Source organism: Cynocephalus volans, chromosome 7 (genome assembly GCF_027409185.1).
Source record: "Cynocephalus volans isolate mCynVol1 chromosome 7, mCynVol1.pri, whole genome shotgun sequence".
Taxonomy (NCBI): Eukaryota; Metazoa; Chordata; class Mammalia; order Dermoptera; family Cynocephalidae; genus Cynocephalus; species Cynocephalus volans.
The window spans coordinates 82055899-82311809 of record NC_084466.1 but is presented as its reverse complement, the minus strand read 5'-3'; the positions used below and the strand labels follow the sequence as shown (position 1 = coordinate 82311809).

The following is a 255911-nucleotide window of genomic DNA, read 5'->3' as shown; positions in this document are numbered from 1 at the left end:
TCTACATTTTACAGATGAGGGAATTGAAGCATAAAGAAACTAAGTAATATGCCCAAGGTCACACAACTAGTGGCAGAATGAAGAATTAAAACCAAAACAGCCAAGGTAGGCAGCCTGGCGCTGGAGTTGGCGCTCTTAACCCTAAATGTTCCTTACGCTGCTAGACTGAAGTAGTGAGTGAAGTCGTGGAGTTGCAAGTCTGAGAATACTAAATGAAGTGAAGTATGTAAAAGTAATTGAAGCATTTAATAACCAAACTTAAGGTGTTTAAGGACTTAAAATTTGTTAAGACTTTAATTGGAGTAAATTCATACCAAGCAGTCACTGATAACCGAAGTTACCTGCCATCATCTCTTTTGTAACCCCTCTTTGCAGGCATATGTCCAGAGTAGGTGATTTGGAAAGCTATCTAGATTGCCACGTCAGATATCTGAACACCCGAAAGGTGGTGCTTTAGCATTCCTGGGAGGAGACAAGGAGGAAAAGGATGTGCATTACACACATGCCTTCAGATGGAGAGAAGCCATTTTTTCCATCTTTTCCCTTAAACTCTGATTTGACCTCCAGCTGAAATGGGACTTGGCAGCTTTTAAAGAGTCATCGAGATCCTTGAGCTCGGCTCAGTAGGGGCAGATTTTGAAGACCCTTGAATAAAGACAGTAAAGCAGGCAACTGGCTCCTCCAGGCCTTCTTGCATTTATGGCCTCTACTCATTAGGGTACAATTTTTGGTGTGGGGAAAAAAATATTCCTATGTCACCAATCTTCTGTAAACTCTCTGATCCATTATGGGCATAGAAGAGAACTCTCAGACATGTATAGAGCTTTCCCAATTGTTATCGTTTTTACCCATGATTTACTAAAATAGAAGTGTTAACTCACCCAAATCCTGACACTAAAATTTCTACAGTTTTCACCACATAGTAATTTAATTTCCACGTTAACTTTCACGGTAGGTCTATGAATTTTCTCACTCAGTGCATAAATTGGTGTTTTGCTCTGGTGAAGGATTAATGGAAATACTCTGTTCCTCCCTTGCCTGTTAGCTTTCCAAGTCCCCTCACTTTCCCCTGATGCAGAAGGAAACTTTGGAGGTGAGGAGGCGTGTGAGACTCAGTTGCTTAGCCCAGGGTCATTGATGTACAATATATCTGTTCCGCAAAGGGATTATTCTATGGGTGATTGTTTTAAAAAGTTATTAACACTAGGCTGTGTCTTTGTCTTAACTGACTGTAACAATTAATTTAAAAGGCTAATCTTACACAAATCAAAATCGTAGGTTTATTTTGAAGTTATGTAGGTGCTGCAAAGTCCATGTGGGTTCAAATATTCAGCATATTCTTCAACAAATAGTTGTTCATTGATTATAGTTAATTTATATACCCCCTCGTAAAATTATAAACTCTTATTAGGGCGGTTTTGCTGCAATAAGGCAATTGAAGTCTGTTATATGTGAGATCCTGTCTAGTCCCAACCAAATCTAGCTGAGAGCAGTTGTCTTAAGTGGCAGCAAGTGTCATTACAATGCTAGTTTCATAGCTGAAAGGATCTGTGCTCTCTCCTCAGTTTATGTTTACAGACTCGTAAAAAGGGACACAGGAAGAAAGGTGTGCAAGAGGCTGCATATCAGGTAACTCATTCAGAACTTCCTGAAGAGATACTCTCAGCCCAATAATACCATGAGTCCATTACCATAAACTATTAAAACTGGAAGTCTTCTTATGGTATCTCTATGATTTATCCTCAGGCAGGATTGTGATTAATCCATTCCAAACATGTAAACATCCGTGTACTTCAAAAACAAAACACAAAAACTTCAGGCAAGGGAGATTTAGCTCCTCATTTCTATATTTTATAAGACTTGAGAATCTCTTCCTTTATGTAATCCAAATCCAACATGTTGCTGCTTAGGCTGGTTACCCAGTAGAGCTGGAGAACATCTGGTGACCACATCTGTGTTATAACCCTTCATGTGCTCTCAAACTATTATTAGATTCAGAATAAATTTCTTTGCTATGTGTAAGATTTCACATAACATTAGACTCCACAGTAATCATTTCTCTTGTCAGAAAATGACTGTGGGTGTGAATGAGCGTGATATATTATCATAAACTCTTTTAAAAAGATTTTATGTCTACTAAGTAAAAGAGTATTTGTATGTGGAAGTTCCATTTATCTTCTGTGAAAAGTCTCTTGTGCAACTGAATGAAGCAGAAAACAGTTTCAAAAGTTTTATTTGGAAAAACAACAGAGCCGTGTGCTTCCGTTTCAAAGGTATTATGTAATATTTTACATTTTACAGATGAGGGAACTGAAGCGCTGCTTGGTGTGATTCGGTTAACTCTCTTCATTTTGAAACAATGAAAATAATTTCCGTTACCATCGTGGGTTGTCATGCAGAACAATAAAGAGCTGGAACATGAAACCTTACAAAATGTACAGTGTTTACTGCTGTGTAAATCAAAGCCAAACAGGACCAAGTTATTAGTTAGCATTTATATTTAAAATACAACCCAATACTACTTTTAAACACCCACATGAAATCTTCTAGTTTCAAGGCCATTTAAGGAAAGCTGGACTGATGGCAAATATAACATTAGTGGTAAAACAAATTTGTACTCTCATCGTTTCCCATCTTTGAGGAAAATAGAATTAAAAGCAAATTATTTCATGTTGGAAAGTTCCTAGCTGTGGAGTTTTACATGTTTACTGTACAGGGAAGACTTGCACTGTACCTTGGAGTCATTGTTTTGCTGCTTTTCCCTGCCCCGAAAGTCGCTACATTCTGCTGCACAGATTTTAAAGGCTGCTTTGTTGGCAGCCTAGGACACATCCGTGACCTTACCAAAGTGGAAGTGAAAGCTTTCAGTTTTTCTTCTTTATTTATTTAGTTTTCTTTGCAACAGTAAATCTACTAATTTTACAGTCAGTTGAACAGCAATGGATTAATTTGTGTAAAGTCTGTATTCACAAAGAAAACCTGAACTTCAGTGGCTTGAATGCCTGAAACTGCAGTGTGATATTTGAAGGGTAGACACTCTTACAACTTGCTCTAGCAGGATGCAGGCAGGCCACTGTCACCTGCTTCTCAGCACAGGTGCTGACCCCTCGGTCGACTCGGGGCCTCCTGCCGGGGTAGCAGGAAGCCTGGGCCTTTGTGTGCTTCAGAGAACGCTTTTCCAATGACTGGGCTAGTTTTCTCCAGCAGCCACAGGAAGCAAAAGAAAGAAGAGGTTAAAGGCCACCACGAGGGTCAGAATGGGTTAAATTTAGTTAACATCAGAGGTTATAGCTTTTAACAGAGCTTCAAGAAAACTTATTTGAAGATGCAATTTGTTTCTTCTTTGTCAACTGTTATTTTTTTTTTCTTTTTACCCTATTGATAGTGACAGCTTAACAAAGTTTTTATATGCTAGAGGTTTTCATCCTTTAGAATATAAAGAACTGTGTTCCTAAAAAGAGATGCAGGTGGAGGACTTTAGAAAGCTTCTATGATTTTCAAATTGGGAGCTTTAAAATAGGCTCCCTGCTTGGCTAAATCAAAAATATTCTGTGAAGGATGTTGAAAAAATCCTCATTAGAAATGGAAGAACACTTCAGTAGTCAGAGGCAGAGGCTCAAACTTCTAGAATATTCTTTGTGTGTATTTTTCTCTCAGCCATCCTATTGTACTTTTCCCAGTTGTTATCCAAAATCACCAAAGAGGCCTTCTCTTAAGTTTCCATGGGTGTATTTCTTTAAATTTAGAGCGTAATACTGGCAGAAATAGTTGTTATTGTATTTTTATGTAAGCAAAAAAGATGGCCATAGATTTCTATATATATCCTTTATGGTCTCTTATAATTCTGCTACTCTGCATTTTCTGTTCAAGGACTGGACTGTTATGGAAATTGGTCTTTCAAAAGAGAGTCATGTAAACTCTAGCCTTTGAATTGGAAATGTATGATTACCTAGGTCTAATGCTGAGTATCCTGCATCATAGTAAGGCCTCATGTATTATTTAGCTGCATTTCTCTGACAAACGAGGCTTGACTGTTCGAATGAGTAAATTCATTTAGCTGAGGTTTTGGAATTCTGAACTTGGGTTTCTGAAGCCTTGCTTTCTACACAGTGGTCAGCAAGGTAAGCTACACATTTAAGTGCTGCACATCTAAGAACTACAGTATGCATTGGAAATGTGTTTGTTTCAAATATGGTGAGGAGTCATTTGATTATTATTTGGGAAATAAGATGTTTTGTAGAAGGGAATTTTCCAGATAAGCTTACCTCTCAAAAAAACACAAAACTTCTTTATTCTTGCCATTTTATATCAAGTACTTTATATAATATATTACAAATTTTATTACTTTTTGAAATATGCTATAATGATTTTTTTAAATAATGATTTGATACCTGGGGATATCATTATGACTGTACATAATTATATGGTGGTATATAGTACAGCCACACTTGTATTAAATGCCAATACACTACATGCCCAAACTCTCACGGTTTCTGAATTTGTAATTCTACTTTTTATAGATTTTCCTACTCTTCTCTTGCCATTCTAATGTCAGCTACCCCTTTTTGTGGCTGTGTTTGCCTACCTAGCTTTAATAGTTCTCTCTTCTGAAGTTCTGTTCAAAGTGAAATTCAGTCTCACCGGCCTGATGCAGGTGTGGCCTAAGGGATCTCCTAGCTCTGCATCCCACCTTATTCTGCATTAGCCCCACACAGCTGTCAGGGTAACCTGGTTTTACTAAAGCTTCATTCATACCATTTCCTTGCAAAAAAACAAACAGAAAAACTTTTGGTGTCCTGCCTGCTGAATTGGAATGTGATTTTTCGCCCTAGCTTTGATCGATCTCCGCAACATATCTCCAGCCTGTTGTATTAAACAAGTGGTAAATAAGTCAGTCAGTGTGCTTGCTCTGCCTGGACCCCTTTCTCAGGGTCTGCTCCTGCACCCATGATGAAAGGGGCACCGACATCCAAATGTCCTGTCTCCGATCCCCCTCTCTGGCCATAGCTGATTGGACCTGACCTGTAAGAAACTTAATCCACAGATTGTGATAACTTGTGAATTTGAACTGGGAGATTAGTTGGGTGTCAAAGGGTACTTGTGGCAGAGATACTAATTGAATATCCGTTCTCCTCTTTCGCAGATTTTAGGGGGCCTGTGGCTGTCCAGGATACAGACAGTATGTTCAGCCTCCTTTACAGAAATGTGTGGCCAGATGACCAATTTCTGGCCAATGAATAGCAGGATAACCGTAAGTCCTGGGACCATCCTATTTTATGCCTGTTATCCTGATATAATTATTAATAGCATCTCTTTTACTCTCACAAAGGTTCCAGTTTAGATAGCATGTTATATGGTCACCCTCAGTAAGCAGCTATGGCATGTGCAACTTCCAGGAAGTTCTCTTAAAAGGAGAGAATGCTGTCCTCCCCTTCCTCCTTTCTGCTAGGTGGAATGTTGACCCGCTGGTGAGTGTTAGTGTCATCCTAGAGCACGAGGGGTCATGGAGCAGGGGAATGGAAGGAGACTGAGCCCCAACACTGTGGCACACCAGGCTGGCCGAAGTTCAGCACCCTTTGGTTTGCTTGAATGTGAGGAGAGATAGGCTTTTACATTGCAGTTGAACCCGCTCCTAACCAACACTGTACTTGAACTAAAAAGTCTTGTAAAGTTTCTTTCACGATATGATAGAAGCCAGTGCCACGTGCACACTGGGGTTCTGTAAGCGGCTTAGTCTGTCTGCAGAGAGAGGGGGGAGAATGACATAGACATGAAGAGAGAACCACGCAGAAAGGCAAGAGACAGTGGGGCCCCATGTGAGGTGGGGAAGGAGCCTTCATTTCTAACTTTGTAATTCCAGGCCGATGGGGTCCACACTGGTCTCCATTCCCTGTCTTTAGATAACACCTAGGTGGATTTTTTTTACAGCAACTTTCTGTTCCTGGCAACCACACGTCTTTATAGCTTTAACTCTCTTCACCCAACACAGCTGAGCAGCCAAATGATGACTTGCTGTCCCCTAACAATGTATTGTACTCTGCTGCCCCTGTGCCCGCTCATGCCCTACCTTCTTCCCAGAATACAGAGTCTTTCAGCCCTTGCCCAACTACCACTGAGATAGGAGGTGCTCAGTCTCCAGGGGGTTGGGTTTCAGGCCTCTCTCCTGGGTCTCAAATCACTCCCCTAGATCTCAAGCCCTTCCTCTGAGTCCTCAGCTGTGTGGCCTGCAGCACCCATTTTTGGCACCAGCATGTGGAAATTGAGACCTCAGCGGGCAGATTTATGTAATCTCAGTAGCCGAGCATGTTCAGTAAAAAGGAGCTTATCCCTTGAATGACCTTTCACTTGAGGTGCTGGAGAGCACCAAATATATTTGAATATATTTGGCACACGAGGTGGAATTTGACCAATGAGCATGCTCTAAAAGAGACCAACTGAGCACCTGCAAGACTATGTTACATAACTGGGAACCACCCCCTTAGTTGAATATTTATTAAATAGCATGAATATGTATTAGACAGCAAAACTATAATGGTAGAATACCAGCAGAAGGCAGGGTTCTTGCCCACTTCTCCTGGGGCCAACCCACACTTCGCTGGTGAGGTGTGTATGCTTTACTTCTGTGTTAAGCTCACTTCTAATGTGCAGCGGCTCACACTTTTGAGCCAGCCTACACTTTGTACTAAACTCTAAGTGTGTATTTCTCACTTTTGCATTAAATTTGGTGCAGGCCCTGCTCAGTCTCTGGAGCTAAGCCACACTTTTCTCTGTGAAGTCTGCTTCTTACTTTGCTATGTTAAACCTGCTTTCACTTTCTACTCAGACTTCGCTCTTGAGTTCTTTCCCATGGTGAAGTCAAGAACCTGCTAGAGGACAGGGTAGGTTGAGGCTGGCCATCGGGCCTCCCCAGACCCTCTCCTCCAGTATCCACCTATCTATGAAGCCTTCCCTTAGCCCAGCTGGATGCATTTCTATCTTCTTTGGACCTCTGTCATTTTGTGTATGCCTTTCCTGTGGCATTTACTTTTCTCTGTCTCCTAACATAGTTGCTTGTATATGTGGTAGATCCTGCCCTGGACATTGTCAGCTCCTTGAAGGCAGGGACTGCACCTTTACCAGTTCTTGTGTCATCTACAGCAGCCAGCCTACTGGCCTGCATGTCTTTAGCGTATACAAAGTATTTGTTGAATAGTCGTGGGCTGTAGAACATACAACAAAGCCTTTTCAAGTGGTTCCTGAAATAAGAGAGAGCGGGCTGTCTTTGAGTAAACGGCCTTTGTGCAAACCTCTGTGTCTTTTAGAGGCTTCATCTTCCTTCTCTGGCTTTGACTTGAGGGTACTTAATAAGAAACCACCATGGGGCCGAGCCCGTGGCGCACTCGGTAGCGTGCTGCGCTAGGAGCGTGGCGACGCTCCCGCCGCGGGTTCGGATCCTATATAGGAATGACTGGTGCACTCACTGGCTGAGTGCCAGTCACGGGAAAAAAAAAAAAATTATCTCTCTGGGCCGAGCCCGTGGCGCACTTGGTAGAGTGCTGCGCTGGCAGCGCGGTGAGAAACCACTAAGTATTTTACTACAGTTTTAGGAGGAAACTTTCTAAATCGCCCCCAGAGGCTCTGCTGAGAAAGGGATCTTTTATTGAAACAAACTTCTGTGCTAGGTATCATGCTATGACTGTAGTAATAATACACAATGACTGAATTAGAAGCCCAGAAATCTAAACAATTTATGAAAAAGTCACAGAGAAAGCCTGCATCTCAAAAAGGATTAGCAATGAGGTCTTTGGATTTCCTTGCATTAATTACTACATTATGGACTCTATAATCTGCAACCTACATTCAATATAATCATAACAGTAATTGTCAAGAGGGCTGTTAAATGACCACATATGTGTCACATTGGGCTGACCTTGCTACACCCAAATCAGAAAGATCAGATGTGGTTCATAATGCAGTGGAAAATTCAGTCTAACTGCTTCTTTCATTTCCTGTACATGATAGACAGGTTTTAGGACTGACCCAGACAAACGTTTTAGTGGTAAGGCTCATAGTCAAAAACAGACACTTTTATAAAAGGGATCTATGTGTACTTACAAGTGCAACTTTTAATTATTACTAGTAGAGCACGCAACTGAATGATGTGGGCTAGTGGGGAAAAAGTTCATGTGCCTTGCATCACGATGCCTCATTCATAGGCCATAATTGATAGCCATTGGCATTCATCGTACTGCCTTTTACACGGAACCATCGTGTCGTGACACACCAGTGTGCAGAAGTCATTTGTGTTCATGATAGTTTAAGTCATAAAAATTGCCACTGATTTTACTTATATTATGGTTTTGTTGTTTACAAATATCCATTCTGAAGTTATTCTGTTTATAGTTGGCCTCTAGACCACTTGCATCTTGGATGCAAAGACAGAACTGCTGAGTTACAGGTAGCATCACAGGAGCTGCGTCTTACCCAACACTGGGCTAGGCCAGGCCTTCGCCTCCTCCCTGGACACCCTGAGGCTCACGCATGAGTTTTGTTGCAGGTTGGGGGGGGCTGCCCCCAGAGGGTGAGCACTGCTTTCCCAGGCAAAGGCAATGGTGTGGATGAAAGGACAAAACAGGGGCTGAGAAACCCATTTATACTCTTATGTAACAAATCTAAAGAATGAAAAACAGAACAGCAAATTCTAAGTATGTGGAGAGGTCTGAAGAGCCACGTGGCATTCTGCTGGTTGCCAATGTGGCACGGAGGACAGACCTGGAGCCAGGGGATATAGGTCCAGGCTGCAACTCGTTGGCTGCTGTGTGTTTTCCACAGTGAGTTTATATCCCATGGGATTGAGAGTGCTCAGATTTTATACTTTGGCCTGAGCAATTAAGAAAAATAGCAGAATTTTCATGACATTTATATTTAAAATATGTCATAACTTTAAAGTATTTTGGTTACTGCTGATAGAATATTATGTAAAATGAACATTAAAACACAGCTAAATTTTTGCATTAGGATGTACATGAACCAGTTTTAGTGAGAGATATTTTATAAATTCAGCCTATGTGTAATAGAATTTCTTTTATAAATTAACTTGCATAAACAGTAAAGCTTATTATCTCACAAGAATACAGATTATTTGTTTTTTACCAACAATTGTCTAAAACATTCTCATGAGAGGGGCTGGACTGGAGCTGACACTTTATACTCAAATTACTCCCAAGCAAGGTGCTTGAGTGTCTGAAGTGCTCTGTGGAAGCTAGGTCTGGAAATCAGTCCGGTAGATTCCACTAGAATTTCTACTCTTTCATTAGACACTCTAGTGGACATCTTATCTTCCTAGTCTAAGGGTTTTCATCATGGTGGTACTATTGAATAATTCTTATATGCCCAGAGATATGGTACTGAATGGGAATCAGACTTCTGAGAAAAGGAATTAAATGGTTTGATGAATTCTGTCCCTAATTCCATGACAAATGACACACGGGTTTCCTCAGGGGGGCAGCACACACAGCCATAGGAACACTGCAAATAGGAAATCTGTGCAGGAGAGGAACTGCCAGCAGAAAGGATGAGTCATTTAGCACCACCATTAGGAAAAGGCCCCAGGACAGAGGCCTCGAGGGGTTAATACACCAAGAAGTAACTCTCTGAGACCTGCAGCCTCCTGTTAGTGGCATCCTGGCCCAGCCCCCTGGGGTGCTCTAGGTGCTAGCAGTGGATACTTGGTGCTGCATTCCCGGGCTTCAGTGCCTCCTTGGAAACAATGCTGTAACTTAGCCACAGACCTCCTCTGACCCACCACTGTGGGAGCTGGAGGACCTGGATTTATTTTCCACCTCCATGTTTTACCTGCTCAAAGTTCTTGCAGAAGTAATCTTGACTCTCGGGACCCCTGTTTCTTCATCTGTAAAATTAGATAATAGTGTCACAGAAGTGCAAGTGTCAAATAAAAAAAGATTTTGGAAACTATAAAACAATACACAATGTAAGATATTATTCATCTCCTGATCCCAGGTCTCCTTAAAATATTTATTCTGAGTGCTTCTGGCTTCTGAGCATAAACTAAAGAGGAGATGCACTAAGTCAACCTGTGCTACTTGAAATATGGTCCACAGACCAGCAGCATCAGCATCCTTGGGAAGCTTGTCAGAAATGCAAATTCATGGCCCCGTTCTTGGACCTACTGATTTGGAAACTGTGAACATGGAGCCCAACAATCTTATTTCAACAAGCTCTCCAGGTGACTTTGATGCAAGTTAAAGTTTGAGAAGCACACATGTGTACAGTTTGTAAATATTTACGGACTGTCTCCAGAAGGGGCCAGTCGCTGTGTTGGGAGGACAAGACACTGTTGCTGTCCTCAGGAGAGTATAATCTTCCTAATGAACTCCTTTTCGTTCTTCAAGATTCTGCTCAAATGCAACTAGAGCACCCCACTGCCTGCAGAATGTTGTCTAGACTCCTTATAGCACAACTCCAGTGCCCACCTACACTTCCAGCTCGGCACCAAACCGTTCCTCCCACCAGACTGCTCTTCCCAAGCGTCTGCTCTGGCCTTCGTGCTTTCGTGTCCACTAGTCTCTGTGCTGGCGAGCCACCCTCCTGACCTTCTGCATTCATCCAACACTCAGCTCAGGTGGAACCTTCCCACCCTACGTATGGAAGTCACTTCTTGTTCCCTCAGCATTTTGCTTTTTTTTTTTGAGCAGCTGGCCAGTAAGGGGATCCAAAGCCCTGACCTTGGTGTTGTCACCGCCATGCTCTAGCCACCTGAGCTAACCGGCCAGCCTCCCTCAGCATTTTGTCTGTGCCAATACTCCCTGCCGCTCAGGTTGGGTGGTAAGACGTTTTATGGCTGGGTTTTTTCCTAAACTAAACTAGAGCTCAGTACTTTAGTAGAGGCTCTTGAAAGTCCACTGGTGGAAGGCAGGAATGAAGTAAGAGAGAGAGAGAACGAGGGACGGAGGGTGGGCAGGACCTCATAAAGTGTAGCGGTGTGCCAACATCTGCCATCTTTTCTGCCAGGCATCACCCCTATATATCGGTTGAGGTGCAAACAGATGAGTTTGTCTTTTGGGTGGAGGGGACTTTTCAAGCATGACTATTGAAATGATCTGAAAATGTTAATTAAACTCAGGAAATATTTATTTCACACCTACTATGAGCAAGGCACTGTGTTAGATGCGGTGAACAAGACCCCTCCTGGCCCTCAGGCAAATCCTAACCTGGCAGGGAGAAAGATGCAGGCCCAAGTTCCTGCCAGGCGTGGCGACCACTACTTTCTGAAGGTGGTCAGACTCCAAAGAAACCCAGCGCAACAGATGGGCTGGGGCAAGGAGAAGAGGGCACCAGGACTTGGATGGTGAGGACAAGCCCAAAGAGGGGCCGTTCTGAGTCCAGGTAGCAAAGGGTTTCCACCCGGCCTTCCTTAGAAGAGAAGTGAGGAATATCACTGTCACTGCAGGTCACTGTATAAAAGTATATTAAAGCAGAATGTGCAATAAACAGTATGAAGGTCTCGGTCTATCGTGCAGATTCAGTCATGTTCAGTCTGCCTTCCACTGTCCGGTAAAGGTGAGGGTTAAGATGCCTGCCGAGTAGTGGTCATAATGGATATGTGAAAGTGGTGTTCCAGCTCTGATGCAATCATCCGCCCGGAATCTGGGGCACAGAGTGAAGAGAACGAGGCAAATGACACTCCCCTCAGAATATCGCCTCAAGAAAGCTCAGCGTGGACAGTATGCTGTCGACAACGCCTACTTGCACTGCCAAGCAGCTGCTGTCTCTGCTGCTGTCCCCCGGGAAAGTGGACAAACTCAAGAGGGTCTGCCCCGGGCATCCTACGGGGTGGACATTGTGAGCAGACCTCCTGGACTGCGGAGCTCCCCTAGACCGGCCTCCCTTGGCATGCGTCCCAGCAGAGGCTGCCGGACCAAGCACCCTGACTGTGCCGTTTGTCAGCTGTTACCTTAGGCAGATTGTTGAACGTCTCTGTGTTTTTCTACTTGTCTGCAAAATGAGGACAGTAATTTCAATATACAGCTGGAATATCTCATAAATATTAGATACAACATTACTATTATTATATGATAAAGTACATATAATATAATTGTTATATGATAAAATATTACATGAAATGCTGTAAGGTGAGCAGGTTCAGGGTTTTTTAAACTGGAGATGATGGAACTGCTACAAGAGAACCATTGACATTGAGTCTGACCATAAGAAATCCTTCAGCAGGACCACGGCTGAGGCCGGAATGGACGAGGCTGACAGATAGGTGACGTTTATGTCTGATGGTCGCTGAAGTCGCCTCCCCACAAAGGGCTTTCCTCTCTGGTATCGTGATACTGTCTTCCCACCAGTAAGTTGCCTCCACCGTATTCTCTTTTCTCTGTGCTCTCCACCCAGGGGAGCTCTCAGGTCAGCATGGAGTCAGGGGGTGGGGGAAGGAAGGGGGATGCTTTTTTGATGGGATGGTCATTTGGAACTCTTCCAATTACATTCTTAAGGCATTGCTGACTTCCTAAATATAGGGCGATGACACAGTCCTCTGCTAAGGCCCACAGTCCTTCCAGCAGTTCTCAGCTGTGAGCCGTGACATGCCAGTGCTGCTGGAGACCTCGCTCAATGATCTTTGAACTTTTGGGCACTGTCTTTTGTTTGGAGGTGGGAGTGGGGAGCTGGGGAGGAGGAGGCGTGGAATGTGGAAGAAACGCTGCGGAGGAGGGTGGAGATGGGGCCAGGGTGATTAGACAGAATTATGCTCCAGAAGCACCGAGGCTTGTTCGAAATATTGATTCTTCTGTGGAGCTCAGCCCAGCCTTTGTTGTGCTTTCAGGGGGGCTATTTATACACTTTGGTGTTGTTTCAAAGTTGCCTCCTATGACACTCCAGCTTTGTTGAAGTAGAGTTTAAAAAAGAAAGTAGTAATTATTAGCGCACCCCCAGATGGGGAGATCGGAATGAATGCACACAGAAGCTTTCCCACAAGCATTTTCCTCCCACCGCTTCAGGGGAATCTGGAATCCTCTTCATGTCTAGCTAGAGCAAGGTTCTTAGAATAAATTAAATAAAGACTTCTGTGCTCTTGAAATCCATGCATATCTTGGGTTTTCAGGACCATATTCCGACTTTTGCACTGTGAAGCTTTTATCCCTCATCCTTCACACAGATCTGGGGTGGGTTTGGGGAGGGGCCCCAGGGGAGGGGAGAAAGTAGAGACTGAAATGTTTGATTTAAAGGCAATCTTTTCTTCTCATGTTCCTGAATTCTCTGTCTCCCTGCCCATTCCTACCTTGGCAGTTGATTTGTCAGAAGGCTGGTGGCAGTGTCAGAAGCCTGGCGATTTAATACCAAATTCTCAGGACGTGCCCATCCTCTCTACCTGCAACTGAGCCTGAGCGAGAACACCCTAAGTACCAGCCTAAGAATCGCCCACTGGACTTTAGCCCTGATCAGCCCTCAGAGACATGAGCAGTGATGAAATGATTGTTTTAAGCCACCAAGTTATGGGGCAGTTTACTACATAGTAGTAAATAACCAAAACATAATCCACTAGACTAATATTAAGGAGATGGAAATCATACTCTTTTGCAGAGCAAAAAAGTAGTGTTTATGAAAATCTAGCAAGGTATTTATATCCTTTGAAGCAAAAATCGGACTCTTATAATATTATCCTAAGATTATTTAACAAACAAAAAACCATATGCAAGAAAAGTGTTCATTGTAACATTATTTTTTTAAAAAACTTACAAATAATTTAATGGAGCAAAAATTAATTACAACTTTACTAAATTGTGATACATTAATACTAGGGAATGTTAATCTGCTTTTAAAAATGATACAATAGAATCCCTCTTGTGCAACTCAAGTAAAACAGTGATTTAAAAATACATACTTATTTTAAATATTTACTTTTACTTAAAGAATGCACGGTTACATTTATTTGCCTACCTTTTGAAACACAGTTACATTTATTTGCCAAGCCTTTTTTTGAGTCTGCTGCCTCAACTTCCACATTGTCTTGTGTGTAAGCACATCTAACCACGGCTGTGGTGTGAGAAATCAAAGATACCTGAGAAGCAATATGAATGCAGAATCTTCTAGATTCCTCTCCCCTAGTTTTTGCAGTTATATCACTATATCTATTTTGGTAGCATATTTTTTAATGACTCACTTTTATTGAGATTTGCAACTTAGTTTTTATGGTTCTTTTTGCACCCACATTTTAATGGTTCATGTAATATTTCATTAAATTGTGCAATTATAATATCAACTATGACTAGCAAAAATAGACCTGGAGACAAACATCACTGACTTTTGGTGAGAAGACAATCCAACGGGTGAGAGCAGAAGTGTGTAGGTGACCACCAGGGTACAGATCCAGTCCTGAGGGTTTCTCACACTGGGGAGGGACATCAGAGAGTACACTCAGCAGAGGCCACCGAGACCGGCAGGGACCGTGCATGGCTGGCTAAGTGGAGAGTGGTAAAGAGGCCTCCTGCTCTGAACATGACACCACATACACTGTAGATGCTCTGTGTTTTAACGTTAAGTGAAGAAATACAAAATGCACATATGTGACAATAGAAAGAAGTAAAAAGTGAAGCCATGTGGTGATGGTGAATATCAACAACCCAGTTCCAATAACTGACCAAGTAAGGACTGTTTCTGATGGCAACGCAAACAAATGCTCAGACCTGAAGTGATCCCTCGTCTACGTTAAATCATTTTATGGTCAAGGACGTAGAGGACTTTAGGGTGGGGCTGAGGAAGAACTTTGCTCACCATGCCAGTAAGAAACTTATAAAAAAATAAATCATGAAGGTCGTGGAAATTACTTCCTTAGTGACCGTGGGGTTTATTTATGTAAGTATGTCTGTAGGCCAGGGAACAAGCTAAGTGAGTTTTTTCCAGTTTTCTTTATTTGCAAAATGGTAATGATTCAGTATCCCCTAAACAAAATTTCTATGTCTTTCTGACATCTAATTGCATAACTTATTAATCACATGAATTATTATTGTACCTTTTTGATAATTTTTTCACTTTTCGATAGAGAAGAGAAATTAGTGGAGTCTAAATTATCTGTGCAATAGAGTAAGAAAATTTATATCATGAAAATTTCATCATGGAATTTGTAGTTTGGCTTTGAAAGGTATTATTATGTTTCATATCAATTTCCTTAATATTTGGCTACATTATGACCATTAAACCACACAATGTAAATAAAATTCATTCCACACTCAATTCGTGAGCACCCATTATCTTTCAGATACTGTTTGAGCAGCTGGGTGGACAATGTGGAAGGATGTCATGGGCCCTGCCTTCAAGGGACTTGCAGAATCGAATGACTTTGTCCTGGCCTTGGTTGCCGAGCAGCGTCAGAGTTCAGCCATTCGCCGCTCGTCTCATGGGTGAGCGAACTGAAGCGTGCGAGAGTGAGCCCTGCCTTAATGTCACGCCAGCTCGCATCTGCCATTTCACTGTAGTTTCCGACTTACATTAGTAAGGAAAATTAGTTAGCAAAACAGTGTGGAGTTGATTCCAACTATATGACATTCTGGAAAAGGCAAAACTGTGGAGACAGGAAAAGGACCAGTGGTTGCCAGGGGTTGGGGGAAGACAGGGATGAATGGGCAGAGCACAGGGGATTTTTACAGCAGTAAAACGAATCTGTAGGACTCAGTAATGGTGATACGTACATTTGTCAAAACCCATAAAATGCATAACAACAAGAGCGAAACCTAATGTAAGCTATGGATGTTTGATGATAATAACGTGTCAATGTAGGTTTGTGGATTGTAACAAATGTACGACTCTGCAGGATGTTGATAGTGGGGGAGGCTGGGGGGGGAGGTCAGGGGTCGGGGGGACTCGCTGTACCTTCTGCTCAGTTTTGCTGTGAATTTAAAACTGCCCTAAAAAGCAAACTATACTTTAAAAAAGCGATGTGGAATTCAATTATAATTAACCACCTTAATCTATTTTAATGATTGTTTGAAATCTGTGTTTGTTATTTACATTGGCGCATATATGTGTTACATATGATGTTCTCAAAATAATCAACAAAAGAGTAAATGTTTCAGAAAAGAAGATAAGATGGTTGGATTTAGAAGGAAGGTAATCCTACTCCATGGAATTATGTAGGTCTGAATTCAGTTTACATACCCACCCGCCACCACCGAGGGGACGGGAGCAGTCTGTCTGGATACAGAGAGTTCATCACCCCGAGTGTGACAGAAGCTCCCAGGAGAAGGAAAGTGGGCCAGGATTCTCGTCTTCCAGTTTGTTTTCCTGAGAGGAGTAACAGCAAAGAAGAACAGAGATGGATGAGATTCCATTCTTTTTCTTTTTTCTTTAGTTGAATGGATCACCTCTAAAGATGCTTTGGAGGTTGCTGTGGATTGATGCCCCCACAAAACTCGGTCCCCACTGTGAAAGAGTTAAGAGGGTGGGCAATCCTATCATGATAATTGAAAGGTGGGGCCTTGAAGAAGTGATTCGATTCTAGGACCATGCTCTAGTGGGTGGATTAAAAATGGTGGTCAGGGGTGTGGTTCTCAGGGCTTTAAAGGAGAGCACATGAGAGGTCAGTCTCTCTCTGCTCTGCCATTTCTGCCATGTAAGACCCCTGGGTCCCTGTTGCCACCACCATGGCTATGACCAGATGTGTTCCCTGGACTGTGGACTTCTCAGCCTCTGAAACTGTAAGCAATAAATTTCATTTTCTTCAGTTGTGTGTATTTTGTTATAAGCAACAGAAACGGACTAATACAGAGGTAGAACTTCCTCCAAAATAGTTATATTTTATCCTTAAAAACACAACCATTCCCTTAAATACATGGGGATTCCCATTTCTTTTTTCAGTGAGCATGTCCTGTATGCCAGTGTGAATGTGCAGGCCACGGTCTATGCAGGACGGCCCAGGCAACTCCAGGGGCCTCCACCCTGCCTGGATGGTCTGGGACTCATCTGGGATGGTCTCCCTCAGGAGGTCTCTGGGTCCATTGGCATCACTTGGGAACTCACTGGAAATTCAGGCTCTCAGGCTCTACCGCAGAAGCTGCAGAAGCAGAACCTGCATTAAAGGGTGAGCAGGTCCGCTGAAAACTCATCTGGGAGGTCAGTCCAGACTTGGGGACTGCTGCTCACTGGGAGCAAAGCAGAGGCCTTTGGGCAGGGACTGGAGCACCTGAGCACCCGGTGTCCCTATAGCAACCCCAGCCCCTGTGTATGGCCACACCACGGGTGGGGGAGATCCTGGATTTCAACATTGGATTGTTTTTGGAAATAATATACTCCTTCTCAAGTGGCTTTGTGGGCACAAAATGCAAGAGCTGAAATAATCCTATCCCTAAGGGAGACACTGAGATTATTGGGCTGGAAGGAACTTTTGATCTTATCTGAAGAAGGCTTTTCTGTGTAAATTGCTACTACTGGTAATATCTCCTCCTTGTTAAGTTTCCCCTGCCCTGTTTCTGCAACTTAGTGTGCTGTAATGCACCGTGATTTATGGTTGCTGTCCTCAAAAGCCACTTGAAAACAAGAAGTCCTCTTAACCTGTACACACAGCTAGAATCCTCCCCCAATAACAGCTTGTGATCATAACTCTTATTTAGTGCTTGCCAATCATCTCACAGCTAGAAGTAATGGAAGTGGACTTAAATCCAAGTCTGTCTGACCCAAGAGCCTGAGCTTTTAACCATTCTGCTGTAATGCTATCATTTATGTGTGTCTGGCATTGTGCTAGGTGGTTTCCATGTTATTTCTTGTTCTTACCATGGCCCTGAAAGATATTGTCGTATCCCCTTTTTCCAGATGAGGAATCAGGGCTCAGAGAGGTTAAATAGCTTGCCTGATGTCACACAGCTAACAAGTGGTTGGGTCAGATTTCTAAACTCACCTCTATCAGACTCCCAAGGCACGCCCTTCCCACTACCCCACACTGCCCTTCTGGCACAGGCAGTGTCTGTGTGGAGGCAAGAACTGGCCTGAAACATGCAGGAAGTGAAGTCACTTTGGAGACAGAGACAGGATATTAGAGCTGGAGGGACTGATTCAATTAAGGGTTTTCCAGTATGGGGGTCCCTGGACAACTAGTTGGCTTGAGTGGACTGTGATGTCCCCCTGGATCTGGGAGGTGATGTGTGTCCCCCTAGACCTGAAGATAGTTCATGACCTCTGGATTTGTGTATAGATGAAGAAACTGAGGCCCAGACAGGGGACATGACTTGCCCATGGTCGCAGACCTGTTGGTAAGGGACTCAAACTCTTAGACTCTCTTCTTTCCTCAGCAAAATACGTCGCCATCTCCTTCAGAGCACGGAAACCTGGCTTTGACTGTTCACTTTTCTTCCAAATCTGGTGTTTAAGGCCCACATTCTTGATGACTTTGGCATCTGATACACCACCGCCCGGGCTTCTGAACCAGAGGCAGGCACAGACTCCTTGGGTCTCTGCATTTCTGCTGCTTCATCCTTCCCTGAAACAAAGAGAGCCTGTGGTTTTGTTCAAATGGGGAAGGTGGCCGGGTTAAAAGGAATTACCCAGATCCAGAAGCATGCTTGCTTATGAGTCAGAACATCATATTCTATGATAACAAGCCTTAGAAATGTATTTTACAAGCAGTATTTGCTCCCAGTATGTACTGCTTCCCTACCAGGAGGCCAGCCTTGGATCCTCCAGTGAAAACACCTGGGGAGAGTACAGCCGCCAAGACATGTGGCAGGCCCTGGTCTAGTAGGTCGGGGACACAGAGGAGGAAATGGGGTGCTGCCTGGGGAGGGCCTGTTCCTCCTGGAACATAGACCCATGAGGTCTGGTAAAGCTCATTGAACCAAATCTCCCAAATGCCCTCTGGGTGCTGGGTGACTGCCCATGACTGGCATCAGTTGGGCATTTTTATATTTAAATAGTCAAAGCCTGAAATTTGTAGAAGGGACTTGTCCCAGGTGATTCACTGGGGATCCTAGCCAAAGTCTTTTGCTTTCATCCTCAAAGGCCTATGATGACAGACACGGCCAGGCCCAGACACAGCCTACCGAAGGTGTAAAGACAGCCAAGTACATGCAGCTGGAAGCTGAAATTCCACTTGTCCACAGGGCTCATGCCATAGGCAACCCTCTGACGGGTTTGTACAGAAACTCAGCATTGAAAGATGCAGGCTTCATTGGTACAAACACCAGACATTCTGACTGGAAAACAGAGAACATTACCTGAGTAATTTTTGTAGAGACAGTTCCATCTAAGATTAGTAAAGTACTGTCTCTCACTGGAACTACTGAAAAGCATTGTATCTGATTCTATTGTTTCCTGCCTAACCCTCCTTCTAATCTGTTCTTCATCTGGCAGCTAGAATGCTCTTTTATTATTATTATTATTATTATTATTATCATTATTATTTTGGGGTAGAATAAACATCCCATAAAATTTACCACTTTGACCATTTCAAGTGAGCAGTTCAGTGGCATTAAGCCCACATTGCTGTGCAGGCATCACCGCCACCACCTCGGGAGCACCTCTCGTCTTCCCAAATGGACACTCTGTGCCCATTAAACAACAGCTCCCCATCCTCCTCCCAGCCCCCGGCCACCACCTTTCTACTTTCCATCTCTATGAGTCCAACTGCTCTAGACACTTCACACAGGTGGAATCGTACAATATTTGCCCTTTTGTAACTGGCTTATTTCACTCAGCATGATGTCCTCAGGATTCATCCAGTCATAGCATGTGACAGGTTTTCCTTCCTTTTTAAGGCTGAGCAATACTCCACATTTTCTTGTGTTTTCTTAAATTAAGGATCTCAAGTGGGTTTATTGTGATTCTAGAAGTGGGTAACACGTTATTACATAAAATAGAAAAAGTGTTTCCTATTCCACATTTTCTTTATTCATTCATCTGTTGATAGGCACTGGGTCATTTTAGAATGTTCTTTCAAAAACTGCTCATGTAATCATATCCCTGCAGGTGGGATAAGGCGCAAATCTTTAACAAGCTGGCAAGGCCATGCCCCTTTGCAGGATCATCTCACCACCCTCCCTCCCTCCCTGGGGCTTTGCCCCCAGGCTCCTGGAGTCTTCTCATTCCCCAGCACTCTTCACCTGGCTGGCTCACCCCGCAGGTCTGGTCTAAGTCCAGGTCCCATCCAGGTCAGGAGAGCAGGTTCCTCTCTCAGGGCTCCCTTGTGTTTCCTCCCAGCACAGCTCACACCTGTCATTACACATCTGGTTCTGTGTGTGGCACCTGCTTCTGCCACCAGACTCCAAGTCTAGTGTTTAGTTCACCCCTGTAGTCCAGCTCTTAACAGAATGCCTGACCGACAGCAGGCGCTCAGCAGATCCTCATGTGGGCAGGAATGGAGAATGTTAGAAGGCGCACAGGCTGGGCTGGGTCAGACTTGGACCTCAGCTCGGATGACTGTAAGCAAGGCTGCGGGCTTTTCTGAGCTTTAGTGTCCGCATCTGCATCAAGAGCCAATTATATCAATTGTGTAGATTAATTGGGAGAATTTACAGAATAAAGCACCGGCACAGTGCCTAGCACACAGCAGGTGCTCAGCAACGTCACTGCCCTCCTTTTCTCTTACCCTAAATCCACTCCGAAGGGGATTATAGATCATAAACATCCCTAATTATACTGGCTCACAGGTAAGGTGGCATTTTCCTTGGAGAGAAGATTGGTGGAAAGGTTCTGGGGCCCTGGGCACCTTCAAAGGTCCAGACACCCTCTTTGCAAGACCTGAACACGCTGCCTTGTCTGCATCCGCAATACCACCTGACCTCATCCTCAGCCATAGACCCTGAGGTTAGCGGGGGACGGGGGAGCACAGGTTGGGGACAGGGGTGCAATCCTCCCTGGAATGTGGTTAACTTGGCTGTTGAACTACTCTCACCAGGAGGAAAGCTCAATATTATTGTGTAGAATCACCCGTGGTTTGGGAAGCCCTTTTCTCTTCTCTGCTGTCATTGGCAGGCTGACCTGGGGGATGAGCGTGCCCTGTCAGTGCTATTGGACATTACTAGAGCAAACATTAGTACAAGTGCACACGCAACTGCAGAGCAATTGCTCCGATTGGAAACACTGGGGTGGAGCCTTGCCAGTGTTCACTAGGTGAGAGAGAAACCGTGAACTTTCAGATCCAGGGCTGACGAAAGAAAGCCCATTATGTGGGCACCTCCCTGGGGACTTCCTCTTCAATTACCAGCTGGGTCAGTTTCCTTCTATGCAAATCATTTTGAGCATTTATCCCACTTTCATTAACATAGTGTCTCCTGGGCCATCCCCCTAGCCTCTCTCCTCTGAAACATTTCTCCGGCAAGAAAATCTCCAAAGGGGAGGGGCAGTCCTGCGTCTTTACTAAGGAGGGAAGGTCTTTATTCATGTCTCCTCTGCCTGCTATACGTTACTGTATGCAAGAGTCGCATCCAAATGCTTTATTTTTTCAATAAAGAATGAAATAAAGCTGATATTAATTGATCCTGGATTCAGAAGCCCCAGAATATCAAGGGAATTCTGAATTCTTCCTGTGTGACATGCTCATAAGACTGTGCTTGTTACCTGTGAGACAGGCCAGATAAGAGGTAGAACAGAAGAACACACTGTGCAGGGACGTGCTCATCTCCAGACACTGATTACCCAGGACCGGTCTCCTCTGGATGGAGAAGGGACTCTACAGGAGGGGTGAGAGGTTCCTGCCACAGCACCCACGCTCCTGGGAGAGCGCTTCTTGTTTCTCTGCCACCCCCACAGCCCTGTGCTATTGCTGCCCCTTCTCCTAAATGGCACATCTTCACGGTGTGTCACTTGATGTGCATGCACACGCAGGACCACTCTGGGATTCTGCACATGGTACTTGTCAGCCTGTCTCTAAATCCATTTTTTCTTTGTACTGATACAGTCCAAACACTCAGATGGGAGGCATAGGAGAAAGCTCAATAAATGTTTGCAAACCTGAATTAATTTCATGCTTTGGGATGGGAGGTTGGGATTTTCTGGCCTTCAAAGAACCTTTTGCTTCTTAAGTGATAAAAGCTAGAGTATGAAACCCTATACAAGCTATAGTCTCAGCTAGACATCCATCCACACACACGAACTTGTGCACACATGCATTTAAAAGAAAAGGACTTCACACTGATCCACCATAATGTTAAAGGAGATTATCTCTGAGGTGGTTGTAATTATAATTGGTTTTTAGTTTAAAAAAATTTTTTTTTCAAAGAGTCTATAGGAGCCGATATTACTTTTGTAATCAAAAAAGAAATAAACATTTTATCTCCTCTATAAAAATACCCTGGAAACTGGTTAATTCTTAGGTAGTCATTAGGCAGTATTTTCAGAGGCATAATTAATAACGCCTGCTTAGAGCAAGGAGCTGGAAAAATACAACATGACATTGGGGTGACAGGGAAGAAGGGAGGCCATCGTTGCACAGGATGATATCACCTCCCAAAAGGCCCCACCTGCCAACATGGCTGCATTGGGGATTAAGTTTCTAACACATGAATTTGGGGGGATACACTCAGGCCACAGCAGATATTATCAGTCCAGTTCTAGCCAGGAAAGTGGAAATGCCTCTAACTATTAAAACAGAGGGAAATCAATAGAGGACATGGGTTTCACAGGTGAAAGAAGAGCTGAGAGGACGACAGGAGACCGTGAAGCCACTGAGAAATTAGCACTAGCAGGAAGCCACCACTTCCTCTAGGCTGCAGGGACCAAGTGAGTGGACAGTGTGCAGCCCTGCAGAAGCAGGAGGCTTTGTGGGCTTTCTGGTGGATGTAAGCAGTCAAGGAGCCATGGAGGGCAGGGAGGGGCGTCCTGGCTTCTCCCTGCCTCCCTCTAGTCTTCCACCAGGGCCTCCCATGCCAAACTGGCTGGCAGCAGCTGACCTGCTGTGATGCCCAGTGGATCCTGTTCTATGAGCCAAAGTAGGAATTAAAGAAAAGAAAGAAGAGGGATGCCTCCTTCCCTCCCCGGCCCCACCCCAGCCCACCCCACCCGAAACAATGCTGGTAACTTGGGGTATTTGGTAGGAGGTCGGGGGCTGCCTCAGCACTGAAATCGAAGTCACGGGTGAAAAGAAGGCTAATTTGCTAGCTGGAGTATACTGAGTAGGAGAAAATAAAACCACCCAGACCCTACAACCCAGAGATAACCTCAGATATTCTGCTTCATAATTTTTAATCTCTGAGTATTCTTCTAGAACATTATAAAAGGCTTGTAACAGTCTGCCTAATGGTTCTTTAAAAATTTAATTGTAAATCATAAGACATGCTCTAAAAGCACAGAGTAAAAATATGGTCACACCTCTTCTATAGTTTTTTCTTTTCTTTTTTTCCTCTTTTTTTTTTTTTTTTTTTGATTAATTGCTGGAGCACCCCAGGCCCTTTGAGCAGAAAATCCAACTTGTCGCTTTCAAGATTCCCTGCCACCTTTCACCGAGTTGTACAAGAACAACTGATCCTTCCTCAGTCCCAAGAGGACTCAGATGAGCTAATGAAACTGGAGTCCCAGTGCTCAGCACTGCAGTTCCTCCTGACTGCCACATGGTGGCACTGTTGAAGAGTAGTCCAGTACACTCCAGTGGACATCCTGGGATGTCCTTCCCAGTCCAGCCGCTTGTAGTTTACATTTCCATACGCAGTCACTGCTGTCTAAGCCACAGCCACTGGGCAAGTCTTGTGGTGTCCTGAGGCATTTTCAAGATCGGCCATATTCTGTTCTGAAATCAATTCCACTACCAATTCTTTGGCCCCTATTAAGAAGTTGAGACATGAGACTCAAATCCCCTTCCTTTAGGATAACTTTATTTCAAAGTCTTGTTAACATCCTTACAACTAGATATGAGCCCCTCTTTTGTACCTGATAGACTTTGTAATTTCAGATTTAAGGAGGCAGTGATTAGAGAGAGTGTTGACCCATGCAGAAAACCCTGTGCTTCCTCCCCAGCCAACAGCTCAGCAAATTAAGGAATATGTCAAAAACAAAATGTTTTATGTCATCCTTTCTTCAAGAAAATGAGTGTCTCCTTGCCCTATGTTTATAGGAGACCACTGACACAATTCTTTGCAGACTGAAGATCTGCTTTATGTGATTTTCATTACCTGTCCTGAAAGTTCTTTCTAAATAAAAATCTCATCCTCTAAGCACCTCATGACTTAATTGTTGTCCTATAGCTGGACTTTAGGTTGCTGCCATATTTAAGAAATTATAATAAATAATTGTGACTTCTGCTTTAAAGGTGTAAATTGTCATATGTTTATTTCCACTCCTCCCAATACTCTATTAAAATAAATAACAAAAATACTAAAAATGATCCTTAAGAATGAATGCCTGCCCTTTGCTCTGAGGGAGTCCTTCTTCCTATTTTTCAAGGCTTTTTTCTACATGAACATTCTTAAAAAGATAGACTGAAACGAAGCACAGTTGGTGCCTCCCCTGCAAGATTCGTGGAAAAGTGAGAGACCCTGGAGAATTATATACCTGCATATAAAAAATGTTCAATAAATGGAATTGCTCTTGTTATTATCTACTGACATATTGTGTGTATTTGGGTCTGTCCCTGGGCTTTCTATTCTCTTTTATTCTTTTATCAGCACCACTTTTTCTTTTTTGGTGGCTCGCTGGTACGGGGCAGGGATGCAAAAGCACCACTTTGATGTAACTAATCTTATATCATATAAGAAAAATTATTGTCAATTTTTAAAAATTACTTTGATATAAATGCTGAACAGTTGGCTAATTTAAATAAAGTTGTATATAGCATAATTGTTTTAGTATTTGGTCAAGGCAGAAACATTGGCTCACATGGAAGTCACCCCCACCCCCCACCCCCAGCTTCCACTTGTGCTTCAAACACATAACGGTAATAGATAAAGTATCTTTTAGAAGCATTTGAAAGACACAATCTTCTCAAAAACAAGATAAACATATCTGCGAACCAGAACCAAGACAAGACAGAAATATGAAGGTGCTATGATATAAAACCACAGGTCTACTAGGCTCTGGATCCAGAAACAGGCGAAACTGGCCATAGCACCAGTGCAGGGGCAGCGTTCACCTTGTCTCTGTAAATTGCATCCCTCGAAGGACAGCTCCCATGGGGTCAGGGACTCAAAAGTGCCTCACAAGAGGTGGGGATCTGGAACTGTTTTATTAATAAAACAGCCTGTAAAAACAGCATGGAAAGGCTGAGAATGCCGACCAGGACTGTGTTGGTATAGAGCTGCCTGTGTGCGGGAATGAATATTCATCATTTGTGTGCCGATTAGTACTTTGGCCACCTTTTCTCCACATTGTGGTAATTTTCTGTATTGAGTCTTGTCTTCCCAAAGCAGAAGCCAGAAAACATGCATTCCAGGAATTCCCTGAAGCTCCTGGCGTGTGACCTCGTCTCCTCAATCAGATGCGTCCCTGTGAGACTTGGACGTGGTAGTGAGCAAGGTGTTATAGACTGAATTGTGCCCCTCCAAAATTCATATGTTGCAGCCCTAACACCCAAGTGACTGCATTTACAGATAGGGCCTTTACGGAGGCAATTAAGGTTAAATGAAGTTATAAGGATGGGGCCCTGTGTGGTTTGAATGTCTCCTCCAAAATTCATGCTGAAGCTTAATCCCCAATATGAAGTGTTGAGTTAGGAGGCAATTGGATTGTGAGGGCTCTGCCCTCATGAATGGATTAACCCATTCATGGGTTAATAGGTTAATGGGTTAATGGATTAATGGGTTATCAAGGGAGTGGAACTGGTGGCTGGCTTTATACAAAGAGAAAGGGAGACCTGAGCTAGCACATTAGCATGCTCTTGCCCTCCTGCCATGTGATGCCCTGTGCCTCCTCAGGACTCTGCAGAGAGTCCCACCAGTAAGAAACCCTCACCAGATGCACCCCCTTGACCTCAGACTTCCCAGCCTCCAAACTGTAAGAAATAAATTCCATTTCTTTATAAATTACTCAGTTTCAGGTATTCTAACTGACAGAGAACAGACTAAAACAGACAGGCCCTAATCCAAAAGGACTGGTGTCCTTATAAGAAGAAGAAAAGACACCAGGAATGTGCACACATAGAGGAAAGGTGGGAAGTTTCTACTTGTAAGCCAAGGAGTGAGGTCTACTGCTATGGTCTGAATGTGTCCCCCAAAATGCATACATTGAAACTTAATCACCAGTGTAATAGTATCAAGATATGGGGCCTTTAGGAGGTGATTAAGTCATGAGGGCAACGTCCTCATGGATGGGATTAGGGCCCTGATATGGGTTGAATTGTGTTCCCCAAAGGTTCATGTTATTAGTCCCCACTATGACAGTATTAAGAGGGTGGGAAATCCTATTATGGTAATTGAAAGGTAGAGCCTTGAAGAGGTGGTTATATTGTGAGGACTGTGTCCTCAGGAATGGACTGATCTGTTCATGGAGTAATGGGCTTGGTTCTGATGGCTTTAAAGGAAGAGCAACTGAGAAGCTTAGCTCTCTCTTGCTCAGCCATTCTAGCCAGGTGATACCCTGCATTGCTGCAAAGGATCACCACCCACCAACAAGGCCTTCACTAGATGTGATCTTTGGGCTGTGGACTTCCCAGCTTCCAAAACTGTAAGCAATAAGTATTGTTTCTTTATAAATTACCCAGTTTCAGATATTTCTGTTATAAGCATCAGAAACGGACTAATACAGTCCTTATAAAGGGCTTGAGGGAGTAGGTTTGCCCTTTGCTGCTCTTCTGCCATGTGAGGACACAGGCTTCACCCTCTCTGGAAGACTCAGCAATATGGCACCATCTTGGAAGCATGGAGACCAGGCCCTCACCAGACAGTGAAACTGCTGGCACCTTGATCTTGAACTTCCCATCCTCCAAGAGAAATAAACTTCTATTGTGGATAAATTACTGAGTTTGTGGTATTTTGTTATAGTAGCACAAACAGACTGAGACACCTACCAGATCTGGTGGCACCTTGATCTTGGACGTTCTGTTTCCAGAACTGAAAGAAATAAATTTCTGTTGTTTAAGCCACACAGTCTGTGTCACACGCTGGCAGAGGCATCTATTTCTTTGTGAGTTGACAGTGGTAGAGGTTCTAGTACCTGGTCCTAAATATCAGCAGTGAACAGGTGGCAGTGGTGTTCTGCTAACACAGCCCCTGTGATGTCACTGGGCTCTGTTCCTTGTTGCATAGCTCCAGAGCGTGGATTTCTAGTCCTACCTGAGACCCTCGAGTTATCTAACATCCTTTAATAAACTCCTTTTCTGTTTAAACACCACTGCTGTTTGCAACTAATAACCCTAATCAATATAGTAATTTTCTGGACAAGATAGTATAGCAGAAAACTTGAATACAGTGACATAAACATGAAAAAAGATAGTGTCATGCTCCTGGCGGTTTTCACTTGGGCAGTCCAGGACAGGAAGGATGGTTTTATGCCAACCTCGGGCTCATTTCTCATCCTGCTCTGCTATACTTAGTTTCTAGCTTGTGTCCCTGTGGCCATAGGGTAAATCTTGTACATCAAGAGTCAGTAGACTTTTCCTGAAGGGGCCAGAGAGTGTTGTGTGGACCACAGGTGTTTGGTATAGCAACTGAATTCTGCCATTGTGGCACAAAAGCAGCCCAGGTATATGCGTACAAATGGGCATAGCTGTATCGCAAGGAAACTTTTATTTACTCAGACAGGCAGCTGGTGGAATGTGGCCCACAGGCCACAGTGTGCCGATCCCCTGTTCCGTATCCATGCTCGAGGAGGAAGTAGGAAAGGCAGGAGTCGGTGGTGCATGGCTTCAGTTTAAGGCTCATTGACCAGAGCTATGTCATTTATGACTGCCCCTGGCTGCAAAGGCAGTTGGAAGACCGAGCATCTATCAGCATGTGCAGTCTTCAGAGCAGAGCCTCCCAAGCATTTTCATGCCATGTTATGCATAGAAAATAGTAATATTTGTGTAGTGTATAGGGGTGCATGGTCAGTGCTGCTTGCAGCCAAACCCAGTGGCCAGGTGGCAATGGCTGGCCCAAGTCCCACCTGGCTGCCTCTAGGGTGGAAGGGATCAATTTCTCAGTCATACCTGTAACCCACGTGCACACTGATTGGGAAGCTGTGGCCTGGAGTAACACAGGCAAGGAAGACAGCTGCAGGACAGAGAGGTTCCCCCACGAGTGCACAGACTCAGGGGCTGTATCTTTAACACCCTTGTGGAATGAAAACTCCCAGCCACAATAGAAAACCTGGCTTTAATCAAATACCTATTCTAAACTTTGATTGTGAAACTTTTCATAAATAGAGCATTCTTAACATATTTTTTAACATTGTGTGACACTCTTATTCTGGTGCTTACCAGGAAGTGGGAGTTGACACTTCAAATTGTGGTTTCTCCACCAAAAATAAGGACTACTTTTTGCATCCTGTGAGTAGCTGTGACATGGTGACAAGACACCCCAGCACTGGCCAAAACCACAAAGCTCCATATTTTTGGATCCGAGTGGATATTTTAAAAATAACTCCAAACCTTTAAAACCTTCCCTGTGCCCAGACCCAGCTCTTGTTTTCCCCAGGCCCTCTGGGTCCTCTCAGCCTTTGTGTGCAGTTCCCACACCCTATTTCTACTTTGGGATCAGTCCTCACGATTGAGATGCAGCATGGTGTGAGGGGACAAGTGGTCCCAGGGCTGCCATCACTGGAGATATATTTCTTGACACACCTTTTAGCCCTCTGTGCCTGTGCCTTTGGCTGCAAACAATAGAATACTTTGCTCAATGGGCCATAAGCAGAAGGAGATGCCTTGTCTGCTAACAGGAGGTTGGGAGCCCAGCAGTGGGGGGGTGGGTTTGGCAACTCAGTGATGTCATCAAGGACCAGACTCTTCTCTGTGATCCTCAGTAGGTCGGTGTCTTTTCCTTCATGGACACAAGCATCAGCTTCTTGTGACAACGTCCAAAGCATGAAGGAAGTAGATGAAGGTCAGAGGCTTTCTTTTCCTGCACCTCTCCTCTTTAGAGAAGAAGCCCTGCCATGTTTGTCCTTGTGTCTCACTGCCACAATAGGGACACAGCCCCACCTCGGATTAAACTAGGGCAGAGAAGAGGCAACGGCAAGAGCAATCACAGGTCGACAGGGCTGAGCACACCACTAACCAGACCAAAGTGACACAAGCGCTAGAAAAAGGAGCAGTGGTGACAGGTGGACAGCACCTGTCACTGTCCCCTCAGCTCCGAGTCACTTTCCGTAGTGCTTGTTCCTTAGGGTAGCAGAGGTCCCGTCCTCTGTGTCTTTACTGTCCCTTCTTAGAGTCCACTAGAGTGGCCCGTGCAAAGGAAGACTAAATGGATGCTTTAAAAATATATGTGTTCTTATAGAATACCCTCAGCAATAAAAAAGGCAAATTACTGCCATATTGAACAACATATATCAAAGTCACAGTTGATGTTATGCTGAGTGAAAGTAGCCATCATACTACTTTTTTGTAGCACACTACAAAGAGTACACACTGTGTGATTCCATTATATGAAGATCTAGACAGGCAAAAATAATCCAAGGTAAAAAAAAAAAAAAATCAGGTCCAGAGGCACGGAGCCGGGGCAAGCTGAACCGAGCTGCAACCAGGTAAAGACACACCAAAAACACCATTTCCACGCCGGTAGCCCACCATAGCCACCGCGATTTCCATAGCTGCCACAACAGTGGCTAGTGGCCATAGCAGTAGTCACAGCCACCATACAGATGGCACGTCAAACACTCGACTGCCTTGACACAAGGAGAGTCACCAGCAGAGACAAAAAAAAAAAAAAAAGGTCCTCTCTCTCCACAAAGCACACCCCAGAGTAATAGAAGAAGCATCTGCTTTACGGTAATAGGGGAGGAGTAGATCACACGTGTCTCAGCACTGGACAGATCATGTAGGCAACAAACCGACAGAGGAACAGATAATCTATCAGAAGGAGAGAACAAATCCATGGTTATTCGAGGGGAGAGGGGGAGAAATTGGATAAGGGGCATAGCATAAAGAATAAGTATGATTTGTAACAATGAATATGCTAATAAAAATAATACATAAATAAATAAACATTAGCAACTAATTAAAAAAATCAGAAGCAGTGGTTACCTCTGAGGAGTGCGGGGCCTACCCGGGAAGGGATGGGATGAGGAGCTTTCAGGGAGAAGGGAATGTTGTGTTCCGTGGTCAGGTGTGGGTCGCAAGGGTGCACCATTTGTCACAAGTGTGCTGCTAAGTCCGTGTGCATTTCAGCGTGTGTGCATTTTACAGTAATGGTTGAGTCAGGGGAGCGGGCAGAGATATGGGGGCGAAAGAAGAACGGCCAAATGTTGCTATTGGTTGGAACTGGTTGATGGGAACGTGAGGTTCATTACCTTTATTCTATTAGTTTCATACGTTTGAAATTTTCTAAACTTTAAAATTAAAAAAACCAAAGTATTTTCTTTCTTCTCCTTCATGCCCTCTGGTTCTTCAGTTTGCGTCTGCTCTCTCTGGGGCTGTCCTCTGGCACTGTGGAACAGGAGCCTGGTACTGCAGCCGTGAGCATCCTGGTCACCGGGCAGTGTCACCATTCCTCCTGCAACACTAGCCCTGCCCCCACCCCCTGTTGTCCTGCTCCTGGGACCGTTTCAGATGCTCTCAACTGAGAGCCTTAGACATATGTCTAGCCCTTTGTATTAGTGGGTATCCCCTTGTTTTCTGCTGAATGCAAAGAACACTTAGGAGCCACGTGGATAGCAGGAAAAAGGAGAGGAGAAAACAAACATGTCAGAGGACGTACTAAACAGATACTAGTCTTGTTCTCATTCCAAATTTATTTCCTAACTCATCCAAGCCCAGCAGCTGAGATATCAGAAGACTACAGTGTTGGCTCGACGTTTAGGCCTCTCTTACACGGGGCATATTTCTTGCTGAAATAGCAGCTGCATATGCCTCTTGCAGAGAAGGGAAAGGTGACCAGCATGAAAAGTGGGCTGAAAGTTGATTCAATTTTTGCATCCAAAGGTTATTCTGGCATTGCCGTTTCTCTTTTCAAATCCTATAAAGGTAAAGCTGGACTGTAATAGGAAAAAAAAACAAAAACAAAAAACCAACCAACCCTTGGACCCGTGGTTTCAGCAATTAGCTCAATGTGCTAATGAGAGTCTTCAGGGAGAACAGCATTAATTAATGGGTGAATTTCACTTTAATAAATGTATAGGCAATTTTCTAAATGCAGATGGTGGAGTCGGCCCTGATGGCTCTACCCAGAGCCACTCAATATGGTAAGTGTCGGAGGAAAGTGGTTAATTTGTAAAATGCTTCATGATCCTGATTAGAAGAGAAATAATGCTTATTTTTGCTTCCCAGTGTACTATCATTCATCTCTCCACAGTCTGGGAACGCTAATACCCTTCCCACCCCCATGGTGTCCTAAGGCTCTTTGTCATTCCTATTGTCCTGAAATGGGAAAACCTCTCCCTCCCGAGGACTGGGGGGACTTCCCCCCTTCTGTGGGTTCACTGTCCTAGTTTCTAATCCCAAGGCAAGGGGCCTTTATCTTCTAGCTCTCTGAGTAGCCAGAAAGGGCCGGAACATGGTCCAGACAAGATCAATGGCACCGTTTTAAGGAAAGAGCCTTCCAGGAAATGTAACCCTCCCGTCATTGTTTCCTTAAGAAATAACTTGCAGTAGTTAGTTATAGACATCTAAAAACACAAGTAATGACGGGGAGCTAAGAGAAGTGAATTCCTCTCTGTACCAACCCTCTGGACCCGTTCACTTCCTGCTGACAGCGAGGAGAACAAAGGACAGGTGTGAACCTGGACTCCTCCAAACGCGCTCTCTCCCTGGGATGTATTAAGCACTGTGTGTGCACACCTATTGGAAGGTCATAACTACAATAAAATTAAACTACACTTGATCAACGACCTTCAAAAATTACAAGAAGTAAGAATTCATTACAACCATTATCTTGACAATAAAATCTCAGTTTAACAAATCTTCTATTTGCTGGACCCCAACTAATTGGGAAATCCTGTTCAATGGAAATGCCTTGGCCTGTTTTAAGAATCAGACTGAGGACGTGCTCCACGATGGCTGCTACTGCTCACCGCTACTGCTCGGCGAGAAAGAGGTGAAGGACAGGTCACCTGTCTGTGCTGCCTCGCTGGGTGTCTGCCTCACTCGCTGGAGCCTCCACGTGGAGATTTAGAACATGCCTCTGAGGAACTGCACGATCCTCAGAACAGATGCCACCTGCTCACCTCTATAGCACGTCTCTCAGGGCAGCTAGACCATCGCATTCTAGGGACACTTTAATGTACATGAGCTGAAGTTTTCTCTCTCAATCCATAATGATTAAAAAACTAAGTTAATCAGTCACTCCATTCTGATATGTTCTGAATCCAGAACAAAAATCTAGTATCACCACAAAATCTGTATGATCCTAAAATCTCGGATTTTTTTTTTTTTTTAAGAACCAGAATAGAATTTGGGATTATCAAGTATTCATCTCCCAGGTGAGAAAACTAGACTGAGAGGAGTTGGGATACTTGCTCAAAGTCAGGTGGATGCAGCAGAAACGCAGACCCGGCTCCCACCTGCAGAGGAAAGCACTGGGCTACACGGCCCCAGAGGGCGAGATTTGCCTGCTTGCTTTTCCTTGCCAGTTTCCCAGTGGGCACACTCCTGAGACCTGGGCATTCATCCACTGGCATTATTGCTCTCGGCTTGGCTGGATTTTAGTCTCTGGAGTAAATAGGCTGCTAAATTTAGACAAGCAGAGCAGACTTAGCTGAGTGAAGAAACCAGCTTTGCCATGTCAGCACACAGCAGCTTTGCCAGATGCAATTTATGTGTCTGCTGGAGACGCCCTCCTAATCCACAGACCCCGGGAAGGCAGGAAAGCGGCAAGCCATGTCTCATTGTGTCATCAAGCTGAGAGGGAAAACACAGGCCTGATTCCATCCCATGTTATTGGGAGTTGGACAATTAAAACAAAAGTGCTTAGAAAATTCTTGCTAAGAGTTAGAAGAAATAGCATGTGAAGGGCTAGGAGCACATCGCCCCCTCCTCGCCCTGGGTGGACTCTGTTCAGAAGCTCTGATTGGGACCCAGGTGTGTCCCCTCCTGCACTGTTAGGAGAAATCAAGGACCACTGACGGTCAGGACCATGTGCTGCTTGGTCCATTCTGAAAAGTCCGCTGGCCACATGAGCATTGGGAGAGAGACCATTTATTGATCCACTCCTGGGGCAATGTTTGGAAATGCCAGGGAAATGCACAAGCCTTGTCCAGGACTCTATTGGTGTGCCCAGTGGGTGACGTTCACCTCTTCAGCAATCCATTCATTTATTCCACAGACCTTTAACCGACCACTTGTGCTGGCACTTGTGCTGGGGATAAAATAATGAGGAAAGCAGATGCAATTCCTGTCCTCGAGGAGCTTACAGTCCAGTGGCAGAGAGCATGGAAGGCAATAGTCTCCACAGTAAGGGGATTGGTGACCAGTGTCTCCATTTCCCTGTCTAGCTTTGTGATGGTGGGTTTTGGGTGCTAATGGGGTAGGGCAGTCTAGCTGGGGCCAGGACCAGAATCCAGCTAGGCCAATGGATCTAGCTAGCAGGGGATTAAGAGTGCAACTTCTGGAATCAGGCTGCCCTGTTACTGTCTTGTCCCTGTCACTTACCAGTTATGTGACCCTGGGCAAGTAACTGAGCACGCCCAGGTCTGTCTCCTCAGTTGTAGTTGGGTATGGTGTCTACCTCGTCAGGCTGCCGGGGGCCTCAGTGAAATGATGCCCAGAGACATGGCCTGGCAGATGGAAAATGCCAGGGTTCTGGGCCAGAAATTCAGTTTGTTGAAGGCAGGGTACTTGATTAACAATAACACTAATCTAAGCAGTACAGAGGGCTTGGGAGTCGGTCACAGGATATGGCAGCAGAGTTCAAAAGTGAGGCTGGTCTCAGGCAGGAAGGTAGTGCGGGCAGGTGGGCAGCCACGCAGTGGGCTGAGCCTGAGGATCTGTTTTGCATTTCCTGACGCATCGATACGGGCATTTCAGGGGAACAGGGAGTGCCAGGGGCCTCAAGAGGAGACAGACCTGTGTTCAAAGCTATTAGAAGTCCTGAAGTCAGCATGTTTGCCTAAATTTTCCCTCTTGTTCACTTGTGGGCAGAACAAGCCCAATCAAGGTCCCAGTCACCCTGCCACTCATGCTTTCCAGCCCAACGTTCACAGGAAGACAGAACCAAATGCTTTTTCTCTGTCTTGGTTTTCACTGGAAGCATAAGAAGTGAGGACGCCTGTCCTGTGCAAGTCTGCAGGAGAGTTTAAGTTCACAGTAAAACTGCAATTTGAGCCCATTAGAGAGAGATTGGGCTACTGACACAGATGGGAAAAACAGTGCATTAGCCTATTTCCTTCCTGTAAAGACCTGTAAAAGCCCGCGTGATTTTTGCAGAATGAGATTGTTGCAGCCAGTAATCAGCTCGGGCAGCACCGAGCCCTGAAATCAACCAGACTGGGTCAAAGAGGCTCTGTGCTGGCTCTGGAATGTGAACTAATTTATCTTTTTTTTTTTTTTCTTTTTTGTGACCGGCACTCAGCCAGTGAGTGCACCGGCCATTCCTATGTAGGATCCGAACCCGCGGCGGGAGCGTCACTGCGCTCCCAGCGCTGCACTCTCCCGAGTGCGCTATGGGCTTGGCCCTGAACTAATTTATCTTAATATTCACAATGATCAGACGGGGTCACTATCACCTTATTACTTCTTGGCAGATCTGCTGTTGCCCGAACTCCTCACTTGCTTGGAGTTCTTTGGAGATCTAACCTGTGTGCTGTGTTTCATATCTACTGAGAATCCATGGCTTCTTGGGGCCAGACAACACCAGCACCCTCGACTCAGCTGAAAGAGGGTTAAGATGGGTGGGATTGGCCAACGGGTAGTTTTTGAGTGGTATCCCCAGAACTGTCTGCTCACATACTCTGGGAGGGCCCTGGGAGCACCGTGCACTACCTGGAGAGCCTAATTGTTGGGAAAATGGAACAGTTTGGTCAGGCTCCCCTTGCCTCGGAGCCGGTTCAGGGCAGTTCAGTAAACATTGTGTGTGTGGGCAGAGTACTGCACCTGTAAGGCAGCGCCACTTTGGCTGCTGTTTTACTGCCTCGGGTGCCTGCCTTACACGGCCATGTTTTTCCAGACCTGTGGCTTCCAAGGACCATGTGCCCGGTTACTGAGTTTATAGACCTGTGTGAAGGGATCTGGTGATCCAGCCTGGTGTGTGAAGGGTTTGTGACCCAGTCTGTGAACGGGCTTGAGGGGTCTGTGGGCTCCAGACCCAGCCCTAGCTCAACCATCAGCCCAGTCAGTGCAGGATTACCGGCAGGTAAAAGAGCCACGGCAACTAGCGTGGTCGCCTAGCGTTACAACTGGCGTCACGAACAGGATTAAGAGCTAGATGATTGGTGCTGTGAGGATTCCAGGCCTTAGCCTTAGCCTCGCAGTAGCCCTTGTCGTAGCCAGACACTAATTAATGCCCAGGCTTTTATTAACTGAGCGCACACTCCCAGCTGGGCTGCTGCCTAACGCGAAGTTTACAACTTCATGTAATGAGGAGCTCAAGTGAGTGTAATCGTGTGACTATTTCTTCTTAATAAATCACTCAATGGTTTGTCAGGGACAATTCTTTCCCACTGATGTCTGATTTAGGAAAAGCCAACCTCTGCTGTGGACAGTCTTGGAGCAATATCCTAAAACAATGACCCAGAAACAACAATAGCCCAGCCTAGTTAGGCAGACGGGACCTTCCATTTGGTGGCTCTGAACTACTCAGAAATCATTGACCCAAGAGGTGGTGGAATTCCCAGGTTCAGACCAACACGGGTTCTAAACAGCTCTGGATGGCACGACTCCCAGCCCAAGGCTGTGGCTCTTCCAGCACAGCAGCCTCCGGGTCAGGGGCAGGGGACACACTCCAGCACTGCCCACTTTGTGATCATCCAGCTCATTCAAGAATGTTCTATGCAGGGCTTTTCACCTATACAGTTTATTATCCTGTTTGGAGCTCCTGCAAATGGAGACGATCCATGCCAGCATGGTGCTGTCATTGTTGCCTCCGGTCTGTTTACTCTCTGCTCCCTTTAGGAAGGGAAAGGCTGGAAACTGCATCCTAATGGCCCAATTAGTCCTAATGCTGCGTAGTGTTGACTGTTTAGTTACCACCATATTGTGTACAGAACTAATTGTGGTGAAAGCAAATGAATGGTCAGGAAACAAACAGGCTACTAGAAAATAATTACTTGGAGTGTTTCTCTTCAGTACCTGTGCAGCGGATTTCATTATAGTCAACAGCCTCTAAGCTGCTCGAAATAGTGGTATTGTCATTTTCATAGAAACTTGATAATGACATTAATTTATCTTAATGGCTTGTTCTATTGTTATAAATAGTAAAATTAGCTTAAATTGTCTTGCTTTTGCTGGTTTTGGATGGCTGCAGAGGGCCCCGCAGCAGACGATGAGTAGATAATTTGGTGTGCTTGACAGATTTCCAATAATTTGTTATGTGGAACATGGGTAATGCTAGTACCATTAATGTTCATTTTCCTCTAAATTCATTACTGCCCTTTTCCCTTTTATCTTTTTTAATGTCTGGGCCATTTTTCTATATTTCAAGTGGAGCCTCAGAGCCTATTCATATTCAGCCAGCTATTAACATTCTGCACATAGGGAACATTTTGTAGAAAAACAACCCTTTATGAAATGATGAGCCTGGTGGCTCTGTCTGACAGAAAAGCAGGCAAAATGGGGGCGCTTACCAGTATCAGGGCCTGGGTATAATTAATCAAATGTAATTTTAAAGAAATTTAAATGTTTTCATTTTATAGCAAAGGTAAAACACACTCAAGGGAGAATCTAAGAAGGTATAAATGCATTAATAACATTTTCCCTCCCTTTCATATTACTCCTATTTTGACTTCACGTGGCATTTTATCAGAGGTTATTATTCAACATTCTCTATAAATTCGATTGTAATTAATCCCTAAGAAATGTTATGACTAATTTTATTTCTGTAAGCAGATATGTTGACATAATATCTGGGACAAACATAAGGACTATTCATCACTAGAAAAACTCTTAGAATTTAGTATATTTACTTTCAGTTCCAAATCTTTGTCTTTATTTCATCATGGATTGGAAGAGAACACAAATCAGTTGCTTCAGTCTTTCAGGATTTTCTAAGTACATCTTCCCTACTTTCTTTCATGAAGCCTACCAAATAATAAAGAGACTGATTAGAGCTTTTAATCATTTTAATAATGTATATATTTTGGTTTACAAATATGAAAAAATATATGCAATATTTACCCTGTACAAGGGAATAAGCGTTGCACCTCAAAGCTGGTTTCTTTTTACAATTCGGGCAGAGTGGTGTTGAAAGCTCAGTGCTTATAGACACTGAGTCTTAGGCTGAGGGACACAAGCCACCTCACTCCCACTCCTGCCCCAGGTTAAAATGCCCACCTGGGGTATAGAGAAAATGCAAGCATATTTGGTGAGAAATAGGCTTTAATATTATAAAATGCATTTTTTAAAGAAGTGAACTAGTGGATAGACATGTGGGTAACTGGGGAACAGGCACAGATTTGCAATGTTGTTGCAACCTGGAGAACTGCACTGGGCGCAAAGTCCATGGGTATGAACAGGTGTGACTACAGGTTAAAGGAATAAATTAATGAATTAACGTAGAAGTTAGGTATATAAAATTTATGAAATTTAGTTTGGACTTTTCATTAAATAGAAAATAGCTTCTAGCTCTTAATTTTGTTTCTCTTCAAATATTAAAAATATTTCTAATTCTTCAAGTACTACCCGAATTGCTCTTGAAAATAAATATTGCACACATGTACTCTGAACAGTGATATTTTTGTCCAGATATCTCTTTTCCAAGTTATATGTATATATGTATATTCACTAAACCCATTTAATATTTGGGTACATTCCTTTTAGACTGTTTCTGTGGAACTTAATCGTGGAAACTAATTTAAAGAAAATGGCCCATTCATATTAGTTTCATATTCTTTTTAATTTCAGGTTTTTCATTGTGACCAAGTAATAATTATGAAGGTCATAATAAATGGTTAAATTTTTTTAAAAAGTGAACTTAACAAAAAAAAAGATTGACTTTCTTATGATGTTTTGTTCTCAAAATAAGGAAGGTTCTCCTTTCTGGAATTGTGCAAAACTCTTCCCAGTGTTTCGGGGTCCTGTTGGGGACTGCCAAAGAAGGAAGATTCAGATTTTTTTAAAAAGTAGACCCTAGACACTTCTGTCAAACCCAAAGTCCCCAGATGATGATTTTCACACTGAAATAGAAAATGAACATTTAAAGAACTTTTCCTTTTCATGAGCCAAAATTATTTTTATTCCACTGACAGAAACAGATTTTAAAAGCAGCTTATTCAATAAAATCACCCAAATGTACTCTTGAATGTACGCCTAGGTTCTTCCAACCTCAGGGAGGAATGAAGGATAATGTACGAATAATGTAATGTATCAGAGGGGCGATTCATAAAATATTTATCCTAAAGCAGAAAATGTGTCTGTCTTTCTTGTTCATTTATAAAATAATAGTTTAGAGGAATTAGGTAACAGCTAAATCCCTTAGTCAATGGAATTGGCTTCACCCAGAGTCCATTAGACTGTTATGTGTCTACTAAGGAAGACGCGTCCTGTCAGTGGTGCATAATGGATCATGAAAGATAAATGGAATTAGGCAATTGAATAATTAGAGTGGTGCCCACCAGAGTGGCTCTAAGTAAAGGGCTGCAGGGATTTCCATTAGAAACCTCCAATTCTCAAATGAGAATTCCATTTCAATGGTTAGAAATCCATCTGGGAAAATTTGGCTGGAGCTGAAATTTAGTGCCAGGTGGGGAACCGAAGGGAAAGAAACTCCCCAAGAGGCAGCCTGGTACTCACAGGCCAATGCTGGGTGATTTAGAAGTTATACTGAAGGGACTTGAACCCCACCCCCTTCCCACCTAAATAAGTCTCCCAAGCACTAATTTGATTCCAGATTTGGTGGAATCAAACATTTCTGAAGGGGTGGTGGTGGTGGTGGTCTGATCTGCTCCTCTGTCCTCAGGCTTGGAGCACTCAGAGGTGACTTAGGAAAAGGCTGTGCTGTGAATGGTGTGCCCTGGGATTGTGCAGTGTACAACCCACACAACTGTGCTCAGCCACCCTTCAAGGGCCACCCTCTCAACACCTAGCACAGTGCCTGGCACATAGGGGCTGCTCAACAATATCTGATTAATAAACAAATTACTGTGATCTTTACTAAATTCAATGAGAAAGCAAGAGGAGACAAATTGCAAATGATGATAACCCCAGGGCTGGCACACTATGTTGGAAGAAGAATAGGTGCAGCTTTGTTGCGATGTATTATGAGAAGAGAATAAAGTCCGTGGGCCATTTTAAAGCAACCCCAGATGAATTTCTTCACTCAGCAGAATTTATTGAGAAGCTACAATGTGCCAGGCTGTACTAAGTGCTGGGAATACAAAGATGAAAACACAAGGAGCTCTGTGTGTCTTGGGGAGATGTCTCGCTATCTTGGGGATAGAGAATGGTTCCCAGTGTACGGGGTGCACGAGGGAGGAACCGCTCAGTTTGCCTGGAGAGCCCTGAGGTGTCTCAGCACATTCATGTGCAGTAAAACATGCGCCAATATTCAAGTGTCTGTTTTCATTCCACAGGATCGAGCTCCATTCTGAAAGCTATTGCTGGAAGGAAAGGTTTTTATTAAACAGAGAAGAGCAAAATCTCCTGGACCCCAGTTTGGCTTCTTGTTAGCTGGGTAACCTTGAACAGGTCACTGAGCATCTTTAAGCCTCAGTTCTCTCGGTGTTAACAGGGTCATAAAGTAATCTCTTTTTAGTTCTTTGAGGAACCTCCATACTGTTTTCCACAATGACTGTACCAATTTACACTCCCACCAACCATATAGGAGGGTTTCCTTTTCTCTGCATCCTCGCTGGCATTTCTTTTCTATTGTTTTTATAATAGCCAGTCTAACTGTAGTGAGAGGATACCTCACTGTGGGTTTGATTTGCATTTCCCTGATGATTAGCGACGTTGAGCATTTTCTTATGTACCTGTTGGCCATTTGTATGTTTTCTTTTGAGAAATGTCTGTTCTGGTCCTTTGCCCGTTTTTTAATTGGGTTATTTGTTTTCTTGCTATTGAATTGTTTGAGTCCTCATATATTCTGGATATTAGTCCCTTGTCAGATGCATAGTTTGCAAACACTTTCTCCCTTTCTGTAGGCTGTCTCTTCACTTCATTGATTGCAAAAGTGAAACTCTGTGCCCATTAAATACTGCCCCCCCCAGCCCTTGCTGCCACCATTCTACTTTCTGTCTCTATGAATTTGACTGCTCCTGGTACCTCACATAACTGAAATCAGGCAGTATTTGTTCTTCTGTAACTGGCTTATTTCACTTAGCATAGTGTCTTCACGTTTCATCCATACAGTAACATGTGTCAGAATTTCCTTTCTTTTTAAGGCTAATATTCATACATGTAATATATGCACACACACACACAGGTACCTCAAAAAGACAATTGGAAAGATTCATATTATATTTTAATTATATTTTTCCACAAACTTTTTACTTTTTGAAGTACCCTTGTATGATTCATATACAACTATCTCACATTTTCTTTTTCCATTCATCTGTTGATGGATACTTGGGTTGCTTCCACCTCTTGGCTATTGTGAATGCTGCAATGAACATGGGTGTATAAATATCTCTTTGAGATTCTGCTTTCATTTCTTGAGATATATACCCAGCAGTGGAATTGCTAGATCATATGGTAATTCTATTTTTATCTTTTTGAGGAACTGCCATACTATTTTCCATAGTAGCTTCTCCATGTTACCGCCCCACCAACAGCGCATGAGGTTTCCACCTGCTCCACACCCTCGTCCACACTGCTGTTTCCTGTTTTTTTGATAGTAGCCATCCTAATAGGTGAGGTGGTATCTCGTTTTGGTTTTACTCATCTTTTAAGACCTCACTTACACCTCTCCCTTCCTGCTAAAATCCCCCCGGTTTCCAAGCAGAGTTAGCATCCTGTGTGCACCCCTGATGCCTGTTCTCAACCCAAGCACATTTTATGAGGTTCCGTGTCTATTTCTTATCTGTATCCTCTGGACTTTGAGTTCCCAGAGACTGGTCCCATTCAGGTATCCTCAGCATCTGAGACAGAACAGGTATTTTAGAAGTATTTGTCGAATAAATAAAAAGTGTTTTAGCATTCATATTTAACATCACCTTTTTTTGTTGATTTGCTCGTTTAATTTTTTATCGAGCTGTAACATACACATGGTAAAGTGTACATATCAAGCGTTCAGCTCAATGAATCTTTACATAGGTTTCTGCTTGTGTAACTATCATTCAGATGAAGATAAAGAACCACCATAAAAAGTTCCCCTGGGACTCTTACCAGTCAAATACCTCCCCCTGCAAGGTAACTTCTTCTGTTTTGATTTTTTAAAAAAAACCCTTGATTGCTTTGCCTGTTGTTGAACATCGTATAAATGGAATCACACAGAATGTGCTCCTTAGTGTCTAACTTCTATCAGTCAACCTAGTATCTGGAGGATTCATCCATGCTATTGCATGTGTTGGTGGTGCATTCCTTTTTATTGCTGAGTAGTAATCCATTGTATGAATATATCACAATTCATTCATCTATCCTCCTGTTGACAGATATTTGGATTGTTTCTAGTTTTTGGCTATTGTAAATAAAGATGGTATAAACATTCTTGACTAATGCTAGTAAATATGCTATGAATATCTTATATATCTTTTCAGGGATAGATGCTCTCATTTTTCTTGTGTCTGTGTCTTAGAGTGGAATTGCTGGGTCGTACTAGATGTGCACGTGTAGCTTTAGTAGGTAGTGCCACTTTTTTTAAGTGGTTGAATGAATTTACACCCTCCCCCTCCAACAATGAGTTCCAGTTGTTCCCTATCCTTGCCAACACTGGTATGGTCAGTCTTTTAGTTTTGTCATTCTAATGGGTGAGCATAGGCCTTTTATGATAGTTTATCTAATTTCAAACTTCTTTGTAGTGAAAATTTTGTTTTTATACTGGTATTTTGAAAATCCCTTGTCAGAATTTTTTCTATTTATAAAATGTCTGTATATTTATATCCTTCTTCATTTGAGATAGATATTTAAATACTTTTTCTTAGTTTTCTTAGGAGGGCTTTTAAGCATAACTAGTTGAACAATTGAGCTGAAGTCTGTCCTCACTGTCACGTGAGGGGAACAGCCGCCTGGGGTCATGAGGCCAGGACGCCCTGAGCCTGCCTTGGCAGGAGCCCGGCTCTGCTCCCAACCTACCATGTGGCTTTTAGCAAGTTTATACAAGCTCTTGGCAACTTGGTTTCTTCATCCATAAAACTAGGATAATTGTAGAAGCTCATGAAGTTGTTATTAGGATTAAATAAGTTATTGCACCGACAATACCCCCAGCACAGAGTTAATACTTGTTAAACGTTAGCTTTTATTGTCACCCAGTTCCCCCCATGCCATTTATTCAATGTTACTTCCTTTCTCATTGTTTTCATATTCTTAGTTAGTCTTAGTAAGAGCTCATAAAGTTTAGGCATATATCTGGAACCTAAGCATTGTTTTATTGGTTATTTTGTTCCATTCTTAAGTCAATATCATATAGTTTCATTGATTGCCATTGGATCATATATTTTATAATTATCTGGGAAGTTGAGTTCTCCTGATTCTAATTTCATTTTCCTTCCCCAATGAAATACTCTTAAATATTTATTTTTTCCACACGGATTTTTAGTATAATTCCTATGGGAATTTAAATTAGTTTTTGAACTCTATAATGAGCTGCAGGAGTTCTTTGATCTTTATCATTTCAAATATTTCTACTCCGAAATGCAGCACAACACCCAAGTTTTCAATACATCCTTTTTTTCTCCCACAGGAATTTTCCTCCAGTAGATCTTGCAATTACCACACCAGGTTAATTTCCAGGTATATTCTTTAAAACTCTTGTGAATGGAATTTCCTCACTCACTATGTTTTCCGTTTATCCCCCTTGTATTAGAAAGTGATTATATTTGTGGGTTTATGTCACAGCGCATCACTTTTGATTGATTATCTTCAATAGTTTTCTGTTGGTGAGAGAGATAGCAAATTACATTGGGAAGAACAGGGGCTTCGGAGCAGAGGGGCCAGGCTGTGAATACACCTGCTCCTCATGACCTGTGTGGGGCTTTGGGCACATTCCCATCTGCCCTGAGCCACAGGGTCTTCACCTGTGTGTGTGTGTGTGTGTGTGTGTGTATGTGTGTGTGTGTGTGTATGTGTGTGTGTGTGTGTGTATGTGTGTATGTGTGTGTGTGTGTGTGTATGTGTGTGTGTGTGTGTGTGTGTGTGTGTGTGTGTGTGTGTGTGTGTGTTGGGGGTGGGGGTGGTAATAATAGCTAGGGAGGGCTTGTGCTGAAATCCAGAGCTTCTTTCTTAAAAAATATAAGCTTCTGGAGATATACCCAAAAGAACTGAAAACAGGATCTTGAAAAGATAATTTTACACCCATGTTCATAGCAGCATTAATCACAATAGCTAAGAGGTGGAAGCAACCAAGTATTCATTGATGGATGAATGAATAAAAAAATGTGGTCGATACATACACTGGAATATTATTTAACATTAAAAAGGAAGGAAATTCTGACACATGCAACACCATTGGATAAATCTTGAGGGCATCATGGTAAATGAAATAAGCCAGTCAAAGAAGGACCAATACTGTATGAGTATACCACTACAGTATGCTCATGAGGTAGCTACAGTAGTCGAATTTATAGAGACAGAAAGCAGCATGGTAGTTTCCAGGGGCAGTGGGAAGGGGAGAATGGCTGTTGTTTAATGGTACAGAGTTTCAGCTTTCCGAGATGAAAGAGTTCTGGAGATGAAAGAAGGTGATGGTTGCACACACATGTGAATGTACTTAATGTCACTGAACCATACACTTAAAAACAGTCAAGATGGTAAATTTTATATTATGTGTATTTTATCACAGTTAAAAAGAATAGTAATTTTAAAAAATAATATAAACTGGATCTGGCATTCTGGAAACAGGTTCCTAGCAGATGGAAGTTACCAGTGCAATAGAACATATGGTATGCTTCAAAAAACAATGTAGTGCTATGCTCCAAAAAAATATGTAGTGCTCAAAGCCACTAACAAATGTTTAATTATGCACCTTTTGTATCTCCTGATATGTAATAAAGGGAATCATATTTGCTCTTTTCTCTAGTTAGCAAGTTGCAGGTAAGATTATTCCTTCCACAACCTACACTGGGGGTGGGGCTGGAGGAAACCAGGTGAGATAAAGAAGAGCACAGGGCTGCAAATGTAAAATACTCTTGTTTATAACACTAATAAAATTAGCAGCTTGCATTTATTGAGTTTTTGTGCTAAACATTTTTCATCATTATTTTATTTAATATTCATGATAACCATTGAGGTAAGAATTATTCCAATTTTCCCAGCAAGAAAACTGAGGTTAGAGAGTGAAAAAGAGAAACAGCAGGATATCTTGTTGTTCCTGCAAACAGGCTACTGCACTGAGTGAATTCTTAGTTTTTCAAAGAAGAGAGAATAGGTAATTCTCTCCCAGATCCAGTTCCCCATGTAATTGACCCGCTGATCCTAAAATTCACATGGAAATGCAGCATAGCCAAAGCAATCTTGAAAAGGAGAACAAAGTTGAAGGACTAACAGCTCCTGATTTCAAAACCTACTGCAAAGCTGTAATAACAAAGATTGTCACTGGCATAGGATGGACACATATCAATGGCATCGGATTGAGGGTCCAGAAATAAACCCACACATCTAGGGTCAACTGATTTTCAACCAAGGTGCCAAGACACTTTAATGGGAAAAGAATAGTCTTTTCAACAAATGATGCTGGGACAACTGGATATCCACATGCAAAAGAATGAAATTGGACCCCTACTTCACACCATTCAAAAATTAACTCAAAATAGATCAGAGACCCAAACTTAAGAGCTCAAATTCTAAAACTCTTCAATCTATCATTTTAAAGCTATAAAACATAGGCGTGAATCTTTGTGACCCTGAATTAGGCATGGTATCTTAGAGATGATACTGAAAGCACAAGCAACTGAAGAGAAAGTAGATAAATTGTACTTCATCACAACGAAAAATGTGCTTAACTACGAAGAAAGTGAAAAGACAAGCCATAGACTAGGGGCCAAATATTTGCAAATCATATATCTGATAAAGGACTTGTATCCAGAATATCCAGGACTTGCAACTCTAAAAAGAGAGATAAACCAATTTTTAAAATGGGCAAAGGGTTTGAATACGCATTTCTCTGACAAAGATATTCAAATGGCCAATGAGCTCAAGAAAAGATGCTCAACATCATGAATTGCTAGAGCAATGCCAATCAAAACCACAGTGAAACAGCACTTCACACCCACTAGGGTGGGATAACAAAAATAATAATAGCAGCAACTGCTGTCAACGGCATGGAGAATTGGAACCTCATACACTGCTAGTAAGAATGTAAAATGATGAAGCTGCTTCGGAAGACAGTTTGACGGTTCTTCACAAAGTTACACATAGAGTTACCACATAACCCAGAAATTCCACTCCCATGTATGCAGGAAATAAAAACATGTGTCCACATAAAATTTGTACGCCAATGTTCATAGCAGCGTTATTCATACTAGACCAAAAGTAGAAACAACCCCAATGTCCATCAACTGATAAATGGATATCAACAAAATGCGGGATATCCATACAATTATTCAGCCATAAAAAGAAAGGATGTATTGATATATGATACAACATAAATGAACCTTGAAAACATTAGGCTAAGTGCAAAAAGCCGAAACCATACATTGTATGAATCCATTTATATAAAATGTCCAGAATAGGCAAATCCATAGAGATAGAAAGTAAATTAGTCGTTGCCGGGGGAAGAGGGTATTGGGGATTGGCTAGTAATGGGTACAGGGGTTCTTTTGGGGTGATGAAAAGTTCTGGAGTTAGACGGTGGTTATGGTTACATAAATTTTTTAAAGTAGTACAATTTATCTACTTTTCTTTGGTTGCTTTGAATACTGTACTCTTATGCTGAAAATCACAGAATCATATTCTTCAAAAGGGTGACATCTATGATCTGTGAATTATCTCAATTTAAAAAGTAAAAAGCAATTTAATTTCTATATATCAGCAAAAACTGTTAGAAAATATAATATAAAAATATATTTTTTACAATATCAGCAAAAGCATGAAATATGTAGGCATAAATCTAACAAAAGGTGTGCAACTGTTTTTAGAGAAAAGTGTAAAAGGTATTGAAATAATTTGAAAGCACCAAAAGCAATTGACAGAAACATGAAGTTCATGGATAAAAAGTATCAATATTGTAAATGTAATATTGTAAAGATGTCAATTCTCTCTGAATGATCTCAATGCAATTCCAATGAAAATCTCAACAGACTTTTCCAAAAAATGTAGCAAGCTGAATCTAAGATTTTATAAAAGTAAAGAACCAAGAATAGCCAAAGAATTCCTGGAGGGGAAAAAAGCAGAAGGATCTTCATATCAAATATGAAGACTCATTACACAGCTAAGACTATAGAGAAAAAGTAAAATGGGATCCTTACCTGACACTATGCACAAAAATCAATTCTGATGGATAAAAGTCTTGAAGGTGAAGGCAAAACCTAAATAAAGGAGAGTATCATAATGACACAGACACGAAAAAGAATTTCTTAAACAAGTTCCGCAAAGTACTAGCTATAACTGAAAAGACTGGTAAATGCAGCTACATTAAAATCAAGAACTTCATTTGTCAAAATACAACATCAAAGAAATTAAAAGACACTTTACACTAAATGCACAATGGTATCATGGATTAAGTTCTGAGACAGAAAAGGACATTGCTAGAAAAATGGTGAAATCTGAATAAAGTCTGGAGTTTAGTTAATAGTAAGGTACACCAATGTTGGTTTCTTAGTTTTGAAAAAAGCATATGGTCATTTAAAATGTTAACATTAGAGGAAACTGGGCAAATAGTGTATGATAATTCTCTGTACTGTGTTTGTAACTCTTCTGGAAATCTAAACTTACTCCAAAATAAAAAGTTTATGGACAATTTGGAAACTGACTTTTGCAATACATGCCACAAATAATTTGTTTTAAAGAACTCCTAAAAATCAATAAGAAAAATTTATACCACTCAACAATAAAATGGGCAAAAATCATGAACAGAGTTTAGAAGAGAAAAAACAAATGTCAAATCAACTTAAAGCAAGGCAGTAATCACATTATTAAGATAACTGTAAATTAATATCTCAGTGCTATCCCATCTCAATCAATCCTCTTATAAACTGCTGGCAGAAATGGAAAATGAAAGACACTTGGGAACAATGTGCAGCCTAGCAATTCCTTCTCTATGTGCATGCCCTAGAGCTGCTCTTGCTCTTGCAGAGAGGCGTCTGCAAGAACGTTCACGGCAGCACTTTCCATAGTACACAAAAACCAGAAACACTGAAAGGCCCGTCGATAGGATAATGAATAACTGAATCATGGCGTGACCACACAATGGAATGGTACACGACAACAAAAACGGATGGTCTTCCAATACACAAAAGTAAGGGTGAGTCTTACTTAGAACCACGGCCAAATCAAAAAAGTCTCAGATGAGCCAACGTGCAGTATAATATTTGATGAAGCTCAAAGTCAACAAAAATTCAACTTTGTATCATAAAACTATAAATTAAAAAGCAAGAGGGTGATAAAGAGAAAATTTAGGGTAGTGGTAACCCCAGGGTTGGGGATGAGGCGGGAGGGTGGCTGCAGACGGAGACACTCAACTGGTTTCAGTGACACTGGTGACATTCTCGTTCTCAGTTTGGGTGATGGGTTTATGGTGCTTATTTTATTATTATGCTTTATGCTACCATATGCATTATTATATAAAGTGTTACCGAATTTTTAAAAATTTAAAGATAGGTTTTGGAAAGGAAGCAATGGTTAGAGAAGGTTTCTTTTAAAACCCTAGTGTTTCTAGAGGAAAATGGAATCTGTTAAAGTCTTCAAGAGATGCTGGAATCATCCATGTCTTTTCGGCTAGAATGTGTGCCATGGACTTTTTGAAATATCCCACACAGCCATGTAGCCACCACCTGGGCCAAGAAAATCTTAACAGAGTCCTCGAAGCCCTATCCCTTATGTCCCCTTCCAGTGTCTACTCTCTAAAGTTTTAGAAAATGTTTATTGCAAAATGAAGTGCATGAGGACGTTCCTGCACACAGGCATCTGTGCATTCATGCAGCTGGGAACCCCCAAGACACATGTTCTCTCAGAGGTCCCTCTGGTCAACCTAAATAACAGAGAGAGCTGGGACTTTTTAAAAGAACAGTGAGTTTAATTGGGAATAGGACATTGCAGTGTAACACGCATGCCACAGCAAACTATGTGCGTATTCAGGGAGGAAAAGGAAGGATGGAAGATTACATGATTGTTTGGGGATAATTATCCCTGGCTACAAGGATTAATAACAAGGGTGATGCCCGTCTGAGGTTGAACAGGCAGTTGCCGGGAAGATGTCCTTGCTGAAGTATTTTTTGGGCAAGGCTGTGGTTTTGCAGAATTTTTGTAATAGTTCTTGTTATCGGGTGTGCGTGCATGAAAACCCTCCCTTCGTGGCTGTCCCCAGCTAGATTTGTCAGGGCTTTTTAAACACAAGCAAGTCCATTTTGATTCTGAAAACTTTCACGGGACCCCTTCCCTCCACCCAACCCAGACGAAGAGCCACGCTTAGTCAGAGCCCAAATCCCAGAGTCAGAGCCAGAGAGCGCCGGAGCTGCATGGCCAAGCCTCCTCTGTTCTCAATGCGGAAACTATTATGCAGATCAGTGTCACTGTGATGAAGCTGCTTGTGCATCTGTTTCAAGACTTCTCTCCCTGAAAGTAAATGAGCAAAATCTATGAAAGAAAACGCCAAGGTTTTTTTTTTTTCTTTCTCTTTTTTAAAGATGACTGGTAAGGGGATCTTAATGAGCAAACCGGCCATCCCTATATGGGATCCGAACCCGTGGCCTTGGTGTTGTCAGCACCACGCTCACCCAGTGAGCAAACCGGCCATCCCTATATGGGATTCGAACCCGTGGCCTTGGTGTTATCAGCACCACACTCTCTCGAGTGAGCCACGGGCCGGCCCCCAAACTCCAAGTTTTAATATACTTTTTATTTATTGACCACTCCTTTTTTCTTAATCCATTGTTAGCTGTGGAGCTTATTAAGGTGTCTTTTAGTCATTCCAAAGAGAACGAAGTCACAGAAAAGGTTGTGGCCTGGGATTATCTGTGTTGTTTGATTAAGAATCACTTATAGGTCAAGGATTCTGCACTGAAAACTTTTCAGAATCTCCTTCCCCCCCACCAGTTTCAGCAAGATCCTTGTAGATGCATCCTGCCATGTGGCAGACGTGGCCACAGGAGCATCTTTTCCTGTCTCCGGTGCTCCCTGCAGGTGCTCACTGCTCTCTTGATTTTATCACTGGAGCTCCAAAACCCGTCTGGTTCAAGGAAGTTTCCAGGGAGGAGCCCCAAAGCAAATGGCAGGTCGGTGTCCTCGCCCGACATGGGGCCTCAGGGGTCAGCTGAGGGTTTGTCTCTTTCCAGGCTCACTCCCTCTCAGCCTGAGGTCAGAAAACCGACACTTCTGCAGTACTATTTTTTTTAATCCATTTTTATTCCTGTAGTTTTTGTCTTTCTAATTATCCGCACTGGACCAACTCAGGGATACTAGAGCTGGAATTCTCACGACTGCCAGAAGAGTAGGTAAACAGAGGCTTGAGTTTCAGCTATTCATACATGTGTCTCTCTCTCCAGAGTGGGCTAAACAGAGTCCCGTTTGCTTCTGCACCTCTAACTCCTGGCACTCACTCCCTGGAGGCTCTGAGCTGTCAGGTTGGAGTTTGCTGAGTGCCATCGTCACAGACTCCTCAACAGGCTCCTGAAGGCTACCTGGGTGGGTACAGAGCAGTGTGCCAGGCTGTCCCCAGCCTGCAGCTGCACCAGCACAAGCAAGACCCAGAGAAGCAGGGTGCTAGCTCCTGGACGAAGAGTGGCACCTACAAGGCCTTGCCTTGATGTCAGTTTATCACTGAGGTGGACACATGCATCGTACATAGCAGATGGACAGAGAACAAGCACAGATAACAACAGAAATAACTGCTTACACCTGCATGCTTCTCTCCAGGTTACAAAGTGTGTTTGCATTCATTATCGCCTTTTAGTTTATGTTTCCTCTCTTACTTCATAAGGTTGGAAAGGCTGCTGTTATTACCCCATTGTATAGATGAAGACTCCAAGGTTCAGAAAGGCGAGATGCTTTGCCCAAGGCACACAGCTAGTTGAATTGAACCCTGAGGGGAAGAAAGATTTTCTGACTCCAATTCCAGTGCTCTTTCTCTTTCCCAAGTGAGGAAAAGGTCAAGGGAAACTGAATTCTCTCAGGTCAAACACTTCCACTGGTGCTTGACCCCAAGCCTCCTCTGCCTTCTCCTTTGGAGGCAGGAGGAGCATTTACACCATGGGAATTGGCAAATTCTCCCCTTCAGGGCTTCCCCTCTCCCAGACCTCACTACAGGCAGTTTACCAGCTCACCACTGGCAAGTCAAGTTCAATCCATGAGTCAGAAATAAATTAGTGGAATGCCACTGTGGTGACCAACTGCACGGGGCCATAAAGCTACATCTTGGTTTGTTTTTAAAACAAGGTGTGGTCAAGGAAACTCTTTACGTGGAGGCATGCAAATTACGTGTTTGGAAGGCAGTATTCTCTGGGTATCTGTTTCAGCTGAGTAACAGAAGACACATTGGCTTAGAAGTGGGGGGTAATTTGCAGGCTGTCACAAGAGACTCTTTGTTTAGTTGTGTTGGCACAGATTATGTGGTCACCCAGAGCCCAAGGCTAAGGAGAGAGGCACTGCAGGGGTGAGACAGCCAGGGTGGACACATGGCAAACTGCCTGAGATGACCCTGCAGCCCCAGAGAGCTTGGGGGGTGTCATTTGCTGACATTTGCTGGGAAGCCAAGCAGCTGACCCTCCATCATAGGAAGTCCTATTACACCTTGCAATGGTTTGAATGTTTGTCCCTTCCAAAACTCATGTTGAAATTTAATTGCCATTGTAACAGTATGAAGAGGTGAGACTCTTAGGAGGTGATTAGGCCATGAGGGCTCTGTCCTCATGAGTGAAACTAATGCTGTTATAAATTTCAGCCCCCTTTTGTCTCTCTGCCCTTCTGCCTTCAATGTCAGAGGATTAAGTGTCCCTCCCTCTGGAGGATGCAGCATTCAAGGCACCATCTTGGAATCAGAATCACCAAACCTGCTGGCCTCTTGATCTTGGACTTCCCAGCCTCCAGAACTGTGGGCCAATACATTCTCTTCTTTATAAATTATCCAGTCTGTGGTATTGTGTTACAGTAGCACAATATGGACTAAGCCACATCTTTAGCTCACAAAACTCTTCCCAATCATGTGCTCATGGGGACCAGTCAGGTGCCATTCATGGGTAAGGAAACTGGGGCTCAGAATGCAGGAAGCAGAGCTACTAATGGTTGAATCTGGCTCCAAATGCTCTTCTCTCAGCTCTGCCCCATGCTTGGTCCATCTGACCGCCCTTCTCGAGCTTCTCTCCTGAGCAGCAGCGCTACTTCCAACACTGCCACTCCCAGGGCGGAGAGAGAGAGGGTGGAGGCACCAGCCCATCTGGGAAGAAGTGAGGAGAGGAACGGTGGCTGCTCCTCAGTGAGCGCACACCAGCACTGTAAGGCACCATATGTGCCACCCTAGGAAAGAGCTGAGGGCTCTCAGGCTCAAAGAGGTTAAGTGACTTGTCCAAGATCACACAGGTAGCGTGTGTGTGCAGATATACTACACTTCGTTTATCTATTCATTCATCCATGGACATTTAGGTTCTTTTCACTCTTAGCTATTGCAAACAATGCTGCTGTGAACATGGGTGTATAAATATCTGTTTGGATCCCTGCTTTCAAGTCTTTTGGCTACACAAGTATACTCAGAAGCAGAATTGCTGGATCATACGGCAATTCTATTTTTAATTTTTTGAGGAACTGCAATAGAGTTTTCCATAGCAACTGCACAATTTTATATTCCCACTAGCAATTCCAATTTCTCCACATTCTCTCCAACACTTGTTATTTTCAGTGTTTTTTTGATAATAGCCATCTTAATGGGTGTGAAGTGGCATCTCGTTGTGATTTTTATTTGCATTTTCCTAATGATTAGTAATGCTGAGCATCTTATTTGTGTGCTTATTGGCCATCTATATATCCTCTTTGGAGAAATGTCTATTCAAATCCTTTGGCCCATTTTTTCATTTGGGTTTTTGTTGTTGAATTGTAGGACTTCTTCATATATTCTGGATATTAACCCCTTATCAGATATATGATTTGCAAACATTTTCTCCCATTTTGTGGGTTTCCTTTCTCTTGTTAGTGTTCTTTGATGCACAAGTTTTTAATTTTATTTAAGTCAAATATATCTTTTTTTTTTCTTTTCTTGCCTGCGCCTTTGGTCATATCCAAGAAATCATCACCAAATCCAGTGTTATAAAGCTTTCCCTCTATGCTTTCTTCTAAGAGTTTGATAGTTTTGGCTGTTATATTTAAATTTGTGATCCATTTCTTTTTTATATGGTATAAGGTAATGATCTCACTTTATTCTTTTGTACATGGATATCCAGTTTTCTCAGCACCATTTGAAAAGACTGACCTTTCCCCCATTGGAAGGTCTTGGCAACATTGTTGAAAATCATTTGAAAAGACTGACCTTTCCCCCATTGGAAGGTCTTGGCAACATTGTTGAAAATCATTTGACCATTATGCAAGGGTTTATTTCTGGGCTTTCTATTCTTTCCACTGGTCTGTATGTCTGCCTTTATGTCAGTACCACACTGTTTTGTTTACTGTAGCTTTGTAATAAGTTTGAAATGAGAAAATATGACACCTCCAACTTTGTTCTTTTTAAAGATAGTTTCATCTATTTTGGGTCCCTTGAGATTCCATATGAATTTCAGGATGAATTTTTCTATTTCTGCAGGAAATGTCATTGAGATTGTAATAGAGATTGTATTGAATCTGTAGATCACTTTGGGTAGTATTAACATCTTCCAGTCTATGAACACGGGATGTCTTTCCATTAATTTATGTCTTCTTTAATTTCTTTCAGCAATATTTTGTAATTTTCAGTGTACACATCTTTTGCCTCCTTGGTCAAGTTTATTTTAAAATATTTTATTCTCTTTAATACTATTGTAAATAAAGTTATTTTCTTAATTTCCTTTTTGGATTGTTCATTATTAGTGTTTAGAGATGCAATTGATTTTAATGTGTTGATTTTGTATCCTGCAACTTTACTGAATTCTACATGTTGTTTTAATTGCTTTTTAGATTTCATTCTTATAAACTGAAATGAGGGCCTAGAGAATAAACTGGACTATACATTCTCTTGCTTCCCCCACATCCATATCCCAATCTCCCTAAAGTCCAAAGATTTCCCAACCCTCAATGTAAGCTTGCATTGCCAGGGGGATAAAGGGCCAGTTCTAGGGTGGCACCTCTGTCCCTATTGCTAGCCTCCTCCTCAGGGCCCTCCATAAGGGTTTGCTTTGCTCTGGGTCTTTAGAAAATGCTCAGCCTCACTGAACATGAGTTTCTTCGTTCTTAACTAAGGAGGTCCATCTACACGTCCTCTAAGGTCTTTTGGAGCACTAAATTCCGTGTGCGAGACTATTTACCTAGGTTCAGTTTTCATCAGCAGACATGCTGACTGGGTTATGGTTAATCATTTGTTAAATAGTCCAGTTTTTATTCCAGAGAAACACCTACTGTACAGAGTACATAGGAAAAAGGTTTGCATTGTATGAATTATTTTCCCATTTGAAACCCAGAATCTCACTCAAATGGCTTTCCAACCCACATTGTACTGAAGTATCCTGTTTGTTCCATTAACTATTCACAGAGTCAACTGGGGAACGGTTGTTATTAATTTCAATGGAAAGCTAAAATGCAGTTCATTTTCTATAATTGCAGGCCCACCGTCTAAAGAGCCAGCCAAAGCTTTTAATCTGAGGCTTTTTTAGAAGAGTATGATCAGAATTACATTGAACATCTTTTGAAGGTGCATAATTATCAAAACCTCAATAACACTGACAGTCAAAGAGCCCTATACCATAGATGCTAAACTCACATGAAGGCAACAAAGCAAATTGTCGTCTTAGTTACTCAGGGATAGAGAAATGGCCACGGGGAAGGTCGACAGTGTTGGCATAACTTGCTTTTCTATTTTATTCCAACTATGCGGTTCTTCATACCACATGAGAAGGGCTATACCCGCTCCCCTCTTACACATGTTTCCTCTGGCCTCAGGGGTCCGAGATTTCCCGCTTCAGCTTCCCTGACACCCGCACTAGGAGCCTGGGGCTGCAGTCACCGGGGAGCCGTAAGCGAGGGTGACGCCTCCATCCAGCCACCAGAGGGCGCTAGAACCAGGCCGTCCGGGGCTGGGTCCTGACTGTCGATGGTCCCCAGCCCCGGGGCGGGGGTGTGTGGGGGGGTTTCCGACGTCCGCTGCTCTAGTGCGCAGGGAAGACCTAACCGGTTATTCCACTTGCTGCCTTCTTCCGGACTACTCGTGAGCCGAAGCATTTGGTCAGGGCTGTCATCCGTGGGTCACAGTTCAGTGAGAGACGGAGCCCCACACCTCTTCCCTCAAAGGAGGAAAGACAGAAGCGGAGGAGGTCAAGGGGGTGACCCAGGGCAGTTGGCAGCGGCTCCCGCGGGTGGCCCGGAGAGCGTGAGAAACCACGAGCAGGAGGAGCACGTGCACTCGCGTCAGAACCGAGGCCCGCGGCGCAGACACCGCCGGACAGGTCGCTCAGCAAGGACAAGCCAGAGAGACGGGCGGGGCGGCCGCGCGGGACACGGGTCAGCCCTGTCCTCGAGTAGGGACCGACACTTGGCTGGAGGGACATTGAAGTGCTGTGGAAGCAGAGGTGAGGGAACGCTTCATTACGACTTGGGGCCGTCGGGCACTAGCCTGGACAGAGAATGCTCCAGGCTGGAGGACGGCAGAGGGGACAGCAGGAGTAAACGTGCCAGGGGCGGGGACAAGTCCCAGGCGGCGCTGTAGGGTGGGTGAAGCCGCAAAGGAAGTCGGGGCCGGGGGCCACGGGTCCCCTGTAAACGCGAGTCAGCTGCGGAACCTGGACTTTGTCCAGTTGGCCACGAGGAGCCAGGGCGGCTTTAGAGTTGGAGAGACACGGCCAGGGGCGTGATTCACAAGGTCTCCCGGGCCTTTGCTGCCACCTTGGCTGGGGAGGCTGAGAAGGGGGGACAGTGCAGCCAACACAGGGCCCAGGGTGCTCCTCACCGCCACCAGTCCCTGGGGACCGTCCTCCGCAGTGTCTTTGGATGCTGGGAAGAAAATAGTAGAATTCGACTTATTTTTTCCTAAAACTGGAAGAAGAAGAAAAAAAAGTTTTACAAATAGTTAAAATCTAGGTCAATACTGGCACTCCCATTCACTCTGAATGTCAAAGTCACACAATACGAGGTGGGTGAGATAAGCCAGGCACAGGGAGGGTGACTCCCGAAGAGGTGCCACAGGAACCCTCACATCTCCCTTGCTTTCAGCATATGGCCACTGAAGTCGTTGGTGTGCATCTGGTTACATGGGTTTGGGGTTTCATTGCTTAGTGCCAACCAAATTAAATCTTGAAAAAATGGATAGGCGGCTTTAAAAAGGTTGCTGCGAAAAACCCTGCAGGTTGACCGTACTCGTAAGGGACGCAAGTGACCCCAGGAGCCGCCGCCTCTGCTCCTGCTGGAGTCCTCATCGGCCGCACTGTAGGAAACCGTCATGAGCAGCTCACATCTGACATCTTAGGCTGCCCTGCATCTCTTTTAGAAAAGCCAACAAATCTGTCCTTTCACGGAAAAGATGTTTTAACAGTGAGAACGTACAGCCGTCCCTCGGTAGCTGCGGGACCCCGAGGGATGGGCAGGGGCCAGGGGCTTGCAGCCGGTGCCTCCCCTGCAAACGTCGGGCCTGGATTAGGCACCTTCTCTGTGGCAGGCACCTTGGAGTAAAGCACCGGTGCCTGTCCTCAAGGAGCTTGGAGTACAACCGCAAAGGTGAGGCTTACACATGCGAGAAGGTGCAGCACCCTAAAAATAACTTAGAACTTGGAGCGGTCCCCAGCACAGCTCGGGCAGCACTTCCGGGGCCTTACCTGTGGGCGGGGAGCGTGGGTGGCGACGGAAGGGAGGCATGGGGGGGAAGGGGGGACCTCTAGGGGATGGGAGCAGGGATCGCCCCGGGAGGAAAAGGAGAAGGGTGGAAAGGAGCGCTCAGCACTCTGCAACCGGGGGCTCCCGTTACCCTGGGATGAAGAGCACAATCAGGCACGTGAAATTCAGCCACAAACACCTTGAAAACCCAGCCAGTGTGCACAACAGAAAAGAGTCCTGGGAAAGAGATAAAACATACAAAGAAGGTGTGGCTCAAAGCAGTGTGCTTTTCGGGTGGAAGCAAGCAAGACACAGAAAGGTGAGGACAGAGTGAAGGAAATGAGGGATGGGCAGAAAACAGGCAGACAGAGCCTGGAGAGGAAAAGTATACAGGCCATCCTGACTTATATGGTTAAGTCTTAGGTTTTCCAACTTTCTGATGGTGCAAAATCATACGCAATCAGCAGGAACCGTACTTCAAGTACCACACAACCATTGTTTTTCACCTTCTGTACAGTATTCAATAAAATACACGAGATATTCAACACTTTAGTAGAAAATAGGCTTTGTGTTAGATGATTTAGCCCAACTGTAGGCTAATGTAAGTGTTCCGAGTAAGTTTAAGGTAGGCAGGGCTAAGCTATGATGTTCAGAAGGTTATGTGTAGTAAGTACATTTTTGACTCACAATATTTTCAACTTATGATGGGTTCATCAAAACGTAACCACATTGTAAGTCAAGGAGCATCTGTAGTTGGAGAAGTGCAGGAAGGAGAGCAGACAGGCAAATCCTGCGGGAAGGTTTCCTTATAACCTCGGGGGTTTTGCTCTGACCGAATTGTGCAAAACCCATTCACTCATTCAATCACTGTCTGATTCATCCAAACCCACCTGTGCAAGGCAGTGTAGATGTAGCAGTGACCAGGACAGACACTGGCCCTGACCGCATAAAGTTTACATGCAAGTGTGCTAGGCGGAGGGCCTTCCTTAGAAAGCCAGCCTTCTTCAGGAGCCCTGTGTGGCTGCCCAGTGCTCTCTGATCTGCAGGAGGCCAGGGATGGGATGGCTGCTCATCTGGAGAAGGGGCATTTTGGTCAATGGTACGTGATATTGCTAAGAAACTCTTTCTCGCATTTGCTTATTGAAAATAGGGAATACCATCTATAAGATCATGTGAAAATAATCATGCATTGAGTATAGTTCTTATCATAAAGGAGCAGTAAACAAATTAGAGCTGGGGCAGATCACAGATTCATTTGAAGTGGCAGGAACTGTTCAGGGAGGGGCTGATTCAGCTGCAGGGTATGTCCCACCGGGCACTCTTTCAGTCTTTGCTGCCTAGCCATGTCAAATGGGAACAAGAGGTTTATGACAAACAGGGAGGCAAACATCGGATGGGAAGAAAAAAACAAAAGCAAAGTTAAAATGCAGATGTCTGACTCCCTGGCCCGTGCTCACACACAAAATCAAAGGAATTGAGCCCTCAGCTAGAGTGAACTCTGGTGTGGCCCGTGTGGTAAACATGGGACAGAAAATAGCATCGTGGATCCCAAGTCAGGGAACTAGTTTGCTCCACCAGTTCCCAGCCCTGGAACCCAACCTCTCTGTGCTTGTCTCCTCTGACTACAGAAGTGGGGTAATTACAGCACTGACTTTGGACGGTTGTTGTGAGAAATAGATGGATAAATGCACGGGAACAATGCTTGGCCCATTGTCAATTTTCAATAATGTTAGCTGTTGTAACCTTGCTTCACCACAGAAGCCAAAGAATTTTTTTTTTTTTAAGTTGAGATGCTGCATTTCTGGAGTTCTCCAAATCTTTTACAGAATTTCAATGTCAAGTTCTCAACTTAGTCTCTGAATCCTGAAGTACATTTGAGAATTTCTGCCAAAATTTACAACTTCAGAGCCAAAAGCAGGAAGTGACAAGTGACCTCTAATGAAGTTCCTCTGTTTAGATATCAAAATGGAAAATTTGAAAGTAAACAGCTCGTATAAAAAGGATGGGCTGAAATAAGCTGGTTTGACCCTATGAACTAAGAATGTTAATCTTTTTCAAAGTCAAGGATAAGAGTGAATCAGAACATAGATTAAGCACAGCTTTCAACCTTGCAACATTCCTACAAAGTAGAACTTTAACTCTCTGGCCTCTCCAAAAGTTGGGCAGAGTACAATAACATTATTTACTTTTCATCTGACTTTTTTACTTTGGAATTCCCAAAGGGCAGGGCTGTCATACTCATTGTTATGTCTGTTGAGTGAATGTTGCATGTGGCAAATGTGAAAATCGTCAGCACCAAAATGGAGCCACTATGTCAAACCCTAACCAAATGGAGCTGGGAGACCATGAAAGGAGGGCCCTCATTCACATGTGCCTGATAACAGGAACCATACAAGAGACTGCCAGAACCACAACCATGCATGAAGGCCACCACAACCTTACACAGAGATTACTTCTACAAGGACTCCTGCCCAGCAACTGCCATTTCCACTAATGGACCGATGCCACCCTTGTAAATCCTTGTACCAAAACAACTAATGTTGTTTTGCCTTTAAAAAACCCTTGCCTGACTCCCTGGATGCGCCTATGGCATGCCATAGCATGCATATCCCGAATTGCAATCCCTTGCCATTCCTGAATAAACTCTTTTTTTTGGAGAATTGGACTCTCTGTTGCTTATTTTAGGTTAACACAAAGTGCTTCTCCTGGGGAAGGCAGATGTAAGAAGAGGTGGGAAGCCATTATCTCCTCTGTTTTCAGGATGGGCAGTGTGATCAGGATATTGATGAAATGCAGTGATGTCGTAGGCAGGGGATACAGAAGTGGAGTGCGGGGTTCCAGTTACTGGTGTGTATTTTTCCATGTGCCAGTTACGTACAAATGAGTAAGCCACATAACTGAAACCTCAATGTTTATTTATAAATGGTAATAATCTACCATTTATAGATTATTACCAAACATACCTCACAAAGTTATTATAAGAATTAAATAAAAAACTTGTAAAGAATGCAAAAAAGTGCGCAGTGAAACTGTTTAGTGCATCGAATGTTGTTAGACAAATGCATGGTGTTATTCTGTTAGTCATTTGCCACCTGCACCTCTTGAACTAATTAATGCATTGTATTTGGGAAAACGCACACAATAGTGAGAGTAAACAAAAGTTTGAGTTCAGAGGAACCTCTAGAAGTAGTTTTAATAATTCACTTGTGAGATTCTTGATCATTCCCAGGGATGTGTAATTCTAGCCAGAATCTCTTTGTGTCTACAGATAACTCTAACTACTATTTAGCACAATGTCAACCACTTTACATGCACAGTCTCTAGAATTTACAACAACTGAGAAGGTAAGTGCCGTTCTTTTCATTTTACAGATGAGAAAACTGAGAACCAGAGAGTTTACATGAATTTCCCCAGGTCTTTTAGGCTTGTAAGGAGCAGGGGACACATCTGGGCCTGTGCAGCTCTACCCACTGAGCCACACAGCTGACCTCCCCCTAAATTTGGATCATGTGTGCACCCACATATGTTAGTGTTTCTCTGTTACAGAAGGAAGAAAGGACTGGAGGTCAGCTAGTGTGCCATGGCCCGAGTCTGTCATGCCAGCATGGCCATCCTGGAGTGAGTGACCCCACTGCACAGAACAAAAACTTCCCACAGTCACGAAACATTCAGCGCTTGCACATATGTCCCAATCCAGTACACCACAGGAACCTGCGTTCTGCCTCTACTGTGCCACAGGCCTTCCCTGAGCACCTCTCTAACGCGGTTCTCTAACGCGGTTCGTTTCCATCCCACGTTCTCCATTTACCTGGCTTTATTTTCTTCATTGCATTTATTGCCACCTGAGATTATATTATTTCTGCATTTGTTATGTCCCCTCTTTAGAATGGAAGCTCAGAGATGGTAACAACTCTGTCTTGATAACTGATGGACTCTGGAACAGTGCCCAGCAAAAGATGCTGAGTAAATATATGGTGAGAAAAAAGAAAACGTGAATGAACCAAAAAGTATTTTGGATCTTGAGCTTGCCTAATATTTAAATATTAAAAGTTATAATGAAGAGATATTTTTCTCCCCACAGTTTTCTACACTCCAGCTGGGAAGAGGGCCAGGGACAAATTATTACTGAAAAATGATCACTTACAATTAGACATCCCCAATGGTGGAAAAGCCTGGAACGAAGTAGTGAAGCATTCAAGCAGGAGCTAGATGACCGCATGCATAGAAGTGATCCCTATACCAGAAAAGTGGACAAGGTGCTTCCAATTCTAAGGCTCTATGATTTGGGATCAAAGGAGAAAGGACTATATAGGATGTGGGGACTTGAATGACACAAGGACATCACGTCCTTTGGAATGATTTATGAATGAGGTGACAAGGATTCATTTCCCTTAAACATTTGCTAATTATCTGTAGAGTGAGTTTTACTGCTATGAGCACTGACCACTCTCTGCAGGTGCCCACTTAGCTCAGCACAGGCTGGGACCCAGGAGCAGGAGTCTAGCCCACTGCCATCAAGAAGCCAGGTGAGGATCCCAGCTGACCTGAGGGCCTGAGCCACTCAGGAAGGAACAGGCACAGAGGGGCAAATCCACAAAACTGCAGTGGTAGTGCCGGCCCATGGCTCACTTGGGAGAGCGTGGTGCTGATAACACCAAGGTCAGGGGTTCAGATCCGTATATAGGGATGGCCAGTTAGCTCACTTGGGAGAATGTGATGCTGACAACACCAAGTCAAGGGTTAAGATTCCCTTACCAGTCATCTTTAAAAAAAAAAAAACACAATAAACCACAGTGGTGCGTCACCTCCCTGGAGGTCTGCTGGCCAGAGTATGTGACTAACATATCCCATGATGTGAGACACTCCGATGACTTCTGGAGTGGGTGAGACAAGACTTCCAATCAAATCTAGGGGAAGTATGGAACAGCTGCCCCACCCTCCCAGCTTGGCCCTGGACAGTTGCAGCTGCTCTTCCACCAGAGCCTGAGCAATAGATGTTTCTAACTTAACCACTCGAGCTCAGTCTTCAGGCATCCCAAGGCAGGGGATTATTGTTGGATTCACCCGTAAACTGAAAACTTTTGAAGAAACAAAGTGAGTATTGACCCACTTTTGCAAAATAGCCCATCTTCAAAGCATGTTGCTGGCAAGTGATAACATAGAACTCTTATGGAAATCTTTAAGTACTTCCCACTCAGCTGGGCCACCTTCTCCCGCCACCTGCAGGGATGGTGTGAGGTCTGTGTTTCTGGTGTGTGATTAAAGTTTTAGCATCTCTTACTTAGGCACTTTATAGCTATTAGGTATTGCACTTACATGTACAACTTTACTTCTAAAGAGCTTTTGTGTTGCCATAGAAATTAATTGGTAGTTTAGTTAAGTGAAATATTTACAGTATGAAACGGCAAAAGAGCTTTCTAATAAAGACCCAGAAGAGTTGAAACCTTTCCTTCAGGAGGCGGAGAAGAGAGACAGCTCAATTCATGAATTCCTAGTCTGTGACCAGGACAGCAATTTACTATGCTGATCTAATCTATATGGTTTTATCACCAAATGTGGACAAATGGAAGAAAATCTGAATTATGAAAGATGAGATTAGGTGTTATGAAGAAGTAATCCAGAGCCTCACTATGTGTTATGGACATAGTAGATGCTGGATAAATTCTCATTTAAATGACTACATGGGAAAGAAACATATCACTTGAATGTGTGTGGGTATTTTTCAAATGCTTAAGGAAACTTGAAAACATTATACTTTAGCATGCAGCTTAAATACCCCACCCTCCATTTTTAAATTTGTTGATTTAAGATAGCTATTGCTTATATAAGGTGCCAAGTTAACTTCAACTCTGTTTAAACTTTTCAAATTCTAAATTAGTTAAGTCTGAATTAATGGGGCATCGCTATGCTGTAACATAGGAGCTAGGCATGATGTGCTGGGTGGAGTCTCCTTAAAAGCTGAAATTCAGGTTTGCTAACTTCAAATTTAATTTTAACCATTCATTTCTCTGACTAATGCTTCAACCATTTGAAGAATCATAAAGCTACAGCTCACTTTAATATGCAAAAGAATGGAAATCAAGTTCTGAAGTTATAACAATAGAATCAGCAGACCTCAGGGTCCTTCAGTGAGTAAAGAGTAATAGCTAAGGACAGAGAGGGAAGATTCAGCTGTTTGAAAACCTGGTCACATTGCACAGTATCTTGAGAAAACTGAACCCTCTAAATCTGCCTGCAAATTTTGCCTAAGAAAACGTGTCTCTGGGTTTATAATGCAAGCTGCATTAGCTCTAGAAAAGTTAGTGACAGTAACCTTGGCTAGACTGCCTCCCGCACCCCTGGAAAAGGGGTTTTCTTTAGTGATTCCCAGAGAGCTTGGAAACTGGCAATAAAATAGTAATGATGTTACTGTACCCCAAGCCTTTATGAAATCTTTTCTTACTGCAACTTCAGCTTCCAGACTGTCTGATCATGTCGCCATTAATCCCACCCTGGTCTTCTGTTTTCCACATGTTCTTTGTGGGATGTTATTGTAATGTTAATCATGAACTGTGCTAATGTCAGTTTTTTAGTATTCTAACTGTGGTTCAGAAATGAAATCTAACCAAACCTTAACAGTGTATAACAATTATAACAACTAATTGGAGAAGAGAATGGAAGGAACTACAACATTGGCCACCAAGTCAGATTGTAGCATGGTTAGAGGTCACGCCGTCTAAGGTCCTCCTCGTATCGTGCAGAGGGAGGGGAGAGCTGCTGACCAAGTGGAGACTTCACATTAAATATGAAGGAAGAAAAATTCAAGGATAACTACTATGTGAACAGGAACAGATCTATAATTTAGTAGAAGAAAACATAAAGCACAGAGAGGCAGGGTAAATTAACATAAGATGGAAAGAAAAAATACAATAACCAAAATAATGTAAATGGGCAATGCTTGGCAGGACAAATTTCAAAGGTAGATAAATAAGAATCTGCTTATATGCTATTTATACATTTGCCTACATTATAATGATGAACTTCAGTTTATCAGATCATTACAAAACTGAAAGGGAAGTCACAAATTGGGAGAAAATATTTGCGACACATATATTCCACTAAGTATTAACATTCAGAATAAAGAATCTCTACAAATAAATAAGAGAAACGCAAAAAGCCCAGTAGAAAATGGTTATTCGCCAAAGAGGATACCTGAATGACTAGTAAGCATGTGAGAAGGTACTGGACTTCCCAGTACTTTCTTACTGAAAGTGAAAACTGAAAAGCATAGTTAGATGCTGTTTACTCCCTTCAGTTTGATAAGACTAAATGTCAGCAAGAATATGGATCAAGAAAACTCGCCCACATTACTAGCAGAAATGTGCATTAGTACAACCACTTGGAGATTAATTACCTTGTAAAGGTGTACCTACCCCCAATCCCAGCAATGCCACTCCTAGAGCAGCAGTGTTCAACTATAGTGGCAAATTAGACTCACTTGAGGAGCATGCAAAGCCAAACACAACTGATGCCCAAGTCCCATCGCAGACCAACTCAATCAGTGTTGGTATGTTTGAAAAGCTCCTCACATTAATTCTTACGTGCAGCCCTTGCAGAAACTCTCCAGTGCACAAGGGGACTTGTTTTTGAGTGCTCACAGCAGCACTGTTAATGGAGGCAAAAATGGAAATAACCAAAAAAAATGGAAATAACCTAAATGCCCGTCAACTAAAGAATGAGTATAAAATTGCCATAGTCATTGAATATATAGCCTGAAAATGAACTTGAGCTCTGTAAACACATATGAATCTTGGAGCAAAAGCACTGAGTTGTAGAACACCACACAGGCATGGCATCATTTATAAAGTTTAAAAGCATGCACAATGACACTGTATTTGAATGATACATAAATATGTGGTATAATTATGAAGAAATGCATGGGCAGGCCAGAAAGAGCAGACACAAATGGAGAAGGAAGTTCAACATTTCACATTTCAGCTGGGTGGTGAGTATGCAAGTGTTCACTGGATTTTTTTTTTCTTTACAACTTTTTGTCAGAAAAATTGTTATAAATTAAAAATAGAGTCAAAGAGCACAAAATGGAGACAACTCCTTCGGGAAATTTTGCTATGAATAGCAGAGTAAAGGAAGGGTTTTCAAAAAAGAAATATACTCCTGATATTTTTAACCAAGGATTTCCGCTTCCCTTCCTTCCACCCACAGGGTCCTCCCTAAGCAGCAGAGGCCCCTTAATTTTCCTGACCAGCTCAAAAACAAATGGAGGGAGAACATAACTCCCCACTCCTTAAGTGTGGGCTGTGCACAGGCTTCCTTCCAAAGCCTACACAGTACGGCAGGTGGGGGAAGGGAAGAGCGACCTGACTGTGGAGAAACCTGACAAACAACTTAGGCCAGGGGATCGAGGTCAACATAAGCACTCATAAGTCATGTTGGCAGAACATACCCTTAACGTGGTATGAAGACAGCAGCATTTTACCTTGGCGATCCTCTTCCCCAAAACCCATATGCCAGTCTAATCGCGAGAAAAAAACCACACATTCCAATAGAGGGTAAGCTACGATACACCTGAGTAACACTCTTCAACACTGTCAGGATCCTCATCAACAAGGTAAGTCTGAGAAATGGCACAGCCAAGAGGAGCCTAAGGAGACATGTGATGATGAAATGCAATTGGGATCCTGGAAAGAAAAAGGACATTCAGCCTAGACTCTTCCCTTGGAAATGTCTAGAGCTCTTCAGAAGGTTCAGAATCTCTGACATTGTCTAATTTAAAAAAATGCTATAGACGGAAAATCAAGCAACTACCTGGCAAGTTTTTCTTCTCCCTAGTGTACAGCTATGATCATAAAAAATATAATTTAATAAAACCTTTAAAAGGAGAGAAAGAAAAGTTTGCCCAGAGAGATTTGTAAAGATTTCCCCAAAAAAACTAATGTCACTTGAGCCAAGTCAGCCCCTGTAGACATAGAAAGGTGGGGTGTGTGTGTGTGTTGGGAGGGGGTGGGGGAGTGGTTTGTATATGAAGCAAGAAAAAGTGGGAAATAAGGCTCCAGGGGGAGGCAGGGGCTTGACCTGAAGACCCTTTTGTGCTGCATCAAGCCATTTTGACCTTGTCCTGTAGACAATGTGGAACCACTGAAGATTTTTAAATAGGGCAAGGATATGATCCGAGTTGGAGTTTAGAAAAGTTACTCTGAGGGCAAAAGAGTTTGGATTGAAAGACAGAGAAACTGGAAGTAGGCAAATGCTCGGGAAAACACAGATTGCAGTTTTGGAGGGGCTGAGATCTAGGTGCCCTAAAGCAACAGGATATTCAGTCTATTAACTGTGGGGCTGCAGATTAGGGCATCAGTGGTAGTCAGAATTGCAAGATGGCTGTCAAACGTAGCTTAAAATTATGACAATTAGGGAGCAAGTGATGAGGCCATTATAAATGGAAATATAAAGGCCTACTGACATTCATCCAAGAGGGACAGTGAGGAGTGAAGTCGAGGGAGGCAGAAGGGGCAGCATTCAAGTCATGCCTCCGAGTATGGGAACGATGTGAACTTGCAGAGAAGGGAAAGCATTACTGTTCAAGAAAATACTATGAGCATGTGTTGGAAGCAGGAGCTAGGGGGTTCTGAGGAGCCTGCTGGAGTAACAAAGGGTGAATGGGATTGTGAAGCCATCTGGAAAACTGGATTAGGGGTCAGACCACAGAGGCCTTGGTTTGAACTTAATTCGCTAGAAAATCAGAAGGCAACTTTTTCTATTAATAAAATTTTGGTTTTCATGCAAGGAATGATCAAAACCATAGGAAGAACAGAAACCACAATGTCAGGACTGCCTGCCTTGGCAAATGCTGTGACAATAAAGAGGTGAGGGGACCACGGCCATTCAACTGAAACATAAGGTGAGCCACAAATGCAATTTAAAATTTTCTAGTAACCGCATTAGAAAAAGTAAAGAGCCTGGTGAAGTGAATTTTACATGTTATTTTAATAACATATTTTATCATTTCAACACGTAGCACTGGCCACATCTCAGGTACTCAACAGCATCATGTATTGGATAAAGCAGGTCTACAGGCACTGTGTAGGTAAAAACTCCAAGAGTCAATACAGATCATATATGTTCTGCCTACAGGAGTGAAAAGAAGTTGACTTTGTGATTCTGAAGTTTCAAGCCTGGCATATTGTAAAGACAGTAGCGTCACAAACAAAAACAAAATCACAGATTGAGTTAATATCTGCTGTTCAATAAAAGAGACAAAGTCGCTATTGTGGAAAGGATGACTTTTATTTCCATCCTGAATGATTATCACACCATTATTTAAACACATCTGAAAAATCCTGAAATACTTTAAAATGAAGGCACAGAACAAATCAAATATTTAATTATAAGGGGTTAAATGAGAAAATCCAAATATTTCAACAGTAATAAATTATGAACAAGTTTCCATCACCAAATATCATTCTGACCAAAAAGCTTACAGTCTTTTATCATAAAACCTATAGCTTAAGCTGATTCCAAGATTTCCATGATAAAAATAATATTGAAAAATTTTCTTCTTTCAAAATACTCATTATACCCACTGGGCTCAATGTAAGTATTTTATATATAACAAAGTAGCAGGTAAGATATTTGTTGATGGATGACCACTCCCCAAGAAATGACACATTCTTACAAACTGTTTAAAAAAATAGCAAAGTCGGTTACAAAATTCTATTTGGGGAGCAGAAAAAAAAAATAAAAACTTGTTCCATGTCAATTAGAATATCAAGTTGCTCCAGAAGCCAGTCATCACATAACAGTAATATACTGTGTGGGACATTCCACAGTATCTTGGTTAGATGTCGACCATACAGTGTAGCTAAGGGGCTGAATGAGTCAGCAGCAATTACTGTTGCCATTTCTTATTTATTCCAAAGAGACAGGTTTTAAAAAATCATTATAAAACTAACTGGAATAATCACTAACATGCTACAGATACAATAAATCCCAGCAATGCAACTGCTAAGTTTGAAAATAAAGTGGTCATGCTTCATAATATACTGTAGTATTTTGAAATACATTCTCTGAGTATCAATACCATTTATTATGGAACCATTTATTATGGAGGTCACTTGTAAATTAGTTCAGATTCTAAACTAGGTTTCCAAATGAAACTTTTCAAGTATCTTAATGTGAATAAGGTAAAGATATTTTTCCCTTATTCACTTCTTTGAGCTCTCCAAAGGACAACCATGGTGAATAAAGGACAAACAAAATGGGTTAGTCATAGTTTTGAATAACATTTCAAAATATATGAAATAGCTTAGTGACCAAGAGCTGACTGACAGATATTAACATCTAAAATCTACGACTACAGATGAAAAACAGAACTTTTCAGTCTCTTACTTGAAACAAGTTCAAAAGAAGTAATGGGAAAAATAAGGGTTTCTAAACACTCAAGGACTCTTATCTGAATCAAATAAAAATAAAATAAAAAGGTCTCCCTTCTCCTACTTAGGGTGATATATATGTGTTTATTTAACAGCAATATGGTTTTATCTTTATTATCTAGTTTAATTGTATAAATCAGCTGATAAGTATGATACAAAGTCTAGAAATGATTTTTAGCAAAAACTGCTTCAAAATTTTCCTATATAACAAAACATTCCTTTGGAAATGAACCTTTAATGCTTTTAGACTGTTCAAATCAACGATCTTTTCCCATCTCTAGCACTAAACTATAATTATCTTCCAAATCCCTTTGTCATTGGATAACATCACCTTTTATTCTCTACTATTCTAATAACAGTACATTATTTTTAAAAAATCTCTTCAGTGGTGTCAGACTTATGTCTTCATTATCTATGAGTACTGAGAGTGTGCAGTAGAAAAAAACCCAGAAAATCACTTCATAAACAGTATGAAGTTTTGAAATGTTGGCACCAATGAAAAATGGGGACAATAACCACCCCAATTTAAAATCTATCTATTCATGGCATTGGCTTGATGGTGGCAGTCAATGCTATTGTGACTGACTTCACTGACACCAGTCTTGGGGAATACATAACTCATTTTATGATGCAGTTATTGAAAATAATGACCAGAAGTTCTTTAATCCACTTGGTTGGGTCACAGTTTGGGTGGGTGGCATTCATTATTATAGGTAGCATTTTGACAACTGAGAGTCTGAATTCTGAAAATATAAACTCACAATGGTTAGTGGAAGACTATTTCCAAGCTAAAAGAAATGTAGCTAATAGGAAACCATTTAAATAAAAACAAAAGAACAATTTCAGTGGTTTTTGGCCCTGTGTATACCAGCTGTGTGTCAGTAGCTCCTAAACAACCAGAAACACAATGAAACCAAAGGATCTTCTTTCAAAAACCCAAAGAAGAAAGATGCGAGATTCAAAACCAATTTCAAAAATCTACACAAGACTGCCAGGCCAACAAATAACTGTCAGAGTGACTTTGTTCCTCTGCTCCTTCAACATTGGAACTAATGCAGAATGGCTCATGCCCACTGTTGACAGGCCATTTACAGCCACAATCATGTCTCCACACCTAGACAAACAGAAATAGAAACAGCATGTTACTATTTTCATGGTATTAAAAACATTACCTCAATTGAGATTTGTTAAGCGTGGAGATCAATGACTAGGGTTTATTATCTACTTTGAGAAACATCTGGGACAATGTTTAAGCATATGCTGGCTTTCCCTTGCCAACCAAGGATACCCCTGTGCCAACCCCTCCCACAACTGGTAAGTGAATTTTAAGAACAAGCAGAATAATTTTCATATTAGCTTAAGCAAAATACAATCAGGAGAGTAAATTTGCTCTCTCTTAAAAAAAACACCAAATCATGCATTTGGAGGGGGTTGGTTATTATTTGGACTGTTCTTTCTCTATTCATTTTTAGAGCTCATACATCTGAAAGTTGCAATTAAATTGAGTAAGACCCATACTTCCTCTTCTTTCAGCTACTGCCACTCACTGTCCTCTAAGCAGAATTGTAACAAATGGATGATGAATCTGAGACCTTTCTATCTTTATGATAATTATAATCATAATTATCCTTATGAATTTTGGTCTTTAGTTTGTAACATGAATGAATATGCTATTTTATTGTTAAATACTTCGATTTCTTTTTGGAAGTAGGTGGAATGCAAATTATAAATTAATTAACTGAGGCCAAAACTAGTCAAGTAATTTAACTAAGAGAATGATTAATTCATTTTTTCTCTGCTCTTTCCTACTTAAAATTATGATTTTTTCATCTTTATCAATATAGACTGATCTGGAACATACTACTCCTAATCAACTTTTCACAATATTATTTAGATGTCACTTTCTCTTTGCAAACAGTGTAAACTCTCCATTTGTGCAGCATTCTGGCTAGTATGTCAACATTTACTTTTTAAGAACTAGTTCTTCCACCAAAAACTAGGTACGGAGAACTTACAACCACCCATCCCCTCTCTGTTGGTGACAATCTCTTAACATGACATTTTCTCTTTCTTCTCCCAGTGCCTGAGCTTTGAAAAGAAGCTGCACACTGGTTGAGAGAGTACTTTCTGCCCAGTGGTGACTGTTAGCAGAGGGGTTAAAGGCTACTGCTCTGCAGTCAGACAGTCCTGGGTTGGAATGCCAGCTAACCACCCTCAGCTGTTTGATCTTGGGCAAGTTTCTTAGCCTCTCCAATCCTGACTTATCTTGTTTGTAGAACAGGAATAATAATGCACTTACCTCATAGGGTTGTTAAGATTAAGTAATGCATGCACAGCACTTGGCACTGTAAGGCACACTGTGAGCTACGGAACATTCACTCATCAAATATTTATTGAAATCTTATTATATGTAAGGCACTGTTACAGTTGCTAGGGATATAACAATAAATGCAACAAAATCCCTCCCTCATGGAGCCTGCATAAATACAATGTCAGGTAGATGAGTGCTGTGGAGAAAAATAAAGCAGAGTCATCTAATAACAGGACGGGACTTGAGAAGGTTATGTGGAAAAATTGCTCAGAGCTCATTGTCACGTCATAATGTGTCCACTCAAATGACTCAGGTTCAGTTCCTGTCACTAGATAAATAAAACTATAGCTGTAAGTGACAAGAGGGTAAAGATAATGCTTCAGTCTAGATCAGGGGTCAGCAAAATTTTCCTGTGAAGGGCCAGATGGTAAATATCTTAGGCACACTGTCTCTGTCACAATGACTCAACTCTGCTGCTGTAGCGTGCAAGCAGCCACAGACAGCACATGAACCAGTGAGCATGGCTGTGTTGTAATAAAACTTTATTTACAAAACAGCAGGCTGAATTTGATGCTGATCCCTGGTCCACATCACATCCAGCATAACAAACATGAATCACATCAGTAATTAGAACAAGACTCACTTCAATCTTCCATCATAATAAGCAGGAGTTCCCAAGACAATAGTTTTTATGAAGAAAGGCTGATTGGTATGGTTCTCTTCATATCCACCAACAATACTAAAGCCCCAACTTCCCAAGTAGCTTCTTCGTAAAACTATATCATGGCAGCTATGAAGAGCACTACAAACAAACACAAAATTAAAGAAAAAATTAACCTGGAGGCCTCTGTAGTCTGTTCGTCTTTGCTGTAACTCCATATCATGTCATACTTATCACTCTTGGAAGAAAGAAAAAGGGCTACTTTATTTCTTTCTGAATATATTACTTTGACAGCCCATTTTCTAGCACAGATGCAGTCTGAGGGTGACTCAAATTTCTCTACCTTTTTTCAGTCTCTTCTCCAGTGAAAACACATACATACATACACGTACAGAGAAGTTTAAATAAACTTGGTTACAGACCATACAACCAGGAGCTGAGGTGAGCTCCATATTGTGTGCCATAGCCCTGGGTCCACACCAGAGCCCTACGCCCGCCCACCACATGACCAGGAGCCAAGGTGGTTAACCACAGCCACTGCCACACCTACTGCCACTGCAAGGGTGACTCACCACCACAGTAGCATTCAGGGCCACCCTACAGACACCCTACTGCACACTCAACTGCGCCGATACAAGAAGAGTCACCAGCAGAGCCTACAAATAGAGGAGGAAGTCTTCTTTCTCACAGCCCACTCGAGTAATAGAAGAAACAAGTACCCTACCAGATGACCAAACATCAACAAAAAAAATACTAGAACTCCGGATAAACAGGAAAATATGACACCACTGAAGGAATACAGTAATTCTCAAGTACCAGACACCATAGAGCCAGAAAACCTTGAAATGCCTGAAAAGGAATCCTGAGCAATGATCTTAAGAAAACTCAGAGAGAGAAGAACTCAATTAGAGAACACAATGAAACAAGAAAAAATATCCAGGATATGAAAGAGGAAATTTACAAAGAGATTAATACCTTAAAAAAGAATATAGAAAAAAAAAAAAAAAAAAGAATATAGCAGAACTCCTAGAAATGAAAGATTTCACTCAATGAAATAAAAAACACAACAGAGAGCTTAAGCAGCAGGCTACAGCAAGCAGAAGAAAGAATTTCAGATCTCGAAGATGATCTTCTTGACCCAGGTAGACAAAAAAAAAGGAAAAAAGAATTTTATAAAATGAAGAAAAACGTTGTTAGAAAGTACACCTCGGAAATTTGTACAAAAAGGTTACGTGCCTATATTTGCTCACTGCATTGTCAACAAAGTCCTCAGTTCTAATAATCATTTGTATCCACAAGAGGAATTACCAACTGGTAAGAAGCCTAGTACCTCTGATCCTAGCACTCAAATGAAAGAGAATGACCAGTAGTGTACCTTCCAGAAGAAGAAGGTAGATAATTTTCCCCCTTTTCTGAACGCATGCTACTGGTCCCACTTTTAATCTACACAGGGAGTAGTTAGTTGTTGTTCTTTCCTCCTTCACTTAGAATGTTTTCATTTTAAGGGAGATGCTAATTGTCAAAATAGGAAACTCAATCTGGAAAACACTGACAAAAAAAGTCTTGGTTTGTTTGTTTTTTTCCTTCCTATATCATGGACCTTGAGATGCTGCAGCTAAAATGCTACCGCCAATTTGAAGGATGTTGTCCAGGGATGGAGAATAAAAAAATCTATTCACATTTCCATAGCCCTATGGATCTGGGAACAAGCAGAAACTTAAAACAACAAAAAAACTAAATGACATTGAAAACAATCTCTTTTTCATTTTAGGTGAAATTGGATTATAGGCATCTAAGGCAAGGTTTCCTGTTTTTAATTCATTAAAACAGATTTCTTAATAAAGCCGATTCTGTAAAGCAACATACAATACACTAGAACTTCTAATCTGGTCTACTTTCTTAGTTCACTGATAAGAAAAGCCTTTTGGAAAGGCTTCTGGGATGGAGCAAGGTCCTGTGCATTGGCCTGGATTTTTAGTGACAGTGTAGGTTATTTTCATCCTTCTGAGTCATTTGCAACAGACAGTTTTCTGGTACATCCCCTGCAAACTGCAGTGAAAGACACTCCCTCTTCAGAAAAAGCAGAGCTACTACCCTATGGCAGTATGACACCTGCTTATACAGGTTACCTGCACCCAAAGAGGACACACAGCTGCTGAATGCAGGTTTGCACACAACAGACACCTCTGTAAATCCACAGAATAGTAATCGTTTATTGACATGTATTCTTTCAATACAGATGGACTCAAAAATAGATTTTACTATACTGCATATTTCTCATTTAAAAACTTCGTTATTTTTCCTGGCTCTCCAGAAAATGCTCTGAACATAGAGGTGAAAGTGCTGACCCCAAAACTAGATGGGCAGAACAGACGAGGAAAATTAAAGAGAGCACCAGGGCCGGAGCGCTCCTCCAGGACAGTGCTACTGCTTGCTCTATCACCAAAGGTGCAGGCGAGCTCTGAGCAGCCGCCTCCTCACCCCCTAGTGTGTGAGGGCCTTTCTGCCACTCTAGGTTCAAGCTGACAGGTCTGAGTATCAGGCTGAGTTCCGAACAAGAGAAGCGAGGTTCCCTCTGATGGTTGAAATGTCATAATTCAGATAGTAGATCTGGAGGAGTTTAATAGCAACCATTTAAATCTATGCTTTATGCTTACTTTTAAATGGGAAATAATCAGTCTTGGTGCATGGAATAAACATGTATATGACGTAGTTAGATCATCTCTGTCATAAAAAAATCTGTCTCTCCACAAGGTCCCTACAAGTCTGTGAGACATGAATTCTGTAACAGTTTTAGGCATTTTAATCTTTTTTTAAACCAACAGAACAAGTCAGCAAGTTAGGTTATCAATAGTTGAAATCCAATAATAAATATACTTGCTTTTTTCTATTATTCTTTATGTGAAAGTACTTTATAAACCACAAAGCACTATACAATAAAAATCTAGTTATTATTATAAATTTGTTCTCTATGAGTCAGATGGCTCTGAAACTGGCACAATCTTATCCTTATTTTTATTTTAAAGAATAGTAATTTTCATAGTTGGTTAGGAGTCAAAATGTTTCATCATAGTTCAGTTGTAGGATTCTCATATAAAGTAAGAATCTAACTGATTTGGAAACAAATAATGATAGTAATACACATTCTTCCAATCTCAATATCAAACAACAACACAATTACTTCACTAGAGAAAGGTCACTGAGATGCCACTGGAGGTTCCTATGCTTCTGTGACCCTGACACTAACCAACTACAGAATGTCTTGGCTGGTCACAGTCAGTTACGAAGCAATGAATTCTATAAAGGTGGAGCAGATACTCTTGAACACCAACAGTTTGGCTTAAAGCTCTTGTGTCCAATAAAAACTGAGTTTTAAATTCTGCCTTTTTATGGAGAGTTAAAAAGATAAGAAAGGGATAAAATAAGGGCTTTTAGAAAGGCTTCTGGGATGGGGCTGGGCTGTAAGCATTGGCTTGGTTTTTCTGGAGAAAAATGCATGTGAAGTCTAACCGTGTATCAGAATGAAAGCTGGTAATGATGACTTTTCTAAGAAAGAAACTGGAATATCCATTCCCGTCTTAGTCCACTTATGATCCTTAACAGGGATGAACAGAATTGCTTTGTTTTAATAAACACAGATTAAGTCCTTTAGCTTAGTTCTTGTTATTAAATCTACCTTTTTAAATGTAATATCCTATGAAAACTTACCATTTTCTTTTATAATTTGATTTGATGCTGCTACTTTTATCTAATTAAAGCCTTCTACCCCCAGTTGTTAGATTTACTGTTATACACTGATAAAAATTGCAATTATGATTATTCCACAAAACAACAAAAAAGCTATTACCTTGGAAGCCCAAGCCACATGATCCACGATGGGGACCAACTGGCGTCATATTCGTTTTCACTGAAAGTGCTTGGCTGCTCTTCAGTGGTCTGAGTTGCCTCCTCAACAATCTGGACCTCGAGTGCTTTAAGGGCAACAGTGGGGGAAGCAGCGCTGGCTTTCAGCATGGCGACGGCCTCGCTATGACTTAAACTGGTCAAATCGATGCCATTGATATTCAGCAACACATCACCTATTCAAGTGAAGAAACCAGGAAAATGAGCTGAGCTAGCAAGTGATTATCTCTCTGCAAATCCTGTTGGTTGTAAACTAATTGAAGGCTAGATCCAATAACTCAGATGAGATACGGAGAAAGAGCATTTTTCACTTCTTTGTAATTTTTATAATACTACTGAGGAAAAATCCAATTTATGAAAAGCATTCGAAAACAATCCAAAAATTTTAAGTAACGTCATAATACATAAGAAAAAGTGTGGCTTGAGGCACCTTAATATGATTACGAATACAAATCATTAGCTAAGTTTAGTTGTGTGCAGGCCCTGGGCACATTCACTTCTGTTCTTTGAGTTTCAGAGATTTCTATAGTTCTTTCCAATTCAAAAATTACTTGATCCTTCGCTCTTAGAAATAAATTTTTAATATATTCCATTTTATATTTACACAGTTTTATATATAAAGACAGCTCTGCATAGTTCACTCAGGGCAATCATATCAGAATATGTACAGAGAAGATATCTTTCCACCCACACACAAAAATGAAACTTGTTATTTGAACATCTTCCCTTGCTTGAGGAAGGAAAAAAGTGTTATGCTGCCAAGTAAAAAAGGGCAATGAGAATTATATAAAAGGTTAGGAAGGAAAGGATTAATTCTGCAGGAAGCAGACATTTGTGCTACAAAGTCTAAAGAAAATCCCCCTCTCCCAATTTTCCATCTATTTTTCAGATTATTAAAACAAAACATTCTCACTATAGAAAACTTAGAAAACATAATAAGGAAATAAAATTACCCCAAATTCTATAATTGGAGAAATAACTTCTTTTATTGCGGCCTTACTGAGATATAATTCACATTCCATTTAATTCACCCATTTAAAGTATACAACTTTATGGTTTTTTGTATATTCTCTGAGTTGTGCAACAACCATCAGAATTATTTTTAGAATATTTTTATCACTGCCCCTCCCTCTCCCCAAAAAAGCCTGTACCAATTAGCAGTCACTCCCCTTCCCCTAAGCAACTACTTAATCTACTGTCTGTTTCTATAGATCTGCCTATTCTGGACATTTCATATAAATGGAACCAACCATATGTGGTCTTTGTGACCGGCTTCTTTTACTTAGCATGATGTTTTCAAGGTTCATTCATGTTGTAGCATGTACTTCCTTCCTTCTTATTGCCAAATAATAATTTGGTGTATGGACAGACCACATTCTGTTGATCCATTCCTCAGGTGATGGACATTTGGACTGTTTCCACTTTTTGGCATTGTGAATAATGCTTTTATGAACACTGGTGTACAAGTTTTTGTGTGGACATATATTTTCATTTCTCTAGGAGTGGAATTGTTAGGTCATATGGCAACTCAATGTTTAACTCTTTGAGAATCTGCCAAATTGTTTTCCAAAACAGTTATCCCATTTTATATTCCCACCAGCAGTGTATAAGGATTTCGATTTCTCCACATCTTTGCCAATGTTGGTTGTTGTCTTTTTATTATAGTCATTCTAGCGGGTGTGAAGTGGTATCTCATTGTGGTTTTGATTTGAATTTCCCTAATATCCAATGATGTTGAGCACCTTTTCATGTGATTATTGGTTTATCTTCTTTGGGCTATTTGGATTCTTTGCCCATCTTTAAATTAGGTTATTTATCTTTTTTTTATTGAGTTGTAAGAATTCTTTACATAGTCTAGATACAAGTCATTCATAATATATGACTTGCAAATATTTTCTCCAATTCTGTGACTTATCTTTTCACTTTCTTTGTTGTTTCCTTTGTAGCTCTAAAGTTTGTAATTTTGCCAAGGTCCAATTTATCTATTTTTTCTTTTGTTGCTGTACTTTTTTATATCTAACAAATCACATCTGTGTGATATTCTGAGTTTTAGCTCTTAAAGTTAGGTCTTGGATCCATTATGAGTTAATTTTTGTATATGCTGTGAGTAGGGGTCTAATTTCATTCTTGGAAAAATTACTTTGAAGACTAATTTTTCTTACCATATGAACAAACTAAGTCAATGGAAACTGCTATTTTTACCATGGTTATAGTGGCTAATTGCACCCCTCTCCCACCTATACAAATTATACAGCATTGATAGGGAATGTGAAATGGTAAATGAGTTTGTCCCTAAAATTAATTTTGTCCTCTGCCCCACCTCCTCTCTAAGCTCCCCTCTACAAAGACACTTTATTATAAGAAACATTTGTATTTTAGTCAGATGGCCCTTCAGAGTGTCTCTGTCTGCCATAATGGCAGAAGCATAATAAGTCTCTTAGAGGATCTTTTCTAAGATAAAATAGTCCAACAGTCTGATTAACTGTTACCAAATTTCTGGAGCCACTGTAAAGGTTCAGCAATTTTCCTTTACACAGGCATTTTTCTAACCTTGTAGGAAGAATTCATGCTTTCATATGCAAGAGACACTTTAAAAGACTAAACAGTCATGTTTAATAGAAAACTCTGTAGATACTCTTTTCTTAAAAATGTGAGTTTAATTCAGATTGAAGATGTGGTGAAACTGTTCAAGATCCTATCTCACCTCTCTTGATTCTGCCATCTCGTGCAAGGCAGCCATGAGGTGGCACGCTGGTTACAAAGATGGGCAGTTCACCACTCTTACTTCCTCTGCCCCCAGCAACTGTCATTCCAAGGGACTCGTGTGGTTCCTTCTTTACAGTAATGTGTTTTTCTTGGCATGTAACACACTGAGTAAGATCCTAAAACATGAAAGGAAAAATTATTGGATAATGAATAACTAAAGACAGATTAAACTAAGGTAATAACTTACATGGCATTTATAAAGTGGTATTGTTTTGATCTCTTATTTAGAACTGAAAGTAACATACAGTTCTTAATAGGTACACTGTGGATCAATATCAAATTTTGGACTACTGTATTTTCATATGACTATTTATAGAACCAAAAAAACTCTGGAGTGTTGACATATGAAAGTCAAAGTAAAATAATCACATCATTTGTATAACTATCTTGAGCTCTAAATTATGATCAATTCTATAAAAGTAAATAATGCTTTTGAGTTTTAAGATTCTGAAGCCAATTGATTTTACTTCCATCTTCCCCCCTCAATTCTTTGAAACAAAACAAAAGCTGACAGAGCAGTGTAAAAGTAAACTGTGGTTTTGCTAACTGTCAGAAAAAAACGACACACCTATCTTCTGATTCTTACTGACATGGATTATGAGTACTCAATCATGAAGCAGGTGCAAATCTACCTTCAAAACCTTCATGAAAAGCTAAAAACGTATGAAAAAACTGAATTTTTGAAAAAGTTAATGACAGGGAAATAAATTGCCAACAAACTAATATTCTCTGGGAAAACCTATTTTTACTATTGTTTGTTATTGCTACTTATTACTGAGACACTATTGGAAATAAGAAAAAGAATTAAAACATCACTTTTGAATGAGAATTCAATAAAAAAGAAGGTATACATATGCAATATTAATATTAAAATAATAATAATAGCTAACATTTATTAGAGCTTAGCATGTGCAAAGCTAATGGATTTACATGCATTATTTCATTTAATCCTCACAACAATCCGAAAGTAAATACTATTATTGGTGCTATTTTACAGATGAGGAAACAAGCTTAGAGAGGTCATGTAACTTGCCCCAAATCTTACAAGTGTAGGTGACCGCACTGGTATTTAAACTTATGCATGTTAAAAGTATGTGTACTAAATATTAATATAAATACATATTTTGTATATATGCATACAGTATGATGTACTATGTGTACATAATGTGCATATATGCCCACACAGGTACTATCCCATTAAGTGTAACAGTGGAAGCTAATGTCTCAAAAGGTTTTAACACTTACCAACTATTAAGAGAATGTTATAGATAACAAGATAATTATTAAAATTATTAACAATATCAAAAATAGAAATATATGAATTATATTTATAGAATTATAAAATTTCCTTTAATAACATTATTTTAAAGAGTTGATATTTACTTAACTATTAATAATGGTGTTTATCAAATCCCTAAATTGGGCGCTGGAATTCCAGGCCCATCTGTCCTTCTCTGGATCTGGAACCCATGTACTCTTGAAATTTTGTCAAAGAACTATTTGTAATAGCAGCATAGCATTCCTAGAAAATGTTATGACCTCGAAAAACTTGTAAACATTTTAAGGCAATTTCCTATTTAAAGGTATAAAATTTATGTTTGTATCCTTCAAAATTGGGCAGAAATGACTTTATTATAAAGGCAACTCAGGTAAACTCAGCCTTGAGTGTATTTATTTAAGCAATTCCAGCCCTTACATATTTAATCAATTAGAAGTGGCTGTTTTATTACTCTAGATGGCTGAAATGTATGCAATTTTTCCTCAGGAACCAAACCAAACTTCAAAGATTTTACTAAATATGCTTCAAGGAACTTTCTAAGAGTTCAACACCATGTGAATGCTTATCCAAGCAGCTACTGAGAGACTGGTAGTAGATTAATGAACACTTTAATTTTTAACAATGATGCTGATAGTCTGAACACGTTGTTTTGGTGAATTTGTGTGTTTTTTTCCCTAGGAAACCTTCATTCTTCTAAATCAGAATGTGACGTAACAAATGCAGTGTGTTAGTAGTAAACAGCTAAATGAACACATTACACTCCATGCACGTGTTCTACCCAGCCAGGTTTGCAGAGTATCTGGAGTGAGAATGAACTCAGCATTGTTATTTAAAACATTGTCACATAAAATTAAAGAGAATAACAATTAGCCGTTGTAACAGAAAAATAACATGCGCCACAAACAAATAAAATAAGCAGAGTTCTCTATATGAATGTTGAAATAATTAAATTCAGTTTTTTAAACTGTCTTAAAAGTATGATGTTGTCATAGACACCCACATCTCAAATTTTGTAAAATTCGATAACATAAAAGATTCAATTACTAACTTTTGCCTTATATTACAATTCTTTAGGTACATATAACTTGTAAAGGAAGGACTAGCTATCTGAAACAACTCATTTAAAATTCTTGTTCAGAACAATAACTGCTTTTTCATAGTCAGCATTGTAAAGGCAAAATTATAGGTTTCCTTCATACATTTTGGTTTTTGTTCAGAAATGAGAACAAAGTCTGTGGTTATAATTTCTTTTAAGTATTACGTAAACCAAAAACCAGTGACAAGTCTGTACTTAGCTCAGAAAACCAGATAAACCTGATGGGCCAAAAATTTGTCTTTGAGCTATGCTTTCTTAGGGTATGAGAGACAGATTCCAAAGGTAATTATTCTCTCAAAATGTACTTACATTAAAAAGCTACTTTAGCATACAGGGAACTTCCTGTGGTTTTTAAGCAGACCAATAAATAAGTTTTTGTTAGTAAAGCAATTTAGTTTTACTTAAGAAGAATGATTTTGGAAGCTCATATTTAGATTATATTTTATATATTTGGGTAAGCACCACATCATCATTTAAAAATTCCTGGCCTACTGGAAGTTGAGTTCAAGTAAAGGATCAAATGAAGCAAATAATACCAAGAATGGTAAAATACCATTCTTTTTTGATTTCTGGAATGAAAGTGAGACAGTATCAAAATTCTCAGTGCAGATAACTGACCTTGGAATATATTATAAAAACAGTGAAATACTGATTATGAGGAAGCACAACAAAGCTCAATGTATGAGAATTTTAAATGATTTAGGGTAATATTCCTTAAGCTGTAACATAAAAAGAAATATGCTATACATCTACCTATCAAAATTCACGATTCATATGTTTAATATTTACATATCTAATTCTGTTATTACAGGCAATGTGCAAAAATGTTAAGTATAGACTTGTCAATCACGTCTTCATTATGCTTTTTCAATCATATAACCAACTCTTACATTTAAATGAGCAACTCAAGATAAATCCCACTTTCAAGTAGGACTAAACAAATCAAGACCTTTCTGGAAGATCACATACTTCTTGTCAATCACGTGGCAGAGGAACCTTCCCCACCAAGAAACTGTCTCCAGTGGCTGAGGAACTGAGACAATGCAATACTTCTCCCAGGTAGCAAAACACACATTCTACACCTCAAATACCTATGTTCACCTTTTCCAACAAAACAACAGTCTTGATTTAAATCTTGTTTAAAAATTGCATTACAGAGGTATGACTGACATATGTACAAGAAGCCTTCATTTAAGTCTTATTAGCTTGCAACAATGATCTTTTGAGGGTGGCATAAAAAAAAAAAATCCTCACCTTATGTGAGCTTGGTCTGCTGTGATACAGTGTCTGTGCATGGTGCTGGCTGCTGCTGTGAGTTCCTGCTTCTCGGAGAGTGTTACCAGGCTGGGGTTTCCCTTGTCTAGCAATTGTTAAATTCACCCTCTCTCCGCTGGCCTGGAGAAAACACACATACATTACCAGTCATTAATGATGTTTGTCACTTTATGATTATGGGTAGTGTAATTTTCAATGAACTTCTCAATCATTGTAAAAGGGCCTCACCTGTGCAGAGACCTGGAGCACCTGGTTGAGGGGAGAAAGGCAGTTCGTTTTACTTGCCAATATATTAAAACTTCTGGGGCTTAAACCCACACCCACAGATCTTGAGCATGTCCTCTGCAACCCCACTTCCAAAATGACCAAAGCAAAGCAATCAAACTGCCTGGGCTCTTATTTCCTGATGATTTCTGGTAGGGTAATTTTTTAAAAAATACTTCTTTGCCCCTTCAAGGTTGGCTCTAGTATTATAGAGAGCAAAGGAAAGAAAACAAAAGGAAGAACAGCTTCAAAACTTGATTAAACTCCATTGTGACTTTTAAAATAAATTCCATGGTTGCTACTTTGGAAGTAATAATCAATGAAACTCTGCACAATTTTGTTTCTGCTTGCTATAGGTCTGAGTCAAAAATAGGACATCAGCTTAAACAACCCTGAAAAGATGGACTATGTAAATCCTGTATAACAAGGTGTGTGTGTGTGTGTGTCTGTGTGTGTGTGTGTGTGTGTATGAATGTGACACAAATGTCCTTAAGCATTAAATTATCTTAGAGGTTTGTGACTATCATTTTAAATTAGAGGCCTGTTAGCCACCATATTTTAAATACAGATTCACACCTATTATATTCTTATAAGTTATTTTATCCTTGCTGTTAAAGAACAGGTCTGATTTAACAGATATTGACTCTTGATCATGATCACAATCCCCAATTCTACCATTATTCCTATGGGAAAATATGATAGCCTGCTTTCAAAGAATTGATTATAATCGACAATGTTAAGAAACCATCTTATTTTCAGTTCTTAAATTGGAAAATAAGTGATAAATAATTTTAATGCCCTACTAAAAACCATTTGCTATTCCAGTATTTTATTAAACTAAATAATTTCAGACAAGTTCTCTCAAATAAAGGAATAACACTTAACATTGAGCTGGACTCCTAAAGAAGAGTATGGGACTTGATCTACAGGGTAAATATTAAAATAGAATGTTTAGGGCTGGCCAGTTAGCTCAGCTAGTTAGAGCATGGTGTTACAACACCAAAGTCAAGGGTTCGAATCCCTGGACTGGCCAGCCACCAAAAGAAAAAAGTTTAGAATCCTGATAGTTATAAAATTTTGACACTTCAGATGATTAGACTGCACTATGTGAAGTGGTGTGAACCTCCCTATGGAATTTTATTTCAATACACAGAATCATTTTCATTACTGTTTAACACCTTATAACCACCAAATACTCCATAATCAGTATTCCAACTGTACTGGAATACTCCTGCTTAAATAAACCTATTAATAGAAGCAAATCCTTGATCTTTCAAGACTGCCTGAAAAACAATATTCTGTGAATGCAATGGAAATGGACATTTAGAATTTAAATGATGGACCAACATTTGGGTTTAGGCTAATTTTAAACAGACTGTGTGCATTGAACACTTTGGGGTTTTAAACACAGCAAAGGGTTTTGTTAGAGTAAACGTTTAAAAAATGCAGGAGGCCCAATGACAATATCTATGATTTATAAGTGAAGGGCATTCCTTGTTGCTGGGAGTATAAATTGGTATGATATTTCTGGAGGGAAGTTTAGCAAAATGTCTTAAACTTAAAAAATATAAAAGTCTGTTAATAGGAGAATGATCAAAAAAGTTATGGTACATGTCTATGTAAACAGCTATTAAAATAAAACTCATGATGTGAGTCTACACTTATTTTCATGAAAAGATGTCCACAACATATTGTTGACATAAAGAAAATGCTACAAACTCAGAATTTAGAAGATGAGTGCATGTGTAAGTATTTGTGTCAATATATAATTATACATCTGTGAACACACACATAAAAAATATTGAGATGTTCTCTAAAACATTAATGTTGATATCTTGGGGTGTTTAAACTGAATGTAATTTAACTTCCTTATTTTCTGTATTTTTTCTTCATTATTCTCCTTTTTAGACAAGGAGTACATGTTTCTTTTCTTTTTAATAATCCAAAAACAATAAACCTTTTAATTTTTTTCAGAAAGAAACTTAAATTAAGCCAGTTTACTTTTCCATAGTTTGGGAAAAATTATAGTACAAAATATGATGCAACTAATATATAAAAATCCAAATAGAAAATATTATCATGGAAAATTTTAAATATATTTTCTATTTGCGTTTCTTTATTTTCCACATTTTGGTTAGAAATTTAGTGAGGACCATCTTTTTAGGAATCAGAGTATTAAAATAAACACTGCCCCCCCCAAATATATACAAAATGTACAGCCAGTCTATTCCTTTCTGTCTTACTGATCAGAACTCACTTCAAAGGTCCACTGGACTTATTTCCTCAAACAAATCCCATAACTCTATTACCTTTCTTCTTCTCTTTCCCCCCTCTCCCTCCCTCCTACCAATCACCACTCTTACAAGATAAACTAGCTCTCAGCAGTGCAGCAGCTGACTGATATCCACAGGTATATTTCCTAATAATGTTGCCTTTGATTTGAAGGAGTTTTAAGGCATCCAGTTTCTTTAAATCTCAAGTCTAATAAAATGAGACCAATACCTGAATCTCCTCTCAATGCAGTAAAGGATGTTGAGAGCTGGGTTTTCTGATAGTCTTAAATTTTTATTCTTGCTTAATTTTGTGTTGTAAACACATTTTTCAGTGACTACCATCCTACCTTAATTCCTAATGCTCAATTATATTAGTGCTTGGTTTCCTTTATAGTGTTTTGTTGTGCTTACTTAAAGAAAAGTTTCACTCTCATCACTTTAAAAGATGTCTGTATCATTAAATGCCATGGCATGTTGCAGAACCTGTAGATCTTCTCTGGATGATTTTCTAATTTATCTGTCTTCATCCTCTTACTGAAACATGTTTTTTCTCTAATAATGACTATCCTTACTTAACTCATACGGGTAATGTGAGGACAAATTTTATGATGTGTTCAAAACACTAAATTCCTTTAAAAAAAAAAATCACTATAGACACAAGAGTTGTTCTTAAAAAAAAATTATTTTTGCCCTCCTTATATGGACCTTGAAAGTGAGTTAAGAGACCAAGTAAGTCACAATCATGGTAATCCCAGCTCCATGGAGCCTCACTTTCCTCCCTTGTTAAGGTTGGACACCACCAACTGTGAGGTCTGGCTTACTAGGTGGAGTCTAGAGATCAAATGAAACATAAACATGAACAAGTAGAGCCTACACTCTATAAACAGCCAGTCAAAAAGTTCATGGGGATAGAGTTTTTAGAAAAGACTTTATCTCCAATGAAGTTACAGTTGTGTGGATTTTGAAGAATCCACACTAAATTGCCTGGTTTTCTAGTGAAATATCAAATGTCCCCTGAATTCCAGTGCAATTCACCAATGAAGATATTGCTATATGGTAATTAAGGCTAAACATATGAAACAATGGCCAAGAGGAGTTTACCTGAATAATCTGGGCAGCAAGCTCTGGTGTCCCATGCTTCAGGTCATGTCCATTGATGGCCAGCACTCGGTCGTTGCTGCTGAGCCTGCCGTCCTGGGCAGCCAGCCCCCCTTCCAAGAGATCAAGAATGAAAACACCTGGCTCATCTGTCCTTCGGACCAATTTAATGCCGAGCTGTTCACCAGAGTCTCGTTTATGAAGAACCACATGGAAAATCTCTTCTCGTGGAGAGTTACTATCAGAATGGTTGTATGCTCGGTTGCCAAAGCGCCTCTCTCGAAGCACAGTGAGATGCAGCGTGGTGCAGGGCTGGGAAAGGACAGCTCTGGCATAGTTATGGGACACGTTGCTAATATCACAGTTGTTGACCTAGAGAGAAAGAATTATAAGCAAAGCATGACAATCTTTTATTTTCCCAATTTGTAGAAATGTTTATACATGTATAACATACATTTCCAAAGGAAACTAACATCGTGAAAATACTATACAGTCATTATTTACAATGAAAACCCCTCTAAAGACATTTTAAAATATAGGGTTTCTAAAATTAACTTACAATAACTAGCATCAAGTAGAGAATAGTAATTAGAATCACAGGCTTTAATGACAGTCTTGAATTAGAGTGTTTGGTTCTGCCATCTATTAACTGATAACTGCAGGCAAATTCCACAACTCACTTGAGTGTGTTTCCTCATCCATATAATGTGTTTACTAGTTACTTCACAGGATCGGTATGAGAATGAACAGACAACATCAGTATATGGCAAGTGTTAATGAGATACTAGTTCTAGTAGAAAAGAAACTGAAATTCTACCGGATTACAAATTTGCTTTTTCAAATGAAATACACTTAAGCTAGAAAAAAATACACTGTTTTGTTTTAAGGAAAGTGACACATATAGGAAACACAACCTTACTTCAGATGACTAACTTTAAAGTAGATAATTATAATTTCACTCTAATTCTTTAGCACACAAATGTAATATACATCTAATACACTAACATAATTCGATAATCATGTAAGATTTGTTAAGCTTTATAATGTTGAAATAAGTATAGTGTATTAGTCTGTTTTGTGTTGCTTATAACAAAATACATGGAACTGGGTAATCTATAAGAAAACAAAATTTATTGCTTACAGTTTCTGAGGCTGGGAAGTCCGAAGTCCATCTGATGGGGGCAACAGTGACCCAGGTGTCTCACATTGCAAGATGGTGGAAGCAGAGAGAGCAGAGAGAGAGCGACAGACTCTCCTCTCCTTTTAAAGCCCTTGGAACCATGCCCCTGACCACCATTTTTAATCCATTCACTACAGCATGGTCCTACAATCCAATCACCCCTACAGGGCTCCACCTTTCAATTACCATAATAGGATTTCCCACATCATGAAGAAGTGGCCCAAATGCCCATGGTTCCTATTCCTGCTACACTGCCTTCTCTCCCCAAGACCACTGAAATAAGTATAGTGACTGCTGTAGATTGGATGCCCCCCACTCCCAAACCTCATTGAAGCTTAATCCCTCAATGTAACTGTTGTAGGTGGGAAATTCTATGTATTTTGTTATAAGCAACAGAAATGGACTAATACATTGACTGATCCTTAGACATGTAACATCACTTAGAAAATATATCCAGCTTCAATTATTCATCTAGTTTACAAGAAGAGATGAGCATAATTCTTAGCATTTATCACAATTAGAGTTCTTCTCAGAATCAGTCTGAGATGAAATCAACATTTTCCGAACATCTCTTATGTGACAAGCTCTGGGTTGGGTGTTTGTGATCACCTAAAATACTTAAAACTTTTTCATATAAATCCATGTAAAGCAAGGCCTCTCCCTTCCTATTTATCTAGGATTGATTGATAGTTTTGAACACTACTAACTAGAATTCTATTGATTTTGGCCTATTGACATTTTTTAAAATTCAGTCATCAAATTCATATATGTCATACACAGACTTGCTATTCTCCCAAGTCTGCAACAGCTATACATTTGGTAGACATCCTAGTACTTGATAAAAATGTTGAATATAGGGTCAAGAACAGAACTTCAAGGCAGCTTCTAAAAAACCAGGATGATATAGATTCATTAGTCAAAATCATCATTTCTGGATTTCAGCCAAAAAGCTACCTACATCTAGGTTCACATTTTTCCATCTTATATTCAGTCAGACATATCACAAATGACTTCAATAAATGTCTAGCTGAAATCCAGCTATATTTTCCAGCCATGTGCAGGCATGTAGCCTCATATAACCTTTGTGGAGTAGGTTTGGAAATATCCTACAATTGGAAAGAGATTTTTCTTCCACAGATACATTGTTGCCAGTGAAATTCAGAGAAAGCAGAGGACTAAATAAAATACTCTTTCTAGATTTTGAAAAATAGTATCAGCATAGTAAATTCAATCACATTTTTAGGCTGTGATTTTTATCAATACAATCGACACATGGCTGTAATTATTTTCATTCAAAACTGAAAACAAGAAAATTACTGATGACTCTGCTCAAACTGAAATACTTAATGTTTTAAAAGTTATATTACTTTTAATAATAATAACATTGATGTAATTTATAACAGCACTGTTTTTTTCTTCCAAACTGCTGAAAAGGCTGTACATGAATCTCTGAAGAGCAGTAAAAGATCATGAGGGCATATTCTCCTTTTCGAAGAGGCTACTGAATACCATAACGCGTGTGTGTGTGTACGTACATGTATATTTTAATGTGGGAAAATCAAAGCCACACACTGTTACTGCAAATAGTTTGCTAAAATAAAATCATAGGCTAGCTCTCTGACCTGCAAATGAACCATCTTACTACCTCTTGGGGATTTTCAAATTGGCTCACTATATTATTTACCCAGTTTGTACAAAGTTGGAGGTAACCAGGTAGTGAAAAATACCAAACAGGCCTCTTTCCAAGTGCTCACTTTTGAATGATCATAAATACTTCTCTACATTTGGGAAAAGGATGTAGCTTTAACTGACTGGCTCCACCACACACCAGTTGTAAGCTAACCAGAAGTCAGGGCTCACAATAGGAGAAACCCTTTGTGAATTTATTAATCGGATTATGTGCTCGCACTTTTCCTATCAACTTAAATCATTAAACTGGATTTATGATTGCCATTATTAGAGTTACCAGTATGTATGTCTCCATAAACAATAAAAATGCACTGGAATTTCTACAATGTAGATTTTTAAACTTTGGATTAATTCCCAAAAATATGGCCTATAATTTCACATAATTAATTTTATTTAGGTATAAAGATTCAGTTATGTTACCAAACAATTCTCCAAACCAGAAAAGTAAAAAACCTGCTGATGAAATATATTAGTAATCAAAACTAGAAAAACTATTTAATCTCAGTTATATTAAAAAAAATACAAATAACCACAAAGCATTCATTTTTACCTTTAAAATTCAGAAAAAGAATGAGGAATATATAAAAACGTTAATATCCAATGCTGGCACATTGCTCGTAGCAAAAAGCAAAACACAAATATAAGTGTACACTTAAATTACAGCTAGAAAGATCAGAAGTGAGAGAGAGAAAGAACACTACATAGGCTGCCGAAAGGGCTCTCTGGCTCTCCTGGTCTTATCTGCTAAGGTGTCAAGATGTCTGGGGAATAAAGATGTCTGAGGATGCACCTGGGAAGCCAGCTAACAAACTGGAGCACAAGATAAGGACAGGTTGGAATGTGGCAATATGTTGTTTGCAGAGAAGCAAGAAGATTGCTTGGACTGGCTCTCCCAAGAGACTGTACATTCCATGAGGACAGGACAGTATTTTGCTCTTAAATGTATCACCAGCAACTAGTACAGTGCCTAGAACATTGCAAGGAATGAATAAATTGGTATGCTCGAAACAAAAGAGCGAGCCAAGACTAAGAAGACAGCTTGTAAAAGAGACCATGGAGGGCCTTGACTATTAGAATAATTAGCTTAGACTTGACACTCTAGTCGAATCTTTGCAAGAAAAGCCAGGTTACAGGTATATTAACCTGGTAGTGACCATGTCAGATTTAACAGAGGAGAGATGAGAGAAAGGGATATTTGATGCGGTATTCTACTAAATGAGTTATGAAGTAGTGAAGGCCTAGAATAGAGAGGTAGCAGGGAAGATGGAAGTAAGAGTAGATATCAACAGAGCATGGTCAAGAATTAAACAACAAATCCAAGAAAGGAAGAGTCCTTGTTCTTGGGTTTCTAGAAGGCATTTTTCTTGTTCTCGAATATTTCTTCTCTCTCTTCCTAGAAGTTATCCATTTCTTTTTTTTTAGCTTCCATTATCATTACAGTTGTATGATTCAAATGTCCAGGCCAGTTATTCATATAAACTCCAGTCCTATACAGTAGAAGTCTTACCATTCCCGTCCCCTCAGTCTCCATATGACCCCTAATAAAATATCTTGACTTATACTAGTTCTTTTTTGGGACTACCTATTTCTTCTTAAAGATTGTCTTTTGAAAGGAAAAACAGTAAGGATAGTATCAGGGGTTATTGAAAACACAGAATTAGGAAGCTTGCTGAGGAGAGGGCATTAAGGAGTCAATAACAGATGACTGTAAGATTTCTGAACTGTATCTTAAATTCAGTGGTATAAGTTATAAGTAACTATGCTGCATGGTTGTCTCTTCTAGATTTTTAGTAATCAGCGTAGAAAAGGATAAATCAGACAATGACGGTAATAGATGGATGGGAAACTGGGTGTGGGATGAAGCCAATGAGATAAAAGAATTTCAGCATGGATGAAGGTGGCCCTGGAATAGCCACCCATGGAATCCAAGCCAGGAAGAGTCTAGCCAACCCAGAGAGCTGTGTGCCATGTGCTGAGTCACATGTGGGATCAAAAATATAGGTAGGAAGAAAAAATATATTCCGTGTATATTGGGAAATAGGTGAAATTACAGATAAATTTTGATCTGTTTTGCAAATAAAACAAAATTAACCTTTATATAATTCAAGTTCCATAATATCACAATTTTGTAAGTTTTAAACTTATGAATAAGAAAAAAAAGCACAAGTTAACAGAATAATTAAACTGATACCTGAAGAATCTGGTCTCCAGCAAGGAGTCTCCCATCTCTGGCGATGATTCCATCCCGATAGACTTCCTGGATAACAATGTTAATAAGTGGCGTTTCATTGCCACCCACAATGCTAATTCCTAACTGAATGTAAGGATTAGACCGATGAATTTCAATTGTGGTAATTTCTCCTTCTGGTAAACTAAGTGGCTGCTGTGCGGCTGCCAAGTTAAAAGTGAGAGAGAGAGGGAAAAGAAAAATAACGTTTTTGTTCTGATTATTTTCAGGTAAATAAATCATCTTATGTTAATAGATGATTATAAATAAGCAATACCACCGGACAAGAAACAGAGTGACAAAAAAATCTACTTGTTAAGATTCTCTAAAAATCTTCCAAAGGTGGTCAATAAATAATCAATAAATAGCTACTATGTATCAGATCACTAGGGATGACAAGTGACCTAATTAAGAAATATTACATGACAGGATGTTTGGACCATGAAATAATTGTAAATAATGCCAGGCAATATAAAGACTCTGTGGTCTCTACTCTACCACAGGTGTTGAGAGAGTAGCCACATCAAGCTCCTAAAAGGTGAGTCTTGAACTGAGACTTAGGGGATGAAAAAGGGCATAGCTGTGGGAGGGAAAATTTGAATTTGTAGAATTTTTAAAAAGAAAATTATTTTTAAAAGTAAATATCTAGGGCCAACTACCAAGAGGTCTCTGATGACAGGCTTTATTTTCTGATGGGCTGCACAGTGACAGCGGCAACTGGTGCCAGAGCAATGTCATGGTTAGAAGCGTGATCTTGCATTCAAACATATGCCCAGACATTTATTGGTTCAATGAGTTTGAACAATTAATCTCCTCAAGCCTCAGTTTTCTTACTTATTGAAAAAAAATCTCCTAATATTGTTCTAAGCATCTGATTGGTGAATACATGTAAAGTGCTTAACACAGTAAGTGCCTGACACAGAGTAAGCATCTGATTTTAGCTATTATTTTTGTTTTTGTTCTTGACGTTATTGATTCCTTATGTCAAGAAGCAAACAAGTTTTGAACATACACACAAATAATAAGAACATGTGAATGACCAATGAGTTCATGGGATCGGGAAGGATCACCTTCCTTCGGGGTAAGATGTATGTTTTGTTTCTATAATGCAAATTGTTAGAACTGAGAAAAGAGTAAGTGATGTGTTATGTAAATTATATCTCAATAAAGTTTTTTTTTTTTTTGAAGAGGAAAAAGTACATATTGGGAAAGCAGCAGGGAGGAAGGAAATAGAGGAAACACACGAGGAGGAGCTGAACCGACATACTGTCAGTGCCGGCGCTCTCCTCGAATGCAGGGTTGTCGAGGCCAGGCTCCTCAGTCCACACGGGAAGAGCTGCTGATGTCACATTCCGCTCGGCGGGCACTGTCCCTGTCCCCGAACAGTCCGGTTCCGGTGATAAAGTACCTGGAGGATCTATTATAGTGGGTCCATTTTCACTCTCAGTCTCGGTCTGAGTTTTACCGGTTTTTCTTCTTTCTAGAGCAACTCTCCGATGAGAAGCTCCAGGACACCTAGAAAAAGAATATCAGACGGTTTCCAGACGATTTAAAAAGAAAGAAAAGGGGAGATTAATAGCTTGTACCACAACAAAAGTGGCAATGGCTTCTCTGCAAAAAGAACCTAGAAGTACTAATAAGCAGTAGTACACAATTCCGATCCTAATCTCCACTCAAACCAAGTTCTTACCACTCTATGTGGCAAACAAATGAACAGCAAAAGATATTAGTGTGAACAATTGTGTGGTATACATCTCAAAGAATACTTCAGTAAAAAATGGTACTCAGGTATATACTTAATAGTCCCAGAAAATGCCCCAATAGTTGTCTGTATATTGCAAGTATGATTCTGACATGCTGATTACATAGCTCTTTTTTACAGGATAAATGGCATAGCTCTTTTCACAGAAGCAGAAATCAGCAGTCTTCTTCCACAACAACAAGGTTGCATCCTGACTTAGACCTTGAGTATGCCACCATGCCTCTATGCTCTTCATGGCCACATTACACACTCATTCATTAGTAGGTAGCAATACTTTTGAGGCTTTACAACTTTCAAGAAGGCTCAGCAAAGGCCCAAATAATTTACTTTACAATAGGCATGGAAGGAGACAAAAACATATCACATAGGCTATAAAATTAGAATTGCAATAGTGGAATTACAAATATGTAACTTAAAGAATATATTCCAAGTACTCAGGAAACTTACAAAAGCACCAAGAAATAAGAACCATTAAATTGCTTGTTTTTACTCATTTATGCAAACAAAAAGAGCAGATAGATGCTTGTTTATACTCATAACCAATGAAACATTTAAATAAAGGCTTTAAACAACAGATATAAGAAATTATTTAAAGGTGCCAGTTCCCTTCCATCTGACACCTTGATTGGGCACAGTGATTAATAACATCTAGTCTCAAGAGTGGGAGGAGGACAAGGGGATTAGTGAAGGTGAGCTAGAGCCTCACAATCCACAGACACCCCTTACTTTCAGTGCTGGGGTTATTAGGTACAATAACATTAGGTAAGGTGGATGAGCGTCCTTATGCCTAGGGTTGCATATCAATCAATATTTTTAAAAATCCAAAATTTCTAACAAAATTAAGTACAGGATTAAATATCATTAAAGCTGAAAACTATCCCTTAACTATAAAAGTAATAAAATTTTCCTCATGAACTAAACATTTATTTTAAATCCTGGATTTCAAGTTCTTGAAAAAGATCACTACAAAATTTCTTTATTCAACCTTTTTCTCATTTCCTGTTTTCTCTTGCACCTTGTTAAGAGGAGGGACAATTGATTTTTCTTTTTGTATGGTTCTGCAGCACTCCAGGGAATGTTCTTGCAAGGGCCTGACAAATATTTTTGAGAATTAGATCATGGAAAAAATTACTTTTGTCAAGTTAGCAGATTTAATTAGAAATGCATTTAAAAATATTTTAATCCAAAAAAGTTCAGGCAAAACCTGGACCATAAAAATATTGTGAGTGAAAAGACAGATTTAATTTCAAAAACATATATCATACAAAAACACCCATATGGGCAACAGCTAGTCTTCAATGGAAAAAATGGACCAGGAACAAGAAATGAAGAGGGAATACAAACATGATGTGAATACTTGGGAACCAGCCACGCTAACAACTCTAAACCCCCACAAACTAATTATAAGGCCTATGTTATAGTTATTAAACAGGTAAAAATAAAAAGGAAAACCTAAAGTTGTTAGAGAGGTGAAGAAATAGGTATACTTCAATTCCCAATAAGACAGAACATTGCTAACAATAACTAAAGATATTAAAAATGATATCCTATAAAATATTTTTAAAATTATCCAGCATTAGAGTACGAAAGGTATACATAGAACCTTTGGGAACACCCATATTTAAAGAAGATGGACCAGTTGAGCAGACTGGGATGGAACAACTAGACAGAAGGAGACTGTGCGAAAAACCCTTCAAACAACCAAGGAAAATTAAGAGGGTCAACAAAGAAGAAGTGGCCAATAGTGCAAGTGCCACAAAAGGGGCCAATAAGATTAGGACCAAAAAGTGTCTCTTTGATTTGGCAATTATTAGGGTCATGCTGACCTCAGAAAGAACATTTTCAGTGATGGGGGCAAAAGCCCAGATTATAACACAAGCATTTCTGTTAACTTAATATATGCATTCTACAAAAACTACACACTAAAAATTACAGGGCTCAAGGAAAAATAGGGTTGGGATAGACCATTCAAAACTGATGCATCTGGGAATGGAGAATAGCTGCTAATGGGTATGGGGTTTCTTTTTTGTGTCTTGGACATGTTCTGAAATTTAGACTGTGATGATGGTTGCAGAATTCTGTGAATACACTAAAAATCACTGATCTGTATACCTTAAATAAGTAAATTTTATGATATGTGAAATACATCTCGGTAAAGCTATTTTTAAAAAAAAAACTATTAGAGAACAAGCAGATCAGAGCAGGCTTGAACAAAGAAAAGTTCACGACCACAGACAGCTCAGAGCCATCAGAGACCTCAAGTTCATAAACACATGGAACTGAAAGAGAAAGGAAAAAACCCATTTGTACAGTGTTTAATTTGCGCCAGTCACTATGTAACAACCTTTATATACATTATCTCATTGTATCCTCACAACCACTCTATTATCCCCACTTTACAAATGGGAACTTAAGACAACTTAGGCAACATCATGTAACTATTAAATTGCACAGCCAAAATCCAAACAAACTCAGATCTGACTTCCATGGCTTCTGCTGTTTCCACTGTTATCATACTAAATTCATTCATATGAAGCCTTTTTCTAGGCCTTAGGAAAACATAAATGGAATTTATTCTGCAAACTTGTACCTAGAAATACAATCATAGAATACTAAAGCTAGAAGGGCCTCAGTGATCATTAAAAAAACAAACATAAATAACAAACAAAAACAAAACCTATGGAGCACTTAAGGGTAATAACACAAACTGCAATTGGCACTGGAGGAGAGATAACTTGGTTTATTCAAGGAGGTAACTCAGTGTAGCAGAAGACTAGCATAGAGGATATTAGAAATGAATAAAAACAACAGAATAGACATGCATGGCAACATTTAAGCAGAACAGGGTAGGCATGTGCTGAGACCACGCAGATAGAAGTGCAGCTCTGAGACAGCGGGCTGCTCTGAGACTGTAGTAACACAACCTGCCACAGGCGGAAGGCTACACCTCCCTAGGGAGGGATCTTTAGAAGCAGGTGTGTTTTTCAATTTTCTTAAAATAAAACCGAAGGGCTCTTGAAGCAGCCAAGAGCCAAACAGGGATTTTTCCTTTCCTGCTTAAGGTTATACCTTTATTCCCACTATTTTGGCTCTCCTTATGGAGGAAAAATTACATATGAACTAACTTGATTTATGCTATAGTGACATCATTCCCTGATAACAACTGTGTATGAGCTAATTCACATTAGGAAAAATACAGCATGACAGAATACACCATATTATTATCAGTAATGTATTAGTAGTGCTGGTGGTAATGTAGCAGAAGTAAAATAAAATGATGCATGCTAAGTACGACACAATGCCAGACACTTAGCGAAACTGGAAGAAGGTGAACATTTTAGAATCAAGAAAAATGATAAAAATAGTCATGGAGTAAAATATACAAAAATCAATTCAAGTGACATCAGCAAAAATGGCAGATTAAGGATATCTGAAAAGCCTCTGTAAAAGCAATGCAAACACTGGAAGAAATGATCAGAACCCACTATTTCTAAACTCTGGAAATTAGCCACAGGATTACAGCAGTCCAGAGAGCATTTATTCAAGAAAAATGGCCGACTCCCAGTAAGAACAAGGAGGTTTGTGACATGTGAATTTGCCCTATTCCCATCTCTACCTCCCCAGCTCCACAGTAGATTGGAAAGGCAATAGCCCACATCACAGTGGAAACCAGGAGTCTGGCAGCCTTTGGAAGACCAGATTGGAGTGCTTTCAAAGCCCCACTCCCAGAGAACTGTCATTAACTGACCTGTTTGTTCCCTGGAGGACTCCACTTGCAAGGCTGTCTTTACCTGACCTGATTTAGAGTGTACCCAGTACAAACAGACTTTTCACTGTGGGGCATTTGTTGAAAACAAACAAACAAAAATCAGAGGCAACTGCTTAAGATTATGGCTGCCTAAGGCAGACAAACAAAAGGCTACCCAAAAAGTTTAAAAGGAGAACTTGGGGAATGAAATGTCCATAAGGGTTCAGGTATGTCCAGGGCTTTGTGCATGCACAGAAAAGACTTGAGAAGGCCCTGAGCTCTCACTTCTGGCTGACACTGAAGCTCTGTGAAGGCAGAAAATGAAGGCTAAGGTGGAGCTGTCAACTGCCTCCATGCCCCATCATACACACAGAGCCCCTTGAAAAGATGGGGAAATTTATTGGTTCCAGGCATAGAAGAATTCTCTGGCCAATCATTAGCTGACCAGTAAGCTAACTAAGCAGAGAGATTTCACAGAATTAGTTCATAAATGTCACTGAACAAACAAACAATAACAGCAGCAACAAATCTTGGGAAGGGGGAAGAATCTAATTTCTAGAATTGCCACATTATATATTTAAAAAGTCCAGTGCTCAATACAAAATTAGGAGACATGCAAAGAAACAAGTATGGCTTCAAAAGGAAAAACATAATCAACAGAAACTGTCCCTGAGGAAGCTCAGACATTGGACTTACCAGACAATGACTTAAATCAGCTACTTTAGACACGTTGAAAGAACTAAAGGAAACCATATCTAAAGAACCAAAGGAAAATATGAAAATGATGTCTTGCTAAAAAAAAAAACCAATAAACAAACATATGTTATAACAGAGAACCATACAGAAATTCTGGAGTTAAAAAGTACAGTAAATGAAACAAAGAATTCACTAGAGAAGTTCAGCAACAGATTTGAATAAAAAGAAGAATCAATGAACTTGAAGATAAGTTAATTGAGGTTATCCAGTATGAAGAAAAGAAAAAAAATGAATGGGGAAAAAAAGAGAATAGAGCCTTTGGGTCCTATGGGACACCATCAAGAGTATCAACATATATATAAGGGAAATCCTACACAGAGAGAAAGAGGAAGGGGCAGTAAGAATAACTGAACAAACGATGGTCAAAAACTCCCCAAATTTGATGAAAAATATTTACCTACATATCCAAGAAGTTTAACAAACTCCAAGTAAGCAAATTAGAAGAGATCCACCCTAGACGCATCATAACCAAGAACCAAAAATAAAGAATCTTCAAAGCAGCAACAGAAAAACAACTTATCACATAGAGAGAATTATCAGTAAGATTCTGCTCATTTCTCCTCACAAATCATGGAGGCTACAAGGCGGTAGGATAATTGAAAGAGAGAGCGAGACTGATTGTCAACCAAGAAGTCTACATCCAGCAGAACTATTGTTCAAAAATGAAGGAGAAATTAAGATATTTCTAGATAAACAAAAACAAAAAGTTTGTTGCTAGCAGACTTGCCCTCCAAGAAACACTAAAAGAAGTCTTTCAGGCTGATGTGAAAGGACTCTAGATAGTAACTAGAATTCACATGAAGAAATAAAAAGCATCAGTAAAGGTAGATACAAAAGGACAGCATAAAAGTATTTTCTTTTTTTTGTTTATGATTCTTTTTCTCCTATCTGATTTAAGAGACAGCTATATAAAGCAATAATTATAATTCTGTGTTCATGGGCATATAATGTATAAAGATGTAGTTTGTATAATAACAGCACACAGGAGGGAGGAGGAAATGGAAGTATATATATATGCAATGTTTTTGTATGCTATTTGTGATGGGCAATCTTATGTGTTAACTTGAGTGGGCCATGTGATGCCCAGATTAAACAGTTCCTGGCTGTGTCTGTAGGGTTGCTTCCAGGTGAGAATAGCATTTGAATCAGTAAAGTAAAGAGTAGACTGTCCTCCTCAATGTGGCTGGGGCATCATTCAATCCATCGATGGCCTGAATAGAACAAAGGTGCAGGAAGGAGGGATCTGTCCCTTTTTTCCTGTCACTGCTTGAGCTGGGACATCTCATCTCCTCCCATCCTCAAATTGAGATTCACATCATTGGCTCCCCTGGTTCTCCAACCTTTAGACTCAGACTGAATTACACCATTGATTTTCCTGGGTCTCCATCTTGCAGACAGCAGATTGTGGGACTTTTCAGGCTCCATAATCTCATGAGCCGATTCCTTATAATATGTGAATCTCCCCTTGATTTTGTTTCTCTGAAGAACATTAACTAATACACTAATTAAATTATGCTGGTGTTCATTTGAACTAGATTGTTATAAATTAAGATTTAGTTGTAATCCCCAGGATAAACATTAAGAAAATAATTTTAATTAAATGAAGTCACAAGGGAACTAAAATGGTATACTAGAAAATATCTATTTAACACAAAAGAAGGAAGAAATGGAGGAATAAAGAAAGAAAAAAGGCGTAAGACATACTGAAACAGCAAAATGACAGACATAAATCCTACCTTACCAGTAATTGCTTTAACTTACATGGATTAAACACTCCAATTAAAAGTTGGTCATTTGCAGAATGAATTAAAAAAAAAAAAACTGATACAACTATATACTGTCTACAAGAGACACATTTCAGATTCAAAGACATAAATAGACCAAAAGTAAAAGATGAAAAGCATATACCATGCAAACAGTAACCAAAAAAGTGCTCAGTGAGCTTATTAACTTAAGACAAAATAGACTGTAAGACAAAAACTTTCTAGAGATAAAGATGGGAATTTTGTAATGATGAAAGAAAGGCTCAATCTATCAAGAAGATATAACAAGTATAAACATAAATGCACAAAACAACAGAGCCCCAAAATAGATAAGTAAAAAATGATAATTTAAGGGAGAAATAAACAATTCAGCAATAATACTTAAGTGTTTGATATTTCACTTTCAATAATGGATAGAACAAATAGATATGAGAAGAGACTTTAACAACACAATAAACCAACTAGACCTACCAAACATCTATAGACCACTCCACTCATCAATAGCAGAATACACATTCTTCTCAAATACACATGGAATATTTTCCTGGATAGACCATAAAAAAGCCTCAATAAAATTTAAAGGACTGAATAATATACATTATGTTCTCCCAACACAATTAATTCAAAATGAACCAAAGACTAAAATGTAAGAGCTAAAACTATTAACACTGTTAGAAGAAAATATAGGTGTAAATTTTTGTGACCTTGGATTAGGCAATAGTTTCTTAGATATGACACCAAAACTATTAGCAGAGAAAAAAACAGATAAATTATATTTCATAAAAATTAAAATTGCTTGGCCTTCAAAGGACATCAGAAAGTGAAAAGATAACTGACAGAATGGGAGAAAATATTTTCAAATCATATATCTCATAAGGGTTTAGTATCCAGAATATATAAAAAATTCTTACAACTTAGACAAATAACACAATATAAAAATGGACTAATGATGTTGAGCATCTGTCATGTGCTTACTGGCCACTTGTACATATTCTCTGGAGAAATATTTATTCAAAATCTTTGCCCACTTAAAATTGGATTATTTGTCTTTTTATTGATTTAAGAGTTCTTTATATATTCTGAATACTAGAGCCCTATCATATGCATGATTTGTAAATACGAGGGTACTTCAAAAAGTTAGTGGAAAAATGAAATTGTAAAATAATATGAATCTTTCCAGAAACTTTTTGAAGACCTCTTGTATATCTGCAAATTTATATCTGCTTTTTACACCACACATGAGGAAACAATGCTGGTAAAAATGTGCCAAACACAAATTCCCTCCAAGTTAAAGCATGAACTTAAACGTGTAACCTTGACTCAGCCTACCTTGATCCTTAAAGATTTCAAAACCATCTGATGAACTAGAAAAGGTCTCAGCATGAAAAAAGACTTCTTTAAAGGTTTTCTCTCTATTGTACAAACTTTTTATATAGCATTAAAGTATAACTTTTAAGAGGAAAAGAAAAATGGTTCTAAACCTTGCCATAACAAATTAAAAAAAATAACATTTACAATTTGCCACAAGCTTTAAATGTTAAATTGTTGAGGGTGGGTTGGGGATGAGGGGTAGAGGAGAGTAGAAGGAATGCTCTACAGTTGATGTTGCTTGGTAGAATCAAAAAGTAAATACTGAAGTGCTACATATTTAGTGCAATACACAGACTATTTCTTAAAGGCTTTATTTCTCCTTTCAAAAATGAACACTGCCCATATCTTTTAAAAATTCTTCATTGTTTTAATAATATATAATCTGTTAATAACAGTAATTTTATTTAAAAACATTTACTTTTCATAAATATTTTCATTCATCTGTAGGAGAAAAACATGAACTTTTCTCAAACTGAAACAGATCTCTTGAGAGTAAAATTTCATTCAATAGGGAAGGTGACCTTGAACTTGAAATTACCAAACTTATGCAAACTACTGCTAATGCTCTATTTCTTCCAATAATTAAAGGATTTCCAAATCCTAAAAATTCAAGAACAAAGGCACACAATAGCCACATGATTTTATACAATGACTCATTGTTGCTGATACTGAATATGTGTTTCAATGAAACTGACAGACAAAACTTACCGATTTCCAACAAGTAAGTTTGTGTACAGATATACCCACTACGAACAGTCATAATAATCATATTCTATGCCTCATGACATCATTCTTCTTGCTAGTTTTTGTTGGTTTTAGAACATGGCTGCAAATTTTTTGACCTTCCTTCACAAGGTGAAGCCTAGGCCCTTCCCCTTGGATCTGGGTAGGCTTGTGACTGATTCCAACGAAGTTTAAGAGCAGAAGAGAAGCCATGTGACATCAAGGCTAGATATACTAGGCCATGCAGCTTCTGCTTTGTTCACTGGAACACTGAGCCACTATGTTAGAACTTTAAATACCCTGAGACACCATGCTGGAAAGGCTATCTGTAGGCTCTCCAACTAAGTCCTTGCTGGGTCCAAGCTTCTAGTCATCCCTATCAAGGTGCCAAACATGTGAAAAAAGAAGCCATCTTGGAAGTAGATTCTCTAATTCCAACTGTTGCAGTTCCTGGCTCTTCCCAGGTATGGCCCAGACACCATATAACAAAGACAAGCCATCCCTGTTGTGTCCTGTCTGAATTCCTGACTCTAGAATCCATGAGAAGAATCAAATACTTATTGTTTTATGTCACTGTATTTGGGGTGGTTAGATTCTCAGCAGTGGATAACCAGAACACAGATCAACAATTTAACTGAACAAACCTTAGATAAGTGTCAACTTTGGGCAAGTGAATTCAAAGACTAATGAAGACACTGTCCTGGCCCTAAAGGAATTTATAACCTATTAGTAGATTCTAACTTGCTACCAGCTTGCAGAGACTACTTAACAGTTAGAACAGTATCTGCACATTGCAGTTAATAAATAGTTGCTGAATGAATGAACAAATGAACTATATTATTTAGAGTTTAGTTTAAGATAATAAACATTTGTATCTGAATTTCAATATTTTTAATACAGAGACTAGAGAAAGGTCAGACTGTTCATCAAAAATCATATTAAATTTTAAAATATAACTTTCTATATTTGTATACTCAACAATCACTCTTAGCTGTTTATATTAGACAAATTACCGCTGTTTCCAATCATCCACCTTTTCATTATATCTTCCACACAGTAGACCTAAGAATTTGGAAATGACTAAATTAGTAACTCAAATATTAATAAGCACACCTAGAAAATGGAACTTTCAACTGGATATAATTGCAGCCTTCATCAACCTGTAAATGAAAGGACAGTTTGCAATTCCCAAGTTTTTATATCATCATCACAAATGGTTTGATAGAAAATTTTGGTAATACTTCAATTGCACATTAAATTCTTGTATGCATGTCAGTTAAATGAATACTAATAAAATTTTGTGAAATTTTTATCTCACTGCTCTCAAAATAATAAGCAACTGAATTGAGGCTTTGTTCAGTTCCTCTAACATCCAATAACTGATGTTTATAAAAGACTCACAAAACAATCCTATACCCTAAAAAGGATAGTTCTACTGATAGAAATAAGAAGCCTAAATTATTCTTCAGCCATAACTAGAACTGACCCAGAATAGTATATTCAAAAGTCTGATGTCAATTTCCAGGAGGTCTCTGATATCATGTTCAGATTCTGTGCCTGCTGGTGACAGAAAATACACAAAAATATAAGGCTACATTACATACATTTTCAAAAGATTATCTATCCTACCCTTTCTGAGCTCCTATTTTTAAACAATACAGTTTAGATTTAAACACTTTCTTTATAAATCTAAATGTTGCTAACATTTTAATAACATCTCATTCTTTTCTTTGTTGTTCTTTCTCATGTGATTATTTCTAATGAGTACAGTGGAATCCTTTACAGTGCTGATATTTAGGATCAGAATGAACATGTGTATATTAAACTCTTACTACAGAGTAATAAAGAATATGATTTTACCTGTGGTAGATAAGAGTCAGCATGGAGCATTAGAATGGTGAACAAGAATATTGAAGTTTAAGTCTAACTATACCATTAACTAGCTCTAAATCTTTGTGACTCAGTTTTCTTATTTGTAAAATGAAGAGATTAGATAATCTCCAATTCTATGATTTATATGTAAATAAAATGACAAGGCTTTCAATACCATATATGGTATAGTATTATATCTAAATCCAGTGATGTAGTATGCATAGTTTTTCACAGCAATCAAGATTACTACAGGTTTATACTGTATGAGTGGCTTAATCTGAAGTTTAGAAATCAATATTTCTTTCTGTCATTTTATGTAATTCTACAGACATGAGATGTATTTTAACCCTTCCTAAGGGTATAAATATTTTTAAAGATCAAATCTTTTACCAAAATCAAATTATGAAACTCATCAAATAGCTAAGTAAGTTACTTAACCCTTTAAAAAGCTTTTTATTAGTAGAACAAAAATCTCCATTAAATGTTTAAAGTTTTCCAACCCTTATTTCTTGCTCAGTCTAGCCTGTGAACACAGAATCTTTACAAGACAGTAGCAAATAAAATCATGCATACTTATTTCTATGTTGCCACAAAAATTATCATTTTTATTGGCTGCATAATATCCCACTGAGTTGACGTATCATTGTATTTTTAACCTTTCCCCACTTTTAAAGTAATTAAGTTGACTCCAATTTACCAAACTACTCACAATGTTGCCGTGAACATATTCACATATACTTTTTCCTTCTTTTGAATTATTTCCTTGAGTTAATAATCTAAAGAATATTTACATTTTTATTTATTTGTTTATTTTTGGTGGCTGGCCAGTATAGGGATCAAATCCTGGACCCTGGTGTTATCAGTACCATGCTCTAACCAACTGAGCTAACTGGCCAGCCCCTACATTTACAATTTTTAAAACAAATTACCAAACTGCCTTGTAAAAAGGGCCTATCATTATATCCTGTTACCCATTTGAATATAACAGTTTATATTATAGCAGCAAAAATACTAATAGTATATACCTATATAGTATAATCTATACTAATAGGTATAAAATGGTACTTCCGCATCACGGTATTTGACAAATAATAATGCTAAATACTGTTCCATACAACTTATTTATTGTAATCAATTTGCCCATTTACTTACTGGAGCTTTGGTGTTTCTTTTATCAAGTTTTTGTTTGAACCATTTCATAAAACTTAAAGAGTTACTTCTCTTTCTTTTTTTTGCTTACCTGTTTTTAAGATGTGCCTCCAGATCACAGCGTTGCATTACATCTTGGCACACTGAAGAAAATGGACACAAAACTAATAATTTGTCTAGGAGTTTATGAACTAAAATACTAGACTTCTTACACAGCTTAAAATGAAGTCTCTTCCGGTCCAATGGACAGAAATCTTTCTCTTGTAAAAAGTTTCTGAGGCACTTATAGCAGAATGTGTGTCCACAGGGGGTATCTAGTGGCTGCAAGAGAGGCTGAAGGCAAATATGGCAGACTAGGTCATCATCAACTTCATTCTGATAATTGTATAAGTGATTTTCTCTTGTCCAGTGCTGCTGGCCACATTCAAAACACAGGGGGTTTAGAGAGGAAGAAGAGGTCTGTTCCACGGACACCATCTCATCACTTGTTGTCCCCATTTTGGATCAACTGAAGCAATTTCCGTATCCTCATATGTTAGTCTTCCACTTAAGGTCTGGTTTCCTTTAATAGACAGGGATGTATCTCACTAAAGCCAAGGTCCGTTTTTCTAGGTATACAAAACAAACCAAAAAAAAAAAAAGTAATATCAATCAAGATAGGTTAAATGTATCAACATATTACTAGTAAACTTTTTTTTTTCTTTAGTAAAAAACTAAAGTGCAGATCGGGTAATAAATGAGTAATAAAAAATAAAAAATGAAATAAATGAATTTGTTAGTTGGCCAAGAAGAATGCCTTACACTGGCAAGTACTCGATGAAAACATAACTGGTGATTAAAAGCAAAGACACAATATATTACAAGGGTGATATAAGAAATAATTGATTTGTTTCACTGACTGAAAACCCCAAATACTTAACTGCTCAGTGGTAGTTTTAAGGACAATATACATTGTGTGCTAATAATGCAATTTGAGGTATATTATGTAATACATTTGCATTTGTCATTCCAGTCATGGTTCTTTGCTTTTGACTGATTTTATGCATTTATAGTACTATACCAAAGATTCTGTCTTTGAAATGTAGTCTCAAGGATAATTCAATCTGTTAATAAAAATAACCTTTGCACTATGGAAGTATGTATGACTGAATATTCTCTGTATACACAGATTATAGAAAAATACATCTCCACAGTACATAAAAATAACATCTGTGTAAACTTCACAAAGTAAAATACTATTTTATTACATTAAAAGAAAAAAAAATCTGCTGTAATTCAATTAAACAGATAAGATGTGTTATAAATTTCAAATTTACCTCATTTTATTCCACACATCCATCTGGTTTTGCTTACTCGAGCAGCAGAGAGAGTGTGTGTGTGTGTGTGTGTGTGTGTGTGTGTGTGTGTGTGTGTGTGTGTGAGTGTGTGAGAGTGTGTGTGAGTGTGAGTGGGTGTGAGAGTGTGTGTGTGAGTGTGAGTGTGTGAGAGTGTGTGTGATTGTGTGTGTGTGTGTGTGTGTGTGTCCTCTCCAATACAACACTCCTCCTTCAGTTTAGTGCAAGCCTAGCCGGGAATGTTCCCCTCATATCAGTTTCCATACTTCCTCCTGCTGAAGCACCAAGGGTTGAAAAATCAACTCCACAGGCAGCAGCTCTCTGTATTCCTTCTTCTGTAAATATTTGTGGAGCCTCTAGTGTGTGCCAAACATTGAAAACAGATAGAGGAGAGGTAGGGAGAGGACAGTTAAGAAAACCCTTTATTAAAATTCAGTGTAATAAGTACTCTAAGAAAGTTAAGCACAGGATATTGTGTGACTATGGAGAAAGATGAAGAGAACTGGCATCTAACTCTGTTTGGCTTTGTGGCCGGAAATACTTTCAGAAGTGGAAAAAACATGGACCGCTGAGTTGTGACAGGAAGCATTAGCCAGAGGGAAAAAATAAACAAGGGCATAACGGGCAGAAGAGCATCAGCTAAGTCACAGGGTCTTGAGGGCGCATAGTACGTTCAGGGAATTTGAAGCAGGTAAAACATCTGGGGCAAAGGAAATGTACTCGGGGCAGGGGAATTCTAAAACAGTGTCCGTGCCACAGAACGGAAAGAGGAGGACACCATACTGATGCTACCAGTATTTGTATTTCAATAACAAAATTCTCCTTCAATCATATATATGCATTTGCTAGTTTATTTATTTGGATTATTTAGTAGAAAAACGAACATTAACTTTTTAACAGGTTTAACAATAACTGCCATAAATTAAGAGGGAATGGGATAGGATTCAGGTGGAACAGCTGACCTCAGATAAATCATGTTTTATAAAACTACCTAATAAAACAGAAATAATAGCAGCCTGTGATCTAAACTCCTATCAGTACCAACATCAAGAGAGCAAACACTTCTTGTATTTAAAACTCAAAGGCTTGGGCCGACCCTGTGGCTCACTCGGGTGAGTGAGGCGCTGGGAGCACCAAGGCTCGGATCCTATATAGGACTGGCGGGTGCGCTCACTGGCTGAGCGCGGTGCGGGCGACACCAAGCCAAGGGTTACGATCCCCTTACCGCCCCCCCCCCAAAAAAAACCTCAAAGGCTTATTCTTTACCCTTTGAGCATCATAACTTTTTTAATGTCAGTGCAACGTACTTGGGAATAAGTAGAGAAACATCACATATCTCAGGCAGACAGACTGCTTCAAGCTAGGTACTTTAATACAGAATTTCTACAGATTCTTGTTTCCTACTCAATTAGCAAGAAAATTCACATATCCTTTATTCTTCTCTGTTTGTGATAGTGTTTATTCTAATTTTCCTTTTCCTCAAGAAAATATACTGCAATTCTAGCCTCCCACCATGACTAAGAAAGCATTTATTTTAAGACTATTATATTTTAACTGTTTTTTAAATCTCTAAATAACTTTAATTCTTTGACTATTTTCATTTTATCACAAAATCTTTTCACAAGGAAAATTAACATGTTCCATTTAAATACCAAATAACAACTGCATTATCCCAACCCCTGAAATACCTCTAGATTACCATAAAACAAACATTAAATGAAAATTATCATGAAAGGATCACTAATATGTGCATATAAATATTGATTAAAGAACTGTGAGTCCATATAGCATAAGTAGTTAAGAGCACAGCCCTAGAGCTGGTTTGAGGGGTCACATCCTTGCTGGGTCACTTATTAGCCTTGCAACCTTACTACAGTCCTCTGTGTCTGTTACCTTCTCAGTTGGAAAATGGGGGTAATAACAGTGCCTATCTCAAAGAGTCAATATAAAGAATAAATAAGTTTATATATATGGAGCTTTAAACAGTGCCTGGCACATTGTAGATGCAATTTAAGTGTTAGCTGTTATTAAAGATAAAGAAACAAAAGTTCAATTACTTAGTAAGAGAGAAGATAAACATAGTTCTTTCTTGCTTCAAAATAGCCTAATAAGTAAGTTAAGGAAAGGGGAATGGTATTTCACAAAAGCTTTTGTGTGAGTTTTGGAAGGAGAAAGGCAGCTTGGCCCCGCTTCTCCAATCCCCAATTCCTCACGCTGGTCCCAGCCTTGAGTGATCATTTTCTTCCTGCTCTGTGTGCAAGTCCACCATGCCGCCTTACACTACTTCTCACGCTGGGGTCCCTCACTCAATTACGAGCTCTAGGAGCTGAACCTCCCACAGGGGAGAAGCTCAATAAATGTTGAAGGACCAACTGGGTGACAATATGCTCACTCATGGCAGGTTTAGGTGACCAGAACTATATCTACATATATAGGAGGACATGTGCAGGTTTATATGTTATTTTGATTTCAGATATTATCTATAATATCAATGAGCACAGTTTCAAAAAATAATAAACAAGTTAAATAAACACTTCCCAAAATGTAAAGATAAAATGTAGCATAACGTGTATCTTTACAAACTACATTATCTGTTTAGCAATATTTACAACCACAGTGGTTGTGGTTGTAAAGAGAAGGAAGCTATTAAATTGGTTGGGATTATTACAATATATTTTAAATAATATCTTGTAAAAGAACCAGTGCAATGGAAAGGGACTTATAAGACTCTGTTTACTCCCTAACTCTAGTTCTGATTAACATGCTTGTTCTTCTGGTGTATAAGATAAGAATATCCTGGTGTAACACAAAGACTATCAGAAAGAACTACAAATTTTTACCATTAATTTGCATACTCCAAACCTATGTATTATTCAGATCACTTCTCTTGATATTACTTTTGACTTCGACTTAAAGAGTCCTCACTGGCTCTAACCTAAGAGATCCAGCTTAGGGAAAAAGATGATAAGCTAAGGGTTACCACCAAAGTATGGTTAGACAGGAAATATCTGTGGTTCCTTTGACTCATCAATGCCAAGAGTCTAAGAATACCCTCTCCTCTCATGTCCTCCTGGCAAACTCCTCCTCACTGCTTACGTCTCAGCTTAAACTCAGCCGCCTCCTCCTCTCAGGTGCACCTCCCTTCCCTTATGCTCCTGCTGCTCATTACACACACCATCATTTCAGCAATTACCACTTGCACGTTGGTTTATCTGTCTCCTCCCCTCTTTGAGGGTAAAGATAGTATCTTTCTTATCTTTTGTATTCCCACTTGGCACATAACATGCACCAAAAAAGAAATTTGTTCTCAGGCTCATACATGAGTCTGTAATGTATGAGTCCTGAAATACATAACTACATAAAAATACAGAAGAAAACTTTGCACCTTTTTTGTTGTGGCACTGCAATACAATCAACACATTGAACCCTACCTTGTAATTTACAAACAAACAAAGAATAATATTTGAAAAAACTATTTAATCTTCAAAAGGCTGGGGAAAACAGTTTCCTTACCTGATAATAAACACAAGAAAATTTTTTTTTTAATTTTTAAAATTTTAATTTAAAAAATTTTTTATGATAAAAAATAGAAAGGGGATCTTAACCCTTGACTTGGTGTTGTCAGCACCACACTCTCCCAAGTGAGCTAACTGGCCATCCCTGTATAGGGATCTGAACCCGTGGCCTTGGTGTTATCAGCACCACACTCTCCTGAGTGAGCCACAGGCCGGCCCTGGAAAATTTTTTTATTGTATATGTCACATATTAGTTTCGATGGCTGCCTTTGTATAAAGCAGTGGTTGTGGTTGTCAAACTTTTTTCACCTCAGCATCCCTTTATCCACTCTGGACAAGTCTGGCATTTCTTAAAAAGCTAAAATGCAGCTATGATATGATCCAGCTACTGTACTCTGGGCATTTATCCCAGAGAGTGAAAATTTATGTTCACACAAGAACTTGCACACAAATGTTTATAGCAACTTGATTTCTAATAGCCAGAAACTAGAAACAACCCAGATGTCCTTCAACAGGTGAATGGCTATACAAACTGTGATACATCAATACCATGGAATACTGCTCAGCAATAAAAAGGATTGAACTATTGATACATACAACTTGAATAAATCTCCTGAGAATTACGTGAGTGAAAAAAGTTAATCCTAAAGGGTTGTATACTGTATTATTCCATTTATATAACATTTTAAAAATGACTAAATTACAGAAATGACTTAGTGGTTGCCAAGGGTTAAGGAAGTGTTAGGGGTGGATAAAAGGGCAACATGAGGTGTCCTTGCAGTAATGGAAATATCTTGACAGTATTAATGTCAATATCTTTTTAAAACTAAAAAAAGATGACTGGTAAGGGTATCTTAACCCTTTTGACTTGGTGTTGTCAGCACCACACTCTCCCAAGTGAGCTAACCAGCCATCCCTATATAGAGATCCGAACCGGTGGTCTCGGTGTTATCAGGACCACACTCTCCCGAGTGAGCCACAGGCTGGCCCTTAATGTCAATATTTTGATTTTGATACTGTACTCTACTACAGTTTCACAAGATACTACTATTGGGGGAAACTAGGTATAGGGTACATGTGATCTCTCTGTATTATTTCTTCTTATAAATGTATGTGAATCTACAATTATCTCAAAAAGTTTGTTTAAAAAATGATTGAAGATCTCAAACAGCTTTTGTTTATATTGCCCATATTTACTGTACTAGTAATTAAAATATTTAAATATTCATTTGTTAATAAAACAATAACCCCAGTAGGTTAACATTTTTATGAACAATAACTTTTTTTCTAAAATAAAAATTACAGTGAGAAGAAAGTTATTTTACATTCTTGTAAATCTGGAGTCTCACATCTGTTTCTGTTTTTAATCTGTTGTAAGATCACGTGTGAGTTCTGGAAAATTCTACCAGATGCTTGTAAGAGATAAAGGCAAGAAAGGCATTGTGAAAACAGTTTTGACCTTGTGAAAACAATGAAAGAGAATGGGATGAATAATTGGTACAGAGCACTAAAAGGTTCTAATACCCTTCGTTCACAAGAAATACCACTCAATAACCAATAATCCTTTTGTAAAAAATAAAAATTGAAAACGGCAAAATGTTGGGATGATCCCTGCTGTAGGAGTCTGTCTTTCCTGGAATAAAGTTCTTTCCCCAGAGCCTTTTCCTACTGGAAGAAGCATACCTGGATATTCAGCTGTATAGAAATGTTTAACATCATATAGGAGTTTTACGTAAATTCTATGCTTAACATTTATTTCCTATTGTACACCAGAAGGAAAACTATCAAATACCAATTACCAACAATTCTACGTTTACAATTTTCTTACTTTTTTTCTGCACAAAACTAATTCAGTACACTTAGCTGTGTGTCTCCTAACCCCTTTTGGCAAAAACCATTTCAATGATTTGAAAAACCATTTTAGATTTAAGCATTCTTAAGGTGCTGCTTCTAGTTAGATGTATCCCCATTTAATATACTAGAAAATTAGTTAGCTAAGCAAAAAATGCTAGAAGCTATGAAACTTAGGCACTGATCTCTATGCCAGCTGGGTAAATAGGTCACTACACAATTCATTCTTTCATTCACCACATGTTTACCCATGTGCTACTATGTGCTAGCTAGTATTATATATTCCAGTGCCTTGGCTTCATGTCTGTAAACTATCAGCTCTGCTTTAAATAGTAATTGATCAAATACATGCACAAATGCACACATACACAGAGGGAGTTTAAATCTAGTTCTAAAGAGCTTATGATTCCGTAACTTTTTATATACAATAAAATCCTGAGTGATATGTCCTATTTACCGTTTAGTCCCAACATCTGTCAGTTTTTTTTTAAATAACTTTAATAATCTCTTAAATATTCTATAAAAAAGAGGTCAAATTGTGGCTAGCAGAAAAGTTACAAATTTCAAATGTTATTCTACCTTTAATTCCTCTAATTTTGAACTACTATGCTATGATAAAAAACTTTTTTTAATGCAAAAGAATAAAGGCAAAAACAAAACTGGGTTTAATGGCCCACTCCCTAAACTCAGATAGTTATACTGAAGTTACACTTTAAAAAATGATACTAAATTATGTTACCTTAGATAATTTAAAAATAGAATTTATATAAAACAATTTCAAAAAAGAAATACACTAAATGGCATGATAAACATTTCTATACAGCTAAATATCTATACATATTTCTGCAAATAAGAAAAGATCTCTGTGGAAAGAAATTTATTCCAGGGAAGATGGACCTGACAGCACCTACGGCATGTGAGCTCTTCCCAGTAGCACTCCTCGCAGCCAGCTGGGTCGGGCAATTCCAACCTCATGGAGAATGTCACAAATTCACAAGTGTCACATAATACATAAAAGGTATGGGGTTAGGGAAACCACAGTTTTCACTGGTTTGGTTTTATTGCGTGTGATAAATTTATCTGCTGGATATACTTTAAATGCTTCTTTATATTACATTCAAAAGCAAGGGTTCTAATTTTAATCAATTAAAAAATAAATAATAGTAAGTCGAACTTCTAGAAAGAGAGTAAAACTGTGGTTACCAGATCCAGGAAAGAAAGGAGAGGAGGTGGGGGTAAAGTGAGAGGTTGGTTAATGGATACAAAATTATAGCTAGGTAGGAAAGATAAGTTATATTGGTGTACAGTCAAGCTAGGCATCTGTAATTAATAATTTACTGCATGTTATCAAATGGCTAGAAGAGAGGAGATCGAATGCTCACATCACAAAGAAATGATTAAGTTTTGCAATGATTAATATGCTATTACCCTGATTTGATCATCACATATTGTATATGTAAATTGAAATATAATTCTGTACCCCACTAATATGCATAATCAATGTTTCAATTAAAAAAAAAGAAAGTGGCACTAAACAAACAAAAAATTAAAATAATCTGTTCTCTTCTAAAGGATAAAAAGCTTTCAAACATTTAACTTCTTCCACATTAAATTCTAGGAAACATTTATTTTCAAGTGATTGATAAATTTTTATTTTTGACGTCTTCTCAATCTCTAACTTCTACAATTTTGGATCACAACTATCTAAGGGAGTAAAGGTAATCAAAAAGCACTGATCTGGAGGTAAAGACCTGGGTTCAAAACTTGGCTCTGACACTCACTCACTAGCAACGTGACATAATGATGTGGCTTTCCACTGAAACATCTATAAATCTCAATTTCCTCATGTGCAAAACAGAAATGGCATCTTGCTCATGACATAGCTTGTGAAGTAAAAATGTCACATTGCCAGAAAACCCTTTTAAGAGCCACAGAGCACTGAATACTAATGTATTACTAAATTATTGATTGTAAAGGATGACGTAGCTAAGAACAGAGGAGCTGGATTTCTGGGAAGCCCACTTCCTTCCACTGAACCGGAGGCCTGGATCCAATTCTTAGCTCTGTGACTAACAACCTGCGCCATACAGCAGCACTCCTCTGCAGGCCTCTCACATCTTTACCTGTAAGTGAGTAAGCCAAACCAGATACACTTCAAAGTTACTCAGAGACCCCAAATTCCATGATTCTAAAAATGTGCTTTCAGCACACATTCCTTTTTTTTTTTTTGCCTAAAACAGAAAAAAACGTTTTTCTGTAGTGGTATCCAGTACTGTGTTCACTACACAAAACCTGTTGGGGATTTTATGTGAATATCTCCTTTTGTTTTTGTTTCTTTTGTCATTATAGCACTAGACACTTTAAATATCCTGACCTGAAGATTTCTATTTTCACAGACCAGTGTATATGGTGAAATATATAATCAAACGCTTCCATATTTTTATTATGGTAGTACGACATAAGATGCTACACTGTTATAAGACAAAAATAATCTTCTCTAGTGGTACCCAGAGAAGGTGCTATTTTTGAAGGACTAATATGGTTGGTTGGTGAGCCATTTTTTGTTTTGTTTGTTTTTTAAGACAAGCATAGGTAATTGTTAGTAGCATAAACAGATGGCAAATTTTGCTCCAGAGCCAATCATATATTTCCACAAAAACACCTAAAGCCATAGAAGAATAAACATTTCAGTCTTATTTCCCCCAATAAATTCAAAGGAATCAGCAGAACAGTGGTATTCTGTGATCAAACCTATACAACAAAATAATTGAAGTGGAAGTAAACCACAGTCAGATAGGTTTTATGGTGGTGGTATTACTAATAATTAAGATTCCCAGACTTCATTATCTTAACTATGAGCAAGATGTAAGAAATTTAACTGCTGCAGCTTTCAAAGCTAATCAGTGACCCCAATCATTAAAAGAACCAATTTTATTTAAGATGCTCAATTTGTTCCTGTTACAACTTAACATATATTAAAATTATCAGATCAAGAATGACTCTGGGCTAGACCTCAAAGGAACATCCTTGAGTGGGTTTGTGCTTTCTCAAAGCTAGTCTAGAAAATGGCCTCAGGGGCAGGGACCGAAGCCTTTTTGGCCTTGCTGTTTATCCAGAATGATTCCCATCTGCTGCTAGAGGGAGGGTCTTCTAATTTATTCAAAAGAGTTGTCTGAGTTACAATTCTAATACTGAGACAAATTAAAAGAGAGAAAAACCTCACTATAATTCATTATCCAGATTCAGGTATATCACAAATATCTCTTCAAAATATAAATGCTTAATGTTACATGATTGGAAATAAAATATTCATACTGTAAAGCCAGAAATACAATGAGGCTGTACTATATAAAATCACTAGGACAATCAACATTGAACACCAAATTATATCAGTTTCCTAGAAACTGGGATTTAAACAAAATCTCAAGTTTTATGCATTATGTTACTACTACCTGCCTTTTTGACATCTCCACTAGGGAACTTTCACAAACAAAATATATTTGAAAGCAAACTATTCTTTTCCCTAGCCTTCAAACCTGACCTCTCGTTTGTCCTCCCAACCTCTCTCCTATCCATCTGTCCATCCAGGATTTGTTGAGAATCTCCTCTGTGCCAGACACTGCTGCTGTAAGGCTAAGAATTCAGCACTGAACAAAGACAAAAATCCCTGCCCTTGTGAAGTTTACTTTTGGGTGGGGAGGAGGGGCCACTGGTGTGGGTGGGTGGAGGATGAACAATATGCAGAAAATAAAATATGTAGCATTTTAAATACTGAAAAGTGTTACAGAGCAAAAGAAAGCAAGGTAGGGAAGACAGAGTACTGGAAGGACAGCTATTTTAAATAGGGTGATCAGAAAAAAACTCACTGGGAAGGTGGCATTTGAATTAAAACCAAAAGGAAGTGACTAGAAAGTCATGCAGGTACCTGGTGTAAAAAAAGTTTATTACAGGCAAATGAAACAGTAAATATAAAGGCTCTACAGTGAGAATGTGCCTGGTGAGTTCAAAAAACAGTAAGGAAGCCAGTGTGGATGAAATGAGCAAAGCACAGAGAAGAAATAGATCACAGCCATAACTGAGGCTAACGAAATCTTGGAGGGCCTTAAAAAACCTTTGGCTTTTACTCTAAGTAAGAATTTTAACAGATCACTCTGGCTGCTAGGTTGAGAATAATTGAAAGAGGTCAAAGACAGAAGCAATTAGAAGCCTAATGAATTTTCTAAGCAAAAGATGATGATAGACTGGACACAGATGAGATAGTGAGAAATGTCTCAATTCTAGATGTTTTGAACACAAAGCCAATATGGTTTGTGGATGAATAAAATGTGTTCATGAGCTGATGGCAGGAAGTCAAGGATAACTCCAAGATTTTTGGTCTGATCAACTGGAAAAATGAAATTAGCAGAACTGAGATGCTGAAGTCTGTAAGAGAGCAGGTTTCATGGGTATGCTCAAGTTTGGACATGTACTAGCACCTTACTCTCCCAGGTGAGATGTAAAATTTGAAATGCCTATTAGATCTCTAAGAAGAGACACTGAATAGGTAGTTAAATACACAAGTCCAGTTCAAAGGAGAGGCCTGGGATGATTTAGGATTCATTGGAAAAGATCACCAAGGGAGAGTGGATGAGTGTAAATAGAAAACAGAAGGGATTTCGGGACTCAGCCCTTGGAACATTTCAATATTACAAGGCCTGGGAGATGAAGGAAGCTGAGGAAGAGTGGCTATTGTGGTTGGAAGAAAATTAGGAGCATGTGGCATGGAGAAACCAAATTAAGAAAGTATTTCAAGGAGGAGGGAATAATCAACTGTCGAATCCTGCAGGCAAGTAAAATAAGGTTAGGACCGTGAATTAAGCACTGGATTTAGCAACATGGAAGTCACTGGTGACTTTGATGCAGAGTTTTGGTGGAGTGGTGAGAGCAAAAGTCTCCTGAAATGAGTTCAAGAGAGAAACAAAAGGGAGGAATTAGAGCATAGACAATTCTTTTGAGAAATTATGCTATAGGGAAATCTTGTATTCTGGGAGTAATTGAGACTATCAGAGGTGACAGCACCCTACTCCTATTAACAAAACAAACCACTTTTCACTCCACATGTACATGTATATTACTTGAATCTATATACATCCTTAATTGCTATCTTCTTTCATCAAACTTCTCCCTCTCCTGTCTAAAGGCTAATTTCTCCTCTGCCTGAACATTCTGTCCCTTTGGCAACCTTTGTCATTTATCTCATTTTTCCTCAACCTCTAACTTTCCCCCTATCACATAAAAAGAGTTCATGTCTCAATAACTTTAAAAATAAAAAACAAAACATTCTTCTACAATGATTACCCTCTGCCTGGAATGTCCTTTTCTATATTGGCGATGTTCAGAACTCTCATCCATTTAATGGCCAGATCAAGCAAACCCTCTGCTGCAAAAATTTTCCATAAGTAGAACATCTATTTTTAAATATGAGATGTAGATTCTTAGTAGTTTCTCAAAGAACGACAGTTCTTGAACCTGTCCTTAATGCTGGGCTTTGCTGCACTGTCAAGGGGCCTCTACCTATATATAAATTTTCATGAGAAGCTTTTTTAAAGTAGTAACAATTACCATTAGAAATTTCAATGGTTTTACTTCTACACTAAGAGATCCTTAGATAGGAACAATCTAGAAATAACAGATTTCATGATTCTTAACTGTTCCTATATCCCAGCCCTAAATAAAACACCCACATTAAAACATTTCTTAAAATTTAGAATTAAATTATTTTTTAAAAACCCCAGCTACTGTTTGACATAGTCATTTTCTGCTCCTCCAACATTTTATATGGTTGCTTCTTTCTTCAAATTTCTCCATTTATTAAGAGAGCTGAGTTAGGATTTTTTTGCTTTTAAATATCTGTTTCTTATTAACCCACTTTTCCTAGGAGAAAAGTACTTCTAGAAACTAAATATCTGATTCAACCAGGATTAATCTATAAATTATTATACAGAGACCAAAAAAAAATTTTTTTTAAGGAAAAAACTATAAATTAGTATAAACTATATATGTTCAGCATAAGCTACATATACAACAAAATAAATAAAGCAGAACAACACTTTTCTACAACTACTTGAGCCTGATATCATTTCCCTTGATGTATTAAATATATCCAGAGTTTATCATAACAGCTTAGAAATACTTCTTCACTCTTACAATGCCTGTACACTTCCTACCAGTAGGAAATCTAGTTTAGGAAATGTGAAAAATATCTATATTTCCCAGGTCTTTACTTAAAAAAAATTAACATTTTTAAAATTATGCTTCCCTTTTTAAAAAATCAAACAATGTTTTCACATAAACAATTACTTTATATTACCAACTACCTTATATTTAAAGCATTTCTTGCTAGCTTATGCTAACATATGGTATAAACAGCTCGATGCCATATGCTTATTTCTCTTCTAGACACTGGTGATGCCCTCTTAGCCACATATTCTGCAGTAGTTGGAAAAGTACAAAAATGTACATGAGAACATTGTGTTGTGTATATCTGTATGTATGAGAGGAATGAAGTGTATAATACATAAAATATTATTTAATTATATAACAACTTGCAGTCACGCTTAGTGCAATTATATTGAGGATATATATATACTATTTTTAAAGTAGACGAAATGTTACTAACTACTCAAACATAAATAGAAAATATTAGCTATAGTGTGTGCTCAATAATTAAAAAGGGCAGATGAATCAGTCTTAACACCATATATTTCACAAATGCTTCAGACTACTATATCAAATTTCAAAGTTAAAGGAAAAATGAAAAAGGTATAGAAATGATATTACTGAGTATATTAAATTCTGATAGAAAAGAAGTTAATATAAGTGAATTATTGATTTTTAAAATATTTTTCCTTCAAATAATATCATCTTCTAACTATCATCTGTCCAGGAAATTGCCTTTGGGGTGGGGGTGGGGGGCGACAGTGGGGATAGAATATGTTATCATTTAAAAATATTTACTTAAAAATTTTAAAGCCATATATTATATCCATCTACACTATAAATCACTGGCCAACTGGTCAGATATTACCTAGTTTAAACTTTAACATATGCTTTCTATAATTTAAAGCTTAAAATGTAGAACATTAAAAGCAGTGCTAACTGGGATGGGGATAACAAGTGACTCTTTACATTCTTATGTTTACCTACATTTTCTAAATTTTCTAAAATGACCACATATATAACTTACATAATAAAAATCAAGTTCATTTGTTTATTTAAGAAGCAATGCACAGAAATTTGATAAATGAAGAAAGGAAAGAAAGAAAATAAATAAAAGAGCACCTACACAGAGATAGGCACATGTAGATAGGTGTCCTTAGCTTCTTAGCGAGCCTGCAAGTCTCCTACAATTCAATGGTGGGAAGAATGATTATTTCCTTCATATGCCAAATAGAAAATGTCTACACTGAACTTTCTCAAACATAGTAAATTTCCTTAACATAGCTCATGAGCTGTTAAAAGAGGATTAGTTAGACCAAGAAGATTCCAAAGGTAGAACATCAGAGAAAACAGGAACATCCCATGATGGGAAGTTCCCCTTCTCCATAAATGATTTGTAGAGAAGCCACGCACTCTGAGCGCAACACCCCATTGCAACCAGGCAATGTGAATATGACCAGGAACTGTCCTTTGATGCCTCCCCAGGATGAATAGCTATGGAGGTCCAGAATTAAGCCAAACCCCCAAGATTAGTGCAAAAAGAGTTCCTTCAGTTTTATTCAGGACGTATAAACCTGTGGAACCCTGTGAAGAAATCCCTAAGATGGAAGAGCCGCATTTTGACCCTCTTTATGCCAATAAAGAGCCTAATAGTCAAGAGAATTTATTTGATCAACTCAAAATATTTAAGCCCAGTTACTATGTGCCTTTATGATCTTACACTCCAACCACTAACTTTTTAGCCTCTTTTCATCTAAGATGTAACTGCAACTACCTATTTATGTTGTTGAACTACTCTAGTCCATCCAGCACCAACCCAATCAGCTTACCACCAATATCAATGACTCATAATTAATCTGTGCTCTTACCACAATACCCATATTTCAATTAATTTTGTCTAACTACTCGCACAATAAATATACATATACATATACATATATATATACATATATATATATATATAACTACTAATGAGAGCATCTGTTAAGCACGGAAGAACCAGTTTTTTTCAGACATAAAGGTGTTAAAATGGTGGCTGCCAACTGTATTCTAAGTTAAATAATTCTACCAATAACAAAAATAAGATGGATATTTCTGACTCATGAAAAAGTTAATAGTCTTCAAAATATTATCTCAGGATGTTGCTTCTGAATGTATCTAACATTTTATGGCCATAGATATTATACTGTAGTCAACTAACATGCATCTAACAAGTGTTTACTGAGTGCCCACTATGTGCAAGGCTCTGTACTAGGCAAATAAAATTAAGCATCTACCCAAAATCCTATTAATTGAACAGATTACAATCTCATTTTCAACCAGTGTGTTTCACAATAGTTCTCAAGAGACCTAACAGACTTGATGAAAATTAGAAAAAATAACAGAAGAACAATTTAGTTCTATTTGTGGTTCCTGAACAAAATGTCTTCAATGTGTACTCTCTCCATTTTAACTCATTTCATTGGGATGTGGAAAAGAGATAGATGTACAAGCTAGGTGCCTATGAAAAAACCTTTGTCTTAGAGAACAATCTTAAAGCAATAGTCAGAAATCCACTACATAAAAGTAAATATGAGTCATTTCAATTAAATGATTTATATAATTTTATTTACAAATTGTGAGGATGCCTTTCAATCTACTTGATTACAGAAATATCTAGTACCCAGAGTTTACAGATTCTTCATTTATCATTACAAACTTTGTACTTTTAACAAAGCTAAATCACCTTATTCCTAAAATGAATTCTAACAGAAAAGATGGTGAAAAGGAAAGAATCCTGTGGAGGTGTGTTAAACTTACAGACAGGGCCACCTAGATCAAGTACACTTTATAAATTTTATCTTCTTAATCTTTTCTCTCCTTTTCTACATCCTTTCCTTCCTTTATTTCAGTATTACATTATCTATCCTTACCCACCTTTATTTTCTTTTTCAAACAAAATCTCTTTAAGAAAACAAATGTCAAGTGATCTGCATATGATTTATGAAAATTAATATACTATCTTGTTCTAAGGACATATGTATATAATAGGAAACAAAGCTAAATATTAAATGAACAAATCTTTAGTTAACTTAAAATACTGCCAAGGAAATATATTTGAATGAAGCCAACTCCTGTCCTTTCTTTTATGGATGACCAACTTCAGTGAAACAAAGGCTTTCTAATTTTATGATACAATAAGGCATTCAGGTCAATAATTTTGAGACAGATGACCTCTTTAAGCACTGTTATGACACACAGGAGGGGCACACATTTAATGTAAGTTTGTCTGGGTAAAGTAGAATAAAAAGAACAAAGTGTTATGCATGTATAAGGGAAAAAGAGAGTAATTCCTGTTGCGGTAATTTGGAAAAGCTTCTTGGAGAAGTGTGCTGGCTCCAAAACAATAGAGGGAATCTCAATGGGCAGTTATGGGGGACAAGGTATAACAGCTTTAAAAACAAAATATTTTGAGAATAGTTGGAACACCATACCGTGGGTGTGTGGATGTGAGTGGACGGACAGAGAGAGGGTATGAGGGAGAGACTGCAGTACAGAGACAAGGCCAGAGAGAGTGGCTAAGACACGGAAGAGTTCTAAGTCAACACATGCGCTTTTTACAAATAATGTTATTAGAGCTACATTTCAGGGGAGACAACTCTGGCAGGAGGGTTTGGCATAGGGAAGGAGGTGTTACGGCAATATCCAAAGAAGGCAAAACAGGAAGTTACGGCAATGGTCAAGATGAATGGTAATGAGAGCTTGGACTAAGACTATGACTAGGAACAGTCAAAGAAGCGATGGATTTGAGCAACATTTTAGTACATAAAAATTAAAAAAAAAAAAGCAAGAGGGTAAGAAGTGGCAGCACACTGAGACCAGCACAGACATATCAAACTATAAGTGAATTTCCTTGTACTTCCCATCAAAATACATCTACATTCCCAATAATTCAAGATTCATTTCACAGTCATAATTATAAGAACTTCCCATTATCTCCAAAAAGCCAAAATTTAATAGTCCATTTAATATTTTATTCTGTGAATTGTACTCTGTTGAGAAGAAATCTCTTTCAAGATTTACAGCAAATGTCCATCATCAGGAGGAGTTGCTGCCTCAGGACTGAACCCTCCAAAACTCATGTGGAAATCTTATCTCCAATGTGGCAGTGTTGGAAACTGATTGAATCATGGGAGTGGATCCCTCATGAATAGATTAATGCTCTCCCTGGGGTAGGGGGGATTAATGAGTGAGTTCTCGCTCTATTAGTTCCCGTGAGAGCTTGTTGCTTAAAAAGACCCTGGCACCTCTCTCTCTTGCTTCCTCTGGCCATGTGATCTGCTTGTACCCGCAGGCTGCCTGCCACTTTCCGCCATGAGTAGAAGCAGCCTGAGGCCCATGCCAGACGCAGCTGTCCCAGAATCATAAGCCAAATAAACCTCTCTTCTTTAAAATTACCCAGTCTCAGGTAATTCTGTTATAGCAACACAAAACGGACTAAAACAGGGGACATTGGGGGGGGGTGTGTGTCTCACCACTGTTTAAAAAAAAACAAAAAACAACCCACCATGGTCAACACCTATTGCCCACATCTGGCTGAAATATCAATGTCCAGTTACCAAAGAAAAACACATAGTAGTAAGAAAAAAGGTTGAGAGGTAGGCCACTGAAATTGGAACAAGCGAAAAAACAAGAACATGGGCAGAGGACAGATATTAGGATTTTTGCTGTTAGATAAAAGGGGATAAGAGTGATGTCATAAAGTAATAAATAGTCTAAAGTAAGCAGGGATTAACTCATGAGGTTGATTTTGACATCTAAAAGGAATGGATTTGAGGAGATAATTATAATAGCTAACATTAAGTGCTTACTGTGTGTCAGGCATGGTATTAAATGAAATAGGAAATTAATAGATTTAGTCCTCATGATAACCTTGAGTTGGATATTATTCTCACCTTCCTCCCCATTTTTCAGATGAGGAAACAGAGAGCAAGTAACTTGCCGAAAGTCCCAAAGCTTGTAACTGATGGAAAAATGATTCAAATCTGGCAGTCTGATTCCAGAGCTATAATTTTTCAGAGCTTAAATACATATTGTATTTAAGTATATAAAGTATAGTAAATATGTACAGGCTGCACAAACCAAAATATACACATATACATATATATGTTTATATAAATAAATAGATAATAGACCCACGGGGAAATTATCTTCTGTTGTTAGCAGCAGGGAAGCTAATTTCCAGAAGAAAACGTATATTCGTATTTATATAAGGGCCAAAATGCTAGATAGACGTCATTTCTTAGTCTCATAGGAATTTCCCACAATTTCGTATTTTCATTTTTTATTTTTACTGTGATAAAATGGAGCCTTCAAAACTGACATTCCGTTTTACATCCAAACAATTCAAATAACTTTGTACTTCTGTGTTCAGATATCAAAATCTATTTGAATAAACATAAAACTGGATGGTGTCACAAATTTTGAGCTGTCCATCAATCTCTCTCAAAAGCTTCTTGGAAAACACCTATATTTGTCATGCAGCACAAAATTTTTACTAAGTTCTGACTGCAACCTTCATATATAAAAAGGTCTATAAAGAAATGTTTTATGGGAGAAGAGGGAGTATGGGGGGAGGAGACACGATAGCCTAAGAGGTACAAAACTATGCTATCTATCCTAAGAAAATCATTATGTAGTACATGCATGTATTGAAATAACACACTGTATCCCACAAATATGTAAAAGTAAATGTAAAAATTTAAAAAAAGAAAAGAAATGTTTTAACCAGGCTTAAAGCTTCCCTTTTAGATATCAAAAGAAGCCCTTATATTTCTTCATGGGAACAATTCTGTCATCTAAGGCCACCCACTACTACCTTGTAAATTAATCCCTCAAGATCTGGAATCCCACCTGGTTTTTCTTGCCAATGGCTCTGGGTTATATACATAGTTTTGCCTCTATCCCTATCTACTAGCATCCTCAAGAAAAGTTCACTTAAGTTATAGACAATATAATTATGTTCTAGCAATGTAAAGGTTAATTAGTAATCTATATTTGCAAAGCATTCACTAGGAAAGAAAATAAATAATAGATAATACAAACTAAAACAAACAACAAAGGTATCTAGTAGAAATAGAACAGCACCCATGCTTTAGCAACTCTTTTGCTTTCCAGCAAACTATTTTAATGAAAAGGAAAAACTTTGAAAGAATACCAGGAAAAAAGTGAGTATTTAACCAACTTTCCCTCAAATTAAATTTTTACACTTTGGATTTCAAACTCAAGAAACATATATCTAAATAAACTTGTGGGTCTTGCTTAACAATGGCAGCAAATAGCATCCAGCGAGTATTACAGCAACCCTGACAATCTTCTGGTTGCTGTTTCCACGGAAACAGCCTATATGAAGAAAACCTAACAGTAAAACATAATGTATTTTTAAAAAGCACTTTATCTTGTTTTCCTCTATCATTTAACTAGCATGGCACATAACTAACAGGTACATTAAGCAACAGAAAACTTACAAGTCACTCAACAAATATTTGTTGATCACATGTTGCATGCCAGGCACTGTGCTAGAGATAGGGTTACCTCGGAGAGCTAAGTAGACAGGCCCTGCCCCACCAAGCTTAGTCTAGTACAAAGATGTTAATTAGCCAATGACACAAATAAAAACATAATATGAGGCACATGTAATTTAAATTTTCCAATAGCCACGTTAAGAAAAAAGAAACAGAGGATATTAATTTTAACAACGTATTTTATTTAACCCAGTATATCCAAAATTATTATTATCTTAGCATGTAATCAATCTCAAAAAAAATTGAGACATTTTACATTCTTTTTTCATACTAAGTCTTTGAAATTCAGTATGTATTTTATACTTATATCACATTGGTTGGGACTAGCCACATTTCAAATGCTCAATAACCATGTAAGGGTAGTGCCTCCTGTATTGGACAGCTGATATAGATATTCCATTGAGGTTGAAAAGCATGTATAACAGAAGAAAGTTAGTTTCTTTCCTCAAAGAACTTAAAACTGACCAGTGGATTAACCACTATATAAGCAAAGTATAGATCATGTAGAAACATAACTGCAGAGTTAGTAAGTGAAGAAACCCTTAAGCAATACTAACAGAAAACACCCTGGGTGAGCAACTATGTATGAGATTCTTTCAATTGTACATGACAGAAAACCTAAATAAAACCGGCTTAAGTAAAAATCAACTCTAGACTCTTTCTCTCAACTCTGCTTCCTCTGAATTGGGTTCGTTTTCAGGCTGCACGTGGCAGCCAGTCCCCAGCAGTTTTAGGGCACAAAGTTGTAGCCACTGCTCAGCTTCCACAATATTGCCAACAAAAGCTCCAGAACTACCTCCTCCTATCTCGGATTGCATGGCTCACATAACCATCATGAACCAATCACTGTAGCCAGGGATATGTGATGCTTTAATGGGTCACACCTGGGTTACTTCTGAAACAAGACATTGAGTCAACTCTCCCAGAAGCACATAGACCAAAGTAGAGAAAGGGTGTACCCCAAAAAGGAAATCAGGGGCTATGGCTGGAAGTAAGGTAATAGATGATGGACACCAAAAAAACAAATGTCTACTAGTTTAACTTCTCATTCCCAAGCACCACTCTAAATGTTAACCATCATCACATTGGTTATTTCTGTAGCAGCCTACTGATCCAATGTCTTTAGGTAGGAATCCATATTTCCTTGGTATCTTTCCTGGGTTGTAAGTGTCCATTCAGAGTCAGTCACACATTTGGCTTATTTTATTTTCATTTAAGGATATTACCTTACTGCTTTTCCTTCCTTCTCAAATAAACTGGAAGAGTCTTAAAGTTCATTTCCAGTGGGTTATAAGTGTTCAACAGAATCAGTCACACATTTGGCTTATGTTATTTTCATTTAAGGATATGACCTTAGTGCTTTCCTTCCTTCTCAAATAACCTGGAAGAGTCTTAAAGTCCATTTCCAGTTATTTAACTATTCCCTCATAACTCTATTTATTCACTATTACTATGTGCTAGACAATATACTAATTCCTTACAAGGATTTTTTCATTTAAACTTTGCAACAAATCCTATGAAGTAGTTACCACCCCCATTTTATGGATGAAGAAAATGAGGCTCAGAGGAGTGAAAACAATTAGGCTGTAAGTGACTGAGATGAGATTCAAACCCTGGTCTAATTCTAAAGTACATGTTCAGTGGTACCTGAAATTGGGAAATTTTCACTGTTCCTCCCTCTTCCCCATCAATAAAGAAAACAACAAAAAAGCCATTATATAAGCAACATACAATACAATCTGAGAGAACCGAGATGATTTACAACACTCTGTCTGAAGACTCTGTAGACAAAACCTGTGATGACAGCCCCAAAGAAAGACAACTGTACTAATGAGCCAGAATGATACTTCTCTCTACTGCGACTCCTCAAGTAAAGCTATGATTTAGTATAATTAAGAGCAGAGATAAATTTGCAAAAATTCTCAGACAGCTACAAGTTCATATATGAAATCAGGATTAATATCACTGAAGCAAAGAGAAACAAAATAAAGTTTATAAAAAAATACATCATTTATGAACAGAGCATTAGTAGTTCCACTATCAATTAATATTTTCCCAACAATTTATTATGAAAGTTTTCAACTATATAGCAAAATTCAACATTTTCACAGTAAACACCTATATAAGTCTACCATTAACATCTTACTATATTTGTTTCCACATATCTACCCATCCTTCCCTCTGTTTTATCTTTTCATGCACTTCAAAGTAAATTGCAGAAGTCAGTACACTTCTCTCTAAATGTTACAGCATGCATATCATTAACTGAAGTTCTATATTTGCTTACATTTTTCTTCTGAGGTAAAATTTAAACACACAAAAAGCACAAATCTTTTTTTTTTTTTTTTTTTGTCGTTTTTTCGTGACCGGCACTCAGCCAGTGAGTGCACTGGTCAGTCCTATATAGGATCCGAACCCGCGGCGGGAGCGTCGCCGCGCTGCCAGCGCAGCACTCTACCAAGTGCGCCACGGGCTCGGCCCAAAAAAAAAAAGCACAAATCTTAAGCACACATTCAGTGGGTTTTTGACAAATGAATACACCTATGTAACACAAATAATTATTAAGACTTAAAATAGAATCATCACCCCAGAAGGTTCCCTCATGCTCCTTCCCAGTCAATCCCTACCCCGATCATCTCTAGAGGCAGCCACTGGTCTGATATTTTTTCCAACACAGATTAGTTTTGTCTTTACTAGAGTACCATCTAAATGGGAACACAGAGTGTGTCCTCTTTTGGATAAGGCTTCTTTTACTCAGCACGTTTCTGAGATTCACCCACACTGTGATAGTAGTCTGCTTCTTCCCATTGCTCAGTAGTATCCCATTGTATCATGTTCCTTATTGATGGACAAATGGGCTGTTTCCAGTTTTTGGTGATTATGAACAAGAACTTCTATGAACATATGTTTTTATTTCTTTTGGATAAATACCTAAGAGTGGAAGGGTTGAGTCACACGGTAGGTATAAGCTTAGTTTTACAAGCATCTGCCAGACCTTTTCCAAAGTGGTTGGACCATTTTATGTCCCCACCAAGAATGTATGGGCTCTCATTGCTCCATATCCTTTGCCAACAACTGATGTCCTGGAAACAAGAGTGAATCACTCCTGGATATATTACAACCATTTTCAATAAGGCATTCTTATGTAATTGATGCCATTATAGGACTCAGCAAGTGATTGTCCATATTAGTAAACTGCCATCTGCTGATGACAAGGAAATATTAACAATAGCAACTTATGGAACCCACTACCAGTGCTTGAATAGGTAAACAGCTTCATGGCCCGACCCCTCTTTTTATGCACTCTTACCTGTCCACAATATGCCAAAAGGCAGCTAGTCCCTACATAGCTACTGCTGATTTTTCTTCAACTCAAATGCCAACAATGGGGCACAAGTTTTAAGAAATGCTTCCTGACTAGCCTAATGTCATTACACTTTACAATGATAAATAAACTTTAATTCAGTGAAAAAATGACTACAATAAGCATATCTTCCACCAAAGAAGTAAATGTCCCATTGCAATTTTAACGCACACATATCTTCTTAGTACCACTCTGCAAAGCACCAACTTGATTTTATGTTTTCTGAAATGTTTTCCTTACTAAAAGTTATAAAAAAAAAAAAAAAGTATTTATCTAAAAAAAGCCATAGTACACAGTTAACACCTACTTTCCGCATGCTAGGATACAGTACACCCTCAGACAAGGAGGCAGGTGCTGCTGTCCGTGAGGCACAGCTGCTGCAGCACGCACAGTGCAAATGCTCCTCGGCAGATGTGCTCACTACAGGGGGACCCTAAGCGAAATGCATTTGGCAAAATGAACTGTTTTCTCAACTCTGGTCTCTCTTTATGTCTATTATTTCATGTTTGGGGTTACAGATTTGACCCATAACAATTACAAAAGGTGTGCATGTAACAGTGCTGAAAATGAAGAATAAGTATCTCTCCAATTTGAAAAGAAAACTTTACTGTATAGGCTGAGGCACCTTTGAGGAAACCAAAGGTAAAGAATAAGAAACAAGAGGGTAAAGAGGGATTAGTGGAAGTCCTCTGACACTACAAAGAGCATCATAAATTTGACTGACATAAATTTCACAACAATCATAAATGGGAGCAAGAGCTAACTATAAACAATAATTTGGTAGAAGGGATTACACATTTTTTTCCTTACTCTTGCCTTGTCTATTTTCCAGATTTTCCATGTATATCTATTACAAAGTGTTGTACCATTTAATTATTTTTATAATACAAAAACTGAAAAATTCTATTATTCTACAAATTGACTTCAAAAATAAAAGAAAAAGAAAAAGAAAACCTATGGCTCAAAGAGTCAATACAAAGAATATCTCAGCCAAGAAGATGTTAGCTTTTTCTGCTGCAGCCCCTTTTCTTATGCTTGCTCCCAAATTGCCATTTTCTACAGAATTTTAATAGGAAGGAAAAACAGTTCTTTTTCCGAAAACACCATACAAAATAAATACACAGAGCCATACAGGTAAACATCTCACTAGATAAGTATAATTACAAGTAAGATTTGATAAAACAAACTAGAGTCCTTGTTGATAGCCCATTGCAAATGTCAAGGAAATAGTATATTCTTTTCATGGGCCAGTCTCTGCAATAAAGAACCAATACTCTTCAACCCCCTAACTCTTCCAAACATTCCCTCACTTAAGATCTAAGACCACTAACCAAAATTAAACATCTATGAAGGTGAAGCAGTATATAAAGAATATAACTATTTCTTTCTCTAGGTTTAATACAGAGGTGGATGAATGGAAGGCAGGCAGGCAGGTGGACTGAGATAAATATGACAAACAACCACCTTTGCTGTTTCAGGCTTTACAAGTGAAACTTTATAGAAATTGATTTCTATAAAACCATTCAACTGCATTATAACAAAACAATCCCATTGAGTTTCTTCTGGAAAATCATCTCATTATGAGTCCAAGAATATGATTGTAGCTTTTTACACATGGAACCTACCTCTTCATTGGCCAACTATGTGATTTAAACTAAAATAATCTTTAAAGTCCTTTGCTGCAAAGAAAGAAAACAATATGATTCTATCAAAACATTCACTCGTATTATAACAAGTAAGATGGCTTTTAGATCAAAGAGGTCTAGTTTACAATCACAGTTAACCATTTTACCTTGTCCAAATTGTATATTACCCCTGAAACTTTCTTAACTCCAGGCCAGGAATGCAAAATACTGACCTCACAGGTTGACTGTGACAATTAACTGCTGAATGAAACTTAAAGCTCCTAGTTGAGTGGCAGCCACAGAGTAGTCATATAAATGGGAGTATAATTATTAATAATGGCAGTTGTACAACTCTGTCACTTATATTTCATAACCGAAAGGAAGGCGATATAACACAAAATATTAAAGCCTTCTAGGTCAATACTCACAAATCACTGAAAACAATTTATCTTTTATCCCCTCCAGATCTAACATCATATTCTAATTGAATTCAAAGAAAAGACCACCTCTCCCCTCATCTTTTTAGAAGAACAAAACTCAACATTTCTCAAAATAAATGATATTCTAGGAGTGCTCACTACAAACATTAATACTGTAAAAGTACAATCTGAAGAACTGACAAACATTGTGAAACGCACCAAGACATTCCAGTTAGTAAGCAGATATGTTAAGTAATTTTTAATTCAGCACAATTTGTGCTACGCTACTCCCTAATAACCAAGCTTTTTAGCAGAATTAAAATATACCAAATAGATATTATATATGCTAAATTAAAGCAACCTAGTAAATATCCCATTATCTTTTAAGTTATAAAAATGACTAATCAGCATCTCTTCTAAAAAGAAATAAGCAAAATCATGGTATATAGTTAAAAAAAAGTTCAAGTAATCATTTTGTCCATAATCATATCCAGCAAAGAAAACCTCTGTATGGTAATGTTTACATGTCCTTCAAGAGATAAACACTCACTTTTTTTTTTAAGATAATATAATTCAATGAGATCAGCAAACAAATTAAAAGGTGACCAAGTTAAATTTCAAAAGAACAAGTAAATTAAAACAAATTCCGTGCTAATTTAAATCAAGGTACAGAACAGTATGTGTTTAAAAATATCTGTATATATATTGTATACATATGAGTTTTTACACACAAAATAGGCCTAGAAGGATATACAAAAAAATCTAACAGTAGTCAAGTCTGGGGGAATTGGGGGGCTGGGATAAAGGGCAGGGATGGGGGGAGGATGAGATTTGTTATTCATTAAGTATCTATTTGTACAGATATATGTGCGTCTGAAAGTATATTATAGCAGGAGCAAGGAAGCATGCACACAAGGAAATAAAGTATGAAGTAGAAAGTAGCCAAGCTTGGTTCTTATATACATGATTAAATATAAAAAGCAAAGCAAATAAATAAGATATCCAAATCAAAAATAAAAACAATTTTATAGAGCACTAAAAATGAAGCAGTATGAAGACAATGCTTTTTCTTCAAATATAAATAATTAAATAAGTAAAACACAAACCTAAATACTAAGTATCACATTTATTTGCAAAGGTACTTCATACCATTAAAATGGAAGAAATGCAGGTATTGCTGCATTTAAGAATCTTTTTGCAAGACACATAGTTTATAAATATTTTATCCATACTCATTGATGTGTCCAGTGTTGTAACACAGTTCTAAGAATCAATTTAACATACAGCTATAGTGATATCAGCACTGACATAAACAAATTTATGTTTTCTTGTATTTACTTCCTCTACTGTAGCTTAAGGGAAATCTACTATCCCATTCTTTGTTTCTAAAAATGTACTACCACGTCAACTGATGAGTCATGGGTCACACTCCAAATTCTTATGTACCAAAGAAAGCAGAGCACAAAAGTCTTACACATCAATTGTAAAGATTGTCTAATAAGTGAATTTACAAATCAAGAGTTCTTCATTAGGTGACACAGATGACAGTTCTTTAAGAAGATGTGAGAAACTTCAAAATAAAACTGCAAATTCCACAAGGACTGATAAAATTATTTCCTTTTCCCTCTCCTAATAACTCAGAGGATTTTGTTTTTCTTAATTCAGAACATACGAATATAAAGTACTGTCGAGATACTGACAGGAACAAACTCAAGTATGTACAAACTCAACAAACTCTCAGCTTCATGAAAAGCCAAAGCTTCTCCTCTTAATTTCTTCCTACTTTTGCTATTTAGCCATTTCACTGAATGGGAAACTCCAGGAGAGGGTACAAAAGGGCAGGAAGCAAAGACGGACAGTGTTCTCTTCTCTCTGGCAGCCTTATTTAAAAGTTTCCCTGGTGAAGACGAGAAACTAATAGTTGAAAGGAAATCTGGGAACCAGCTGCAGATTTTAGTAAGCAGTATAACAGGCTATTGAGATCTAACCACATCATCTTCTTTTCTTCCTAGCATTTGTCAATGCTCTTTTCACTAATTGCTTCCCTGTTTATTGCTGACTTCTCCTCCTACCCCCCAGCATGTAACCTCCATGAGAACAGGGATCCCAATTGCCTTGCTCATTGCTATGGTCTCACCATCTAGAACAGTGCCTGGCACATAATAGATATTCAATAAATACCAGTGGGAAAATAAGCTAACTTAGGACCCACGCAATCATTAAAAAAAAAAGCTGAAATTTGTTTTCACTTGAGACTATTCTTTACCTATAATTTATATTAATAATTAACTTTTATCTTGCCTTGCTACAAGACTCTCTAAACTTTAGTTCTATCATCTAAATATACTTGTATCAAAACAGAATAAGTGTACTGAAACTGTAATCTAACTAGACTCAATTTCCAAGAACAAGAACTTGTATAATTCACTTTTATGTCTAATATTTTTAAAAATATATATCAAATATCTAGAATGGTACAGAGCCCAAAGTAGACATTCAAATATTTGTTGAATAAATGAATTATTTTAAAAGAATTATAACTGGTGGGATTATTAGTAATTTTTATTTTCTTTGCATAGTTTATGATTTCCCAAAGTTTTATATATTTATTTATTTATAGAAGTGTTTGTTTCTAAAATTAAAAAAAAATAGGGCTGGCCCATTATCTCACTTGTTTAGAGTGTGGTGCTAATAACACCAAGGTGAGGGTATGGACCCCTGTACTGTCCAGCTGCATATATATATATATATGGTGTGTGACTTAAAAAAACAAAAACCAAAAAACCAGAAAAACAAAACCATATGTATCCTTATACCCTTATGTAGTTGATAATGCCTGCAGTGAGGCAAATCAAACAGATGTATTGCTTGATTCCCACGAGTTATCAAATAGAAAAATACTATTTTAAATGGAGATATTACTACTTTAAAACTGAATTAAAAATATTACCTTTAAGAATTTTAAGCTTTATCATCCAGGAAGATATCCTTACTAAATCCTAGTATACTTAAAGAACAATTTCTTTATTTTTTATTAACAGAATGATTTCCTTTTCAAAAGGTTCAAGTAACCATAGTTGTTTTGTTTTGTTTTGTTTTTTGCCCCCCACCCCCACCCCCCAGTAATTCTTTATGGAGACATAAAGAATGATTTATTATGAAAAAGCAACTTAAGAGCTACTTAATGGTCTATTTTGCTTTCTTCCAGCACCAACTTTGATTTACTGCCTCAAGTGAACCCAAACTATATAGAAAGAGAAAACGCAGTCACATTGTCACATTTAGAAAGACTAAAAGCATGCTGAGCAACTTTGTAACAGGTAAACATTTTATAAGGAAAAAAGTTAATACAATACACATTAGTTGAAAGTTGACTTTGATGTTTAAGAGTACTCAGATTTTACCATCCTTCTATATTCTGCAAAATGGATTCACTAAAACTTTTTTTTAATCCTATATGTAATTAGGTATTACACCATTAAAAAAAAAAAAATCCAGATTCACAGAATACTGAAAGTTTCTTAATGTTATTATACTCCTTCAAAGGAGGAAATATCATCTAAACATGCTGAGAAATGTACTCCATATCCCTGGAAAAAGAATAGGCCAGAGTCCCAGAAGAATTATGTCTATTTTTAAGAAAATTTGAAATTAGTTACATTGAAATGTCAATTAAATACCTCATCTATAATAAAAGCACAAAGCCTAAAATTAGGGAAATTAATGAGGTCAATAAACATTTCATATGGGAACTAATTGTTATGGACACTTTTGAAATCTATTAAACAGCCTTCACAGAATGGTCTTAAAAGATATGCACAGTTACTACCGACCAAATGCATTACATATTTAGTAGCAGACGCACAGGATGCAATCATATGCACTCTGATACCTGGCTTCTCCCCACTAATTTTATATTTTAGCTTCAGCTAAACCTAGACTATTGATTGTTTCCATATTGTCTCACAAATATAAGAAACAAAAAGGACAGAAAAATTCACACTAAAATGTACTAAAAACAGCATATGAGAAATGTATCCTAACTCAATCTCTGACATCAGTCCCCCCAAATTAAAACTATTCTATATATTTCAGAAATTTCCATCTCTTTCCCATAAGCAAGGCCTCAGAATACATTAAATATATATTGTATGGACCCTTACCTTACTCCATATACAAAAATTGACCCAAAATGTATTAAAGACCGAAATGTAAGATCTAAAAGTATAAAACTCACAGAAGAAAATACAGGGGAAAAGCTTCATGACATTGGATTTGGCAAGGATTTCTTGGATATGACACCAAAAGCACAACCAAAAATAGAAAATGGTACTACAATTAAACTTAAAAATGTCCGTGCATACAAGAACAAATCAACTGAGTGAAAAGGCAACCTACAAAACAAGAGAAAATATTTGCAAACCATATATCTGATATGGGGTTAATATCTAGAATACATAAAGAATTCCAACAGCTTAACAACAAAACAAACAATCTGATTTTTAAAAAATGGGTCAAAGACTTGAATAGACATTCTCCAAAGATAATATACAAATAGCCAACAAGCACATGATAAGAAGCTCAGCATCACTAATCTTCAGAGAAATGTAAATCAAAACCACAATGAGATACTACTTCACTCCCACCGGGATGGCTACTATCAAAAAAAACCAGAAAATAAGAAGTGTCAGGGAAGATGTGAAGAAATTGGAACCTTTGTACACTATTGGTGGGATTGTAAAATGGTACACCATTATTGAAAACAGTATGGAGGTTCCTCAAAAAATTAAAAATAGAACTACATTATGATCTAGCAATCGCAAAGAATCCTAAAGAATTCAAAGCAGGGTCTCAAAGAGACACTTGCACACTTATATTCATAGCAACATTATTCACAACAGCCAAGAGGTGGAAGCAACCCAGATGTTCACAGGTGGATAAATGTATAAACAATATGTAGTCTATACATACAGTGAAATATTATTCGGCCTTAAAAAGGAAAGGAAATCCTGTCACATGCTACAACATGGATAAACCTTGAGGACATTATACTAAATGAAATAAACCAGCCACACACATAAAAAGACTAACACTGTATGATTCCACTTATATGAGGTATCTAACATAGTCAAATTCACAGAAACAGAAAGTAGAAGGGTAGTTACCAGGGTTGGGGGGAGAGGAAAATGGAAAGTTGTTATTTAATGGGTACAGAGTTTCAGATTTGCAAGACAAAAAGTTTTGGAGATCTGTTTTACAACAATGTGAATATACTTAACACTGAACTCTTAAAAACGGTTAAGATACTAAATTTTATGTGTTTCTTAACCACAATAAAAAGAAAAAACTGAAGCTATGAAAAATATTTTTCTGTTAAATTTTCATTATTTTTCTAGGATTCTTTTCACTTTAACCACTGAAAATTTAGCATCAGAATTGAGATATGCTGTAAGTGCACAATATTTCACCAGATTTCAAGTACCTAATATGGGGAAAAAAGAATGTCAGATCTTTGTTAATAATTTTATATTGATGACATGTTAATACATTTTGAATATATTGCTTTAAATAAATTAGAATATTAAATTTAAACAATTCTTATGCCTGAAGAACAATGACTTGAGGGGAATGCAGGATCAAAGGAGCTGTGTTTGTTTCATAAGGTTAAAGATGGGAGCATATTTATAGGCTGACATGAAAAAGTGAGCAGGGAGAAAGATTAAATATAGAAAAGAGGGGAGTTAACTGATAAAGTCTCTCCTGAAAGAGACTTTAAAGAACGGGATCAAGGGTACAGGTAGAAAAGTTTGCCTTCAACAGATTTGAGACTTAGATAAATTGGGAAGGAGAAAGAAAATCTGAGAGAAATCACAGCAGATCATCTAAGTTTTTCCATGAAGTGACCAGAAAATTTGCACACTGACTATGGAAGAGATTGGGTTGGATAAAAAGGTTTGTAAGTGATGAAGGTTTGGAATAATCCATGGGTGACGAAGAAGAAAATCCTCATGAGGGCCAAAGAGGCCTACATGATGACCAGGCTCCCGCACATCTGCCTGGCCTCACCCCATGTCACTGTCCCACCTTTCTCCCACCCCCTTCCTCCTCCTCCCTGGAAGTGCCATCTACCACTGACTGCTTCCTCTGAGGGGGGTTTACCTGTGTAACACCTACTCATCCAGATACTTGTTCAGTGACAACTTCCTTGGGGAAGGCTTCAGCACTACCCTGCTCCCTGGATACTAGGTTAGTTCTCCTCATCATATCCCCAGACCATACCCTACACCGGTGCTGTCCAACAAAAATATCATGTGAGCCACAAATGTCATTTTAAATATTCTAGCAACCACTTTTAAAAATAAAAAAAAGTAAATGAATTATTGTTAATATTTTATTTAACCAAAATATCCAGAATATAATCATTTGAAAATGTAATCAATATAAAAAATTATTAATATTTTATGGGGGGGGTTTAGTATCAAGTCTTCAAAATCTGTTGTGTATTTTATACTTGCAGAATATCTTAATTCAGACTAGCCACGTTTCAAAAACTCAATAGCCCTATGTGGGTAGTGACTACAGTACTGGACAGCACGACCCTATACTATTTCTTCAAAATACTTATCATAGTGTGTAACTGTGTAATGTAGCTATTATTTGATGAATGTCTATCTCTAGACTGTATGCTAGACAGTATTCTTAGGATACCACAGTATTCTTAGCTCAGTAGGTGCCAAACACACACAAACTGACTGAGGGGAATGGTGGGGAGAGGTTTAAGAGGCAATTCCCTGCATTGAGGGCCAGCAGGATTAATCTGAACAAGGGCATTATCTGGCAGGTACAGGACAAAGACAAGTTCAAGAGAGGCAGAGGTGCCAGTGAAAGCATATACCAGGTGCTTAACTAGGGGTCCCAAACTGGATAGGAAAGACTGCAAGGAGAACAGATATTATCACAACAGGGAAGGGGAGGTGGGGTGGAATAAAGGGGCTGGCAAACTCTCTCTGTGAAGAGGAGGGGCACTTCAATATAAATTGTGGGTGTTGAGAAAGCTGAAGGATAAGATGGGAGACTGGTCAGAGAACAGGATATATACGTTTAAGATTTCTAATGTGGAAATTTTTGAGAAATGACAAGGTGCCAAATGAGTGTTAAACCACAGTGGAGGTGAAGGTCACTGGAATTTAGGAGCCAAAGAACTAGAATTCAAGGGTACTGGTCACCCTGCTTTGAATGATTAACTCCTGAACTGAATGTCTTTTAAGATTTTAAGCTCTAAAAGGACAGAGACAATCTTTTGTGTTGCACACAGCCCAGTACCGCTCACATGATGTACGCTTAGGCATTTGTTGAATATGATTAAATTGAAAGTCAAAGTTTATACTTTAAAATCATGTAGAAGAAAAGTGGCAATGGTCACAATATTAAAATAAGATAAAGTGATGGGCTGCAACTTACTTGATCAATAATTATTTATGTGGTTTAATTGATGAGGGTTCTGATAAAGAATTAAATTTTAAGATTGGCAGCCAAAATCCCAATTTTTTAGAGGAGGATATGAGTGAATATTTACCAGATTTACTTTACTTTTATCTACGAAATGAAGTAATAATTTGGAAGCTTTATTGTAGCCAAGCACATCTGATTTTACATATGATATAGGTCCTCAAAACTTGGTTAGATTTTACAGTGGCCCCCATTACATACTTTAGGGCAATTTGTTATTTAAAAGAACTCTAAGATTACTCTTTCAATAAAATAATTAAAACCTCATTTGTTTTAAATATAGAGGTGGTTTGCTTTTTAAGTGGACACACAATGACAGTTTTATAGTATTTTACTTGCCTATTGCCTATTTTCTGCATTTGCTTCCATTTCTCACTTCTCCTTCCAGGTCTAATTTAGGGAAAAAATAATTTTTCTCTCACATAATTTCTCCACTGAGGGATACTGACTGCCAGAAATAAGAATCCTAAATCTCCAGGCTGGAAAGATAAAGCTATAAATTATGTTTAAACTCCATGACCTACAACACTTCTGTTCCTAGCTTTCCAGCTAGCCTCATCAAGACTTCAGAGACCAAGCCCTGGAGTCTTGCTAATAACCAAGAGAAGAAAAATTTATGAGGCAGCTGTTGTCAGTTTACCTCTGATCAAAGCTACATTACATCCCTACCTAAGTCTGTTCCTCCTTACCACACCCCCACAACTATGGTAGTAAAATGCAAAAAAAAAAAAAAAGGATTATGTAAATAATTACAGCAGCTGGCACTAAATAGGTGAATCATAACGGTCATCATTTCAGCTATAGTTTCTGCACCTTCCTATAAGTACATGAAGCACTTTAAGCTTCCTCGCTGGATCAATTCTCTTTTTTTTCCCCCTCTAACCAATGATTGTTCCAAAGATTTGGAGAAATCTGTGAGCCAAGACAGATCAAACTCAATGGATCCAATTCATTCATTTATGAATACATAAACGAATATTTATTGTTCTAAGTACTTATGGATTCTATACTGAGGAAAACAGACAGGATCCCTGCTCTAGAAAGCATACATTCTAAAGGATAGAATCTACACCACCTGCTTTTTATTTTTATTTATTCACTTTTCTTTTAAAAAGATGACCGGTAAGAGGATCTTAACCCCTGACTTGGTGTTGTCAGCATCACGCTCTCCCACGTGAGCTAACCGGCCATCCCTACATAGGGATGCAAACCCGTGGCCTTGGTATTATCAGCACCACACTCTCCCAAGTGAGCCATGGGCCAGCCCTAACTCTTGCTTTTTAAAAAGCATATTAACTAACTACAGGACAGCTTATTATTGTAATGGACATCATGAGCATTTGCTTTTTAAAAAATTCCTCTTAATAACTTCTCAGTAGGCTAATACACAAAATGGCCATTTTTTCTGAATCCACCCACAAAAAAAAACTTATATAACCACAGATTTTTCTACCGTTTTGTACTTTCTGAGGAAAAGAAACACATAACAGAAAAGCTAAAGATTTGTTTTGTAAAATTCCCATGCCCTCTAACAGGGTCAATTTAGGCCTGTCCAAGTCTTCTACAACTACAATTCTACATGCAAGATATATATATGTGTATATATATAAAATAAAAATTACATGTATAAATACACGTATAATTTTTCAACCAACATTGCCTCCTAAAAAGAGTAGAAGCAATGAAATGAGACCTCCGATTTTTCTAGAAAACTTGTAGTCCTGTAGGCAGCAGAAAAAGTTGAATGGCTCTGCATAATAAAATTTAAAAGCATTAGGATTTTTAGGGGGCAATCAGAAAGGAAAGAAAGAGGAAAGGGAAAAGAGATCAGAGCCAATGAGATTATACAAGCCTGGAGTTTCTCCTCCAATGGTGGCCAAAATGCATTTTAAGGATAGAGATGCCTAATAATCAATGTCACACTCTTGGCATGGCTATACTGTAAACCCCTCCTCTGCCTCTTCTTTCCCCAAATCTTCCATAATGCCTGCTGCACCCACAATGGCTTTTTTCTTTTCTAGTCTTTCGTAGCTCCTGTCAGACACATCCATCCAGCAACTGCATCACAGACATCTCAACCATTCACTTAGGACTTACTGGGTTGGTCTAAAACTAAAGGTATCTTCCCTTCCCCATTTCCACCATCAATTGTTTTTAACTGCTTCTCATATCTTCCTACATTCCACTAGCTCATTGATGTCATCATTACTAAAAGAACAACTAATATTTATTGAGTACTTGGAATGCCAGGTACTCTGCCAAGGGCATTACATGTGTAGTTTCACTTGATCCTCAAACTCTCCTAAACAGGTACAATAAGCATTTCCCAAATGTTAGGAAATCAAAGCTCAGTCAGAATAGTTATTCTAAGAGGAGATGATAGAATGCCAGCTTACCCAGTACATGCCAATGCCTCAAGTCAAAAAACCTAGGAACTATGCTTCATTAATCATATCTAGTCACTTACCTAGTCCAGCCTCCTACTCATATCTCCTAAATGCCACATCATCTCTCCTTCCACTGCCCGCACACAGAATAACAACTAGCATTTACTAAGTCTGTACTACATGCCAAGCATATAAGTAATATACAGTACAAGTTTTTTCAATTTTTATCCCCCAAACCCTATGAAATGAACAACCTCAGAAACAAAGAGGTTACATAGTTAATGACACAGCCTGATTCAAACCCACATAATGTGAATTGAGAAGCCCTGAGCACTTAACCCCCTTGTCTCCCTACCTCCCATCTGGACCTGCACTGTCCCCCAGACTGCTGCAGATATCTTTCCGGAATGCAAATGTTATCAGGACATTCTCCTGCTTAAAATTAGAAGCTCCATATCATTCACTGGATAAAGTCCAAATTTCTTAATCTGGTATACAAAATCCTTCATTTTCTATTCAAGTCAGTTCAATAAATATCTGAGTGTCCACTGTAAGCAAGGCAAACTACTAAGTGCTCCGAAATGAGTAATATACCACTTCCAGACTACTTCAATCCCTGACTGAAAGACTGTGTCTTTCAGCCAGACTAGCCATATGCAGATCTCATAATGTAATACCCTAAAGATACATGTATTTATCTGCAAGTGGCCTACATATTAGTCCCTCTGCCCTAGAATGTACCTGGCAAAACCCCACACTAATTTGAAGAGTGCCCACGTGTGGCCTTCTCTAACTCCAGACAGGAATGCTCCCTCTTAAGTTCCCACAGCACTTTGTTCAAGTAACTTTCAGGTAACTAGTGGAACAGAAGTATGGATAAGCTTCCAAATGAGGCTGTGAGCAACTTCTGGGCAAGAATTGACATTTGCCTTCAATGCCGGGCATTCAGGAGTCTCTTCACCAATGGCTAAATGAATAAATAATGAAAAATTTCAAACTTGATAAGAAGAGAAGAAAGGGATACAGAATTAATAATGTTAACGCACAAGTGAACCGAATTAAAAGTAGTGTTATTTTACTTTGGTTCTGATTTGGCCTACATTTTACTTCCATGGGAAAACTCACATGTGGGACTTGGACAAGCTAAAAAGGCAAAACTGTTATTCACGGGCTCAACAAAGCACGGACAAGCTAAAAAGGATACTAGATCCTCCCCTCCCACGTTCCTTCTTTACCTGCCAAAGTCCATTTTCCACTGGGGTGTGGGGGTGGGAATCAAATCTATCAGAGTTAATAAAATTGATCTATTGAGATCCAACTTCATCAGTGCTGCGCCACAACACATACAAGAGAAAAATCAAAATCCGTCCCGGGAAGAAGGCCAATTTACAAGTAAGTACTACTGCTGCAAGAATGTGAAATTCTCAGTGAATCCAGTTCCAATAAACTGGAGCTCACCAACTGTTTCCACCGCCTGCACTGCCACCGCTTTTCACACAACTTCGTTTCTGATTTCTGTGATTTTAAAAAGAAAAATCCACGCGTGAGTGTACTTTAGCTCCTGGCAGATACCAACGCATCCACAACCTTAAATGTAAACTGAAAGACTAGAAGAAACGCCACACATAAGTCAAAAGTCCTTGTTTAAAACGGCATAAAGCTTTGAAAAGCGAGTGTTGTACTTCCTGAATGGTGCTTTGTGTGTAACTGCTTCCAAATCAAGATCCATTTTTTGAAATTATCCCCTAGAAGACGTGAAATCTCTCTCCCACCCTCTCCAGCCTACAAAAGGTGGAAATTCAGAGGCAACAGGCTGGGGCGGAGAGATGAGCTCTCCCCATCCCCTTCCAGGAGACAAATTCCGACGTGAAGGCAGCTAGCGCCACTCTCATCCCCGACCACACACACAGAGGAAATTTAAAAACTCATCCCCTCCTCTCTCCTCCCTTAAAAAGCAAACGACGCAAAGATCTGCACCACGGTGGCCAGAACCACCAAATGCTAACAGCCGGGGGCCGCCACCTCTCCTCGCGCCTGCCGGGCGGCGGGCACCGGGAGCAGGGCAGCGGTCTCTTCCACACGGGCGAGCGCGGCCAGCCCCACGCCCGGTCCACGCTGCCCCCGAAGCCCGGGCGGGCGAGGAGAGCCGCGGAGGACGGTGGCGCCGCTCCGGCCGCCTCCCGGGGCGCGGCGTTGCCCCACACCCCACCGACGCCCGCACCTGAGGCGGCTGCTCCAAGCCGGAGAAGAGGGCGCCGAACGAGGCGGGCAGGGCAAAGTTACTCACTGGAAAAGCGCGGCTGCCCGGGGCGCGCAGGGCTACCGGCGCCGCAGTCCGGCGCCGGCTCCCGCTCTCCGCGGCCCGGTGAGGGAGCTGGGAGCCAGCCCGGCTCCGCTCCACCGAGAATCACCGCCGCCGCCGCCGCCACCGCGGATTTCCTGGCAAGAAGCAAAGTCTGGCCAAGACTTCACTTCTCAACCGCCCCTGCTGCCTTCCCGGGGGCGAGCGCTGGGGCCGAGCGGCCCAACCCGACACGCACCTGAGCCAATCGGCGGCAGCACAGGGCGGGAGGGGGCGTGCCAGAGGGCAGCTCCGCCTATCCAAGAGCTCAGGAGGCGGGCCAGAACGGGACCGTCACTCCGGGGTTAGAGTGAGCCTGCTCCGCCCCCCGCCGCCCGCCCTCCCCCACCCGCTCGGGCGGTCCCGGCCTCTCGCCTGAAAACCCTGCAGAAGAAGCGCTCGTGAAGTGCCCGCGCGCACCCCTGACAGCCGCGAGGAGAGCGGAACAGCTGGGGAGGGAGTGAACATCTAGTGGGGGACGCGGGGGCAAGGAGGACAGGTGGCTCAGGAAAGCAGAGATGTAGGTGTGTTGGGCGAGAACTACTGGCGTAGGGCTGGGACAGGGGCCGCAGGGTAGGGGAGGCGTGGGGAGCAGGAGAGCGGGAAGAAGGGGCGATTAGCGAGGAAGAGCACCTGGGGGAACGGAGAAAGGGAAAGGATGACGGAAGGAGGGCAGAGAGCGAGTCCGGATAGAGAAAGGTTGCCCAGCGGGGGCTGGGCACCTGGGAACAAAGGTGAGAGGGAGGTTCCTCAGGTGAGAAGGTTTTAGGAGCAGGAAGGGTAAAGGGAACAGCAAGTCTATCGCGGGGGAGGACGTACTCCAGGGCGAGAAAGGATCCTCGGAGAGGATGGGGTGGGTGACCGTTTCCTCCCATACTCTCGCGCCTCCCTCCGAAGAGAAAGACAAACACTTGTCCTTTGACCCTGTTGAGAAGTGCAGTTGCAAGGTCCCCGATGAGACAAGTACCGGCTTACACCATCGGATTCTGTTGTCAAATTCATCTCTTCACACATTAACCCCTCCTTTTTCAAGGTGTATTGAGCAACTCTAACCTAGGCTTGTTGTCCCATAAAAGGCCCCTGAGGGTTGGGGTCCTGGGAAGGGGCAGCCTGAAGCAACACCGTCCCCCACGGGTGTAGCAGCAAGTCAGAAACAGACCCAACTCCGGCTCCAAGAAGGACGGTGATTTGGGGGCGGCATGTAAGGGCCCGCCTCTTTCGCCATCACCTGGGAGAAGGTCTGCGCCTCGGGTGGGGCGGGCCCCCGCTCCCTCCTCTCCGCTCCCTGGCGGGCCTGGGCTCGGGGAGAGCCAGGTGAGCCGCTCAGCCTCGCGCCACCGCCCACCGCTCGCCGGGGGCGGGGCCTTGAGGGCGGAGCCTCTGCGCCCCGCCCCTTCGGCCGGGCCCTGCCGCGCCGCTGCGGCTCCTCCCTCCTCCTTCCGTCCTCCGCGCCTTCCGTTGGTCGTTCCTTCCTTCCTGCTTCATCCGCACGTTTCGGGATATGGAGCAGAGCCTCCCGTCCGCCAGCACCACCTGAGGATCCTGGAAACAGCCCCCGCGATGGAAGAGGACCAGGAGCTGGAAAGGTAACGGTCAAGGAAGCGGACGGGCGGGCGTGGCGGGCCGCGCCCGGCAAGGGGAGCAGGTTGTCCAGGGGCACGCGGCCCGAACTGGCAGCAAGGGCCTACTTGGGGCCCTGAGAAGAAGGGGCCCGACTGGAAAGAGGGGAGGAGACATGGATGTATTTGAATAGACACACTCAGAGGTACGCTAACTATCAAGGAGGAGAGGCAAGTTAGAAGTCCCCAAACTCCCCAACCCCCTTCGAACAGCAACGTGTAAAGTCACGCTCCAGCCCCCTGCTCCCTGAGTGACCGTACTGGCGTGCTCAGTCAAGCCTAGGCCCTGTAGCTACCGCTCACGTTCCTTTTCTGTGCAGCCTGCTAATCAAGCCACTCTATGTACTTGAGCCCCTTTACTCCTTGACTCTTGGACCTTCCATTCTCCTAGTTGCCTTCTTGCAGATGGAAGCCATATTTGGGCCTGCACATTGATAATCTGTGTTTTCTATTTTTATACTACAGCAATTTGTGTTCTTCTACGGCTTTCAACTCCCTTTTCATCCTCCAGCAGGACCCACCCTATTCTAATCCTATCCCTTTCTTGTAACTCCATTTTAGCAAGCATTTAAATTTGCTAAAATCGTTTTCAAACGATTCCCCTCTGGCCAATGTGGATGGCAAATGAAGTAGAGAGAAACTAGAGGCAGTAAATTAAATATTTATTGGTAGAATTTGTGGAGGCAGGAAAATGAGAGGCTAAAAGTTTGTGTAATTGGAGTGGATTGGAGTAATAATGTGTTGCAATTGCGATATAGTAAATGAAAAAAAGCTAGTTACAAACAGTATTCAGTATGATCTCATTTTTATAAAAAATGTGTGTAGAAAAATATCTGGATTGAAGACCTCAATGGCTGAAGGCGAGAGGAAGACAGCCCTGGAAATGGTCCAGGCAGCTGGAACAGATAGACACTGTGTGACATTTGTATTGCACGAGGAGGACCATACCCTAGGAAATTCTCTGCGTTACATGATCATGAAGAACCCGGAAGTGGAATTTTGTGGTTACACTACGACCCATCCTTCAGAGAGCAAAATTAATTTACGCATTCAGACTCGAGGTGCTGTCCCAGCTGTTGAACCATTTCAGAGAGGCCTGAATGAGCTCATGAATGTCTGCCAACATGTGCTTGACAAGTTCGAGGCCAGCATAAAGGACTATAAGGATCAAAAAGCAAGCAGAAATGAATCCACATTCTAGTCCCTTATGCAGTATACAAGGAGGACTGTTCTCTAGGATATTCTCTTTGTGATCATGCAGAAACCAGAATTAGAAGTTTGTGATTACAGCATGCTGTGTCCTTCAGATAGGTGTGGTCCTAACTATTGGCCCTTTACAGCTGTTAGTCTGTGTAAGAACCTTTGTATTCTTCTAATAAATTCCCTCTTTTATTTAAACTAGTTTGAGTGGTTTCTGTTTCTTGCAACCGAATGAACCTCAAGGATGGTGCTTTTTTTTTTTTTTTTCTTTTAATTGAGCCAACATTGAGGGTGAGGAAACTGCGAAAATTAGGTGCCTAGACAAGGACTTTGATCATGGAAATTCATGTCTGTGATTAGGGTGGTGGTGGGGGGGGATGCAATAGAGCGTGATCCCAGGTAGACTGTGATTGGTTTAAAAAAGGAAAGAGTGTTGGGGTGTGGACTTGGCTTCTTGCTAGATTTTTTTAGTAATTAATGAGAGAATTGCATCCTATGCTATGGTTGTTAGATTGGGCAAGGGTGGGGAATAATTAGAAAGAATTGTAAGAATTCTGGTTTTGCATGAGAATTTTTGGTCTGATACTCCATTGTTGTAGCATTTACAGGGTACATACCAGTTTACTGCTTGAATTTCAGGATACAAATAAAATATTTAGTCCTGATTTAAGTAGGCCAAGAGATTTTAATTTTATTATAGGATAAAATTGGGATGACCAAGATAACATTTTCAGTCCTTAAGTAGATAACTAAGTATGGCCTAGGGTTAGAAGCACTATTTGAGAGAAAGTAAGGAAGAAGCATTATTTGAGAAAAAGTAAGGACAAGGAGAAGGAAATTTCCATGTGGGGGAAATGACCTTTATTGGAAAAAAAATATGAGAGATCTTTTAAAAAATGTATGGAAGGATTCTTATTATATTTTAATTCCATTTTTCCACAAACTTTTTGAAGTACCCTTATATTAGTGAATTACATCTAAGAGCTGTCCTCTGTACCTCTTTCAACCTTGTCTCTCATACCTATCCTCTTTTTACCCCAACTTAATTCACCCTAAATATTTGTCCTCCTTTGAACTAAGCACCTCCCCCATGTGCTCTTGATTTGGGGGCCTTTGTTTATGTTATTCCCTTTTCCTGGAGCATTCTTACTCCTGCCATACTCTAGGTCAAAACTTACGTGTCTGACTCCTGGGCTAGTTTGAGTACTTCTATGTGGTTTCATTACACCTTGTGTTTCCTGGTCTTGACATTTACTATTCTATCGTTAGTGCGTATGTTGTCTACCCACTATACCAACATGATGGTCAGTGTGATGCTGGTACCTAGCACAACACCTGACAATTAATGGACACTTAGTAATACCAGATGAATCCGTGTAGGTAGTTTTGGCATGTAGCCTTTCAGTCACTCAACTGTGACCTCTTCTATCAGTCAATTTCTTTAAATAAAAATATTTTTATATTTATTGAGCACCTGGTATTTACCAGGACTTGGAGATAGATATGGTAGTGGATGAGACACAACAGGTCCTGTTCTCATGAAGCAGGCATTATAATTGGAGCAACATTTTTAAAAAGTTGCAGTTCTGTGAAAGAAATAAATACAAAGCCAAGAGAGAAGAATATGCTTTAGTCATGGAAGTTAGGTAAGGTCTTCCTGAGATTACAGGAAAAGAAGGAGCTGGCTGTGCAAAGAGGTGAGAAAAGGCTTTCTGGGAGGAATAGCATATGTGAAGGTCCTGAAGCAGAAAACTGGTGGTTTGCAGAATTGAAGTTATGAAAGAAGATTTGCATGTTTTGCCCTTTTGTGGCAAGAAGGACCTATCTGGATTTGATGGGAAGAAGAACACGTGGTAAGGAGTTTTGATTTTAAATACAATGGGAATGACATCTTGATTAGTTGATTACAGTGTGGAGGAATGAATTACAGAGAGATCAGAATATAGGCAGAGGGACAAACTATGAATAAGAGTTGAAGTAGTCAGGGAAAGCAGAAGTTAAAGATGAAGAGAGGGTGGATTTGAGATGTATTTCAGAATTGAAATGGTACAAAATTGGGAGTCCTCATGAATTGGATGTGGAAAGTGAGGAAACAGAAAGATAACTCCTACCTAGGTTTAGGGCCCAGTTACTGAAATGGGGACTTTTAAAGGGGAAAGGAGGTTGGGAGGTGGAAAAGGTGACAGGAATTAAAAGTTCCACTTTGAACATTGTAAGAAGTGATAATTTACCTTTTTATTGTATTTATTATATAGTGTCCATCCCCCCATTCATACCCACATATACTGTAACATAAGCTCCATGAGTGCAGAGATTTTTGTCTGAAAGTTCACTGATATATCACAGCCCCTGGAATAGCGTCTGGCCCTTAGTTGCTCAAAAAGTGTTTATTGAATGAATGAATAGAAGGTGGGCTCTAAGTTTTTTTCATTAAATACCCACAGAGCTGAACTTGCATTTGAAAGGTTTATAAAAATATCTATTCTGTAAGCTTTGAGCTGAAAACCATAAATTTGTGGTTCTATGTCTTTAGTTCCATAGTCTGTCACATGTAGATGACAACAGACTGGGCCTGTCCAGGAAGAATCAGACCTAGGAGTTCATTTAGGCAAAAGATGGTCATGAGCAGAGTAGGCAAAGATAGAGTGCCAGAGGAGTAGCCTATACAGTAGAACCAAGAAAATCTTACAGATATTTCCAGGTGATTGAGTCCAGAGAGGTCACCTGAGCTAGGAAGAATTGGGCATGTTTTTTATACACACATAAGATGGCAGAGCTCTGGATTTAGAAGGCCTAACTTGGCTGCAAGTGAGTGGATTTCATATTAGTTGAGACTTGATCTCCAAGACAGAACTTGTTGGTTTTGCGAGGACCTGCTGTACTGTACATACCTAATGCATGGTCTCAGATTTAGAGAATTCGCAGACCAATAATATTTCAGAAAAATAAACACTAAAGGGTAAATTGATGTAGAGTTGCTTAAGTTTTATTTTGCCCTTACTTTATGAAATGGACTTTGCTTTGGTGGAAAATTGTCAGAAATCCAGTCTTTATATGGCCTGAAGCACATGAAGGACAGAACAAAGAATTAAATGGAGCATTCTATCATTTGACATCTCGTGCCATTTTTATCACATTAGCTCCACAATAAAATGAATAGACTCTGGCAGTTTTCCCTTGGATCTTCATGAGCATTTGGTCCACAGCTGTTAATTTCTCACCTCTATACTTGGTAAGTTATACGGGATATCAGAATAAATTTTAATTGGAACTCAGTTTTCAAGTTAAGAATCACACATTGAGATTCCTCATCTGAAAGTATTTCAGATCCTGGTTTGCTTTCTTACCTCTGTTTTGCATACTTAAGCATAAATGCTGGTGCTTGGAATAAGTAACAGGATTTTTCTTCAAAAGTGATTAATATAAAATTGGGGACATAAGCTTCAATTATAACCTCATTCCCCGAAGATGAGGAATACAGAGTATGACCATCATGTTTGTCAAAGTAAATGAGTTAGATTTGCGTTCTGTATAAGATCTTGTAATCTAAGCCTTCCAGACTTGGTGCTGCAATTTTATTCCTGGTTTTTGTTTGTTTATTAGTTTACATGGCAAAGATTGCACTTTGTCCTTAAATGAATGAAAAAGTTAGGGATTCTAGGGGCTTATGATTAGAAACCTTTCTGCTGAAAATGTCTGTCTTAAGAAATGTCAGCTTACAGGTATGTCAGCTTACAGGTGTGTTACTGTCTGCTGCCCAGACTTGTAGCAGCCAGGCAGAGGATTCTCATCTGTTCACTTGTTCTAATAAGTTGGTCTCTATCTGAGAGCAATGTGCTTCAGAACAAGCCAGGACATGAGGAAACCAACTAGGCTTATTTCTAGCCAAAAGCAGACACGTAATTGTGATTGTATAGTAAGAAGACTGATTTGTGAAAAACAGTTTAATCCTCCTTAAAGTAGTGTTTTTTCCCTCTTATAGAAAAGGAAACTAAGGCCTGGAGAAGTTAAGTAGCAAGCCTAAGGTGATGTGACTAGTAAGTGGATGTGAACCCAGGACTGCCTGACTCCTCAGACTCAGCTTTTAATGGCCCTGTTGTTGCCTATGTCACCTTCCTCAGGCACATATGAAGATAAAGCTTCATATATGAGTATGTGCTCCAGAGAGTTCAGTTTAAGAGACAAAATTGTTGACTAGTAATCCTTTTTTATTTCTAAGTTCATGCTGAAACATGTTGCAAATGCGGCTGCTTTTTATAAATCTTAACCATGAAAAGTGTTGATGAATTCAAGAGTATCTGGTTGAGAACCCAGACATGGATTTACTAATATGTATACTAATATCATTAATATTTTCCATATCATTAAACTTCATTAGCATAATCTTTAAATATGTTCATTTTAACTTTTTCATCTATGTTGTGTCAAAGCAGCACTTGATCATCCTCAAAATATAGAAAACATCTCATGGACTAAATAAAATAAGGGTATGTGTTTAGTTGAAAGGACTCTCCATAAGAAATCAGAAATCTCTAGGCTAGAGTCAGCTGTGACCCTTACTGGTTGACCGTGGACAAGTCAACTTCCCTAAGCTTTAGTTGCCTAACCAATGAAAGGGGAACAGGAACTTCAGGGTTTTTCTAAGAGCCGATGAGGTAATATATTATACTGTAAATCACTATACACATGATAGATATTAAGTAACATTTGTGTTTTTTAGTTAACACAGATATACAACTATCAGTACTAGTCTACTACAACTATCAAAACTATAACTATAAAAATGATTATTTTTTAAGATTCTTAAAATAATACTTTATATTTAATCAGTGCTTCATAGTTACGAAGTAAACATATATGTAATTATATTTAGTCCTGTAAGGACTCTGAAAGGGTGGTAGGAATATCTTCATTTTACAGATCACATAGCTCTGAGATCTTGAATATGACAAGATAATAGTGCTAGTAAGTGGCAGAACTGGGACTCAGTTTCTCGCCACTGTGTCATGGCTGCTTTCTCAAGGTGACTTGATTGTGTCATTTATTCAAAAATATAAAGTGAGAACTGTATAATCCCTCTTCTACAAACATCAAGAGATGTGTGAGTGATTATGTAAAATGGAACAATTACTGAGTAATTCTATTCAGTCTGGATTATTCAGGTAAGAAATTCTGCTCTGAGACTTGTGTGTTTCACAGCACAATTATCATAGACACATCGCATAATGTTGGGATGTTAGTGTTGATACTTTTAATGTTCTCCTCTAAATATGATGACCCTGAGCTAAAATAATTATAGTCTGTCCCCGCATAATTTCTCCCTAGGGTGACCATACATGCCATCCTAGGTTCTGGAGTTGGAGAAATATTGATAATTTCAAGTTAAATTTTTCAAAAAGTCAGTTAATTATTTAGAGTTAGGCAAGTTGTTCACTTCTCTAAACCATAATATCCTTGGCTTTATATGACAAAGTTAAACTAGGTCACCTTTAACATTTGGGAAACTTTTACCTTACTTTTTTTATTATATGGTATTATATTTAATGGGTCTTTCTTTACCAAAGCATTTTAATGCATTTGTTTTTTTTTTTTTTGTTTTTTTTTTTTGCAAATTACAGTAACAAGAGCCTGTAAATACTTAGATTTGGGGTGTCTCTGGAAACACTGGAATTAATATAGAAGTTTAGTATATGGCCCATTTTCTATCAAGCCAATGCTAAGAGAGAATTGTGAATTTAAGGGTTTGATAATGAGATGTCAAAGTATAGTCCCAAGCATTTGTATTGAAAATGCAATGCCTCTTTTTTGTAAGGATAAGACTTTGGGAGGAATCCAAATTATGCTGTTTGGATAATCAGCGTGATCTGCCTTTCAGAATTTTCCCCTGTTGTCTCAATTGGGTACCTACCTATTCTATTTTTAACTTAGTTCTAAACTCTTTGTTAGCATGGCTCCATCCAGTTATGCTGCAGCTGCTACTCCATCCCTAAGGGTGGTTTGTGTTTTAGTAGTAGATGAGATGATTCTAATTCGTACAGCTATTTAAAGCATAACATTAATAAAAGGACAGGAGAAGATTGTATTTGTTGATATTTTGCAAAACAATGCATAGTTAAACATTGGCTCTATAACATGCTTTCATATTTCCCTTCTTGTTTATATCATCACATGTAAATAAAAGTCTCTGAAAAATAAAGTTTTACATTAGAGTTTGCTGATTCTTGATTGTCTTGCAGTTGTTTTCTAATGCCCAAATCACCAATTGTATTACTCTCTATGGTTTCTTTCTTTTGGCAGCTGATCTATTGTTGGTATAATATATAGTATGATATAAATGTAAAGGTTAGATTACTCAGTAATAGAGTTACCATACCTTGTTTCTCCTATAGCGATTTGTCACCAAGATGTGGTTCCTTCCCTTCAGTTGTTTCTGCAGCCTTTCTGGTGCTATTGAATTCTGTATCTGCAAGAATGTGTTTGCATTGCACAAGAGCTCTGCAACTTCTGCCAGCTAAGAAAGAGGTGTCGCTGGGGTCTTTGAAAGTAAATGTAAAACCTTACTTGCACAATGGTGCAGTTTTGGCTGAGTTCTTCAGTGGGCCATCTAAGTTCAGTACTTTGATCTTTTGTGTTTTCCTCAAAGGGACACTGCTGTCAAAGTTAGGTTTCTGTGTGTGTTTACCTAGTCACCATTACTATTAAATACTACATTATAGAAATATAGAGTTTTTTCCCAAAGCTCTTGTGTGTTTATTAACTAAGATTTTTTTTATTGTAAAATGAAATTTTTAATTTCGTCCTACTTAATTTCATTGCTATATAAATTAGCACCTCAAAATCAATTTGAAACTTCACCCTTTCAGGTTTAAAGAGTCAAGAATTTATTGATTGGTTTTAATAAATTATTTTTGTATGTAGATTTTTGTACTTCATTATTGATATAGAAAATATTGTCTATGTGTACATACACTGTTTATTCAAAATCTCTTCCTACCAGTTTTGTAGAGGAAACTACTGTATACCTCAATGTAGTGTTTGATACCTAGAATGTGAAAGACAGAAGACGCCTGGCGGTAAAGATGAGGCCTGGTCTGACAGTCCAGAGTGGGCTACACCGTCTGCTTTATTGGCTCTTCATCATCTCTTGCCCCCTAAAGCCGGGCTCTGCCTTGTACTGAGAGCCCCAGGACAGTCATGAACCTGTGCTGGTGGCGGTGGAGTGCAGGCTTTCTCTTTCTCCCATCTTGTTGTATATTGCCGGGCTTCTAAGAATTAGAAGTACAAATATATTTTCTTCTTGAGTTAAAAATTGCTTAATTCAGTTGATGACAGGTAAATTACATATTTACCTTAAAATAGCCCTTTAAGAGACTAGTTTCTGTGTGTTTTAAAATGAAAACCCTTTTTAAAGAGCATGAAATAATTAGGAAATCCTACACATTCTGGAACTTTCTTTTATCTTCATTTTTTTTTTTTTTAAATTCCTTGGCTCTGAGCCCTGAGTATAATTTATAATCATTTAATGAATCAGACACTAAAATCTACAAGGGGTAGACAGCTTGTTTTCTAGCAGGTCACTGCATCCTTGACACAATTAAAGGAAGTATCTTCAGTGGGATGACCAGACTTTCTGCTGACTAGGCCATTCTTGGGGCTGAGATCCAAGAACTCTGAAGTATTGTTTAGGACAGTCTACAGAGAACTGCAGACCATTTATATAAAATAAAGCTCTATTAGGATTAAGAGAGTCATTTACAGACCAAGCTTTTGGTGAAGAGGTTTTTCTGGTATGTGGGGTGTGTATCGAAGAACAGGATGCCAAACTTCTACCCTCGTTAAAGAAAGCCATAGAGGCAAACTTTAGAGAATTGATATTATAATATTTTTTTTGTACGATTTCTGTGAATTTCTTTTCCTCTTTGCATTTTGAATAGCTATTTGGTAAGAGTTTGAATTTTATATTTCTGCTTTTTAGTCTTCTGCCATATTTTTCTATCCTTTACCAAGTTCAAGCAGCTACCATATTAGCTTTTCTTTGCTGGGATATTGGCCCCTTCCACACCCATCTTTCTAGACTCAAAACCCTCTTTTCTTTTGTAATTTTCTTTTCATCAGTTTTGTTCTTTAAAGCATCTGTTCTCTTAAAGAGATAACAAAATGCTTTTCATTGAGTCAAAAAAAGTTCCATAATTATTTGACCTTATAGTCTCTGGATTTATTTCCCCAGCTGATATTTTAGTAGGGTATATATTTTGTTTTAAATGTTACAATTGAGTTATCAAACATATTTGCTATTCCTGGTATTATATAGTTCATGTGCTATTCAATGTAGAGTTTACTATTTCCTAAGTAACCCTGCCACCACCACCCCACAGTTATTTTTAGGAAGAGATGCTTTTCCTCATAATTTTATAAAATTTATCATGGCACATTTACTCAGGTCTTATAATATGAACTGAAAAAGAATCACTGTATTTTCTGTATCAGGATTTAATAATAAATATTTGTAAAAATACTTGCTGCTTTGAAAATGAGGTCAGTATATCTACAGTGAGGTAGGTGTCTTATGAACTGAGAAATAAGGTTTCCCTGTAGGAGCTAAACGATTAAGAATCAACCCAGATATTAACTATTAACTGAAGAAGTCTCTCTCTATAATAAAAACCCATCCTCAGAGGTCACTCATAAATGGGTAGCTGCAGAGATTTGAGAATGTTGAAGTTCAGGTAAAGAGGTTAGAGTTTTGTCTTTGCCAAAGCGGTTCCTGTCATGATGCGTCCAGTAGAATATTTCTGCCATCCCTTTATTTGCATGCTGTCTCACTAGGCTGAGCCTCTGGAGGGTTGGGACCATGCTTTTTAATAGAGCTGCGGCGTAAGGGGGTCCTGGACCCTAGAGTCAGATTGCCTGGGTTTACAGCCCAGTCCCATAACTTACTCCCTGTCGTGGCCCTAAGTAAGGTAGTGAATTCTTAACATTTTATGTTGCCTCAGCATCTGTTTTGAATATGAGTTTAACTGTCTTATACTGGAAGCAGGGCTCAGTCATCCTTGATGCAGTTTCCAGTTGTACACCACACCCAAATGTCTCCAACCCATGGCCAGAGATGAGAACGTAGAGGCATCTTTCTGGCCTAGCGGGCTGGGCTCCCCGCTTTCTTGCAGCTTCTTTTAAATCAGACCACTCAGGTTTTTGCTTGTAATCTTAAAGTGACCCACACCCTGTTCCCTTACATACACTGCTAGTTGCCATGCATGTGCTGTCTGCCTGACTCTTCATTCCTGCCTCACGAGACCCCAGGACTGACTGTTGCCCTCCCAACTCATTGCTCCCTCCCTGCCCACTGTACTAAATAAAAATCTCTGAACTCGTTTCCTGTGGTGGTGGAGGTGGTGTGTCGAATTTGTGCCTTCCCTCTGAAGAACCAGGAGCTGCCCCAGAACGTGGGGAAGAACACAAGGTCGACTCTCAGCACCAGAGGGATGGTCAGACAAGAGCCACAAGGGCGTTTGCCAGTATAAACAAGTTTCGCGTGTGAGAGACCCCCTGGTCACAGTTGCACCACTAGGCATTATGCTGTTCATTAGGTAAAAGAAGTATCCATGAAATGCACTCTGTAAACACCCAGCTCCTCTTTATTTCCCAGTTATAGCAGAGTTGCCAGCTGCTCTAGTATTGGAACCCCAGTTTAGCTGGGTGTTCTCAAAACAGTAAGTTTCTTGACTTTATTTTCTCGTTATCTCCTTATCTATGAATGATAGTTACATAGAGTTGTAAGGTATGTGGTACATAGTTACTGTTGCCATTTTTATTTTTCATCAAATCCCCAGGGGTGCATTTAAATACTTATTTTATCAGTATTCAAAGGAGAGTTGCCTGGAACCTGGGCAAGGAGGGCAGCCCATATATCACAAACATAAATAGTGCCTCTGTCGCTGAGGATTTGGTGCTCAGTACAATTCATAACCCAGGAAATAATCTTCCTCATGCTTTCACCTGCATCCTTGAATGAAGGGAAGCTGTGTTTGAATACGTGAAGATTGTACCACTGTTGACTTTGCAGCAGACAGTGCTTTAGAGTCCTGGGAGGCTTTGAGCTGCAGAAGTGCATGAATGTAATGGATCCTACTATAAGAAAACATTGTTTCCCAGTACTGCTGAGCTTCCGTTATCTTGCTTGTCATAGTATTTCAGTTCATGGTTTTTACATATGGTTTTACATTTACAGTAGCTAAGGGTTGGACCCAGCCCAAATATCCCTCGTCAAATGAGTGAATACAGAAAATGTGGTATATCTACACAATGGAATACTACTCTGCTATAAAAAAGAATGAAATACTGCCATTTGCAACAAAATGAATGGACCTAGAGAAAATTATATTAAGTGAAAGGAGTCAGGCACAGAAAGAGAAGTACCACACGTTCTCACTTATTTGTGGGAGCTAAAAATAAATACCCAATTAAATGGGAGGGGCAGGGAAGAAGACACAACAATCACAATTCCTTGAAGTTGTTAGGACAAGTGAACAGATATGAAGTTGTTGGGAGGGAGAGGGAGAGGGAGGTTTCAGTAATGGACCACAATAATCAACCACATTGTATATTGATAAAATTAAATTAAAAAATAAAAAACTTTATTTTTTTTTACTTTTATTTTTTTTAAAAGATGACTGGTAAGGGGATCTTAACTCTTAACTTGGTGTTGTCAGCACCACGCTCACCCAATGAGCTAACCGGCCATCCCTATATGGGATCCGAACCCGGAGCCTTGGTGTTATCAGCACCGCACTCTCCCGAGTGAGCCACGGGCCGGCCCCCCAAAATAAAAAATTTTAAAAAGTTTTTAAAAAGAGGTACTCCTGACTTAGCATAGTACTTGTAATGGTTGTACCTGGAGGCTGAGTAACATTTTGCAGTGGAAGATCATATTGTTCTTATATTTTTATGTGTGTAGGTCTATATGGAACATGTAAGAAGTTGAATATTGATTCATACATTCATTTATTATTTTACAGGAAAATTTTAAAACATTCCAAATTTAGGTTTTCAGTTTTTTACGTTTTAAGGTAATTTACATTTTGACAAGCATATTGAAATTTTGTCCATGTTGAGTAGTTATATAGTATTTTTTAATACTTTTAAATTATTATGGTTTATAGAAGAATTTTATGTGAAAATCTTGTTTATGACAATATAACTCATGAGTTTGCTAAAACCAGTGCAAAAAAATTAGTTGTACGGAGTAAATATATAAATTAAGTGTCTTTATTTTCATATTGATCCAAAATTAGCAACTCATTAACAATTATCTGTGTGTAATAAATTAATTCTGTCGTCTTTGATTTTTAGCTGACTTTCAATCATTTAAAAAAGCATAGCTTTACACGTTTTTATATTTTTGTTTTAATGTCAAGATAGGAGAAAGAAATATATTTTGTTTAATATTTTTAGCTTATTTTACAACTTTTAAATATTTGGGAATATGGTATCTGGGACTTTATTTGCCCTCAGTGGGCCTGAAAGAAAGGAGTGGTTACTCTATAGATGTGGAGCAAGCAAAGGGATAAGTAAAGGCTTGCCGGAGAAGGCAGTGTCTGATGATGAGGTTGTGGCTGGAGTGCAGAGTGATTTGGACAGAGGGCGCAGCCTAAGCAAAGCTCCAGCATGCATATAACGGCAGACATGGTGCTGCAGTTGTTCGGAGTGCCTGAGCCGTATTAAGCTTCTCGACTGTCAAAGCCAAGGCTTTAGAATGTGGTGATCCCACACAGCATCCCATGTGGTGAAACCTCACAGACACAGGCCAGCAGCCCCACTATGACATCTCACTGTCTTTGTAGTAGAGCTCTTGGACTTCAAAACTGAGTGCTTTCATTTCAAAGCACAATCAGCATCTTCACTAAGAAGTGGAGTTTAGAGGATGTCAACGAATATTAATGAAGTAGGTTTTTACCCACTAGTGTAATGAAGGAAAAGAATAATATTAGAAGTTAAAGGCCATATATCTCTGACTGTTAGCTCACAAAGGGAAAAGTGTTTTCTAGATATAAAACCTTGCTAAGATTTTCAAGCAGCCCTAGAGGATCAAAGTTCTCAATGTTGACAGGAAAAAGTCCCATGTCTATATTTGCCCAGTATGACCTAGTATTTGATGACACTAATGGTGCCGATGTATTCCTGTTCAAAACTGCAGGAGATTGCTCAGTCAGGAGCCTGTATGTGTCCATTCATCCCTTTTATCACATTTATTTGCTCAGTGACGTAATATCTTACTTTTTCTCTCTTGTCTTTTCCCCTTCCTTGTCTTGCTTCTTCTTTCATTTCACCCATCATCTCCCATTCTGTCTACAGATACAAGATTTTTATTTTTATTTTTAAAATTAGTTAATTTTAATTGACATTAAATTTCTATCGTGTTCAACATGTTTTGAAATATGTATACATTATGGAATGGCTAAATTGAGCTAATTAACATATGTATTATTTCACATACTTAGCTTTTTTTTTTTTTTTTTTTGCAGTGAGAACACTTAAAATCTACCTTGTTAACAATTTTCAGCAATACAATACATTGTTATTAACTATAGTCACCTGGTTGTACAATAATAGATCTCTTGAACTTATTCCTCCTGTCTAACTGAAATTTTGTAACCTTTGACCAAAATCTTCCCAATCCCCCCACCTCCAGCCCCAGGTAACCACCATTCTGCATTCTGCTTCTTTGAGTTCAGCTTTCTTAAATTCCACATATAAGTGGCATCATGCAGTATTTGTCTTTCTGTGTCTGGCTTATTTCACTTAACGTAGTGTCTTCCAGATTCATCTATGTCGTTACAAATGACAGGATTTCCTTCTTTTTTAACGCTGAATAGTATTCCATTGTGTGTATATATACACACACACACAGACACACACACAACATTTTCTTTATCCATTCATCCATTAATGGACACTTAGTTTGATTCTATATGTTTACTATTGTGAATAACGGTGCAATGAACATGGGAGTGCAGATAACTCTTCAACATACTGATTTCATTTCCCTTGGATATATCCCCATGGTGAGATTGTTGGATCATATAACTGTTCTAATATTAATATTTTGAGGAACCTCCATACTATTTTCTAAAATGGCTGTACATTCCCTCCGGCAGTGTGCAAGCGCTCCCTTTTCACCACATCCTCTCCGACACTTGCCTTTCACCTTTTTGATAATAGCCATTCTAACAGGTGTGAGATAATATCTCATTGTTCTTTTTTAATTTGCATTTCTTGATGACTAGTGGTTTTTGAAGAATTTTTTCATTAACTTGTTAGCTTTTTATATGTTTTCTTTTGAGAAATGTCTATTCAGGTCCTTTGCCCATTTTTTAAGCAGGTTATTTGTTTTGGGGGGGGTTTGAAAAGTTAAAAATTCCTTAATTTTTTACTCCTGGTACCACTACCACAATTTACAGGGCAATATGCCTGACGTAATGAAAAGAAAAAGAAAAAGAAAAAACTACAGCAGATAAAAAACCTCAGGAACGTACATCTGATTGACGCTACATTGCATTAATCAATAGCTGCACTTTTTGTAAACTGTGGCTGTGACAGTCCTGAACGATGACTATGGGTCATCGTTCCTTCTGCGGAAGATTTTTACAGTTCCTGTACTGCATTTGAGATGACTATCTCAAAGTAACCTGCAGCTTTCCTGACAACTCCTCGCTCTCTCTCCTGCTAAGAACTGTAGCCCTTTTCTGCTGTTTTTAGAATCTTCTGCTACCATATCCACCACTTCCACCACCAGGGACTGCCCGAGCTTCTTCCACCAAAACTACCCCGCTTCATGGGTCCATAATTTGATTTCTATTGTCCACTATAATTTCCAAAATCATTGTAGTTCCCACCACTGCCAAAATTTCCTCCTTTATTGTAACCATTTTATCCTTCACCACCACCACTTTTGTTTCCATATCCTGGTCCACCACCACCATAGCCCCCTCTACCACTATAACCAGGACCACCACCATTGTTGCCACCTTCAAATCCATTATATCCACCATCACCTCCTCCACCCCTATAGCCTCCACTTCCACCAAAGTTTCCACCATGGCCAAAATTACCTCCACCACCTCCAGAATTTCCTCCGTGACCCTTAAAGTTGCCAGCTCCACCTCCACGACCTCTTCGTGATCCAGCCGACTGCATCTCTTGTTTAGAAAGAGCTTTTTTCACTTCACAATTATACCCATTAATAGTGTGGTATTTCTGAACAACATTTTTATCAACTGTATCATGATCATCAAAAGTTATAAAAGCAAATCCTCTCTTTTTTCCACTCTGCCTGTCTTCCATAACTTCTATGGTTTCAACCTTGCCATACTTTTCAAAGTAGTCTCAGATTATATTCTTCTGTATCTTCTTTAATACCACCAACAAAAATTTTCTTCACTGTTAGATGGGCACCAGGCTTTACAGAATCCTCTCTAGAAACAGCTCTCTTTGGTTCCACTACACGCCCATCAACCTTGTGAGGTCGAGCACACATTGCTGCATCCACCTCTTCAACACAGCAATAAGTCACAAAACCAAAGCCCCTGGAACACTTTGTTTGAGGGTCTCTCATTACCACACAGTCTGTGAGTGTGCCCCATTTCTCAGAATGTTCTCTTAAACTATCATCTGTACTTTCAAAGCTCAGACCACCAAAAACAGTTTTCTCAACTACTCTGGTTCCTTTGGGTCATGGCCCTCCTCCCCGCAGCAGCAGTGGCAGCGGCCATAGTTGGGCAGGGGGCAAATAGGTGGTGGTTTTACCTCCATTTTGAGAGGTTATTTGTTTTCTTACTATTGAGTTCCATTTTTTTGTTGTTGTGTTTTGTTTTTTTTATTTATTTAAAAAATGTTTTTTAATGTTACATAGTTGATTTTACATATCTGTGGGGTACCAGAGTTGAATATTAGTACCTGTGTGCAATATGTGATGCTCAAATCAGGATAATTAGTATATTCAACAATATACAATATAATCATTTTTCATGGCCCTTTACCAATTTTTATCATGTCCCACTCACATGCAGAACCCATTCATTCCCCAGATCTTAACTTAGAACCTGCCTTTTTCCAGGCATAGGGGAAACTAAAATGAAAAAAGACAAGTTCCCTGACCTCTTAGAGTTTAGTCAAGGAAAAAATAGCTATTATATTTCTTATGCTTCTCATAACGTCCAGAACACTTGGATTCAAATAAAATACCTTATTTTACTCTCATTACAAGCCTATGAGGTAGCTGAGACAATCATCATTGCAAAAAGCAATCTGAAATATTTTCATCTGATTTTCCCACCATTGCTTAAAATGCCACTTTCTTCATTCTCTTTGGTCTATGTTGGCTAAAATCAAAAGGTTCTATTAACCCTCCATTCAAATTTATATTCCTCCATCATCCTCCAGTCTTTTACTGGCATAAGTTATATTCAAAAATTAAGTACCTTTTCTCATGACTCTCCTTGTTTGGTTATATGGTAAATAAATAAATACTGGAGCTTCCTCCCCACATTCTTCTAGATAATGTAATATTTGTTTTCAAAGTACATATACAGGTGTTTATTTGGTATACAATCCCTAATAGGAAGCCTTTTTAGGGAAGGGCCTCACTCACCATATAAATCACAGTACTTAACAGAGTAAGTGCTTGATATAAATTGGCTAAATTTAACACAATTTACAGAATTAATTTCTGGTGCCTCTATCATATCTATGAATAGTTCTTTTTATTTTCAAATGACCTCAATGTTCCTGTTGAGTTTTACCTTGTCTTCAAAAACCTTTCCTGCAATTTGAATTTTCTTACCTTTCTTTGCAGCTGATAGGTGACCCCAGATAATCTGATGTTTTACTGGAATTAAATAAAGATATACTGAATTTCTTTGTCTACATTTGTAATCAAAATGCTAACTCACACAGAACCCAAACTATGTGCTGTGGTTTCTACAGATCCACATGATCGCTAAACCACAAGTTACTACTGGCTGGTTATGAGCCTACAGACAACTGTTTGCAGATGGTCAAGAGTGATCCACTCATCTGTCTACATTTTTTTTTTTATCAAGAGTGTTCTGTGTTCTAACATCAAATCCTTAATGAAGATGAGTCAGTTGTCCATTTTTCTGTCCAAGTCTTATCACTCCATTATGGGAAGAAATTTAGACTGCTGTAATAAGGTTTCTCTTACATTTTTTACTCAGTACCTTGATGATTAATGTATATGGAGGACTAGGTTGTCAACTGGTGCCTTCACTGATAAAGGGCTGGGCCTGTCGGATGACTTCCCAGTCAGCAGCAGCTAATGGTGCTGCACTTGTTTCTGCCAGTTTTCTAAGAAATCTGTGTGCTTGTCACAAAGTCATGCCGTTTGAACCTGTTTTTCCATCTATCATGTGACAGTACTGTACAGTTACTTGACCAAAGGTGACTTTTTAAGACTGAGGGAAGAACAAAACGAGGAAAGCTGGTAATGCTGCACCTCATGTTCCCAGCTTTCCTCCAGCACTTTGTAAAAAGGTGTGTGTAGGTTTATCTGACTCTCTCACTTTTGAGCAATTAGTTGAGATTTAGCTTTTCTGATTTATTTATTTTAAAATTCTTATTTTTCTGTGTTCTTCATTACTCAATTTGCTCTTCAATTTCTGGTACCTCATTTTAGTTGCCTTAAATTTCTTGCTTCCCTGTCTATAGACTGGCATAGTTATAACTTTCAGTTGATTTATGTGGATGAAAAGAAACACAGGCCCAGATAACTCAAAACTGATTTGTTTGACTTTGGATTCTGAGATGATTTTGCACCAGATTTGCACTCCCACTTGGGTTTTATTTAAGCTGTTATTATGATCAGTTGACATTCCTTAAGCATGTACCAGCTGGCTAATGGAATGAATAGGCAGGCCTGAGGAAGCTGAACTAGGATGGAAATTGGCTGTAGATAATACACACATGGATCACTGAAAATTCATTGTAGTTTGTTCCTGTGCCCAGAAAACTGTCTACTTAATGACCGAGCTCTCTTGGTCTTCTTTCCATGGAGCTTTATATTCTAATATAATGCATTTGTTTTACAGAGGAACCTTTAAGATATTTAAAGGAAACAAGTATAAAAATTAAAGTACCAAGAACTAAATTTATGCCTGAATAATTTTCAATTGTTCAAGTTCTGTATGTGTTTTGTTCTTATATATTCTTCTACTATTTGTTTTTCCTTTATTTTAATTGCAGCTTACACTTCTGTTTTATCAACTCATTAAAACCAACTTGTTTCACACACGTTGTTGGTGTTTCATAATCTTTGATAATTTAAGTATTTGGCCTCTATGATAATATGCAGTGGAAACTGGACTTACTATTTCTTTACCTAAGAATTCATTTGTGAGAGTTCCAGAGGAAACAATAGAGGCTACAGTAGTGAGAAAACTACCTTTCCCCCCGTGATTTTGAAGATGGTGATGTTGTTTTGAGGTCAGAATACATGACTGCTAGAAAATGTTGTTCTCATATTTGGAAGTAAAGCCCTGAAGAAGGAGCTTATGCAGAATTTGGGGTGGGAAATGGTGAATGCTCCACATTGTGAGGACAAAACAATGAGCAGTCCTCCTTCATTCCTTCCCCCTCTGCAGTATCAGTCCATTTCCTAGTTCCCTTTTAATGATGCAGAAGCTGTAGCAGCTCTGTTAGGCCTCTCTCTTTTTTTTTCTTTTTCTTTTTTCTTTTTTTCTTTTTTTTTTTGGCCTCTTAACGATAGAAAGTGATTTCTCCAGGATTTGCGGTGCAAATTTTTGTGGAGGAGATAGATAGTATAATAGAAAGATAAGAGGATACATAGTTTTTGTACCTCTTCCTCCTCCTCCTCTTCCTCCTCCCTGATCATTACTGGTGTTACCCTGGGCAAGTTTGTCAATGTCTCAATAATTTTCTCATCTGTAAACTGGTAGTCATAACTCTTTTATCAGGATAGTACTTTGTAAACTGTAAAGCTCTATACCAACATTAGTTGTTGTAAAACCAATTACAGATACCTAACTTGGGTACATCCCAGCAATAAGAATGGAACACCGTGGCCATTTTTGTTATAGACTGCAGCTGGGCCATCTTTACGATGAGAAGACGTCTGACTGAGTGCCGGTCCCCACAGTCTCTGGTCCTCCTTTTATGATCTTACATCCCTGGTAAATTTGTTTCACCTCAGGCAGTCTTTCTCATACACATACCTTCTTTTCTTTTTGGTTTACTTGTAAATCAGAAGGCATCCTTAATCATGCCAGGTAAAGTTAACAACAGTGCTGAGGATAGTTTTAAGTGAAATCAAAACTAAAGAAGAATCAGTGTCAAACTTAATAGCTCTTCAAAGTACCTAGATTATTCCTTCAGGGTCTCTGCCAGACCCTTTACTGAGTGTAACATTTCAACTATATTCTGATTCAAATAGTCTTCTGTAGTTTGGTCCAGAAAGCTAGGCAAACATTTTAACACAGTTTTTATGGGAAAATGCATTCTGGTTTATTTGTAACTGATACATATTTTGTTCATAATTGGGAAACTGCCCAAACAAGTTTTTGACCTGATGATTTTTTTTTTTTTTTTTGGATGGGTAAGGGGATCGCAACCCTCGGCACGGTGTCGTTTGCACCACACTCAGCCAGCGAGCGCACTGGCCATCCCTATATAGGATCCAAACCTAGGGCGTTGGCGCTACCAGCTCCGCACTCTCCCGAGTGAGCCACAGGGCCGGCCCTTCCCTGATGATTTTTAACCATTTCTGTTGTCAGGAGAACACATGAATGTATCTAAGTATGATTGATTATCTGTTTTTATTTAGAAACTACCACACTAATTTATGGGAAGGGGAGAGGTGTATTTGGAATATTTGTACCTTTAATTTTGGGGTGAAAAAGATGTCTGTTTTGGAGCTAGATAGGATAAATTTTTCATGAAATACTGTATGAGACAAAGTCCCCAGATCACATCAATAGGCTATAATATTGTTTTAAAGAGCTGGAAGGAGGAGGATATGTGGTAATCAGATGCACTTATCTCGTGGTGATACCATAAGGCTGGGCTGTGAGACATTATCTGATTGAGTGCATTGGGGATGAGAAGATACACATGTTGGCAGGTGGGGAAATGCTTCCTTCTTTGCTGACCAAGTCAGTTGCTCTTCCAGGAGAAATCAGAAGGTGTCAAGCTGCTGAGTTAACTGAAAAGACACTTTTTAAAGATCTCAGCCTTAATAAGGGCTTAACAAAATGTTACATAAAAATAAGCAGGTGTATTTTTTGAAGATTAAGAGATGGTGGTGAAATAGTTTCAAAGCATAGTGTTAGGAATATGGAGGTAAATACCAGGAGAAACAGATAAAAAAGAGTTGAAATTGTTTTTCTTTGATGAGTAGGGAAGGATGATGTAGAAGACTGCTATACTTTATTGTAAGTCTTTTAAATAATATTTGTTTTTTTAAGATTTGTGCTTGCTTTATTTTGATAAAATTAAAATCAGGGCTGGCTGGTTAGTTCAGCTGGTTAGAGCATTGTGTTGTAACACCAAGGTCAAGGGTTCGGATCCCCATACCAGCCAAAATAAAAATCAATATAAAACATTCTTATACACTAGCAAAATGTTCCTATCATTTGATTATTATGTAAATAGTATATAGTAGTTCTATAATAGTGTAATTAAATATTTTAATAGAAAATCTATATAATTATCCAGTTTCAAACTTTAGATTTATAATTATGTCTTTGCACTGTATTTGTTTTCAACTTTATACCTCTCTTTTCCTTAACTTTGTTTTTAATACATCATAAGTAATCTTCAAGTCAGGGATAATCATCTGCCTGTGTTGCTACCTATAGCACCTTGCATGGTATCTTACACATAGTAAAGTCTCAGAACACAAGCATACTTCAAAAAGTTCATGGAAAGATTTGTATTATCTTTAATTCTGTTTTTCCATGAACTTTTGGAAGCATCCTTATATGGTTGATAAAAAAGTTTTCTGTTTTTTTTTTTTTTTTACCTCTTTTTAAAAATTATACAAACAGTACATGTTCATTGTAGAAAAATAGAAAATTCAGAGAAGCAAACAGAAAAAAATAAATATCATCCCAAAACTTGTCTTACCATCTTTTATAACATTCCTCCAAATGTTTTCCTATGCAATACATACATGTAAATAAATTTAAAATAAGATTATCTTTACACATTGTTTTGTAACCAGCTTTAAGTACTAAATATGTTTGAATGTCTTTCTGTGCCAAGTATTCATTTATCTGCATTTTTAGGGATTACCTAATCCTCCATTTATGTGGATATAGCGTGATTTATTTAACCAATTATTAGTAAATATTTAAGATTTCTGTTCTTTTTCTTTAATTGTTAACAAGTTGTATAATGAATATCCTTGTATGTATAGTTTTGCATACCTATTTGAATATTAAGATAAAGTAAAATTTTTAGGTCAACAGGTATGTATTGTTCTTAAGGCTCTTTATCGTATTGCCAAATAGTCCTCCAGAAATGTTATATAGTTTCTGTCTACATTAGTAGAGAAAAGAATATCCATTTCTGTACTCTCTCACTAACTGATGGGCAGAAACATATGTCATTGTTGAGTTAATTGGTATTTCTTTGAATAATAGTGAATTTGAACATTTTAATATAAATGCACACAGACATATTTGGCCATTCGTCTTTTGGTTATTTTTCAAATTAATAAGAAATGAGGGAGAATTCTTATATTAAGGATGTATGATTTAATTGTCTCAGATTCCAAACATTTTTTCCTCGTCATTTTTATCTCTTCCCTTTTTTTCGGTGTTTTTTTCCTTCATATAAAAAGTTTCTTTTTTAGTTTAGTGTTCAAAACTGTCAAACATTTAAAAAATTTTTTGCCCCAGCAGTTGTGCTTCAAAAGTCAGTTCCTTTCCCAAGATCATATGCATGGAATGAATTGATTTTCAGAACTTAGTGGAGTAACTGTCTCTCAAATTTCCTTTCTTTCCCCATCAGGAAAGCAATAGAAGAACTGCTTAAGGAGGCAAAACGTGGGAAAACTAGAGCAGAAACAATGGGACCTATGGGTTGGTAAGTTTTTAAGTAATCTTTCTTAAAAACTTAATAGAGTATTAAAGAGAAAGTCTTGGCTGGAGATATAAATGTGTAAATCTTTAGCATATAGAGGGAGTGTAAAACCGTGGGTGTAGAGGAAATCACCCAGAGGCAAGTATAAAGTAAGAGCACTGCTGAGGACTGAATGCTGAGGGACTTTTAATAACATGAAGAAGTGGGCAGCAGAGTGTGTGGAGAATGTGGGTTAATGGTTTCATTATCTCTTTGGTTCACACATCCCCAAAAGATGTATAGATATGACTGTACCCAAAGGCACCTGTGTGAGAGTAATAGAGTGCTTCAGAAAGTTTGTGAGAAAAAAGAATTAGAAGATAATACATGTACCAGCCAAACACAAAAAAAGAAAAAAAAAAAAAAGGATAATACATATCTTTCCATGAACTCTTTGAATTACCCTCATATTATATCAGTGTTCATCATTTAAGTTTCTGTTTTAATTGTAGTCCTTAGTAAATAAAAATTTACTTAAAAAATTAATTTTAACTAAGTATTTTGATTATGTGACAATTCAGGTATGTAGAACTAAAGGTTGCCTTTGCAGTTTCTGTACAAAATGGAATGCTGTGGCCATTAAAAGGAATAAAATGTAAAAATGGGATGAGTAGAAACTTGACTTCTATTCTCATTTTGTAGATTTGACTTTTAGAATCATACATGTGATTAACATAAAATATAAAACAAAATTAAATCAAAATAGAGGATAATCCATAAAAACCAAGCAAAATAAAACAGATGGACCTAAATGAGCCATTGAGTATATGGCTTAGCCACACAGAAAGGAACTATTTCAGGTGATCTGAAACTTGATATTTCCAAAAGACAAAAAGAACTACAAAGAAATTGTTTTTAATCATCATATTGCTATTAGTAATATTAGTATTGCTATTCTGAAAATATTATATAGTAAAATAAAACAAATAAGTAAATACTTACTTTCTATATATAAGTACCAAGATTTTCAGTGTAAAAGATACAAATATAAAATCAAAGAAGGAAAAATCTACCTATAATCCTAAATTTGAATGGGAAATATCAGTTTGAAGTTGTGCTAGATTTTAATCTTTTTAAAAAAGAGAGAAAGAAAGAAGAAAACTTTTTCTTAACTCTTTTCATGGGAAAGTCCTAGAAACAATGACCACCTGCCCAGTAGCAGTGAACACTCCTGGTACCGAGATTGTGTTATAGAAAGACCATTTCTCACTGAAAGAAGACAGGGTCCCTTAAATTAATAACCAATTGCAGATCTAAAGAAGTGCCCAGAGTTAACCGAACTACAAAGTTAGAGGTCGCAGTCTCCCAGTACTGCCCTCACTGGTTGTACCAACTGCAAGTTTAGGGGATTCCCAAATCTATTCTCAGCTATAATAATTCACTAGAAGAAGTCACACAAGTCACAGAAATGTATTATACTCATGGTCACAGTTTATTACAGGGAAAGGATACAGATTAAAATCAGCCAAAATAAGAGACACGAAGGGCAGAGTCTGGGAGGGCTTCATATTCTACCCTCCCAGTAGCAGTGTGTGACAACAGACATTGAATATTGCCTACCAGGGAAGCTCACCTGAACCTCAAATGTTCAGTTTTTATTTGGGCTTTACTATGTAGTTATGATTGATTGATTGATCGATTGTATGGTTGATCAGAGTTTTCAGGTTTGCTGATACCATGTAACCCAAAGGTCTCACCCTAAGTCACATGGTTGGTCTTTCTGGCATGGCCAATCACCACTCTGAAACTCTCAGGTGTGGTCAGCTCCACCCTAAACAAAGACATTTCTATCAGGTGTGACATAGATTACTTTTCAGAAGCTGAGGGCAAAGGCTGGCTCTCTCTCTGTCTGGGCAAAGGTAAAACTCTTTACTACATGGGCAGAAAATGTATAAAAGGAGCTGGAAAATGTTGTTATTCCAGAAAGCAAAGAAACTGTCAGAGGCTGATGTAGTCATGTCAGAAAGACCCAAGAACCAATTTGAAAGACCTCCCACTTAGTCAAAGATGGGATAATTTGATCATTCAAAACAAAAATCAAAAAACAAAACTGAAATAATTAAAACATCTAAAATATGTTAAAATTCATAAGGTCATATTGATTGTCACAAAAACAAACTTAGTAGTTACTTTTGGAGGATGCTAGGGAACCAAGTCATTATTCACAAAACTGTTAAATAGAAAGGAAAAATCAAGCATTTCTCTTGTTCCCTGTACAAGTTATACCTCAAGGTTACCAAATAATTGGTAAAAGAAAACTTTTTTATAGAAGTATCACAGCTAAAAAATGTAGAAGTATTATAGAATGAGGTTATCATTTGAAATTTTTTTTTTTTTTTTTTTTTTTTTGGGCAACTGGCTGGTAGAGGGATCTGAACCCTTGACCTTGGTGTTATAACACCATGCTCTAAACAACTAAGCTAACCAGCCAGCCCCCCCTTATTTGAATTATTAACAACCCATAATAAGAGGGCAAACAATCCTGACAACTTAATACCATTTACTGGCTTAGTAGAACTTCCTAATAGTGAAAAAAAAACTAGTGTATCAATGCCAGCTCTGCTTCCCCTGGGGAGAGTTACCATATGCATAAGCCATCTTGAGATTTGTTGGGAGATTTATGTGTTCTTTGGATATCATCCCAGTTAGATTGGCAGTTCCATAGAGTTATCAGATACCCAAGCTCCTTCCAGTTTTCCAAATCTCTCAACCGTAATGTATGACTGTTTTCTACAGGGTCAAATATAGTGGCAGCCATTAAGTCCACATTTCACTTAGCAGGAAGGGAAGAAGAGGAGAAAGAAGGCTCACCCCCTCCCTTTAAGAACACTTGCCAGAAGTGGCTGCACCATTTCTACATATGCCCCATTGGCCAGAATTTAGTCTCATGTCTGCATCTAGCTGCAAGGCTGGAATTTCATCTTTTTTTCCCAGGTCACCATGTGCCAGATAAGTATCTGGGTTCTTTTGCCACAGAAGAAAGGACGAACAAATATTGGGGGACAACTAGCAGCCTCTTCCTGTGAGGGAGGGAGAAGCATGTTAACAAGGGAGTAAACAACGGCAGGCAAATTAAGATGCCCTAGATTTGTAAGAGGTGTATCCCAAGGGGGAGTAGGGTGTGAAGCTTACACTTCCCATAAGTACGCAAGACATGAATTCCTGCTGGCATTGTGGGTTTTTTTCAATTGTCCTATAATGGTGATTCTCAAACTTTTTGGTCTTATGATGCTTTACACTCTTAAAAATTATGGAGGACCCTAGAGAGCTTATGTTTATCTGGGTTATATCTATTGATACAAATATTTAAAATTAAAAGTGAGCAATTTTTAGAGTATATATTAATTCACTTAAAAATAAGAATAAACTCATTACATGTTAAGATGAATAACTTTTTTTATGAAAAATATATTTGCAAAAAAATGTATTGAGTAGAGAGGCATTGTTTAAATAATTTTGCAGACCTCTTTGATATCTGGCTTATAGAAGACACCTGGATTCTCATATCTGCTTCTGCATTCAATCTGTTGTAATATATTATTTTGGTTGAAGTATATGAAGAAAATCTCATCTCATTCAGATATGTATTTAGAAAAGGAAGAAGTATTTTGCCAGCCTTTTCAGAAGACTGTAGATATTCTTCTTGGACACTACAAGTTTCTTAAATTGTCATTGGTCATCTGGAAAATATTGGTTCACTGAATTGTGAAGGTCTATCAAATGTGGATATATTTCATTATATGTGTTTTAAATCACATTTGTAGGGCCGGCCCGTGGCTCACTCGGGAGAGTGCGGTGCTGATAACACCAAGGCCCCGGGTTCGGATCCCATATACGGATGGCCGGTTTGCTCACTGGCTGAGCGTGGTGCTGACAACACCAAGTCAAGGGTTAAGATCCCCTTACCGGTCATCTTTTAAAAAATAAATAAATAAATAAATAAATAAATCACATTTGTAAATATATCCACTGATCTTATCAGAAAAGTCTTTTAAGTGTTTGGAACCTGTCAAGTTCACAGTTTCCCAAAATTCTAATTTTCTTTCATTTGAAAGCTTCAGTTTTTTATTGGCAATGAATATTGTGAGTTGTTGTCCTTGAAGTAACAGGCTCACCCATGTCTGAATAACAAAGTAGTTTACCTTGCAACTCAAACAATCACATAAGTACTTTTCCTTGAAGTGCTTTATATGTACTTCCCAGTTCTATATATGCATTATTAAAAAGACAAATGCTCAAGGGTCAAGATTTAACAAAATGAATCATTTTTACTGTTTCATCAAGGACATTCTTAAGTAGAACTGCTCTTTCTTAACTTCAGGCGCACAGTGATGAAAAATACAATGGCTGCTGTTACAGTTTGGTGTCACTGCCTGTATTCTTTTTTTTATTGGTTATGAATATTCATGAGATACAAAGCTGATTGTCACCCCTCGTGCCCAAGATGTGAAGGCCAGATCTATACTGGCAGCGTGCCCATTACCACAAATTGTGATTGTACCCAGTGTCCCCCACCCAATTATCCTCAACCTCCCTCCCCTTCCCCCTTCCCCTCTCACTCCACTTTGTATCCCAAGGTATGCTCTCTCCCTCTGCAAGTCCAACGCACCACTGCGGTCTTTCTCTCCTTCCTTCTTTCTCTCTTAGCTCCCACTTATGAGTGAGTACATGTGGTATTTAACCCTCTGTGCTTTGCTTATTTCACTCAACATTAGTTTCTCCAAGCTCATCCATGTTATTGCAAATGGGAGAATTTCATTCTTTTTTTATGGCAGAGTAGTATTCCATGGTGTATATATTTCACAGTTTCCTTATCCAATAATCCATCAGTGGACATTTAGGTTAGTTCCATATGTTGGCTATTGTAAACAGAGCTGCAGTGAACATGGGAGTACAGGTATCCCTTCAACATGATGATTTCCGTTCTTCTGGGTATATACCCAGAAGTAGGATTGCTGGATCATATGAAGATCTATCTGTAGTCGTTTGAGAAACCTTCATACTGTTTTCCATAGTGGTTGTACTAATTTACAACAGTCCCACCAACAGTGCAGGAGCATTCCCTTCTCTCCACACCCTTGTCAGCATTTGTTATTCACTGTCTTTTTGATTATAGCCAGTCTAACTGGGGTGAGGTGGTATCTCAATGTGGTTTTAATTTGCATTTAGCTGATGACTAGTGATGTTGAGCGTTTTTCATGTACCTGTTGGCCATTTGTATGTCTTCCTTTGAAAATGTCTGTTCAGCTCCTTTGCCCATTTTTTAATTGGGTTATTTGTTTTTTTACTGTGTAATTGCTTGAGTTCCTTGTATATTACGCATATTAATCACTGGTTGGATGCATAGTTAGCAAAAATTTTCTCCCACTCTGCGGGTTGTCGTTTCACTCTGTTGATTGTTTCCGTTACTGTGCAGAAGCTTTTGAGTTTGATATAGTCCTATTTGTTTATTTTTTCTTTTGTTGCTTGTGCTTTCGGGCTCATGTTCATAAAGACTTTATGCCTTTATTTTATTCTTTATTTTATTCTGCCTTTATTCTGGCTACAGTTTTACTTGTTGCTTTTGCACTTCCTTGCAAATGTTAATGGCCCTATAGGAAAAAGCAGATAACATCAAAACCATGAAAATGGGTTTGACTTCATAGATCCCCTTATGAAATCTGAAGGACCCCCAGAGTCCATAGGCCACACTTTGAAAACCACTGCTCTAGAGAAATTCCAAGCAAGCAAATGCAATAAAACAAGAAAAATAACAAAGTATAAGCATTGGAAAGAAGAGACAAAAGGGTCGTTTGTGGAAAACAGCATGTCTACCCATAGTGGTTCAGAAGAAGATTTGAAAGTTAATTGAAAATTAATTGCAGACGTCTTCATAATTCAGCCCAGCTACTTAAAATGTCTTTTTGTTTGCTTTGGTGGGCAGATTCAGTATCCAACCAAAACTGTCCTACATTCTGGATTTGCCTGATTCTGTTTTTCTGATTAGATTCAGGTTAAACATTTTGGGCAAGAATATTATATAGGTGATGTTTTTACACATCTTAATTACGTCAGATTGGGAGGACTTAATGTCAAGTTGCTCTTGTCTAGGGTGGCGACCACTAGATCTCTTCATTATAAAGGTACATTTTTTTCAGCTAAGATATTAGGGGTTGGGGAGGGAATGTGATAGGAGTATTGCATGCTCAGATATAGTAACATTCTATAAATTTATAGTAATTAAATTAGTATGAGATTAATGTAAGATTAAACAAATTAGTGGGAAAGAATAGAGAACCAAAAATAGACTCATGAATGTATAGAAACTTAGTGTATGGTAAAATATGGTTATTCATATTGTGGAAAAAGGATGGATTATTCAGTAAGGTAGTAGTAATACAGTTGACTATAATACTAAAAATTAATTCCAGGAAGATGAAAAAGCTGAACAAACTATGATTTTTTTTAGAAGAAAATATAGGATAATATTTTTATAATATCAGCTAGGATATGTTAGAAACCTTCCTTAGCTAGGCACAAAACCTAGAAGCTATGAATGAAAAACTTGACAGATTTGATTACATCATAGTAATAGTAAATGTAGAAAAAGGTACCAAACAAAAGTTAACTTGTTAAAAGACAAATGATAGACTGGTTGACAATGAACCACTGGTCATGGTTATATTGCCACGTATAACAAAGCACTGATAATATTAATATTGAAATAGTCCCTGCAAATCAATTTATAAAAAGAAAACCATATGTATGTCACATATACATAGTATTTTCAGAATCAAAACTACAAATGGCTAGTAAACTATAACATATTTATTGAGCACTTAGTGGTGCTAGGCACTATTTTAGCACTCGGATACAGCTTTAAGCAGAATGGCAAAGATTCCTGCTCTCTTGGAATTTGTAATCTAATGGAGGTGGGATGTATGTATAGGTATTTATAGCCCTCTTAAAGAGCAAGATACCATTTTTCTTTTCACCCGTTAGCTCGGCATAAATTAAAAAGACATTAATCCAGTGTAGGAGAGGGTATGTAGAAAGGAGACTTTACTGCGCTGCAGGTGGTGGTGGGGTTTACTCTGCATAACGCAATTGGTAAGACATCGAGTCGCAGTCATGTCTGTGACCTTTCATCCCGGTAATCTCTCTTGCAGAGAACCTTATAGATGTGTAAAGAGCTGTTAAGTACGGAATTATTGTAACACATTTTTGATAGTAAAAAATGGGGAACAGTCCAAATGTCCATAGACAGGGAAAAGGTTAAATAAACGGTGGTACGTCCGTAAAAAATGGGGAACAGTCCAAATGTCCATAGACAGGGAAAAGGTTAAATAAACGGTGGTACGTCCTACTGTGGAATACTATCACTGAAAAGAATTGATCGATGCTGTGTGAATTCTTGTGGTGAAATGTCTAGTGTATAAAAAACTGAGTTGCAGATTAATGTGTATACTTCTCCATTGGCCAGTGCTGTGGATTGATTGAATTTTGTCCCCAAAGTTCATATATTAGAAACTTAATCCCCACTGTAACTGTTGAGGGTGGGAAATCCTGTTATGATAATTGAAAGGTGGGGCCTTGAAGAGGTGATTAGGTTGTAGGACCATGCGGTAGTGAATGGATTAATAATGGTGGTCACGGGCATGGTTCTCAGGGCTTTAAAAGGAGAGCACATGAGAGGTCAGTCTCTCTCTGGTCCACCATTTTTCTGCCATGTGAGATCCCTGGGTCACTGTCACCACCACCAAGACCCTCACCAGATATGTGCCCTGCACTGTGGACTTCCCAGCCTCAGAAACTGTAAGCAATAAATATTGTTTCTTTATAAATTACCCAATTCTGTATATTTGTTATAAGCAACAGAAACAGACTACAGCCAGGTTGTGGGAGGGTGTGGAAGCTTGTAAATGGGCAAAGGTCTGAGAGAAGACATGCCTGACAAAGGTAAGCTCTAAAGAGTATGAGAATGGGGAAGAGGGTGGAGGGAGAGCCCTCACTTGGCATCCTCTACTGGTGAATTTGTTACAGTAATATCTTAGTATATAAAGAGATTTGTAAATGGGAAAAAAATCTGGAGAGGTTTTTTGAAATGCAGATCTCCTTTCCTACCTCTCTCTAGGAAATTCTCATGGAGAGGTCTAAGACAGGTCCCACATGTTTTTTTAAAGATCCCCAGAATGTCTTATCAGCCAAGTTTGGGAATCACTTCTCTGAACAGTTGAGCGAATCAACCACATGGAAGACTTTATTGCATTAAAAGTAAAAAAGGAAATTCATCTGCTTTTCTTGCTTATTTATTTATTTATTTTTAATTTTTTTTTTAGTTTTTTCGTTTTGACTTTTTGTGTGTGTTGCTCTGGCAGCAGGAATCTCTGGGTTCTTGGTAACACCTGGCTCCTGGCTTTTCCCTAGCCAGCTTTTGGTCCATTACACACTAACAGATATGGGCTATAAAAGGAGTTCTGGACCCAGGACAACCATGGCTTGCTTGTATTTACTGGTGCTGAGACGAAGAGTGTCTGCCCTATAGCCTCCTCATTCTGGGAAAACACCTGGTTTCCCTCTATTTAAATATGTGTGTTTGTGTTTGTGTAAATAAAAACTTTTAACCATTAGTCAGTGGTTCCCAAATTTATCTGCACATTTGGAATCACCTGGAGAGTATCAAAAAATATCAATGCCTTTGTGTTTGGGGTGTGCCTGGGCTTTGGAGTTTTAAAAAGATACCTAGGTGATTCTAAAGTGCATGCAAATTTGAAAAACACTATACTAATTCTTGTTTATTAAGAATAATAATACAAACCTGCTGTGCAGAATCCAGAGTGATCCCACACCTCGGCCAGGGGCCAACAGCTCCTCTACACTGAGGTAGCCTGGCCAGGTGTCCAGCCACAGGAGTCCCAAGACCCATTCCTAAGAAGTGGACAATCTGTTGCTTATCAGTGGACCATGGTCTGTTTTTCTAAGCATCTAGAAGACCTTTATATTTGCTTTAAATTTTAAACTAGAGTAAGTGACATTATTTTTTTCATTGTGGATATTCCATAAGAAATGTCTTTGTGAGATAGTTGAACAGGTGCCATAAAGAGATTGCTGAGCTCAAGAAAATGCAAGTGGGATGCCATTTCTTATTTCACAAAGAAAGAGACCATTTGGTGCTGTATACTTCCTTGGATGTATTTCAGCAAAAGAATCTCTTTAGAAGCTGTTATTGACAGAGGCCTTGGGAAATCTGAAATATTGGCCCATATGACTTCCTTTTAGTCAACTTAAAGGAATTTATAAGCATAAATTTTAGAATTTTGCCCAGCTTATTGTCTACAAAGCCATTTTTATTCTGGTCACCTTCACTTCAGCTTATCTATAGCCCAATATAATTTTTGAGTCTAGTGCCTGTGGAACTTCAGCCTTATACTTGGAAAAATATTTTGGTACAAAGTCCCAAAGCTTGAATTGAGAAAAAATTAATCTTCAGTTTTTTCACTGGTGGATACAGACTAAGGAACAGGTGATCACATTGAAGTGTGCCATGCTCACTGTGTTAGGGCCAGTAGGAAGGGAAGGAAGGACTCACCTCTCAGGTGATTCATGGATGAGGCTCGTGGCAGTATTTCAGGGCCACAGAGATCCAAAGCCTTTACTTTATACTTCAAAAACATGGGCCCCAAAGAATTCTGTAGGGTTCCAGCTAACTAATTGCAATGGGACTATAACTTTGCTTTTGCATCTGTAGCTTCAACACTCCTTGTACTACACCACCTCTATTCTGTGGATTATTGTCTGATAATACACTGAAAGGCCAGTGCTCACCACCCCTGCTTTCCACATTCCTTTCATATCCAGCTATGAAAGTGCATTAGAGAGCCCTGAATGTGTTACTGTTAGATCACATATCTATGTAAATGATTTGTGTTGCTAAGGGAGCAGGAGACCAAGGATTACAGCCTTGCAGTCTATCCCAGTATAGTACTATTCACATATCTGCTTCAGAATCTCATCTTCCCCTACTTTTTGTTCTTCTCAGTAGTCTCCTAAAGAGCAGAGATATATAAACAGATAGCCTGGTATTTATGTTTGCTACAGGGCCTGGCACAATACCTTGCATATGAAAGATTCTCAGACTTCTTAAAACAAATACATTTTTTATATATTATATATATACACACGCACGCACATATGTATATGTCAATTTTTTTTATTACTTTTAGAGATAGAGACAGAGTCATTGAACACCCACCGTGAGTCTCAGGACTGTTGTATGCAGAGTGATTAAGGGTTAACAGTTTAGTAGTGGGTATTATAACACCACAAAACCATTTTTCAGGTGGCCACATGCTGAGGCATTTGATTGCCAAATTATAAACTATAGCACCATGGGTGGTTATGGTAGTTGTGGCAGCATTAAACAACAAAATGAGTTATAATCAACCACAGCATCAAGATAAAAAATATTACCCTTGTTTTGTGGAGAGTTGGGAATTTAGTTCTGCTTCTGCCTGTCTTTCTAGTGGCGTTATTTTAGACTTAACATCCAGGATAGTGCAAAGAAATGACAGTCTGGAAGATAAAATGCTGTTTGGTGGTATAGGAATGCATCTGGCCATAGAAGAATGGAATGAATTGAGGTGCATTGCATGGAGCCTTGTTTCCATGACCCCAAGGCATCTGTCTCCCTAACCATAAAAATAATTTTTATGAATCATAATTTCCTAATGCCTGTTAAACTTAACATGTCTCAGAATCAGGTGTGCCTGAGGGAGTCTTACCTTTGTCCTTGTTCTTGTCGGTGACTCTTCTGGGCTCCTGAGTGGCCAGTGTTCTTAGCAGACCTGACGCTATGTGTGATCTGTGGCCTTGTGCTCAGCTACAAGCATGTTGACAAGCTTTTCGCCTGTGGTTTCTTTCCTGACTGCTCTGTTAGTTGGCCATCTGGTTAGACTGCAGCAGGTCTTTTTCTGTTCTGCTCCTTCTGCCCCATCCAGGATAGTGCTACGAGGGCGGACTCTGGAGTCAGACCCCTTGGTTCCAATCCAGCTTTATGTCCTACCAGCTCGAGATTGTGGATAAATTGTTTTACCTTTTCTTTTGTTAATCTGTAAAATGGACTGTTGTTGTAGAAATGAAATGGGTGACTTTGGTAATGAATGGCACCGGGTGATTGCTTCATAAATGTAGCATCATCGTTATTATTATTCTACCATAAAATCCTATTGGCTAAAGATCATATGTCACTATTTGATGTCTCATTTTTGTGAAACAATTTTAGAAGCCAAAACTGGCAGGTCTAGATCTGTAGAAAGCTAGATACTACTATCTCCGTCTTCAGCAGGAGAGACAAAAATATTAGAATTAGAAAAATCCCATAACATTTATCTTTCCCTTTCAGTTCTCTAGGTTTGTTTTATAATTTACTGTTGTTTTTCATAAGTTGAGTATAATAACTGGGAGCAAGTGCCTTATTTTTGCTAATTATTTTATACAGAGTATCTAGTAAAAAAAAAGAGAGAAAGAAAGAAAAGCTTATAATCATATCCCCAATTAATCTTAGTCTCTCTAATGGCAGGTTCTCTAGAAACCTGCCTTTCCCACGCATGCCATATAGACTCCTCCATCACAGCTTCTGGGCGGACAGAGTTGAACCCTTTTAAAGTTTAATATAGGTTGAATGCCACATCTTAAACTGACAGTGTGTCAAGGGTACTTTTTAAAGCAGTTTTAACCAGTCCTATGATATTTAGGGTTTTATATCCATTTATGCTGTTGGCACCCTAAATCTGGCTTTTCCATGTAAGCTAGTATTATTTTCTAGAACCAAAAATAAACCAGAAACAAAAATAACTAGCCAGGGTGAGAAAGTTGACATTCTCTAGGCCAGAGCTACAGAAGGAAAGCAGCTGCCCTGCCCTGTGATCTCCTTCAGTTCCTCACACCAGCACACCTTTTGGGACATAGGCAGTGATGGGGCATATACATCAGGCAGCCGTGGCCTGTGCTCTTACTGCACGGTTCAGATTTGTACCTCAAAGCTGGTGGAAAAAGGCTGTAGAATGGTTGAGTATCTGATGTCAGCTTATCATGTCATCCTCAAATACAGGGGGAAAAAAATGACGGTAAGAAAGGGCTGCGGAACAAGAAGACAGATCAAGGAAATGAAGTAATTTCCTTATGTGGTGAATGAAAGGAGAGTACTTTTCCAAAGGGTTAACATACAGAACATGAGCAGAGAATCTTAAGACTGGAAGGGACTTTAGAGGTCACCTGCCACTTTAGCCATCAGTTTTACATCTGAGAATGCTGAGTCCTAGCAAGTTTACAGAACAGCTGGAAATGCAAATTATAAGCTCAGAGGTAATATCTAGTAGCCCACTGATCTTGGTATCAGGATATCCTGGAAACTGAGACATCCTGGAAAGTGAAACTTCCACATATAGAAATCTAGCCACTTTTAAGTAACAAATCTTTTAAATGTTAACCATTTTAATGAAAATTTCTGCAAAATGTCTCATTAACTTTTAATGACAACTTAGGTTGTTTTTCTTTTTTTAATCTTTTTTTGAGAAACATTAGTCTATTCTGTTCTTGATTAACTTATTACCACAGGTGATTTGAGACTTTGGTATGATATCTTGAGTTGCTATCTTGGAAAAATTCCTGATATATTAACTTATTTCAGTGCTGTGTATACTTTTTTCTGTAAAGAGAGAGTGAATAATAATAGAGGTTCACAATCCCTCATCTAAAATCCTTGGTCCAGATAAGTTTCTAAGTTTTAGATATTTTCACATTTTAGAAAGGTACCACCACACATATGGGGTGTACTACAACCTCCCACCCCTTGCGGTACTTATTTAATACAGTATCATTTCTTCAGCAAAACATATGAATGTTTATACTAGATGGGATAAAGACTATAATAGCCCAGTGTCAGGTCAGGTCAAGTTTTGCTCCCACACAAATTTCGGTGTCATAAAAATAACTTTGTTTTCATAGGTTTTTAAATTTTGGAATTGGGTATAAAAAACTATGGACCCATAGGTAAGATTTATTGAAGATTTGTTCTGCACCAGGTATCATGCTAAATGCTTTATGCATTATCTCATTAAATCCTCACAATAACTTTGTAAAATAGTGACTTCTATTACTCCCATTTTACAAATGAGAAAAACCAATGCAGAGAAGAGTTAAGTAACTTGCCCATGATCACACAGCTAATTAAATAGTAGACCTAGACTATGAACCAAAGCTAAAATTTACCAAGTGCTTGTTATATATCAGGCATTGTTCTAAGTTCTTGACATTTTCTCATTCATTTGATCTACATGCAACCATTTAAGATAATCACTAGTATTATCCCTATTTAATAGCTAAGAGGCAACAGGAAGTTTATGCAATGTGCCCAAGGTTCAGTTGGATAGGTAATATCATTCCAGAGTCTGTATGCTCAGCCACTGTACCACATGGTATGATTTCTTAGCAATAAAACAACTGGCTATGAGATTCAACAAAATTAAATACAACATTAAAGGCAAGAGCAGCTCACAATTGAATTTCCTCAGACACTGGCATTGATGTTGCTCTCCTTATACTTGGATCTGTTTAATGCAGATCCAAGTATACACAAAATAATTTGCTATATGTAAGTTCCTGTCTGCTTGCAGCTACTCTCCTATCTTATTGGCCTGACTTATTTACTAATAGAGCATGAATGAGCACTTGTCATCATTTCTAAAATGTGGACTGGCATGTTTGGGAGACGTCTGACTGTCAAACCTCACCCCACCCCAGTAAACCAAGGCCTCTCTCTCCAAGCTGTCCTTTGCTGGTCACCTTGAGTAGAATCCCAGGCACAACCAACATTAGAAATTGCATCTTCGATGTTAAAAAGAGATGTAAATGCCAGTTTTCTTGTGAAATTATTCCACAAAACCATCTCATTTTCTGAATAACTCTTTTGGTCAGTGTGTTGAGTTGCACCAGCACTGGGAAGGTAGGAGAGGTTTCCTCTGCTGCTGCCCTGCTCTCCAGCATGAACGCTGTAGTCTGTAGCAGGGCTTTGCTCACCTCGAGTAAGCATCTTGCTCTAAAGATGACCTGATAATGAAGATAGCAAAATAGAGTGGAATTCACCAGGAGTTACCAAAGGTTTTGTTTTGAGATCCTAGATTATTGTCCCATCTGGGGATAGTCTCCTTTCCTGATTGTTTAATCCAGAGAAGGAGTGACCAGTTTTACCAGCTCTAAGATGCCCACTCCAGTGAAAATACACCAGTTCTCCTGTAGCTGGCTATTTCTCACCAACTTTTCCTAGCCTTACATATCCAAGAGACATATGTGGTCCGATTGCCCATAAAAATGACTTGGCTTCCACAGCAAGCACCAGGCCACTGCTGGCAAAGAGGGGCACTCTCAGCTTTTTCTGTGGTGAAGAGTAGTTTTTTCTGTAGGCTCTCTGTCTGTTTTGGAACATGCCAGTGTACAGTACTCTTCCGGGTCATTGCTGAGTTTGCAGCTGCAGTGGCTCAAGTATCTTAACCAAAGCAGCGCCTGAATTCAGTAATACTCTGTCAGGCTACTGCAGGAGGAATTCGGCCTGTCCTCTCATCACATACCCTCCTCGGTGCACAGAAGTGTCCCTGTGCTTTACCGAAGGTAGCATAATGCTGGTGTACTTTTTCTGTAAGTTTAATGACGCCCCATAGGCCTACAGGGAGCTCAGTAGTGTTAAATAAAATTTATAGGAGGCCATTGGCTTGTACTGAGCTCCTGCACTAGGCCCAACAGAGCAGACCAAAATGGAGTTACTCATGTAGAAGCTGCACATCACCAAGCCAAAGATAAGTTGTTTATGTGACCTATTGAGAAATAAGGAAAGAGAGAGAGAACAGCCAAATACCCAAACAAGCCAGTTTTAGCTGGCATGGTAAGGAAGCCCTCTCAGCTTTAACCTTCACAAGGAAAATAACTTTGAAATAACCAATCCACTTTTCGTTCTCTGTTTCTGCTTTCCTCAGCCCTTTTCTGTCTATAAAGCCAAACTCCTCTCTGCTCAGCTCATCGGAACACTCGTTCTCCTCTGTAGGATGAGGTGTTGCCCAATTCTGGAATCGCAAATAAAAGCCAATTAAGATCTTTGAAGTAAATTTGTCGTGATTTTGTCTTGACAGTAGTGTTGTGCCCCTAGTGCTTGCAGAACTGTTTTTTTCTTTCCTCTTTGTCACTACCTTTCTTCTCATCTCGTGTGCTGTGGCTTCTCAACTCCAGTGCTGTCACCGCCTCTCAGTGTCCCTCTTCTTCTCCTGTACTCCATTGTCCTGTTCTCTCTTAAGTTTCTTTCCTCCTCATTCTGGTTCATTTCCCAATCACTTTTCCTGGCCTGAGCATTAACCAAGCATAGCACACTAGGAGTAACCTTTGATTCTTCTCAGATATTTCTCAGTCCTTGTAGACTCAAAAGCTGCTTATTTGCAGTAGAAGTTCTTTTCTTTTCTTTTCTTTTACTTCCTGATTCAGTGCCATTCTGGTTGCCTGAGGTGGTCTGGCCTCCATATAAGTGAGGCTAGGCTGATAACTGCTTATTTTTCACTTCTATGGACTATCGTTACTACAGTGGAGTGCTGTTTGATTGATTTTGAAGTATTGTATAGGATTCTCTGTAAATCAGAGTTTTATAGAAAGGTGGATATTATACATTTGTTTTTGTTTAACACTGCTGAACAACATGATTTCATGTTATTGTTATTTCATGAGGGATAAGCATAGTTCTAAAATAGCTCATTACATGGCGAACTGTTCAAGGCCAAGAGAAATATGCAGGTTTTCATTTGTGTGGGGTTTTCTTTTCCAAAATGAAGGAGTTACTACACCTGAAAAATAAAATAAATACTGTAGTACATAAAGATACCTAAGCATGTAAATTAGCAATTTAATTAGGTACAGCCTCTCCCAGTGAACTTGAATCATGAAGCTGCTTGAACATGTCTTGCAGAAACTCAGCCAGATGGTGAGTGTGAGTAAGGTGCTACTCAGCAGACCACAGACTAACGTCTGGAAACAGAAAAGAATATTCTTAAAAGTAGAAGATTATTGCATATTTATGGATTCTTTACAAAATTTTTTATTTCTAGGGTAGCTCCTGTATTGAAGATATAGCAGGTATACTTTTTTATTCTTCAGAAAGAGACTTGTTTTCAGTCTTTGGTAATAAAAAGCAAGCCACGATAAATTTAATTAGAAACAGATTATAGTCAAATTAAGCATTTATTATTTCCAGAAGAAAATATTAAGTGATTCCATTAATTCACATTGTGGTCAATACCTGTACACATAAGTTTGGTAGCAAATTTAGTCCTGAGAAGGAAGAGTGGTTGAAAGCATTTAGACAAGGTCCAGTGTGTCTCAGAACTCCTAAGTGTCTTGATTTTTCCCCCTTGTACTCAGTGTTTACACTAGGTGGCATGCAAGGAAAGCTGAACAGATTCAGAAACTTGTCTCTCTGGAAGCAGAATTCTTTGGTACTAATCATAATAGTGGGTTCAGCTTTGGAGTTAGCTATTTTATATGTGATGGTTTTCCTTTTCTTCCCTTTCCCCTGCCCCCAGGATGAAGTGTCCTCTTGCTGGTACAAATAAAAGATTTCTCATTAACACAATTAAGAACACACTGCCCTCGCATAAAGAGCAAGACCATGAACAAAAAGAAGGCAATAAGGAACCTGCAAAAAGCCAGGACCAGAAAGAAGAAAACCCTAAGAAGCACAGAAGCCATCCTTATAAGCACAGCTTCCACGCCCGGGGCTCAGTCAGTTATTCCCCACCCAGGAAGCGGAGCACCCAGGACAAGTATGAAAAGCGACCCCACAGGCGGTGAGGCAGGGGCACACTGAGCCCAATGCACCAGCCACGGGGACGTGTGGAGAAAGAAGGCTGCTGAGAACAGGCAGTAGCTGGCAGGGCCGACACCTGGGAGCGACTTTTGCAGTAGGTCCTTTGTCTTTGCTTTTAAAGAGGCTGTTGATGAGAAGCAAAAAATGACTTACTCTTCAAGGAAAAGTACAAAGAAACTTGGTCTGAAGATGTCTTGGCAAGGTGAAGCTACTTCAGCCGTGTAGTATACATATCTATTGTTTTTATTCTCTCTTGCTTGGGAGTGAGTTTCAAAATAGCCAAATCTAGAATTTAAAGTTTTCAGAGATTGTTAAAACAGTTCCAAATCTTTTTGGTTATTTCTCAGAATTTCTCAAAAAATAAAATCCTATACTTTACTTTTTTGGGTGTCAAATTTAAAATTTAGAAATCACCTAACCAGTGACCATATTTATGAAAACTTGTAGTCCTCCAAGGGCTGGGAATTTACCAAGAAACTCTTTGATAACGCTACATTCATTTTCCTTTAAGTGAACAATGTAGGAGATTCTCAAAAATGGCTTTGAATTTAATGCTCCATGTCCATTACCAGAGGTTAAAAAAAATTGGTTCTGTTGTTTCTTGTGCATTCTCAAACTCATTCTTTAGATAGAACAATTTTTCTATGCTTAATTTTTTTGGATATATAAGTTTTAAGTGGTGCTTAAAAAAACCTGCAAGAGTTAAAACTAACAATTATTTAATTTTATTTTGCTAAAAGACTTATGATACCACTAGATCTTATTTTGCTAAAGACTTATGATACCACTATTAGTATAGTTGTCCCAGAAATCCACATTTTAAATAAAAGTGTGTTTATGATGCCTTTTTCCCCCCAGTATCAGTTTTTAATACCTGTTTTAACATAGAATTACAAACCTTTCAAACCTGTATTCCTCCTTCATACTCAGGAAAATGTCAACAAGCGCCCTCCTCCCCATTCCACAAAAGGAAGAAGAATCTGTCTTCCTGTCCCCCTCCCAAATTTTCCAGAGTGTCATGCCTGGCTGCCCCCAGATAATCACTCTGCCCCAGCTCCACTCCCTGCTTCCTGGCAGCCAAGAAAAGCCCTTTCTACATCACTAGAAAGGAGCATATCCAAAAAGTCAGCTTTGGGGTGTTAGAGACTAGAATGCTTCCCTCCGCACAAGCTGCTGTGCCACACCCTCAGTCTGCTCGGGGGTAACCACCCAAAGCATTCTCACCGGATCTGCGCCTTCTCCCACTCCAGACCCTGGGGACCTATCCTATGATTTTGTCACACCACACAGTCCTTTCAAACACACAAGAGGAATCATTTGTTTCATCTGTCTTTATTCACATCTAGTTATGCATTAGCCTAGATTACTTGTGCTAAATTTGAAACGTTTTATATTTAAATATTTATTAGAAATAGCACAGAGCGATGGAGTTCTTAAAAATTTTTGTTATAAGTAAAAATAAAGCTGAATTGTATCATTTGTCAATGCACTCTGAATTTATAATAAACTGGCAAGTTCATTATCCCTTAAAAGGGAATGGATATAGTGAGTACATTTTACACTCAAAATTAAGGGCAGCTCTTTAGGCTAATCATACTTACCTTTCTTATGTAAGTTGTGTTAAAGGACAAGTGTCCTATAAAACCATCTAAAATAAGTACTGTTCCACTTAGAAAAATTGTATTAGGAGTTTTAAAGCTTTCATCAAGACCAGCCATGTCGCCTATATATAAATGTTAAGAGCAAATTATCTACTTTTATTCTATATCTATGCAGTAGATGTTAGGGGAGGGATTGGTCCTGAGATACACGCACCAGCTATCTCCTACTTCTGTAGTTAACATACAGTGCTTCTGAGAGTTCCTGTTTGCCTTGGTATTGCTATCCAATTTCCAGTATAACTATATTTAGAGATCACAAAGCCCAGGATAGAGGTTAAAGAAATTGAATCTTGGTTCTATCTCTGCTTTTGGCTAGCTGTGGGGCCTTATCTGGGTCACTTTTCTGTACTGCATTTTCCTGATCTGCAAACTAAGACATTTGGACTGAGTCTCTAACTTTGAATAAGAAGAGATCGAAGTGCAAAAAGCCCTAAGTTTTAGAAAACAGCAAGACTTAACCACAAATGCAACTTAGTAGAATTCATTTTTTTTTACCTCGTTTCAGAAAACAGTCTCTTAAGACATGTAAATGAAAAGCTATGGTCACCACCATATCCAGTCACCTGTTAATAATGGAGGGAGGGAGCCAACGTGGGGAGTTGTACTTAGAGTGGGCTGAGCACTAAAGAACATTTCCTCAGGTCTTATTCTGGAAGATGGCCATGGAATTTTGAATTTCCCCATGATTGTGATTTTTTTTTCTGTCAGCTCTACTTCAAATCTACTAGCTAGAATTTGTCATTCTCTCATTGATTATTGAAGTTATTAAGCATGGCACTTACGTTTTTATGTTATAGTTAATTGCATACATATCAGTCACTTCTAGAAGTCATGACATCACTTTTGAATCATAAGGAGTAACTGCTAGGTAAGCAGTGTTTATTTAATAGACATTACATGAAATGAATTCCTGATGAAGTGAAACCTCATCACTTTCCTAAGGAGTGTTCTTTGTTCCGGGACCTAGTGTAAAGGCCTCCTCTCCCGAGAGGAGCTGAATCTAGGAAGCCCATAAATATTACCACCACAAGGTATTAGCAGGCTGTATTGAATGTGTATGGCCAATAATGTTGATTGTCTATCACCAAACACTGTTAGGCCTTTTACCTATGTCCCTGTAGTCATCCCACAATCCTATGAAGAAGGTGCTATTACCTACAGCCCCATTGTACAAATAAGGGAAACTAAGGATAGGTGAAAAAGTTTGTCCAAGATCACAGAGCTAGGAAGTGGCAGAAATGCTATCTGAAGCCAGGACTGTCTGAATCAAAACCCCATATTCTTTACCCTATGCCAAACTTGACACAAACTCACTCCCTCAAAACATAGGACTGGGATGTCTCAATGTTTATACCACATGGACTCCCAATTGAAGATCCTAAAGAACTTTTATAATCAATGCATTCTACTGGCTGAAATGTACTTCCACAGACCTGAATGTGGAAGCGCCATCAAGGAACAAGTGCACTGGGGAGCTGATTCCCTCTGGGCCATCTGAATCCAAGAGAAAAACTTGGACAATGTGGTTAAATGGCATCTGATGGAATATATCTATGGGAAACTAAACTCAGGTGAAGCCAATATTTTAGATTATTTCATATTTAACCTCTTCTTTTTTCCATCTATAAGAATAGCGGGATTTTTTTTTTTTTTCTTTTTCTTTTTTGAGACCGGCCACACTGCACTCAGCCAGTGAGTGCACCGGCCATCCCTATATAGAATCCGAACCTGCAGCAGGAGTGCCCCTGAGCTCCCAGCGCCACACCCGCCCAAGTGCGCCACGGGGCCAGCCCAGAATAGCGGGATTTGAGAGTTAAGAAGTGTTAGAGACTGGGCCTCCTTGGTACCATAAATAACATTCTGTGATCCAAAGAATTAGAGAAGGTACCTCTACCACCTTGGAAAAGCATGCCACCAGATCATAGGTTGAGCCCTGCCTCGTGGCTCATCTGAGTCTACATACTGAGATGGCTAGTTTGCCAAGTGGAAGCCCTTGTTCCTCAATTTGGAAGAGCCTGCCAGGAAGCATGCCCTCATATGTATAAGAATACATAAAGAAGGAAGTAAATTAATCTCCATTAAGCCAGCAAGACAACATTGTAAGCAGAATTCAAAGGCATTTTATAAATAAATAATTTTTATTTGAATTACTATGTTGTAAATCATAGTAGAAGGGCATGAGCATTACTATGAAAACAGATTTGGGAGCATCATTAATAGGTGATTTAAAAAAAAATTTCTCCTATCTGTATTTGAGTAGCCCTATAATTTTTACCATTGGATTTGATAACTTATAAAAATTTCCTACAGGAAACAAACTTTCCAAGTATAACATATTTTATAAAATGTCTGTAGAAGATATTTCTCCTCCAGGTAAATGTATAGCGTGCCTTCACTGATGGTCCTCTGTTCTTCCTAAATTATTTTTTCTCATTAATTTCTCAGGAGTAGCTCCCTCAAGATGAACTAGCATATACTGTCTAACTCAGACCTCTGTTAACTCCAAATTACAGACCCATCAGTTTGCTGGATAGTCTTTCGAAGCTCAATGCCAATTTACAAAGAAAAATCTGCAAGACTCATTTTTAGTCCTATATCCTGCATGAAGAACAAACCATTCACGATCCATTCATTCATTCATTCATTCACTCACTCATTTAGTAAACACTTAGCTGTCCGGACACATCTGACCAGCACATGCTGGGCCCATACTTGAACAATTTAACCCGTCCTCAAAATCTTCTGGGCCATGTTCGTGTCTTTCATATTGTTCAGCACAATATTTGCTTCCTAAAATTTTTTTGGCCCTGCCTGCAGGTATCCCAATCTTCCATATTGGTGAAGCAGTTGGTGGTTCTTCATCAGTACAAAAACAGTGCACATTCTTTCATTTTCATTGTGTTAAAAAGTAAAATTTTTCATTTTGATGAATTCTAAAAATATGTATCTGATGGATCTTAAGTATGTGAATCTCAAAAAGACCTATAATATTTAACCAGATCATGTAATTCTATTAGAAATAACACTAAGAATGCAATAAAAAATTGGTAAAGAGGAAATGTTCATGGAAAATACAAATGTCCAATAAGCATAAAAAAATTTTCAAATCACCAATAAACAAAAAAATGCAAATTAAAATGATTTTTTCACCTTTCAAATTAGCATAGGTTTGGGGGTTTTTGGTGGTAGTGTTTTCATTTTAAGTAATTCTGCTGAAAAGGGTGTGGTAATGCAGACACTCAAAAAGCAATTCATTAGAGGGTAAAATGGCTCAATATTTTCAGGAATCTCTAGAATTTTCTCTTGTTAACAAAGTGATCCTGCTTCTGAGAGTTTCACAGTTTGGTTTTGTGTTTGGTTTCAGTATATACCTGTTAAGGGCTGAATTGTGCTGTAGCCCTAACACCTAGTACCTCAAAGTGTGACTGTATTTGGAGATCAGATCTTTAAATAGATGATTAAGGTAAAATGAGGCTGTTAGGGTGAGCCCTGATTCCATCTGACAGATGTCCTTGTAAGGAGAGGAGATTAGGAGACACAGAGAGGCACCAGGGATATGTACACAGAGGAAAGTCTATGTGAGAACCAGTGAGAAGGTGGCCAGCAAGCCAAGGAGAGAGACTTCAGGAGAGACCATCCCTGCTAACACCTCAGTCTTGGACATCCAGCCTCCAGAACTGTGAGAAAATAAATTTCTATTGTTTAAGCCACCCAGTCTGTGGTACTTTGTTATGGCAGCCTGAGCAGGTACAATATCCCTATTTAGATGTTTGCTAAAACTGCCTTTTTCTCACTTCACTTTTTGTTCTTGTTTTAATTATTCTGCTTTAGAACAATACAAACATACCAATAATAATATCAATGTAAACGTGCACATACATCACAAATCTCTTTTCTTGCATATTAACTCTGTTTATTTTCCCACATTCTCTGTAGTCCTGTTCACACATTATGAAGTTGGGATGTTCTTTTACAGGATGCAGTATCTGCTCTGAATTAGTGACCGATAAATTGTTCTTTTTCTCCTACAGCCAGCACATAGCAAATCTGAAAACCAAGAAGAGGATGTGGCAAATCTCAAAATTAATGATTTACTCTCAAAAGTATGTGCTCATTTTCCCTAAATCTCTGAGCTTTGCAGGTCTGTTTTAGTACCCAGTGGAGAAAGGGTACTACCAGGAATCATAACAGTGGTGCCACTGAATTGGAAGTTAAGACTATCACATGGCAATTTCTGCCTCCACTTAGGATCACGCTAATTGAATGGGGAATTCGACCCAGAATATTAAAAGAAAATAAGGTTGGCACTCCATCTTGGATCTGGGAACTTCAGAGGAATCCTGGTACACCTCCGTGCTTGGTCATGCTCTGGGGTAAAGTTAATGGGAGACCATCAGTGCATCAAATAGCCGTGCCTGTGGACCAGGGTCTTGCCTTGCGCATGCAACATCTTTTCATGAATGAGAGCAAGGTGCTCACTTGGGGTGGCTCAAGTCTTGCTGCTTTATGTGTTGGCAAGCTGAGTGCAAGCTGGATTTTCCTCCATTTGCACCCACACCTGGGAGCCCTTGTGCAGGTGACATCACTTAGGGTTCTAAGCAGTAGCCCTGCCATGAACTCTGACAGTTCATGAACAAAGGTTGAGGTTCCCCACTAGACAAAGAGCCCTGACCAGCTAAGGGGCTGGCTAAAGGTAACTGGATTATGGAATGAGCAGTGGAGGAGGGAGCTCAGAAATACCAGCTATGCTGTCATGACCAGTTGAAGTAACAAAGACTATAACTTTTCATGATTTAAATGATGTTTCCTGCTCTTCCTTGTTCCTTCCCCTTCCTATCATATATGCAGTATGTTGTCTGTAGTTTGGTTTATCCTTTAGTCCACAAAAGTGGGTGAAGACTGAAACAAAGCCAGAAGTAAAAAGTGAAACCAGCTGGAGATGCTGGAGCCCACTGGTCCCATGACATCTTCTAGAAGCTGGGGTTCGGTGTGACGCTGGTTCTCCCATTGGTGAAGTGAGTGAGTCTGTATGTAGAACAGTTAACCTTGGGTTAAACTGGGATATTTTTGGAAGAGAGAGAGAGAGAGAGAGAGAGAGAGAGAGAGTGTGTGTGTGTGTGTGTGAGAGAATATCCCAGGGGTGGACTAAAATGACTTTCCCTGCCCAGTACCTTTTTCTACTCTTTGTTTTGTAACAAACCCTGCCCCAGCTAGAATTAAGTAGATATATATGCATTATTATGGAAATGATATATTATTATGTGAGAAAAGCAAGCTGCAGAACTTTAAGCAAAATATGACCCCATTTGTGTGTGACTTCTTAAGTGTTTGTGTGTGCGCTCACATGTGTGGGAGGGTGTAGTGTACTTGTATGTACATGGAACACCATCTGGAACTATACCTATCAAACTGATAGCAGTGGCTGCATCTGGGGTGGAGAGGGGAGAGTAAAATTAATATTTCTTGTACATACTCTTCAAATATAAACGTGTATAACTTTTGTAACAAAAAAACCAATGTGTAGAGAGTAAATCCAGTGACTTTTCCCCAACCCCCCTAGCTCTTTTCCTCAACCCCCTTAGCTCTTTTCCTCACACATGTTCACAAGGGCCCAAGGTGGTGGCAGCTGCAGCAAGTGGTGAAACCCTCTCCCTGGAAGATCCAGGGTGCAAGGAAGGGCATGCTGCTGGAGCATGCTGGAGACAGTGAGGAGGACTGGGAAGGATCTCTGGTGGCACTAATGAAGAAAAGAAGAGATGAGACAAAGCAGAAACAGTGGCTTCAGAAACTAAGAAAAATAGAGGATATCATAGTGAAAGAACAGCAAAAGAAGTTAGACAAGAGGTTTAAAACAGGTTAAGAGAACTGGAAGCAGAAAAATGGACAAAAAAATAAACACATTTCACAAAATAAGTTACACAAATGGTAAATAAAGTGTTCAACATCATTAGTCATCAAGTAATTGCCCATTAAAATCAAAATGAGATACTACACACCCACCAGAAGAGCAAAAATTAAAGAGATTGACAACCTCAAATCTTGGTGAGGAGCTAGAGCAACTGAAATTACATACCGAATATTGCTGGTGGGAGCATAAAATGGTACAACCACTTTAGCTGTTTCTTGTAAAACTAAATATATACCTACCTTGTGATCCTAGGTATTTACTGAAAAGAAATGAAAGCATTTGGTCACAGTAAGACTTGTACAGAAATGTCCCTAACATTCGTGATTCGTAATTGTTCCAAACTGGGAAAAGCCTGGGAGTCCATCAATAAAATGTGGCATATTCATAAAATTGTAGACATGGTGGAGATGCCATCCAGATGCTCTTTGAGAAGGACAGGCTGCCCACCTGCATAGAGTGTGGTCAGCAGGTGGCTTCCTGACCCTCAGAGGCAGCCTGAGCTGCAGAGAGAGACATGCTGTTCCAGGGGTAGCTTGCATCTGGTGATGGGGAGACAAAAGCACAGCTGTTTCTGCTCCATTTAGGAAAGTGGTTGTACCACTGGGACAAGCCCACTGGGTTGGCAGAGTCTCTGGCCTGTGTGGCAGTTTAACTTCTTCCTCAACTTCAATCCTGCTCTGCCTGCTTTCTTTCACAGGTGATCCCTAGTAAACTTCTTTCACCCCAAAGTCTGTCTCAGCATGTGTTTATGGACAATCTAGCCTGCTGCAGTTGTGTCTGGGAGTGGTCTGAAAGAGTAGGTGTCAGGTGGGATTGTGGAGCTGGATTACTCACCTGACAACGTGGACACCTTACACAGGTAATGTTTTGGTTGTGGTGAATCAGGAGAGTGGATTCGTGGAAGGGGATGCACTGCAGGTGCAATGTGTCAGATGTTTGAGACTTCTGGAAGAATTAGTAGATAGAAGATAAGGGGATTAGATGGCTATTGCCTAGTGCTAAAATGGCTCCTAGAAGCATGAAAAAGTGATGGCCCATGCTGAGTGAAACTGAATTGCTTTTCAAATTTATACTATAAGATTATTTGTGTATGAGCTAGTTTACTTGCAGAAAAGTGGGTTAAGGATCTTGGGTTGTATTCATGTGTAAAAGAGAACCTGTGAAATTAATGTATTATGAACTGAGGTGTGGGCCATCCCCATGGCTCACTCAGGAGAGTGTGGTGCTGGTAACATCAAGGCCGTGGGTTCAGATCCCATATAGGGATGGCCGGTTGCTCACTGGGTGAGCATGGTGCTGATAACACCCACCAAGTCAAGGGTTACGATCCCCTTACCAGTCATCTTTAAAGAAAAAAAAGAGAGAACTGAGGTGAACTTCTGCTTCTCACCAAGGTGGAGTAACAGGGACCAGATTTACCATCCCATGTGAAACGACTAGAAAAAAATGACAAAATATATGAAAGAATAGTTCTCAAGATATTGGTCAACAGGCAACAAAAGGACAGTGATCTCTGAGTAAAAGAAAACAAGAGTTGGGCCCTATGATTGCCCCTGGATGAATGAAGTTCCTAGGCTACAGTTCAAGAAGGGGGAATCTAGGCAGAGCCTAGAGATTCCCCTGAGTTGGGGAGACAGAACTGCCTTGACATCTGAGGAGGCCGAGACAGTTCGACTTCACAGGAGAAAGTACCGAAGAGGAGACAGCTGCACAAATAAGTCCAGAGATCAGGAGAGGGTCACCATCAAATATTCAAGTGAATACTGATCAGTGTATGTGTGTTAGAAAACTGTCTGAGGCCAGTGAAAAGACCTCATGAAAGGGTTAAATGGAAGAATCCTCAGAGCTCACACAGGGTGAGGAAAAGGGCCTGTTTTTGCTTGCCAAATTAGAAAGCCTAACTACTCACAAAACATCAGATATAGTACTCAAAAGAATTTTGCTTCAATAGTAGGACAAATTTAGCCCTAGACTAAATGGTGCTCTGAATCCACTAAAGATTAAAAGCAAGACCCAAAAGGAACAAATTGTTGGAAACTTAACTGCATTCCAGAACAAAGTTCAAGAATGATCGTAAAAATACAAAGATATACAGCACCACCAGATAAAATTCACAATGTCTGGCACCCAATCAGAAATTAGAAAGCAGAAAAACACAAGCCATGGTGGGGAGAAAAATGAATCAATCAAAATGACTTAGAAATGTCAAAGATGATAGAACTAGTAGCTTAGAACAATAAATATTATTCTATATGTTTATGAAACTAGAAGAAAGATTAAATATGTTAAGTAGAGACGTGGAAGGTTTAAGAAAGATCCAAATCAAAGATGAAACTACATTGAGTTGAAAAATACATTGGATGGGATTAATGGAAGATTAGACATTGCAAAAGAAAATATCAGTGAACTTTAATACCAAGCAATAGAAATTTTTCAAAATGATCTACAGAGAGAAAAATAACAAGTATAAGAGGAACATCAGTGAGCTCTGGGACAAATTCAAGTGGCCACGTACACTTGTAACTGGCTTCCCCAAAGATAGGATGAGTAGATAATATCTGAAGAAATAATGACCCAAAATTTTCCAAAAACAATGAAACTATAAGCACATGGGCACAAAAACCATAATGAATTCCAAAAATAAGAAACATGAAGATATGAAGAAAACCACACCAATGCACATAAAAATCCAGTTTTTACAACAATGATGAAGAGGCAATATTAAAAGCAACCAAAGAAAAAAGACACAGTACACTCAGAGAAACAGCTGATAAGGTTAAAAGCAGATCTCATCACAAACAATGGAAGCCAGAAGACAGCGAAACATCTTTAAGGCACAGAAGAAAAAATAATGTCAACCTAGAATTCTTTATCTAGTTCCAATATCTTTCAAAAATGAAATATCTTTGCTGATGTTCTCATTCTCACTCTCTCAGTGGCCTCACCAGCTATGCCCTTCCTTGCACAACAGATTCTTTAGAGATAGAGTTTCACAACCATGGAATCAGAGTCCCCTGCTGCAGCTGCCACTACACTGAGGCCCTTGTGAGCACATGTGAGGGAAAAGAACTGAGCAGGGTCATGATGAGGCACTGTTGTTTGGGGTGTTTTTTTACACACTGTTTTGGGTTTTTTAAAGATACTGTTCTCTGTTACAAAAGTTATATGCTTTTTATTCCTTAAGAGAAATACAAAAAGAAAAGAAATGTATAAATTCCACTCTTTCCTTACTTTTACTTAATGCTGAAAATCTGAATGCTCTCCCCTATGAGATCAGGAATAAGGCAAGAATGTTATTTCTCACTACCTCTATTCAGCATTTTCCTGGAAGGTCTAGCCAAGTACAATAACTCAAGGAAAAGAAATAAATGTTATTCATATTAGAACAGAAAAATTAAAACTCACTTGATTTGCAATTGACATGCTTTTCTATGTAGATCATCTAGTAGAATGTATAAATAGCTACCAGAACTACTAAGCAAGTTTAGCAAGGTTGCAGAATATAAGTATACAAAAATTAATTGTTTCTCTTGTACTAACAATGAGCAATCAGAAAATAAAATTTGTTAATAATTTCAACAGCAAACATGTGAAATACATGGAGATAAATCTGATAAAAGATGTGTAAGACCTGTACACTGAAAACTATAAAACATGGCTGAGATTTCTCAAATCCTAAGTAAATGGAAAGATATATCATGGTCATGAATTGGAAGATTTGGTATTTTTAAGATTTCATTCTCTTAAAATGGAGATATAAATTCAACGCAATCCAAAAAAAAAAAAAAAAAAACCTAGCAAGTTTTTCTCAATCTTCTAAACTTCAGATGGAAATACAAAGGGCGTAGAGCAGCCAAAACAGCTTTGGGGAAAAAAATGGAGAAGTTACTCTACCTCACTTCAAGGCTTATTATTAACTTATAGCAATTAGGAGAGCACAGTATTGGTGTCAAGATAGATAGACAATAGATTACTGGAACAGAATAGAGATTCCAGAAATAGACCACACATACATGACCAAATGACTTTGGACAAAAGTGCAAAAGCAATTTAGTGGGAGATAGACTTCAAGCATGGTAGCATGAGGAACTCTGTAGATGTGTTCCCAATAAAAACAGTGAAAATTATTTTCAAAACAACTATTTAATGTCTCTCAAAATGGTCTTAAGGGCATATGACAAATGAAGAAAAAAAAAATTTTTTTTAATCTGCTAAAGTTTGATAAGAACAGAGAGAAGCTGTGGTTTTTAAGCCAAGACCACTGCTTTGTCCTCATTCACCAACAGCTCATCAAGAAACTCCACTCCAAACGGGTGCAGCCAAGAACACAGGGCTTCCTCTGTCCCCAGCTCCCAGTCAGTGGGCTATCTTCCCAGGAGGGGCAGGGCATCAGCATTTCTCGTCCTTCCCCCAGCTACCTGTTGCTTAGACTCAGTTCCAGGCAAGTATGGCCAAGAGGTTGGGCTCCCTTCTACCACCCAGTCCCCACTGGTGGAACACAGGCTCTACTTTGGATGTGGCACCACTGAGAATTTTGGGCCCCTCATTGCCTTTTCCCTGGCTCATAGGACATTGGTTCCATGCCAGAAGCAAGACAAGAAGACCTGGGGCTACCGTCCCCCCCTTCACCTTATGATCAGCTCCTAAAGTGGAGGTATCACTCAGAGAGAAGCACACCATTGTCCCAAACCACAGCACCTGAGCCCTGGCTCAGAGATTTGCCCAAAGGAAGAAGCAAGCCATAAAATAAATGGTTCCTAATCCCTTTCCAAAGCAACTGGCTTTATTTACAACCGCACAGGGAAGTTCAAGCTTAAGGATTGACACAAAAACAGTGAAGATTGTGGTAAAAAGCAACTGGGAGGATATAGGTAGATTAGTTGAAGACATAAACTAAACTAAGCTGCTTGTTTGCAGGAGAGAACTAGGGAAAGAGACAGCTTGAAGTAGCCCTTTTAGGGTCTGAACAAATATTAAACATGGGCCTCAGGAACTGTCCCTTCAAAGGAGTTGGAATTGATTGGTTTATTCTGTGGATCAATTTATGCCCCAAGGCATTGTTGAAAATATAGAACAATTAGCCCAGTTTGTGGAGTTTAGCAGCTGGAGTGCTCAGGGATTGAGACAGCTAAAGAAAGCTCTACCCAAACCACTGTCATCCAGGGTGACTATGGGAACACCCAAGGCTGCACTTCCTGGAACAACATTAGAATTTTAATTAACTCTGTGTGTGTGTGTGTCTGTGTGTGTGTGTGTGTGTGTGTGTGTGTGTGTGTGAGAGAGAGAGAGTGTGAGTGTGTGAAAAAGAGAAAGATGGTGGTGGTGGGGGGATAGACTTCACTAAAATAAAAGCTAGTCACTAAGCAAATAAGTAAGCAATAACAAGCCTGGGATGAGGTTGTTACCCAGAACCCAGAGTGCTATCATATGTTATCAAAACTGTCCAATTTCCAACAAAAAAGTATGAGACATGAAAAGAAAGAGAAAAATATGGCTCATACACAAGGGAAAAAAGAAAGCAATGTACAGTGCCTGTGAGAGTGACCAGGTGTTAGATTTAACAAAGACTTCAAAGTATGTTCAAAGAACTAAAACTGAAGTTGAAGAAGTAAACAAAGGTATGATAACAATGTTACATCAAATAGACAGTATCAATAAAAAGATACAAATTATTTTTAAAAATAGAAAAGTAGATTCTGGAGTCAAAAAGTTTACTAGAAGGGCTCAAATTCTTGTGGAAGAAAGAACTGGCAAACTTGAAGACAGACTGGTAGAGATTACATAATCCAAAGAACAGAAAGAAAAAAGAATGTAGATGAACAGAGCCTCAGAGAAATGTGGGATACCATTGAGCACACCAGCGTATACGCAACGGGAGCATCAGAAGAAGAGAGAGAGAAAAGATTTATTTGCAAATTAAAGCCAAGATGAAATACTTGAGCACACCAGTTAGAATTCTAAAATTAAAAATAGTCACCATATTAAATGTTAGTGAGGATATAGAACAACTATGGCTCTCATGCACTGATGATGATGGGAATGCTAAATTGTACCACTACTCTGTAAAACAGTTTAACAGGTTCTCAAAAAGTTAAATATATACTTAACCATGTGATCCAGCCATTTCACTCCTGGGTATTTTACCCAGGAAAAAGGAAATCATATGTCCAAAGGCTTATTCATAAACTTTCCTAGCAGCCATATTTGTAATAGTCAAAAGCTGGAAGCACTTAACTCAAAACTATGTGTAAATGCAATCTTAGGAGAGTTGCCCTGATTCTTGCCACGGAACTGACAACAGTGGTTCCTGGTTGAGACAGTGTCTGATGGTGGAGGATGTGACAGGATAGAGTGTTTTGCTTCTTAGTCTCAAAGCTGTGTCATAGGAGTTTTATCACAAAACAAATGTGTGTGTATGTATCATGATATTTAAAGTAAAAGAAAAATAAAATTTAATAGCAATTGATGGAACCAGGAAAAAACAAAAACTGGAAACAACCCAAATGACCATCAAGAGGTGAATATATATAGTATAACTGTACAATGGAATAGTACTCATACAATAGCATGAATCACATGGATGAATATTGATAAATTTCAAAATAATTATGCTGAGTGAAAGAAGTCAGACAAAAAGAGTACACAGTTCTTGCTTCCATTCATATAAAATTCTAGAAAATGCAATCTTATCTGTAGTGACAGCAGATCACTGATTGCCTGGGGGTGGCGGTTGAAGTGAGGGACAGGTGGGCATGGATAAAGAGTAATGAGAAAATGCTGGAGGTGATGGATATGTTCGTTATCTTCATTGTGCTGATGATTTCACAGGTATACACCTGTTTTGACATAGGTCAAAACTTATAATGTTTCACAGTGTAAATATATGAAGTTTGTTTTATGTTAATTATACCTCAATATAGTTGTTTTTAAAATATTATTGCGGGGCCAGCCCGTGGCTCACTCGGGAGAGTGTGGTGCTGATAACACCAAGGCCACGGGTTCGGATCCCATATAGGGATGGCCGGTTAGCTCACTGGGTGAGCATGGTGCTGACAACACCAAGTCAAGGGTTAAGATCCCCTTACCGGTCATCTTTAAAAAAAAAAAAAAAAAAATTATTGCGGCGGGTAGGGGAGAGACCTAAAGCAAAGTAAGCAGTCACCCAGCTACTGGCTCATGGACACTCGCCTTGATGTTATCTGTATGAAATGTTTTGTAATAAACGGCAAACGTTATATTTAAGAAAAATCCTGGCACCCCAGTCCTTAGGACCCCTCAAAAATTTGAAGAGGTGCAGTTTAAATTTTTTAAGGGACGATTTCCATCCTTTGGCTTCCATATTCCTTACCAAGGCATCTAAAGCATATGCAATTTCTTGCTTGCCAGGAATCTGCATCACCTCTTAGCATGATGTCATCAATGTAGTAGACCAGCTTGAAGTGCTAAGGAGTGATAGCCCTATGATCTTTAAGGACTTGATTACAATAAAGAGACAGAAGATCTAGCCTGGTAAACAAAAACAGTTTCTGGCTCTCGCTTAGAGAAAGTAATAAGAAAATGACATTTTTCAGATTGATAGGTAAATATCAGGTGTCAAGAGTTTTACTCCAGTGAAGAAACTACACGTGGGACAGCAGCTGCAGTTGTAGTCATCACCTGATTAAGTTTAAGATAATCCACTCTCATTCTCTAAGACTCATCAGTCTTTGAAGCAGGAGCCTAACAGTGTGTTAGATGCAGATTGATAGAAATCATTACTCCAGCATCTTTCAAGTCTTTGGTGATTGCATTAATCTCTGAGATTCCATCCAGGAATTCAGTATTGCTTTTTGTTTATTTTGTAGGGTAAGAACAATATCAGGTCCTTCCACTTGGCCATTTCTATGATAATAACTCTTACTCCATGGGCTAGAAAACCAATGTGGGAATTCCATCAGTTGCCAAGTACTCACTCAGGAACAAGGTAAATAACCACAAGACAGGTTTATGGATCCATTGAACCACCTATGAGGACTCAACAAAATTCCATTTATCACTTCATCCCCATAAACCCCCACTGTGGTAGTCCACAGTGGAGTTTTGAGTCCCAGGCCCAGAATTCCTAGATAGTCTGGATATTTTCCTTTCTCTGGAGCACAGATCTAATAAATGAGTGTATGTTTCTTTGGGGAAATACTTGGAGGAAACAGCAAAGTGCACATTTCTTCTTTAAGAAAATCTGACGTTTTATTTTTTTAGGGTCAAGTGTACTGAGGAATAATTCACATGCAATAAAATTCACTTTTTAAGTTTCTGCACAGCAAAAGAAACAATTAACAGAGCAAAAAGACAACCTACAGAGTGGGAGAAAATATTTGCAAACTATGCATCCAACAAAGGATTAATATGCAGAATATACAAGGAATTCAAACAACAGTAAACAAAAACCAAACAGCCTGATTGAAAAATGGGCAAAGGAGCTGAATAGGCATTTCCCAAAGGAAGATATACAAATGGCCAACATGTAAATGAGAAAATGCTCAACATCACTAAGCATCAGGGAAATGCAAGTTAAAACCACATTGAGACAGCATCTCACTCCAGTTAGACTGGCTATTATCAAAAAGAGAATAACAAATGCTGGCAAGAATGCAGAGAAAGGGAATCCCTCCTACACTGTTGGTGGGAATGTAAATTGGTGCAGCCGTTATAGAAAATGGTATGGAGGTTCCTCAAACAACTACAGATAGAACTGCCATATGATCCGGTAATTCCACTGCTGGGTATATACCCAAAGAAATGGAAATCATCATGTCGAAAACTTACCTGCACCCCCATGTTTATCACAGCTCTATTTGCAATAGCTATGAGTTGGAACCATCTAAATGTCCATCATTGGATGACTAGATAAGGAAAATGTGGTATATTTACACAGTGGAATACTACTCTGCCATAAAAAAGAATGAAATACTGCCATTCACAGCAATGTGGATGAACTTGGAGAAAATTGTGCTAAGTGAAATAAGCCAGGCACAGAAAGAGAAATACTGCATGTCCTCACTCATAAGTGTGAGCTAAAAAATAAACATTAAAAAGAAATATAGATACAACAATCACAACAATTGTTGAACTTTCAAAATGAGAGAACAGAACTGACGTTACCAGAGGTGGGAAAGGGGGAGGGGAAGGAGTGTAAGGGAGGAATTGGCAAAGGGCCATGAAAAATGATTACATTGGAAGATGGCAGAATAGACGGTACCCAGCATCACCCTCTCCCACAATCAACCAATTTGCAACTATTAAAAAACTTCCAGTCTGGGGCCTCTAGAAGTCAGGGGAAGAGGAGGAAAGACCTATGGAGTTCATGAAGGCAGGAAAAGCCACAATGAGAGAAAAAAAAGGACCACTCCAACTGTTTCGAGCCCCACCCACTTAAAGGCTGGCCCTGGTGAGCACGCGGAGCAAGAGCTGGCAAAAGCCTCTGCTGTGCCCTTTGTGTGAAATTGTTTGGAGGCTGCAGGGGAGAAGAGGGCCTTGATGGCCCCCAGGCCAGCAAGACCACTAACAGTGTTCCCGTGGACCTACACGGGACTAAGGGGCCACAGACAACTGAAAAAAGGAGCTATGCAGAGGCTGGTGAGTGATCACAAGGGAAAAGTGCATTGTCTGTCCCACTGGAAGTGTTCGGAGTGTGGGGGGTGGGGGAGACAGGCCCACCAGGGGAACATTGGGGTACAGCATGGACAGCTGATCTGCCCTCCAATCAGCAGAGGCCCACTCAGTGGAGACTGGTCAGGAGTATAGATCTGCAGGGAGTGCAGTTTGCTGAAAAGTCTCAGGTTCAGACCAGAGTTACCAGACCTCACAAGGCTGGGAAGTGCTTACAGGGTCAACAATTAAAACCTGTGCTGCGCAAAAAGCCTTCCCCAGGGAACCAGCAGCAAAGCAGCAATTTAGCTCAACCACAGGGCTCAAGTGCTGGTCCCCACAGGAAGTCCCTCCATTTTAGAAGTAAGCAAAGGACAACAAATTAGTTCCAGTGCAGAGTTTAAGTGGTGGGAATACTGAATAATCCAATACAGAACTAAAAGAAAACACAAAAAACCCTCAGATCAGAGACAAATTTCTGATATTAACCAGTAAAGGTGTAACACCATCAAAGAACACCAATAAAACCTAGAAAGACTGGAAGCCCCCAGGGATCTCAAACCAGGGTGAAGGGGGCAAAGGGCCTCAGCCACACCCATCCAGCATCCACATCCAGCCCAGCAATGATCACCAGACTACCACCAGAAGTGCCCCAGGCTCCAAACCTGGGGTAAGTGGGGAGCCAAGAGCCTTAACCATGCCCTGCTGACATCTGCATCCAGCCCAGTGATGACCACCAGGCTGCCTCTGGAAGCGCACTGGTCTCTTAAGCCAGGACAGTGGGAGGCTGATGACCTCAGCATGCCCCTTGATGTCCACATCCAGCCCAGTGATGACCACCGAGCTGCTGTTGGAAGTGCTTCAGGCTTCCAGGGTGGGGTGGGGCTGAAGGCCTCAGCCATGTCCCCACAAAGTTCACATCTAGCCCAGCCACAGCCGAGCTGCTGCTGGAAGACCCCTGGGCTCCCCTGCCAAAATGAGAGGGATGTGACAGGCCTCAACCACACCCCCCTTCCCCTTTCCCCCTCCCCGCAACTGCTCCGTGACAACATCTTAGAATGTAAAAAAGAAATAATTAATTTTTAAAAAATGATTACCTTGTATAATATTGAATATACTAATTATCCTGACTTGAGCATCACATATTGCACATAGGTATTAATTTCAACTCTGTACCCCACAGATATGTACAGTCAACTGTTACAATAAAAATAAATAAAATAAATAAAATCCACTTTTTAAAAGTGTACAGTACAGTTGAACAAGCTTTTCCACTATGCAATCATGTAACTACCATCACAATTGAGAACCAGCAGGGGTTTTGATGTCAGCTGACAAACTCCTCCTAAAATTTTCACAGCAGAGCAAAGCTCCAAAAATTAACATGAAAATTCCGAATCAGAAAAAGCATGATGGGGCCGGCCCGTGGCTCACTCGGGAGAGTGCGGTGCTGATAACACCAAGGCCCCGGGTTCGGATCCCATATACGGATGGCCGGTTCGCTCACTGGCTGAGCGTGGTGCTGACAACACCAAATCAAGGGTTAAGATCCCCTTACCGGTCATCTTTTAAAAAAAAAAAAAAAGAAAAGAAAAAGCATGATGATTTTGACCTACCACATATGAAGACTTTGATGATTAAGCTTTAGTATTAAATAGGTAGACCAATAAAACAGAATAGAGAGTCCAGAAACAGATTCATTTCTATATAGAAATGATGTATGACAGAGATGGCATTAAAAATCAAGGAGGAAAGCACAAATTACTTAATTCATGGTGTTGAAACTACTGGTTATGTATATAAGAAAATAATCCCTACAAAATATATTCCAGGTCAGTTAAAAACTTAAATGGGAAAAACAAACCTTTAAAACTTTTAGAAGAAAATATAACCTAATATCAAATATAGAGAAGGATATTTAGTTTTTTTAAAAAATGACCAAATAGATTATTTATACATTTGAATACATTAAAACTTAAAACTCTTGCATGACAAAAAACATCATAAACAGACATCTGCTTCTGAGAAGAGGGAGTAGATGGATTTTCCCTATTCTTCTTACTAAGTACAATTACAAACCCTGAACATTTATATATAAAATAAGCATAACAACACACAGAAAAAGGCAAAGACAGATGGCTAAAGACATTGGAAACCAAGGAACAACACAATAATGAGTTCCCTGGCTTCTCTTTTGCTTCATATATTCCAGACTTGGAGCTGGAGAAGCCAGCAATCAGGAAACACTAATGGGTACAGACCTAAAAAGGCTGTTCTCTGTGGCCAAAAAATTAGGAAAGGGGAAGCCCAGGAAGACAAAAAACTGCTTTACTTTAGCCAAACACCACAGGAAAGACTGTGATCCACCCCCTCCAATACCTGGAATGGCTAAATGAAAAACCTAAACTTCTGTCCTTGTCAGGCTGTGATGGTGCACTCCAAGTCCCCCACTGGGGTGATGTCATAGAAGGCCAAGTTAGAATCCAGGATTTTCACTTCCATTCTGTGGTAATGAGTCCTGAACCCCCCCACTTCACCCCTGGTCACTGAAGACCATGTGGAGAGTCTGGACTTCTACCATCACCTCATAGTAAGGAAACAAATCTCCTCCTTCCTGCTGAGATGGTGTCAAAGTGGAAGACTTACTGGGAAGCTACAACTTTCATACCCACACAGCAGTAACACTGGGTGTCAATGAAGGTTGAGTGAGGAATCTGGACTTCTATTCCCACCTGACAGTGATGAAAAAACACCCTCTTTCCACTTCTGGAGTGGTGTCAGATGAAGCTAGCTAAAACAGAAGGTTTAAATAAGTTTCGTATTATCCCAAGTTTCCAGGTTTCAATAAAAAATTATCATACCAAGAACCAGGAAGATCTCAAAGTGAATGAAAAAAGATAATCAATAGATGCTAACACCAAGATAACATAGGTCTTAGAATTATTTTAGAAATATTTTTAAGTAGCCATCAAAAAAAAGCCTCAAAAAATTACAAACACCCTTGAAACAAATGAAAAAACAATGTCTTAGCAAAGAAATAGGAGATATGAATAAGAAACAAATGGGAATTTTAGAAATGAAAAATACAATAACTGAAATAAAAAAAACTCAATAGCTGAATTTAACAGAAGAATTAAGGAGCTGGATGAAAGAATCAATGAACTGAAAGACAGAAATGCAAATTACCCTATCTGAAAAACACAGAGGAAACATGGAAAAAAAGAACAGAACCTCAGGGACCTGTTGGACTATAACAAAAAATCTAATGTTCGTGCCATCAGAATTTCAGGAGTGAAGAAAGAGGGAAGGGCTGGAAAAATACTTGAAGAAATAATGGCTAAAAATTCTCCAAATTTGGCAAAAGACATAAACCTACAGATTCAAGAAGCTAAATAAATCCAAAACAAAATATTCCTAAGGAAATCCACACCTACCCAGACACATGATAGTCAAACTTGTGAAAGCTAAAGAAAAATAAAAAACTTTAAAAGCAGCTAGAGAGAAATAACACCTTTTTGATAAAAGGGGGGAAATCTAATGACAGTGGAGTTCTCATCAGAAACTATGGCAGCCAGAAGGAAGTGGTACAACATTTCTCAAGTCCTAAAAAACAAACTATCAATATGGAATCCTATATCCAGCAAAAATATCCTTCAGGAATGAAGGGGAAATTAACATATTCTGAGATGAAAGAAAACTAAAAGAATATGTTGCCTTCAGCATGTCTAAAGAAAGTTCTCTAAATAGTGAAGAAATAAGAAAAGAAGAAATCTTGGAACAAAAGATAAGAACAATGGAAGAAGTGAAAATATGGGAAATATCCTACATTTTCCTTGATTTTTCTAAATTATGTTTGATGGTTGATGTAAAAATTACAGCACTGTCTGCTTTGGTTCTAAATGCACGTAGAGGAAATATTTAAAACAATTATAAATGGGAGAGAATACAGGGATGTAAAGGGAGGTAAAGTTTAAATGCTTCACTGGAACTGGAAGAATAATGACATCAGTAGACTCTGATAAGTTATGTCCACATAATGTAATACCCAGAGTGACCACTAAAAAAAGCTATCCAAAGAGATACACTCAAAAATACTATAGATAAATAAAAGCGGAATTTTAAAAAATGCTCGAACAACACACATGCATGAAGGAAAAAGAAATAGAGAAATGAAAAACAGAACAAACAAAATGAAAAATTGCAAGATTTAAGGCCTAACATATCAATAATTGCATGACACTCAAGTACAACGCATTAAAAGAAAAATTGATAAATTGGACATTATTGAAGTTAAAAACTTTTGCTCTGCAAAAGATCCTGTTAAGAGGTTGAAAAGACAAACTACAGAGTGGGAAAAAAATATTTGCAAACCGCTTCTCCAACAAAGGATTAGTATGTTGAATGCATAAAGAACTCTCAAAATTCAATAGTAAAAAACCCAAGCAACCCAATAAGAAAATGTACAAAGGACATAAACAGACATTTCATTGAAGAGGATATACACATGGCAAATAAGCACATGAAAAGATATTGAACATCATTCACCATTAGGGAAATGCAAATTGAAACCACAGTGAGGTACAAAGACACACCTACCAGAATGGCTGAAATTATAAATATTGACAACACAAAATGCTGTCAAGGATGTGGAGAAAATGGATCACCAAGACATTGCTGCTGGGAATATAAAACCCACTTTGAAAAACTAAAAATGTAATTACCATACAACCCACTAATTTCACTTCTGAGCATTTATCCCAAAGAAATGAAAACTTATGTTCTCAAAAACAAACCTGTCCAAGAATATTTATAGAAACTTTATTCATAATAGCCAACAACAGCAAATAGCCCAGATGTCCTTTAATGAGCAAAGTGTGGTACATTCATACCATGTGTATTAGTCCATTTCTGTTGCTTATAACAAAATACCTGAAACTGGGTAATTTATAAATAAACAAAATTGACTGCTTATAGTTTCAGAGGCTGGGAAGTCCAAAGGCTGGCGAACGCATCTGGTGAGGGTCTTCTCTGGTGATGGCTTTACAGCAATATGAGGGTCTCACATGGCAGAAAATGGAGAAGCAGAACGAGAGATAGCACCCCATGTCCTCTCCTTTTAAAGCCCTCAGAACCATGCCCATTACCACCATTTTTAATCCACTTACTAGGCATGGTCCTCAGACTCTAATCACCTCTTCAAGGCCCCACCTTGCAATTACCATAGTAGTATTTCCCGCCCTCTTAACAGTCACAGTGCGGATCAAGCTCCTAATACATAAAACTTGGGGGACACAATCCATATCACCATGGAACGCTACTCAGCAATGAAAAGGAACAAACTATTGACACAACAGTCTGGTTGAATCTCCAGGGAATCATGCTGAGTGAAAAATGCCAATCCTAAATGGAAACATACTGTTTGATTTCATTTATATAACATTACTGAAATAACAAAATTATACAAATGGAGAACAGATTGTGATTGACAGGGGTTAAGAAGGGAAGGAGGGGCAAAAGGATAAAAAAACAATAGGAGGGGTCTTTGTGGTAATGGAAATATCCTGTATCTTGACTGTAAGAATATCAATATCCTAGTTGTGATATTATACTAGAGTTTTGCAAGATGTTACCATTGGGAGAAGCTGGGTAAAGGTTACATGGGATTTCTCTGTATTATTTCCTCTCACAACTGCATGTGAATCTACAATTATCTCAAAATGAAAGTCTAATTCAATTTTTAAAAAGACAAACCACAGACTAGGAGAGGTTATTTGAAACACAACCAAGAAAGGATTTGTTTCCAGTCTATATAAATAATACATAAAAATCAATCAGAAAAAGGCAATCTAATAGAAAAACAAGCACATAAGTAGTAAAAATACAAAAAAAATTTTAAATGTAATGTGGAAACAATATGACATATTAAAATTTGATAAAGCTGGGTGGTGAGTAGATGGATGTTACTTACATTGTGTATTTTTTTATTTGCTTGTTTGAAATATTCTATGTTTGATATAAATGGCAATAGGTCACTATTCTTTATGACCTATTTCAGAGCAGTCACCACGGAGAGAAGCTCAAAATACCCCAAAGTGGCGGCATAATGCAAAGTTTTCAAATTTCTGTTGATGGAAATTTTGATAAATTGATCTTGCTAAGTGTCAAGTCATTTGTATCATGGGAAGGGCTGAAAGGATCTCTGATCCACCTGTCCATTTTCAGGACTCAAAGGACTTTTTCAGTGAAAAGTAATGGTATACATTCTTTATTTATCAACATGTCTTTTTATTTTATGTAAATGAATAATATCTCAAGTAACTCATAATTTTCATAATTAACTCTTTGAAAGCACATCTTAAGCTTTATTTTCATCATAATGATCTCATCACATTCAATAAAATACTGGGCCAAGCCCGTGGCGCACTCGGGAGAGTGCAGCGCTGGGGGCACAGCGATGCTCCTGCCGCGGGTTCGGATCCTGTATAGGAATGGCCGGTGCACTCACTGGCTGAGTGCCGGTCACGAAAAAGACCAAAAAAATAAAATAAAATACTTATAATTTTCCTTGAATAATTGGTGTATAGGTTTCCTTGGGAATAAAGAGGTACAAATTGTATCACTGAAGAAAAAATAAATATGCACTAATGTTACCAAAATAATGCTCTTTAGAAAAGTGTTATTGCGGTTTTTACCTTTTGTTTGATGTCTTTTTCCCCCTCTCCATGAAGAAAAATCACAATTCAAACTTTGTATTAGTCAGGGTTCTCCAGAGAGACAGAATCAATAGGATATGTTATAAATATGTGAGAGGGATTAATTAGGAGAATTAGCTCACATGATTGTGAAGAAAAGTCCCATGAAGGCCATCTGCAAACTGGACACCGGTAGCATGGCTCAGTCCAAGTCCAAAGGCCTCAAAACCAAGAAAGCCGATGGTGTCATCGATGTGAATCCTGGAACCCAAAAGCTGAAGAGTCTCAAGCTCTGGTGTCCACTGACAGGAGAGAAGAGTGTGTCCCAGCTCCAGTGGATAGAGAGCTTCCCTTTTTTTCTCCATTTTTGTTTTCTTGGGGACCCCCAGCGGATTTGATGGTTTCTGTCTATACTGAGGGTAGATCTTTCCCACCCAGTCCACTCAGGCTCACATGCTATCTCTTCTGGAAACACCCTCACTGGCACACATAGAAGGATAGCTTTACCAGGTTTCTCAGCTTTCCTTAATCAAGTTGACACCTAGAATTAACTTTCACAACCTTGAATTCAAAAACCAACAAGCACCATTCCCACACTAAGCTTTCATATATCACTGGAGGTGATGAATATGTTAGTATCCGATTGTAGTGATGGTATCACAGGTGTCTGCAATATGTCCACTCATCAAAATGTATACATTAAATTGCACATATATAATATGTGCAATTGTAGATTAATTATACCTCAATAAAACTTTTTAAAAACCGTCATATATCTACATAGAATAAGTTTTCAAAGTTACTTACAATTTTATGGTAAACTTATCTAAAAAGACAAGTATTCAATCTACTGTTTTTTTCTTTACAATATTAATAATTTTTATTTCTCTCTTGAAAACACAGAAAATCAAGAGGAAAACTGTTAAAGGCCCAGTGTTGATGTGAATGTGTGTTGAAGATGTGATGTCTATCATTATTTTGCTTCAGCCTTTACTCATATTTGTATGGTTTTCCTGGTTAATATCAGGCTCATTAAAAAGCTCATTTAAAAAAAAATTCTTATGTTACCCCAAAACCATGTTGTAAATGTGCCTGTCTTCATGATCATTATTAAAATATTAATAAACGGGCTGGCCTGGGGCTCACTCGGGAGAGTGTGGTGCTGATAACATCAAGGTCATGGGTTCGGATCCCATATAGGGATGGCTGGTTTGCTCACTGACTGAGCGTGGTGCTGACAACACCAAGTCAAGGGTTAAGATCCCCTTACCAGTCATCTTTAAAACAAAAACAAAAACAAAACAAAATAATAATAAACAAAGATCAACAAAATGGTCAATCATAATCGGACCTTTGTTTCAACTGTCAGGTTTAGAACAAGGTCAACCCCAGTCCTGCACCAGTTGTTCCAGTACATGTTGAGCATGTAAAATGAGTTGTTTAATGGTGTTGTTCCATATGAGCTCTTGTTGCAGCTTGGCTGAAACAATGCAACAAAGAATGCTGCTGCTGACGATCAATTGCCAGGTGGAATTGGAAAGAACTCATACCATCTTCACTGTCAAGCTCACCATGAGAAGTTTCAGGGCCAAGGCCATATATATTGCAGCCCTGGAAAGTTTCAGGAGTTTTTTATTTTCCCAATTTTTGTACATTAAGTTGACATACCATCCATATTCGTAGTTGAAAATGTCACTTAAAAATCTACTGATTTTTTTAAAAAACTAATTTCCTCAGTTGGTAGAGGATTGCCCTGAAAAGAGACTTTTGTGAATGGAATATATATGGAAAAACCATTCTTAATACTCTCTCCACATATGGGGTTTAGAGCACATATCAGGAGATCCAGATCAATGCAGCGTAAGGTGACTACTTGTAGCACATCACCTTCATGGCTTTGTCATCCAGGTCCTGGGTTAGATTGAAGTAGCAGGGGAGAGATTGTTGAGGTGGTACACCCAGACTGCAAAACCCAGGCTGCTTTCTAATGCCTACCGTTGTCTAGGGTACATATTCAAATGGTGACCTGATGATTTCCACTAATCATCATTTCTTGGATTCATCGTGGACTCTCACTTCAGCAATACCAGACTTCTAAATATTTACTAGATTGGCCATCATCTTTCTTACATCTGAGCATTTACACATGTTGCCCAGAAAGCAGCATCTGTCTCTTCACCCCACCCCCAGCCTCCAACTGCAACTTGCCACCACTTGGTAGATGTTTATTTCTTCTCCAAGACCCTATCAAATACTGATTTTCTAGGAAGCTTTCTTCAATTCCTCCAGACAGTCTTTCCTTTCTCTGCATTTCCAATGAGCTCTGGACATACCTCTTCTGTCTACCCACCAGACCATCAGCTGGGGGAGCACAGACAGTAAGTCTGTCTACTCCGTGCAGTATCTCCAGAGCCTAGCACAGTGCCTGCTTGACATGGAGTAGCAACCCAATATATTATAAGATATGCAAAATTATAAAATAAACATAAAGAAGAAATCACAAAATTCAGAATTTCATGTATAATTGTGTTGTCGAAGAGCGCATTGTAGCATAATTGCATGTTTGTAAACAAAATAAGTAGGACTATACAAGAAATTGAGTTGAGTTGGGAGTCAGAACTTTAAAATATTTCCTTCATCTCTTTTCCCATCTTCATTTCCATTAAAAATTATTTTTAAATTGTGCAGTAAATAGGAATACGTTATCCTTGTGAAATCCTGAGATGTTTCAATAACTCCCCTTTGGCCACTACACCAAATCCCAATTTTCTCTCCCTTTCTTCATAGAGAACCACTGTTATTAGTTTGGAATGAGAGTTTCTAACCTTTTTTGATTATTTTATTTATATGCACACACACATACATACATACATGTATGTGTATATAAATATTTTGAGAATGTGTATCTTAATATTAAAAAGTGAATAGTATTATTTTATTTTTAACACCAAATATGCAAAATTGAAGATATTATACAACTTACTTTTTTTTAACTCACTTTTCTCTGCTGTGCTTTTTTCCTTAACAGTATATCTTGAAGAATACTTCATGGTTATACAGATGCATGCCTGATTTCTTTTTGCAGTTGTATCGAATTCTATCCTGTAGATGCACCCAAGTTAGAGAAACATTTAATAAAACCTTTCTCCTGATGTGCACGCTCTCCAGATTGTGTCACTCATTCTTTCAGGGAAAAACCTCTGAAATTTACTAATCACCTCTGGCCTTTCAATACAGAATCGTAATCTCTAGCTTGTAAAAGATTTAAAGATTTTTTATCAATTCACAGTCAATAGAACAAAGCTTGTCTTTAACAGTGTTTGCCGGGTTATAGACAGGTGTTACAAAAAAAAAAAAAAAAAGCAACCAGGGAGACTCGGGTATTGACCAATCAGAATCGATGTCACGCTGTGCGTGCTTACTGAGTAGCTGCCTAATTATGAATGCATCCTATCCTCCTAGTAATTTGCATTATAGCTCAGGAGAAGTTTTATTATTTTTAATTGTCAATTTCAACCACTTCTGTTTTGTTTCTCTGTCCATCCATGCTATTAATAGTTAGTGATCTGTAAAGGAGCATCTACATGTAATAGCCAGTTACAGGGATTCTTTCCCTTCTCTGTGCATTGCTTATAAATGGAATCATATACTGGTGATCTTTTCTGCATTTACTGTTGAAGTGTTATTCCAGCCTGGCCCAGTCTCTGGACTTCCAGAAACTTTGGTAAAATGACAGGTACCCCAACTTTCATAGTGTTTATTTCTCACTCTCTTGTATGCATATGATATGCCAAAGCATCTAGGGCACTTGTTACTTTCTGCTCACCACGTTCAATATGATGTTGTAGCGAGCTGTCATACTAGCTAGCCTGTGGTAAGGTGTGATAGTTGTTTTTTTCTCAGCTCCAAATCCATCCTTCTGTATTCTATTCCATGATGCAAAAGTTGAGACTGTAAAATGTATTTCCTATACTCCCAGCTGACTTCCTGTTAGGTTCTCCCAATCGAAGGCAGTAGAGGGAGATTGGAAGGCAGAAGGCAGAAGGGACATCCTTACTGTTTCTTCCTGTTCCTGTCAGTGCAGCTCAGCAGCAGGAGCAGTTGGTGCCATCCTCCAGGTTCTTTTGGCACTACCAGCACCAAAATAATGTATACCTTGTGGCATACCTTCAGAGGTAGCAGCAACATCCCAGCAGCTCCAGATTCCTTAGAGATGTGAACACCAGCTCCATAGGGCTCCTAAATCCTGGTGACCCCACCTTTTCTCTCTTATGCCTCTAGCCCCAGTGGTGTTCCTGCTTGTGGGGGTCACCTCAGTGTTCTCTTTTTGCCCTTTCAGCTTTTCAATACCTTTATAACCAATTCCCTTATTGTTATGTCCAAGTTAAGTGATTGTTAAGTCCAAACACTTAATGTAGCTTTTATTTTTCAGGCTGGTCACTGACTAATACAGATGGGAAGTCTACCAAGAAGCTAGGAAAATGGAGAAGCAGCATCTAGAACCATAGATTTCAGGAACACACCACCTAAGTTGTGTGCCTACTAGATTAGTTCAGAGACTGTGACTGCTGGACATTGAGCACTGCTGTGGGAAAATAAAACCACATCACTGTGATAATCAGCAAAAACAGCCAAAGTGGCCAGCAATAAGGTCTTCAACACACCCTTGTCTCCCCAATTTCCATGAGGGGATCTGGTTGGCAAAACCTAAGTGACATCTGGAACCCTTGCACAGGAGCCTGAGAAATGCCATTTTTTGTTTTCTAGCCTCTTATAATAAAGGAAGGATTAGAGTGAGCCAATCTATACTATCCACCCCACCTTCCCTTGTCACTCTCAGTGGAAACTGTGCCTCTTAGTTTACTAAAATTATGTGTTCAATTTTGAGCTCTTTTCTCTTCCTACCTACTACAAAATGTGTAATATCCAAGCCTCTTTATTTACTCTAAATTTCTCTTTCTCTATTTATAATTTCCTCCCTCTTTCCTATATTAAGAGGAAAACTATCCACTAAAGTCCTTTAGATGCAATGGCTAGTTGTCAATTCATATATTCATTCAACAAACATATGAAGAGTAACTGCTATGGGTCAGCCATTCTTCCAGGTGTTGGGGACAGCGTGGTGAACAAAACAGACATAGTCTGTGTCCTCATAAAGCATACATTCTAGCAAGGAGAGGCAGTCTATAAGTAGGCAAAAATTAAATGATAATTTCAGATAGTAAGTCTTTTTGATATAATAAATCAAAGTAATTAGATAAAGAGGCAGGATGCATAAGGGTTACTTTAGAAAGCAGTCAGGGAAAACCCTTCAAAGCAGGTGGCATTTTATGAAGATGTGATTGAACAGGAGCCAGCCATGAGAAGATCTAGAAGAAGCTCCCAGGCAGAGGTAAGAGCAAGAGCAAAGTTTCTGAGGCAGAAAATAGCCGAGGGAGCTGGAGGAACAGAGTGAGCAAGAGGGAGTTAGTACCAGCTGAGGTGGGTAGGGAAAACAGAGAGCAGGTCACACCAAGCATTGTCAGAGTGGGAAGTACTAGGCCTCATGGCTGGCTTAACATCAGCACAGCCATGATAAGCAACTTTGTACCCTCTTCCCCCTTGCTCCTCCCTATCTCATGTTAATCAACTTTCTAACCCCTACCCCCTTGCTTTCCGAGAAAAACAGAATTTATCCAAAACAGATTCTTATGCAAAAATGAGCACCTAACACCCTTCCTCTAACTCAAACCTTACAAAACCTTTTTAGTCTGGCTCATGTCTCTCCCTTTTCTCTGTCTCACTGAACCTAACGTATGTTGGCACCTAACGTGGGGCCAGGTAGTTGGCTCCCAGCCACCCTGGCTGCCACAAACCTGGCAAGACTGTCCCCCCGCCCCCTGACACACTTCCAGGATGGGGTCTGGGACTCTGGCAAAGGACTTTCTCTTGCAACCCGGGAAGCAGTGGGCAGCAGCAGCTTGTCCTGGGCTTACTCTCAGATCCTGAGTGGTTCTTCATCCCCACCCCCACCTACCTCAAACCCTCTCTTTTCCCTGTCTCCCTCTGAGATCTCCCATGATAAGGCAGCATAACTGACAGCAACTGCAGGCCATTGGCTGAGGCTACACCTTGGTACAGTCTAAAGGCCCTGGGATTGTTCGCCTCAGTAATCAGCACCCAAACGGCGGGGAGAGCTCTCTCTCTCTTCTGCTCTGCCTCCCCTATCCTGTCCTGAGACTCGAGCCAGCCACTTTTTGCTGCCATACTCCATTGCAATTCCTGCATCCAACATCGGCCATTGATCTTTGCTTAGCTTAGGTGAGCGAATTCTTGTTTCCATCTCACACGGGACCCTGCTCACAGACAGTCCAGGACTGCCCTCAAATCCCCAGTGCTGGGACGGCAGCTCCCCTCTCAGCCACACTGGTGGCTAGGCACCTCCACACTTAGGGATGGCTAGTGTCATTGGTTTGCCTCTCACTCTCAGATCCTCACTGTTTCTGGGGACTCCTGGTCTTCGTTGAGGATCTCAGGGACTTGAATTTCTTCCCCCCCCCCCTCAAATTTACACTTTCACCTCATGGGCAATCAGGTCTCTCATACTCCGTGAGACACCTCTTTGGGGTGCCTTATCCATAACCTAAAGACTCTTGAGCTTTCACCTGATATTTGCCCAAAATGACATTTTCTTTTGCAGCACTGCTTGGCCACAATACAAACTGGATAATGAAAGCCGGACACCGCACTTTTGATTTCCAAATTCTCTGCAATTTAGAAAACTTCCTCAATTGCAATGGCAAATGGTCTGAAGTCCCCTGTGCCCAAGCCTTTGTTTGCCTTTGTTCTCACGCCTTTCTCTGTCATGCTTGCAACTCTTTTCAAATTCTTCTCAACAACAAGCCCCCAAAATCCTCTCCTTCTCCTGAAAAACCCTCTGCTCCTCCTCTTTTGACTTTGATCCTGCAGAAAACTCTCCTATTCCCCGGCTGCCTCCAACTTCCCCATCTCCCTCCCCACTTCCACCGTATCCTCCCTCTTCTTACCCCACCCCACCTGCACCTGACCCACCCTCACCTCTCCCTTCCCCTCCTATCACCAAATTTCACAAACCTAAAGCCTTGGCCCCAAAAGCCACAGCAGCTGACCACCCTCCTTCCGCTTTCCTACCTCTGCGTAAGGTCGCAGGAGCAGAAGGCATAGTCAGAGTCCATGTCCTTTTTCCCTTTAATGATATGTCCCAAATTGAAAAATGATTGGGCTCCTTTACCTCAGTCCCCTCTCAATACGTTAAAGAGTTCCAGTATCTCATTCAGTCCTACGACCTTACAGGGCATGGTATCTATGTCATTCTCTCCTCTTCCCTTACCCCAAGGAGGAGGAGGGGGTCTGGATAGCAGCCCAATCTCATGCACATGATTTACACAAACAGACCCCTGAACAGTCTGCTGTGGGCCCCACGGCCATGCTGCGAGCTGAGCCTAACTGGGATTATCAAATGGTCTCTCCTGACCGCATAAAAAGGTGTCACACAGAAGGCATGGAAAAGGCCTCTGTTAAACCTATCAGTTATAATAAGATTAAGGAGATCACCCAGGATCCAAATGAAAATCCGGCCCTTTTCATGTCACACCTCATGGAGGCCATCCTAAAATATACTAATGTCGATACAGACTCAGAAGAAGGCAAATTCTATTTACACGATCATTTTATATCACAGTTCACTCCTGACATTCACAAAAAACTCCAAAAACTAGAGGACAGACCTAATGCCCCCCCCGAAAGACCTTGTAAAATTGGCTTTCAAAGTTTTTAATAACAGAAAGGAGGAGTCAAAGGCCTTCAAACTAAAACTTGATAAGATAAAATACCAGCTACTAGTCACAGCTATCCAGGGGAGCCAGAAATCTAAAATGGCTCCAAGAAAATGACCTACCGTTCTACCAGGTAACTGCTTCAAATGTGGCAAGCCGGGGCCCTGGGAAAAAGGGTCTCTGGACCCACTCTAGTCCCTCCCCAAATCCCCACTGAGCCTGGTTTGGCCTTTCTTACCTGTCAGACTCCTGGTCATTCTCTCTATATGGAATCTGGTTAAACAACAATAACAAGTTATATAATATTTGTCTTTTTCCAAAAACTGATTAATAGAATGAAAAGGATTTGTATGACTAGTCTTTGGTATATCAACTCTGGGTTTGTTTGAATATATTTTCTTTTAGACCTCCATTTCTCTCTGTGGATTTTTGCTTCTCCCCAAAGAAATTATTTAGTTGACTGAAACCTTTTTCTTAATCCTCTATGTGCTTCTCTCATAAGCATTTCTGCCAAAGACTGTGAGTCCTCATGAGAAATGCAGCCATGGTGTGCCAACTGGACCTCCTTTTGGGTCTGCTGCCTTTCTCTTGAGACCCCAAAAGTCAAATGGCTTTGGCTGTATTTGTTCATTGGCTCAGCCTTGTCAGTAACCCAGTTGAGAAACAAAAACTAGATTAAAAGTGACGTGTTTAACTAGTTGGTCTCAAATACAATTTTCTGGCAACCAGCTGGTTATTTTGAACAGACTTCTAAATTTTCTTCTGGGCTCAGCTATGTATTTCTTCATAAAATCCTATGGTAGAGTTCTATGATTTTATTTGATCTTGGCATCCATTTTTTTAAAAAAAACTTTCTCTGTGTCTCTTGACACACAAATTCCTTAGAAAGGCTTGCATTCTTTGCTTTGCAATGTAAGTTTTGTTACCTTGCTTTCTCTAAAACAGAGTGAGGCCTTACAGATAAATTTTGACATTTTCTTAGAAGTGCAATTTAAAATCAACTGTCTTTTTACTAAACTAGTGAATTTTCTATTTTATCTGTCTCCTTATTAACATTTTAAACAAATCCTGTAAGATCCTTGTTTGTTGTTTATATCTGTATATATATATGTATGTAAACTGTATGTTACGTCTACATGTTCATGTCTATACATGTGTTTATACTGTCTGCATGGTACCAAATTGGCTTATAAATAATGTGCACTCATTGAGTAAATAAGCATAAATACATTTCAAGTTCATCTGACTTTAGTTTTGTTTTGTTATGGTTTTTTATTGTTGATAAAATAGATGTGTTTTCAGAATTTGATTTAAACCTTTTTGCCTAGATTTGATTTTTGGTCATCACATTTTGTGTTATGTTTAATACTTAATTTGTTTAAGGACTAAAAGCTGCAAGAGAACTGGCTGTTGGGCTTCCCCCAAAGCCCTACACATATCTTGTTTTTAGTGATGGATCATGGATGTGACTGGTGCCATTTTGCACACAATAAGCACAAAATAGCTGCCAGCCTTTCTCTTACAAGAAATCTCATGGTTTCTGAGAAACAGAAACTCCTCTATTCCACCTGATTGCATCCACCAGCCTTATCTTCCACTCCAGCACCAAACCCCCCTCCCTGATTACGTCAGCCTTCCCTACAGTCTATATAAGCTTTCCCTCCTCCAGGCCTGGTGTTGCCCTCCATTTCGAGTGCAGCATGGCAGACTTTTTTTTCCTTTAATAAAGCTTGATTGGTACCCGGCATTTTGGCTCACTTTCTTTCAGTTAGCTTGTCTTTGGTGTTAAGCCTCTGAATTCTGGGGCCCAAATAGGTGGCCATGGTGAGGTCAGTGGACATAATGTGTCCACAGCACATGGGCCACCAGCTGCAGGACAAAACCCAATACAGTCTCCTCCTTATCTCAGCTCTACCTCCCGGCTATGCTGGGAGAAACAATATGCTTTAGACATTACCTTTGTGAATCCTGCCCTCTGCCTTGAGCTCCACATGGCCTCTCTGGATTCCACATGGCCCTGAATGCTACGTGGGTACTTGGGACTCAGGATGGCTAGCAAAAGGGGACCTACATCCAGTATCTCAAAGGCCCTAATTAATATTGGTTGATAAGGGTGTAGCTTGATATAAGTAAATTAAACAAATGTGAATGGGTTAAATCTTTATAAATGAGATCATCATAGTTTAAAAAATTCTTCTCAGTACTTTGAAATCTGAGAGTCATGTTATATTGATAAAATACTGAAGTGTTAGCTATTATATAAGTTTATGTTTATATACTTTGATGTTTTATTTTTATGCATAGAAAACTAAATATATCTGGATTTGTTAAAATTAAAAACATGTCTCCTCAGAAATTAGAAATGGTTTTTATCTACAAATATTAATATAAAAAATTCAAAATTGCTTGCTTCCTAGGTTTGTCACTGGAAACTGGAGCTAATAAGAGTCTATTATAGTTAATACACATAATTCAAACTGCTAGGTATAAACTTTTTTTTTTACAAAATATATAAGAAAAATATATTTTTGGTAAAGGTTATAAAAAACAAAAATGTAATATGGTTTTTGTTTAAAAAATTTGTCTGATTTAAAAGTAAAGAAAGGGTTTATAAGAGCTTGTAAAAAGTTTATAATAATTTTGTGTGGTCAAAACTAACAGATTAGATTTGTTTATAAATTTTTATTAAAATTAACTGTAATATTGACAATAAACTGGTACAAAAAATAAAATTTGATTTCCTTCTTAAAATTTTCATGTAATATTAATGACAGATAATAAAAGATTTGTGTTTACCTTTTGAGTATGAAAGGACAAGTCGACACCAGTTGACACCAGTTGACGAACCACCAGAGAGAGCTCGTTTATTAGGCGGCACACACACATATATATAGGGCTTCTAGGGAAGGCTGATTGGCTTAAAATACAATCCCTACTTAGAGGGCAACCAGCGCCATGATGGGGTGTGGCCAAGAACGACTTATGTGATCAGGGTGTGATCCCTTGGGGCATTTGGGTTCTTACAGAGTAAACTACAAATAGTAAACAATAAATTGGAGATATTTTCCATAATTCATGGAGACTTAAGATTGCTGCCTCATAACTTGAACCTTTACTAAGGACCTTTGAGAACTACTTAATACACCAAGTTTTTGACTGAGAACCCATAAATATCTATTTGGTAGAAATGGCAGAGTCCCAAATCAGGTCTTGTATAATCTGCTCTGACAAATGGACCCCCATTTACTAGATCTTAAGGCTCATGAATGTATAAAAATGTTTTTAAAATTATCAGCATACATCTTTGCCTGGGTTTACTAATCAAACAGGATTACATTTGTATTTGCTAGAGGCTTTTAACTCGTGAATCCAGCCAAAAATAGAAAGATCATTTTGTATATAATTTTTAGGTAAATGAGGCTAATTTAACATTGATAGAAACAAGTATGTAGGAGAAGAGGTGATATAAGGAAAGCTATGGATATCAAGATGTAATTATGGTTAGAAAGATTAAGAAAGAAAAAAGAATAATTTTGATGTAGAAAGCATCTGGTACTGTGTATTTTTGTCCTAGAGTAAAATGAGTGGCTGTTTAGGAAGTAGGAAGTATAGGACAAAAACAGAAAGTCTGAGTAAGTTGTGATAATGGTTTGTAAAGAGTAAATTTATGAAAGGAATTAGAAAAATTGGCTAAAATTAAAAAGAAATTCTGTATGAGTTTTTCTAAAAATTAAATATTAATTAGGTTAGAGTTTGCTCTCTTACATGGGAACAACAGATTTCCTGAAAGCACATGACTGACTGTTCTTAATAGAAAATTGTAAGAGGATTTTTTACCATTTAGATAACTGGTCTAGGAAACTTATTCCACGTTCTGTCAGGACAATTTCTTGTGCTCTCTGCCTTTGAAATCCTTTGTCACTTTGATTTTATTTTATACTGATTTGTGATCTTATTTAACTAAGTGTTTTAAGCCTTTGTTATTTGACAAACTTTCCAAAATCAAATTCTGAAAACTCAAACTTTTGACTTGAACTAACTTTGAAAGGTTCCAAGGGACAGGGAACTTCTCAAAAGACATATATAGATATATAAAAGAGATGTATCAGAACCAATTGGTTTATTTGATAAATTAGACTATATGGGAAGCATTGTCAAAACAAAAAATATTTGACCTTTGTGTTATACCGAGATGTTATTAATATGTGTTCCAAAATTGTGTAAGCTTCTTAGAAGTCTACATCTTGGTATAAATGCTGTCAGTCATAATCTTGGTTCAATTATAATTTTAAAGTGTTATGTCTTAAAAAAATAATTCAGGGAAAAAACTAACAGATACAGGTTCCTGACAACTTTGAGTTTATACCATTGGACTAAATTTCCAAAATTCTAATGAAGAAACTGATGGATTTATAAAATTGCTAACCAAAGTCAAAAGAACAAAAGTTAATTACATAGAACTGAATTAACTGATAAAAAAAATTATGGGTTTTTACAATTTCTTTATTTTGAAACATAGCTGGTCTTTTAATATTTTGCTTTCCAAATTAAAAAAAAAAATCTTTTAAGGTATAACAGCTTGCTAAAAGTACACATTTAAGAGCAACAATTAAAACATTTACTTTTCTCTCTACTTGATCCCTCCAGGATTTTAATTCTATTCATGAGTATTGTTACTTTATGGCAATATAGTTATTTGCATAAGTTCAATAAGAATCTGTTCTTCTTGGGCCGGCCCGTGGCTCACTCGGGAGAGTGCGGTGTTGAGAACACCAAGGCCCCGGGTTCGGATCCCATATAGGGATGGCCGGTTAGCTCGCTGGCTGAGCGTGGTGCTGACAACACCAAGTCAAGGGTTAAGATCCCCTTACTGGTCATCTTTAAAAAAAAAAAAAAAAAAGAATCTGTTCTTCTTGTAACAGGTCACAATTGGAGCCACTGGTTATTTTACCAAGGCTTTGCCTGGAATATCATGTTTTCAGACATGACCAGACTGCCATAAGGAATTGAGGTTGACCCTTTTATGGAGCCAATAAAAAGCCCCTTGGAAAGACTGGCCTGATACCTTGTCTACATGATTGCGAGGTTCCTGGCCTTGCGGTAAGTAAAGAATGTAACTTTCTGACTGGCCAGGACCTCTGTTCAGGGGATCTCCAGAAGAGAGGAATTCACCCAACTCACACAGGTAATCAGAGTAAGTCAAATCCTTGGCTTGGCTTCCTAAGACCTGAGAAGCTTTTGGAGGTCTAGTCTGAGATTCCTTATAAAAGTCCCAGCAAAGCCAACTCAAAAAGAGCTGTATGATAAGTCACTATTCTTTATGAAAATAATCTGGCCAAAAACTAAATTTATTTTGCAAATAAATTAGTCTTGTCATAAATATCTTTGATAAAATTGGGAAACTTGGAGAGAGAAAATTATTTTTCAGAAGGAAACACTAGCACACCTGTTATTAGAATCTAGCCCTGTCTTTTAATCTGTTAGTAAAGCTTGCATCTTCCAGGCTGCAACAGCTCCACATCAAGATGGTGATAACACAAGGATTCCAACCCATCCCCTCATAAGAGGAACTGAGTCCCTATAAATCACTAGATCAGTCAGTGAGAGATTTTTACACCTCCAAAATGTAGGCAGGGACTACATCCATGGCCAGCAGGAAGCAGTTTCAGAAGAGAGACCTCTAGCCCTTTTCTCCTTAAGAATAAGGAGGGTGAAATCTCTCAGGAATGAAACAGAGTAAGGCTGGGCCTGTGAACCAAACTGAGTCCATTCTCCCTTCAGAGGACACTTTGTTACTTTGCCACTCCTCAGTCTTGAGACCACCCCAGGGCAAATGATTACCCCAGCACCGCCCTGATAAAATAGACTGAGATAAGAGAGGTCAGATATATACTTCGTTACAAAACCGCTCCCCAAAGCTTGCTTACCATTATTGTAAAAATTAAGTTACAGATTAACCTTAAGACCCCTTTAGGAATTCCCACATGTGCACAAAACTTCAAGGTGACCACTGCAATGACCCTCCTGGGGTGACAATGATGAACAACACTGCCATCTTGGACCTACTGAGCATGCACCCACGACGCAACCAGGAAGAACAGAATGGTCCATGTGCAGTGACGCTGGCCTGCACCCCTTACCTCCTTCCTCTTCAAAGACCCTGAGCAGTTCCCCTCAGGGGGCTAGGTTTACTGTAGCTACCCTCCTTATGCATAATTCTATCTCCTCTTTTAATACAGAAGCAATGAAACTCCATCCCTCATCCCTTTTTCATATATATATATGAATATATAGGGAAAAATATTAGGCCTCATGGCTGGCTTAACATCAGCACAGCCATGATAAGCAACTTTCCACCCTCTTCCCTTCTTGCCCCTCCCTGTCTCATGTTAATCAACTTGCCACTCTTTACCCCCTTGCTTTCCAAAAACAGAATTTGTGAAAAACAGATTCTTATGCAAAAATGACCACCCAACTCCCTTCCTCTAATTCAAACCTTATAAAACCTTTTTAGTCTGCATGGGGGCAGGAGCTGATCTTACTCATTCTCCCCTCCACGCTTGGAATAAGGCTTCTTGGCTGAAATGGCACCTGGCTCGGGCCTCTTTTCTCTGTCTCACTGAACCTGACAGGAAGGAGTTTGGATTTTACTCCCAAGACACAGAAATCACTGAAGTGTTTTAAGCAAGAAAACAAATGATGTTTCTTACGTATTAAAAGTCTATTGTATCTGTCATGTGAAGAATGGACTTTAGGGGACAAAGAGACAGGTTAGGAGGTTATCTCAGGTTGGAGGTATGATGCTTAAAAAAAGAGACAGGTTAGGAGGTTATCTCACGTTGGAGGTACGATGATTTGGATATTGTGACATCAGTGGGTATGGGCAGAATGTAGTTTGGAGGTGAAACTAAATTTTCTGATTCATTAGATACAGGGTGAGAGAAAAGGAGAAATCCAGAATGCTTTCTAAGATTTTGACCTGAGCAGCTGGGTAAATGATGGTGCTGAGATACAGAAAACCAGAAAAGAGTGAAGCGTTGACAATTAATAGCTAGGTTTTAGAAATGTTACATTTGAGATTAAATCAAGGTCATTTTCTCTAAGGTCAATTGCTACAAGGTCAGTTTCTCCTGTCTCTGCCTTTTCATTGGTTACTTCTCCTACAAATGTGTTCATTTCCCCCCCTATCTTGAGAGTCTTGAGAGAGTCCCTGGTGCTTGGCTAAAGTGCAAATAAAGTCTTAAAAAATAAATAAATGCAAATTGTGCTTCAGAGAGGGTGCTAATTAGGAGAAAATACTCTGAAAGGGTGAGGTTCTATTTTACAGAAGGCGGTTTATGTTTTGAATCAGAGATCACTATGTGGTTCCCCCAGAGCCAGCACTCACAAGCATGGGAGTCAGTGGGTGAGGTGGAAGTGAGAGTGGATTCTCTCACTATTATACCTAATAGCTTCTCACAGAATCTTTGCTTCTCATCCTGGCAACTCTGAGCTCTGCTGGTTTGGAGATCTGAATCCCCAAGGCTGTGGTGGTTGTGGGGGGAATGCTTCCACCAAGGAGCACAAGAATGGGTGGCACTGAATTGGAAGGGGAGACGGCCACCAGGCCATTTTGGGCTTCTTATGCCATTGAAACAACATTCATGGGGCGGGGGGAAGGTTGGGGGGAGGGTGCTCTTAGCCTAGTGGTTGAGGTGATTGATTCCAATTACCAATCTGAAATTGGAGGCAAGGAGGACAATGTGCAGAATCTGAGAGACTCCCTGGGGCACCTCTTAGTGCTTCTATATACTGAGTAGTAGAGCTTAGTGGAACATTTTAGTGATCATGAAGGCAGGATGATTGAGAACTCAGAACTTTCGGGAAAGCCAATTTGGGTCATTCTGCCAGATAAAGAACACAGAGCAAGTGGGGACTTGACTGAGAGCAAAAGAACAGAATGAATAGTTGAAGAAGGAAGCTGTGAAATACCAACTACGACTTTATGACTAATTACAGAAAAGGCAACTGTAGTAACTTTGGATATTTTCTTGTTATATGCATGTGTTGATTTAAATATACTAAATTTTCTATTCTTCCCCCCACCCTGATTTTCATTTTTTCATTTTATGTACAAGTTATTGGAGGTTAAACTTACAATTTAGTCTTTAGGTGACAGAATACTCAATGGGACTATGAATGAATTTGAGCAGATATCCACATAGCCAGAATGGATACTGTGCCTGTTGGTACGGGGCATCTTCTTATTTTAGAGAAAGGTAAGAACTTCTTCATCTGTATGAGAGTAGTTGTATCTTGATAGATAAAAACATAAAGCTGTTTTGTTGTTGTAAGGGAGTTCAACGACGTGTAGGAGGGCTGGCCCCGTGGCTCACTTGGGAGAGTGCGGTGCTGATAACACCAAGGCCACGGTTTCGGATCCTATATAGGGATGGCCGGTTGGCTCACTGGCTGAGCATGGTGCAGACAGCACCAAGCCAAGGGTTAAGATCCCCTTACCAGTCATCTTTAAAAAAAAAAAAAATTACGTGTAGAAGAATGCATATTGAAGATTAGTATTCAAAGGGTTGACTGTGTCAGTTATCAATTAATTATCTCTCAGCTCCCAATTAACCCTTCAGTAATGCTCCCTGATAACAAACTACATCCTTTAAGAATTTCTCCTTTACAGCGAGTATAACGTTAAGTTCTGTCAGTAGGGATGGGATAGTGCAGGAGGAAGGGGGCTTCTCTCACTGGTTCCAACTGCTGTGTAGTGAGTGCAATGCAGCTGTGAAGACATCTGTAGTGCTCTACCCAGCGACATGTCCAGAACATGAGATTCCAAGGCAACCTGGCAGGCCCCACCTAGACTGGTGCATACCTTCCCTTGGCCCACTCAGCATGGATGCCATGTGCTCCAGGCCTTGCATTTCTGGTGGTGCCTGACTCCCTCTGTTTGCCTGCCAATCACTGTTGGCCCAGCTATGCTTCAAGACCCTTCCAGTGTGGACACCAACCACTCCAGGCCTTGTGCACATAGTGACACCCCAACTCCCTCTGTGTGCCCACCCACCAGTCTCATCTCCCCTGCACCCTGGATGCTTGCTTTCTGGTTGCCCAGTGACTTTGGATCAGCCTAGGCAACTCAGTGGGCTGCAGCCACAGCTTTTTATTTTAACATTTACTTATACATATTTGTGGGGTATAGTGTGTTGTTTCAATAAATGCGTGTACTGTACAGTGATTCACGTAGGGTAGATAGTACAGTTTAGTACCCATCAGTCCACCACTTCTCCTCCTTCCCCTTCCCCCTCACCCCTGGCCTCTGGTAAACATTATTCTACTCTTTACTTCTATGAGAACCACTTTTTTTTTTTTTTTTTTTTTAAGATTTCGCATATGAGTGAGATCATGCAGTACTTGGCTTTCTGTGCCTGCCTTACTTCACTTAACATGATGGTTGCCAGTTCCATCCATGTTGCTGCAAATGACAGGTTACCATTTCTTTTTGTAGCAGAGTAGTATTTCGTTGTGTATATATGCCACACTTTTTTAAAAAATCCATTCATCCATTGATGGGCATTTAGATTGAGTCCATCTCTTGGCTATTGTGAATATCATTGCAATGAACATGAGTATGTCTGTCTTTTTGATATATTGATTTCATTTCCTTTGGGTATATACCCAAGAATGGGATATATATACATATACCCAGCAGTGGGTTGTAAAATAGATCTATTTTTAGTTCTCTGAGGAACCTCCATACTGTTTTCCACAGTGGCTGTACCAATTTACATTCCCACCAGCAATGTAGTGGTTCCCTTTTCTCTGCATCCTCATCAGCATTTGTTATCTTCTGTCTTGTTGATAATAGCCATTCTAACTGGAGTAAGATGATGTCTCATCATGATTTTAATTTGCATTTCCCTGATAACTAGTGATGTTGAGCATTTTTTCATGTGCTTGTTGGCCATTTATATGTCTTTCCAGAAGTGTCTGTTCAGGTCCTTTGTCCGTTTTTTGATTAGGTTACTCGTTTTTTTGCTGTTGAGTTGTTTGCATTCCTTTTGTATTCTGGATATTAGCTTGTTGTCTGATGTGTATATTGCAAACACTTTCTCCCATTCTGTAGGTTGTTTCTTCACTTTATTGATAGTGTCCTTTGCTTTGTGGAAGCTTTTCAGTTTGATGTAGTCCCATTTGTGTATTTTTCTTTAGCTGCCTGTGCTATTGTAGTCTTGCTGTAAAAGTGCTGCCCACTCCCATTTTGTGTAGCGTTTCCCCTACGTTTTCTTCTAGTAGTTTCATAGTTTCAGGTCTTAAATTTAGGTCTTTAATCCATTTTCAGTTGATTTTTGTGTATGGTGAGAGATAGGGTTCTAGTTTCAATCTTCTGCATGTGCATATCCAGTTTTCCGAGCACCATTTATTAAAGAGGCTGTCCTTACCCCATTGTATATTATTGGTGCCTTTGTCAAAAATCAGTTGGCTGTAAGTGTGTGGGTTTATTTCTGGGCTTTCTATTCTGCTCCATTGGTCTATTTTTATGCCTCCATGCTGTTTTGGTTACTATAGCTTTATAGTATATGTGTGTGTGTGTGTGTGTGTGTGTGTACTTTTTTTTTTAAAGATGACCAATAAGGGGATCTTAACCCTTGACTTGGTGTTGTCAGCACCACACTCTCCCAAGTGAGCTAACTGGCCATCCCTATATAGGGATCTGAACCCATGGCCTTGGTGTTATCAGCACCACACTCTCCCAAGTGAGTCATGGGCCGGCCCCAATTTATAGTACATTTTGATGTCAGGAATTGTGATGCCTCTTTTCTTGTTGTTGTTGTTCAAGATTTCTTTAGCCATATGGGATCTTTTGTGGTTCCATACAAATTTTAAGTTCTTTTTTTCTGTTTCTGTAAAGAATGTCATTGGTATTTTGACAGGGATTGCATTGAATGTGTAGATTGCTTTGGGTAATATGGACATTTTGATGATGTTAATTCTCCTAACCCATGAACATGGGATACCTTTCCATTTATTTGTGTCTTCTTCAATTTTTTTCACCAAGGTTTTATATTTTCATTATAGAGGTCTTTCATCTCTTTGAGTATTTCACTTTTTGGTAGCTATTGTAAATGGGATTACTCTGTTGATTTCTTCTTCAGTTATTTTGCTATTGGCATATAGGAAGGCTATTGATTTTTGTGTGAGTTTTTGTATCCTGCCATGATACTGAATTCAGTTCTAGCAATTATTTGGTAGGATGTTTAGGGTTTTCTATGTACATGATCATGTCATTTGCAAATAGGGATAGTTTTATTTCCTTCCTTCCAATTTGGATGCCCTTTCTTGCTTTTTCTTGCCTTATTGTGCCAGCTAGAACTTCTAGTACTATGTTGAATAAGAGTGAGGAAAAATGGTATCCTGTCTTGTTCCAGATCTTAGAGGAAAAGTCTCCAATTTTTATCCATTCAGTATGATATTAGCTGTGGGTTTGTCATATATGGCCTTTATTGTGTTGAGGCACATTCCTTCTGGAGCTAGTTTGTTGAGTGTTTCTATCATGAAGTGGTGTTGGATTTTATCAAATGCTCTTTCTGCATCTACTGAAATGATCATATGGTTTTTTCCCTTCATTTGGTTGATGTGATGTATCACATTTATTGATTTTTGTATGTTGAACCATCCTTGCATCCCGGGGATGAATCCCACTTGATCATGGTGAATCTTTTTTAATGCATTGTTGGATTCTGTTTGCTAGTACTTTATTGAGGATCTTTGCATCTGTGTCCATTAGGGATATTGGTCTGTAATTTTCTTTTTTTGTTGTTGCTGTGTCTTTTTCTGGTTTTGGTATGAGGGTAATGCTGGCCTCATAGAATGAGTTTGGAAGTATTCCTTCCTTTTCAATTTTTTGGAAGAGTTTGAGAAAAATTGGTATTAGTTCTTTAAAAGTTTGGTAGAATTTGGCAGTGAAGACATCTGGGCCTGTGGTTTTCTTTGTTGAGAGACTTTTTATTTCTGCTTCAATCTCATTACTCATTATTCATCTGTTTAGGTTTTCTAGTTCTTCATCATTCAACCTTGGTAAGTTGTATGTTCCAGTAATTTATCCATTTCTTCTAGGATTTCAAGTTTGTTCACATATAATTGTTTGTAGTAGTCTCTTATGATCCTTTGTATATCTGTGGTATCATTTGTAATATCTCCTTTTTCATTTCTGATTTTATTTATTTGAGTCTTGTCTCTTTTTTTCTTCATTTGTCCAGCTAAAGGTTTATCAATTTTGTTTATCTTTTCAGAAAACCAACTCTTTGTTTCATTGCTCTTTTGTATTTTTAAAAATCTCTAATTCATTTATTTCTGCTCTGATCTTTGCTATTTCTTTCCTTTTGGGTTTGGTTTGTCCCTGTTTTTCTAGCTCCTTATAGTGTAGTGTAGGTTGTTTATTTGAAGTCTTCTTTTTCGATGCAGGCATTTATTACTGTAAACTCTCTTATCACTGCTTTTGCTGTATCCCATTAGTTCTGGTGTGTTGTGTTTTCCTTTTCATTTGTCTTCAGGAATTTTTCAATCTCCTTTTTGATTTCTTCTTTGTTTAGGAGCTTGTCATTTAATTTCCATGTATTTGTATGGTTTCTAGTGTTTCTTTTGTTATAGTTGTAACAGATTACTTTAGACTAATAACAACTTAACTTTGATATTTAAGAAAAAAGAAAAAAAACAAAGCCAACTCTACAGGTGGGCATTATTTCCCCCCACTTTTCGACAATTTGCTGTTTCAAGTTACATCTTTTAATACTGCTTATCTTACACGGTTGTTGCATATATTCGTGTCATGTTAGGTTTGTCCTTTAGTCTTCAGACTAAGGATGTAGGCAGTTTGCTCACCACCCTTAGGGCACTGGAGTATTCTGAGGTTGCCTGTGAACTTACTTTACTAATAAATTTATGTGCCTTCAAATGTTATCACGCTGCTTCCTAGCATCATCTTCTTTCAAATTGAAAAGCTCCCTTTGGCATTTCTTGTAAGGCACGTCTAGTGTTGCTGAATTCCCTTAGCTTTCTTGTCTTGGAAAGACTCTCCCTCCTTCATATTTGAAGGTTAGTTTTGCTGGATGCAGAATTCTTGGCTGACAGTCTTTTTCCTTCAGCACTCTGAATATATCATCCCATTCTCCTCTGGCCTGAGAAATCTGCTGAGAGACATATCAGGCCTCCATCACATGTGAAGTGTTTCTTTTCTCTTGCTGCTTTCTATATTCTTTTTTCATCTTTGGTTTTTTTTTTTTTTTTTTTTTTTTTTTGTCTTTTTCATGACCGGCACTCAGCCAATGAGTACACCGGCCATTCCTATATAGGATCCGAACCCGTGGTGGGAGTGTTGCTGCGCTCCCAGCGCCACACTCTCCCGAGTGTGCCATGGGCTCGGCCCATCTTTGGTTTTTGATAATTTGATTATGATGTGCCTTGGGGTGTTCCTGCTTGGGTTAAATTTGATTGGCGACCTCTGAGCTTCCTGTACCTGGTTGCTGTCATCTTTCTCCACACTTGGGAAACTTTCAGCCATTATTTTCTTGAATATGTTTCCTACATCTCTTCTTTTTTTCCTCTCTTCTGGGTATGCCAGTTACACAGAGGTTATTTTGCTTGAGGGAGTTCCACATTTGCTGTATTTCTGTTTCATTTTTTTCCTATTTTTTTCCTTTTGCTCTTTTAATTTGATAATTTCATGTGTTCTATCTTTGAGCTCACCGATTTTTTCCTCTGTTTAAGTAAGTCCATTGTTTGAGCTTTCTATCAAGTTTTTCAGTTCAGATGACTTATTCTTTATTTCTAGAATTTCTCTTTGATTCTTTAAAATTGATTCAATTCCTTTGTCAAGTTTCTCATTCTGCACTTGGATTGTTTTCCTGATATTATTTAATTTTCTCTCTGTATTTTCTTGTGTCTTCCTGAGCATCCTTTCCAGGATTATTCTGACATTGCATAGATCTGCTGTTCTTCTGAGTCCATTGCTGATGCTTCATTTGTTTCCTCTGTTGGTGTCATATTTCTCTGTTCTTTCTCAAGCTTTGTGTCTTTACATTCATACTTGGGCATTTGAGGGGACTGCTACCTCTTCTAGGTTTTATAGGTATTCTTTGGTAGTGTTAGACCTTTACTGGTTAATATCAGAGCTTTGTCTCTGGTCTGTGGTTTTGGCTAATTTAAAATTGGGGGATCTGCCTGCGGGGAGCAGCACTTGAGCTCTGTTGCAGCCACGCCTTCAACAAAGTCTGAACCCCAGCCTTAGGGAGATGGACCTCTTTTCAAGTTTGAGCTTCCTTCGATACTTTCCTCAACAATCAGATACTCTTTAGGATTTTCTTTACATGTTATAATTTTTCTTTACATGTTATAGTTACCTGTTAATAATTTTCTTTACATGTTATAACCTATCATAGGTTAATAATTCCTTATTTTCCACTTCCCCTGTTTAAATGACTGTGTAGTTTCTGTCTTCTGATTTGACACTGATTAATATGTATACACTGTTGGATGTGATTTGCTAATATTTGGTTAAGGAATTTTACATGTTTGTTTACTAAAGAAATTAGTCTGTAATTTTTTTTTATTTTTTAGTAATGTCATAGGTTTTGATATTTGTGTAATGCTGGCTTCATAGAAAATGTTGGAAAGCATTTACTCTCCTCTATTTTCTGAAAGATCTTGTGAAGAATTGGTATTGTTTTTGTTTTTGTTTTTTTAACTTTTGATTGAATTTACTAGTGAAACCACTAGGATTAGAGTTTTTTTTCCCCCCATGGGGATATTAATTTAAAAATATAACCCCCATGAAGAAAACTCCAAGCCCAGATTGTTTGATAATGTGTAAAATTATAATAATTAATTATATATAATTCAATTTCTCTAGTAATAGATTTAGGACTATGCAGATTTTCTGTTTCTTCTCATGTCTTTTTTGTAACTTGTATTCTTCAGAAACTTGACTATTTCATTAAAATTGTTGGATTTATAAGAATAGTTATTTATAATGTTCTCTTACTATCCTCTTAATGTTTGTAGGATCTGTAGTAATAATCCATTTTTCTTTCCTGACATTGGCGATGTGTGTTCTCTCTTTATTTCTTCATCTGCCCAGTTAGCGATTTTATCAATTTTGTTGATTTATTCAAAGAACCAGATTTTCACTTTATTTTTTCTATTATTTTGTCTGTTTTCTATTTCACTGATTTTTGCTTTTATCTTTAGTATTTCCTTCTTTCTACTTACTTTGAGTTTACCCTTTTTCTTTTACGCTTCTTAAGATGGAAACTTAGGTCTCTGATTAGAGCTGTCTTCTTTTCTAATATAAGCACTTAAAGTTATAAAAATTTTCAGTAAGCACTGCTCTAGCTCTAAACACAAATTGTGCTATATTTTATATTTTAAATTAATATACTTCATTTTTTAGAGCAGTTTTAGGTTTACAAAAAAAAAAAATTGAGCAGAAAGCAGCGTTTCTAAATACCCCCTCACAAAGTTTTCCCTATTAGTACATTCCCTGATGGTACGTTTGTTACAATTGGTGAGTTAATATTGTTACATTATTATTAACTAAAGTCTATAACTTACATTAGAGTTCACTCTTTGTGTTGTACATTCTATGGGTTTTGACAAACAAGTAATGAAATATATCCACCATTACAGTATGATACAAAACTGCCCTAAAAATTCCCTCTGTCCACCTATTTACCCCTCTCTCTCTCTCCCCCATCTCCATAGTTTTGCCTTTTCACAAATGTCATGTAGTTGGAATCATACAGATGTAGCCTTTTCAGATTGACTTCTTTCACTTAGCAATATGTATTTAAGGTTCCGCTATGTATTTTTGTGACTTGACAGCTTATTTCTCTTTAGTGCTTAATAATATGGCATTGTCTGGGGACCAGACCCCCCCACCCACAACTAAGCATACCGCTGGCACCTTGGGGCCCTGCCTGGAGGCCCAGGTCATCGAGCCAGGGACCAGACCCCCTGTCCACAACCAGGCACACAACCAGCGCCTCTGGGCCCCACCTGGGGACCCAGGGCATGGACCCGGGGCATGGAGTTAGGGACCAGACCCCCCCAACAACCAGGCACATCATCAGCACCAAGGAGCATGCCAAAAACATCACCTCCATGGATGGCCCACCACAGCCACCACATTAACTTCAGCTGCTGTGAAAGTGGCTAGACATCACAACCACCACATAGAAGGGCCCCCACCCACTGGAGTGCATTGACACAAGGAGAGTCACCAGCAGAGACCAAAGAAAAGAAGAGGATGTCTCTCTCCACAAAGCCCATTTCAGAGTGACAGAAGAAGCATCTGCTCTATGATAATATTGGGGGACCTGAACAAACCTCTCAGCATTGGATGGATCATCTAGGCAACAAATCAACAGAGTAACCATTACTCTTTCAGAAGGAGAGAAGAAATCTAGGGTTATCAGTGTTGGGAGTGGGGAGGGGGTGGGGTATAGGGAGAGACTGGACAAGGGGCATAAAGAATAAGTATGATTTATAACAATATACGTACTAGTAATATTAACTTGATCAACATGTCAACATTGAATCCCAGAAATATGTATAATCAATTATGATTCAATAATAATAATAATAATAATAATATGACATTGTCTGGTTTGCCACAGTTTGTTTATTATTCACCTATTGATGGACATCTTGGGTGCTTCCTCACTTTGGCAATTATAAATAAAGTTGCAATAAACATTCATGTGCACGTTTTTGTGTGGACATAAGTTTTTCAACTCATTTAGATAAATACCAAGGGACACAATTGCTGGATCATATTGTAAGAAAATATTTAGTTTTGTAAGTAACTGCCATACTGTCTTCCAAAGCAGCTGTAGAATTTTGCATTCCCATCAGCAATGAATGACATTTCCTGGTATTCCACATCCTCTGAGCACTTGGTGTTGTCAGTCTTTTTAATTTTAGCCATTCTAATAGGTGTAGAGAGGCCTGACCAGTTAGATCAGTTGGTTAGAGTGCCATATTGTAACATCAAGGTCAAGGGTTCTGATCTGCATACCAGCCAGCTGCCAAAAAAAAAAAAGAAAGAAAGAAAAAAAGATGTAAAGTGATATCACATTGTTTTAATTTTCACCTCTCTGATGACATATGATATTGAGCATCTTTTCATGTGCTTATCACCATCTTCTTCGGTAAGGTATCTGTTCAGGTCTTTTGTCCACTTTTTAATTGGGCTGTTTGTTTTCTTATTGTTAAATTTTAAGAGTTCTTTGTATATTTTGGATAACAGTCCTTTATCAGATCATTGTTTTGCAAAGATTTTCTCCCAGTCTGTGGTTCATCTTTCTATTCTCTCAACAATGTCTTTCACAGAGCAAAAGATTGTAACTTTAGTGAAATCCACTTTATCAATTTTTTTCTTCCATGGATTGTGCTTCTGGTTTATCTAAAAAAGTCATCACCAAATGCAAGGTCACCTAGATTTTCTTCTATGTTACCTTCTAGGAGTTTTGTAGTTTTTTGTCTTACACTTAGGTCTATGAGCAACTTTTAGTTAATTTTGGTGGAAGGTATGATTGTGTGTAGATTTTTTTATAGGTGGTTGTCCAGTTGTTCCAGTGTTATTTGTTGAAAAGACTTCCCTTTCTTCATTGAATAGCCTTTACTCCTTTGTCAAAGATTAATTGACTATATTCATGTGAGTCTGTAGCTGGGCTCTCTATTTTGTGCCGTTGGTCTACCTGTGTATTCTTTCACCAATACCACACTGTCTTGATTACTTACTGGAGCTTTACAGTAGGTCTTAAAGTCAGGGAGTGTCAATTCTTCAACTTTGTTCTTCTGCCTTAATATTATGCTGTCTAGCCTGAGTCTTTTACCTTTTAATATAAACTTTAGAATCAGTTTGTCAATATCCACAAAATAACTTACTGGAATTTTAATTGGTATTGAATCGAATCTATAGATCAAGTCAGGAAGAACTGACATCTTCACAATATTAAAGTTTTCCTATCCATGTACATGAAATGTCTCTCCATGTATTTAGATTTTCTTTGATTTCTTTCATTATAGATTTGCATTTTTTCTCATATAAATCTTGTAAATATTTTCTTAAATTTATACCTAAGTAATTCTCCCTTTTTCTGGCATTAATGTAAATGTTATTGTGTTTTGACTTCAAATTCCATTTGTTAATTGCAAGTCTGTAAGAAAACAATTAACTTTGTATATTAACCTTGTACCTTGCTTCCTTGCTATAATTGCTTACTAGTTCCAGGGTGTTTTTTTTTTTAATTGATTCTTTGGATTTTCTACATAAACAATCATGTCAATCATGAACAAATACAGTTTTATCGCTTCCTTTCTGATTTGTACATCTTTTATTTCCTTTCTTTTCTTGTTGCATTAGCTAGGACTTCCAGTACAATATTGAATAGGGTTGGTGAGAAGGAATATACTTGCCTACTTCCTGATCTTAGCAAGAAAGAATCTAGTTTCTCATTAACGGTGATATTTACTGCATGTCTTTTTGTAGATATTCGTTATCAAATTGAGGAAGTTCCCCCACTATTTCTAATATGCTGAGAATTTTTATCATCCATCAGTGTTGGATTTTGTCAAATGTCTTTTCTGCATCTATTGATATGATCATGATTTTTTTCCTTAGCTGTTGATGTCATGAATTACATTAATTGGTTTTCAATTGTTTAACTTGCCTTGCATACCTGAAATAAACATCACTCAATCATGTTGTGTAATTCTTTTTATACACTTTTGGATTTGACTTGATAATATTTTGTTGAGATTTCTGCATCTAGATTTATTAGAGATACTGATTTGTAGTTTTCCTTTCTTGTAATATCTTTGTTTTGGTATTAGGGTGATACTGACCTCATAGAACAAGTTATGAAGGATTCCCTCTGCTTTGGTTTTCTGAAAGAAATTGTAGAAAATTGGTATAATTTCTTCCTTAAATATTTGGTACAATTCATCAGTAAACTCATCTGGGCCTGGTGCTTTCTGTTTGGGGAGGTTATTAATTATTGATTCAATTATTTAATAGATATAGGCCTGTTCTGATTATCTACTCTCCTGTGAAAGTTTTGGTAGATCATGTCTCTTGAAGAATTGGTCCATTTCATCTTGATTATCAAGTTTGTGGGCACAGAGTTGTTCATAATATTTCTTTATTACCCTTCTAATGTCCACAGGATCAGTAATGATGGCCCTGAATTAGTCAGGGTTCTCCAGAGAAACTGAACCAATTGAATAACCTATGTGTAGGAATCGGTTACTATTCCTATAATCAATTATAGGAATTGGCTCACAAGATTATGGTAGTTGAGAAGTCCCACAGTCTGCTGTCTGTATGCTGGAGAACCAGGAAAGCCAGTGGTATAATTCAGTCCAAATTAGAAGGTCTGAGAACCAGGGGATACAATGGTGTATGTCCCAGTCCAAGTCCATTAAGGATTGTTATATCTTCTTGGAGAATTGACTCCTTTATTATTATGTAATGTTACTCTTTAATCTTGATAATTTTCCTTGCTCTGAAGTCTGCTTTGTCTGAAATTAATATAGCTACTGGAGCTTTCTTTTGATTAGAGTTAGAATTAGCATTGTATATCTTTTTCCGTCACTTTTTATCCATCTGTGTCTTTATATTTAAAGTGGGTTTCTTATAAGCAACGTACACTTGGATCTTTCTTTAAAAGCTAATATGAGAATCTCTATATCTTACTTTGTATATTTAAACCATATATGGTTAAAGTATTGATGTGGTTGGATTAATATCTATCATATTTTTTACTGTTTTTTATTTGTTTTCCTTGTTCTTTGTTTCTTTTCTTTCTTTCTTTCTTTTTTCTTTTTTTTGTCTTCCTCTCTTTTGCCTTCTCTGGCTTTAATTAACATCATTCACTATTCCATTTTTCTCATCTCTTAGCATTTTGCTGTGATTAGATGCACCTTCCTGTCCCCGTCCCATAGAAGCTTAATTCCCACTGTAACTGTTGAGGGTGGAAAATCCTATGATAGTAATCAAAGGGTGGGGCCTTGAAGAGGTGATTAGATTGTAGGGCCATGCCTTAGTGAATGGATTAATAATGGTGGTCAGGGTGTGACTCTGAGGGCTTTAAAAGAAGAGCACATAACTTCTTCTTCTTAAAAAGAAGTTAGTCTCTCTCTGCTCTGCCATTTTCTGCCATGTAAGACCCCAGCATTGCTGTAAAGCTATCACCAAAGAAGATTTCTCACCAGATGTGTTCCCTGCTCTTTGGACTTTCCAGCCTCTGAAACTGTAAACAATAAATTTTGTTTTCTTATAAATCACACAGTTCCACATATTTTGTTATAAGCAACAGAAATGGAAATACTCATATCAATTGTATTTCTTTTTAAAAAATATTTTTTAGTGGTTTCCTTTGAATTTGCAATATACATTTACATCTAATCTAAGTCCAATTTCAAATAATACTATACCGCTTCCCATGTAGTTTAAGTATCTTAAAATAAAGTATTCTCAATTCCTTACTCCCATTCCTTATAACATTGCTGTCATTTATCCATAAACAAATATAATATAATATAAATTATAATATATAATGTAATATAGCTTATTCATAGCTATAATAACAAAATATATTGTTCCTCTTATTATTTTGAACACACTGTTATATGTTAGAGCAATTAAGAATAAGAAAATCGAAAGACTTTATTTTACCCCATTTATTACTCTCTAACTCTCTTGTTCTTAAAAGTTTTCTCTAAAGAACTTTTAAGAACATTCCTTGCAAGGCAAATTCTCTCAATTTTTGTTTGTCTGAGAAAGTCTCTATTTCTCCTTCACTTTTGAAGGGTAACTTTGCTGAATACAGAATTCTAGCTTGGTAGTTTTTTTCTTTCAACATTTTAAATATCTCATTTCACTCTCTCCTTGATTGCATGGTTCCTGAAGAGAAATACAATGTAATTCTTATCCTTGGTCCTCTACAGATAAGGTTTTATTTTTCTCAGTTTTCTTTCAAGATTTTTTCTTTGTCTTTGATTATCTGAAGTCTGAATATGAGATGCTTAGTGGTAGATTTTTTGATATTCATCCTGCTCAGTGTCTTCTGAGCTTCCTGGATCTGTGGTTTCATGCCTACCATTAGCTTTGGAAAATTCTCAGTTATTATTGCTTCAGGTATTTCTTCTGTTCCGAAATCTCTGCAATATCTGAGTACAGTTCTGATGCTTGCTCTGTTTCTTCAAACTGTGTTTTTTTGTATTTTAGTATGCCTTGTATTTTTGGTTGAAAGCTAGATGTGATGTGCTAGATATAAAGAACTGAGGTAAATAGACATATAGTGTGAGGTTTTATGTTTATCTGGCTAGTAGTAAGATTGCATTTGTGTTTGCTATAGCTATAGACATCAGAAACTAAAGTTTCCTTTGTCATCCTTGTGTTTTTGTCTTCCCTATTGTCTTTTGGTTTCCCTAGAGACTTCTTCAATAAGGTCTGAGATGTGTAGTTCTTTCAGTTGTGTTTCCAATATTATACATGAACTCTTTTGATGTGGTGGTAAGATGTGTGTGTGTGTGTGTGTGTGTGTGTGTGTGTGTTGAAGGGGAAGTGTTCTTTTTTTTTTTTTTTTTTTTTAGCTCTTTTTTTTTTGTTTGTTTTTGTTTTATTTTGTCGATATACATTGTAGCTGATTATTGCTCCCCATCACCAAAACCTCCCTCCCTTCTCCCTCCCCCCCTCCCCCCCAACAATGTCCTTTCTGTTTGCTTGTTGTATCAACTTCAAATAATTGTGGTTGTTATATCTTCTTCCTCCCCCCCCAGTTTGTGTGTGTGTGTGTGTATGTGTGTGTGTGAATTTATATATTAATTTTTAGCTCCCTCCAATAAGTGAGAACATGTGGTATTTCTCTTTCTGTGCCTGACTTGTTTCACTTAATATAATTCTCTCAAGGTCCATCCATGTTGTTGCAAATGGCAGTATTTCATTCGTTTTTATAGCTGAGTAGTATTCCATTGTGTAGATGTACCACATTTTCCGTATCCACTCATCTGATGATGGGCATTTGGGCTGGTTCCAACTCTTGGCTATTGTAAAGAGTGCTGCGATGAACATTGGGGAACAGGTATACCTTCGACTTGATGATTTCCATTCCTCTGGGTATATTCCCAACAGTGGGATGGCTGGGTCGTATGGTAGATCTATTTGCAATTGTTTAAGGAACCTCCATACCATTTTCCATAGAGGCTGCACCATTTTGCAGTCCCACCAACAATGTATGAGAGTTCCTTTTTCTCCGCAGCCTCGCCAGCATTTATCGTTCATAGTCTTTTGGATTTTAGCCATCCTAACTGGGGTTAGATGGTATCTCAATGTGGTTTTGATTTGCATTTCCCGGATGCTGAGTGATGTTGAGCATTTTTTCATATGTCTGTTGGCCATTTGGATATCTTCCTTAGAGAAATGCCTACTTAGCTCTTTTGCCCATTTTTTAATTGGGTTGCTTGTTTTCTTCTTGTAAAGTTGTTTGAGTTCCTTATATATTCTGGATATTAATCCTTTGTCAGATGTATATTTTGCAAATATTTTCTCCCACTCTGTTGGTTGTCTTTTAACTCTTTTAATTGTTTCTTTTGCTGTGCAGAAGCTTTTTAGTTTGATATAATCCCATTTGTTTATTTTTCCTTTGGTTGCCCGTGCTTTTAGGGTTGTATTCATGAAGTCTGTGCCCAGTCCTATTTCCTGAAGTGTTTCTCCTACGTTTTCTTTAAGAAGTTTTATTGTCTCAGGGTGTATATTTAAATCCTTAATCCATTTTGAGTTGATTTTAGTATACGGTGAGAGGTATGGATCTAGTTTCATTCTCCTGCATATCGATATCCAGTTATCCCAGCACCACTTGCTGAAGAGGCAGTCCCTTCCCCAGTGAATAGGCTTGGTGCCTTTGTCAAAGATCAGATGGCAGTAAGTGTGTGGGTTGATTTCTGGATTCTCTATTCTATTCCATTGGTCAGTGTGTCTGTTTTTATGCCAGTACCATACTGTTTTGGTTATTATAGCTTTGTAGTACAGCTTAAAGTCAGGTAGTGTTATGCCTCCAGCTTTATTTTTTTTGCTGAGCATTGCTTTGGCTATTCGTGGTCTTTTATTGTTCCATATAAATGTCTGAATAGTTTTTTCCATTTCTGAGAAAAATGTCTTTGGAATTTTGATGGGGATTGCATTGAATTTGTATATCACTTTGGGTAGTATGGACATTTTCACTATGTTGATTCTTCCAATCCAAGAGCATGGAATATCTTTCCATCTTCTTGTATCCTCTCTAATTTCTCTCAGCAGTGGTTTGTAGTTCTCATTATAGAGATTTTTCACCTCCTTGGTTAACTCAATTCCTAAGTATTTTATTTTTTTGGTGGCTATTGTAAATGGGCAGGCTTTCTTGATTTCTCCTTCTGCATGTTCACTATTGGAGAAAAGAAATGCTACTGATTTTTGTGTGTTGATTTTGTATCCTGCTACTGTGCTGAAGTCATTTATCAATTCCAACAGTTTTTTTGTAGAGGTTTTAGGCTGTTCGATATATAGGATCATGTCATCTGCAAACAGGGACAGTTTGACTTCATCTTTTCCAATCTGGATGCCCTTTATTTCCTTCTCTTCTCTGATTGCTCTGGCTAGTACTTCCAACACTATGTTGAATAGAAGTGGTGAGAGTGGGCATCCTTGTCTAGTTCCTGTTCTTAAAGGAAAAGCTTTCAGCTTTTCCCCATTCAGGATGATATTGGCAGTGGGTTTGTCATATATGGCTTTAATTATGTTGAGATACTTTCCCTCTATACCTAACTTATAGAGGGTCTTTGTCATGAATGAGTGCTGAACTTTATCAAATGCTTTTTCAGCATCTATAGAGATGATCATATGGTCCTTGTGTTTGAGTTTATTAATATGGTGTATCACATTTATTGATTTGCGTATGTTGAACCAACCTTGCATCCCTGGGATGAATCCCACTTGATCGTGATGAATAATTTTTCGTATGTGTTGCTGTATTCTGTTTGCTAGTATTTTAGTGAGGATTTTTGCATCTATATTCATCAAGGATATCGGCCTGTAGTTTTCTTTTTTGGTTATATCTTTACCTGGTTTTGGTATCAGGATGATGTTTGCTTCATAGAATGAGTTTGGGAGATTTGCGTCCGTTTCAATCTTTTGGAATAGTTTGTAAAGAATCGGTGTCAATTCCTCTTTGAATGTTTGGTAAAATTCTGCTGTGAATCCATCTGGTCCTGGGCTTTTCTTTGTTGGGAGCCTTCTGATAACAGCTTCAATCTCCTTTATTGTTATTGGTCTGTTCAAATTTTCTACGTCTTCACGGTTCAGTTTTGGGAGCTTGTGTGTGTCCAGAAATTTATCCATTTCCTCCAGATTTTCAAATTTGTTGGCGTATAGTTGTTTATAGTAGTCTCGAATGATTCCTTGTATTTCAGATGAATCAGTTGTAATATCGCCTTTTTCATTTCTAATTTTTGTTATTTGAGTCTTCTCTCTTCTTTTTTTTGTTAGCCATGCTAATGGTTTGTCAATTTTATTTATCTTTTCAAAAAACCAACTTTTTGATTCGTTGATCTTTTGAATTGTTTTTTGGTTTTCAATTTCATTCAGTTCTGCTCTGATCTTAATGATTTCTTTCCGTCTGCTAACTTTAGGATTGGATTGTTCTTGTTTTTCTAGTTCTTTAAGGTGAAGTGTTAGGTTGTTCACTTGCCATCTTTCTATTCTTCTGAAGTGAGCATTTAATGCAATAAATTTTCCCCTCAATACTGCTTTTGCAGTATCCCACAGGTTTTGGTATGATGTATCATTGTTTTCATTAGTTTCAATAAACTTTTTGATTTCCTGCTTGATTTCTTCTTGGACCCATATGTCATTAAGTAGAATGCTGTTTAATTTCCATGTGTTTGTATAGTTTCCAGAGTTTCGTTTGTTATTAATTTCTAGTTTTAATCCATTGTGGTCTGAGAAGATACATGGGATAATTCCAATTTTTTTGAATTTATTGAGACTTGATTTGTGACCTAATATGTGATCTATCCTGGAGAATGATCCATGTGCTGATGAGAAGAATGAATATTCTGAGGTTGTTGGGTGGAATGTTCTGTAGATATCTGCCAATTCCAATTGGTCTAGAGTCTTGCTTAGATCTTGTGTTTCTCTACTGATTCTTTGCCTAGATGATCTGTCTAATATTGACAGTGGAGTGTTCAGGTCCCCTGCTATTATGGTATTAGTGTCTATTTCCTTCTTTAGGTCTAATAGAGTTTGTTTTATAAATCTGGCTGCTCCAACATTGGGTGCGTACATATTTATGATTGTTATGTCTTCTTGATGGATCAGTCCTTTTATCATTAAGTAGTGTCCCTCATTGTCTCTTTTTATGGTTTTTAGTTTAAAGTCTATTTTGTCAGATATAAGAATAGCCACTCCAGCTCGTTTTTCTTTTCTGTTTGCATGGTAAATCTTTTTCCATCCTTTCACTCTTAGTCTGTGTGAATCTTTATGGGTGAGGTGGGTCTCTTGTAGGCAGCATATAGTTGGGTCCTGCTTTTTGATCCAGTCAGCCAGTCTGTGTCTTTTAATTGGGGAATTTAAGCCTTTAACATTAAGAGTTGTTATTGAAAGGTGTTGTTTTATTCCTAGCATTTTATTGGTTGTTTGGTTGTCTTAGGTGTCTTTTGTTCCTTGCTTTCTGATTTACTGTTTGGTTTCTTTGTTTGTTGGTTCCTTAGGTTGTAGATAGTGTTTTTGTTAGCTTGTTTTCTCTTCATGAATGCCATTTTTATTGTACTAGCGGGTTTAGATTTTTCTTAGGTTTTTATGGCAGTGGTAGTTATTTTTCAGGAACCAAACCCAGTACTCCCTTGAGGATTTCTTGTAAGGGTGGTCATGTGGTAGTGAACTCCCGCAGTTTTTGTTTGTCTGAGAAATATACTATTTGCCCTTCATTTCGGAAGGATAGCCTTGCAGGGTAGAGTATTCTTGGCTGGCAATCTTTGTCTTTTAGTATTTTGAAAATATCATCCCATTCCTTTCTAGCTTTTAGGGTTTGTGATGAAAAGTCTGATGTTAACCTGATTGGGGCTCCCTTATAGGTGATTTGACGCTTCTCTCTTGCAGCTTTTAAGATTCTCTCTTTGTCTCTGAGTTTTGCCAATTTGACTATGACATGTCTTGGAGAAGGCCTTTTTGGGTTGAATATGTTTGGAGATCGTTGAGCTTCCTGGATCTGAAGATCTGTGATTTTTCCTATACCTGGGAAGTTTTCTGCCACTATTTTGTTGAATATGTTTTCAATGGAATCTCCATTTTCCTCCCCTTCTGGAATACCCATGACTCGGATATTTGAGCGCTTGAGGTTGTCTGATATCTCTCTCAGATTTTCTTCAATGTCCTTGATTCTTTTTTCTTTCTTTTTGTCTGCATGTGTTATTTCAAACAGCCCATCTTCAAGTTCAGAGGTTCTCTCTTCAACTTCGACAAGCCTGCTGGTTAAACTCTCCGTTGTGTTTTTTATTTCACTGAATAACTTCTTCAGTTCAGCAAGTTCTGCTACATTTTTTTTCAGGACATTGATTTCCTTGTATATTTCCTCTTTCAGATCCTGTATACTTTTCCTCATTTCATCATGATGTCTAGCTGAGTTTTCTTGTATCTCATTCAGTTTCCTTAGAATTATCACTCGAAATTCCTTGTCAGTTATTTCAAGGGCTTCTTGTTCTATAGGATCTAGAGTATGAGATTTATTAACTTTTGGTGGTGTACTTTCTTGATTTTTTGTATTTCTGGTGTCTTTTTTTTGGTGTTTATTCATTGTGGCAGGGGGTTTCACAGTCCACCAGTTTGAGACTAATGACTAACTAGGATGTTGCTGTGGTTGCCAATTTGGTATGGCTCCCGCCGTGACTGCTCAGTTGGCCTCTAGTGTCTTGTGTGTGTGGTTGCCTCGGGTCTTGGGCTTCTCCGGTGATCCACCTTTCTGGTCAGCTTGGACTCTGCTGGGCTGGTGGATCACGTACCACAGGGTGTGTGATCTCTGTTGAGCTTTCACTTTCTGTACAGGACTTCTCCTCGTTCCGTGTGCTCTGGCCCAGGCTGTTAGATCGTGCAGTGGCGACCCCACCGGGTGTGTGGTTTCTGTCGAGTCTCCGCCTCCCTGGCCGCACGTCTCCCCCCTCTGTGCACACTGTGCTGGGCTGGGGTGTGTCTTCTGCACCCCTTGTCTATCAGCTGGGCCTTCAAGACCCTGCTCAGCACCGCCTCGCCCAGGAAGTCTACCAGGTTTCTGCTAGGCACAGACGACCGGTCTCTCTGGGTGCCTTTGTAGCACTGTGTAGATCTTTCTCGGGTCTTGTTCACCTTTGTATCCCCCCGGTATAAACCGAGTCTAGCGCCCGCCTGCAGCCTGCTCTCCGGCAGGTTCAAGCAGACCTGGGAACTCTCCTACCACACTATTCCCAACCAGAAATTCGTTAGGCTTTTTTCCAAACTGGTGGTCGCAGAGATGGTATCTGCCTCCCAGTAACAGAAAGTTTACCGGGGCCGGCCGGAGTCCATGGTGTGGTGGAGTGACAGTCGGCCCGCCCGTACTTCCTAGCCCTCCCAACACTGGTCGGGACGCCCCACACCCCCTGCCCCGCCAGAGAACCGCGGAGGGAGTGGGAGAGGAGGCCTGCCCGCAGGGTCCGGAAAGCCCTGCGCCAGGCCAAGCAAATGGGCTCAGTGATGGCCGAGCAGGGCGGAGCTGCCCGCACCTGGGAAAATGGAGGCAGCACCGGGGCAGTGAGTGGCCTGGTGGTGCAGGGGAGCCGCGTGGGCATCCACCCCCCGAACAGAGCTGTGCCAGGGATCACTCACAGTGCTGTGCCAGGTCGGGCGCTCGCTCTGTCTCTGGTTTGTTGCCTTCCGTGTTCTCGGCGCTGCCGCCTCGGGCTGTTCAGTCGCGGCGCTGCTCGGGCGCTCCCAGGAATCTTCTTTAATGCCGGCCTGAAACCTCGAATCCTGAATAGGGCAGCTGGCCGCCTTCAGTGCGGCCCCAGCCTCCGGGGTCCTGGCTGCATCCACAGCAGCCCTGGCGCCGTGTTCCCTGTTTCAAGACTCGCTTTTGCAGCTAAGAATCAGTTCTTTTCCTGCTCCACGCTTCAAAGCTGTTGCCTGTAAATGAGGCAGCCTCTCCTGCCGGGGGGCAAAGTGGCGTTGAGCCCCCACGACCGGCCAGCAGCAGCAGTCCTCCCTTAAGAGATGGCCAGAGGAAGGTCCACAAGTTTCCCGGCTGCCTGAGGCCCAGTGGCCACCTTTTCCACCTCAGCTACTCCGCGCCAGCCGCCGCAGCCGCCGCCATCTTGCTGCTCCGGGAAGTGTTCTATAGTCCTATGATTAGGTCTCAGTCTTTTAGTGAGCCTGTGTCCCTGAGATGTGACCCTTATAAGTCTATTGATGAGAACTTCAATTATATTTTGATTTGCTTTGTTTTTTTCCCCAAGGTCAGACAGGAAGTGTAGAGGGACTGCAGTTGGGTATTTTCTTTCTCCCACATGGAAGGCTAGAGCAGGGTGGAATTGGGTATTCCCTTCTCCAGTTGGTTGTTAAGATTCTGGTGAAATTTTAGTTGGTTAGGCTCTGGTAGAGTGGTTTCCCTTGAGGCAGGTCTAGTTAAGAACAGAATATCCAGGGTGTATTTCAAAATAGCTATTTTTTTTCCTTCCCTTCTGGAAGCATAGATTTTTCTCTGATCTTTGCTGTTAAAACCTGTTGAGGCTACTGGTGGTAAAACACTCAAAAGTGTGGGGTATCCCCTAAGACTACGTCCCCTGGAGTTTTTAAGTCTCAGATTTGTCCATTTGAAACTCCAGCAATTTGTCAAATGTGGTTTAAATTTAATTGCATGTGATTCAGCAGTCTCACTTCTGGGTATATATTCAAAGGAATTCAAAAGCAGAATCTCAAAGAGATATTTGCACACCTGTTTTCATTGCAGCATTACTCACAATAGCCAGGAGTTAGAAGCAACCCAAATGTTCATTGACAGCTGAATGGGTAAAGAAAACGTGATGTATACATAGAATGGAATATTACGCAGCCTTTAAAAAAAAGAAATCCTGTCACATAGATGAACCTCAAGGAAATAAGACAGTCACAAAAGGACAAATACTGTATGATTCCATTTATATGAAGTATCTAAAGCAGTCAAAACAGAAACAGAAAGTAGAAAGGTGGTTGCCAAGGGCTAAGAGGAGGAGAGAGGGACAATTAGTGTTTAGTGGGTATAGAGTTTCAGTGTTGCAAGATGAAAAAGTTCTAGAGATCTGTTGTACAACAAAGTGAATATACTTAACACTACTGTAATGTACACTTAAAAATGATTAAGATGGTAAACTTAATGTTATGTGTTTTACTATAATTAAAAAAAGAAGTTCTGCTAAGATTTTAGTGTAGTCTGTTTTGAATTTTTATTCTTCTTTCATTGAGGGAGAATACTTCTTAACATGATTGTCTTGAGATACATGAACAATGGTGTATCTCTCCAATTATTTAGGGTTTCTTTATTCTCTCAGAAATGTTTTAGAGTTTTCAGTGAAAGGGACTTTTACATCTTTTGTCAGATTTCCTGTAACTAGTTCATAATGTTGATATTATTGTAAATAATAACTTTTTAGATTCCAGTTTCTGAATGTTCACTTCCAGAGTATAGAAATACAATTGATTTTTGTATATTGATCTTATACTCCCCAAACCTTGCTAAACTCACTCAGTTCTAGTACGGTTTTTCCCCCACAAATTCCATATAATTTTTTCTGCATAGATGATTATGTTATCTGCAAAGACAGTTTTATGTCTTTCTTTCCAATATAAATTCCTTTTATTTTTTTTTTCTTGTCCTATTGCACTGGCTAGAACCCCCAGTATAATGTTGAATAGAAGGGGTGAGAACAGACATCCTTTTCTTGTTCCTACACTTAGGAGGAAAGCTTTCAGTATTTAACCAGGAAGTATGATGTTGGCTATAAGTTTTTTGTAGGTGCCTTTTATCTGTTTGAGGAAGCCCCTTTATATTTATAGTTGCTGAGAGTTTTTGAAAACCTGGAATGAATATTAGATTTTGTCAAATGCTTTTTCTGCATTTATTATGATGGTTATGTGGTTTGTTAATATGATGAATTATATGGATTGATGGTTGCATGTTAAACCAACCATGCATCCCTGGGATATGCCTCACTTGTTCTTGATAGTTTATCCTTGTCATATATTAATCCTTGTTGAATTTGATTTATTAAATTTTTTTAGAAATTTTGCATCTATGCCTATGGGGGATATTGGTTTGTAGTTTTCTTTTCTTGTAATATCTTTGCCTGGTTTTGGTAATAGGGTAATGCTGGCATAGGATGAGGAAAATAGTTCCTCTTTTTCAATTTTCTGGAAGAATTTGTATATAATTTGGTGTTATTTCTTCTTTAAATGCATTGGTGAAGCCATTTCACCTGTGAGTTTTTCTTATGAAAATATTTTTAACTAAGAGTTCAATTTATTTAATAAATATAGAGACGTTAGTTTATTTCTTCTTCATTGAGCTTTGCTAATTTTTCCAATTTATTGACATGAAGTTGTTTACAATATTCCCTGATTATACTTTTAATATCTGGACAATCTGTAGTGATGTCACTTCTCTCATTCGTGATATTGGCTCTCTTTTCTCCTGATCAGTCTTTGCTGGAACTTTATCAATTGTACTGATCTTCTAGAAGAAGCACATCACCCCAATCCCTGCTTCCATCATCACATTGCCTTCTTTTCTGTAGACAAATCTTCTGCTTACTTCTTATAAGGACTCTTGTCATTATATTTAGAGCCCACTTGGATAATCCAGTATCACTTCCTTCTCTCAATACCCTTAACTTAATCACATCTACAAAGAGCTTTTTGCCATATAAGGTAAAATTCATAGATACCTACCACAGCTCTTTTAAGTAGTTGTAGTGACATTCTATATAGAATTGTGTATCTTGCTTTTTTTTTACTTTTTACTTACCATAATTTATTAGCTATGCTTTGTCTATCATGAATAGTTCCAGAGTGATGTGACAGAAAAGGTTTATTCTCTAAAAAAAAGACCCAGTGCAAGATAAAGGTAGGAATCCTCAGGATGATGCGTGAAAACATAGGAATCCTATGAAAGGAAGCTGCACACTCAAGCTGGAGATAATCTTTGCCTGACCTAGGAGCATCCAACTAGAAAGTAAAATATAAAACAAGAAAGGTAAGTTGCAACATTTAATTAGTGTGCTAAACAAACATTTGCTGAGCATCTACTCCGTGCAAGGCATGACATCAGGTCTAGAGGTAGGAGCGAGCAGGGGAAGGGGAAGAGGCAAACAAAGGTAAATAAGACAAGGTCCCTGCTCTCAGTGCCCTACATTTGAGGAGGCTAAGTTGAGAAATGACTTTAACAGAAAGCAGAGTAAACCAAGTGCTAGGAACGAAGCTTCCATAGAAGAGGGAGGACCATGGTCACCTGGGCAGCAGGAAAAATTTTATGAAAGAAAGCAATATTTGATCTGGGATTTGAATTAAAGCTTTTTCAAATGTTTACAATGAAAGCATAAACACACGGTTGACCACATATCCTTCCAAACTGAGAAGTACCTAAAACTTGGGGCCCATCCTGATAATGTTACCATAAGAAGAATGTCAAGATGATTTCCTCAGTTGTACCAACTGTGGGCTGCTTCTTGACAGCCTAACAGACGCAACATCAGGGTTTCTCAGGAAAAAAGAGAAGAAAGCTAATAGGCGATTGGCAAGATTGCAGGAAAATGGCAGAGGGGTTTTGTATGGGATCAACTTAGCTAAGCCAGAAGTGTGTTTCCCAGAACGCCCTTAGTGTATGACTCCAGGTTAGGATTGGCCACAGGGAAAACGTGTGCACAACTTGCAGGGCAGAAGTGAAGTAGCATCCATTAAGCTCTGAAGATGGTTCAAGGTGGAGGTGCTGCTGTGGGTCATGCCACGTGTTACAGACGTTCTGGCCATCTTGGTGGTGGGAGATGGAGGCAGTGCCTCCTCCAGCTCCCACCTGATCTCTTCCTTCAGCTCCTCTGAGTTTTGGGCCAGGCACAGGTACAACTCTGAAAGGGGAATGGCAGCTTCTGAAGGCCACCTGTGCTGTCCAGGTTGGAAGTGACAGGAGACAGACACAAGTTCCAGTTTGTCCTTGTGGGTTGGAGTTTGTCCTTGCAGGTTCTGGTTTGTGTTGCTCCATCCTGTTTCATATCCAGGTTTTTTCCTGACTGCTGGCCTGGCTGACCTACAGCAACTTCATACCTGCCCCCCAAAAACAGAGGCAAGGGCTTTCCCTAGACACCTGCCATCCCCTACAATTGTGAAAGGTCTAATCCCTACAAAAATCTCTTCTTCCACATTGCTTGTCGTGGTTCTGCTTCCCTGATACAGTGCGGCCTGCTGCAGTGACCCTGTCTTATTAAAATGGGGAGCAATGCCTTTTTCATTACTTTGGAAAAGGAAAATCCGAGAGATTGCTTACGTTGAAAATATTTACAGAGCTATCAGCAAATATATGGATTTTTCTTCTTATTGAGATGCAGATAAAAGGCACTTACTATCTTCTCCAACCAAGCAGCTCTTCAGGACCTCAAACTATGAAATCCAACATGTATCTCTTGATTTTTTTAATATTGTGCAAAAATTCTAGACTTCTAAGAAAATAAAAGAAGTCAACCCACCGTCAACACATAACATTGGTTTTAATCACAAAATACTTTTATTTAGCTAAATCCTTTTTTCCCCTCTTTAGAAAGCCACTTGAGAAATCCCATTTGACAAGGGATATTATTACAGTTTGTAATGCCCAACATCAGGGCAAGACTTTTTTTTTCTCCTTTTGTAAAATCAATTTGAGTTATTTACAATGAGCTTAAAAACCATGAACTTTAATGAAAAAGCTTGACAGGATTGATGTATGATAGACTAAAGTTTCAAAAAAAAAAAAAATAGAAAAAGATTTTCTTTTCTTTTTGGCCGTGGAATAAAAACATGGGTCTAGCTACTCAGAGTCGCTTCTCAGAGAGCAGTGTAATAGAGTCGCCCAGTGATTGTAAAATTTCTACAGAAAACTAACTAACAAAGGAGATGTAAATGCTTTTCCATCAACGGAATAATGTAGCAGGAGGGGGTTGCGTTGCTCCCAACAAACAGAATCGTTTGTTGTTTGTCTACAAGCTAGTTGCTGACTATATTATTTAGTTTATTCTATCAGGGTAGCTCCTAATATTTATTTTTCAGGAGGACACAAATAGAGAAGGTGAGGGGCATGGAGCCATGGATGCCAAACACACAGGACGTTTTCAACACGCTGCTCTCATGTTCTCCAGAGCATTTGCATGCAGCTCCCCATTTGGTTGATGCCTTCACACTCGTTGTAAGCACTTTCTCAAACAAAATCTTCATCTGGGTGTTTACTTTGACCACAGACTCTTAGTTTAGAAGGTGCTGCTTTTTCAAAGGAAATCCATCCACTCTTCCCATTTCTAAAGGCAAAAGGTTATAATTGTGTCATGGCACCCAACCCCACGTGTTTAGAACTTCGAAATGATCCCCAAATTACTTTTCCCCTTTCATTTATTTTCCTCTTAAATCCTGTTTTACAGTAATCATTCAAATGATTTTACTACATGGTCAGCTAAATAATGGCTTTAGGAGGCTGGCTATTTTAAATAGTAGAGGCTAAATAACCACATTTCAGTACAAACCTTTTAAACGGTATTTGTTTAGTGGACAAGAAATGTCTAGAATATGAATGAAAATGTGTCCAAAATAGAATTACATTTTTTTCTAAAACACTTTTATGTGGGATCATGTAGATTTTATTCCTTGTTTGTAACTTCCTTGAAGATGTATTTGTAATTGTCCATTTACATGAAATGAAGAGGAAAAGAACAGGGCAAGATTAGAAATAAAAACATCTTGTAAAATTATTAATGATCTCTAACTAAGGACTTCCTAATTAATATCAGATCAATGACTTTGCAATATAAATATAAAATGTTATTTAGTTGAGAGAAGCTCTACACCCTGAGTTCTTCCTTTATTAATTCATTGACTCTATTAAGTTTATTCCTTGACTGTGATTTCATTCATCCTTTGGCTGAGTTTAATATTTATGAACTACAGAAAGAATAAAACTTGGGTCACTCCAAGTTAGGTTTGACTCTTCCTTTAATTTGGTGGTTCCTGTGTAACTCCAACCTCTCCCTCCCGCAAAGAGTGACAAGAAGATCAAACAAGAGTTGGGATATTGGGTGAGAAGGTGCTTCCTAGTTGGGCTTCCAAAGAGGTGAGCTCAGGAGGTGAGCTCAGGCTGGGTTGACTCACGAGTGCGATGGGGTCTGAGAGGCCGGTAGAGCTGGAGATACTCACATTCAGGAAGACTGAAAAATAACTGGTGAACTTTGTCATTTAAAAATTGCATTTTAAAATGTTATCTGTTTTGATAACCACTTGTTTGGGAAATGTCAGAATGAAGAAAGAATACCAGCATTTTGTAGGAATAATTGTTTCAGTTAAGAATCATTAGGGATGCTAAAATATGTGGACAAAAATAGCATGAGAAAAAAGATATTTGCACGGCTTCAAAATATTTCCTCATAAGATGTTTATTAATTACAAAGGGGAAAGTAGTTAAATTTGCTGTTTAACTAACATTAACTACTATTAGCTACTATGGGTATTTAACTAATAACAGTGAAAAAACCTGGCCTGACTACCTTCACAAAGGTCAAAGTTAACCTTAGCATCGTGGAATAAAGCAATATACTGTGCTTCCCGAGGAGATGCACTGAGAAGAGCACAACACCTCTGGTGTGGCATTCCTTCCACAAATGTACAACCTGAATCTAATCATGAAGCGTGAGAGCAATCAAAATTGGGGAACATTCTACAAAATACCTGGCCTGTACTCTCGAAAAGTATCATGAAAGGCAAAGACCAGTTGAACTCATTCCCAAAGTCTATAAAGGACCAAATAGACATGACAAATAAATGCAATGCAGTATGAAGATTATCACTGCATTTTATAGATGGGGAAACAAAGTGAGAGAGCTTCAGAGACTTGCCGCCAACACCAGTGTATGAAGTTACCGTAACCCAATCCCCGGGATTCAAACGGAGGACTGCATGTTAAAGAGGGTAGAACAAAAAGAATTATCAGAGGCAATTTTGTGTAGTGAAGACCCAATAATCTTGTAGATCAGTCATGGACTACTGAAGAAGAGATTTATCCAATATACAGGCCAAACGGTAATAAAAAGGAAAGATGCACACAAGCAGGGAAACCAGAGGAATTTTTTAAAGAACTTCCCCCTCACCCGCTTTGCCAACCCTGGAGATGCTGTGACAATCCACCGTGGAATTGAGTAAGGTTACCGCACTGCCTATGGATCATTAAAGATTCTCTCATAAGTAAAAGATGTCATGTGTAGTTTTTCTGTTTTTGTTTTGTTTTGATTTCTAACTGCACCAGACTCTTTTAGTGGGTATTTTAAAGGAAATGAATGTGACTTGCAAATTCAGGTTTTTGATGTGAAAATTGATTTGCAAAATGTATCGTGTTTTATAGCACTAAAAATATGTTTTGCATAATTTTTTTTTCATTTTCAGATATTCTCAAATGTTTTTGAATGATGCACAACAGCTGATACTTCTTCAAATAATTTTTATGATATGTTTAACAAAAGGTTTCTAAGATGTACGTACTTTAAACTCATGAATGTCCTACATCTTACATGTCATATATCATCTATTATAGAAGAAGATTTTTTTCAATCTTCCTGCTCTCCTGGAGTTAAGATATGTAAATTCTGGTAAAGCTGTCGACGTGGCACAGGTTGGGTCTCTGACACCCAGGGCAGCCACCTTCTGCAGGCAGCTTCCCAGCCTCAGGGGCAACATATTGAAGGAAAGGGAGTCCATGCTGTGAAGCTGGGCAAAACAAACTCTGAATTCCAGCTTCTTTTATTGTTGGGCATTGGGTTTATAAATGATTGCTACATTATTAAAACCTGATTAATTAATTAATGAAAGCAGGCTGTGCATGGACAATAATGAGGATATCTTGAACTCTGGATTATGAATAGGCCAATTCTGTGTACCTGGGACTCAATTTTTAAATTATACATGCTAATTTGTCCAACCAGCACTCCTTTGTCCTGAACATTTAGTGTTTGAGTTAAAACATTAAAAAGAAAAAAATCTTTTTGAAATTTTACAAGGTTGGGAATCATAGCTCTAGGGATTTACATGCAAAAAGCTGACATGGATAAAATATACACAAAACCTTACAAGTAGATCAATGCAGGAAAATTTATTAGCCTGGTGTAAACACTGAATTTCATCTATTTTCATAATGCCCCAACTATGAATTCAGAATACTAATAAGATGGGGTTTTATTTATTTATTCATTCACTCAACAAATATTTACTGAGTGCCTGTGATGTGCCAAACCTGTTCTCTGGAGGACAGAGAATAGACCATTGATTTGGGCAAGATGGAGATCATTGGCTCCCTTGAGGAGAGCAGTATCAGTGGAGAGGTGAGGATAAGAGCCCGACTGGAGTAGTCGAAAGAGAAAATAGGAGACAAGGAGTAAAGCAGTGAGTACAGGAAGCTTGAGACTTGCTGTGAAGGAAAACCAGAATATTGGGTGACAGCTGGAGGAAGCATGGAGTGAAGCCACTTTTTTTTTTAGATGGGAACTATTACAGCGTATACCTAGGTTAAAGAGAACAGCCCCTTTAGAGAAAGGGAAATTGATGATGTGAGAGAAAAACAGGGCAGTTTCAGAGCCAAGTCCCTAAAATGGTGAGAGAGAGTGGACTGTGGGACAAGCAGAGGCTTTGCCTTGAGGAGTAGAGGAAAGGCCGCGTGTATAGATACAGATTGGGGTCCGCTGAAAGGTTTGGTCATAGGGAAATGAGGAATTTATCATCTGCTTTTATTTTTCAATGAAGTATGAAGTTAGGACAATATGAGAGTTGGTATGGCTATGAACTGGAGGTCTGAGACTAAAGAGAATTGTGAAATAATCACCCCAGAGAGCAGAAATCTAATCTGATAAAGACAAGGAGTAAAATGGTTGGACAGTGCCATTTGTATGCTGAATTTAAAGTGAGAACTGTCTGTGTGGCAAGGACTTTCTTGAAATTGCAGTCAACTGCTCAGGCTCCAGTCCAGAGAAGGCGGGGAGCTGGACCTAACCAGAGTTTGCTTTCCCCCCAGGCAATTCTAACAGAGGAGAAAAGTCAGGGGTCTATACCGTAGACTCTACTCAGGAGGAGGACATGGCAGGAGGGATCGATCAACAGAGAAGCATTCAAGTCAGTAAGTTGGAGGTCCTGCTGGGGTTGAAAATGTTAGAGTGGGGGGCACCAGAAAAAATGACCTGCTGGAAGGGAGCTAGGTAGCGAATGGGAAGGATGATTTAGCAGGTGGTGAAGACATTGAGAAACTGAGAGGTCAATGTGGAATGGATCACCTACTTGGATGTTGAAATTACTCAGCATATAAAAAACAACAGAAAAAAGAAAAACATTAAAAAAAATTATGGAGAAAAAAGCAGTGCTCCAGGGGTCACTATCTTCAACAAGGAGGGGAAGTTGTGGGGAGACTGGTAGGTGACAAGAAGGGACAGCTGATGACAAAGCTTGCTGGTATGTACATCAAAGGAGCTGGAGGATTAGAAGGAAGATATTAGAAAGAGTCTGGCAGGTCCACAAGGGGTGTGTGATATATGGGACTGGGAGGAAAGAAGTCTCCATTCAAGAGAAACCAAGTGAAATCAGTGTTCTTAGGAGAAAGCCAGGCTGTAATGGCAGGAAGAAGGCGACACAGCACGTCATGAGTCAAGTCAGTGGAACACGACTGAGCTTTTATAAAATCAAAAAAGAATGCATATAAAAGAAGAGAAAATATAAGTGTATCTGTTTTATAAAATTAATTTTTGTTTACTTTGTGTGAGTACGTGACTATGTGTGTATGAGTGTGTACTGGATACACACAAAATGCATTCCTTACTAGGCTGGAGTAGAAAGTTTGAAAACCACAGCATTGGGTGACTAGAATCCTGTGAGGATAAGAATCCCTATGGTGACAATGGCCTGGGTGGCTTTAAATAAGGAGGAAAGTGAGACATGATGGGATGAATGCCATTGATCCTGTCAGGGAAACTGAGTCCTAAAGGCTCCGTTTTCTGTTTTAGGGGGAATGAGGTTGGTGTAGATTTGCTTAGTCCAAGAAATTTTCATGAAGAGAAGGTGATTTCAAGAACTGGACATTTCCTTGGCCTTGGCAATACAGAATCCTCAAGAAATGCTCGACTCAATTTCATTATGATTGAGCAAGGAGATAATATCCAGCACTAACAGCTGCATAGATGCACTAGTTCCCAAATTATCTGTGATATGAAAAGAAACATATTTGGTCTTTGTCCCTGGTTCCTGACACAGAGCACCTAAAACACTCGGAATTTAATGGGTGACAGGAATGTCTTCTGTTATTCATAATAACCTGCTTTTGATCACACCTGAGTTTATGCTAATGGAGTGACAGGGTGGGACTTTGAGATAGCCTCAAGGTGGGGCCAGTCGCCAGAAAGATCAAGCAATCAGAGGGTCGGAACTTCCAGCCCCGCCCACCAACCTCCAGGAAGGGTTGAGGGCTGGAGATGAAGCTCTATAAAAACTCTTAGACAACAAGATTTGATGGGCTTCCGGTTGCTGAACACGTGGAGGTGGCTGGGGGGTGCCTTACCTGGAGAGGTCACAGAAGCTCCACGCCCCTTCCCACATGTGCAATGCATCCCTTCTATCTGGCTATCCATCTGTATCCTTTGTATTATCCTTTAAAATAAACCAGTAAGTGTGTTTCCCCGAGTTCTGTGAACTGTCCTAGCAAATGAATCCAACCTGAGATGGGCCTTCTGGGAACTCCTATTTATAGCCAGTCAGTCAGAAGCACAGGTCATGACCTGGAACTTTAGATTGGCATCAGAAGTCAGGGGGCAGTCTTGTGGGACTGAGCCCTGCACCTGTGGGGTCAAATGCTATTTCCAGGTAGACAGTGTCAGAATTCAACTGAATTACAGGACACCTAGTTGGTGTCCGCCAGAGAATTGCTTGGTATATGTAGGACCCTCTCTTCCCCCACATTGGTATTCTATGTGAGTGGAGAGAAACAGAGCATCGTTTTCCTCTCACTAACCATTTTCCCGGTCTATTAAAGTCAAGATTTAGTTTACGCTAATTTTGTACGGGCTAGTTAGGTATTTTAGCTCTGCTAGTTAGAACTCACTGTAAGGAGATCATGACCATGAATTCAATCCCCATAAATGAAAAGATTTTTTAAAATGACAGAACTCTGTGGCTTGGCCTGAAACTCTTAAGCCACAATGATCACAGCTCACCACTGGGCCATGGTGACAAAGAAGACCAGTCAGGACTCGTAGATGATTCAGGGCAAATCCATCTCCAATAATGAAGTTAAAGAAATAGCATTACCTTTGCATATGAAAGGCAGACATTATGGAATTTCCTTTTCTTTTTTAAGTAAAGATAATAATCCCATTAGTGATGCTTAAAAGTTCCCAAAGGAAATATTGTACAAGACAGAAAATCCAATGAAAAGACTGGTTTCTGTCCCTTCCACTGGAGGCATTCATCACTGTAAATAATAATTCACACATAGGTGGTCTCTCCAGACTCCATGAGGGGCATATAGCATTTCCTTAGGTTTTCGTGACCACACTCAGAGACAGGCTTCACAGATGAACACAGTAGGACTGGTTCTTCCTCATTCGGCCAGTCAATATGACTGTTGCATGTCTCATGTCATAGTCACGTGTGAGGCATCCTTTTGGGTGATGGGATACCTGCCCTCTGGAGCTGGGGCTTGCCTCAGGCTGCCCAGAGAGGACACGCTCGTCACACTCAGCCCCACTTGTGACCCCAGTGTAGCACTTCTACCCCTGGGCTGCCTGTCCTTGCCAGGAAAGTGGCAACCAACCTGGGATTGCTTCTCTGACTTACACGGTGTGTTTCCCTCTAAGAAGATGTGAGAGAAAAATGCATTTCTCTTTCTCGTAAACCCCCAAGGAAAGGGATTATAAGTTAAAACCCTCATTTTGCAAAGTTTAGAAGTCACTTTTCTATGGTGAGAAAATAGGAAAGTTGAAACTCAAATGCTTTCTTGCTTTGGGACTATTGTTCTAATCAGTTTAATTTGGACTAAATTTGTATATATTATGATATTTATGTGCATTTCGGGCACTTTACAATTCTTCTGTTTTTCCACGGCTTTGGTCCCAGACCACTTGCAAACCATCAACTGCTGACAACAGTGCAGACAAAGGCCACTGCAAAGACACAGGGAAGCAAGAGACAGAAAAAGGCAGAGGACTCAGATCCCACGAGTTTCAGAGAGACTCAGATCCCTCGATTTGCTATAATATCCTAAAGCAAGAATGTTTTGAGCAACAGCGTTAAATAGTGACTGTTAAACAAGCACCCCAGAGCTGAGCAGCCTGCCAAATTGGAGAACTGTGACTTGCGGTTTTGCAGCTAAGCTGGGCAGACCCGGGAGAGTGTTGGACGTGTGCTAATTCAGTTACATTTCGGCCTTTTTCTTCATTTGTGCTTAGTTAGTACAAACTGCTCCGAAGGAACTAAGGTTCATGAAGGTTTTTCATCCAGGGGGAGGGAGGATGAAGAGGGAGCCTAACGGGGAATTGTTCAAGCGATGTCTCTGTTCAGTGTGTCAAATACATTCTTGAGGCAGGTGCTCGAATTCACAGGCTCTTTAGAGAATTTAGCAGCCCCAGGAATATATTGGTTAAGAAGAAGAAAGGAGGGGCAGGGGGAAACACACATCAGCTGCTAGGAGGGAAAAAGCTAATCGTAGAAACTTCTCTGCCAGAGAGAGGTGCAGCTGTCAGAGCAGTAAGGTAAACGAGTCTCAGACTGAAATGGACTTTGCAGTGGAACTGTGTGCTCTGATAAATAGGGGAGGTTGAACTCCAGCACCATCCCGCTCTTCCTGGTAATGCCCCATTTGGGCGCTGACTGGGTGGTCTTAAGCCCACTGCCACCCTGGCTAACATCGGCCACACCAATCAAGGCCCCGCAGCTGAGACCCTGCGTGACCTGTTTCAGGAGGCTTTTTCAAACTCCGATTCACTCATTTGTGTGGGATGCTTTTTTCGCTACTTTATTTATGGGATTACATAAATGAGCCATTAAAAATGTAAATCTTCAGAACAGTGGAATAATACAGATTTAAACAATAAGCTCAGGGCGGTAATGTACAGAAACCCCCTGCACCAGGGCTATATCTCCCCATCGTGACTATGGCAACAATGGAGGGTTAAGGAAAGGACAGAGGGGAGAGAAATAAAACATCCCCGCATTGTAGCAGTCATTGGCACCAGAGAAAGATTAGGGTGTTTTTTTTTTTAAAGGAGTATTAGAACAATAACGAAGATGTGCCATTATAATCAACAAAGGAGTGGGGGCGTCCCACACAGTGCGGGTGTCAGGACAATCAAACAGGCCGCAGATCTGAGAGGTTTATCCCACCTCGTGGCAAAATATTTAACCCTTTTGTGGCTTTTGCAGAAGCAAAAAAAGAGAAAGAAAAGGGATGAGTTGAGGATAAAATCACTCCCATTTCCTCGTCTAGTTGTGATAGTGTTAGGGTTAAATCTATTTTTTAATACTCTCTGTTTCTGTGTATGAATTCTGTGGGTTCCTTCCCTCTGGGTAGTAAGTCAGCCTGGGAAAATGCTGCTACGTTTCTGCACCAGGCAGCTCGCCGTGGGTGGGACGTGGTGGCCGAGGCAGGAGAGGGGAAGCCCTGAGCCTGGCCCTGGAGGTCCCCTTCTTGTGCTGAGCTGGCCATGGCTCAGACCGTGAGCACTGGGAAGGGTCATAAATTTAGGAGAAGAAGGCCACATTGAGCCAACGTAGCACGGACTGGCAGAAAAAGACCCAGCTGAGGTGGGTAATGCGGCCACACGTAAAATAAATCAGTCACAAAAATGCTGTGTGATTCCACTTACACGTGGAGCCTAGAGCAGTCAAATACATAGAGACAGAAGTAGAACGATGGCTGCTAGGGGCTGGGGGAGAGGAGAATGGTGAGTGTGTGTGTAATGGGCACAGAGTTTCAGTTTTGCAAGATGAAAAGAGATCCTGAGATAGGTGGTGGTGACGTTTGCAAAACAATGTGAATGTACTTAATGCCACTGAACTGTACACTTAAAAATGGCTAAAATGGTACATCTTATGTGATGTGTACTTTGTCACAATTTTTAACCAGTGAATAATTTTTTTAAAAGAGGCATGCCCGTAGTAGTGATCACTAGAAGAATTGTGCTACTGTTGGTAACGCTTTAGGCCTCAGTCCCTTGTAAGAAGAGATTCGGGAAGTTGGGAGTCTTTACCCAAAGTCACAATAAGAGGTCAGTGTCTTGCCTTTGCTCAGGTAAGAGGAGTGGGCACCTCAGGACTGCAGACTTATACTTAGCAGAGGAAGCCTTTGTACGAGTGGCTCTGATATGGATCCTGATGCATAAGGTGCGTGGAAGCAGGGCTGCTCTGACTGCGTCAGACTGCCCACTCACCCTTCCCTCAGCAAGGGCTCCCCCAAACTGGCGGGCCTCTGTGGACTCCTATGTGAAAAATCCCTGCTCTCTGCTAAGGTCCCACGCCCACCTTGGCCATGACCATCATGAAGCTCTGACACCTAGAGTGTCACTGTACTGGGGATGGTGCCAAGGGGGCCATGCAGCATGGTGGGGTCTGCATGCCTGGTGAGCTGCCTGCGGCTACTGTTCCAGTAGCTCCCCAGAAGAGACGGTTGGACCCTGGCAGGGCGGGTGGCCTCAGAAAGAATAGACTTGGCTGTGGGCCCAGGTGAGACTCTCTCACCCCTGATGCCCAGACCCCCTGTCGGCAGGCAGGGCAATGAGTCTTTGCACACCACTTCCACTTAGAGTGACCTCATTAGTACCCCCAGCCTGGGAAGTCCTGGTGGAGATCCAGTGGGGCGGCGGCTCTGGGTTCTGGGTCTCCGAGGCAGTCTTTCTCTTGGAGCTGTTTGTCATGTTACCTCTCTGGCTTTATACCCCAGCCCCCAAATTCACTCTCTGCATCCACCTTCCTCATTTGCTTCTTCCCCCACCACATTCCTGGAAATTTCCAGCTCCTG

General features: G+C 39.1%; 3 protein-coding genes, 1 long non-coding RNA gene and 1 pseudogene across 6 annotated transcripts; 3 read left to right on the top strand and 2 right to left on the bottom strand.

The window, feature by feature from the left end:
- The first annotated feature begins 61326 nt into the window (after positions 1-61326).
- On the top strand, positions 61327-66613 carry LOC134382189 (uncharacterized). Its single transcript, XR_010024053.1, has 3 exons — positions 61327-61447; positions 66135-66248; positions 66482-66613. It is a non-coding gene; the product is annotated as an uncharacterized LOC134382189 (long non-coding RNA).
- LNX2 (ligand of numb-protein X 2) lies at positions 66612-140196 on the bottom strand. 3 transcript variants are annotated; one of them, XM_063102530.1, is made up of 11 exons: positions 139932-140196; positions 103037-103553; positions 91069-91316; positions 89766-89965; positions 84709-85077; positions 81299-81319; positions 81050-81190; positions 77359-77536; positions 74599-74830; positions 70734-70892; positions 66612-68893 (listed from the first exon to the last, which is right to left on the bottom strand). In XM_063102530.1, the coding sequence occupies exons 2-11, from the start codon at positions 103441-103443 to the stop codon at positions 68758-68760; spliced, it is 2091 nt and encodes a 696-aa protein (XP_062958600.1). In that variant the 5' UTR covers positions 103444-103553; positions 139932-140196; the 3' UTR covers positions 66612-68757. The 3 variants fall into 3 exon arrangements, with proteins under 3 accessions (XP_062958600.1, XP_062958599.1, XP_062958601.1); XM_063102529.1 differs by having other exon boundaries at positions 139998-140196; XM_063102531.1 differs by lacking the exon at positions 81299-81319 and having other exon boundaries at positions 139998-140194.
- A 1358-nt stretch (positions 140197-141554) lies between these two features.
- LOC134382235 (DNA-directed RNA polymerases I and III subunit RPAC2) lies at positions 141555-143068 on the top strand. The gene is made up of 2 exons (XM_063102637.1): positions 141555-141637; positions 142496-143068. The coding sequence occupies exons 1-2, from the start codon at positions 141612-141614 to the stop codon at positions 142869-142871; spliced, it is 402 nt and encodes a 133-aa protein (XP_062958707.1). The 5' UTR covers positions 141555-141611; the 3' UTR covers positions 142872-143068.
- Positions 141556-182378, top strand: POLR1D (RNA polymerase I and III subunit D). The gene is made up of 3 exons (XM_063102638.1): positions 141556-141637; positions 163913-163987; positions 180616-182378. Exons 1-3 carry the CDS (start codon positions 141612-141614, stop codon positions 180881-180883), a joined length of 369 nt encoding a protein of 122 aa, XP_062958708.1. The 5' UTR covers positions 141556-141611; the 3' UTR covers positions 180884-182378.
- LOC134382553 (heterogeneous nuclear ribonucleoprotein A3-like) lies at positions 156581-157678 on the bottom strand (annotated as a pseudogene).
- Positions 182379-255911: the final 73533 nt, after the last annotated feature.

Excerpts from the sequence above, each read along its gene's own strand:
- POLR1D (XM_063102638.1), top strand. The coding sequence starts at position 141,612 with ATGGAAGAGGACCAGGAGCTGGAAAG. Across the intron at positions 141,638-163,912 it reads GAGGACCAGGAGCTGGAAAG|GAAAGCAATAGAAGAACTGC; the intron begins GTAACGGTCAAG and ends TTTCCCCATCAG. Across the intron at positions 163,988-180,615 it reads ACAATGGGACCTATGGGTTG|GATGAAGTGTCCTCTTGCTG; the intron begins GTAAGTTTTTAA and ends CCCTGCCCCCAG.
- LNX2 (XM_063102530.1), bottom strand. The coding sequence starts at position 103,443 with ATGGGGACAACAAGTGATGAGATGGTGTCCGTGGAACAGACCTCTTCT. Across the intron at positions 81,191-81,298 it reads TGCTCCAGGTCTCTGCACAG|GCCAGCGGAGAGAGGGTGAA; the intron begins GTGAGGCCCTTT and ends TGTTTTCTCCAG. Across the intron at positions 77,537-81,049 it reads GCAGACCAAGCTCACATAAG|GATCTTACTCAGTGTGTTAC; the intron begins GTGAGGATTTTT and ends TTCATGTTTTAG.
- LOC134382235 (XM_063102637.1), top strand. The coding sequence starts at position 141,612 with ATGGAAGAGGACCAGGAGCTGGAAAG. Across the intron at positions 141,638-142,495 it reads GAGGACCAGGAGCTGGAAAG|AAAAATATCTGGATTGAAGA; the intron begins GTAACGGTCAAG and ends AAATGTGTGTAG.